The sequence below is a fragment of the Photinus pyralis genome, unplaced genomic scaffold (genome assembly GCF_008802855.1).
Source record: "Photinus pyralis isolate 1611_PpyrPB1 unplaced genomic scaffold, Ppyr1.3 Ppyr1.4_LG5, whole genome shotgun sequence".
NCBI classification, from domain to species: domain Eukaryota; kingdom Metazoa; phylum Arthropoda; class Insecta; order Coleoptera; family Lampyridae; genus Photinus; species Photinus pyralis.
The window spans coordinates 16,889,427-17,177,784 of NW_022170596.1; the positions used below are offsets into that span (position 1 = coordinate 16,889,427).

The following is a 288,358-nucleotide window of genomic DNA, read 5'->3' on the forward strand; positions in this document are numbered from 1 at the left end:
GTAAGGGATGGAACCAACTTTATAATCTGAGCCTTGGACGACAGTTCAATGTTTCCAGACAGTTTTAGAATTGAAAGATCGTAATCGGTGGTAAATGCATCGTAACTGGGATGAACGTATTTTTCGCCAACTTTGAGTACAAAACCACCTTTCTCCATTATGCTGCTACCATACCGGATGCTTAGAAAGTAGACACCGTAGCTAAAACGTTTAAGATACTACTAAAAAGTAACAAGTAGCAACTTACTCAGCCGTGCAATGAGCAGCAGTCAAAATGAGATTACGAGCAATAATAGAGCCGCCACAAGTGTGGGTGTCTAGGTATTGAAGCGAAATTTGATGCGGATAATCTTCAATTTGCGTATCCTCGCCGCCAACAATTCTTCCATCGAGCTGAGGAACTCCCGCACGATTCCTCGGGGTAGCTTCTGTGTTTCAAGTGTTATTTGATTCTTAATTAAAACGATTTTTTTGCTTACCAACGGCAATAGCGGCGAGCGCTGAAATCAGTACAATCCTGAACATGTTGCTGCTAAAAGGTGAGGATGATGGTTTTATATTTTGCTTTTATACTGTTCTCGCGTACCTACGCCTTGGAGTGCCTAGATTAGATCTATTTCGTATACGGTTCTTATTGGTCATTCCATCGCCACGTTTCATGATGAAACGTAGAATTTGAGTACATTTATCTAAAAGGCTTCTGTTTATCAAATTAATTAATGACGTTCATTGTTAGTTTTATAACAAATTTTTGGTAAAATGTTCTCTCTTTAACCGGTTCCACGGAGATTCTTTATATTTAACCGTTATTGTCTGGCCGCTATATGATCTGACGCAAATGCACCCTCTATGAGTTCAATGAGCGAAAATAACGCACACAACGCGCTATGGTCGCTAAATGACCAAACACCAAAATTATAAATATTTTTACGTGTATGGTAGTTAACTTATGACCATTTTGGAAGCGACCACAACAGGTTTTGTTCATTTGAAGAATGACCATAATGAGAGGCCGTGAAGTAGGCAGGACATGGAAAGCGCAAACGATGGTTTTAGGTTTAATCGTATGTGCCCTGTTTGTGCTTCGTTTGTGCTCGTTTGTGCCGTATAAGAAGTATCAGCAAAACTAACTATACAAAAATTATGGGTAATTCAAAATTTTCAGCTGACCACGCACAAAATTAAAGCACAAACCACGTGTTTAATCGCAATCGATTGTTGTTTGCTGTTCTGTTTACGGGTAATTTAGTCCTATGGCTCCTGAATAATATAGTGCTGAGTGGTTTTGCCTCCTGCGAGTAACTGGCACTCCTCAAACAGTTTTATAAGTTATAAAAGGAACAGTTATTTCCACACTTATTGCAACTTAATAAACAATTAATAAAGAGAGTGGTTTAGCATTAAAACCACAGTCGAGGCAATATATTTATGTAATGTGGCTCTTGGAAGTCGCTGACACCCCCAAAGAGTTTCCATTTAATTAACAATTTGTAAATAGAGCAATTAATTGCACACTTGTTATTTAGTATGCTATTCATATAGAGAGTATAGTTAAAAGCATAGAGGTAAATTATTTATTTAAGGCATTTTACTCTTATAAATAACTGGCACCTCCAACCAAGGGAATTAGGTAACTTTATTATATAGTCATACTAAGTTAGCAAAAAGTTCTGCAATTTTCTTTTTTAATTTTTTTCACTCTAAATACATTTTAGGGGGAATGCGCTTCCTGAAAATTAATAGGGCCCCACCTTAATGACCAAACCACGGTCGTATATACGACCATACGACCGTGGTCCAAGTACCCGTAGGTAAGTCAAATTTTCAACATGATCGGCTACATTTCAAAAGAGTTATAGCGCACACGGGCGGACGGGCGGACTGACGGACATACTGACAAACAACAATACAAAACTATAAAGGATCTGAGGATCTTTAATAAATGAATTTTGCAGATTTCGCCTATAAAGTGATCTTTTGTGAAGAACATCTGTAGTGTAGATACCTTTTTATAAAATGAAATTATATTTACTTACGGAGACTCTGGCCTCAAACCAATTCGCATAATGCTCCGTTTTGCAGTCATAAATCCCTTTCAAGTTTCAAATATGATAAAAAGGAAAGCAGTGCCGGTAGAGTACCTTTTTCGAAGGAAGTGAATGAAATAAACGACGGTAACTCAATTATAAAATTAAACTGACGATGACGTGTGGTAAAAATTCAACAAATGAGCAGTCAATTATATAAAGAGCACCCAAATATTCAGTAATCATAGTATTGGCCATAATCATTTACGAGCTACTCTCGAATCATTACTAATACCAATAAAATTACGCCAAGTTATCCTCAATTTACAAGAACATAAAGTCACACAGATTGAAACAATTAAAGGAAAAACTAAGAAGATTAAGTTAGAACGAGGAGTAATGCAGGGTTCTCCACTGTCACCAACCCTACACAATCTTTGTGTTGATCATATTTTCCATTCCGTTTCAAATCAACTTGGTTTTAAAATTATTGATCAAGCTCTACCTATTAGTGCCTTAGGATTTGCTGATGACACGCAGTATTGACTGGGAAATCAAAAGAATCCGCTATGATATTATATGAAACAGCTATAGATCTATTTTGTGAAATAGGATTGAATTTAAATGTTAAGAAAACCAAAATTAAAAATATTATCAAAGGCAAATTGTTTAAATAAGCTTAAATGGATTATTAATTAAATCCCTGAAAAAATGAAACTATAAAATATTTAGGAGTGAATTTTAATAACGAGATTACCTTTAATCCACCAGAAATCATTAAAAAATTGGGAACAAAGCTGGATACCGTTATTTCTCACCCTTTTCTTAAGGATATTCAAAAGTTAACAATTCTGAATTCCTATGTTTGGCCCACTTTAACATACAACATCCAAACTGCTCCATTAATTATCAATTTCTTAATTACATTGACAAAATGGTTCGCTGTGCTTTAATTAAAAGAAATTTTATACCTTCCTTAATTTACCAAATGCAAAGATCAAAAAATAAAAAAGATCTCCAATTATTTTGCGCTGGTTGGGAGGCTTATTGACAACACATTAATATATGTAATCGTCTGCAACATCCTAATGAAGAAATCATTATGAAAACAAGAAATTTGGAAGATATAAAGAAATTATGTTTGAAAAACATGGATGAAGTCTTCCTGATCAAGCCCGTAAAATACATAAGATCCTTTTTACAAGATCGAGAATACATTAATTGGACTAAACTGACACACACATAAGGGTAGAGGTGTAATCCTTTTTACGGACTACTGTCCAGCGAATAATATTCTAGATCGCTCTGGAGTTTCTTCTTCTGAATTAAAATACGCAATAAAAATTATTGGTGATGTCGCTCCATTAAGAGCGCTTCCAGACAGATCAAAGGACGGCACCCGGTGTCGACACTGAGACATTCATATCTGAAACTTTGCCTCATGTCCTTGGGCCTGTCCATTCAGTGAACGTTTACGGAATAATCGCCATCACACTCTGCGTACTATGATAGCTGACGCTTTACGGTCTAAATGTTAAACCTTCTACGAGGAGGTAGTTTGTACCGCGAATTCGGGCAGTACCAGACCGGTTGACATATTGGCTATTGATAAATAGAAAAATGTCGGTTGGATTATCGATCCCACTGTTAGATTCGTAGTTGACGAACACCAAGAAATTTAGTAGTAAATTTAGAAAAACAAAAGATTTATGGTTCAACAACGAGCTTCTTCAAAGAATCTTATGGATTAAAAAAAGTTGATATCATAGGACTACTTGTTGGTGCTCGCGGAACAATTACCACTTTTGGATTACCATTAAAATTGTTAAAATTAATAGCAATAACTACTATAAAAAATTCCATTTACATTTTAAGAAATCATTTATATAATTAATTTGTTTGTTTTTTTTTCATGTTCAAATTTGTATTGTATCCTTTGTTTCACAGCAACCCAGAATGTTGGGAAGGTGTAATTTATATTTTATATATATATATAATATAAATTACACCTTCTCACCACTTCTATCAGAAGGCCATCTTTTACTTTTTTAATTGTCTTTATATCTTTATATTCTGTTGTGTTTTTATTTTTGTGATTATATGTATTTTTTTTGTTTTTTTTTGTTGTTGTTTATCTTTATATTATCTATGAGGGATGTGTGGATAGAGATAGATACCTGGAAAAAAGGATAAGGAAAGTAGTGGAGATGGATGTAAGAGTTGGAAAGAAAAGTGGGTAGGTACATAAGTACTAAAGGTGGTTGGACTCGTCACCTTTAGTGCTCATTGATGGCCTTTTACGATCTCCAGGGCGGGAGTGGGCCAATTCTATCCCCGAGCCCACAGGGGATTATTATTATTACTATTATTATTAATATGCATTAAAAATATAAAGGCGAAATTAATGGGTGTAAAAAATGTTAAATGAAAAATGGTTTTTGTACGATTATTTCAAATGAAAAATAGAAAATAGGTAAATAAAACTTGGAATACAAATGGATTTATGATTTAATTGATTCTTGCATGAACATCTCTGCATAAACTTCAATTAAGGGTCGATGAGGTATGTAATCCGCCGTCATTTTATAAATCCAATAATTTCGCATTTCTTTACTTCTGCTATGTTCTTCATTGATTCCTCTGTGGACATTGATATTCTATTTTATTAGCAAATGTAGTTTCGCTCAAGACCCGAAGCAATTCATCATCCCAATCAGTGTTTACCAGTTCCTTTGCAAAGCTCTAGTAGTGTAGGACCTACCAAGCTTTGAACACAACAGAAATATCGTATGTGGTATAGAGAAGAATTTAAAGCTTATAATAGGAAACATCACTATAAGTAAGTAAGTACACCCTGAAAAGAGTATAAAATGTTTTCAAAAGCCCTTCCAAGTAATTTCCCGATTTTTTATAGGTTCTTTTCCATCAGAGTATAGAATTCTCTATAAAGTCACAGAAAGCGATTGAAACTCCTTGACAAGGCGTATAAACTCTTAAAAGGGAACATGGGGAACTTGCGAAGGCGTTAGTACTCGCGATTGAGATAGATAGAGATTGCTGTATTTTATGACTATGTACCGGAAACTGACAGTAGAGGTATCTATGTGGAACAGTTTACCTAACACTGAAGAAAAATAAAACTTTCATCCCGGCAGAATTTTTGCCCCATCGGAATCGTTCATCCGGAGGTTACCATGGTACCAAATTCTGAAGATCGCGCTGTCCACTTCATGAATTTTATGGACGTCGTGGTGGTGAACGCTTTCGTTATATCGAAACAACTGCGTCCATACTGGCAAGAAGCGTGTTCTGTATATACAAACGACGATTATAGTTCCTTTTACAATTAGGGAAACCTTTAGAAGGATCAATAATGCTTCCATATACGCTCCAGGCTGTATAAAAATATACCGACCAAAATGCGAATTCCATAATAGACGACATAATCAGTTGAAAACAAACCAAGAGGAACCCGAGACGGCACCTGCTCGGGCGGAGCACAATTTGCGATAAAGGGGTTGGCGTCATGCATGTTGTAGGTCAAAATAAAGTACAATAAAAAAATTATTTTTGTAAGAATTTTGTGTGTCCGAAAGTAAAACATAGTAAGGCCATGAAAGTTTGTATAAGGGCCGGTTCTACAATGCGAGAATAAAACCGAGAATTGGTATACCAGGGATAAGCTTATACTCGGTTAAATTTTTGAGTTGCGTTCTACAGTCATCCGATCACCCTCCTCGTATATCCGGGGAGTAGCTCATTTGTACGCATATTAGTTCAGTTTGTGCTGTCATTTGTACTGATTACAGAATTTTTTGTGATTTGTGTATTGATTTCGCGGGTCTTAGAAACGATAGAAAGTGGCGAGGGTAAAAAAGGTGCAGTAATTTTACATCTGATGAAGTAGATGTGCTGGTTAGCTTGTTTGAAGAATTCAAGGGTATAGTAGGAAGTGTTATGAAGTTATTATGAAGAGAGGCGATTGCGTCGGTCACCTGGGTCACAACGCCACAGGCAGAGGTTTTGCTAATAACTGCAAAATCTGCAACTGAAATGAGCATGTTGCCTGTTGCACGAAAACGTAAACTTAAGAGCTACTTTGTTGTGGATGTTATCGCATGATTTCTGTCTGTGGTGCTTTGAATTCTATCCTGAATCATTTCTAAGAGCATTTCACATGTACGCTTTTGCAGACGAAACCGCGTAAAGAATTCCAAATCGTCATATTCTTCAAAGAAATTTGTAAACCATCGAATAGGCCTTCTAGTTATGTAAAGCAAAATAACGTCAGCTTACCGACGTCTAAACATTTTCGGATTATGTCCGTTCTCAAACTCATCCCAGTCATCTTCGTCAGAGTCGAAAATATTTATGTTCATTTTGATTTTGATAAAAAAATCACAAAAAAAACACGTGCTGTCAGCTTGACAAGTAAGTGACAAACGAGAACGACATACAAAGCCGCTACCAATAGAATGGGAGAATAACTTTAATGCCTGGTATATCCAAACAATTTCAAAGGGATAACTTATCCGTCATTTTACACCTGGAATAACGCTATTCTGCAAATGTACAACCAAATTTTCGAATGTTATTCCAAGAATAGCTTATCCGTGGTATATATACTAGCATTGTAGAACCGGCCCTTAAATGTTAAATTTGGTTGTATCTACCATAATGATATTTTATAGTACCTAATAGAGTTTTTAAACTCATGTTTTAATAAATTGCCCAAGTGAGCTACACTGCAGTGAGCAGTCAAATATAACCAAATAATAATTGTCTGTTCACCGTTTCCTTCCTGATAAAATTGAGAATAGCAAAGTTTAAACAAAAAGTTAGCTTGAACGTGCACCCCACACCTGGTATCAGAAGTTTTGCATATTACCCAGAATGGTCAAATTGAAGACAAAACCACGTTGCTTTAGTTCATGGAGTACAAAACATATTTCTAATCCCTCCGTGTAGTCCCCCAAAGGTAGCGGATGAAGCAAAATGAAGAAGCACGAGACGCACAGTCAAAGTAAACTGCTATATAATGCCATGCCCCACGTAATTTAGAATATAAATAGGCCTTTCCGCAGGGAGACTGCATTTCAAAAGAAACTGGGAATAAAGTCTCAAAGAATAAACCCATTTTTTAGCTCTAAGATCTTCTCTGCAATGCAACATAAGTACTTTCATTGTATATATACAATGGTACTGTGAAGTAGACCTAGGATATAGAGTAAATTGTTTATTCTTAGACAAAGAGTAAACTATTTACTCTATAGTCTATAGCTAGAAATAATATAAAATACCCATAGGTTTAAAATGTAACCTAATGTGACGTAAGTAACTTTTTCCTATATTTCCACATTTTGATGGTACAACTATCGCCTAAATGTAGGCAGCCAAAGTAGCTATTCCAATTAACTTGATGTGTCGAGCAAAAAATCTACGTACATACTTCACTCAACGGTACATACCTTTACATTTATGGCCTTATGCACCGAAAATGTGTAAGCTGAGCTTAGCTTAAGCCTAGCTTAAAATCCATGGCAACCATTGTCCCAATAATCGTTACCATGGATATTAATACACTTAAGGCATTGAATAAATTTATTCAATGACTTAGGCCACAGATATACGTAAAGAACGTATATCTTTATCTGTGCTTAGGCTAAGATCAGCATACGGCCATTAATGAACAAGTCATAAAAGAAGTAGTTAATTTCACACCTTGCAATTTAGTCCTATGGTTCCTAGTAAGTGGTTTTGCCTCCTGAGAGTAACTGGCACCCCTCAAACAGTTTTATAAGTTATAAAAGGAACAATTATTTACACACTTGCAACTTATTAGGTAAACAATTAATAAAGAGAGTGATTTAGCCTTAGAGAAGGGGGTTTAGCATTAAAACCACAGAGGCAATAAATTTATCTATGACATGTGACTCTTGCAAGTCGCTGACACCCAAACAGTTTCCATTTAATTAACAATTTATAAATAAAGCAATTAATTACACACTTGAAATTTACTATGCCAGAGTATAGTTAAAAGCATCGAGGAAAATAATTCATTTAAGGCACTTTACTTTTATAAGTAACTGGCACCTCCAACCAAAGGAATTAACTTTATTATACCTATAGTCATACTAAGTTAGCAAAAAGTTCTGCAATTTTCTTTTTAAGTTTTTTTCACTCTAATAATACATTTTAGGGGGAATGCGCTTCCTGAAAATCAATAGGGCCCTACCTATAATGTTCAAAACGACCGTGGTCCAAAGTACCCGTAAGTCAAATTTTCAACACGAAACTTTTCAAAAGAATTATAGCGCACACGGACGGACAATCAACAATACAAAACTATAAAGGATCTGAGGATCCTTAATAAGTAAATTTTTCAGATTTCGCTTAAAGTGATCTTTTGTGAAGAACATTTATTCCTTTTTATAACATTATGAAATTATTTACTTACTGAGACCCTGGATGGGAGGCTTCAACCAAAAACGTTGGGGAGACATGCGCCATAGTTCCAGTGTCCCTTAAAGGGAATAATTTTCATAAACTAATTTTAACTGATATGAAAAACCCATAATAGGTACTCCCTTTTTGCAGTCATAAATGCCTTTCAAATATAATAAAAAGGAAGACAGTGCCGGTAGAGTACCTTTTTCGGAGGAAGTGAATGAAATAAACGACGGTAATTCAATTATAAAATTAAACTAACGATGACGTGTGGAAAAAATTCAACAAATGAGCAGTCACTATATGAGCACCCAAATATTCAGTCCATCTCAAGAAAAACTGTTAGTGGAGTATTTGTATACGTGTAGTGAAATGCATTATGAACTCTCCCGGAAGGCAGCTTTATCTTTCTCATGTGATTTTGCAAAATTTTCGAAAATTGGAAAAAACTATGGGAAAAATTTTAATTTGAACCCTAGGACATTACAATTTACAACTGCGATGAAACTGTCTGCACTACAGTACAAAAATGCCCTAAGGTCATAGGTAGTGTTCGTTTGGTTACTTCTGCAGAGAGACTTTGACGCTTCAATGTCAACTAAGCAGTAATAATTTTAATTATACAAGGCAAAGCAAAATTGCATATTTTAAATGGAACACCCTGGTTATTTTCTAATATTTCAATTCTTCTTTCAATTTTAAGCAAAATTTGTGATAAGCAATATAATCGAGTTATCGAGTTTTGAAAATAAACGCTATTATTTTAAAATCCATTAATAATTGAACAAAAAGCAATAATTAATGATTCCAAGCAATCATAACAAACTTCACACAAAATGTTTTCAAAAAAAATTCGTAATGTCATTAATTATTGTTCTTTATTCAATACATTTTAAAGCGATACCTTGATTAGCTTACTTACAATTTATGCTGAAAATTGGAGAAAAATTGAAATATCGATTAATATACAGGAAGTTCCACTTAAAAAAATGTAGTATTGATGTGCCATGCCTTCATGATTAACCGTGTATACCTAATTAAAATTACTAGTAGACATTAAAGAACCTCAAATCTTTTGTATAAAACTTTTTTTGATACCTTGTATATTTTCCCCGAGAATCGATCGTTTCCAGCCACTCTGTATATGAACAAATTTAGTTTCTGTTCCACCCCCAATGTCTAAGGTTTCTAAGTTTCAAACAACAACTGTACCTGTTAGGTATATACTTAGTGGCAAGTTTATAGTAGAAAGGAAAAAATGGTAAAGGAAAAGGGGTTCAACTGTCCCGCACTCACCCCTACCCATTTATGGAGGTTCCAAGCGCACATTAATTTCGTAAAAAAATTCCAAGAAGCGCCACAAAGTGGTCCATGTGCAAAGGCTCTTCTGCATCGACCAAGAATTGAACCTGGGCCGACCATTTTCTACAAATCACATTCTTATTAAATTTGGCATCGTTGTTGACCATAAGAGCCTGTACTGTAAAGTCAAGGCGAGACGGACAAAGTACCTAGCATATTTTTTCCTCTTCGGCTAATAGATCTTCAAACTATAATGTTTCAGAAATAATCATTTTTCAGTCAATCCAATACAAGTCAAGAGACTTTGCTGTATTTTTTTATATAGGATTTCTTCAGGAAAAACTCAAGTATAGAATCGCAAGACTTCTTTGCAACTGCCATAAGTTTCGCCAACTTGAGACTAGACTATAAGACAAAAAATACCTAAATATGTGAATTAATTAACAATCTTTATTAATCGTATACATAAAAATATATGCATTGTCCGATGTAAACCTATAACTGTAAATATAAAAATACAATTGCTCTCAAGGTTATAACAATGAAGGTCCCCTTCTACCACAATCAACAAAACAATACAATTAAAATAAATAAAACAATTTTTTTAAATAATTTACATGTTATTCAAATAACGCCTAAGTTCTTCTTGAGTATCAAATATCATAACAGGAAATGCGGAACCCGGAACATGTTCACCCGCCCATTTTACTTCAACTCGGTAATCACCAGGTTCGGTGGGATCATACTAAAATTTGTAACTTATAATAAATAGGAAGGTGTAATATCAGCTTACTTTGCATAAAATGGTCCTATCCTTTTGACTTTCGCGTTGCATCTCTACGCGGAAAGCTCCCTTAGGACCGCGTACTCTAACTGTTAACTGACCAGCGCCAGCCCCACGAGTATCACAAATAAACCTCGATTGAAATGTGGCCAACACACCATGCTCAACTCCAGGACCGTAAACCTTAACCTAAAGACTTCAATTTAAATCCGCCTCTTCGAGTGGGTAGTTTACTTACTTTACTAGCATCGGGCGCCCCTGCAACGCGTAGCACGAAGGGCGACCCAGGAACGTGTTGCCCCGCGTACTTAATGGTTAACGCATGCCGCCCCGATTCTTGCGGTTTCACATTGAGAGTGAATGTGGCGTCTCCGTGATCGTAAAGCTCACAATATGCGACTTTTCGAGGTCCGGTACAGTGGGCAGTCAACTCACCAGGACCGGCACGTCTTGTGTCAATCCATGATCGTATTTCTTTTCCAACGACGCCTTGTCGAAGCCCCTCACCAGAGCACAAAACCTATACAGTAAAGGACAATGACAATAAAATAAGATAAAAATTACTTCATGCCATTTGGATTGCAAAATGCATCTTTTGGCAGCTATTGTCAGTTTTCTGTGGTTACAAACAGAGCAATCAAACTGATTCAAATTGTAAGTGAACTAGAGCTAGTCAATTATAATTTTTCTGGTACTCATTTTGAGCATTTTGGGATTACGAAGCAAATCTTGTGCTGTTTTGGAAATTTAGTACAACTTTACGCTGGAAAGCAGCAATATACCTACCTTAGAGGCATCTGCTCCCCCTTTCGCTTCTACCATTAACGGACATCCTTTAACAGGGCGACCGGCCCACAAGACCGTGAGTAAGTAATTTCCTGGATTGTTAATCGTGTAACTGGCCTGCCAAATCTTTTCACCAGCTAAGCTGATCATGACTGGTATGGGTAAGTTCATTTCGGACGCGTGAAGTGTTACTTCCGGGTTTCCTAGATACCATTCGGTTAAGTGTGGAAATTTGGAGCAATAAGTTACCTGATCCTGCTCGGGAGCCATCTATTGTGAAAATCGCAGTCTCACCGCACTGCGCGTGCGCAAGACCTTTTCCGGTTAAAACGACCTGATCGCCGGTACACACGGCAATCTTCGGCGCGTCGGACAGTATCAGATTCGCGAATCTAATTTCGAAATCGTGCTCGCCGGCGTTGGAAGACTGAGTTCAGGGAGAGCTTTTAATCACCTTTTATGTGACGGTCTAGGATCTTACACCAAAAACGCCGATTGCACCAATGGCAATCCTGCATGTGTAAGCAATTTGTAACAAAATGGACGCTCTCCAGTGCACTTTCTAGTCCTTTACCGGGCTCTCGGTGGCGGAACGGGGCCCACGGGGCCAACACCAAGGGCTAATGGAGAACCTTTAACTGCTACCCCACCGTATGTGATTGTTACTTGATATAAGCCGGGGAGGTAAGGTAAAAATGATATTTCTTTTAACGTCTCATCTATTTCTATCTCGTTGACGGCAATCGTCTGACCTATTGGGTTTGTAACGACGACTTCTAGCTCGGCCGATCCGCTATTTTTGAATGAAACTGGAAGAGAGAGGGAGAGTTTTTCACCTTTTATGGACGGTCTAGGATCTTACACCAAAAACGCCGATTGCACCAATGGCAATCCTGCATGTGTAAGCAAGTAACAAAATGGAAGGGGGAGACGGTGGCGTTTTAGGCGTTATGATCCACGAATGGGAAAACTTACCATTAAAGCTAATGCGTTCCCCAACGTTGCTTTGAGACTGAGGAATATCCTGTATCCTAACACTATCACTATCAAAACCTTGACAGGTAAACGGACTGCCACTCAATTGCTTCGCTTGATGCAGAACCTCCACTTTATGCGCGCCAACTTCCCGTGCCGTAAATTCGGCCTGTAGCTTACCAGTTTTCGTTTGATAGCATCGAACCGGCAACGCAGATCCGGTAGGGCCGCTGACGACGACGTCAAATTCCCTTGCCGGTCTACCGAAGGTGTCAATGTGGAAGGATGTAACTTTAGCGACTCTCGCCTGAAACAGTCCCAATCCACCGGCCCACGGTTCATTTCCTGGTGCTTTAACCGGCACTTCCAGTGCGCCCGGTTTTGGAACTCCATTGTACAGAATCGTTATTCTATGCGGCGCGGCGTGAATTGGGTGGAAGACGATCTCCCATATATTTAAATTATTGACACTCTGCCGTACGCTGTGGGGCACATCGCGATTTGCTACTCTAACTAATGCAGTGAGCTTGCCGGGACCTGCCTTATTAATATTGACACCTACAACTGCGGGTCGATGGCAAATTGCCTCTGGCGCGCTGACTATATCGATTTTTGACATGCTGAAGACGTGAACAGTTCGTGTCGTGATAACCTCGTGCATTCGAATTATGTGGACGTGGTAAGTACCGGTGAGATTCGCTGTGAACTCTGCTTTCCCGTTGTGCACGGCGTACTTCACACTGTGATTGCTCGGATCTTTGATTTCAACATCGTGCTGATCACTAGGTAAATCGATATAAACCAATCCTCCTGTTTGTACGTATTGCATTGGTTCGATAACCGGGCAGTGGAATGGACTGCCCGGAACCGACATGTCGTTAAATGTAATGTTAACATAATGATCTTCGTTAGAGTGTGGTACAAAGGTAACATCATAGAGACCCCGCGCGCAAGCGACCACCTCGGCCTTTACTGTTGTGTGCTGGGTGGACACAACTAACTCCAGAGTACCCTCGCCTGCTTGCGCCGCATCTACGCTAAACGTAACGGCCTTGCCCACCTCAGCAGATGACTTATCTTGCAGACTCATGTCTCTGAGGTCGTGCATGTCCGTTTTATGACCAGGAAGGCCAGTTACAAACACTTTATTCACATCGTAGACGTTACAACCGAATGGTGATCCAATCACGTGCTGGTCATTTATTAGGATCGCGACCGAGTGTCGTCCTACCACTTCCGGAATGAAAGTCGCCGTATGGGTATTGCCAGATAAAGATATATTTGTGTTTAAAATTTTTTCCGTTGGCGACGTGACGATTACTTGCGGTTCGGCTCCTGTACGCAATTGGAATAATTACCTTGATTAGTGATGCTAAAGCCAATTACCTATGATGCCTTCCAGTTTCACTTCGGCGACCTGTCCCACAGCTGCGAGCTCAATCCCAGCGCCCGATACCGGTATTCGCGCTTGAGTATTTCCGGGAATTACCTTACAACTGAACGGTGATCCTGGTACAGGCTGCCCATTAAACCTGGATAATTGCATAGATTTAATTTTTTGGTTGCGAAAAATACCCGAAACTAAATTTGGAATATTGTGGGTGGGTTTTTTACTTGACTTTTGGAACGATTTGAAATACTACCTATTTCCAAAGGAATTTTACAGACAGACAATATGAATCAGCAGCGTCCTATAGAAACCACAAAATGCTTATTAGGTTATTACGTCTGCTATTACTCAGACTATCTGTTATACACAATGAAACAAAAATAGCTATAGGTATACACATCTATGGGTAAATCAAAACGATAACATAAACGAAAGCAACACGTGTACCTGAAAAATGTTCAGCAAGTGACAATTAACCGATCCGTTCAATGCAGAGACTTGCTATAACTAGACTGCGCTTAACGTATCTAAGGTGTTGTCGACACAGTATGCAACACACAATGCACCGCGGGGCAAAAATCGCTGAGATGATAACAATATAATGAAATAAGCTGTTATTTTAGATGTTCCGTTCATTAATCATTCTCGTGATTAGCTCGAATTAGTGAACAGATAAATTTCTGTTGAGAATAAACCAATAAACTTAGGTTAACTTTTGCCTATCAATGTACTCTGTCGATAAATTTTTAAATAATATGCTGATTTTCAACGGATAAAAGTTTAAAGGGCCAATGGATCAGAGCCATTCGAAGAGAAAAATTTACTCCCACCAAGTGCATTTGCGGGGAATGAAGCCGATTTTAGAAAGGTACCTACGAAGGTGTTAAACAATAATGCAATACCGAGCGTTTTCCACTTTCCCATTCACTTAAAATAACGTAGAACTATTCGACATCCTTTACCAGCCAGACAACGGCAATTTGCCTATTAGGTATAGACGTAAATAAGTACTTACTGGTACTGAGTATATTTCAGGTTTTCTACAAAAAAAAATAGCTAAGTCTGTTAAATGTTCCATATGTGCAGATGCGATATTCGCATCAGAGAGTCATTCAAAGCTTTTAACTAGAAAAAATCGTGGAGGGTTGTTGCACGTATCAAGCGATGTATTAAAAATTTTCCAAATTGCTGAAAATGTGTTCAGGTTTTTCATTCAATCCACACCACACCGCGTTGTAAACAAAATGGTTATCAGCAGTCTAAGAAAAATAAATAACAGTTACAGCCCATTTGGGTTTTTGAATAGGCATATATTGAATCAAAATCCGCTACATAATCATATCTTACTACCTACATCTTTAGTTTTAAGAGTATATTTTTCCATACGTGTTCACCACCAAAATACACATATAAATCAAATTAGGACTAGAGTAAGGCAGTTATATACCAATTTAGTTCAAATAAAATACCAATAAATTCGATTAAAACAGTTAACAGCTATATGTTATCTTTTTTGCTACTAAAATTTAGAATAAACATGGCTAAAGCAAGCTGCAGAACGTACGTCTGCCCCGCGATGAACAGTTGGTTGCCTATCCTATCTTGACAACAGGCGTTTATAGTAAAATCTACGTTACGCGCCGTCTAGTTATAACAAGTCTCTGGTTCAATGTCCTTAAAATTGCAATTTTAAATAACTTCACAGGAATCGCGCGAATGCGTCAATCTTCAGCCCAGCAAAGTTGCAAAAAGCTCGTTGGTGTTTCATTTGAAGGGTACCCCGTTACTTATAAACTTAATCCTTGCAAACAGCTTCAAAATCTTAATTTATTATTAATTTTGTTGAGGAAAAGGTAAAACGCGGCGGGTTAACTACGTATAAAAGCTGCTGGACCATTCATAGGGTAAACCTAAAGTAAAAAGTCAACGAAATGACAAATACTGCCCTGTTCCCATGACGAATATTGTGTAGACCCCAATTTATCAAACAAAAAGAGGGTAAGATATGAAGAGTGCGAACGTCAGTTCGTCTGAATCAACGCTTTTTGTGGTTCTTTTGTCTCACGAATAAATGACGATTTTCTCAATTTTGGGGCCTACCTCTACACTTTTGATGCAATGTACCTACGCATCACACATTTATTCTTAAGCCCAGTCTTATCCAGTACCTACCTTACGCTTAGAGTATGCACAGCAGCTTCCGTTGGTTTAAAATTCACTTTAAATCTCGCATTCCCTTCGCTCTGTACAAAATTGGGAACATTCCGTCCGGCAACGGCAACAATTATTTCCAAATTTCCCGCGCCCGCCTGCGACGCGTTTATGCTGAACGACACCGGTTTTCCCACCGTTCCGTCCATTATGTCAGTAACACTAACGCGATTGGCATCGTAGGCCTTAACAAGGAATGGGCTGCCTTCTATGTGTCCTCCTGGTAGTCGAACCTACAGCACAATATCCAGTTAGTAAGGTATTACAATAATTGGTTTTAGTGAGATTAAGTCACCTTCAATGATGTCTATTGTTTGAGAGAGCAGGTAGGTACTTACAGTACATGAGATACATTATTGCACTCTAGAGACATCAAGTCCCTACATATACAAAGTACCACAAAATTCCAAGTATTAGTTCGATAAAAAATCAAGGAATAACACAAACAGGATTTGATCCAGTCTTGGACTGTGCAATAGGATAGAGGAAAGTTTCTTCCCGAGGCTCAATGCTCAATGCAACATTAATTTGCCCCATTCCATACAATTTTTTTGTATTTGGAAACCGATAATGACGGATTGAGTGCTTATAAGAAATCCTCCCTGCTGCTCGAGATATTGAAAGGTCATAGATCGACGTAAGGGCCTATAGAGCACCTCACTTCTACGCCTCTCTTAAAGCAACTTTAGTATTTAAACCTATGAGACAACAACAGCAAGTTCTTTCTTCAGTTCCTGAAATTTTTTCCAGGAATTCCTGTAGATTCTGTAATTTCTATAATTCCGGTAGTTAATCAATTTCTATAGTTAGTAATATTTCATATGTATATTATGGTAAGCGGTACAGGAGTTAATGTTAATATATAGTTCCTGCAGTTTCTCCGGGCACTGTATAGTTTATATAATTCCTATTTCCCGTTTTTGTATTCTTGTAATTCCTGCAGTTTCTGTATGTATTGCAGATTTTATACATTCTTCTAAATCGGCTGTAGTTTCTGTAGTCCTTGCAATTTATGTAGTTCTAGAAGTTTTTGTAATTCTTGTAATTTCTCAAGTTCATGTAGTTTCTGCAAACCCTCTCTAAATCTTCTAGTTCTCTATTAATCGAGGATAAGTACAATTATCCAATTAGAATTTTGCCATGGTTATCAGGTTATGTAATTGCGTATTCGTATTCTTTGTTTAGAAAATTTCTGCTACCTACGTATGAATAAAGACTGTGTACCCGCCTTATGATAATGCCCCGAATAGTTGGGCGCTTCGTTACTAAGAAACCGTAGTTTCTAAATTTACTTATTTGCTCTAGGAGACAAGGGATTGGGCTTTTGTGTGTTTTCATTTTGTTTAATTGTTTGTCTTACCGTCGATAACGTACGTAAGTTTCGTATTGAATTTATCCGTTTTGCAACCGTTCCTGTCGAAATATTTAAATTGTTTTTAGAGCCAGCGAAAGCTCTCTGGTTAGGGAAGAAGAGAAAAAAATTAATCTTTCGGCCCGTTAATTACCCATTCATCGATTTTAGTTTTCTAATGGTAACGAAAATCCAGGATTAAACCGGCAAGGTCGCGCAGTTTACGAAAAATATCAACGTGATAATAGATTACGCCGCTTGACCCCACATTCCAACGAACTGCTGAAATTGAGAGATTTCATTCCGACTATTTGGGCAAGTATAATTAACCATCATTAGTTGAATGGGTTACAGATAAGAACCTCGGATTAAGTCGAGATTGCATCTGTTAGGTGCGCCCTTAAACAACTTTAATTTTGACACAGGTCCCGTATTTTTAAGAAACCTGGGAACAACGTAGGTACTTAATTAAAGAAGTTGTAATTTTTAGATGTAGATAACCAAAACCTCCGACCGACTTGGAATTTCCTAAATTCCCTCCATGGCATGGCCGAACTTTGTATGAGGTGGGCGCTTAATTTGGAGGGGATCTTTTTGCCATTGTTGCTTGTCGTAAGTACGTACCTATAAGGTTATCTAGCTTTTCCGTAAATTTACTTTTCATCTGAAATGTTCAATTTTGGTTTGTTTGAAATTAATTCTACCGCACTATATTTAAATGTTTTGCGTTTGGTGGTTTACCGCAACGTAAACCTTTTTTTTTTGCATTTGGTCGTTGAGTAAGAAATATAAAGATGCGCAACTTGGGTAATTTAGGTCAGGTCTATGTAGGCACCAACAAATAGATACGACCACACACACCCCTCCCACTGTGGACGGTGGGGTGCGGGTAGCTTCGGCGAGTGAGATGGGACATGTGTATCGCAATTTACACATTATAGTTGCGCCTCTTTACTATTTCTCACTCAACGCTTTAGTGTTTAATATTTAAATCGTTTGCTTTCTGCCTTTTGTATCTTTGCAAAGTATTGTAATTTTGAGCTTTTTCCTGCACAGTAATTGCTACCGCTCCGTTAATTATAAGGAGGGGGATATTGTCTCGCTTATTCCTGCAATTGCTTTCCCGTAGACTCCACTACTGAATCCGATTATTCACTGTTTCCGATTAGAGAAGATTAGCACAGGATAGGAAAGGGCGTCCAATCAATCCTAGGATTGTGAACTCCAAGAAGAAGGACGCAAAAAGTCCCTTAACAATACATTGCCCGCCATATTTCCAAAGAATATCAATTGCGGTACTTTGTACATCTAAAAAAGTGAAGTCCTAAGATTTCAAGTTATTCTGAAGCGCCACCATAGAGTTGCATGGGTGCATAAACAATAGCGGAGTATCAGCAAAATCGAGGCTTACCTCAACACTATGATCACCGACTTCAATTGGAGTAAACGATACATCAAACTTGCCGGACTGGTCAGCTTGTGGAACTATCTACAAAAAATATTATGAGCAATCATTTTGACTCATTACACGAGCACTGCATTACTTGAGTAGGCACGGACCGCCTTGCAGGGCCTAAGACCTCAACAATTGGTGGAGAAGGACTCTCAACTGCAAATAAACACGGACGACCGACCGAGATTTTATCGAGCGCATCCGGCGCGATAATTCTCGCAGCCGGCGCAACGTTACACTTAAACGGACTTCCGGGTACATCTTGACCGTTAAAACGCAAATCAACGGAATGCGTTGTTGCCTCTCGGGGAGTAAACGATATGGCGTAGGTGTGAGGGCCTTGCGCTTGCGCGGAAGTAGGTACCCTGCCGCCGTTTACTGTCACTTCCAGATTGCCTGGACCTGCCTGACTCGTTTCAACTGCAATTCTTTTAATGTAACGAACTGGCTTAATTATGACACTATACCCACCTAAAAACATAACAGGCTTCCCGACAACTCCTGTAGGTGCTTCCTTCACCTTAATTGCCTGAACGTCATAAATTTTAGCTGCGTATGGACTTCCGGCAGTAGGGGTGCTGTTGACGCTTACTGCGATTCTGTGTTCGCCTACAGCTCTTGGCACGAACTCCGCTTGGAACTGTCCATTACCGAGAGGTTGCACTTGAGTAGGGACCGATTGACCTCCTGGGCCTGCTCATACGTAATAATGTCATCGTCAAGGGTTCTTAGGGCGAAATTTTGTAAAAATTGTAATAAAAAGGAACGGAGGTGAGATTTACTTTTATTATTTTAGTGAAAGCGCCGTGAAGTTATTGTTAATTTTTTCATGGAATGTTTCAATTAAATTACTCGCTTTCATTCCCTCCTAAAGTTTACTTTATATATCTGAAATCTCACCGTTAATCCCATACAAACAGTACCACAATGGATCGGAATTGTTATTGATACGTTAAATTTGCCTATATTTTCATTCATCGTTCATACCCTTGTATGGGAACTCAAAATCATTTCTAATTTATTAATGTCTTAAATTTGTTATGCAAAAACTTGTACCTAGGTAGGTACTTCAATGAACCACTATCATGAAATAGCATCACCATTACCATTAAAGAAAATACACACGATTCTGGAATTATGCTACAATACATTCTGCTAGTTACCTGTGCAGACCAAAGTCATTACCTAGGTTTACTATTAACATACAGAGGGTTCTTGAAAAGTACGCTAATACCATCTGAAAATATTTTTTTTTTTAATTGAACCCTGCAACTTTAGATCTTTAAATTAGAGGAGCCTGTCAGATATGGACAATGTGACTAAATTCCAATTGTAGGTATTCGGTAATCACCAGTAGTGATTTACCTCGACGTATTACACGCATATGTTGCGTAGAACAAATAAAATTTGGTTTGTAAATTAGATAATGGTGATGCTAACTTCAATGGCTACACAATATTATTTTGGGTATAAAGTAATGAGACTCTTTTATACTCTATTTCAATGCGTTAACCAGGAAGAAAAAGTGAATGAAAAAGCGATAGAATTTTAATGCTATTAGAACAGCAGACCAACTGTTAGTGTACCACTAATTATCCGCAAATATTCTACAAAGAATTGTATGGCAACGTAATTGTTAGTTTTGATAATTACAAAAAAATTCCTCTGTAAGTGCACATGACAAAACTGATTTGATCATTTATTATAAAGTAAGTATAATGCGTCATGTTATCTTCCACCATATGTTGTGTGATGTAATTGGACAATGATGTAAGTATATTCTCTGAATTTTAGGTGCCATCTGCGATTATTGAAACTTTCTAGCTATTTATGGCTTCGAATAAGCATGCTAGCAACGGATCAATCAAGCCAATTATTGAGACACAATGAGAACCTTGGAAAAATCAAGTGTTTATGCAATCAACACACAATACAATTTAAATTCAAGTGGATAATTGGAAGAAACGATATCTCCAGGCCTCAACCAAGTTTAGAACTGTCCTACAAATCTTTACTTTCATGCACTTTTCGGTTAAGTTTAATTCAACATATATGGCCTATGATCAACATACTCTGGGAAGCAAATTGTAAGAAATTGTTTAGTAAGTATCTACTTTTATCCCAATATTTATTACGGATGACAAACTATTTATATACGCAAAAGGAAGGAGCAAGTTACGTAGGTACCTACTCATCGTAGTTCTAATAGAAAAATCATAAAGACTTTTAAGGAGAGCCAGTTTTATCTCTACAAGAGTCATGTTCAAAATTCACGATGAACAGAAACTAAAACGAAAAAATTCAAAGAAAATGATTTAGAAAGATTAATGACACCCTGGAGTGGCGTTGAGCATATTTTTAGAAGGAACAACTTAAAATCATTTTATAATTTCAGGGCAGCATTAGTTTTAAAAAAAAAACAGGTAGTAATTTTTTCAGATTTCTCCAGTTCCATCAGAATTAATGCAATTGAAACCCAATGCCTCAAAAAGTCGCAGAAAAGTGTTTTGATTTCACTATGCCTAGGTCCTACCTATGGAATATACAAGGAGATCATAGGAACTACACTTTATTTTCATGTTCTTCCATGAGAGGACGAAAGTACGACCCAATATGCATCCAAAGTTAACAAAAACCACTCGAAAATGAAGTGTAGGTACTTTTGATAGTGTTTTTGTTAAAATTTTTGAGGTAAGGCTCCTTGATGTAATCTGCTACAGTCCCCGCACAGGGTCTTGTGTCCAAGATATGTCTATCATGGGGATCTCAGAGAGGATCTCAGAAACCACGGAAGATACGACAATGGTCAAATTAGGGAAAAGTTGCGTAATTAAAGAATTGTTATCATGCTTTAAACAAAACCAGAAAATTCCGATTACTTCCGAAGATACGCCTGAAAAACCAAAATTTGCCGATTTGGTTTAAAAATTTTTTTATGTTATTTAAACGGATACAAAAAAAAACACTTTTTGAGCTCTACAAGACATCGTTTAGAGCTTTTCAAGATACAACGTTTCGTTTCGGATAAATCTTCATCAACTTTATTTTTTTATATGGCCCGTAAAAAAAGTTCACACTGTATAAGTAGTATTTTTTGTTATGATTATAGAGATATATGGTACACAAAAAAAAACAAGATTTGGAAACTGTTGGTTTCAGGATGGTGCATCCACGGACAACGCCCTAATCGTGCGAGAATACCTATCGGACAAATTTCCTGGAATATGAAAAACTTTTCCGATAGGTATTTTCGCACGAATAGGGCATTGTGCGTGGGTGCACCATCCTGTTGAATCTAAAGGTTTCCAAATTTTGTTTTTTTTATGTGCCATATATTGTTGTATTCGTAATAAAAAATGCTACTCAATTCAGTGTAGGTATATTTTTTTACGGGCCATATAAAAAAATAGTTGATGATTTTTTCGAACTGAAAACGTATTGAAAATCTCTCAACGGTGTCTTGTAGAGGTCAAGAAGTGGCAATTAGAAAGTGTTTTATATTTTTTTATTTTTCATTTGCCCATTATATGTCAATTATATCTGTCATATGTGATATATGAAGCAGTCTATTACGCCCAAGGGCATAATGGTTTGTCATCTCATTATGCCCTCAAACGGCCTGTCAAATTGACTGACGGAGTTATATTATGTAATAAAAAAGATGCAACTTGATTCGTATGAAGCACTTTAATGTTGGAAAAACAATAATCATGACATTTGCATATTGGAAATGCATTCTTTGGAACGATGAAAAATAAAATGTTGTATGCACCTCAGGCATTACTCAATATTTAACCCTCGGCTCGGGCCGGAGGCCCTCGGGCTCTGTCGCCCTCGGCATAAATATCGCCTTAATGCCCTTGATGCATAAATAACTATTGTATCTGTTTAAATAACAGTAAAAAATATTAACGAAATTGACAAATTTTGGTTTTTCTCGCATATCTTGGGAAGTAATTGGAATTTTCTGGCTTTCTTGAAAGCATGATAATAGCTCTTTAATTGTGCATCTTTTCTCTAATCAGTAATCATCTATTGTTTCAGAGGTCCCCATGATAGAGACATTCTTATTTTGGACACAGTAGGTTCGCCTTGTGGTTTTAACGTTACACGCTTTTATAGAGACGTGAAAACCAAAAATCTAAATATGCCCTCGGAATCATCTATTATTATATATACCCACTCTTTCCAATTTTCATATTCCTTTTATAGCTTCGAGACGTACAATCCCATGTGTGTCTAAATGTGCAAATAATATTAATTGTTGTATCTAATTCTATCTAATTGCAGTGTAAAGAAATGAAGCGGGATCTTTTTTTAAGTTGGTGGAGGCTATTTATGCTAAGGCAGAATCTTTTATTAGCTTATAATTTCGTCATGTCAAGTCTGATCTGGCCACACGCCCTTTTTACGTTTATTTAGAATGTTAATGCACCCTCCTTCAACTTGATTGCATAAGTACTGAGCCAAAAGTCCAGACACAGGCTAACATCATTTAGCGTCCATGAAGCGCAAGTCCCTACAGGACTGCCATTCAGTACTAATTTGTACATCTAATGTTTGTACCTATTGTTATTAACAAAATACTGTGTATGAGCCAACCGACCTGTTGCTGATGTACTATGCAGACCATACCCCATAAGTGACATATTTATTGTATCTTTACCTAACACAGGACATACGCAAAACGTTCCATAAATATATTTTTTTCGTCGCAAACTCTTGCGAGTTTTTTGTAGGGTATCTGTTCTCTAACTTAACCATCGTCATATCTTCTATGGTTTCCGAGATCCCCTTATCTTAGACACAGTGTACATTTCATTACAGATCCAAAACGACCAGAACATAAAACAATCACCACTACATCAAAAGTTATGGCTCTTTCCTTTTTCTTTGGAAATCGGTTTGTGTGTAGGTAAGCGTATGGGCTAGAAAAGTAGTACTCCTAGGCTCTTCAGGAAAACGCAAGGAATAGCCACGAACAAAAATGCATTTATCAAATTTATTTTGGTGATAAAAGTACAATAAATTTTTTGCCATTGTCTTCTTATGTAATGCAAAACAGTAGGAATTGGTCTGAAAGACGCGAAAAAATATATCTATGGAATGCATCTTTTCTTGGTAGGTATAAAGGTATATTTTCCTGGTAGATAAAAATAAAATAAATGTTTCACGTATAGGTTCTCTTTATGTAGGAGCTGGAAATACAGTACTGCCAGTACCTCCAATAAATGGTAAAGTTTAATTTTATTTATGTAATGTGCCTTTGGGGTAGATAAAAATACATACCTAAGAAGTATACGTTTGTGAAAGTGTTATAGTGTTATAATTTAAACGCGGTATTTTTACTAATATGGGATGTATCTATTTATTTCCTATAAAAATCGAAATATTCGAAAGCCATTTTAAAATGTGGCTTTAAACAGTGCATAAATTCAGTGATTAGTCTTGTCAATATGCAAGTTATGCGAAATCTACATGCTTTTTGCTATATTCTGACAATATATTGAATCATTTCTCCAACGAAATTGGTTCATATATTTCCACTAGCACAGTACGGTCGTGTTTTTCCCTTCTCGCAGGTAGGTACCATGCGTTTGTGTAAATCAATGCTTTAATCGTTATTTGTGATAGGTATACAATTTTGTTGGAAAAATTGATAAAACATATTGCAATATAGTAAACAGTACAGGAAACTAGGTATTTGCAGAAGTGTTGAGATGATTTAAATTGGTTAAATAAGTGGTTTAAATGTCCTAACTAACATTTTGTACTGTATTTTCCGGAAAATTAGAAAAATCTCCGAATTGGCTATTCTTGATGATATTATAGAACTTTATTCAGTTGTTTCATTGGGTTTAGTTGGAATAATGCATAAGTACATAAAACTAGTTGAATATAATGAATGTACTTTCCGAAATGTACATCCCTTACCACCAAAACCAGTGAGTGCATGTTTTAAATAATTTTTTGGTAGAAGACCCATATTCGACGTTTCGAGTATGTGTTTTTTAATTGTCTGGGTGATAGTAGGAGCAGGAGGGTCGTATATTTGTACATATAACTTGCAGTATGTCCTACAGTCCCTACAGCTCCTATACAAATATAGGTATCAGTGAATGTATTAAAACATGGGACTTGAGGAGGCTGACAGCTAAATTTCGTAGAGAGACTAAAGGGTTGTCACTAACAATATTTTGTTCTTTGTTTTGTTTTGAGGATAATTAACAAAAAGCGGTCTGCTGTTCTGTGCTTCAAGTAAATAATTCATTCAAACTAGTAATTACATTTAACTGCTTGATTGTTCAACATGCTGCACCCACAGCCTGTGTTATAGTTACAACCCTTCACCACAGCAATCTGTACAACGTTTTTTTTTTAATTAATAGTTAGTACTTACAAAGTAGGTAGGTATATACAAAATGAAATAAGTACAAAAAAGGTACCAAAAACTATAAAAGAAAATGAAAACCACATTCCATGAAAAAATGCTTATATTTGTAGGAAAAAAAGGATAGTTAGTATGAACGGTAGATGTTAGTCCGTCTAGTATAAAGATCTCCGATGACCTGAAAATGAGAAGTGTGCAATAGAAAATAAAAAAAAATAGAAAAACACAAAATATGAAAACATATCATGCATATATTTACACAAATAGAGTATAAAAGAGTATAAATACAAAAATAATAATTACAATAATTTGTGTAGAAGAAGCGTATGAACAAAAGCGTTACTAAATTAAGTTTCTCACCCTCAACGTTTACTTCAATATCCTCTAGTCGCCCGGGATGGTTGATTAACAAAGTGCTGGGTTTATGTATAGGTCCGGGTCCGGGCAAAGTAACACTAGGCCCACTTCCTCCACCGCCCACGCCAACAATTAACGGACACCCAACGACCGGTCGCTTATTAAAAGCGACATTAATAACGTGATCGCACGATTCGGCCGGCACAAAACTAACTGCAAATCTCGCATTTCCCTGGGGATGCACTTGCGTTGGTATATTTAAACCCCTCGCCGATATCGTAATTTCTAAGTTTCCTTCACCCGCCTCACCGGCATCGACCGAAAATGTCACCGGTCGTCCCACAGTCCCCCTCGCTACATGCCCCACAGTCACTCGGGTCGAATCGAAAGCTTTCGCTATAAATGGCGTCCCTTGCACCGCTCTCCCATTATAATCCACGTTAATTTGGTGAGCACCGACTTGGGTCGGCGTAAATTCAGCTGTAAATCCCGAATGTATATCGCCGGTAACTTTCACGGGTAGCTCTCCCACCGGGCCCCGAACGGCGACTGCCAATTCGGCGGCGCCCCCACCCGCGACGCCCATGTGAAACGAGCTCGTTTGATTAACGGGGATCAGCTCCAGATGCGATAGGCTGAGAGTGACTCGGCTTGTGTCGGCGACCGGACAGACAAAAGGACAACCTCTAACTGTTTCTCCATTGAATTTAATATCGATTAAGTGTGATTTCGCAACATCAGGTGTGAACGACACTAGGCAACGACCTCCTCCAACAACCTGCACGTGGTTCGGGACTTCTCCTTCGTTTATCGAAATTTCCAGCTGTCCTTCACCGGCCTGACTAGCGTCCACTAAAATTAAATTTGGTTTGAAACTGAAAGCACTCATTACTGTCAAGGGGGAAACCACTCATGTGTACAACGTGTTTGAAATTACTTTTGCAGTACATTGACATTTTGGAAACGTTACCTACTATTGATTACAAGGTAGGTACTATCGAAGACCTCAACATAAATCGCAATTCAAACGTTAATTTGCGACAACCGTTATTATACCTAAACAGCGCGACTTTTTAATTAAATTAAATTAATTATTTAAAGTTGTGCTTGATTCGTGTGCAGTAATTTTTAGGACCTCTGCTTTCGCGTCCGCTTTGCATTTGTCACTTCCGCTTCCGCATCCGATGTTATAACGGAAGTATACCGAAATTTCTCAAATATAGCAAGGTGCGCTATAAGTTCTTATTGGCCGAACAGGACCGCGCGTGAAATGAATCGTGGGCGGGGTTTGTCAGCCAAGCCGTCAGACGTGTCGTGACTTGTTTGCCTTTGTTTACTTTCATTCATCTCAGTTCGTCGCTACAATTCGTATTTTATTTAATTTAATAAACTAAATTTAGTTAGTAGTTATTGAGTTACCTACTGGCATTTTTTTTTAAAACATTCTTATTTTTCATTAGGTGTAGTACCTAGGCTTTGGAAGCAATCGTTTTATTTGGAATGCAATCTTAGTGTTCAAAGTATAATTCGTCCAATTTTCACAATGGGTCCGTATGGGTCATTATCCACATTGTGTTCTTTTTGAGTTGTTTGTTATTTACGCCAAAAACTAAAAAAAAAAGAAAATGGTATGGTTCGAGATATCGTTCATAATTTTAAAAAAAAACCAAGACTGTGCCACTTCGGGTATTTACAGAACGACGAGATTAAGTCATTCTCAAGGTCACCACCGATCAGCCCCCCTTAGAATTCTACAACCATTGTATAAAACTTTTTTCCAAAAAAGATGATTCCTGCTAGTTATTAAATCGTCTCGAGATAAATGAATCACCTGGTATGTTATATATGTATAACCGAGCGCCAAACATATCACAGCACAAACTGTTTTTTACCTACTACATAAAATCTGTACCTACAACTAAAACGCGCGCTCCCCATGTGATTGATGGTACCACCAGGTCCTGCTTCTGTACTCCCTAAAATTTGTAGACGTACTACTGGTAGCAAAATACCCCTCATTTTAACCGAAATACAGCTGATCAAGTTAGACAGTTTCTCGAAATGTAAAAAAATTGCTGAAAAACGAAACTCATCTTAGAACCGATTCCTTCACCCTCCCCCCGTCCCTCCCAAGATGAGACATACACATCAACCCAAAAGACGACATTGTACCATCGGCATCTGATTCACCTCGCTTTACTAAAAAAAAATACGCACTCCTCAACAGTACCTGGCTGGAATGGGTTTATCAAGTTAAGGGCCAATTACACCATCAAAATTAAGTATCCCTTAAAGTTAAGCATAACTTTAAATACCATAGCAACGATTGGTGCAACTGGGGCTAAGGCCACAAGGGGAGGAGTATAAATCTTCAAGCGACTATTCCACTGTGTACACATCCATCCATTGTTCTGGAAAGCTTGAGGCGTGGTGGTTCCTCCTCTTGATGAGTTGCATGGGTGCCGTGGGAACCATTACAGCAGGGGGTGGCTTGAAATAACTCTTCTGCAAAGTCTTTGCAAGCAACATAGTGTTCATAAAATTATCTCATGGAACGCTTATGCCAGAGCTGTTCGCCAGCATAGCCTTGCACACGCTGCCTTAGTCGGACGCGTCAATGATCTTTTGGAATTGGAGATGTTTCTGCTGGACTCTTCGTACACTTTGAAAATAGATTCAAAGAGCCCTTCACTCAAAAGTGTGATGGAAAAACTGAAGAACATTGAGGACTGAGGGCCAACTGCGACACTTTGGATTCAATATTTCCGCATGTGCACGCTAATGAAGAACTTCATCAGAGCTAAAAGGACAGGTGACTGAGAACTATGCCTTCATTCCGTCAGCCGACACCGATGACGATAGTGAAGATCCCACTAACCTCCCCCTTTTCCTGCCCCAAAGGTGCATGAGGAAGACGTGTGAATGGACACCTGCAACGATGACGACGACAAGGAAGATTTGGCAGCCTCCAAAGTTTTCATAGCTTGATCTACTATCTACTATATGTACATATTGTGGCGAATATTCCGGAAATCCCGATAGACATTGAGGCACCGTCAAATATTAGTCATCAGCGATAAAGAACAAAGGCGGATGTGACGTAATCTTTCCGAGAAGTATGACGTGTTTGTTCGAGAACATTGTAAAAAGGCTTTGAAGTGTCCGCAAGCGTTCGACAACTATCGAGAAAGAGGGAGTTGATTGAATAATGATTCAGGACAGTTCCAATTACTACGCCGAAGCAATAAATAGTGATAAATGTTCATGTATTGGTAATATTACTATTTTTCATTAAATTTACCTTACAATATAGCGATGCTTTTTTTTGGAAAATAAATTACTTTAATTCTTGATTACTAATAATTTTAAAGTAGGGCGAATACCCACAAAGCCGACACGATTTTTAGATGGTCCATATCGTCGACTAACCATAGTGTCCGTCGGCGAAGTGGCATTGTCGGCGTTGTGTCCCTTGCACACTTGTCGACGATGGGGCACGGTCGGCGTAGTGTCCCTAGTCGGCGATATGGACCATCAAAATATCGTCCGTCGGCGTTATGGGCATTCCGCATTCGGCGAAGTGTTCTACACCCATAAACATTTTTGGTATGCGAGAGGGTTCCTTAAAATGCATTTATTACATTAAAATGAGGCATTTTCGCGTTAATGGAAGGGGGGGGGGGTTACAGATGTTCCAAGATGAGTTTGGTTAACATTGGTGCTAATAATTCGTTTCGCCAGCCAAATTTTAGCACATTTAATGCCCTACAACTTTGTAATGCCCTACTTATGATAAAAAATATTCTTAGTTTATGAGATATACCTAAGCGATAAAATAGTAGTTTGAAAATTTTGGAGTTTTTGATCCCCTTCCTAGTTAGGACACGGTCGAGGTCGAAGAAGGGTAGATAGCATGGTGCACCCCCAAACAACCTGTAAAAGTTGCATTAACTTTTAAATGCTTTCCAGATAAAAAGTGGATATTGACTGGACTATATTGCAGAAATGGTGGAATATAAATATGTACCTAAATTGTAGAGATTGAAGATACATATACCTACTCATCCAGCATGACATTCGGCACTTGATTTTAGAGAATAGGTACTGCAGGTATTAATTTGGGCACGTGAGGGCAACATACGAGTATGTTAATTAAACATACAGCTCTACAAAGTCGTTTCAGTGTTGATTAATTTAAGGGCATTTTGCCAAGACCAATTTGTGCTTTTTTGTTCATATCTTTTAAATTATGACAGAACACTCGTTTGTTTGGGGTTAAGAAATTATAATTAGTAATAAAATATTACAAAGAATTCAAATTTTAAGTTTGTTTAAAAACATTCAACTGCTCCATCCTTTTCTTTCATATGTATGTAGATTACATAAAAATGCTCCCTCTCAGTGAAAGCGTACCATATGGCACATCGCAGCAAAGATCTAACAAAATGATCATGCTATCAAAGCAATTACATATTAATAATTTATAAAAGGAGCACAACATTTATTTTAAAAATCATTTCCTGAAAAAGTCCCTTGGAATATTATGGACACACTAATCCTACCTAGGTAGGTATTGGTATAGCACACAATCCAGCACAACATTAGTTCGCCTAATTCAAAAATGTTCTCATGTTTAATTCTGTTCAAATTAAGAATTGTATTTTTTCTTAGATGAAACAGGCACAAACCTAGCACAAAACTTTGTTTATTTTGCTGGTTTATACCAGAGTACATTACTAAGAGTTTTACTTAGGAGTATCTAGAACTCCTAGGTTCCTACTGCATTGCCAACATTAAAAAAATAAATCATGTAGGTACCTACAGCTTTTTAATGAGTGGTTCTACCCTCGACTGTCATAATATATAGTTACCTCGAAATTGCACTGGTTGCCCCACGACACCTCCATTAACATCAGCCACCTGTATGAGTCCGGCATCATAAACTTTAGCAATTAGTGGCGATGACAGTTTTTCACCGCCCACAGTCACTTCGACAATATGTGTACCGACCTCAGTCGGAATGAATTCGACACTCTGCAGACCCGGTCGGGTTCCGGGTAGTACGCGAGCCTGCACCACTCTTTTAGCCGGTGATATTACGTGCACCGAGACATCTTCGGGAATGACGGAGGTGCTATTCGTTATTATTTCGAATACCGCCGGCGTGTTAGCGGCGACAAGTCTCGTAGATTCTCCAAGTACGGACGCCGAAGAGTTCGACATGATGTTAACATGCCAGGGACTTCCTTAAATGAAAATATAAGGTGTAGTGTGAGAAGGTAAATTGTTATGTAAATTAAAATGGTACTGTACTGTACCTGGCACCTGTTGATCGACTCCTTGGCGTTATAAATATAATAAAAACTTCACAATTGTATAAGAAAACAATCTTTACCATACGAGGGAAATATGGAGGAACATTTTAGAAAGCGCCTTGAAAAAGAAATTCCGCAAGGAGCGACACGAAAACACTTTAAAGCAGCGCGAACGGTGCAACAAGTTTCGAGCGGAGGGGTCAGGGGCAGTCGACATTCCTTTCGTGGAAGCACTAGACCACGCAAATGCAAGCACAATAGGCGTACTTTGCAACAACATTGCCGTAATTAGCTGCTTGAACGACTTTGCATTACGCTATTATCGTTCAATTACAATCTTTATAAAATTCAAATTTCATGTTTTCATGCCAAATTTTATGGCGGGAATACCTTCCGTTGGTAAGTGGGGCAATGACCACGGATTTTGTGAAAGTCGGTTTACATATTATATATGAGGACTAAAATTACGAAGATTTATATAATTTTTATATATGATTTTGTTATTTAGAAAATAAATACGAATTTTACATACGCAAACTATTAATGCGCTACTCTAAAAATAGGATCGGCGACCTTAGCATCAAGGGCGTTTAAATTTACGCTCGGTGGTCCAATTCGGTAAATAGATAGCGGTTGCAGAGAGATAAAAAAGCCTAAAATTGCTAATTTTTTATCTCGTCGGTGAGTAACATGTCTAAATTTGTTTATAATCGAAGACGAAGATAGGTTGAAGCTTCGCTTCCGTAAATTAGGCGCCAATTTCCCATGCGCGGTTCCCGCAAAAATTTAAATTGACGTAGTCATAAAATCACAATTTTCAACCATGATAGAATTTGTAACGTAAAACTAGGCTTGTCTAATGGGGTAATCACGCTCGCAAAGAATTTAATTTGCCATAATAAATTCCAAAACCGTTTGCCAATGTCTTCTAAATGCTATCCTGGATGTTAGACAACACATCGTACACACAAATCGTTGAGTGCGTTATTCAATGGTGGGTTATCCTCCCTGTGGTGGTAACCTTTGAATATAAAGTTTTGTATTCAAAAGTGGAACCAGTTTCCATTGTATGTAGGTACTTTTGCCGTTTTTTGGGAAATTTCATTCCGAAAAATGACTGCTGACTTGGCGAGCGCACCAAAAGGATTTTGAATAAATCCACAAACGATGAAAGGAGGGACCCCCATATACATAATTCTTTGAATGTAACCTCCTTTGTACCCTCGTCGTTTTTGAAAAATCACGATCATCTTCGCGAATTCAATGTACGATCGCCGACTAAAGTAATGATAATCGGAACTTGCTGCCACTTAGGCAACCAACCATACACTATCTAAAATGTCAACGTTGAAGTGTAAGGTTTACGGGGAAGATTCGTGAGAGATAGGCCCAATGAATAAAAAATACAATTCATTGGATGGGCCACATGCCTTCGCGTATTGTCGTCTTTGCTTCGGCGTTTCTTCCTTACTACCTTGATATAAACGCTACAGTAGGTTTAATTACAAAATTCGGGTAAAACCGGATTTTATGCATTATATTCTTGCAAACTTAGGAGACATTAATTCACATTGGAGATAAAAACCGGTTTTAAGGTTAATTTTGCAAGACTTTCTTTTTTTAAACAAATACTCTCTTAAGATGTAGTGATCCTGTTCCAGAATATCGCGTTTCGAAAAAATCCTTTTAACAACATTCTACTAAATGAAAATGATACGTAGCATCATTGTACATCTTTCGCGTCGTCTCACCTTTGACTTCTTCAGTTTAAAAAAAATAATAGTTAACTTTTGGGCTCTCCGTTCTGTATTTTGTGGAGGATCAAAGACGAGACTTTCAGAAGCTGGAATTTGGAGGATCGCAAGTGTAAGTTGTCTCAAGGACCTACAAAGCCATCGAACAACAAGCAGTAACGCCTATTATTCTGACTATTTTTTTAATTTATTTCAAGAACGATTTGGACGAAATTGATGCAGATCAAGTTCATGGAAAACCAAAATATAGTTTATATCTACGTTATCAGCGCTATGAAATCGACACAATGTTGTAACGAAGCACCTGTTTTCCTCCTCGAAGTTATGACCACACCGTGTATTTGTGCAGTCAACAGCTTTGCTGGACACCTGGTATCTAGAAGCGTTTTTTGTTGGGCGCTTCGTTATTAAGTAGTACGCTGATATTACTTATTTGCTCTAGGAGATGACGAGACTGTGTTTTCATTTTGTTTAATTGTATGCCTACCACCGATAACGCATGTAAGTTTTGTAGTGAATACATTCTTTTCTGCAACCTTTCCTGTAGGAATATTTAAATTGTTTTGACAGTCACCGAAAACTCTCTTGCCAGAGGAGAATAGGGCAAATTAATATTTTAGAATTTCTATGGTAAATTTAAAACGAGCATTATAAGCTGTACGGTCGTGCAGTTTATTTCGTTAACGCAGACCTTTTACGATTGACTCAAAATTTCAGGTCACTGTGGGCAATAGTAGCTACCGAATTTGAATTTGCTTTAGCGCAACGACACACCGACCGATTTGGAATTTCCTATTTTTCGCTCCATGCAACAGACGCGCTTTATATAAAGTAAAGCCGTTTGGGGGGGGGGGGGGATCTTTTGCTTTTGCACTTTTGCCAATTACATTTGCAAATACCGTACCTATTGAATTTTGATATTTCCGTAAATTTATTTCGTAAACCGTACCGTATTTAAATCATGATATTTTGCTTTTTGGATATTGTTAGCTTTCTCGCATTTGCTTTTCCGTCGCTTCCGCCGATTTGTATTTTGTTGCTTTCATCCTCACTAGGGAGTTTGCCGTAATTTTATTTTAGTTTCCAAGTGACCGCCGCCATTTTCTGGATCCGCATTTGTCCTCGAGTCCGTCCGTTCGTCCATCCGTCCGTTTGGTTTCGCCAACTGCCATTACGTTTGTCCGCTACTATCTTCATTAGAATTACTACAATTTCTATAGGTAGCTTATATTTTCTTTGAAGTTAAATTATAATTATTATCCCGCTAATATTTTGTTTAAATTTTTTAAAGCTCACCGAGTGTGCGCGAACTGCCCAAGTTCGTCGCAATGTAACGGCTTAGTTACATTTACAGAAGTTGGATACCTTGCTCTCTTAAAACAAAATTTAATTTCTACGGCACTGGTAAAAATTTTACTGTAACAATTAATTTTTTGTAATGCAATAATTAATACCACGGATTGCTCAATAATAATAAATAATAATAAAATTTAACCCACCCAAAAGAATGATATCTTACTGAACTGTTAAAAACTTTACCAATATCTTTAGTTTGGGTTCATTTCAGTCAAAGGAAATATACAAATTTGTTCACGGAATAAATTCTCGTGGGTTGGCCTCTTCAGGAATGTTAGAGTCAAAATATTCAGTTGATTTTGGCTTGAGGCGGTTTCGAAGCTGCCCGCGAGGTCTCAATAGGTCCCGCGATTCAAGTTCCCCAATTCCAAACCTTTACTGTTATCTACTTCCGTGCCAAGTAAAAAAACCGAAACACGTTCATCGCAAAATGCGAGACCAAGCTGGATTATCTCTTAACCCACGCATTGGTAGCTGCACCTCACTATCATCGAACCTACTGGCGCTAACTCTACTTATGTAATTTTACCAATATATAGAATTCTAAAAAATGTAACCGGCAAAGCGAGCCCCCGTTACCTTATCTATGGTATAAATTAAAAAGAAATCAAACAATAAAATTACTAAATGGAAATAAGTAGGTTGTTTAATTGTAACAATGTTAATCGGACAACTGAATTTCTGCTTGGATTTCGCATATCAACAATTACGCGGTGAGTTATTACATTGTATTCTCTATTATAGGTACTATGATTGTATGTAGTATTAAATGGTCATCTTTCAAAACGAGATGCTATTGGTACATTGATAATTTTAAAATTGGTAAAAATTAAAAATAGGGTAGGAATGCATAACTGCCCCTGTTCTCCATATTTCATCTCATCGTGGAATTAATGACCGCAAAAATTTTGTCACACTTTCCACTAGGTTGCTTACAAATCGGCGAATTGCGTGTAATTCAATTACAAAAAGTAATTAAAAACGTCACGCTTGATGACTACACACAAATTTGTATCCGTACTAAAACACCAAGAGTTCCGACGAAAAATGTTCACTTCCTTCACTTTTAACAGTGCGCCCATTTTACACAAATTAATCACTTACCTGGTACAGTTTCGCCATTGAACCTAATGTCAATGCGATGGGATAACGCTTGGTGTGGTGTAAAGGCAGCTTTGAAACGCTGCCCGCCTAGGCTTCTAACGCTCGACGTCACCCTACCTCCTTCCACTAGGATTTCCAAATCACCAGAACCGGCACCGCCTCCGTCAACTATCCACAAAAATACAAATTTAGCTACAAACACCTCCAAAAACCAACATACTTTCAAATTCAACAGGTTGTCCCAAGACACCATCAGGGACAGGTTGCACTTTAATAGCGGAGGCACCACCTGCCTTGCTTACCGTCCTGTACTGACTGTCGTAATTCTGCGTACTTGACGAATAATTCTGCATGTAGCTCTGCTCGCGTTTAACGAGCCTTTCGCTGTCATCGTCAGTTCTCTGGTGCAATTCCGTAGATAATTGGGGTTCCGTTAAATTAGCAACGGACTCTAAGCTGCGATGCGATAACATATTGCGTGTTTTAGCAATAGCGTCCCACGAGTCACGCCTCGCCGAAACCTGCTCGTTCGCTCCCGACACTTTAATAATTGGCGTCGTATCAACGCCCGAATTGCTATTACTCGTGTACGTGCGACTTTCGGTTTTGTCGTAACGGGACGTTGAGCTGTATCCCAAATTTGGACTGGCGCGTTCCATGAAGTTTGGACTGCGCGATTCGGAGACGTGAAGGGACGATACCTTGTTTGTGTACGTGTCGTAGTCGGTTCTCTTGGCGAAGCTGGGGCTTGGAGTTTCGTGTCGTCTCTCGTTCAGTCTCTTGCTTGTGATGTACTCGGGACTTTGGGCTCTGTTGTAGCTGGGACTCTGCGCGCGCGGAGCAAGCGAGGGGCTGCTGATACGTGGAATTGGTCCGGGACTATTCGCTCTGAGCCTGTCATCGAAACTGGGAGAGCTCGATAATAGTCTACTGTCTGTTACTACCAGCTTTTGGTAGTTATTTCCGAAACTAGGGCTACTGTTTTCTCGGTATTTCGAGGTTTTGTTCGAGTTATATGTGGAGTTGATCGTAACGGGGCTTGGAGTGTTAAGTCTGCTCGATAAAGTCGGACTCTGTTTATACGTCGAGTTTGGACTGCTATTTGATGATTTTGATCTTCTTTGCGTGCCGACCCTCATCATGAACGGAGAACCTTTCACGTCGTATCCGTTAAAATAGATGTAGACCTAAGAATATAAGTACTTAAGAAGAAATGCTAGGAGAAATTGTGTAATTACCCTATGCTTTCCGGGGGTTTTTGGCGTGAAATGTATTCTGTATACAAACCCGGCCGTATCTGCTCTTTCTATGCGACAATGGATTGATCTTTTGTCGTGTACGATGTCAGCAAAGACTTCGCCTGGTACGCCGACCGCAGTGCAATCAACGTCAATAATATGCGGTACTAACGGCAAGGCTTGTTCCAAACCAGACACCTGGACTCCATTAGGATCGAATACAGAGCATGTAAAAGGGCCACCCTAAAAATGGCAAAAAAAAATTTTATTAGACACCTGCTTGTATGTAAACCATAATTAATTAGTGCTAGAACTCGGCCTAGAGGAAGTTGCATTCTCGGAAGAGCGGCATATGGGTGGTTCTCTATAGTAAGCCACATTCGTACGAAACAACAATTATTTACGGGGATGCTACGTGTTCGAGCGCGTCAAAGTTCATATGAACGCTGATATCCGAGTAATGAAACCATTATCGACAAAAACATACCTTGACATCAGGGAAGCTGAAACATCCAGTTCTTGGGCGAAACGTAAGGCAGATCAATCTGCATTTTATGAGTGATTGTCCATTCCTACTTCATATAACGCAAATATATTTGAACCTAGGGGGACTTTGTCTTCAGACAAATGCTATAGGATCATCGACGTAACTCCAGGAGAAAAATATTTAGAGGTATCGTAAAATATTTGGTGTTGGTGTTGTTTTTTAATCGCCGTGAATTAAGTGGTTTTCAAAAAAAAAGTAACCCTTAAGATTTTTTACGTGTAAATGTTCAATTATCCAGTAAGGTTTGTATTTTTGTGTATTTTAATAAAACTTAACTAAGAAGGGTAAATTTTGAATTAATCAGATTATTTACTACTTATAGATTTCGAGTTTTTTTTTTACAAGACCCTCCCCATTTAACTGTACAAATATCTGAATGCCTTAGAGGTAGGCGATTTTCAATTTCGAAAACTGCCTCAAAAATTGGAGTGGAGAGAGAGGGCAGAGTTCTCTTTATGACATTTAAAGTACATCTGACACACGTTCAAACTATCCCCTGGCTGAGACCCCCATTTTCGAAATATTTGTCCTCAACACTTTCTCGTCGAAACCTTTCGTTGAAAGTCTCCTTTGACAGTCCGGTTTTCAATGGTTTTTAATGTGTTCACCTCACCACTGACAACGTCTCGTGCAGACGTTCCTTGCTTTTTCAAAAATTCTATGCCCAATCTGATGAAGCATCATTTTTAGTTCATAATTACCGAAACTATTGTAACGGGACCCCGTTAGATCATATATAATTTTTTTCGAATTTTAAAATGTGTAGAGTGAGGGCGCATAGATTTAATGGCGACTACGAAGCGCTTTGCGATAATCAAAGCGAATCGCGAGAATTGCGGTCGTTCCGTATCAGTTTTTTAGGACGGCTATAAGTTAAATAAAATTGGGGAGTTACGATTGGTTAAAATGCGCGCCGGAAGCTATCGAATCCAGGGGCGGACTGGCCCGGGGGGGCGGGTAGCGATTGCCACCTGGCCTGTAGGTCATAATGGCCCGTTGGAAATTTATAAGTAGGGCTAGAATTTTGATGATTTTGTATCTTGTTTTCTGAAAGTCTGAGACATTGCTCTGTTATATATAAACGTGTTTCAGGATAAATTGAATCAAATGTGAAATGACAGCAACTTGTTGGTGCATTTTTTTTGCATTCTTTGCCATTTTTGAGCAATGGGTCATTTTTTGCTCATTTTTACGGTATTTTTAGCATTTTTTTGTGTGTTTACTGTAAATTTTTTGCATTTTTCAGGAATAGCGCTAATTTTTAGCGCATTTTCCAACAAAGTTGGGTGCGCTATTGTAGCCACTTTCTCTGACCGTCCGTCTGTCCGAGGCCTTAACTACTCCTACAGTTTTCAAGATATTTAGTTCGTTCTTTTTGCATTCGGTAGCGTATCTCTCTGGCACCTGAGTCAAGGAAAATCTTGACGATTGAACTGCGCATGCGCAGGCTGCGCAATGTGAACTTTTTTATTTATTAATATATTTTGTTGAAATTTTAATCACAGATACTTGTAGTAAAGGCACATATATATATCGCATATAGTAAAAATCAGATGTGCGCATGCGCAGACTGCGCAATGTCAACTTTCTTATTTATGGAGCTATTTCTTTGAAATTTTAACCAAAGATGCTTATTGTAAAAGCAAACGTATTGCATATTATAAATATCAGATTAATAAGCGCATGCGCAGGACGCGCAATATCAACTGCGCAGTAAATGTCAACTTCCTTATCAATGAAGATATTTCTTTAAAATTTTAACCATATATGCCTCTAGTAATGAAAAAAATAGCGCACATAGGTATAGCCTTTGGGAAAGTATTGATCAATTTATGGAAAATGCGCTGAAGTTACTCGCCTTAGGGCGTAAACCTTTTTACTTGTTTTGATATTTTATGGTATTTCTCTTGGCGAACTTATAAATCTTTGTTAAAGTTTTATTTTTCATGCAGTCTTATATTTCTAAAACATAATGCACCTACCTGTTTAGAAATGAAGCCTAAAACCTCCATTGCAAGCTAAATGCATAATTAACGTTTTCTTGGAACGTGCTTAAGTCATCCACAAACGAATGCCCACTAAAAGGGATTAAATTTCTTTGGGATGGGGTAAGTGAGTCAGTACCTTACATACCTAGTTTCTACGACTGGCCTGCAGAGGGTGGAAATGAACCACCACTGAAATTCCTGTCTTATCTTACTTAATTACTACCCTTCTTAACATAATTTTGCGGTCTTATTCAGTTTCATCAATAAATTTATTTGTTATTTAAAATGTCATCTTTTTAAATTTGTATGTCATTTTTGCGAAATTTTTAAGTCATAATTGCATTTTTTATTTTGCATTTTCGCTGATTTTTAACGTCATTAAAATCCTAGCCCTACTTATAAGTATGTGCTGTATTTAGTTTCTTGCACTATTAATCAATTATTAACACGTTTCTCTTATCAGCTGCAATTAAAAAACTATTGTAATTAATTTGCGAGAAAAGAATACTTTAAAATGAAGCAAAAAAATTGGCCAGTAACCTATGCAATTCCACCTGGCCCGTAAGTACCCAGTCCGCCCCTGATCGAATCCCTGCGAGCGAATACGAACCATTTGCGTTGGAGTTGTTTAATTTTTCCTACCCGGGCAGACAGATGGACCCTTAGATTTGTGTCTAAGGATGGACCAAACAATCACATAAAGGGAATTTCTTTCGATTAATACACGACCAATCGGCTTGGTGATTGTTTCAAATTCTAACCAATCAGATGATTTTTTAAGTGATTAGGTAGCTTTTTATCGGCGATAAAAATGCGTGTAGGAATGCGTAAAATATATAGTCTAAAGCACTCAAATTTCGTTTAAAACTAAAATTATCCGATTAAAAATCAAGCCCTTGTGTATGCCCCCGAAAAATTCCCCTAAAAGAGGAGAGAGCCGAGCAGCAACCGCGATAGAGTGCAAATAGTCGGCACTAACATTGCGGTCGCGAAATAAAGCGAATTTAACATTAAAAGTATACGTGAAAGTAAGGTAGCCGAGCATTACTCGCTTTAGGTCTTTCGCTGGCAGTTTTGATTGCGGAGGAACTTATAAGTTATCGCGTCTTTTAAAAAAGTAAAAGGTTAGTGGAATAACGGCAGCTGTATTGCTTTCAGAGGAAAGGTTCGGAAGGTTCCTGTATTCTATAGGGATCTATTCGGTAATCGACGAGTTTTGCTTTCGTGCAAGCCCTCAGCTGTTCCCAAACTGTGACTATCTTTTACATTGTCGATCCCCATGGTAGGCGACAGAGGTAGCGATCAGAAAATTAAAACAGGACCGACAAACTTTACATTACTCGTCGAAGTTTTTACCTTTACAAAATCAAAGAACCTTCAAATAATCTGAATTAGACGTTTTTTTTGTATTGTGACAAAATAGAGCGAGTGGCAAAAAGGTTGAAGCAAGCAAATCGACTCTAACATGTCGGTTTTATACATGTAGCAAAAATACGGATTATGACGATTGTTTACGTAAGGAAAATGGATCAAGGATAATTTAAGTAGGCGCGCTGTCACAAACAACCATTGTTAAAACTGCTGTGTAAATGTATAGGTCCGACATCGTTGATAACCAACCCTTACAGATGAAATCCTTTACCTGTATTTGTTTGCCCTGGTACGTAATTTCAATTCGCCATTCACCGGGCTCGTCCGGTTTGAACGTGGCGCTGTTCGTGCCATCGATGGTAGTTAAGGGACAATTTAGTGGCCGCCCATGTGGACTGTAAGCTATCACTCGAATGTCTTCCCTTCTGGGAGCACCTAAAAAATTGTGTAATGACAAATTTACTGACGGACATTCTAACCAGTTGCATTGACGAGAACTTGCACCAGTGAACCAAGCGCGCAGGGTGCCATATCTGGAGGCGCAACTTCAACAAGAGGCGGTAGTACTCTGAAATAATGACCGGTGGATACCTCCTGCGAATCGTAGGAAACTATTATTTCGTGCATTCCCACTTTATTTGGCACAAACACACCGCGGCCTTGGTTTAGGTTCTTGACCACGTACACTTTATTGTCGGGCGCTTTAACGTCCGTTGATAAGCTTCTGTAAGATAACGACGAATCCAATAGCGACACTTGGAAGTGAGTCTAAAATTGCTAGTTACGAAAGTTTGTAATCAAATACAAGCGCTTACCGGTTCTCCAACTCGTCCAGACGTGCTGTCTAATCTGACATTGATGAGATCGTGTAAAGGTGGACGCTCTGGGATCCATTGGTAGTGAGCAGCATAAGCCATCACGCCTAGATGCTCAACGTGAGTATCCGCCAAATCCCTGGCAGACAGAATAGGCTCGACTCCTGCATTAACCAATCAAGGTGAGTTATCTAAAGACACGCACTCACCAAGCCTTTTCCCTGCATCTAACCCTTGTTGTAAATTGGACTCCCAATAGCTTGGATCGCTTCTCAGTTTATCGGGCGAAGGTGCGGATCCGCCCAACGATCGAACAATTTCACAGATTGTTCTGCCGTCATTCCAATCGGACTAGAAAGTGGGTAACGTTATCCGCGCAACGTATATTATGAAGACCTTTACTTACCGTAAAGTTCTTAATAGACCGCTCCAGTCTAGAATTGACCCATCGCAAGGTGGCGTGGAATCCTGGCGATCCTGGTTTCATGAAGTAGGACAAGTATGTCATACCGGACAGCTCGTCCAGCCACGGCGATGCTAGGTACTCAGGTTCGAGAACCGCCGGAATGCCCAGATCCTTTTGGGCGATTCCCATGGATCTCCGACAATTTTCGATGCTTTCATTTTTATCTGTCGTGCAGAAGTTACTTATTAAGACTGTGTCAGTTTAACAATAGAGCTCGTTACCTAGCTTTCTCCAATTAGGGAACAATCCCGGTTTACAATAGTCGATAAGTGCGGATAGTAGTATTCCAGAATTCCAATCAGTTGTCAGATTATTAACTTTGCATTCGGGAAGCACGGCTTGCAACCAAGCCAGCATTAGCTTGCGTGGAGGGAATTTCGATCTGCCAATTTGGTAGCGTACAATTAAAGACCAAATTAAGCCCAGTATAAGCTTTAAATTTCCATTTACGATGTCGACGTTTCCTGCAACAAAATTAAAATTAATCGGGATGAAAATTATTCGTGTATTCCGTGCGTGTTAGTAATACGCGGCGTGCAATTAAAATTATGAAAACAATAAGAATTATGATTTGAGTCAATAAACGCGAAAGTATGCTACTTCAGTCCTCATTTTAGAAGAAAACGATTTCAATTAAATCTACAAGGTATTGTTTCAAGACTCCCACATTATACCTACGAAGTAGCTAAACTGGTGTGAAATATTTCATGGCAAGTAATTCAAACAAAATTCGTCGTTGTTTATTCCATTGTATATTATGCATTTATCAAAGCCGCTCTGCTATAAGAAGGGATTTTTACCACCACCAAGGAATTTCACATAAACCAAGACTCCTGCCATAAACCAGTTAACAATTTTAAAGCCATAACCACTTGCAAGTTCATATATTTGTAATACCTATATTAGATTTCCATATTTTAAGTCTATATTCATCAGTTCATGAAACATTTGAAAACTGTTATTATAAGTAGAAGAAGAAACGCAATCCACAATTATATATTTTTAAGGGTTTTGAAATCTTAGGGCCATGGGGAAGCAATTTATCAAAATTATAAGAGTAAAGAGACGAACATGTTATCCATATTTATCCACCGAGGGAAACGCTCAAATATATAATTTGTAACAATTAGACATTCATTTTGGTTACCTACAACAAAAGCTGTTCATTTACTTAATGCAAAACATTAATTTATTGAATAGAGTTGATTACTAACGCTATGTCGTAGATATAATTTATTGTATAGTAATGACTATGACAACGGGTCGTGGAGGTAATAAAAGTTAGCTTAATAGTCAAGAAGTGTAATTAATTATGCTTTATAGATTATACCGTTAAGAAAGTATAATAAAACCTGAATTAGATACCCACCTACGATGTGCTCAAATTCTATGACATTGTACTGAAATTTCACCCTATATGTAACCAATTAAAAAAGGCCTGTGATGACTAGGTCAAACAATCAGAGAAATCAAATCCGATCTTAACGTAAACCACCCCCTGAACAGGTCCAATGGTATCGCGAAACTGTTTATTCAAGACCCGAAAGTTTCAAACCGTCCTTTTATGCGTCTTTATGTCCGTCCGTCAGCCTTACAGAATTTAAGCTAATCCCTTTATGAGGATCAAGTAAGAAAATCGAAATTTAAATCAACGGAGGTGCTCATCAACATTGAAATACCCTTCTTAACAGTGATAGCGTATTTTGAAATTATTAAAATAGTGTTTGAAATTAAGTTAAGTTAAGTAGTTGTAGTAGGTAGCAGTATGAAAATTGCATTTGAAACTAGAAGTTTTCCATTTGTAAATGGACATGTAAATAGGCAGCGGTTTGTTTTATAAATTTGCTGCGTGTTGTTATTATGTGTCGCCTACGTTGTTTTGCTAATGAAGTTTGGATAATCGGTACGAAAATCGCAACTATTTAGTGGGGTTTCATGATTTTCGTATTCCAACAGGCAACATCACTGCGTGTAATTGACTTCTGCAAGAAGTAAGGGGCAGTCCATCGAGCTCAATCCCGAAGGCGTGGGTTGCCCCACAGCTGACACCGTGAAACCCAATCCGATGCAATGAGATTATCAACGGTGACGACTTGAACAGTCAGAGGATACTATTTTTGTGCTTAATTATTTAGATTTGTCTGATTAGAAATAATCGTTATAAGTATTGTTTACTAAGATAGGTTTAATTATCTGCCCAGCAGACATATTTTTTATTATTTCAGTTAGGATTACGCTTTTCGCTTATTTTTGGGGGCTTGCAGGAATTTTTAAATTCAGTGTCTGAGATAATCCTTTGGAATCTGCATGACAGTTATTGCTTTTCTACAAGGAGAGTAAACGATTTCTTTCAAGGAAACAAGCCAATATGGAAGTTGAATAGTGTCTCCAAAATATATACAAGTATACAAGTATCTGAATATTTTGGTAATGAAATGTAACCCCTCATTACAAATTGACGCATAATCGTGGGAATTTGCTACCCAAGAAGACAACGAAGCCTAGGAACCGTGACAGAAACTCTCTTTAAACAAACGTAAACTTGCCGAATTTTTGCTTTTATAGGATTCGCAAGAGTCTACTGTAAAAATTAAAACATAGTCAGTTTACAATTTCCCAAAAACCCAAAAATTCAAACATACGTGCCCTCAAAGCAGGCGAATTTCCATAATAAGGTAGGAAATTTCGAACCACTCATTAAAAAGATCCGTGCAATGTAATATTATGAACTTTTTGGTATTAATTACATTAATAGTTTCTCTACACAGTCAAAACTACAATTGTAACTACAGTAACTACAGTAACACAGTGTAGTATAAATCGAAGTTGTCTGTTTGAAAATCCTAGTTACGACCACAGATTTTAGTTTACTGTTACTTTAAGGTAGGTAATTAAGATTTGCTTTAATTAATTGTCTATCAATCGCTTATTTGCGTGGTATGTGATATTCTGGCCCGAGTGCCTGATTGTTTTATTTATTTCATCTGTAAATGATTTTGTGAAATTACGAATTTACGACCTTAATAAAAACGTTCATGTTAAATTTTTCTATTTTGTACCCGTAATTACATCAGGTGTTAATCAAAATTTCTTAATTAGTTTTTTGGATTTTTGGAGTCGGTAATAAGTATAGGCGTCAAGAGTTTTCGGTCAAATTTAAATTGTGAAATTGTCAATTTCAGAATGCCCTATATTTTTTAGTTACAATTAAGAGATACAAAAATTTTTTTAATATCTTATTTTAATATACTTAATCAAGGTAGCGTAATTTTTGCACTTCTGTCAGCTCTCCAGGCTTTCAGAATTCAGAAATAATCATTTTTTGGTGCAAGGGAAATAGAAACGTGGATACGGACCGGTGAGCCTTTCTGCATTGTCTATTTCCTAAGCTTTTATGGAAATGCTGTCAAAAGGCTTATCTATATCCTTTCAAAAAGAAACGAGTCCTTTCCAGAAATGATACTTCAAAAAAATTGTTCAAATAAATTGCATGGAACGCGACAGTTTTTTGGATTATTTAATGAAATGATTTCTAGATGTACCTAAGTACTATCATAGTATGTTATATTATGGTACTATACATCCGCGGAAAATATGCATTGGCGAAGGGTCGAGACCATCAGGGAAGGTTAATGATTTTCTCATATAAACACCACGGACGAATGTAGGGTACACTTTTATGGCCTTGAAATCAAGGATTTAGTCAAAATCTCGTCATGATGATTGTCCACCATTGAGCTCTAAATATAAGGGAACAGATGCTAGAAACAAAAATTCGCAAATTTTTGTAATACGTTTCATGAAACTTTTTGAAAGGAACAAGAAATTTGTTTCATAATCGCAAAACGCATGTATTCAAATAAGACTAAACACAACTGGCCTTTCCAAAACAGGACCTTATTTCATAAAAGGTTTAAAGACATTATAGAAACTGATCTAAAAGTAATAATCAACGTGTGATGTACGTGCAACTAACAAACACAGTAGAAAGCATCTTAAAAAAGAAAATATAAATCAAAAATAGTTTCACCTGACAAAGATGACAATAAGAAATATTTATGTGAAAGTGAAGAGAAATAAATTAATCGCTGTGTATGTACTAATTACCGTGATTGTGACTTTGACACAATGTGTTTATTACCCATTATAAGTACAGCATGTTGAGACTTTTACCTACGGCTAAAGTAGGAGTATAGTATACCTATGACCAAAGCCAAACGATTTAAATTTGTCTACAAGATGCTATTTCTTCACCACCACAATAGAATCGACTTAACTTATGATCCTGGAGCATTTTATACGTAACTTACAGCTTCCCAGTCTCCTGGGCATAACGTAAGTATTCATCGCACATAAGGTGATAATCACACTACCCCATGGAGTAGGTAGTGTTAATTTAAATTTTATATCGAGTAAGATGTCAGTTTGGGTAACGGTAAGTGAGTATAGTTAATCGAAATATTGTGACTGCACATGAAAAGTCGAGTGAAAAGTGCTCTTTTAGTTCAACTATAATCTCTACTTAGGTACCATTTATAATATGTACCGTTGTTAGAATTAAAAAGTTTGTGCGAAGTAAATAACATTTTACCTAATGTAAGCTGTCAGATATAGGTACAAGGGTAAACCCAACAATTTGATTAAATTAGGTATACTAATTGCATATGCACTTAGCACTATGAATAGTCCCCTCGTCAAGGTGTTTATACAGTGGTTAACCCCATATAACTGGAGGTCATATGTCGAACAAACGCCCGAGAATAGGTACCTACAATGTCCAAGGTGAGTTTTCTCGTTTTCAAGCCAAATATTTCTGTTAACTATGTACTCTTCCTAGTGCCATTCCGTGACCATTTAATGTCATGTTGTGTAGAGCTTCTATACCTGGAGTGCTGTTGGCAAAAACAATTTTGGTGACTTAGCGCACTTGAAACGAGTACAGCCTTCATACCCAATTTTAAAGATAAAGGTCTCAATGGGGGCATCCCGGCTTCATTTTTAGCGCATTTTTGCAAATTTATTTGTAAAAAGTAGCTTTTAATCTCACTTTGGCTGGCTGGCTGCAAATGTGGGCGCGTAGAAGAAGTCTTGTAGAAAGGCAACGGGTGTACGTGTATCTACAAGGCCGTGAAATTTATCAACCTTAGGGACATGGCTACATGATGTGGGGTTGGCGACATCTGAGCGTCATCCTCGAGCGTAGTATACTAACGTGAAGGTTTTTCAGTTTTTTCCTATCTTCTACTACAGCTTTGGTCCGATTCTTTACAAATTGGTGTCGTCGGAAAGATGTTGTAAACGCGCACAACTCACAACTCCTGCGTATTTTGTTTTTTGTCCTAGGGGCGAAATTAACGACCTTTTGCGAGGCGCGCGCGCGTCTTCGAGAAGTAGTCAACTTCGGGCGCCTTTTACCTTCCGTTACGAACTCACGCGGTTTATCGTTTCGTAAATCTCGAATCGCTGTCTCTCTTTCTCGTGTCGCCAATAGAAGCGAATTGCGGGTGAACGGGACGTCGGAAGTGGCTACCGTCAAAGGGAATGTGGTAGCCCCCGACCCGATTTTAACTTTAAAGCGAATTGCGGGTGCACGCGGAAAGTGGGAAACGGTTAGTGAATGTAGTAGCCTTCGACAAGATCTGTTATTGATGATTGAGTCGAAAGTGGCTAATAGAATACTGATTTGCCACACAAAAATGCGCTGAAGTCCCTTCGATCTCACACAAGGACTTTGATAATTTTTTATTTCTGATCTACAAAGTACATTCTAGGAATTTTCCAACGAAATTAGGTACGCTAATCCAGTCACTTTCTCTGTCCGTCCGTCCGAAGCCTCCTACATTTATATTCTTTTTGAATCCGGTAGCTCTGTTACCTGAGCCAAGAAAACCTTGACGATTAATGTGCGCATGCGCAGGCTGCTCAATATCCACTGTCTTATTTATGGAAATATTTCTTCGAAATGTCAACCAAAGATGCAGATGCTTTCAGTAAAAGTAAACGTATCGCATATTGTAAACATCAGATTATGCACAGAATGCGCAATATCAACTGTCTTTTTTACCGAGGTATCTTTTTCAAATGTTAATCACAGATTTAGTCGGTAATTGTGAATACGCCATGTGCGAGATAAGCAACGTAGGTGTTGCACAATTACCACAGAAGGTGGTTTCTCTTTTAAATCACTGGAATTAAGTGTAAACCGAAGCCTAAGTGAGTTATCTCGGGTTTTTCGAAAGAAACTGTAAAGTCTGTGACTATTGCACCGGTAGTCTAGCCGGATATGTGATTTTAAATGAATAAAAGCGCAGTCGTCTTCATATTAACAAAATAATACAGAAACAAGTTTAACGTCGTCCAAGAAGTTTTTTATGCATGTAATTTCGAGTTTGGAGTTGTAATACAAGAGAAGTCTTATCATCTGAGCAGTCATAAATTTAAATATTTTTTGTCTTTGTCAGATTTTTGTCAAATTAACAGTGAGTGTCTTCCCGTACATTACATATTTTTATTCCGACCAGTTTACTTGGATTGTTTTTCGATCGAGCGGTTTGTAAACGGGGTATTTTTTTTTCGAAAGGCACTCTTGTAGTAGCAAGATGGAAGAAGTGAGAATTAATACACTATTCAGCAATGGACATGGTAGAACGAATTGGGTGGACAAATGGATTAGTCAATAGTAGCTGTAAATGAAACAATGAATGATATGAGCTAATTTTAATTTTTCTTTTTCTCCCCATGGAGTGGCCTGATGAAATGTTTCCAAAGTAGTGCAGTTCGAGCTGTGTATCATTATCTTAGCAAGTTGTGTGAATGAAACAAAGTAATATTTGCATATGCTAGTCGGAATGGGTGATCTAGATATTGATAATTTCATATGTTCCTCCTTACTTGCGATTTGAACACAGACGTATAGTGTTTTTTATAAATTTCTCAACCATGTGGTGCTGGATAAACAAGACGTAATGAATCGTTAATATACTTTCCACTTAATCCGATTTACATATGTGAGGCGTGGACCAAAGGAAAGGAAGTACCAATACATAATGCTTATGTAACCTCCGCCGACGTAACCAGAATTTCACAAGGGCGAGACTCTTGTGGATCAATTGCAAAAATCGCTTCTTGACAATAAGTAACAAAATGTAAAGAATTTGAGGTCATGGTATGCTAACAAACTTTTAAGTGTTTAGCAAAGATGACATCACATACCCACTATGTGACATGCATAGGTAAATATACAGGTAGAACTACAGTTGAAGATCTGGTCATCGTAATCGCAGATGATCTCACCCACGTTAAGTACATTTTCAAATCCTAATGTAGGTTAAATGTGACTGTGGCATAACATAATTCCCGTAACTTTGTTGTGCCGATATAGGTGACAATGAACCTACGCGTGCTACCATTTACACATAAAGAAAATATTTAGATACTATAGAAAATATTCCTTACCATAAATAGTAACATGAGCAATTGATTTATACGGCGGTTGAATACTAAGTATAAGGAAACTCTTTCTGAATCAATAATATGATTATTAACTTTCTTCACAAATTGTTATAAGTAAAGCAAAAGCAGTACAGATTTTTTTCAAAATTATTCAAAAAACGAATTCATAAAATTAATATTGACCTTACCAATATTAACAAGTTTAACTCCATCCTGCTCAATAGCGTGCAAAGCGGCGGTAACGTTTTCCAAATAATGATGTTGATTCACAGGTCGCTTGTTCCATGAAGGTTTAATGGGATGTCCCTGGAGAGCTTCGACCAAAGCACATAAGGTAACGCCCGAGCACAAATCCTGCGATAAATCTCTAACCCTTAAATTGGTGGGTAGGTGTTCGTTAACCCAATTCCGAAATGTGTTTGCCTGAATTTCGACCCACACGTCTTCGTTTCCTTTAATTTGCATGCCGCGAGCGGCATGTCCTTCTGGACTTCTGGCGAGGAGTCCACTGTGGGATATTTTGCCTTCCATTTTCTGTTTATTATTTATAAAATCATCGCGTGTTTTTTTATATTTCTGCGACACTATGCTGTGAATTGGAGATGTTAACGTAACGGCCGATACCTATACAGATGTTTATTAATCGCGAATTGTGGTTGTACTAAACACAAAACTTTAAGCGTACTTTAAAGGCGAAGTTGCGCAATCATACCTGTATGGTAGTAGTAGTCTACCTGTGGAAAGTGATTTTGATGCAAAACCGAACCGCTGTCGGCCCATTTGTACGTTTACAATCTCACAAACTAACATCCTTTGCCACAGTTTCGGCTTTTTGTTTATTAAATATGTTGACGTCCATATGAAATAGATATTATTCTCATTGGTGATATTAACGTTAGATCAGACTACGAACTGATTTGCGGTTAATTTTCGTCCGATACATAAATCGCAAGTTTTTGTTTTCAAAACGCGATATGTGAAGAATTAAAATGAAAATCAAAAATAATTCTTTTACATTATTTTCGGTAGCAAAAAACGCCTAGAGGTATTGTCGTACGAAAGCAAAAAAATTCAAGGATGTTAGCTTCCTACTTAAATTTTTGTAGTGATTATATTGTTATTGCATAATAAAAGAATCTCATTCTTTCATAATGTCCTTGTTTTTCGTCCCAGAAGCACACATATACCTACTAACCAATGTAATGTTTACATGCATGTAAGTCGGTTAGAACAAATACCTACTTTTAGATTGATACCTGAGTAATTTGCATTTCTTAAGGGTTTAAGGGTCAGTCAAATAATGTAGGTAATTATAAATGATGAAATATATCGCATTATCTCTATAGATTCCTTCGGCGGTATTTCGAAAATATATTTTTAATTTTTTTTAAATTTATTATCCCTCTCTTGTTCTGGGCCCTCCACCGGCTTGCGCCCAATTACAGAGTGACCCGCATAATGCTTTTATGAAGGTGCCTCTGCAGAAGGTCCCAAGTTGTTTTATACTACTCCGGTATGTACCTTACGAATTAGGAAAACTGCAGAAAAACCTAAGTCGCAGTAGCCAGCAAAATGTTCGAAACTGGTCTAAGGTAATTCCCATCTCTGCCACAGATGAAAAATTCACCTCAACCCAGGTTCGAACACCCGACCTCCGGATTAATAGCCCAAGTTCGTGTAATTAATACGAGTGTAAATTTTGGGAGAGCGTAATTCGTTAATCGGGGCTATACGGTGGGTTTTTGAATAGCGCGTTTTGCCTTTCTCAAGTTAATCGGTTCATTGGGTGTATCCCGAAAAAAGAAGACCGAGCCGTCGATCGTCTAGATCAGAGTTTCTCAAACTTTTTAAACCACGGAGCCCCTACAATGTGGAATCTAACATGACGGAGTCTCCAGGGCTCCCGCAAAGGTGATCTACGTCTACATTCCCGAGGTTCTTGTTTGAGGGGGGGATTGGGGATACGGAGTACCCCCCTCCATCAAATAGGGGCGTCCGGAGAAATGTTTGAAGTGCAGTCGCACAAATATATTTATTTTATTTATTAAAGTCAAAAAATTGATAACACATACTTTGATGTACCTATATGACTCTCTTTTAGAAACCATTCTCATGGTAAATCTACGCCGAGTGTAAGCTCGGTAATGAACCAAATCATTACAAGCGGGCATGCCGGCCAATCCAGTTGGAAGGGGCAAAAAAACAAGAAACCATTCATGAATTATGAATTGGAAAAAGCTGTCATAGGCACAGTGATCCTAATGTAATATACACCTATGGATGTATAGTATGTAGCACTAATTTTTCAGAATTTGCATTAAAAAAATGCCCCAATGAAGACAGATCTGAGGTAATTAAATCAATACAGTATGGCTAGCCCCATCATCAGCTCTTTACAAAAGGTATGAATACAAAATCTTCACATTTTTTTAAGCAACAGAGCACGAGAAGCAGAGGCCAAGCCGGAAGTGTAGCATTATACTATTGTGTTTTGTTTTTTCGTTAAAAAAAATTTTAATGTCATTTTTTAAAGGTTGAAAAACATCTTTAATAGGTATTTTTGAAATGTTTTATCATTTTAAAATATTTTTGCAGTTATTTTAAAAAATTCTTTCGACATTTTAAAAATGTTTTTATATCTACCTATTTTTAAAACAATTTTTGATATTCTAAAAATATTTTTACAGCTCTTTTTCAATCATTTCAAAAATATTACCATAAATATTTTGCATACATTTTAAATATGTTTTTGAAATATTGCAGTCACAACGTTTTTTGGCCATTAACAGATTTTTGCAACGATTTCTAAAACGTTTCTGCAACATATTTGAAAAAAGATATTTCTGACGTGCTAATGAAAAATATTTTTACCTCCTCTTAATTACTGGAAAAAGAGGAGAGCACAAACTTCCAATACCATTTGCAATAGAAGTAGTGATATAAATATAACTAGTACTGTAGGTACTTTTATTTAATATTTATGTTTTAGGTACCTACAGAACATAAATTTGTACCCTAGCATTTTTATTCGACTAGTCCAACACAAAATATTTTAAAATAACTACGGCCTTGTGATTTTTTTTTAATATTTAATAAAGATAATTGATCAGTCTTATCGTTCAAACTATTATAGATACTATTTTTTCTCTGGCAGCCTTTGAAATTAGCGTTCAACATACCTACTATCCCAATCTCTTTCTAGCATCAGGCATTGTTTAAATACTTAAACAATGCATCAGGCAAGCGCAATAACGTACGTTGAACGCAAACTTCAAATATGCATCAAAGACCTACGAGGATCCTTCACCAAAAAAATACATTAATTGTGTTTGCCTATGGTGCGTTCAACCTGGGACACACAGTATACTTCCTTCTATCAATAATTTTAATGGGTACCTATACATGTAAGGACGGTATCGAAGAGCACACATCTATTTATTTTTTTTGGGTTTATTTTTGAGTGGGCGGTGTTTCTAAGGCTGCTCTACCAACCCAACCCCCTATAGGTACATTTGCAAATATCCATGCCTGAACCCGGATTCGAACCAGGGACCTTATAAGTACCGCAGTCCAGCTAAAGAGAAAAAACAAATGAACATTAAGGAATAAACCATTGAACCTATCGAAGTTTTTAGTTGTATGCATGCAGGGAAGTATTAGTGAAATGACAGGAAGTCTGAAGAAATCAAAGGAATGACCAGGATATCAGAGGATTTTTCAGAAAGTACAAAATGTAGGTAGTGGTTTGCCTCTGATGGAATATGCCTACACTCGTAGGAGTGTCACAATTTTGTTTACTAAATTACATACGACTTTCTAACTAAGCCACAGTAAATGCATATGCAATAATTAGGTACTTACTAAAGGTACCTACTAAAAGTTATTACTATATCAAAAATAATAGAAGGCAGATAACTTATTTTAGTGTTTAGCTGTCACTTGGAAACTTAATTACCTAGAAGATGCCCAATGCAAGTTTGGATGAAGAACCCATTCTTGCTATATTATTAGAAATTAATCTACATAGTACTTATCTATATAAGTAGTATATCTGCAATTTTTGGGTCACTACCCACTACGTAATAAGTTATCTATCCTACTTTCGTATGCTATGTACATTGACTGCATGTGGCCAGCACGAAATTTACATTATATGATTAAAAGTGATTCAATTTAATTTTAAGAGCATTTCTTACTCAATTATTTACACATTTACTAAAGAATATTTCCCTCAGAGTTCAGCAGAGCAAAACCTAAAAAAACATATCAAACATATAGGAATCAGCTTACTTCAATAAAATTAAAGGTAAATGCTTACCAAGTCCTTTCATTCAACTAAACAAGATTGTTTTACTTATCCTTGACTTGCGATGAGTGTGCGAGATTGTGCACATACAAAATCACGTGCTACTCACGGGTACATTCACTTTACAGTGAAATGAAACAGAACACGCTATTCCTATATAGGTACGTAGCTTCGGTTGCCTATATATACATTTTAAAAAGCCGCGTGACATGTACATGTAGGTATCATTTGCTAACGCAAACGCCTTGGAATGTGAAGTAGACCAGCGGTGGAGCAACCAGTACATTTAATATTTGAGGTCTTTAGTTTTCATTTATTTATTGCCAATATTGAGTTAGTCTCAATTCGTTATTTTAGGGAATTACGTGGCGATCTATCTCGAATTGGCTTACCTGTAAACAAGTAGAGCCGCGAAATCGACTGAAAGGAAACGTGTTAGTTACAAGTTTGTCCAACAGAGGGCCTGCGGACTTGTTCCACTATAGTGCTTTTTTGTTTTGATGTATTAAAACGTAAGTGAAGTGAATTCATCATCTGTGTATTCAATAACGTTTCCAAAGTGTAAAAATACAATTGCAAAACAGCCGGATTTAGGTCTGCATTATTCTAAGCAAGGTTATTATGACGTTAGTCATTAGCATTATAAAATAATTGTTGCATTTTAGTACACAGTTCTACCATTATACAATTAGATGCTTCCATCATGTCCACTGAACAAGAACCAGTTCAAGCGCCTGTCATGTTTGACATAACCGAAGAAACAAGTGATAGTGGTACAACTGAGTGTGAAGCTAAGGAGGCGGTTATCGAAAGCGACCTCGCCATCGGGCAAATGAATGTTGATAATGTATCGGCTATTGACAGCAGTCAGATTATGACAATTGAAAGTGACAGTCCTGAAGATGTAAGTGCCATAACACAACAAGTCGACAGTGAAACAATCGCAAATGACATACCTAACGAAGAACAAGATGCAGGTACTTCAAAACCGAGTAGAGAACTGAAATTATTATTGGCTTTGTCGAAAGAGGCCAACCTCGATACCAACATAGCTCATAAAAGAAAAAGTGTGGAGCCTCTTGGAAGGTCAGAGATAACGAATAAACGACGACATTCCACCGGTTCAAGTAATGACAGTACTGCAATGCCGGACGAACCACATCCTGAGAAGAAGACTGATGTCGATGAAATTGGGACAGATGAAGCCAATTCCAGTGCTTTAGTCAGTAAGGATGGAAAATCAAGGGAAGGAAAAAGAGTTGTAGAGGGCGCTGTGGATGAAAATGGAGTCAGAAATAAAAAATTATCCAATACTTTTGTCACATTCAATAATGAGGTAAAAATGTTCATTAAAATTGTCGTGTTATTTATTCCCGAATTTGTTGTAGAAAAAGGATTCCTTCTGCTGGCAGTGCCATCATTCGGGCTCGAATTTTTTTTGCAAATCGTGCCCGCGGTCGTTCCATCAGAAGTGTTTGAAGCAGAATGTCGCACAGCCGAATCATTGGCTATGTCCGGAATGTGTGACCATCATGCAAGCGGAAAATTTGAAACAAAGGTCTTTATTGATTGGTATTCTCTTGCATTTATTTCGCTACTAAATAGTCTCATTTGTAACTTTTATTATCTCTGTGTCCCACTTTAAGGTGGGAGCACTCTAATGCAAAAGCTATTTTTTATTCTCTTACATACTGTTGCTGTAAACATTTCCCACTACAAAGGAAATTTACTGATTATGTAGGTAGTGGAAATATCTGATACTTTGTGTGATAATAACCCACCCTGTGGATATGAAAATATTTATTGTCATGGTTTTTGTTTAACAGGATTAGAAGACAATGATGAAACAGGGTCGTTGTAGGCATATGTATTCCTAATTATGCGCCATTTTGTTTCTTATATAACTTAGGTACATAGGCACATATAGTCTGCCTTTGGAATTAGAATTTGTTCATTACTGTATAACAACAGTATACATATTGTCAAATATTTGTATGTTCATGTCAGTAACTAAGGGCCATCAAAACGCAGAAAATAATACGTTATTTTGCGCCTTTGCTTTGTTGTAGCTCTTCTTATTTATCAATTTTACGACAATTTCTGGCAATTGCAGCAGCACACAAGGTAAGGTAGAACAGAGTCTGTCCCAAAAGACAATTGACTGCGACAAGCGTGGATTTATTTGTCTTCTGGGACAGTACAAAGTCAAAAATTTGTTGTTTACATTTCTTTTTCTGATTTTCTTTATACAGCGCGATGAATAGGGGGAAACGAGGGTGGAAACAGGTGAATTTTGTACCTTGAAATTTTTTTTAATCCTCTGAAATCTCCAGAGATCCTTTTAAATCCCTAGAGACTACAGAAACCCCTGGAGATTCTGCGTATAATATCCATTGAAATCCTCTTAAATTCTTCAACTGTTGATATTGGAGTAGTGGGCACCAATGCATGATATTTACCTTACCAGGGCGTCAGTTGTGAAATTGTTAAATCCAATTGTCTATAGTGCGATTCACACTTAGTATTGGTCTTATCGAAGGTAGCGTTGCCAGATGTGAGATGTGTTGTTGTTTCACAAAAGACCTGGGTTAGAGAAACCTATTAGCAATGGCGGGTGCCATTTAGTACCAACAATAGGTAAATCAATACAATACATATATTTCAAGAAAAAAAGCAATTTCGTTAAAAATTAGGTACCTACTTCAACCTTAACAATAGAAGAAGGTAAAGGAATTATGGCAACGCTGTGTAATTTACGTCAATAAGAATAGCATTGCAGTATGATTTACATGTTGAACTTTAAGTGTAAATAGCACTATGCTACTGTTATTGATCATTTATAACTGCTCGTACAGGGATATTGATTATTAAAGTACCCAATGGATATTAGAGGTACACATCATCAAATGTAAAAGTTGTAGGTGTGACAAGTCTTCTTAATGTATTTAAAACACAGTGGCGTACCACAGCAAAGGGATACAAAAATAATATATTTTTTTACATTGTCACAATGCCCTCATTTTTATGAATTCAAAAATATTCCACATGATATCTCTATCTTAAACCATTGTTGAGTTATTAAAAATTAAAATGGTGGTTGTGCTACTTAATTACTTGCCTTTTAGAAAGTGATTACCATCAAAGTGAGCTATAAAATATTATTGTATACATTGTATTTTATTTTATTTTCATTATTAATATACAGGGTGTTCCTAAATGTTCCGTAAATACAGAAGGGGCTATTTCTTTGGTTTATTTTATGACTAAAAGTTCACATAAACATAGGCACTTCGTTTCCGATGTACAGGGTGTAACAATTTCAAGATTTTTTTGAGATATTTCGCTCAAATTTGAAATATAATTTTTGTCAATTTATAAAATGCCTGCCATGACCTTGGAACCGCGACATCGTCAGCCATTGTATACATTTAATTACTTGTATATTTTAAAATAGTAGTCGGAAGTTAGTGAAATATTCATACCTGGTATACCTGAGTAACTCTGGGCCCCCCTCGCCCATTTTAGCGAGACCCCATCTCATAGGTGGTAGGTATAACAGACGCACTGGGCAAAATTTCGGATTTTATAATTTACATACCTGTTAGTACTATCCGTCTAAGTATGATTTTTGTAAAAAAAATGGATGAGATTGTCATTTTGACTTACCCTATAGGTGCTTAGAGTTGGCAACTCTGGAGAAAATTACAAACAGGCCCATCTAACTTTCATGTCAAAATGATTTTCAAATCTTGGTAGTAGTCGGTTAGGACCCGGTGGTACGGATAAACTCCTATGTTGTGTTAAACTATCGCGATTCTTTTTGTGCGGTAGGACGTGAGACACAATCGGGTTGGAAATCGAAGAATTTTGTGTGCAAGAAAAAACACGAAATGTATTAGGACGAAAAAGGCCAGGAAAATGCCTTCACTGGACAAAAAACCCTGGCATAACACATACAAATACAAGAAATAAATCAACCGTCCATGGAATAAATGGTTAGTCGTTGACTCATACAGGGTAACATCACACTGATAATATACTTTCATGTCAATACATAAATAAATACTTAATAAAACAATATACACTTATACAGGCATAATCACTTGTACAGGATGGTTGAAATTCATCGCTCACCATTGGGATCTCCGTAACGCTGAGAGGCACAGTGTAGGTGAAATAGGGGCAACGTTGCCATTTTTTGTGACTAATAAAGCGCATTTGAAATTTTTGAAAAATCTTTGAAAATAACTGGTTTCACTGAAAAACTCAAAATGTTAAATTTCATTTTGCCTTTATACGGAATTGTGAACATGCATAAATATCACGCATAGAAACAACAGTACCCACTCTTGTTCAGTTAAAAATCTGTTTCTTTACGTTGTTTTTCTTTCCAGGTCATCAGCGATGCGCAATATGACTTTAGTACACTTATGTGGGTTGCTCAAATTCGCACTGAGGCGCATGCTCGAAGTCGCAGGGGTAAGTAAGGTATTCGTCTGTCGATTTTTAGTGTTAATTAATGTTAATCAATGTAGTGTGAACCATTTATACACGCAGTAAACGATGAAGACTTTCCCGACTACAAAATGTATATTATATGTCCTATGGATGTAACGCGTTTAGAAAAGAGTATCAAGAAGAATTTATACGGCAGTCCCCAAGCTTTTGAGGCAGACGCCAAATGGATTTTACACAACAGTATTATTTTTAATTCCTGTACGTTAAAACCGACACAATATTTTACATTTCTTATCCGATTGAATTGCAGATCAGTCTAAATTGACGTCGATCGCAAAAAGCATGCTAAAAATTTGCAAGCAGGAAATGCTGGAAATTGAGAATTGCGCCACCTGCTATTTAAACGCCAATACTAAAAAGAAGACTTGGTTTGTCGAGGTGTGTCCCAAACCCCACATACCTGTTTGGGCAAAGCTTAAAGGTGTGCTTATCATTTGTCAAAAGACACTATTTCAAAGGTGTTTCAGGTTTCCCTTATTGGCCTGCCAAAGCCATGAAGTGCAATCCAAGTGGAATGGTCGATGTGCGATTTTTCGGTGCTCATGATCGTGCATGGGTCCATTATAAGGAATGTTTCCTATTTTCGCTTAAAGATCCTAATTCAAATAAGCAAAAGAAGAATGATATATTAGAGAGCGTTAAGGTAAATTCCTGCAGTCAGTGTTACGAGATTCTCAAAAGTTTGTTTTAGGAGTTGCAACTCTACGTGGATAATTTGAAAAAGGTTTACGGTGAATTCCGATACGCTGATTATCGTGTACAACTCGAACCGGAAAGTTTTGAGATTCAACTGAAACTAATGCTACCTACCTATCCGAATATAACACGAGCTAGAAAATCCATATACAAAATTCCAAAAACCAACGGTACCACTCCTGTTATAACTGAAGAACCCGAGAAAGAAAATGAAGTTGGTGAACTAAATATTAAGAAACTGTTCAAGTCTGATGGATCTAGCGAAGAAGATAATGTCAGCCTGGATATGTTTATGAAGAAGAGTGGCGATTCCTTAAATAGTCATAAAGCCACGGACAGTCCGTTGCGTGGTGGTTCCGTAAGAATGAGAGGAGGAATCACAAACACTTCTGGTAATTTTCTTACTACAGCTATCAGTGTTGTATATATGTCAATTTTCAGGGAAAATCAAAATCCTTCCCAAATTGACTCCTGAATCTAACATTAAAAAAAGACTGTCAACAGAAGAATTGGGTACTCCCCCAAAGCTACCTCGCATCAACAGTGATACACCTTCAGATAGTATAGAGATGCTCAGCGAACTTGATGCCACCAACACTACAATGGAAAGCGATGTAGATACTTCTTCGCCTCAGCGTCACGCTACCGGCGTAGCGGGCGAAAATTTGGAAGATACATCGCCCAGCCAAACTGTAGCCAAAATCAGCGATCGGCTAATGAAAAAGCTTACCGGATCAGAAAAAGTGCCAACTGATAGCCCACCCACTCCGACAAAACGCACGACCGAAACCGATATTTTCCTGGAAACGTTCAAAACCAAAGGTCTCACAATGTTGGAGAAGATCACCGAGTTATCTGCGGATACTGAGATTTTCGAGACCGGCCAGGACGACCCCAAAGAAAGCAATGATGGTGGAGAATTTACCAAACAAGAGCAATGCGACGATTTACTTTGCACCGAAGTCGATTTGGAGGAGAAACACAATCTACTTTTACACGACGACTCATTTGCGTCTAGCAGCGTTAACGCAGAAGATGTTCCTGTACGGGATATTAATTCACATTCAACAGAAGCTCACATGAATTTGGACAAACGAGATAAACATGTGGAGGATTGTACGGAAAGTGCCAGTTCAGAAAAAGAAACCGACTGCAACAATGATAATGTGATACATACTCGTTCACCCAGTCCACCTGATAACAATTTGAATAACCGGAATGAAGTTGTAACTTCACCACAAAATACTGAACAACTAACTGAAACGTTTTCAGGTGAGTAAAATTAACGGAGGTAGGTGTTCGTACTATTTTTTCCTTTCAATTGAGTGGAAAATTAATCGTCATCTATTAATTTTCATTTTGAAGCAACTATAATCTGTTCACCATACAGATGCAGTTAAGCCACTCCCAATAAATTTTGGCCAATGTAATAACAGACCCGTTTCACGGTCAAAAAAATTATAAAAACCGGGAAATTTAAAATCGCATGTCACATTGTATGACTAAGTTATAAAGTGTTTTGCATATTGACCTTTCAACACACAGCAGTAGTACATAGTTTCAAATTGTTTATTAAGTTCAAAAAGATTAGTTTGTTGGTATAAACAAAATTATCTGCAAATTGAGGCAAGGCAAATACAAAACGCAATTACAGGTTTGACGTTAAGGATGTCAATTTAGAACCGACAATTATAATTGGAAGCAAATAGTTGCGTGTGTTACAGGTTTTGAAAATTCGGCCAAGTAAAAATGTTCATTTAAATTTGCCGCGGATTTTTTGGGAGGAGCTTAACTGCATCTGTTGGGTGAATAGATAATAGTCCAGTATGAGAGAAAACTATTTTAAAAAAAATGTATAAAGGAAATGTGTCCAAACTTTGAGCATTTAAAAGAGGATCCAAATCTTATTTAATTTTCATATATTAAATTTCGTCCATTGAGGGTGGAGTGACCACTCTTTTGAAAAATAATAATGAAATATGGAGTCATGTGATACATCATTTGAGAGTTTATTTAATTCTCTAAACAGATCGTAACTAACTATTTCGAGTCGAGTCTTAATGTTGTACTTGTGCATGTTTTGAGGGATTTTGACAGGGGTGGAAATCGATATTAATTGTATACCTGATTAAAGAAAGATTATGTACCACCCCAAATTTTCAATTAAAACCATTTGTACTTTTGCGTATGAAATAGAAAATTTAACATGAACACTTGTCTAAAAAGAAGGGTACTCAGGGTCAAATAAAACACAACGCAACAAGCGATCAATTAAAAAAATTAAATTTAAATAAAGTTTTAATTACCTTAAGTTAAATAATCATTATCACACAGACTAACACATAAAATAGAAACTTGGCTTTGAGAATTATACCGAAAAAACCTGTGCAGCCGACCGACCAACCAATCGAACAGCCAAAATGAATATATAAGCGCTACTTTTTTCAAAAACGCGCTCAAAATTAAACCACCTGATGGTAATGGTCCGTTTTTGGGCTTACTGTGTCAGGGATCAAGCTTAGGCGGCATTCGAACTACTGCTATATCTTTATTATATTATTATTATTATATATATTATATATCAAATTTTTAAATACGGATTTTAATGAAATTTTTTGTGTCTTGCATTATAAGCGAGGGGCTAATTGTATCATTTTTTGTTTAGATGGACCTCCTCAATTAAGTGAGAATACAGAAGACGATTCAGGAGTCAGTATATTAAATAACGGTACTAGTGAATCTGAAATAAGTACCTTGCAAAGGAACATGCTCACAGTGGTCAGTGTAGAGGAAATAAAGAAAAAAAATTTAGATGCAAGGCGACTTTCAGGATCTCAACCGACACCCAAGTCGATACTAGAAAATCGGTTGTCTAATAATTGTCAAGATAGCACCAAAAGTAATAAGGATAATGGTAGTGGTGAAACTGAAACTGTCGTCATTAAAAGTGAACCGTCATCAGAAGACGAACCTAGCGATAGTGAGTATTTAGAAAAAAAAAGAAAGTACTTATCCGCTTTAAACATATCAGAAAAGCTACCAGAGAAGCCGAAAGTACACAAAATTCGAACTCGTTCAAAAACAGAAGAGAGGGCGACTTTTAAGATTGTGGATAACTTATCCAAGGTGATCGACGACGTCGCAACTCACTACAGTATCAAGCACGCTAATGAGGCAATTACGGTTCCGGAAACGCCGAAAAGGAAGGAGATATTTATAAAACCCCTATCTTCGCTGCAAGAACTGAAACAGAGAGCGAGAAAAAGTTTTCCCACTCCTAAAAATACACAGTCTCCAAAAAACGAGACTTTGAAGCTTTGCAAATCCATCATTACTCCTGTTTTTAGTGTCAAACCTCCGCCTCAAAAGCTCACCGTAATTAGCAAACCGTCTGACACCAGTAATTGCACCAAAGTGATATTAACAACCTCCTCAGCCAACAGTATACTACCACCAAATCAACCGATAACCTACACACCAAGTCAATTAACACCCTTACTAAGTATGATCCAAAGTACAAGCTCCTCCGGGGTACTCCTGCCCCCTCTATCCTTCACCTATGCCAAAACCGCAGAATCTCAACCGACTAATCCAACATCCCTATCAGCTTCTGTGATGACAACCGCGAAAACGGTCACAAGCTCGAACATTGTTACAAGAACCATCGCGACAACCCCGATCGTTGCCAGTTCCACGGGTAGCAACGATCAGACCAACGCCATCATGGAAGAAGTTCGCATAGTGTCGTCTGCGGTACCCGAGAATGTATCGAAAGCAATAAACGAAATTATGCTAGGCGTACCTCCAAAACTAAAACCGAGACCGCCGGGTCCGCTCAGTACACATTTCGATGATGGCGTTCCTAGTTCTGCGGGGGTGGTTACAAGTAAAGTCAACTCAATTTCGCACAGAGTAAGTAATTGTTCTTATTTTATTATTGTTCAGCAAATTGTGCCTGTCGTAAATGTAATAGGTAGGTACTTTCAGTACGTATATTCTTCTAAATGTATAACAATTCATTATTTGGCGCGCCAGTTGCACCAAGCAATCATAAAGCCCTCATCCATTATAGAGTCATTAATCTGGGAATTGGAATAAATATAATAATAATTTTCGTTAGTTCATATTTGTGATTGATAGACGTCTCACAAGTAGCTTTATTTGTAAAGTAGTTAAAAACCCATTGAACCAAATAGACCATGAAAGTATGCACGGTTTACAGGGGTTTCTATTAATAAAGATGCCAGGCTATATCCATGGAACCGTTAATTGGACAGCTTGGGGAAAAGATTTTGTTAACAAGAGGCCAACAAAAATTGGTGGAAATTGTTTTCAAGTTTTTTAGGTTTGCCGTTAGAGGGCGTGCGATTCTTGGTTATACAGAAAAATGTTTTTTTCCTAAAATACTATGTGTCTAAGATAAGGATGCCTATCATGGGGATCTTCGAAACCAGTCATTATCATGCTTTAAACAAAATTAAAAAATTCCCATTACTCCCGAACATATTCCAGAAAAACCAAAATTTGTCGATTTCATTTTTATTTTTTTCTGAAAGGACAAATACAAAAAAATAAGAAAACATTTTGACGTTTTTTGAGCTCTATAAGAGACCGTTGAAAGATTTTCAATACAACGTTTCGGAGATGTATCATCAACTTGATTTTTTCATATGGCACATAAAAAAATACACACTGTATTGAGTAGCGTTTATTATTACGAATTTTCAGTGAGTTCAATTCATAGTTCCGTCCAGGCTTGAATGTGTAGGGATGTTTCACGCCAAGCTTGGACTGAATTCTCGCGCGGCTCGCAAACTTTCAGCGCAACAAAACTCCTGGGCTCAGTTCATTACTGTAGGCCCTAAAAGTATATACACGGTGTCCATTTTTCGAGTGCCACTATGGGGATCTCACTTATCTTTGATAGAAAGTTGGTTAAATGGGGGCAAAGTTGCAAATTTCCGTGCTGAATAAGAATCTGAAAAGAAATTTGAAATATCTTCAATAATTGAAGATATCACAAAAAAAACGAAAATTTCTGATTTTCGTTTTTAATTTTTTTATGATAAACTAGTCGTAGTAGACATTTCTAATTAGCACATTATTCGGACACTTTTTAATGGAGATTTCAAATATGGCATCCTGTTTTTAATTACGTTCAAGATGACGGAGAAACACGTGGAAACTTTAGTTTTTCTTATGGGCGCCATATTGAATTTTGACATTTTGGGATTACGTCTTTTTTTCTCTTTACAACGATATATCACACATAGTGGTTTAGTATCACATTTTTCCTAAAAATACAATTTTTCATTTTTTGAGAAGAGTTATATATTTCGGCTCCAAATCACAGCTACTATGTCGTGGAGAACAGCAGTTAGTTAATTTATTCAGAGCTGCTGCAATTTCTTGGAGTTCTTTCAAAAAGAAAATGTTTTTCGAACTATTTGTGCGTCTTTTCGGAATACGGACAAGAAAAGGCTACATTCATGCGGTATGGCGTAGCAAAACCGTGGCCACGCCCTTACTTGTTAACTCGCTTCTAGCAAAGTGCCACCAGAATTGCAAACGAACAAAACGACTTAACAATTTGTTAAACGCGACTTAACAAATTCGTTAAACGTAGCAAATTTGCTAAAATAACAAATGCCACGAGAATAAGACTGAATTTAGGGCCTGTTTAATGAAAATGATTGTATAATGGTGGATTTATACAATCATTATCATTAGTTCACTATCATTAGATCATTAATAAATAGCCAATAACAATAAGTTTATTGTGCGTCGCTTACCAACGAAACCATACATTTGTTTCTATTGGCTATTTTTAAATGATCGAATGATAGTGAACTAATGATTCTATAAACCCACCATGACTATCACAAAAAAACTAAGCGAGTATATGAATCAACAAAAGCATCACTGTCACTGTAAATATCATGAAAATAACAAATAAGGGCACAATTTGCATTATAAATTCCTCAAAGTTTAAATACATAGAACACATAATCTCTTTGCAGCTGAACGATTATTTCCGTGGAATGCTAGTTGAACTACTGCACGAGGCTGGAACCGTCGCAAATCCAGAGGCCGAAATCACACGTTTAAAATTAGAAAACGAAGAACTGAAGCACAAGCACAGCGAGGAAATATTAGAAATTAAGAAAAACATAAGTTCAATATTAAAAGATATGCAAAAAAGTCTGACCGATGAAAAGGAACGCACGATCGAAGAGACACGCGCGACCTGCGAAATTGAAACGCTAAAACGGGTCGAAGATGCGAAATCCAAGCAATGGTAATGTTAAACCGACGCCATCCAATTTCTTAATTTAGTCACTGTAGGTGCGCGTGCTGTTCGAAAGAAGCGCAGTTTTATTGCTGTTGGAATACCAGCTATTGCGACTATCCGTGTCAACAAAAACATTGGTCCGCGCACATGTCGAAGTGTACACAGCAGATTCAAAGTGGGCAGTTACAAAGTTCAGGTACATCGTCAGGCACGACCAAAGCTACAAATCCTTTGGTGCTTCGACCGACGTCGGCTCCGAAAGGATTCAAAGCGGTACGATAACATTACCATCTGACTTTGTGTATGATGGTCTCTCTTTCAGAAGACCATAATTGGCAAACCCGGCAAAGTACTTGTTAATAGACCCACGTCAGTAAATAAAGTTCCATTCACGTTTGCTAGGGTTGGTGATTGTACTTTTTGATTGTTTCACTAAATTAGTTTATTTTCAGACGACGGGTAACCATATTACTTTAGTGGAATCCACTCCGGGAAATTACGAATTGCTTGGTAGTGGGGGCCCGATATCGGTGGGCGGAAAAATCATCGCAAACTTTGGAAAGAAACTGACCGGCAGTGTTTTAGCTGTAACATCTACCGCAAACTCGAATTTGGATTTAGCGACTGTGAAGAAAATTACAGTAAATCCAGCACAGACCCTGCCGGTTGCAAACAAACCAACAGTCATTGACTGAGTTGTATAAAGTTTTCTACCGCGGACATTTGTTACATGATGTATATAGTAAAAATAACTTAGATTACTGTTTCGTAAGTTTTAAGTTCAAAATACAGTGATCACTTCTTTTGAATTTTTCATAACTTTAATCACTGAAATTTTTCAATTATAACAGGTTACTTGTTATTGTACAGAGACTTGACTTTTTTGTTTATTTTTATTTACATATTGATATTATAGACTTTTTAAAATAAAAACCTACGTTTCCTCTTTAATATTTGAAATTACAAGATGACTCATTATTTCCATCATAAGTATTGTCAAAAAGACATTAAAAGAAAACAGAAAAAAAGTCGCATCCTGCACATTTCCATGGCCTACATGGTTAGCACAAAAGAACTTTATCCAGTACAGTAAAACCTTGTTTTAAAAACACTGTCAGTTTCTGTTAACCATAATGAATGCCGAGTAGCATACGTGAATATGTCTGTCATGCAATAAAACGATCTGATTTTCTATTACGAACGTGTTTAATTTGTTTGCGCTTGAAAATACACTCATGTACGAGTAGAGAGCGCATATGTGAAATAATATCCTGAAGTGTGGAAAATTGGATCAAGGGGAGCATGGAGAACAAAAAAAGAAGCATATATCAAATTTTATTTATATACCGCTTCATAATGAAAAAGAACAAAAATATATGCGAGGAATCAAAAACAACCGTCCTGCCTTAACAGAGTGTGAGGGATGGCGTTTCTGGTATAACTTTACATCTAGAGAGGACAAACGTTGGTTACATCGCTCCGTAAATCTTTTTTTGTTATTTTGTGTTATTTAATGCAGGTAATAATCTGCATTTATTTATAATTTATTTGTGTTTTGTATGCGACATTTTAATATTTTTGTATAATTTTTCATCTTTGTTTTTTTAAATTGACTTAACCTCAATGCAGAATCACGTATTTGATACCTTTTGAAATCACTTGCGGCCTTGCAGATAAAAATGCAAAATAAGCCACCGGACACGCCATTCTTTATATATCAATAAAAAAAATTTGCTCTGTTGACAAAGACATTTATTATTATTATACATTTAGGTGTGTGCATTTGCTTTTAGGTTAGAAAAGAGCAACCTTGCTAATACTCTATCGCTAAGTCAGTGCACATATGTCACCTCTCGAAGCCTGCATGATATAGGTGGGTATATTTGGTTAATATTGTCGTTATAATCATTAGAACCAATTAATTTTGGTACACAATTTAATTTGTTGGTTGGTTTTTCTCAGCCTCCTTCGGTTTTTATTCGGTGAACTATCGTTTCCAAAGTTTATTCTTCCAATGCAATTCATTACATGCCTTAGAATTTAGATGTTTGATCATGTGCCACTTTCAGAGATGAACATTTTGTATACCACGGCATTGGGCAGGCCAATTAATCAGTGAATTTACCCACAATAAAGCCTAGTTAAGTAATAAATTGGGCAATATCAACAAAGTGGAGAATTGGTCATAATTTCTGTGCGTAAGTACTTATACCTTATCACCACCTGGAATATTACTTTCGCGAAACTGAAACCGGTTTGGTCGAATATTCGCCAATCACAGGGACATTTTTGTTTTGCATTCATCAAGGAAACGGCATTTTACAGGGAGACTAATTGTAACGTTAAAGGAAGTTACCTATGTCAAAACCTGCAAGTTATTTTAAATTTTTTTATTTGTATAAATTAGTGATCGGTTATTTTTAGGAATTTGTATAAAAAATGCCGAGAAATGCTATTTGAAGTAATTTTGTTATTCCCAAAGAAATCGACGAACGTAGCGCCAGTCGGCGGAACGTAGGTGTTCAGTCGCCGAAAAGACTCGAGCGCCACCAAGAGTACGGCCTCGCCCCTGGTCAAGGTTGGAAGTAGCAGCGGTTTGGCGCATCGGTCTCGGAAACCTGGGGTAAAGGGCAACTCCAGAAATCGGACGAGTTCACCAAATGGCGGTCACTTCGGAAAAACTAAAACAAAATTACAATATTCCCCGCTTATAACTTAAAATCACACGCTTACCTTTTAATCAGATCGGTTCTGCAAAAATTTGCTCAAAATGAAACAGTACGGATGCAAAGAAATGTAACTGGCGAAAGTGCAAAAAACAAAAAGATCCAAATACAGTGCAGTAAACTTAACCGTAAAAGCAAAATTTGAATAATTTGACTGCAAAATAAATCTACGGAAAAGCTCAAATCAAAATTAGGGTGCTTACAAAACGTACTTACGACAAGAAAAAATGGCAAAAGATAAACTATTCGGTTAAACGTCACAAGCAAAAAGATCCCCTCTAAACAACGGCTTTATCTTTTAGAAAATATAAAAATATAGGTCTGGGCTCATAATCTTTCTTAATTAAGCGCGCTTAATTTGGCGCCAAGAACGCCGCAATCGAATGACATTTACTTAACACATTTATTTGGCTACTGTTAATTTCACTCACTTAATTGGCCGTACTCAAATTTCCAATTAATACCCATTGTTAATTGGAATGTCGGGATGAACCGGCGGGCCAGCGCTATCGGCTGATAAAGGCGTAAACCTGCATGGCCTTGCAGTTCCAATGCTCGTTTTATTTACCATAGGAAACAAAACCAGCTAATAATGGCTAAAATTCTAAAATATTAATTTCTCCTCTTCTTCTAAATGACAGGGCGCAACAAAACCCACTGAAATATCTGGACGAGAACGGTTGCAAACGGCGGGCGGATTAATTGCAGCGTTAATTACGGTAGCGGCAACTGAAACAGAACTGTAAAAATTAAATCAATTACCTTCAGCTTGCATCTTCCAACTACCTAGACCCAACACAAATACTATTGGCACGACATTTACGTAATAAAGCACCTCTTTATACCGGGCGTTCATTTACAGGGAGTTCACCAAAACTGTGTGCTTCGATACAATGCTTTAACATTTTATTTGTTACTTACACAAGAATGAATCTCAAAGAAATTCCTAAAATGTATTGATGTCCACAAATTATAAACAATGCATAATTTTTGATTCAGTAATTTGTTAGGTCAGGGGAATTTGCATGTTTGTCACCAGAAACAAGAAAAATTCATGGAAACTAAAGACTCTACAAACACTTCTATGACATTAATCAAAGGTGCTTTTTCTTTAAAATTTCTTGGTAGGGACTAAAATGAAGGAAATGTGATGAGATCATATATTCTCTCATATTAAAATTTAAATTTCAGATCACCAAACAAAGATTACATTTCAATTTTCACCTCTTTTTAGGCATACTTAAAAGTTACTTTAAAATTTATTATATAAACAACTTTAGGCAATAAATGACAATGAAGCCAAACACAAAAACAAATCAAATGGACGTTGGACCCGGGTATAAACCCAAATGCAATTGAGCACAAAATAGGTTATAATCACATGGCAAACATAGGTTGCAACTTTGACGACGTTATTAATTACAAATATTTCAAAAAATAAATTAGGTAAAATCTATTATATACAGTGTGAATTAATAAATTATTTACAAAAGCGATTGTTCCAGCATTATTTTCTCGAAACCCGATGGAGGCGTATGATTGAAGTTTTCAAATATAACGTCCAAAATGGCACCATCATCAACTGAAATGAGAAAGAACACTATTAGCATGATTAAGAGAGATATTTTATGTTTGCTGACCCAGCATTGGATAAATGAGAATTTGGTATAGTTTGATGATCTCCAAGGACCCAATTGCATTTGTCATTGATCTTGCCTGAAAGATCTCGAAGTAAATGATCCGTAACCAAATAAAAGACATTATTGTTAATGAAAAAACTCCTCTTTCAAAAAATTTGTCCCAACATTATTTCTAAAGCTATTGATATCGATCAAGAAGCAACCAGCACAGGATAACTAAAAGCTTAATCCCCTAAAATGGAATACAAATAAATAACAACTAATTTAACTAAATTTTTTCATAAGGCTACTAAGAATCACCATCTATTGATGCAAAAATGATATCGGGCTTCTGTTAGGTAGTGCATCTAAAAATACATGATACCAACTGTACCAGTTCAGTCTCCCCAATCCATCACAACACTTTTGGTGATTTGAAAACCACTAAATTCTGCTTGATTGCTTCTTAATTAATCTTGATAGCTTTAGAAATAATTGCAAGACGAATTATTGAAGACGATGAAATATTTTTTCCTTAACAAAAATAGCAACCCAAGATCAATGACCTAAACAAAGATATTGGGAACAAATTAGTTCTGTGACAACACATCAATACCCCACCAGATCAACGAACATAAACAATCTGCCTTAAATTGCAACCCTTACCATATAAAGCTGGATAAACTGTACCCTTCACATTAACAGTCGGGAATTCTATTTCTTCTCCATTAACATAAAACTTCAATTGAATGTGATCGTAAGAAACGCCTAAAACATCACCCTCTTGCGGTACAGGACCAGAAATCGCAGTTACGTTTGGTACCAATCCCGAGGCCCCTATCCTAAATAGATCTTGCTTATTATGTCTTATTACGTTGTCGCTACACAATGCCCATGAAAATTGATCCATGCCACCTACACCATCAATGACTTATAGTTATCAAAACGTAAGCTCACCTTGAGTTAGACTTAAGTCTGTCTGTCTAGTAGCTAACCCTATCGACCACAAACCACCCTGCTGCACTTTGACTTCGAAGTACGATTTCGACTGTACCAGTGGAGCATTTCCTAACGCCGCTCCGGCTCCGCATACCCTTTGGCCGCCCTTAACAATTACGACTTCGTACCCTGCATAAAAGCAAAAATTATGTTTGTTCGGGTGGGATAAGTAGTAAGCTACCCATGAAAGAAGTGTCAAGTTGAATCGGGTTTTCCCTGGGTATGTGGGGAACAGTTGAAGTAAAACCTATGCCATTTAAGCAACCTTTTAAACAACAAAATACTGAAACAGATGTCATGATTAATGTTTATTATTAATTATAACCTATCCTAACATAACAGTACAATTTTTGTAATCAAATCAATGGTTGCATTCATATGGATCAACATATTCTGTTGGTACTACTGACTACTGTTTTGTTACACGTGTACTCCACGTGATACAAAATATTAGTTACCGTTGCTTTGTAAATTAGTCTTTGAAATTACCGAGACCTACTCCAAAATTGATATTTTCAATTTTTAGTTACCTACGTTACTTGTGTCACCCCGAAGAATTTGTGCATAGGTACGATCTTGTTTACATGTTGAATTAATTATGCTGTTGTATAGAAATGTAGTTATTTGGGCATCGTAAAGTACTTTCTCTTGATTTAACTTCCCGTTTATGTTTTTGTTATCACCGATTTGTACGGACGATGCGTGGTCGATCAAAATTTTGCTGTTGTTAGTGTAAAGTCATTTGAATTATTGTTCTTATTGAGCATTAATTGTGAATTTAGTATACGAATTCTTAGTGTCCAGACGTTAGCCATTGCCACTGCAATATTTTGTGCCGCACTATTCACTATATCCCTCTTGTTTGTTTGTTTGTGGGGTTATTTGTTACAGATAATGCAGAAAAGCGTCTTTCTGAGCTCAAAAGGCCATTAAAGGTAATTTTTTCAAAATTTCGTCTACTCATTGGTATGTTAGATTACATATACTGGATTTCGATACTATCGAATGTAATTATTCAATTTATCAAAGTATAGCTCCGTTGTTTTATGCGGAAGCCTACTGATCCACCTTTTTATTGCTAAAAATTGATTTAAATTTAAATGTTGACATTTCAGATCTAGATATATTTACAGTGACCTATTTGTAATATTTTGAGATCACTTATTAAATTACCATCGATTGTGATATCAATTCTTGTTTATATTCTACCCTGTCCTTTGTTTTATTGCTTCAGCTTATCAAGAGCAGAACAAAGGACCTCTTAGTATACCTTAGTTTCCCGTTTCGGTAAGTATTGCATTGCTTCAAAAACTTTAGGTAAGTAATACAGTTTCTTAAAAACAAGTAAGTTTGTTAAACTCGTGATGACTCTTAGAAACCTTTGAGCACTTGAAAACCTAATAGGTACGTTAAAAAAATCTCATATACATAACTCTTCTTCTTAATGTTCTTACAGATTAAAAGCTCTCAAAGAAAGACACAATAATTGTTAAAGCGTGAGCTCTCAAAGACATTATGTTTTACGGCTATTGGAAGCTTTTAAAGGCCCTCAGAGGCTTACCAGGCTTTTACAAGAAAGACGTATAATCTCTTAAATGATCCCATACACTAATAGTATCGTATAACCCGTAGACGACACCTTTTTTTCTGTAAGAATAATGTAGATACCGACTCAAAATTCCACGTATAGGCCCACTAATAGGCGGGCAGTCGATCAATGGCAAATCTGTAGGTAAATAAATTAAATTCGGATTTCTCTTAGACAAGGGATTTCTTGTTTGCTTAAAGCGACATCTCAAATTAAAAAAAAAAGCATACAAATCTTATTTAATATTACTCGCTTCGATATCCAAGTGTGCAATTCACTTCTGTATTAAAATACAGATTGTCGCTCCTTGGACACATAAAAATCATTTGTCATTAAACTTTGCATTGCGATTTATCGGTTATTTTGCTATCGATTTGCTTGATATCCTTTAATACCTATAAGACAAACCTTTCTATATCGATTACAATGTTCAAAAGACTTATTTGTATGCTTAAAATTTACTCTTTCGCCATCTATCGGCAGGAGTAGGAGTGACCCTCTTAAGAAAATTAAAGACTCGCTCACCTTAACGATATTTAAAGGTTTTGAAACACTAAATATAGACCTTTAGTCTTTCACAAATCCTTAAAGGATCTAAAAGCCTGTTCACCAAAATTGATATCGGTATTAAATTTATAAAGAGTCGAAATCGCCTCACCCAGTTCCACCAACATAAATATAAAATTTGCTAGTCATGTCCTAGTAAAGACATACGGATTTTTTTTTACCCCAGACACCGGTGCAAGTAGAAGAAAATAGAAAGAAAAAAGGAAAACGTTCACCCGAGTTGACACCTTTGACACTAATGGCGAACGGTGTACAAAATGTAATCGGTATTCTTTAACTGGATTTATTTTATTATACTCAATAAATGTGGCGGTTTAATTGTGGACGGTAGTTTAAGAATAGATGTTATTATAATTTGGTGTAATTATTCCTCCTAGTGCCTGTTATCTGGAGGTAAATATTGTAAGATTATGCTAGAATAGAAATGGTGTGTAGGTCTTGGAAAAGAAAGGGCCGCTGACGCATACAAGGCGCACCCACTCCCATTTGATATGCCCAGCATACACCTTTGCCAAGCCTGCACCGGCTCTCGGCACCTCGCATTTAGCTCGCTTCTTTTTTCCAGCAGATATGTCTTCAGATGAAGAAAAACCACCCGCTCCTCCTGTACGCTTAACGTCTAATAGGGGAACCGACCTGAGTAACAACGCATTGGCGGTCGACCGACCGTTGCCCAAAGAACCGGAGGATGCCGAACGTAAGAAGAAGACTTTAAAATCGAAAATGAAAAGCAACAAGTCGACGTTGCACATGTCCGATAAACCTAATATATCATATCCTACTAACTTCGAGCATACGGTTCACGTCGGCTTCGATCCGGTATCGGGTGAATTCACGGTAAGTCTACACACTACGGTAACACTATGATGTGCGAGGAATTACTTGTTTTGCAGAATTATTGAAGTGTCTTGCGTAAATAATTAACGCATGAGTCATAAGATGATTGAATTTCATATAATGTATAAGTAATAACAGCGGTTTTTTCTAGGAGTCGATATTCGATATTGTGATAATTAGAAACTGTGCTTTCCTATACTATTTTTTTTATGGATGTTTTTCTTGTTTTATTGTTGGATTTAGTTTGCGACATGTTATGTGCTAAAAATATTGTCTGCAATTAATATTTATGGTGTCTTGTTCCAAAACTTGACACGAATTTAAATTATCTGGTGTATTGTTCTTTGGGGTATTGTATTTTTAAATCGGTTACCTAGTCGTATTAGCTGACAACATGGGGATGGTAAGCATTCAATACTTGTAGTTGTTTATTTATTTTCTTACATTCTTTTCACGTTCATATAATTAACATTTTTTGCTATGGATTCATTATTTTAGAACTGATCAAACAATTTAAAAGACAAAAGTCTGATATAAGTTCATTATTCTGTCTTTGGGGTATTGAAATTAATATAGAATAGTCTCTTTTCTAAAAGACAAATAAATATTACAGAAAATTCCCATAAGTTCCTGAATATTCACAACAAATAAATTATGGGAATTTTACAACAGTACTCCTGTGATGTACAAATTGGCTATGTACTGCGGACCCTTCATATTTTGCTAACTGCACTTGATTGCTGTCAATGTCCTAGGTGACTCAAGGGTGTATCATTGTTTTGTACGGCAATTGGGACAGTTCGGGAATTCCGGGAACTGAGTGTCGACCAGAGTGTAATAGTGAATCATACTCCATAGTCGTGTGACTACCATCTGGCTTTTTAGGGCACCTAGTGTACTGTGTGCACCCCATTTCTCAAGTTAACTTAATTTCTCCTCGAAAATTCTGCCTTAGCAGTCTTAATCTATTTGCGATTTGTGGTAGTTTGTGGTTTTTTAACTGTTGTGTCTGATTTCTCATCTAGCCTTTTTCAGTTCTTTGTTCCACCAGGCAGTTTCTCGAATTTGGGACAGCAACCTTCATAGAGTCCTGGAGGAGTAATTCTATGGACTATGATAACCTCCGAAAATTCCAAAGAATTTATTACAAACACTTTAATTAATACCTGAAATAAATCTTGGGCACCAATAGACAAACCTGACGTGAAGAGTCTATCCGGGTCTCACTTTGGGTTCGAATAAACAGACAATTAATTGAATTGTTAGTAAGAGTAAAATCGAGAAGGGACTCACCTCGTCGGTTACAGCAGGTGTTTCCCCAAATGGTATGGTGGGAATTTGCATTGCAGCAAAAGAATTGCTTGGCGGAAATCGAAAGGAAGATAATTTGAATTATTCTTCGTTTCTTCTCTTTAGTATTCCATCGGCTTTGTATAGTTTTTATGTAGTTAGAACAAAAATTCAACTTCAAGGTTCTTCCTAACTAGAATAAATGTTCGAGGTTGTATTGTGATTATTAATGACTTGACCTTTGGCACCTCCTAGATCACAGGTTAGTCCATTCATGGTTGTTGTATGAGTGCCAAGCCCATGTTTCCTACATAGCGACTGCTTTGAAGAACCGCAAAGGCTTTATCTCCGTCTGGGATCTCGCTCACATTAGGAGACGGCAAATGTCGTCAGCTGGACCTCCGAGTACTTAAGGTGGTACATAGTCATTTTCACTGCTGCTGCAGGTTCTGTGAAAGTACCCTCTTCAACATGTTTCACTGCAAGGGAAGGAGTGCTTGCATGTGATCGCTGCCATTTATATCCTTTGTAGGGTCCGAGATGACCTTGGACTTCTCCTGATCAGTCAGTTCTGACTTCGGCTCTCCCAAGGTTGAGCTTACCTCGAGTTGTGATGTCTCACCATTGTAGAAGACTCGCTCATGACACTGTTTTCTTCCTAAGGAATAAATTTGTTTAGAGATTCTATAAACAGGGTGGTCCAAATTGGACACTTTCTTATGGCAACACCCTTTATTTTAAGAGAAAAAAATGGACCTAGATTTCTGGAGCTCAATTTTAAAGAGAAAACCACTGGTGCAAACAGAATTCAGCTCTTTAATCGTTTGGCCGGTGGGCGTTTCTTGAATTTAGTCAATTTCTTTAATTACCTATAACTTTCTTGTTGTTAAAGATAATTGATTTCTTTCCTATGTATCTTTTTTATGTAGAATCCATCGCGATACACAGCATTTATACTGGGCATTTGATTTTTACACGACCCTAAACTGAATGTTGACATATCACAATGTAAATGTAAATATTTTAATGTATAAAACGCAATAATGTTTAATGTAAATATGTACGTATAACAAGTGATACATCAAAATTTAGTAATTATACGCTTTTTTAAGAACTGCAAAGTGTATAGGGTGGTCCGTATCAAAAAATGTAGTTTAGAACGGTATAATAAAAACTGCGCATCGAGATGGATTCCACATAAAACAGTGATCTAAGAAAGATTTTGCCAATTTAATAGTAAGGGCACGGTTATAGGGCATTCAAGAAATTGACTAAATTCCAGAAGCGCTCCCTAGCGGCCAAATGATTAGCAGAATTAATTTTGTACCAGTGATTTTCTCTTTAAAATTGAGCTCCAGACACCTAGCTCTATTTTTGTCCGTCTTTTAAAATAAAGGATGTTTCCATATCCAATTATCCATGACATTATACTTTGGAGGTCACCCGCTTTCCTGAGATCCCTGAAAATTCCATCCGAAAAAAGTTTAAGCACAATTAAACCATGAAATGCTATATACAATTGAATTCAGAACAAAAAGGGCTTGAAGGCTTATTATCGGAATAACAGGGCCATATTTTAAACGAAAATACAGTTGACCAGACCAATCGTGGACAGACCATATTATATGATAAGGAAAATTTGATGATGGTTCCGCAAAGACGAAACGTTGGATTAAAACATTAACAACGCTACCTTAGAGAGCCTTAAAAGTTGCTGTGGAGAAGTGTCATTGGTTTTGCTCTAGGTCAAACATTAATCCCCCCCCCCCAGTTATTGCATCTCGTGGTGATTCATTTGCGCTAGTTTCAGATTTGCTACCATCAGATCTGTTATCAGATTACTCTGATATCGTTACTGTTAATATGTGCCGCTTTCTATTTATTTGCCTTTGAGTGCATAATAATAAAAGGTGCACATTTTTCCCATATGACCATACTCAAGATTTGAATGCACAACACGGGAATCTTGAAAACGGTAAAATATACAGTGTGGTTTAAATTAGGAAAAAGTTGCACTATTTAGAGTATATTTATATACAAATCGCAGAAATTCATAATTATTTATCTGTTTATGTTTCCGAGTGATCATTATTGACTTCATTTTTTGCGAGATTTTTTTGTATGACCACAAAAATACAAACACCTTGTATATGGTAGCATTTTTTATTACAAATTCAACTATGTATCACACATTGCCAAAAAACAAAAATAAATTTTAATATTTTTGTAGGTTCTTAATCTAGTAGGCGTTGGAAAAAGAATTCAAAGATTACTGCAAGTGTTCAAACAATTTCTCATTATTTTCTAGAACCAAGTGAGGAGATTGTGTTATCTGCTGCTATAACCGATGCCAATTATTGTTCTTTATTTTCAAAAGTCAAGTCATACACTTGATTTGTTACATAACCCCACAGGAAAAAGTCTAACTAACATTTCTTGAGATATGCGCTGGGGCACCATCTTGCTGAAACCATCAGTTGTTAATTATTGCTAGAGGTGATTCATCCAACGCGTCTTCCAATTCAGTCTGCAGCAGGTCAAGATACCGCTCGGAATTTAAATTACTGTGATAAATAAAGGGACTTATTATTCTGCTATCTCAAATACCTGCTCAGCAGTTACACAAGATATAACATGTCAACATATCAAATTTTTCTTCGTTTGTGAAATTTGCTCAAATTTACATTTTTACAACAAAGAGAAAAGCGGTTTGAATGGTGATCCTTGTGGCGCCCCACTGTAAAGTAAATGATCTTTATTGCCCACTCCAGAGTTAGTGTGACGTCTGTTTATGATAATGAAATTTGTGAACAGCATTTAAGGGTACATTTGAAATTGGATCTGATTATGCGCTTCAATATTTCTGCAAGCTTATATGTGTCGTTTCACCACTAGTCCTAGTGAAACTTACGTACGAATACAGAATATTCTTGAAAGTCTTTACGAACAAGTGAGTAAATTGTAAGGAAACGTGTAGGCGCTTGTTTTGCTTATTAATTTTAATTAATTCCACATTTTATTTTACAAGCTGCCACTGAAAGTAAGTAATGCATGTTTTTGTTTAGTTGCAAGTTAGTTTTAGATAGCGTTTTAGTATCTCAATACCTTTTGCGCTAATTTATTTCATGGCGAAGTCACTGTTTTTCACAACACTTACACAACTCAATTTTATTCCTAATCGATTTAATAATACGTTGATTGTTGTCATCAGGGAATGCCGGAAGCATGGTCTCGTCTGTTGATGAATTCGAACATCAGCAAACAAGAACAGAAGAAGAATCCGCAAGCCGTATTAGATGTTCTTAATTGGTACGACAATAGCTCTAAAGAAACGCCTAGCACGAAGTACATGACAAAAGCCACTGCAACGACCCACTCAGGTACCTTCGTGTCAAAGCACATCGATTTGTGACCGTTTTTCTTTTGTAGGTTCGTCATTGAGTCGAGTATCGAGTTCCAGTCCGAGCAGTACAACACCAACAGAGGCGGAGGGAACAATCCAGTCTTATCATAGCCCAGTACATGTCGTTAATTCGGAAGCGGAAGATGAACCACCTCCTCCTCCAATTGCGAGCCGACCCGAACGAACTAAGAGCATTGTAAGTACGCTGTCTTATTAGACGGAATTTTATCACAAATTTATAGTACACCAAACCGATCGAAGAAGTTCAAAATACGACGACAAATAACAGTACTCATACGCCTACGCACAGTTTAAGCCCCGTACATACGACACCGACACACGTCACCAACGCAAACACCCCACCCGGCGCACCGATGTTAGATAGGAATAAAAATCAAGCAGGCTCCGAAATATCGAGGGCGGCGTCGGAGAAGAGAAAGAAAAAGATGACAGACGATGAAATTTTAGAGAAACTTAGGAGTATAGTGTCGGTCGGCGATCCTAATAGAAAGTACGCGAAAATGGAGAAAATCGGACAAGGGTAAGCCACAAGAGCCCAGTTCCTGTTTGATATTTGTCTTTTAGAGCTTCGGGTACGGTATATACGGCAATTGAAACGTCGACGGGTGTGGAGGTAGCTATAAAACAAATGAACCTATCGCAACAGCCGAAGAAGGAGTTAATTATTAATGAAATTCTAGTCATGCGAGAGAACAAGCATATGAACGTTGTAAATTATTTGGATAGCTACCTTGTTTCGGAGGTTTGTAGAGATTTATGTTCAAATCCGTGCAAGAAATTGGGGGGGGGGGGGCTTAGAAAGTGTTAGTAGGTTTTACAGAAAGACTGAATACTACGGAGGGTCACACAAGTGTTTTCCAAGGTCTTATTAGTGGTTTCAGGGCATTCTTGGGCCTTTTCAATACTGTCTAGCCCTAGCAATTTACCATTACAAACTGATCGAGAGCCCTTTTCAGTATCCAATAATATGCTTTCCTGGGCTTTTAGTTTTCCCAAATCTTTGTAGGTCTTTTCCAGGACTAGATGAGTCTATAGTGCGTCTCACCTTGATTTTATAGTGCAGGGAACATAGGGCGATACAATCCATATGAGAGAGCTCTCCCACTTCTTCCGCTATTTGAATCTCGCGTGGTAAAAATACGGAAGAATTTTTGTCACATGCTCAGCTTTAAACAGAATGAAACGAAACTTATAAGGGCCAAGAGATCATTGCAACCACACTCACAATGCGTTTCTTGCTGGTTATCGCCAGACATATATTTCACGTTCGCTATGAAGCGGTATATGTGTAAATTTTCCTATGCTGAACAAAATACAAATTCAAAAAAATACTTATTTAATTCTAAAGGGACCACCCGGTATATCTCTACATTTCATTCTCATTCTTGGACAGGATGCTCTTCCATACACTCTTGCCGCCGCTTTTCATATTTTGACGAAAACTGATATTACGAACTCCAGTAATTTAATTTCGTTATCCACTGTAACTGCCACTTGTACGGGGCGATAGCTTCGTTCTTCCCACTATTAGTACTAATTTAAATCATTCAATTTACAGGAATTATGGGTTGTGATGGAATATTTACCTGGTGGATCGTTGACGGACGTTGTGACCGAGACATGTATGGATGAGGGTCAGATAGCTGCCGTATGTAGGGAAGTATTACAAGCACTTGAGTTCCTTCATAGCAATCAGGTGATTCATAGAGACATAAAGTCTGACAATATTTTGCTCGGCCTAGATGGATCCGTTAAATTAAGTAAATCCTTTTAACACATCACGGTAAAGTCCGATAACGCAACCTGTTTTAGCTGATTTCGGTTTCTGTGCACAAATTAGTCCCGAGCAATCTAAAAGGACGACGATGGTAGGTACACCGTATTGGATGGCGCCGGAAGTTGTGACTAGGAAACAGTACGGCCCGAAGGTAAATCTTCGCTTTCGTAACTACCGCGCGTAAACGAAATTTGTAGGTAGACGTCTGGTCGTTAGGAATAATGGCTATTGAAATGATCGAAGGGGAGCCTCCGTATTTAAACGAGAATCCATTAAGGGCGCTTTATCTTATCGCGACCAACGGTAAACCGGAGATTAAGGAGAAAGACAAATTATCCCCTGCCTTCCAAGATTTTTTAGACCAATGTTTAGCCGTCGAGGTTGACAAGCGATCGTCGGCGCGTGATCTTCTAAAGGTTTGCCGTGGGAAAATTCTGTGTATGTCAGTCTAACTTCCATTTTGTAGCACCAGTTTTTGAAATCTGCCCGGCCATTGGCCAGCCTAACGCCACTAATCCTCGCGGCGAAAGATGCAGCTAAGGGTCACTAGCGGTAGCTACACCGGCCGCAGGCAAGAGACTATAACGAGCCATATAACTAGAATTATTTCCCCCTTCCTCTCTTGACATCTTATGCGGTTGTACGTTGTTAGATAGTTCTAGTTGTATGGATCATAGTATTTATAAAATAGGACAAAGCATTTAATAGTGACGAATGACGTGTGCCTAATTTCACAATAATAAGCAGCATTGCATCATAATTTTATATATTTGTAAATAGTTTACATTTTATTTTCGATGGGAAATTAAACGTTTCATTTTTGTTAAATAAATTTTTGTGCGTGATAACGTTTTAATCTCCCATTACATATTTTGTTTATCCGATGTTAAACATCATAAATTTTATTAGTACAGGAGTATCAGGAAAGTTGCATATGATGAATAGAGGCCGATTTTATATTGTACTACCAAAGCTTGGGCATTTTTCGGTTATGCTTCACCACAGATTGTTTTACCATAGAAAAAAAATGCTTGTATCATTTGCAACCTTCTGACAAGAAGAAATGAATTACTTTGTAGACCTTGATGCTCATACTAGATTATTTAAAAAAAAATTATGAGTGCATATATGACATCTTTCAACATGTTGTTTCGTTATTACATTATTCGTGACATTTTTCGCATTTTAAGTTTCATACAAAAAAAAAAGTATTAAATACAATAACGTTCAACTTGTCGAAAGTGTATACCTACCTATAGTAGTTGTAAATGAGTGAATGAAGAAATTAGGTATAGTATTTTTGCACTAGTATTTATGAATGAATATATTTCATAACGTGATTGCGCTAGAACATTATTATAGTACTTTGTGCATTGTTGCCAATTAGGTTTAAAATGTACGAAGTGTGGTATCTAATAAATAAATCATTTTATATTTAACAAAGGACTGTAGTTGAAATTATTTTATATAAAGTTCTCTTCCTATGTATTAGTGTTATTTATTGCAATTTATATCGAGGACTAAGGGAAGGGAGAGAGTGCTAGAGGGTAGTTTTGCGAAGGACTACTTAAGCTTAGCGTTTTTTTTTTAAATTCCTTTCTCAACAACCTCGATATATTGTGTAAAGTACGCCATGTGGACGTTTTATTTGGTATCGGCACCTGCAGCAATGTTGGGTTATTCTGTATTATGAATTTCAAATTTTGCGGTTAAATGTGCTTATCATTTGAGATTGAACACAATTCCGATCGTGGTATTTGAAGTCAATGTGGTTTTGTTTAAGAATTATTTCTTGCTTAATTTTGTTTAAATAATTGCGTAGTATTTTATTGCTCTTTTGGAAATAATGTTTTGTTCAAGTTATGAAATTTAAATCCGGTCGTTGCCATAAGAAACCTGTGGTTGTTGCGTAAGCTAATTAGTTTCCAGATAAGCTGGTCCCAATGACGCAAATTCGAGTAGGAAAGAATATTTTAAATAGCAGAGGAAGACGTGAATCGTTTGTTTGGTGGTGGATGTTAATGGAAGATTTTTTTGACTGAGTGAACATTGTTTTGTTTTGGCGATTCGCCGTATATAAGCGAATTGTTGCAAGACAGTTCGACTTGCCAGTTGTAAAGTTCTGTAAAAAAGTGTGTTACTCATCGAGATTTTATCTTATACGTTGTTCAAAATGAATCTTTATGTCGAATTGAGCGGAATCGTGTTAGTGTACGAAGAAACTTGGTCAGACTGTTGGGACTATCTTTTGTTTATCGTTTTGTTTCACAGTACCAGTTAAAGAGACTATTTCCACCATCAAAGAGCCAATATTACATCTGAAATTACAACGAATCCAGTGTCGTTTAAATAGTAATTTAAGTGCAACTATAAAGAAGCTGATTATTATTTTGGGTTATTAGCACTTTAAAATCCAGATTAGCCAGACCCCACTACTGCCTTCACGAGCCAGCTCGTCCGCCCTGTAGTTGTCCCCTATTCCGCAATGCGCTGGCACCCAAGATCAGCGCCGCATATGCTTATTACAGTAACCTCTACGGCTCTACGGAGGTTATTCTCCTGTGCATAGGTCATAATGGCTAACATCTCTTTCTGAAACACTGTGATATGCCGACCAAGGGAGAAACTGACGTCAGCTCTCTGTCAATCACCATATTATAGACCCATGCCCGTTCCCCTTTCTGTTAGGGACCCGTCTGTAAACCACACGAGCCCCTCAGGTTTGAGGAATATATGGATCTGAGCTCACCACTGCTCCCTGTCCGGGAAAGTGATTATGACTCTTCGGTCTCAGTAAGATCGTTCGGATCACATCCCTTCTTGAAAGGGGATCGGATCTGAAGGTTTCCTCCCAGATTGGCCCGTGCGTAAGGCTACCTCGATCCTTCCACTTGTCCAAATCATTTAGCCGTATGGAAGAGCCTTCTGAGCCTCTGCCTCCACAGCCACAGTGTAAAGGCTCTACTCCCAAAAGTGCCTTCATGGCCAAAGTTTTCAAGGTTCCACTGACTCCGAGACAGGCGAGTCTCTGGACCTTTCCTAGCTAAATAAATACAGATCGAAAAAAATTGTCAAGTTAACTAAAACAAAGAGGATTCTAAAATGATTCAAACAAAATTCGGAGATTCTAGGAAAATTTGGAGCTGATTCTAAAGACATAAGAAGAGTACAAGATAAATTTTACAAGATTCTACTTACGTTCTAAAGAAGATTCTAATATACATTTTAACGTTGTGAGAGTTCTGTATTGTATCTACAAGTTTTAAAAAATCACAAAATGCTCTAAAAAGATTCTCAGAAAATTTCGAGAATATTCTCATAAGAATCCAAGATGATCTTAAGGTATAAAGATTTTACAAATACTCTAAGCTTTAAGTAGAGGTTTTAAGAAAACTCTAAGAGGATTTTTATAAAATTTTATACTGCTACGAGTATTGCAGGATGCACAAAGTGTATATATAGTTCAACGAGTCATTGATGAACTTCAGAGAATTAAGACACCCGCCCTATAGCTCGGATTTAATGATCACTATCCTATCCACTGTTGCGTGCGCTTTGTTATTAGAGGCGTGGCGAAAAAAACATGAAGCACTATACGCACTAGCATGACATGAAACAGACGTTAGACACAGCAACATCAAGTAGACCATGACCAGTCTTACATTTTGCCATCACAAATCTAACCTAACCTACAGCAGAGTGGCTACAAAGTGGCAAAAAGTCATACATAATGGTCAAATAGGACAAAAATGGACCATACTGCAATCATGACTCACCCACCACTTCTCCAAGGCTCCACGACACGACAGGCGCAGTCAAACATTGCGCAATAATGCCAAGGAAGATATAAATTTTGGGTGCCCACCAATATAGAACCAGTCACTTCTCATTCCCATGATGGATTCCCCCCGATGGTGTCGTCCCTCGGACTTACATTACCCAAAGGTCTGGTCGCAATTTACCAGAACAAACAGCGACGGCACGACATACGAATTTCAAATTCAAGATTTACCCGAAAATTTGTTCTCAAAGTGCCTGGATTTTATGGTCAAGTATTTCATTGCAGACGAACCATTGTTCAATTGCTTAGGTAGAGACCGTAGAAATTGATCATTACTAAATTTTTTTGCTTTCAGGTTTTGCAGCCGATAGCACATCCGTAACTAATTTGCTGAGTTGTTGGAGGAAGGCTTTATTCGATAAATGCACGCTCATTTGCACACTTAAAAACTGTGATTCTAATGAAACTGAAATCGTTGGAGCATACATACTTTACTATCACCACAAAGTACATGATTGTGACGATGATGTAATTCAATTATTTCGCAAAATGTTTATTGTAATATTCAATTCTAGTGCAATGGGAAGAGCTATAGAGCGTTGTTCGACATAGTTACGTACATGGAGAAGCAAGACAATCGATATGAGCGGTTCTGTATCGATGATTATTTAGACGAGTTCGGTGTCAGTGTCCATCCGAAATATAGAGGTTTGGGGATTGCTACAGAATTAGTTAAAGCACGGTGAGACATTGCAACTGATTTGCAGTATTGTAACACATAGAATTTTAGCAACTTGTTAGGAGAGGCTTTGGGTTTAAAATACAGTTTTAGTTTGTGCACTGGAATTGCCTCACAGAAGGCCTGCGAGAAAATGGGTTACAAAGATTTAGTTGAAGTAAAGTACGAAACATTGCAAGAAGTATTTCCCCATTTAAACGTACATGTTAAAGGTACACCTTCGCTTCGATATATGTATATACAGCATAATTGTTAAATTTTGTTAAATGTAACTTATGGGCAATAATGTTTTCTTATCTATGAGTGGCATTTCACTATCTGAACGTCACCACTTGGTAAAAGTTTTTTGCGATATTAAGTACAACTTTATAGACATTTTGAGAACACAATAATCAGCACAATCAATTTCAAATGTACTTGTAACACATATGGTTTTGGAACTATATTTTAAATGATAATTTCTGATTTGTTATTGTTTTCCAAATTGCGTCACTACGCCCTCTTGTTTCGCTTACTGGAATTATAAAGTTGTCCATGCCAGTTTTTCCGAGAGTCTTTCTTCTAAATACAGGGTGTTAATACTTAGTAGTTACACCCGAAAATGGCAATTAGCAAACGACTTTTCTTAGTTCCAATTTTTGAGTTGGTCCTATGTCTTTATTGATGTTCTGTTTTTTCCAAAAATCGTCATGACTCCTTTATCTAAAGGACTATTGCAAAAAAAAACCTTCCTTCAGATCTCTAAAACATTTGCGGTTGCAATTATTTCTTATTTTTTCAAATAAGAAAATGGCGAGCGATCAAAAATTTCAAAAGAAGGTTTTTTGATAACCACTTGAAACTAAAACATTTATAAAATCCCTAAGCTATCTTCTACAATATTTGTCCTAAACATTTGTTCCAATCTATCCAAAAAAAGGCTTTAGACATTTACTTTAATTACAGATAATTATGAACAAACTAAAAAAAGCATTTAAATAGAAGTACCTGCCATTGCACAATGAAACAGCAGAACTTTGGATTTACATCCTAAAATAAGGCGATTAAACCAAAAGTTGCTAAGTAACGTTACTTCAAATATGGCATATAATAAAAGAATAAAACTATAATCTGGGGCTGAAATACAAAATCCTCTCGGATCACTTTCTGCAAATGAGATGATGAAGAATAAACAGTCCACTTAATTAGACATGTGTATTCGAGATAACGTCAATATGACTTTATTTTATTTCCCTTATTTTTAAATTATATATCAAATGGAGACTTTAGTTTCAACATGATGGGGCACCAGCTCATACACACGATAGGTAAGTAACCACATTGCTAAACCGGGAATACCCAATGAAGTGGATTGGAAGGAGAGGTCCCGTTGCGTGGCCAAGCCGAAGTCCCAACTTAACTCCACCAGACTTCTTTTTCTGGGGTCAGATGAAAACCTCTGTATACGAGACACCAGCGAACACAGAGGAAGAACTAGTGGCTAGAATCGTGGCTACAGCTACATCGTAAAACAGAGGCAGGCTGTCATTGTGATGGTCTCTATCAACATTAAAAAATGCTGACGCCAATGGTGGCCATTTTGAAACTTGAAATTGAAAAAAATGTTATTGCCATTTTGTTATTTAAAAAAATAATTGCTAATACAGATGTTTTAGAAAGGTGAGTTTTTTTTTTTCAATAATCTTTAAAGTAAGGAAGTTACAACGATTTTTAGAGAAGCAAAAGAACGCCAATAACTTCGAACCGGGGCACCAAATCAAAAATTGGAACTAAGAAAACTTGTTTGTTTTAATAAGTGTGCAGTTTTCGGGTGTAACGAGTATTAACACCCTGTATACAATAGTTGCCGACCCGATCCGGTAGTACTCTGGACTGGAGTGATGTAAATAAATGAAACTATGTTTAGTCTGTTCGAATTGAGCATCCTCAAACTGTTCTACCCTGGCTCATTGGATCTGTACACTACGTCCAAGATACAGAGGGCCAGTAAGAGATATAAATTTGGGTAAATGGGAGAAAAGTTGCGAAATTAAAGGTGTAAGAAGATAGCGTTTGGAAATCCTTAAACAAATTGGTTTTTTGAGATATTTTGAAACTTTTTTTCGGTTTTACGAACTATTTTTTTCTGGCGAAAAAAAACACTTCTACACAGCAACTTTTAATGCTCTTTAAAGTGGGGGTTGTTAATTTTTTTAAATGGCCCTGATACTCCGACATCACATTCTTAAAGCCCCTTTCATTCTGAATTCCAAGGATGTATAGCACTTTATGGTTTAATTGCGATTTAGTCTTATCTTGGACAAAGTGCATAATTTTAAGAGCCAAATTTGGAATAGTGCGAAACAAACTTTTTTAACTAAAACATTCAAAAAAATTTCAAAATCAGTGTCTTCTAAGGGTAAAAATAACAAACATACGAAATTTTTCTTCCACACTTCACTAAACACTTTCTTCCTAGCTCGCCAACTTCAGAAGTTGTAAAATCGCAAATTTTTGTTTTTCACTTACACAATAAAAAAATAATAAACTATGCAGTTCTTGATCATTCCTATTCTATACAAAATTGTAGCCCATACCACTGGAGCGAAACTAAGGAGTGGGAGATCCCCCAGCATCCCGCCATACAGCCCGGACATGTTGCAGTGCAACGTTTTTGGACTCGTGAAGAAGCACTTGAAAGGTCGCTGTTTCATGTCTGCAGAGATGGAGGAGAATTTACCGCGGGTCAGGTTTTATTTGACTGCGCCTACCATATATTGACGTTATTTGCAACGACTTTCCAAACCACTATTACAGTACATGTAACGAAAAAAGTTTTAGAAAAAAAGCACCCAGGATTTCGAAAGGGCTCGGGAAAACACTAGAACATTTTAGGGTTGAATCTCTCTGAGTAGACCATTTAGAAAAATTGCGGAATTTGGGCATAGGAAATGTGGCGAAGGGCTTAGAGAACTCTTAAACTGTTCAATAAAAGATTACAAGGTTCTGAGAAAAAAAAAGCATTTCAGGGGCTTTTCAGAATTTTCTATTTCCATATTGTATGGATTCTTTCTAGAGTTTTCAAGAACCTAGACCTTTTCCAGGACATCTTAGGTTTATTCCTTTTCAGAGCAATAGTCGAACCAAGAATGGTTCAAAGCTCCAAGAAGAGCCTATGGTCCCTTGAAAAGGACCAAGAGTTTTCAAGAACCTAGACGTTTTCCAGGACTTCTTAGATGTTAATCCCTTTCAAAGATAGTCGAATGAAGATTGGCTTAGAAAAGGTAGACAAAGCTCAAGGAAGATTCTAGAGTTCCTTCGGGAGTACCAGAAATCTTCGATGTCTACTAAGCTTTTTAAGGGGATAGAAATCTAAATAAACCTGGGAAGGTGATTTGATCTTCTGCAGGTTCAGAAACGCACCAAGAAACCCTTGGAATTTTTTTGCGCGTTGGAAAATCTTTGAACGTTCTGGGAAGCGGTTACAAGATTTTTGAAAGTATTGAAAAAGCTTTGCCCGATCTGGAAATATCCTAGAAGGCTTTGGTATGGACATAAAGGGTCTAACAAAAACTGAATTCCCTAAAAACCTCTGAGAGCGTGAGTGCTCTAGAATGTTCTAAAAGCCTTTGAATATCTATCCTAGAATTCTGATTCTGTCTTGTAGGTTTTGCAGTGAAACTTCTTTAGGCCTTTATTTTCGTAAGTCTCTAGGTCCTTTCGGAGCTAGACGAGCCAAGACAGGTCTAAAAACGGCCTACTCTCTTCGACGATTAGCGATACCCGGCTAGACGTCTGTCAACCTCCCCCTGGCAACAACATCAGCACTCCTAATGGAACTCTCGAGTTGGCGAATGACAGAAGGCAAACCAAATCCAAGTCAAGATGGAACAGCTGGCGTCGATGACTGCCTGGCTGAGCCCGCAGAAGAGCTTGGTGAATGGAATCCTCCCCATTCTCCTTATAAAAGGGACTGAGACATTATCGCCCAACTTTTTACTGGGAGCTACTCCCTAAGCTATATCCCCCAAGGACTGGAGGAAGGAAGGTAGGTGTTTTTTTATTTCTAAGGCAGGCAAGAGGCCCAGGGACCAACCCGAGAGCTGCCAACCTATCGTCCTTCATCATTAAAACGATTGAGACAATAGTAGGGAAATACATAAGGGAAGAGCGACCTTAAACAAAAACCTTCACACCAACCAACATGCATACCAAAAGGGACGTTCTACGGAGACCGCCCTTCATAACCGATTCGCAGAGGTCATTGCGACCAAAGGGTGACTGGGTTCGTGCATTTACATCTGCTCGAACATTGGGGCAGTTCTCAAGTCCCTAGCAGCCTTCTCTCCCACCCCTAACCTGCTCCTGGAGCACCAGCAAGTCTAGCTGGAGAAGTGATAAGAAGTCGGCTCAGAAAGTGATCAATGGACACTGCTCCTTAAGATATCATTTCAACAAAATCAGGATCACACATGTCGCCTCTCCTTCGAGGAGGAAGAGATAGTGGAACACATCATCTGATGATGCGGGGGAGGGATCACAAGACCTGGGTCAGGAAGTTGCAGCCGGAAAGGGTCCTCAGATTTTTTAACAAACTGCCTCTCTCGGAATAAGACACTGGGGCATGCACAACAGATCCAAGGGTCAAAGTGCATAGACGTGATATGCCCCAATTCAAGGAGCTCTCTCTGTGGATTCTTTGGAGCACCCTCATTCAAGCAAAAAAGGGAACTGCGATTCCTGATGAGTAGGTCGCTTTTTTCCAAGCTCGTTCCTTGTGGATAATGGATATGGGATATCCACCTTGAATGCGAATGCACAAATGTTCCAAAACAAAACCGCATCGTGACCTAAAACAAATTCAGTCTCTAGGAATAAGACTTGGTGAATTTGAGACCTTTGAAGAAAAAAAAATGTTTTGGTTTCACGCATTTTGTTTTAATACTTATTACTCCCTGTGGGGAATGCAGTATTTGGTTAGTTGACGTTATAAATATGAATATCTTCACAGAAATTCATTTACATTGCACGTGCCTTAGCCACTAACAGTTGTAAATAGTAATTTAAAATGATGTTTTTTCAATATCTTCGTAAAACATAATTTTTTATTTATAGAGCGATGCTGTTTTTTATAGAATATAGGTCACCTACAAGTAGGCATATTAATCTTTATTGCATAAGTGACCCTTGAAAAATTATGCATACTAAATAGCAATTTATATGCACGTGTAGTAAAATTTACATTAATGTATTGCGTTAATAAGACGCATCAATGTAGCTCATTTTTCCGAATTCAATATACGTTTTCATGTAGGTATGATAAAATAACAAGTCATTTACAAACAACTTTATTGTTAACATAAAAACAAATTATAATGAAACATAAATCATAAAGACATCACAACAACTACACAGCGTAAGAATGAGGAATACCATTTCGCTAATTTCAATTTGCTACATACAAACAATTGGCTTTTACGAAAATATGCAAAACGGATATATCTTAGAAAGTATAGGCATTTAAATATCGATTGTCCAAATTACTCTAACATTAGCTAAGATTAGCTTTGCTGAATACCATTCTTATGAGGTATAAAGTTGATGGAAGCCGAGTTGATGCAGAAACGCCTCTTCGTCGGTTTGGGACCATCGTTGAATACATGTCCCAGATGAGCGTTGCACGCGGCGCAAGAAACCTCTGTTCGAATTCGCCCTGGTTGGGAGATTAGGAGTAGTAGGTTACCTCCAACTTTTGGTACGATGGGATAGGGTACAGGGGCGTAAAAAAATATCGGACGGGATTCGGGTTAATTAGTAAATGAAAAATTAACTCAAATTTACGGATTGACATAAACAAAAATGCGAGTTAACGAAAACAATATGTACAGGGAAGGTCATGAGGCAGGAAATACGGAAATGAAAAAGAAAATAGCTCAATTAGCATCCCAAAGATGTTCATAAAAATAAAAACGCAAAACCCATCAAACTGCATGCCAAAACCACAACACTGTAGCTGGTGAATTATCTTCTTGACTATATCTACACTAATATTAGTTTAATGCAGGTGAAAGTAGCGATAGTTAAGCACATTCCCTCAAGTCAACAGCATAACAAAATAGACCTCGTTCTTGCAAAATATGATCATAAGATTTTAAGCCTTGTTTTCAAAAATTTGAGCTTGTAGTCATATTACTAATGCTTTTCTGAAAATTATCGTTTTTTTTTCTGTAGGATAAAAATTGAGTAAGATATCGTCCGTTTAAGGTTTGCATAGACAGTGCATTCAAGATAACGAGGGTCACTTCAATATCTCTATCCGATCGCGTATTGAAACTTCCGGTTTAACCAACTTGCGTTTTTCAAATGCAATGTCTATGTTTTTTTAAGATACTTAGAGAACTTATGAAATCAAACATGCAATGTGCCATATCACACAGAAAAGACCTATATCAATTTGTTCAATGTGGCATACTCTTGCGCTATCCGTGTAACACAACTTCAACCGCGCATCCTGACAGCACACGGCATGCTAGTAATAAGTTTTTTAAATATTGCATCAAGAATTTCCCAATTTTTCTGTATATCAACCATATGTTGTCGTACAGCAAATTGGGAATATTGGAATATAGTACGAAATCCAATCAAATCAACCTACACTTGAAGAGCTGTTGAAAGCGATTTTTTGTAGCTGTAAAAAAGCGTGCAGGTGGGTAAAACTTTTCTGCAATTCGACATGTGTAATAAGCAGCAAAGACAATTGTGAAAATAGTGCTCCAATTATGGGACGAGGACTAGGTGAAAAAGAATGATGACATATGTTTTTTGTAATAAACCAAAAATACAAAAATTAACATCCAATAAAATGTTTATTTTTCCTATTTTTTATTGTAAATTGTATGGGGTTGTTTTTTTAAGAGTTAATAAAGTCAATACATTTCATTTTAAATAATGACAATACAATATAGTACATTTTGAACCATATTAACTGTAATTGTTCCATTTTTTGTAAGGGGTGGATTTAATGAGGGTTGAAGTAAATGATCAAAAATCAAAACAAAACAAAAATCTAAAAATAATTGAATCATTTAAAGTTGCTGAATATCATGTTTCAACATTATTTTTTAATTATTACTGTCATAGGGTCTTTTATTTTGCCTTTATTTTTGAGTGGGCGGGGTTTCAGCCAAGGCCAACCCACTATACAATACAAATATCCATGCCCGAACCCGGATTCAAACCAAGGACCCTTAGCACCACAGTCCAGTTTCAACTGAACTGCGCCGGGTCTTATAATTTATTCATAAAAATGTCAATTGATGGTTATAATTACAAGCTTGAATCTACAATTTTATAATTATTTGGAAAATGGGGTAGAAAAAAATCATTAAAAATAGTAGCGAACAGCACAGGCTGATATTTGAAGTAGAGGGTAAGTAGAATTCAAATCGGAGATATTTAATCATTCCAAGTGGCTAAAGAACCTTGTGAAGACATTTTTTTAATTATTCTAGGCGGGTGGCTTTTAGTAGCGAAACGATTTAATAAATCATAAATTATGTCCCTTATTGTAATTTGCATTTGCATTTTACTGTTGAAATCATGCAAAAGTGGTGGCGAATGCGTTAATTTTAAAAAATTTGGTTTCGTTGTTTAAAGATACCTAAATATGACATTTTGTATACTCCAGAATTCTTTTTCGCATCCCTGTTCAGAAGTTTGCCAAGTTGGGGAAGAACTTTTGTAAAATTGGAGAGGGCATAATTTAATAATTTTTGAATTTTTTAATTATTATTTGAATAGAATTTTAAGAATATTTTGGATTTAAAAAATCAAGTCGGCATTGACAATGCAGCAAAAACTTTTTTTGCTCATGATACGACAAAATGTTACTAACAAAAATTGTTCACCATGAGGAATTATGACTATACAACATTTCAACAATATTTACGACCCAAAAATGCAGTTTACCTGAAAAGAAAATAGTTTATGCTTCACTGTCAAGGCCGACTTGATTTTTAAAAACCCAAAATATTCTTACAATTCTATTCACACCAAGCAGGGCTTTTTCGCAGAATCTTAAAATAAAATTCAAAAATGTTTAGTCCATCACATCTCTTGTAACATCAATCCAGGGACACACTGTATATCATTTTTCAAATTTTTGAAATGAACAACAGTCATTTTTATTGATTGGTACCGGCTGCCTCAGCTACCATGGATGCAAGTCGGGATGCAATAAACAAAGTCTCCATGACTCCATGGTCTACTATTTAAAAACCGTAAAAAATGTTTTTATTTTTGATCCATGGCAAAAATTAAAAAAATTAAGTTGTGATAAATCAATGTAATTAGAAAAATAATGGCAAAAAATTGACGTTAAGATATACAGGGTGTTGCTGAAAAATCTCCCTAAGGGCAAATGGCACACAATCGATTTTTGTTTCGCTCGATTCTCACCAAATATTGTTGTAATGTTCTCAATACGGCTCAGAGTACTGCCAGATCCTACGCAATACTGAGGCCTGACACTGCTCAGTATTGCTGTACATTTGTATACCTCTACTGTAAGTAAGACACCCTTCGATCTCTAAGGGTATTTGATCCAATGTACCAATCTATTTAGAATCATAGAGACTAGCATGCTAAGCCTTAGCTGTATATTTTGCTTAATCTAATTTCCCAAATTCTACAGAATGTTACCAAATAAATAAAAAAAATAGATTAAATACAATTTGGCATTTGGTGTTTTGCGACCTTTAACCTTGGTAAAAGCAGGTCAATTTTGAAATACTGGCACAGATGTTTGTACAAACAGCCTTTAGTAGGAAAAATACCAAGGTTGTATGAACTCGGGCACAAAATTCCTGAACACTTTACACTCGGTCAAGTGTTTAAAGTAAATAAATACGTCGAATGATACAAAGAATGTCATCGGGAATTGTTAATGAAGTGCACATCCGATAATCTCCTTACTTAATAAATCTCTGTCATTGACCTGATAACCTTTGAATTACCGAAAGAGATTCATCAACAAATCCTTGTAAGGTTCAACGTCACCATTCACAACACAAGCGAGTCAATGCACAAGCAGATTTGGGATTAATTAGGATTGTAAGGATCAATCTAACAAAGTTTGTGCCGCTTCTAAGTATTAAATAAGCCGACAAACTTGCGTTAGAAAAAGAGAAAATTTAAAACGGAACACTCGACTTACCCCCTGACGTATCGGGCGTCAGTTTAACTTTGCCTTGCTCGAGAACGTCGTTAAATGCGGGCCAGCCGCATCCGCTGTCGTATTTTGTATTGGAACTAAAAAGGGGTTGCTCGCATACTACGCAAATGTAGGTACCTTCCTCGTAAAACTTATTATAGCAGCCTAAAATATGCGAGTAATTTTTGATGAATTAAGTTAAAAATAAATACCTGTGAAGGGTCGTTCGGTGCCCCGTTCTTGAGTAACGTGGTACTGCATCGGTGTTAGTTTGGTTTTCAGTTCTCGCTTGTCTATTGCTTCCATACTCAGGCAGGCTAAAAAAAGTAATACTGCAGTGAGTAAAGCTCGAGTAATTTAAACGTTATTAATAAAAGTAACGCCCACACCAAATTGGGAATGAATAGAGGCAATCACCTGAGGACGAACGTGGATTTTTAATCGCGACCGCTCGCTTAAATACTGCCCCCCAAAGTACCTTTTCCACTTGTCTTATCATCCCATACTAAGTAATTACAGCGAATTTTAATTACAGCCGTAAAAGTTTTTAAAAGCGGCCCGATGACATTTGACAGAGTTCACGTCGTTCAAGTTCATCTTGGCGCGTCAGTTTTCAAATTCAAAAACCTCGCGTCATTTTTGCGCGTTTGAATAGTTTGCGCGCGTAATACCCAAAAATATGCATCGTATTGAACTAAACCACGCGCAATTACTAACATTTTCGAGAATTTCGCATTTGAATTACATCAAACCGATCGCATTCACAACCCAATCCGACTTTCACAAAGCCATCTCGCTTACGAAAGAAGCGAATTTCTCACAGCCGAATAAAATTCTATTTCAATGGCCGCAGAAGCGAAAATTTTTATTAGAAAAAGAACTGGCACTTCCGGTTTGGCTCCTGGCGCATACGCTGTTTTGGTTGCACGTAACGCATATCCTTCCGAGTGGTACAGGTAGGTATTCCAAATTTGTTGAAAAACCGACCTTAAAAAACAAGGTTCTCTTGAATCTTTATATAGTTCAAGGTGAGTAGATATTTTCGAGCATTGCCACACGTGTACTTAGTAAAAAAAGTTCTCTATCAATATTGGATATGCCCATAGTTCTAACAATTTCTCTCGTGACCATGAAAACACGATTCGGCGTTATTATTAGATTAAGTTGTATTATCAAATTATTAAACTCTCAAGGTCCCTTTTTTTGTATCTCAATAACTCTAAACAGGAGTTTAATTAAATACAAACAAGTGCTAAGTAGGTACTTAATCTTCTTGATTAGAAACAAATAAGTCAATTTATTACGAAAATATAAGTACCATTGAACTATTTCCGTATCTACTTATTTTTTCCAAAAGTTTAATTAAACATTAATAGCTGCAAGTAGAAGTAGGTTCACGCAAAACCGACAAAACACAAACAATTTTTTTTAATTCGTAGATAATTATTTATATGGTCGATACTTTTAGGTTTATTCATCATTAGTTTATCAAAAATTTGACAAAAACAGCAATTTTGAAGTGTTTGTTGATTAGGATTTGAATTTTTTGCGAGCTACTTTGAGTGTATGAGCGAGTACGATTCAACTTCAAAACTCGATCTCTGCTCTTATCAACCACAAGGTGGCATATAATTGCTTTTATTATTTAAAAAAAAATTTACATTGTCTCTCTTTTGTATAGGTTTGCGTGCACACTTACATATTACGTAAATGTTTGGTATGACAGACCGAAACAGTGTCAGGAAACTTCAATCCCTATTTCTCAACTCACAGTTCCCAACGACTCTCTTTGTGATTGTGTAATTGCCAAACATTCCCCTGTTTTATCTTTTATTGCAGGAAATATACTGCTCTAACCTTCTACGTAGGACAAGCACCTGCAGGCGCTTTTCTAGAGACGATTTTCCTTCATTTTCGGCCGTCAAGCGTCAGGCCAAGGCGGTAGTTTTAGGTGAATAGCAGGGGTTGTGGGACCTGTCGTTTAAAGAGCGCAATACCTACGCCCTGATCCCTATAACCAATCCAAGTATGGCTTCACTATGGCACATTTCCACAAAAATAAAAAAAAATGCGCTATTGTGGCCACTTTATCCGTCCGTCCGTCCGTCCGGCTGTAATAATAATAATAATAATATATTTATTGCCTGTGATCAATATACATTGACATAGACATAGTCACTAATATTAACAAAAACACATTAAAAAACACGTTAAAAAACACATTAAAAAACACATTAAAAATATGTCGTATCACAGTTGGTCAATATAAATCACAGTGTATACAAATCGCTTGTTTTATAGAAACAATTGTGCACTAAAAAACTTTTTAGTGCCGTTTTAAATGCCATGTCGGTTTTCAAATTTTTAATAGTAGATGGAAGGGAATTATATATTTTTATGCAATTGTACAATGGTCCTTTTTCGAATTTGGTCGTACGGTGAACGGGAATAGTGAGGATATCAGAGTTTCTTGTCTTATAGTCATGATTAGCATTCAATTGATTTGAATTTGATTTAGGATTTGTATGGACAAACATGCTTGACTTATAAATATAAATGCTTGGAAATGTAAGCATTTTGATGGCAATAAAAGTGTTTTTATGTGAAGTTAGGGGCTTAATATTAAATATTAGTCGAACAAGTCTTTTTTGTAATGTAAATACTCTACTACACTCCCCAGCTGCCCCCCATGCTATTACACCGTATGCTAGATGGGGGTATGCCAGAGCATAGTATATTGTGAGTAGAGCGTTTTGATCTAAACTCGATTTTAAGTTTAACAGCACATAAAAAGTCTTGTTAAGTTTTTTACAAACATGGTCTATTTGATGGCGCCACGATAACTCATCGTCAATAACAATACCCAAAAACTTTGCACTAAGTCTTATATTGGTTTCATTTGATGGCCTCATCTTCCCAAACTGTAGACATACGGTCTTTTCAACATTTAAAACAAGTTTATTTACACAACACCAGTTTTTAAATTCCTTCATGGCAAGATTGGTTAAAGTAAGTAAATCATTTGAGGTATCGGCCGAGACCACAATTGTAGTATCATCAGCGAAACCTACCAATTTACTAATTTTTACGAACTTTGGAAGGTCAGCACAGTATAACAAAAATAGCAGAGGACCAAGCACTGATCCTTGAGGAACACCCAAAGATACTTCAAACGTCCTAGATGGCACATTTTCTATGTCCACGTATAGTTGTCTTCCCGTCAAGAAAGATCTTATCCACGCGAGCAACGGTCCCCTAACACCCAGATGTTCGAGTTTATAACAGATACATTCTGTTTGGATGGTATCAAAGGCACGACTGATGTCAAACAGTAGAACGTTGATCAGTTTCCTTTTGTCTAGTTCTGTGTACAGATGTGTTAGTAGATCGAACGCTGCGCTTTCAGTAGACATCCCTGACCGAAAGCCATGCTGACAGGGTGGCAAGATTTTAAATTTATTTATAAATGATGTTAATCGATTGGAGATAATTTTTTCCAAGAGCTTGGAGAAAATACTCAACAATGATATTGGTCTGTAATTTTCAATACTTGTCGGATCCCCCTTCTTGTATAACACAATTACACGAGCAGTTTTTAGTGAGCCGGCCAGCCGGGGAAAGTTCCACAGGCTAATGATTTGTTATATAGATGTAGTATGACAGGTGCAATGGACGTCCAAATGTGTCGCAAGATTTTCACAGAGATACCGTCTTCTCCTGACGACGAGGTGTTTTTTAGGGAATCCAATGTACGATTTAGTTCGTGTTGTGTTATTGGATAGACGTAGATTGATTGACTAATTCTGTTGTCTAATGTAACAGAGCATGTCGTGTTTTTGTCAAAGTGTCCATCCGTCCGTCCGCTCGTTTTGCGACGCTACTAGTTCTTTATCTTAAGAGCTATTGTTCTACTTTTTTCGCTATTTGGTTCGTTATGGTGTCGTGCGCCAAGGAAGGAATTTTTTCTGCGTTTATTGCTAAAAAAGTTATTGTAAAAAAACCAACAAACCGTTTTTTACATGTTCCATAATTTTACACTTTTGCCGTTTATTAACCATCCTAGAGATCATTTATAATTTTGTATTGTTGTCTGTCGTCTATCTGTTGGTCTGTCCGTCTGTTCCTTTGCCTGTCTGTCCCTCTATCTGTCCGTGTGAACGATAACTTTGTTTAGAAATGTCCGATCGCTTTTACATCTCGTTTGCATGAAATTCAATATGGGCCATAGCCTTAGCCATATAATACGCAATGCCAAAAGTTGAGTCGAATCGATTCAAAATTCACAGTGCCCTTTTCGCATCTCGACCATTTATAAACCGAATTGCAAACTTTTTTTCTTATAAAAGTATTTGAATGAAATTTGATACATAGGCACTTGGAATAAAGGAAAATCAAACGCCAATTTCAAAATTTGGTTTTGCGCATGCGCAGTGCCAACTTTTTTTATTTATGGAAGAATTTAAACGAAATTTGATACATAGGCACTTGGAATAAAGGAAAATCTAACGCCAGTTTCAAAATTTGGTTTTGCGCATGCGCAGTGCGAACTTTTTTATTTATGGAAGCATTTAAATGAAATTATATGCTTGGAATAAAGGAAAATTTAGCGCCAGTTTCAAAATTTCGGTTTGCGCATGCGCAGTTCCAACTTTCTTATTTAGAAAAGCATTGAAATGAAATTCTTCTTATAAACTGAAATTGAAATAGCACGTCAAAAATGGATTGCCCATGTGCAACGCTATCTTTCATATTTGTGGCCGGATTTTTACGATTTTAACAGAAGTTGCATCTTACAAATGGGAAATGAATGCAAGTGGAAATGCGCTTTATGTAAATCGTTTACGATTACTTTTTAACTTTTTAGCCTTACCAGGGAGTGCCGCGTGCGTCTTCGATTTCTTCTGGAATTCACCTTTCTTCGTAAACAGCTCAAACTCCACACATTGGCCCTCTTTCTGAAACTACCTCATATTTAATTCCCATACGTTTATCGTATATGGGTGTTCCACCTAAAATCTGCACTGAATATAGATCCCGACAACTCACTCTTTCATTCCTTTCTATGGGGTGCAACAGTGAAGTGAAAAACTACAATTTTTTTCAAACATCCCTTATCCCTATGTCTAATGTACACACAAAATAAGGCTTGGATGGCAATTTGCCTTACTATAATCGGAAATCCGGTGCTGTTTCTCGCATAATCTTATAGAATTTACCTATTGACGTGATGATATAATAATAAAAGGCCATTAACAATAAAGTAATTTCACGCTTGAACTCCATCTATGACTTGTTCCTCGTTAAATCTCCTGCATAGGTGTCACTCGTCTGTTAAACAATGTGTAGGTTATATAATACACATTATACAATTTATACTTTTAGCAATGATTTCCAATTGATATTGTATTATTAAACGTTACGACATTATGCGCATTATTTGTTTAAAGCAGATAAATTTGAATTAAAACAACGCATTGTAGGCAACTGAAACTACGCAACTACCAATGTAGTAACAAACTATACCCTTTGGAAGGAGGAAGTTACTGTTACAACGCTTTTACGAAACGTATACCTGTTGGTCCATCCCTGTGCTTAGATCTTAGTATCGACACTTCGTAAAAGTATTTACTATTATAGTAGAGTAGGTTATTGAACGGAAAATTATGAAACTTGGTTGTTGTTTATTGTTTTGTCGCTTTATTCGTACTATCTTAACTTTAGTTTTCCTTTTCTTTTATAGGTTTGGAGTTAAAGCAACCTATATGGAAGTATAGAGCACCTTTACCAAAACCGGGTAATAGAGATTACATTATAGAACCAGATTGGGACTCTCGTTTTCTTTAATTGGTATGCAATAAAACTATTCAAACAAAACTGTTGAGTACATACAAGGTATGGTAGGTAAAGCTAAGCTAGATCGGTCACCAATTCCCGCATTATAAATATACAAATTAGGATTAGGAAAAAGTAGGTGCATGCATAATGAGTCGAGCAATCAACGATGTCCCTACCTATGTACTCGAAAGTTACGAACACCGACTGAGAAACTGCCTTGTTTTGGATCTCGGCCCAGTTTAAACTCAATTATACAATCTGCTGCTTTACCGTGCTTTGGTGAAGAGTATTATCATTGATTATTGTGTATAATCAATGGTATTATCGTACTAAATCCTTGGACAGATGTTACAGTTCGAACCTCGAATGATTTTATTCCTCTTCGATCTCCATTGTAATATGTTACATAGTATGTGAAACGCGCGGTAGGAATATTGACGTCGATGTATAATAAAAATGTGTCCTTGTTTGAAGCATATATATGGTTTGAAGTTTAGTTTTTGAGGTTGTGTTTTCGTTTTCGGTTTTTGTGGTTCTGATTCTGACATATCAAACGACTCAACTTTTGAGGTTTTGTTGATATTATGTTTTCGTTTAATTGTTGAATTAAATACGCTATTTTTGCAATAATGTTTTAAATAATGAAGGATCTCAAGAGTGTATCAGTTCAAGCAATCGACAGCGATATCGCTTTGCTGTTACCATCAGGAGTGTATGAAATCAAACCAATGGAACCGAAATCGAGGTTGAAAAGTGTAGCTTTTTTTTGTGTAGCTTTAGCATTATCTGGCATAGTGGGTTTCGGATATTTTTGCCCAGACAGGGTAGGGCAATAGTACGTAACTCATTTGTATACTATAGGGAATGTTTTAGGTGTGTGCTTTATCGAAACGTGATCTTATGATTTCTCCGGCAGCTATAAGTGACGGTATGGGGAAGCCGTTGTCTCATTTAAATAGCAAAAACGGTTTAAGCTACGATGAAATGATTAATGATGAATTTGCTTTCGATATGGATTCACATGATGTCATGGTATTTCTACACATGCAAAAAACTGGTAAGAACCCTTATTGCATTTACTTTCTTTGTGTTCCATAAATAGGTCAAGGAAACCGTATTTCATTTGAAATCTTAACAGGAAACTGCACAAATGCACATCTAAGATTAGTGTATTATTATAAAATGTAATGATAGGGTTACACCTGGAAGTGGGTATGACATTCTCCACGTCATATCCTTTATGTTATGACCTCTTACAAAACGTGCATAATCACAACTTTATAATCTATTTCCAATTCAAGTTATCTTATTAAAAGTTTTGTCATTCTTAGTTTTTTTTTTTAGTGACGCAATCCTGATTTGAATTTTGATCACGCACAATTAGGAATGTTGTGTCCAACCTTGGTTTCTTGTAAGTTGCGAGTATACAGCCTTATGAGTTATGACAAAGATCACACTGCTTGGTGTGGGGGGTAAAGAAATTCCTTTCTTGGTAGGTATGGTGTCCATAAAGGGACCGACTTCTCCAGAGTGTAGGCAAACTACAAACAGGTAGAGCTATGAAAAGCTGATGCTCGGAATTAACACAGATTTGCCATGTTAAGGTGGAGCTTCCTGTTCATGTCTAAGTTGGTTTTGTGGTTTACCAAACAAAATAATAAATTTTTTGCCCAGCTATTGACTCAAAACCTCAAAGGTTATTGTTGTAACTTGATACTAGATTTATAATTTAATATTTAATAAAGGAACCTCTTTATTTGAGGCATTGAGCTGCACTCCATAAATTCCATAAAGTAAAATAACTTATCTATCCCTGTACAATACTATCAATATCAACATAATTTTACTATACGTCTTAACAGTTATAATATTAAATAGTTCTTCCGCATTCGGATGGAAATTCGCAGTTTCAATTTAATTGATAAAAAATACACCTTTGAATTCTAGAGGACACACTTCCTGGGTATATTATTTTGACCATTGTGGTTATCATTCACAATCAATCCATAATTTTTACTAAGTAATATATCAGTTAATAAAAATGATAAGTTATTGATCGATGATTTTTTGTAACAGCGTTAATTAAATAGTTCCTGCCCGTCCTCGTACCCGTCTACATGAAATGAGGTTTGCCAAAGGGATTCACAAATAAATCCAACATGTGCGTTGTTTTTGCTAATAACAATTTCGGGAAAACAGACAAGATAGAATCATAATAATAATCCATTCCAAAACAATTACCCAAAATAGCTCAACCTTGTCAAGACCTATGTTTTTGGGCATTGGTGGTGCCCTCCTCTGAACTTCAGACAAACCGTTTTTGTGTTCAGCGTTTGACCCTATTTGGACAACATTTCCATTTAACATTTTCATCTCAAGATATTGTAATTGTATTGTAGCGAATATTCCAGAAATCCCGATAGACATCGAGGTGCCATGAAAGATTAATTATCGGCGATAAAGAACGAAAGGCAGTTCCAATTTCAAGGCTGAAGTAATAAATACTTCGCGCTGTTATAAATTGTGTATCTATGTGTGATAAATAATATTTTAACTGTTACAAATCAATTCATTTCAAGACTGTTATAATTGTTCATTAATTCTAAATAAATAAATCACGTAATTAAATGTAGGTTACAGTATTATTGAATTGTCAAATCTTACAAAAATGTATAAAAATGTATTTTCATAATTAATAATGTTCAAGACATTTTTGTGTTAACACTTAACACTCCACAAACATTGCAGTTTGGACGCAAACGAAGTCATAGACGCATCGTGTAAACCCAAGTGGCGACCTTGCTCCATAAAAGTAGGTACACAGAGTTCTGAGAGCGCAGGACACCTATTAAATGATGTATGCTGCAGTTGCAAAAGAACACGATAGAAGAATATCAATATATAGGCTCTCATTGATAATTTAAATCTGAAAATTGTCATGATCTATCTAAAGAAAATATCACAATCGTTTCACTTTCGTGTCACAGGGTGCGGATAGCAACTTTCTTATTTCAAATAGAACACCCTGTATTTGATTGCATTTTAGAAATCTACATGAAAATCTATGCCGTTTGATACCACATATCTCTATACCAAACATCAAAGGTTTTCAAGTTATTTGAGATTTTTGACAATGTTTGCCATATAATAATAATAATAATAATAATACTAATACGCGTTATTTCCATCGACACATGATAATAGTGCATATGGATGCGTCAAAAAGTACATACTAACCTTCGCATACAAAAAACGAAGAAAAAACGACGTAAATTTTCATAAAGATTTCGAAAAGACAGGATGTTCTATTTAAAAAGAAGAAAGTTGCCATCCGGTTAATCTGGAGGGTGCAGATTGTTGCCTAAAACGTAGTTGACGGCAGTAGTCGGCAGTCATTACGGCCTCGTGGTTTTGGAAAAAGCGGTAGCCACAGTTGAAGAAACGGCTGTCCAGGGATCGGGCTGACTGAAAAAAATTACGACACACGAATAGGACAGGATAGGTAGCGATTTCTCAAGCGGAAACGGAAGCTGAAGCTAATTAGCGGCATCTACGGGGAAACGAGATGCAGGAAAAACGGAACACAGCCCCTCCTTCTTATACTTAATGGAAAGAAAAGCATCAAAAGCTCTCCTCTAAACATTCGCGGAGGGACCGACAGTATACTTCCGGCCAGCACAGCGTATTCGAATACCGTTATTAAAACTTTAAATTAACATAGGGAAACTGAAATCAGCTAATACCTAATGTATGTATGTTCGGCAGCTGGTTTCCTTATCAGCGGTTAAAACGACTCTACAAATTTTAAAACATGCACACACTGCAGTGTGAGATTGCTATTGTTTTCATGTTTCTTGATAGTACAACAGGAACCACAAAAGTTTTGAGCAACACCTCGAGGGACACTGAATTATAGAGCCTCAACACTCTCTACACCCTCTTAGAACCCTTGGGAAAGTAGTCCTACACCCATTATATTCAAGTGCAAAAATAACAGAGGTCACTGTAAGTCATAACTTGCAAAGAACTGCAGTAAATGCAAGTCATCAGCTTTCTATTTCTATGTTAAATTCAGTGGATCGAATAACCTACTCGATAAGCAGCCGTTTGTTAATTATATACTTTTTAACAGGTGGTACCTCTTTCGGAAAACACTTGGTCCACGACTTAGATTTAAAACGACCCTGTACCTGCCCGATCGTGAGAAAACGCTGCTATTGCTTCCGGCCACATTCCAATCAGAGTTGGTTGTTTAGTAGATACACGACAGGTTGGAAATGCGGACTACACGCGGACTGGACCGAACTCACGAGCTGCGTCGACGAGAAACTGGACGAAATGGAGGGTCACATCGCCAGGCGGCGATACTTTTACATCACTTTACTTAGAGAACCCGTCGCTAGGTATCTATCGGAATATAGGCATGTACAACGTGGCGCCACCTGGAAGGCCGCCAGACACTACTGTAGTGGTCGATCGGCCACATCCGAAGAATTGCCACAGTGTTTCGACTCTGAAACCTGGGAAGGTGTAAGTCTCGACGAGTTTATGGCTTGCGAAGCTAATTTGGCTTCGAATAGGCAGACGCGCATGTTGTCTGATCTAGAATTAGTGGGATGTTATAATAGCGATTACATGCCGAAGGCGGAAAGAGATAGGGTAATGCTGGCGAGCGCGAAAAAGAATTTGGCGTCCATGTCTTACTTTGGCCTAACCGAATTTCAAAAAATCTCCCAGTACATTTTCGAGGAAACGTTTAACTTGCGTTTTGCGATCCCATTCGAACAAAATAACGCCACCGTCTCGAGTTCCACCATCACGACTTTATCGTCACAGCAGGCAGCTCGAATTGCTCATCTTAACGCCTTGGATCTCGAACTGTACGACTTTGCGAAAAAATTACTGTTCGAAAGATTCAATAAGTTAAAAGCTAGAGACGCAAATTTTGGGCAACGGTTTAAGCATCTAGGCGAGCTGCCATTTAAAAATGGTGTAACCGAGTTCGATTGGGACAAATTAAGCGATGATACAACTGACGGCACAATTTAATTATTTAGTTGTGAAAGGCAACTTTAGTTGTTTTGTTAATGCACATAACAATAGATTTCCAGTATTTAAACACCTAGAACGCTATTGTTGCCGAATGTTTGTAAATTGATCTCAACAAGCAAAGCTTAACCTGATGAGACTATTTCCGACTGTACACAATTTGTCCAACGTCCAAATCTTAATGATAACGTAGTTTTTTTTTATTACCAAAGATTGTAAGTATATGTGTTAATAGATCTGGAAATTCATTTTTTTTACGGAACCGGATTTTTTATGAATCTTTTCTGGAAAGTGTAGGCACATTTTTTGAACTGAGGGCATTTGGATGATTCTATTTAACAATAACCGTTTAGTTTAACCCGATCTTATTGAAAGTGATTCACTCTGGCACCTCGCCTGTCACTTTCTTACAGAAACTCATGTTTCTGTCAAGTATAGAAAAATACAGAACACTCAAAATAGTAACTCACTAGCGCAAACTGCTTCTCATACAGATTTCTCAAAGCAGTTGTAATGTAAAATAAGCTCTTTTCTACTCCACACCAAAAAATGCGAAGTAGCTGTAAATTTGGTTACAAGGGTCCTGGGTTCGAATCCCAGGTACGACAAGGCTGGTTGTGATTGTATTAGTAGGTTGAGTAGGGAGAGTAGATGGTTGTGTTAGCTAACTCTTTTCTCACCATAAAAATCAAATAAATTCGAAAACTGCTTGAGATTGCCAAATTTTGTTTACGCTAGTGATGAATTGCCCCAGTGACTTTCTCATAAAATTTGAGTCCTGAGGAAGATGGTCAGTATTTTATTTTGGAACACTGAATGAAGATGAAAAATACACCTAATTAATGTCATGTCACTTACCGCACGCTTTCCGGAAAATGTTTGTAGAAATCCAGATTGGTTCCTTTTGCTTATCAAATTTGAAATAATGAACTGTTATAGATTATAAGTAGGTACTCATTTTGATCATGAACAATTTTATCGGACACGGTAGGCCTAAACGTAGAATTCGCTGTGAACTGAAAATTGCACATTATCTCGTGAATGGTGTATACATCGAAAACTTCGTCTTACCATACGGTATTTGCCAATTATTTTTATAGAGTGACTTTTTCGATACTCGAAGACTTGAATTTCAAAAATTCATTGCTCAAAATGATAATGCATAATTGAGAGAGGTGTATCCTTTTTGCTGTAAATTGTTGGGTGACCCACAAATAGATGGCGTGCTGTACTTCACATATTAAAGTCACTAGATATAGAAAGTACCGCAATCATCCGCCATTTTTGGGCAAATTTGCTGCCAACTTAAAAAAATTGACAAATAAAATCTGAATAGCTGTCATTTTTCATAACCTAACTTTATAGTACTGTCATGTTTTATAAAAATATATGCAGATATCTCCAAACAGGTGGAACAATCCCTAACATTAAAGTTACTAGAATCTGGTAACTTCCGCCATTTTTGGGCAAAAATCATGCGTTCTCTCTCTAACACACGAGCCCAATGGATTGCGGTACTTTCTATATTTAGTGACTTTACACATATAACACATCACATTGCTATATGCTTTCCAGTGCCAGTTTTGTCCTCTATCTTTTCCATTACTCCCTTCACAAATACAGGGAGTTGGATGTACACAGGCACTAATAAGATTGGCCTTATTTTGACATTTGCGCATGGCCGTTTACATTCACAAAAAACGTGTTTGTTGCAAGTAAAAATATACTCTGAGAAGACTTTGAGGTTAGGATTGAAATCCGTTTTCTCCAATTGGAATTTTAGCCATGCACTATTTCAAAATCCCAGTACCAAACTAAAGAGTATGGGCACTGTGTTTTTTAAATTTCCATTATAATTCGCGATTCAGTTAACAGTGAGACCTCTGGTGGCAGCACATGTAATTAATATTGGTGGATAAGGCCGCCATTTTGTTTATTTACAATGGCTAAAAGTAATCAACATTGCAATTTACACGTGTGTTAAAGTAAATACACTTGCAAAAAATTTAATTACACGTTAAATAGCATGGATAGTCACATTTTATCACGTTACTTTCACGAATTTTAAATGTGATCAGTGCAATTATGCAACCAACAATAAGGATAATTTAAGAAATCGTCGTCTAACGCATAATATTTCCAAATTCTTTAATTGTGAATAGTGCAATCTCACAACAAAAAATAGGAGATACAATATAGGTCATTCTTTGACACACCTCCGCTTTGAATAACGTTCTATCAGTTTAATTACGCTGTAATTCGTTCGCAAAAGCGTCACCTTTTAACAGGCGCGGGATATGCATGCGAACGCGATCGCAGCGAATTCGATCCTTCTGGACATGGTCTTAGGGAATGTCGGCGAGTTGTTCTACAGTTGTACGAGTGCGCAAGAAATTGAATGATACATGGTGATATTTATTTGTAATTAGAAAATTGAGTCAATTGCGTGTTCAAGCTAATTCGAGACAGCCTTGTGTTAAGAAAAAGACCTTTCAGGAAGGATAAGATTAAGGGTTTATGTTTTCAAGTTTCAAAAACGGCAGGATTAAGTCAATTCACTTTCAAATTCCCACCTATACACGCCACTTGTAAATTAAACCAGAGCCTCTAGTGTTAATCTGAATCGCGAACACACATGTCGGTAACATAGGTTTCTATTCCACCTACGAGCACTAGTAACTGTTGGTAACTCATTTTTTTCTATTAATGTTTATGCACATCTTTAGAGAATGTTTCGGTGTTAAAATGGGATATTCGCTTGAGCTTCCCTTTTTCTTTCTTCCATTTCGCGTGATTTACTTCCTAATAAGTGGGCAAGTTTATGGATGATTTTCTGTAAAATTAGAGGTGGGGCGAAAAATTCATTTCCAGGTTGGCTTAACCTTAGTCTCCCCACTTATGTTAAAAGAAAAATACCCTTGACGTTATGTAACTTTTCTCTTATTAAGGTGAAGAGAGCTCCTACTGTCTTGCGTCTGTGAAATGTATGTTGTATTTTTCCCAGCTTTCTTTAAATGGGCGGCTAACCTTCAAATTGCCACTAAGTATATTCCGTTGGCAGCTCCAGATGCAGTATGGGGTCTTATGGACTAAATGTCTCTCTTACTGATTTGCGTCATTCTTCTATAACGCAATCCTTGTTCCTCAGCGCACTGATGCCAAAGTGACATATGATTGAATTGAAGTATTAAAACACAACCTAATCTCCTTTTGCTGTGATTGACATGTTGTTAATAAGTTTGACATCATGTCTTGTATGTATGTCCATAAGCACCATATACTGCATCTGGAGATGCGAACGCGTTATAGGAATTGAAATTATCAAAAACCATAGCAGTATCGTTTTAAGCCTCATTTTTTATAGGTATTTACGAAATTTCATTCTCTTCATTGAAGATCACTATGATGGTCCAGACCTTAGAGAAGGAAAGAGTGAGGAGTGATAATAATGATCGTAAAGTGAAGCCCACATTTGTTTGTTATTTCACCGAAAACTAACCTATAATTCCCTGCGAAACGATATACTTTCGCGTGTTTTTTGGCACTTGTTTCGTGCACTACAATTTGCCATTGTCCAATAATGTTTTTAATCGCACACTTCGAATCTTAAGGATCGCATAAACACGAAAATGAAAAATTAAACAAGCTTTGGCTCCGAAAATATGGCCGCCCCAGGCTACAACGCGCAGCATTGCCCTGGATAGGCCTGTTTATTTCAATAAATAAATATTATCAGTCCCCTTTCTTTCATAGTCTAAGGTCCGGACGTTTTTTTAGAATACAAAAAACAGCACTTGCAAATAAAGTGTATCAACTGATGAAAACCAACAGTGTTGCCAATAAACCAAGCAAGAATTTTAATCCCTAGACAATGACCTCACTATAGAAGTAGAAACTGGCGGGATTTAAAAAAAAATGAATTGTTTTATCTCATGTTGAAGTGCTGACTTACCACACTCTTTCTATCCACCCCATTTTATGGTAGACGTCAATGTTCTATTGAACAAATGCTACTTTATTTCAACAGCTTATGCTCCAAAATGTTTCTTGATTCTTATAGAATCGTATTGTAGAGAACATAATGCAAAATTTACAGCTAAATTTTGATGGTTTAGCTCTCATTTTTGAATTATTTTTGTGATTTACCTACCATACTACATTATGTAGTTAGCGGTTTTATGTCCTTTAAATTCCTATTATTACATCACCCTACTGTTGAGTATTGGGTCGTCTTGCATGTCACCTAAAGTGGAGAAGCAAATTGACTACATCCTCTTTTCTCGGATCATCGCCCAAAATCTAGATTTAGATTTAACCGAATTGTCAATTTAAGTTTAAATCGTAACGTTTCGTTTGCGCCGAACGAACAAACTAATACTCATTAAATTTAACGCTCGCAGCAATTATTAAGCAAAGTGATTTTTAGTAGTAAAATTGTACCTAATATCGTATCGCGTAGAGTGTAAGAGGTTGGCCTTAATAATTTCTTACAATCGAGAAGGTTTTGCACATTTGCCGTGCACGTTGTCCCGCACTATCCTAATCTTAAACATGTGATGAAACGTTTTTTGAAACACGACAATTCACTTGAATTTTATCATATCACAGGGTTTTTAATAATAAGTGTAACTTTTTTTCAATATTAATTAACTGTACAAATTAGAGTATAATTTATTCATAAATACGTGCATCTACTGCCATGTTTATCGTATTTATTTGACTGATTAGATTAGATGATAATTTATCATTATTTGTTTCGAGTCCAATTGTAACGTTCGCATAGCTTTACACTTGTTTATTAGCGAGGAAGGTTTACATTTGACAGATTTAGATCATAAATAATTTTCGTAGAGCTTCCAATTAAAACCTAACATCATAGTGTTAGTACTCAATTTGTATTAATTTTAAGTTCACCCCAAAGAGTACAAAGCTATTCGTATATACTGCGACCACGAAATTAAATATATGAAAATTTAACGTTTATTGTGTTATTATATTTTTGTGTTAAATATAAATTTGTTATCTAACTTGTAACCTGTAACATTAAGAATGTCTATGTAATGTAAATACATAGAATGTAATTTTGCAGATATATAATAAATTAGTTTACTATAACATTTGTTTATAACAACGCAAAGCACCTCAAACCCTTCTACTTTTTTCATTTATATGTACCAATTTTGTTTTGAAAAAGATCAAGAAAGCTGCAAACATCATGTCAATTTTTCACGAAATGAAAGTGTTGCAAATCTATACTGCATTCATTATAAGAAGGTAGCAGATGGCGCTGTGTTTGAAGATAAGCACACATATGAAAAATATAAAACGGCACCAAATAATTGCAAAGTAGAAGTATCTAGCACTGCAAACAGACATAAATCTTTTAAATTATCAATTAATGGCACTTCAACAGTTTAGATCTCAACAGAAAGTATCACCTTGCAGAATTCGCCACTCGTTTTATGTTTCAGCGTAATACTGACTCGTGTTTTAACCAATCACACTGAAGGGCAAAGCTTCCCTATGCTTTCTACCCTACCTTCTTAAAATGAATAGTAGGAAAGTAGTTCAGAACGTCGACGTAAAGCTACCGCCACCAACATGGAATCCTATGAATGTACGTAGATCCGCCTTCCAATGAAATGAGGAAAAGCCGTCGTTTCTTTGGGAGTGTCGACAATAAGGATGTCTTCCACGAACTTCTCCAGTAGGCGGGATTTAATTCTTGAATCGATCTGATATTCGCCCTTGCTCTGACTCTTCAATTCATTGAGTGATCGACATTCTTCAGTGTTCCATCGCCATCTCCACTGTGGGATACGGTCTATGGCGTTTCCTATACTCTGAAGGCACGGAGAAATACTTCCTCTGATCAAAATGGTGATATTGTGCAAGAAGCTTCAAGTCAGGAGGAATCCGTTCCCAAATGTTCCTTACCGAGTGCATCTGGACAATGTTTTGTTTGTCAAGAGAGTGTGGCACGCAGCATGTATATCCGGTAGTAAACTAAAACGTCTCATTGGTCAAAACGGCCAATCGATGAGAGCCTAGCGTCCCTGACTGCAAACGTTTAAAAGCAGAGCGTCGAACTCTGCAAAGGCAATTCCTGCTTCGACTGCTCTTCAAGAGACAACCAGCTCTCGGCCTGGAGAACCATTTCGCCCTCGCGCCGGAAGACGACAGCGCACGCCGCCTACATTTCGGCTACGATTTTGTACATATTGTAAATGTATTCCATAAAACTCAACAATTTATTTAGCGTCGCTTTTCTTTTTCCAAAAAATCAGCAGTTATTTCTTTACCACAAAGGCAGCAATAACCCTTGAAGCAAACTCATTTCTTTACAACTGACCTGATATAACAGCAGAGCTCGTTTATGGATGGCTGGTGGACCGTCATTTATCCCGCTATACTCCCGCGGCGTATATGAGCGGCTATCATACAGCCTCAATGCAATTTTTACATTTTTTAAACACTTGCTAACCATGCCAGACAACGTATCAAACTTTTAGAACTACTGGAGTGTTTGTAAGGTAACCCCCCTCTATTCACTGAATTATGGGAGAATTATTCTTTACGTAGGTAATTATTCTTTTAAATAAAAAATTCTGGATAAGGATCCGACTTTCCTTTGTGTTTGGTATGCCCTTTCGATTTTGAGAAGAAAATTGTCTTACCGGAGGGGAGGGGGGTACCGGCAAGAAAAAAGGAGACCAATGATCATAAACGGCATGAAAACACCACTAAACCTTCAGGTATGTGCATAACGGCGCACCGCACCTTGCATCGCACTATAAATATCCGATAATGCCTCGCACGAAGGGTTGCCGCCGAGAGTCAATTCTTTTTTGTTGCAGCAGTTCATGTATTTGTGTGGACTATGGCGGGGTTTTTGTCCCGAAAAAGGTTTCCGGTATCGTCTTGTTGTGTGGGCAATATATTTATTTGTTCTTGATTATGTCTCACGTCCCAACACAAAAGGACCGTCCTAGTACGTATGGCACAATGTAGGACCAATATTCATGCTACCCAATCCGAGTCGACTATTACTGAGATTCAAAACTGCCGCGAAGTGTCCGTCTTTTCGCCATTCGACTTGAAAGTTAGATAGATTTGCTCCACCGACCTCTTAAAAAAATAAGAGGTCCATGCGTTGCTCGTAGTTTCTTTCCCCCAAAGTTGCTAACTGTATGTGTAGGTACGGTAGTGCCGGCTTGGGGAAGTCATCACAATATTTGGGTGTAGCGCCCTCTATTGCGGAGCAGTATAAACATGTACCTTTCAACTGCGCTTATGGATTTATGTATTATATGTCGCTGTAAAAAATTTAAACCGAATGAGTAGGTTACTTCATTGTTTGACTCACTTTGACCCAGCTTACCCTCTATCATATCCTATCACTGTAATAATACCAATAATCAAGAAATCGAATTGTGCTAACTTTAGCGCTTTAAATTTTTTGCAGCGACATTTAATAGTAGAGAATGCCACATAAGGTCAATCTTCGCTCATCTGCACAAAAGTGATTGATCTTCCATCACTTCAACTGACAAGTTTAGAAATATTCGATTAGGAAAAAATAAAAACAGGCCAAATTCTTCAATTCGACTACAGTTAAATTAAATCAATGATGTATTTATAATCCAATCGTTTACCTATAGTACAGATCTACACATACACAGATTGCTAACCTTATGCATTTTTTGGGAAACAAATTTAGGTATACTTAAAAGCGCCCTCTATTGCGGAGCAGTATAAACATGTATCCTTTAAAACTGTAATATGACGCTTATGGATTTATGCGTTATGTCGCTGAAACAAAATTAAAGCTAAAGTCACTAGATATACAGGGTGGTGACTTGCGTAACGCATCATAGGGATTTCAATGTAAAATTCATAACATGCGATTATTGGCTCCCCAAATTATTTTCGAGCAAAAACGTACTAAGGTTTTTTGTAGAATAAAATTTTTTACGCCTATAAACCGTATTAGTTTTCAATTTTTTACATAATAAAGACGGAAAATTGGAAAAATAAAACCCGCATCTTTTTCAATAATCTGCGATGCCATGGAATTTTCTAAAACAAAAAGATATTCAGTTATCAATTAGCAGCAGTTCGAAATGGATTTTATGATCGACTAGGTTACTGTCTTGCAGTTAATGGTGACTTATTCGAACATTTATTGTAAATTGTTATATTAGGAAACCGTTTTTAGTAATTTGCTCTTTCTTTATGTTAAATTCGCTGTTCTAAATACATATAATAGTTTTTGATAGAATTTGATTTGTTTTATAGCAGACATTCCCTGGCATGGCGGATATTGGCGTACGTATTATACAATTCCATGGCATCACAGATTATTGAAAAAGATGCGAGTTTTATTTTTCCAATTTTCCATCTTTATTATGTAAAGAATTAAAAACTAATACGGTTTATAGGCGTAAAAAATTTTATTCTACAAAAAACCGTAATACGTTTTTGCTCTAAAATAATTTGGGGAACCAATAATCGCATGTTATGAATTTTACTTTGAAATCCCTATGATGCGTGACGCAAGTCACCACCCTGTAGATATATTTAGTGACTTTAATTAAAGCTACAGTGACTTTATACAGTGGCGACAATAGGAGTTCGGCCGCCATTTATATTTAGTGACTTTAATTAAAGCTACAGTGACTTTATACAGTGGCGACAATAGGAGTTCGGCCGCCATTTTGCGTCAAAAAGTTGGCAACACACAATACACGTAGGCATTTGTGGCGTACACCGCAATATCAGCAGTCCGCCGGCACGCGCGGTGGTTGCGTTACACATATTGTGAAATATTGTAAAATTTTGAATATCTGCAGGTGAAGGATACGAAAAGACAGTAATATCAAGAACAACGAATTATTACACTTATTAAATAAAACACAAAATTCCTCTCCAATAAATTTATTACAAAATAATTGGTCTAAGCAAAAGACGTATAATTATGATTTTCGTTACCATTAAGTCTAATTGAAAACACTTTTTGATCATCCTACAGGTCACACATCAGTGGGTTCAGCATCATATCTTTCAACTTCCACAGCTCCTCCTGAGTGGATGGTCCAGATCCCATCAGCTGCTTTCTGAAAACCTTCCTTTCAATATTGAATGTCTTACTCTACCTCGTCAACATAATCTCTTCGCGGAATCCAACTCATAGAAATTGTTCGATGGGCTATTGCACTGCGAGTCGAATATGGTATCGCGTTTCACAACAATATCCTCAATTGCTGCCACATTGTCACACATATTAGGTTCCGCCACATTCGTTTTCAGCTATTTTTCGATGCCTTTGTTCTCCAATGCTAATTGCACGCAGAAATACAATTAGGTACTGAATTCACGGCCATCGAAATACAAATTTTTCATCGTCTGCCTCTGGCATTTGACTGCAGAAGTCACTAATGTCAGGCTGTCATCTGTCATGTGACTAGTGTAGGAATATTATGGCACCTGTACTTCAAATTTGTCAACCAGTGACGTTTATAGAAGCGCGGGAATGCGCGTGAGCGTATCTATTACTGGAAACACGTGAAATTTGACGCAAAATGGCGGCCGATCTCAACGACCAATCAAAAATTAGACACTCTATTGTCGCCACTGTCTCTATAGTCACTGTAATTAAAGCGCTAAAGTTTGCACAATTCTAATTCCTTAATATTCGTATTATTACAGTGGCACAGTACAGTGGTATGATATGATAGGAGGTGCGTTGAGCCATAAATGTTTAAATTAACACTGGAGCTACTCATTCGTCGTAAGGGAGTTATTAAAAGCGGGCCCCTGTGGTCACAGATACACACGAACATAGGGCAGGTTCTTAAAGAATCGTGAAGGTTTTTTGAAGTTGGCGGAAACTATTTGCGGCTTTAAAGGTCTTGACAGATTGCTAACCGCAAACGCATACTTACAAACTATGTATATCTCTGCCATCATTAACGTTACACTCTTTACCACGCCGATAAGATATAAGATAGGGAGGTTATTTTCGAAAAGTTGATAGTTTTCGAGTTGTAAGCACAAAACTGCTAAAAAAATATCTTTTTAAACTTTTTTGAATTTTTTTCAATGTTGCGTCATGAAATTTTATTAGCAAACCTCAGATTCGAATTCAGCACCAAAAAAAAAAAATGTAGGGGATCAAAAACACTAATTCATCATACAAAATTATATTTGTTTAATTTTAGCAATAGATAACATAATATACATTAGACAGACCTTTAGGTAGGTCTACAATAAACCGTTTTAATTATTTTTTACTGCCCCAACAGGAAATTTGTTAATTGGTGGGTGAAATAATTATGTAAAACAAAATATGGATATCGGATTTCTTTTACTGAATTATTGTTCTCACCAATCAACTTATTGTAACAATGCAAATCCAAGCAGTACGTATTTTGAAAAATTTGTTTTATAAAAAAAAACAGAAATCGATTATTTTTGGTGTATCCCTATTTGGAACTGCACAAATTCAGTATATGGCCTTAAAACAGAAATCCATCCATTATGATACGAATATATATTCATTTAATTACAAAATCTATGATCTAGCTAGACTATTTAGAATAGACTTCAGCGATGAGCTGTCGTAGGCCCCGAACTAGAAACTTTCTCCAGCTTTTCAAAATGCTTTCTAGCATTTCTAATATTGATAAGGGTAACCTCCGAGGGTATTTGCGGATCGGACATGCAAACCATTACATAGGTGTTACTTGTAAACATATCTATATAAGCGGCGAATGCCGAATTTCTAACTTCCATACTTTGAAATTGGGCTGCTAACTTCGAGCAGGATAATTTAAATTGCTTAATAATATTCGACACCTTCTCAAATCTATGCACGTCTCTGTGAGGTTTACGTTGGCAATATGAGATAACTAAAAATGTGGCACGTTCGAATAATAAGACTTCATCCGCATCGACAATATTGGCGAACTGCCTCAAACTACTTTCTAAAGCCTGTACATTTGGTATTAACATGTATACAATACTCGACCATGCGCGATAAAGCGTTTCGTCCCAAATCGAAGTTCGAAAACAAGTGCATTCGAGAGGCTTCGACAACCTTTTCAAGTCGGCTTCGCGTTCACGAAAAATAATGTCACGTTGATCCTCGGCTACCAAATCCATCTTGTGTATTAGACAAAATATTTTAGCATCGGGAGAATTTTGTAAGATCGCCTCTAAACACGACTGATAATAATGCATGTCCTTCTCTAGCTCCCTACTTTCAACATCGAAAACGTAAATTAACACTTCCACATTTCTAAAGATGTTATCGCGCTGCGAAGCGAAGTAGTTTTCCATGAAGGCTTCTTGACCTCCGCAGTCCCACAGATTAAGAACTAGGTTGCCCAAGAAACGAACGTGAGAGTGCTCAACATCGACTGAAATTTTACATTAGGATAAATCATAAAAAAACGTGCGGGTTTTACTTGTTGCGCCCAATCTTCGCGTATCACGAGCAATATAATTCGCAAATATTATCGATCTCATACTAGTTTTACCCGAACCGCTTTTGCCCATGAGTAGAACCTAGAAGACACGTTAAATGTTGTTTTATTGCAATTATTAGACATACCTTTTTCTTCATTTTTAACTTATTGATAACTGAGCAATTTAAAAAAGCAAATTAGTTTACTAATCACAAAATATAGTTTAGAGGTTAGAAATTTGATATCTTGACGTTTTTAAAACTTTGGTATAATAGGCGTTTTCTATCAGGCTTACCGTTCATTCCAAATCATTATTCATATAAATTAATAAATAGGTAAACAAAAGTAAAGCAATTCAGTGTCATACTAGGGGCAAAATTATTATAAAAAATGTGTGATTGGTTTTTTACCCATACCATACCTAATACCACTAAAATTCATAGAAAGTTGATTTGTTTATAAGACCGAATAAAAAGTTAATAGTTGGAGTTGAAATGACACAGGACAATCAATCAATCAAAAACGTTATTACAATTAATCAGGGAACCGGAAAGAACCGACACCGGAACCAATTGGATAAGCCCCTCACTTGGAAGTGGAACCGGAAATATTATATAAGAAGTTATGATAACCGGAACCGATACCGGTACCTTTATTATTAGTGCCAAATAACCGGTATTTGTCGGTCTCTCTCTCACTTACGCTTTGTGAGAGGGAAATGCGTTTTATATTGTTGCTCTTAAAATTTGCTTCTGAAGTGTTTATTAGATTTAACCTGCACATTCAATTTGCTTGGTAACAAACGAAAAACATCTAGAAAATTATTCGAGAACCCGCGTATCACAATTTCTGGAAAGTACACGCACATATCCGCTTTCATCCCTTATCGCCGGTGGCTGGTCCTTTACCGACTTGATGCCAAGAATAAAATCTTGCCTTCTGAATTACGTTCAGAATTTTATAATGTGCAAGAAATTTCCAAAGCCCAAAATCCAAATTCTCGCTTATTCTGAGCTGCCCATTAATCATCATAGTCGTACAAAAAATAGTGTACGAAATTCGCATTTAATGGCTATTAAGACCCTCATATTCATTTTCATACTCGTGTCTTAATAGCTGTCATTAAATGTTCATTGCACAATATACTATTTATATTTAGCATTAGTGGATTACAGTTATTATTAAACGTAATCCTGCTTAGTGCTTATGACCATTAATGCCGAAAATGAAGATAAACGAATCAAAAAGGCTGGTGCTGAAACCGAATATTGTTGAAGTCAGAACTGGAATCGGTACCGGAACATACATGGATTCCAACCCATGGTTGTAAAATATTACAGATTACAGCCTAAGGAGCTGTCTGAATCACGCTAATTTTTTTCGAAACTAAGCACTATAACCCGTTAAACTTTTACAGCATATTACAAGTAAGTGTCTTAAATTATATATATAGCGATGTGGTAATTAATAATTATATACATATTAATAATTATATACATACCTATGATCCAATGAGCCAGGAGAGAGTAGTTGTCCACGTATCAAATCTTCGTGCGCAATTCGGATAGCGCAGCCTGATGAGTCTATAAATAGACTAAACGTAGTTTCATGTATTTATATCGCTCCAGAAGCAGAGTAGGTAATCGTAATGCGGCCGATAGTCTAGCGACCACTTCCACTCCTATCGGTATCCTCCAAAATATTTGAAAATGCCTCCTAAGCAAGATATGCGCAGGAAATATACCTAAACCCACCATTCTTTATGTTTTTTACAAGCTACGTGTATCTCCATTCCAACATGTTGTTACTACTAGGCTACTTGGACGAAATTGTAACTTTTTTAATTGGCAGTTGTTTTGGTCATTTTGTAGAAGTTGTCGGATAAAACGAGTACCTTGCAACATTGGCACAACCTTCATTGACCTAACGAAGTTTAAAATTTGAACAATTTGATTAAATAATGCGACTATTTTTTAGAGGTTTAAACACCTAAGTGAACTAAAAATTGCCTAATTTACTAAAACATATCTGGACGTCCAATATACAATGTATGATAACCTTGATAAAAACACACAGTGTGGGCCGATTTATTGGCCAGTTTATAGTTTAAATGGATCGTATTTTAAAAGGAATCATGAAATATCGCCACATAGATAAAGCAAAAATGGTTCAACAATTTCTACAAGTCAGAGACAATCCAACGGTATGAATTTAAATTTTATTTTACTATTAAAATGATATGACCTTTATTGAGGTCATGAATCATTCCACGCGTACTACGCGGCGTTTATTTCCTTGTAAAAGTCCACACTTTCCAAATGAAAGTGAATTTAATTATTTTAAAATACCGCCCGCGTCAGTATCAGTACGCAATTAGTGCCTTTACAACAAACCACAAATTCCGTGTATAACTTTTACGTCCATAGTTGCCAAATTTGCTCTAAACTTTATCTATATACCGTGTGTTTTTCTCGTCCCACTTTCAGTACTAAAACCTATATCTCGCTGAACCGAAAAATGGCGGGAAACCCCATTTTAAAACACTTGATAGTTTGCTACTTGATCTTCATTGCAATGTTTTCTATATCAAAGAAAACTGTTATTGCAGCCTAATAAGAAAATTAATGCATGCGTTCTTTTAGCCAAAAGCAGTATTTTTCACATGCATCGACAGCAGAATGATACCAACTCGGTTCACAGAAATGAATGTAGGAGATATGTTTGTTGGTACTATAATTTGAATGGTCTGTTATTATTAACTAATTAATTATTTTCAGTGCGAAATGCGGGCAACGTGATTCCGCACTCCCAACACTTCCTAGACGAATTAACCACCAATGAACCGGCGGCTTTGGAATTGGGCTGCATAGTTAATGACATTAGGCACATTATAGTCTGCGGTCACAGCGATTGCAAAGCGGTAAATCTGCTGTATAAACTACAAGATGGCGAATTCGCGTCGCTCGTAAGTAGACAAGCTTTAACATACATCCTAATTTGCCTCGTAGAAAAATCGCAGGTTGTCGCCGCTAAGGGCGTGGTTGTGCACGCATGCGCTGCCAAGTTTGGAGAAATTTCAACAACTTCAATTGACGGACTATCAAAAACCGCTACTGTTCCAGGCGGAAACGCCAATGAGGCACTTCGTTGCGTATATAGATCCCGACAACGAATTCGCCTTAGAAGATAAATTATCGCAAATAAATACTTTGCAGCAACTACAAAACATAGCTAGCTACGGTTTCCTCAAAAAACGGCTAGAGACACATCAATTACACATACACGCTCTGTGGTTTGATATTTATACGGGTGAAATTTACTATTTCAGCAGGCAGGCAAAACGATTCGTTATTATTGACGAAAATAATTTTGATAAGTTGTTAGGGGAGGTTCAGAGATATTATATGTAACGACTGCTGCTATTTTATACAATTTTTACCATAATTGATATGACCTAGATTGCTTAGAACATTTATATTTTTATACAGTTTCTTGGCTATTTTATACTTTTTTCGCCACTATAACTTGCCAAAACCACTGTCGAATTTTTTCAGTAGGTAAATACAAAAGACCTTCGCAGTCACAGTTCCTATGATTTTACTGTAGTGAACAGAAAGAACCACTTGACTTGCTATTTACACAGTGGGTACTTGTTTGGATCAAAAACAATTGCTTAAGCTTTTTGCCATACAGGGTGTTCTCGTAGAAGCTTTACTAGCTATTGTAGAATTAGGTATTTTTTCTACCATATCAAGATGAATAGGTAATTAGCTTTCTAATATGCCGAGCATGTTTACTATAGTAGTATTCTGATTTGCCGTATACTATGCGATCAAAAAAGACTTGCTGTCGAGTCACCTACATGTTTACATGGGAAATCATATTTAAATTGAACTTCCAAGGTAACTCGACGTCAATCCTTTTTTGATAGCGCCTGTTACTTTGAAACATTAATAATAATGCTATATAGTGCCAAGTACCACAGTTGTAATTAAGAACATTCCTATATTTTACTTTCTGTACAAGTATGTATTGCAATTTTAAATTCTATAAAACGAAATGATACTTATTTTATTTATCAATCACATCGTAATCAAGTCCCAAATGAGAACTAATTAAATAAAAAAAGCGTCTCAAGTAAGGTTGAACAACGCCAAATAATATTTCAAGACCTCGGTAAAAGTTGAAAAATTCCTGAAGTTGTGGTTGCTGGATTACCGGGCAAAACACGTCTGGTTTATCCATTTCTCATTGCCATATCGTAATCGGTCGGGGAAAATGGATGCCCCTGAGGAAAAAAGAGGGGAACTTCAATAGAATTTGAAAGCAAGTGAGACTAGGGTTTCGAGAGGAACATAAATTGAGGCATTGATTCATAGCAATTGTTCAATTGAAAGGTACAGACCAAGTTACAAAGATCCTTTAAAGCTCGCGCAAATTACTGAATTATTGTCATCATTTTTTATGTGACATTTCCTCATCTTACTCGAGAGCGAAAAGAGACAGCGATGTCCATTCTTCGTATCTTGTTTAAAATTGGGATTGTGATCATCATAAAAGTTGCCAGCTAAAATTACAACCCCCATCTACCTAGCCAAATTTAAAATTCGAACAATTTGATTGGATATAATTTTCTTGTTTATGAACCTACGTCAACTAAAAATTTCCTTATTTACTACAACCATTGTTTGTATAAATAAACAACACTATGATAACCTTGATAAAAGTATCTACTTAAAGACGTTGTTTACCATTTGGGTGCAGTTAATACTTAGTTTACATAAGGGTGATTTAAAACTTTTATAAAGGTCTAGTTGAAATGGATCGTATTTTAAGAGGTGTTATGAAATATCGCCACATAGATAAAGCAAAAATGCTTCAACAATTTCTACAAGTCAGAGACACCCCAACGGTATGAATTTAAATTTTCTTTCAATATTAAAATGAAATGACCTTTATTCAGGCCATGCACTTCTTGTCACTTTAGAAAATTTTCCATTTCCCAAAAGGAAATTAAATTTAATTTCTTTCCTTTGGTAGGTACTTTAAAGAATAGTTAATACACTATAAAACCTGGTTGCACCAAAAATGGGCGGAAATTTTTTTATGAATACCTCTACTTGATAGTTTACTAGTTGCAATGTTCCCTATTTGAATATATCAAAGAAAACGTAATATTACATCAAATAAGGATATACATCTGTTTTTTTTAGCCAAAAGCAGTGTTTTTCACATGCATGGACAGCAGAATGTTACCAACTCGTTTCACCGACATGAATATTGGAGATATGCTTATTGGTAGTAATTTCAAAAAGTATTCAGTTATGATTAACTTCCTAATTAATTTCAGTGCGCAATCCGGGAAATGTCATTCCAAATTCCCAGCACTTCCAAGATGAATTAACCACGAACGAACCGACGGCTTTGGAATTGGGCTGTATAGTTAACAATATCAGGCACGTTATAGTCTGCGGTCACAGCGATTGCAAAGCGGTAAATGAGTTGTATAAACTACAAGATCGCGAATTCGGATCGCCCGTAAGTACACAAGCTGATATATTAGTCTGGGCGCACAGGCAGCGCAACCCACGGCCACACACTCACTTGATGCATATATACGCATAGTTAACATATGAACCATATCTGGCAAAACACATTGTCCAAGACACACATTTTATAACGTGTGTGAGCGTGGTTTATAGCGCATGCGTCTTAATGTGAACCTAGACTTAGGTACATACAGCCTATAATTTGCCTTCTAGGAAAATCGCAAACTGTTTCCAGTCAGATCATACTTATGCACGCATGCGTTGCCAAGTTTGGAGAAATTTCAACAATTCCAATTGACGGACTATCAAAAACCGCTACTGTTCCAGGCGGAGACGCCAATGAAACACTTCGTCGCACATATAGACCCCGATAACAAATTCGCCTTCGAAGATAAATTATCGCAAATACACACTTTGCAACAAGTGCAAAACATAGCGAGCTACGGTTTCCTCAAGAAACGACTGGAGACAGATCAAATACACATACATGCGATGTGGTTTGATATTTATACGGGTGAAATTTACTATTTCAGCAGACAGGCAAAGCGATTTGTTGTTATTGACGAAAACAATTTTGATAGGCTAGTAGGGGAGGTTGAGAGATATCATATGTAACTACTGCAAACTACACGTTCCAGGCCGAGTGGCTCTCCTTTGGTTTAAAAGACCCACGTTTCTATGTTAAAGTTTGATTGGCCCGTATTTTTGGGTTTATGTAACCGAAAACTGTAATGGTTTAAGATTTCTTGATTTTGTTTAGTTGCATTCGAACGCGTATATGGAGTATGATTAAATGTTTACTTTCATTTGTGTGTAGAATAAATTTTGTATGTGTGAAATCATGTATTATTGTGATCCGGGTGTGTTCTGGGAGAGATTTAGAGTTAAAGGGTCAATGCAATATACAGTGTTGCATTTAAAAAATATCAACTTTGGGTCAAATCTCAGAACTGGTGATACAAAGATTTATTTTTACTAGAATGGGCAGTTTTTATCTTTTCTATCAATAAAATTTCAAAAAGTCAAATTTTTCGTTTTCATCACAGGGTCACGAAACCCGCAAGTCCCTATCTTTCAAAATCGCTGAGGTACACCACAGTCTCCACCAAGATAGGACTTCCTGAAAGGTCATATAACGGAATATTTATGCATACAAAGGAAAATAAGTCGAGCCATAAATATTCTTTTAATTATAAACATCGAGCAATCCGCGCCTGCGCTCACCTGATGTTTGTAATAAGTAATATGTTTGTCTTTAAAAGAAGAATCTTCGATTAAAGTTTTAAAAAAATATCTCTGTAATTTGCGCATGCGCACATCTGACTTTTACAATATGCTTGTCTTTATTAGAAAGATCTGTAATGTCAAATAAAAAATCTCTATAAACAATGAAGTTGATGTTGCGCATGCGCAATTTTTTCTTGATTCAGGTACCAGACCTATAAACTACCGAATGCAAAAGTCCTAAGTAAATATCTTGGATAATAAGAAAAATACTAAAGCAGTTAGTCAGGGGTTGAGGAAGAGAGGAAGTAACATAGAGAACGTCCAAAAACAGAAAATTTCAGATACGAAGTTCTGATTAGTGAAATTTGTTTTGGGTCTTTACTTTTAAGTGGGCGGGGTTTCAGCCAAGGCTGCTCTACCAACCCAAACCACTATACCAGGTTTGGGCAGCTTTTCACAAGTTTAATAATAATGATAGTCCAATGTTTCCCGAGAAAAAACTCGTGCATGTTAAAATTGTGGTAGAATCGGATCATAAATAAAATCATCGAAAGGATACCGTCTACTAGTCTGAAAATGAATAGGTGTCTGGAAAAATGTACACAATTTGTCCCATTAAATTTTGAGTTATCAACAACAGGACTGTTTTTGTGAGGAAAACAATACTTTACCTACTCATGTATGGGCGAGGAAAAGTAATAATGGCAGTAACTGTCTACATTTTCTGCCATGATTTTTTGAAATACAAATTCCCAACCCCCACTCATCACATATGGACCCGCTGCTTTTGTATAATGCAGAAGTATGAAACGAAGTAAATAAATAAAGATCATAGCGACAAAGTAATATATATTGAAAAGAAAATAATGGATTAACAATGTAACAGTATATTTTCTTTACAAATGTATAAGGTAAAAAAAACACATTGAATTAAAATGTATTTATTCTATCTGACGTTTTATGAATAGAGCTATCAGGAAGATGCCCACTTTTCGGATCTGTCATTAGCGTTATTACAATCATTATATCAGTCTAACTAATTAGGCACAGAGTAAAATAGTTGCTGGGACCACAATGTTATGTTCCTCCGCGATAATAATTAACCTTAATCAGAATTCACTACAATGCTCATCGATCTATTAATAATGTACATTTTGTTTAATTTTCGCTAGGCACAATTATAACAACAATAAAAAGAATGTTAATTACATATTTATACAAATCGCTTCTATATAAAATTTTAAGAAATATAACAAATATGCTTAATTACAGTATACAAAATGATTAAAAGATTACACAATAAAATTACTGACAGGGTAGAAGCTTATAGCAAAATGAACACAACACTGCGTGGTCCAACAATATTAATTAAGTTCAATTAAACTATATTATCGTTTCAACAAATATTTCTAATAGACTGCACATTTCCATCTCCTATATTACAAAATTGAAAAACTGCAACGTATATAAACAAGTCCAGTTGTTCGTTCATTAACTAAAATTTAGCCAATTTGTTGATAGTTCTTTTTGCTAGTCTTATATTGCCGAGCTATAAGAGTCACTTTCACAGCATCATTGTTCAAATACGGTGAATGGGGAGAATTTTGGAGATGTTTTTCGTTGCCAGTCCATTATCACTTGGCCACCGCGGCAGATCAAATCAGTCCAGAAAAATCAACACTCGATTTAAACAATTACCTCACAAAGTTTATTTATTTATATATATTTAAATTTATTAGAAGTTCACTCGAGCATAGAACTGTTTAAAATAAATGAGCACTGCACTATCCTCCTTTGTGTCTCTAGCCCGATCCGAACAGTGGGCTGCTAGGCGTATTACAACTATAGTTGATCCATATACCAGATTTTTTATAGTTTTAAATGAACATTTTAGTTTTTTCTTATCCCACACATATGAATTAATTGATAATTTTCCTTTTATACATAAGTTAGCGTTTAGTTAACACTGCATAAAAAATGTGACGGAGTTGAAACATATCTTGCCTATATTCCAACTTAGGCATCATCACTTCACATTATCTTTTAAACCATACTGACAATGATCACAAAAAGCAAATAAAGCAACTTAGGAATTCCGTTAAACAAAAAATTAATGGAGATAAAAGGGATGGTCCACTAAACTACAGCCATGCAGACAGAAGTTCAGAATAACCAATTTAAAAACATCTAGGTGATGAAATAACATGCTTATAATATATCGATGTTATATGACCCATAACATCAGGCATAACAGTACTTGTCCATTTCAATTACGACCACCGCGTCCTCCTCGACTTCTGTTATTCTCTCCTCGTTCCTGCAATCAGTACAGTTCAATTAAAACAGGAGAATGCAACCAGCATTTATTTTCATATATTTGTACATTGTAATAACCTTTGATTGCATACTATAATAACCAACCTTACAAATGTTGTCATTTTCTGGGGGAGAATCTAAATGCTTTTGCATTTGGAAGAAATTTTACACCTTACGGGGTGGTAAATAACGGTACACAGAGTTACGACACCTAATGCTGGGATTGTTCTTGACTCTAAACTATAGGCTGGGAACTCCCGTAACCAGGGCCCGCTGTTACCCGTCAGATTCTACTAACACACAAACTCTCTCGGTTTAGAATCTGTCTATGTGTTGCAATTCACTAATTTTCATTGTTTTCTTTTTGTTCATAAGGCCATGCAATTTTCCATTCAGTTCTCTCAAAATTTTTGTTATTTGGTTGAGTGAGAGCTATTATGCCATTCCTTCAATGTAATAAAGCATGGATTCTTACGTTCTTGACCGTTGTGTCGAGTTGCTGACACTTTGAACATCCCAAAAACAGTTCTGAATCACATTGTTACTGACAAACTCAACATGCGAAAGGTGAGCGCCAAACCGGTTCCCAAATTACTGACAAGGGAGTAATAATTGAGTGTTGATCACGAGTGAATTGAAGGGATGTGTGGAAATTGAAGGTGATTAATATTAGACCAAGATATTATCACTAATGAAATACAATGGACATTAGAATACGACCCAGAGACGAAGCGCCAGAGTACTGAATGGGACAATGTTGGCGTCCCCTAAACCCAAGGTGCTGAGCATGAAGCAATCAAAAGTAAAAAGAGCTAAATGCGTCTTTTTCGATGCGACCACAGATGATTACATTGGTATCAGATTGTTAGCAAACGTATGGTAATTTGTGTTACTTAAAAACATGAAACATGTGCATGTCGCATTATGCCACTTTAGTGTTTACCAAATTACTAGCGTATCGCAATTTAGCTGCCATTCTACAGCACTCCCAATAAAAAAGGTACGATCAACAAAAAAGTCACTCGAATTGACCCTGAAAGAGGGAGATAGATATATCGGTCACATGTAATTGTAGTTCATTTTTAATGTAACCTTTGAACCCCAGCTGTCAACTTAATTAATATTAAGGTGGGTTCATAGCTCTCCGTTCATCCGTTGCGTTGATCCGTCAAACGGATAGTACATTTTGTTAAGGTTCATAGCAATCCGTCCACATTGTACATTTGCAACGTATAACCATAACCTAAATTTTATTTTGTACTGTACCCTTTGTGATTTTCAGTATGTAAAAATGGTACGAAAGTATGAACACGTTGCTATCTGATTATTACCGTGAAGAATGAACAGGCGAACACTGTTAACGTACCAAACATAACCTCACTCTTGTTAAAAACGGACCAACGGAAACGTAAATGTTCAACTTCAACCAACTTTTCCGTCGTAAACGGACGACGTACGATTTAAAAATTTGCTGTCTTCTGATTGGCTAACGGACAAACGGAAACGTATGAACGGAGAGCTATGAACTTACCTTTAGACGTGGCCTAAAATTTCAACGGCCTTCCCTGATTCCAAATTTTGTTGATCATACATTACCAGCTGTAAAATTGTAGAATTCAAAAATATACAGGATGTCCTATTTAAATTTTCAAATTTATGATCACAGAAATTAGTATTTAGAGTATTCAATTCGTTTTACTCATATCGCCTCGCCCACCCAAATTTTATGTCCATATATACAGGGTGTTCCTAAATATTATGTAAATATTGTGATCTAATATACCTGGGAGTTTTAAATTTTATCGTTCCCGCTTGTATACATTTCATTAAAGAAGAAAAACGCAAGAAAAGTCTACCATGCTCTCCCTATGGCTACGTTACTAGTAATAAAACTTCTTCATCATTGGGAAAACATATTGTCTTGATGCGCAAGAGGAAGATGTTAAGTACGTTCCATCGCTAGGAACATTGGGCAACGGTTTTCCCATTTTTAACTCCTCCAAAAACTTTGATTGCACTTGTTTGGTTTGACTAATCTCAAACAGTAGCAACTGTACAGTTTACAACATGCAAGACAGAAAAAGTAAAAAAAAAAAACAATTTTGAAATATGAGAATAAATCAGTTTGTTTATGAAGATCGATAAATGTCACGATATCAGCCTACTTTGTCAATATTGGATATTGGCCGCCAATCTGGTAACTATACAGAGTGTAAACAATTAGGTATGTTAAAGAAGTGGTTGGTAGAGGGAAATAAAGCAAGCATTTGGTCAAATTGTAACAAAGCATCTTTTTTTGTACAGGAATTAAATCAGAATGAGCACACAGTACATTGATGGAACCACTTCTGACAAAACTCAAATGGGCGCTTATTACGAGAAATTGTAGTTCCGGACCTATGTATTGCTTTTATAGGAGTTGGAAATAGAAGATAAAAGTAATGGCTTTAATTTGTAGCGCCATTTTAACCGCAGATAAGCAAATCAACATACTGTAAGTAATTTGCCGTTTGTAGCCGTTCCCGTAGGGCGTAGAGATATGTAAATTATTTTCATAGCATCTGTCAGCTCTCAGTATGGGAAAACAGGAAAAAATTAATATTTTAGGATTTCAGCTCCATTAATTATTAGCCGATTTGAGTTTCCCTATGTTAATTTAAAACTAGGATAGAAACTGGCAAGGATGCTCGTTTAGACGTAGATAACCCTGATAAAGTGACCTGTTGCTTGATTCCGGGATTCCAGAACGCGATTGATGTTAATTGAAGCCAGGCCATTTAGTTGAGTATAGTTAACCGTAGTTAATTAATTGTGTTGCAGAAAACCTCGTCTCATTAGATTGTCTAGTGTCAAATGAAGTGCGCTTAATTGGCACGAGTTTTGGGACTGGTCCCGGATGTTTATGATGATTAGAAGCCGAGAAATTAAAGAAGTTTTAATTATTGAACGCCTTCTTGTGAATTCGTCGGGCGAGCTGTAAAATCCAGCGTTCTCTTCCAGTATTTTGGGATTCTCATAAAACGAGCTTGGTTTAGGGGGGGGGATCTTTTTTGATATTTTTTGTCTTGTATACTGTGCATTTAATCTTTAGTAATTTTCTTATCTGCTATACCGTTTGAACATCAAGGTAAGCGTTCCTTTCCCTTTATTATAATGGGGCTTTTAGATGTGATGTACGACATTAAGGTATAACAATTTCAAAACTTCTTTGCTGTCTAATATTTTTGATAGGTTACAAGTTTTAATTGATGTAGGGTTTGAGTATCGTCAATTAGGTGGTGAATTATCTTATATAAGTATAACATCGAGTAAGTATTGCTTAAGTGATCATAATTCTGTGTTAAATAATAATAATTTGTAATCTACTTTACCAGTTAGGGAACTTGAACTTTGTAACGGACGCCTCCGTCACTGCAATGAATCCGCCCCGCAGATTCGACGCGATTCAGAAATAAGAAAGTCGTAGCGTGCACATAGAAGGTGCTAACAGAAACCGTCCATTTCTGACAGTTTAAGCTAAGAAAAATTTAACCTACATTGTACCTCTCATCGTTGCAGAGATTCCAATGCTGAACCATGAATTTGAAACACCCTGTACAAGTCAATATACTGAAATATTGACGAGGATAGTCACCGAAGTCTGTAGATATCCTCAGACATATTGTTGGATATCCACAGATATTCCTTGGATACCTACAAAAATTCCCAGATACTTGCGCAAATCATCCGATATCCTATGGACATCCACTTCGATTTTCCCCTGTGTGTTTTACTTCTGAGAGAAGTTCAAGGGATTAGAGCTCACTTTAGTCTCACAGCTTATACACTATTTTTTCTGCACTGGTAATGAGTTAAGCAATTTAAATGTGCAAATTTGAAAGACAAATTTATTTGCACTTTATATTTGATTTTCTATTATTCTAAATTGATCTTGTACAAGGTTTTTTGCAGCAAATGGGCTTATTTTAGTAAATATAACTTTAGAAAACTCGTGGTAAGTACACCACGGTCACAGTCCCATAAATACTGAAGAAACTAAGATAACTTGATAACATTTTACTACATAAGATACGTACCTTATGATGTACAACATGATGATCAACATTGCGATGACCACTAGGACGATGATTGTCCCTATCATTTTCCCTATCGTGGTTACGAACCCGATGTTCCCCCCTATCTTTATGTTCGCGCGGTCCGTCCCTATGATTTGGCGGCTCGGTACTCTTACGACAATCCTCCTCCTCCTGCCGCTTTTCATAATGTACAAAATCGTCGAATATTGATGTGGAGTGTCGATACGAGTGCATGATGCGCAACACTTGCAGACCCTTGGCGTGGGGCACCTCTTGGGTATCTCTAGAATTTGTAACCGGTTTATTTTCATTATTTTCGAGACGAATATGTCGCAATTGTACATTAGGCACATCTTTCACATATACCCATCGCACCTTAAACTGTCCCTTCCACTTATCTTGAGACCACACAGAGCTATTTGAATTGTAGTCCACTGATGACATCATTTGTGCCATTCCGCAAAAATGTCCAGAACCATTAACAGAAAAAAACAAATACACTGGACCATTACCTTCGCGTTCACGATATGCATGATCTAACCGTTTATTTCCATGTTCGGTACTACACCAAATCTCGTACTTTATGCTCCTATGTATGTCATCTTCCGAGTAAGACTTAATCACAAAGAATCTGGCATTCGGAGCCAATAGGTCGTAATCTGGCGGGTTATAGTTGTTTTTACCCCGCAGCTCATCTAACACCGGATGCGAGGGAGATGGGGTGGTAACCAGAACAGGCATGGGGCCCGTAGGTGGCATCAAGCCCTGCACGTGAGGTCCTGCGGGCACACTTACTGGAGGTGGAAGGTGAGGAGGCATCATGGGTTGGGGCTGATACGATTGCAGTGGCGGTCCTGGACGCGGAGCTGCTGGCGGAGGCCGGTTGGTCGGCGGCCCGTTCCAAGCTGGACGTACTGGTAATGCGGGCGCTATAGATTTTGGGACTGTATTTGTGACAATTGGAAGTTGGGGTGGGGTATTCTTGCTTGTATCCCAAGTTCCGATGTCTATATTGTGTTTTCCAGGTATAATGGGACCTGGAGGCATGCCTGGTCCTTTCTTCTTTAATCCCTGTGTCTGTGAAGTCAATTGTGGTTTGGCAGGTTGGCCAGCAATACTTGCCCATGATGGTGTTTTTTTTGGTTGCGATACTAAGTCTTTACCGTCAGTCGATGAGCCCTTTAAATCTAAATGATTGAAAGTTAGACGGTTAGTTAATGCATGTTTTACGTGGTACCTAAATTTTGCATCGCTTGTTCAACACTTTTGAGCGTCGAGTCAGGCATGGCCTGAGTGTACATGCGTTGGGGATCCCGATAGTAATCATCGAACTTCCTTTGCCCCAACTGACTTCCCCACGTGTTAAAATCGCCATTACTATGAAAATAATTGAAGGAAGATGGCTGACCGAAGGCTGTTGGCGTGGAAAATGTCGTCGACGGACCGAACATACCTACAAATAAATTGATACAAAATCCGTATCAAAATGAGCCACCTACCATCCATTGAATATGATTCGTGAGGATAACCACTTAGAAATGTCATTCCGTCTGTTCCATTCGACCAAGTTCCATCTCCCACACCGTACGCTTGATAAGGGTATGTTCCACCACTGCCATAATAACCTAGGAAAAATAATTGAATGTAGAAGAAGTGATATCCAATTGATATTTATCTCTTGTCAGAGTATTAAATAAAGCTAATTACTGCATCAAAAATACTTTCATTGAACTGTCATTATTCAAGATTGATGATCATGTTTACTAGCGATACGAGTTACTGAATTAATCAATATAGTCATTATTTATTTATTAATCATCTACAACTTCTGTTACAAGAGGTTGACAAAAATTATTTCGTATAGATATATCTACCATATATAAATATACAAAATTCACCTCTAAGAAGAAATACGTTCTATATAAATAGATGTAAAAGGTGTGTTTAACAACGTATAGTGGCGATCAGTTACACTACTTAAAACACATGAAATGTGAGGGGTATATATTGTCAATAATTACAAGTCAGCAACTAAAAATGAGACTGAATTCGCAAGGAAGTGATCAAGATTCAATCCTTGCCCCACCATCTAATCCAAGTTCGCATGTTTGTTTCCTTTCTGGTTCAACATTCAAATTTTATATTTCATTTAAGTAAGTAAGTAAATATAGAAAGTACCGCAATCCATTGGGCTCGTGTGTTAGAGAGAGAACGCATAATTTTTGCTCAAAAATGGCAGAAGTTACCAGATTCTAGTAACTTTAATGTTAGGGATTGTTCCACCTGTTTGGAGATATTTGCATATATTTTTATAAAACATGACAGTACTATGAAGTTAGGTTATAAAAAATGACAGCTATTCAGATTTTATTTGTCAATTTTTTTAAGTTGGCAGCAAATTTGCCCAAAAATGGCAGATGATTGCGGTACTTTCTATATCTAGTGACTTTAAAGTAGTAGTAGTACCTACGCCATCTGTGTATTTCTCATGTAAGATTGCTGTAGCTGGTAGAGTTTTTATTTTATAGCTTTTTCTTTGGCGCTAGAAATCATCAGAATGTTCTTTTCTGTATTTTCCCTCTCTTGATTTTCTTATGTTTTCGCGTGTGCGAAATTTAGTTATTCTTATTTGCATTTTGTAAGGTAGTTACCATTACGTTTATGCTTTCATATACTTATCGCTGATTTGTACAGACAATTCATTGTTGATTAAAATTTGGCTTTTGAATACTGCTTTCCATTGAGTGTTACTTACGATTTACCGTATTTGCACCGCTTGACGTGGCAAACGTTGGGTTTTGCCTCGCAGTTCATATGCTGTGATGGTTATGCCGCCCTTTTTTGTTCTCGCGTTTATCTGATTATAGATTTTTGATACAACACTTCCACAAAGGGCAATATATGATTGATTAAAGAATACAATCAGAAAACATTTCGAAATCTTTTGTGGCAATACACAAAAAAGGGGGGGGGGGATTGGTTTTATTTCTCATGGTACCTTAATTAAAGGTGACAATGGAGGCGCTTGATTAACATCTACCATTTTCCCTTTGTAAGTATCCTCTTCCTACACTCTGTTTTTGAGACACCAACATTTGGAATTCTGCCCCCCCCCCCACATGTTCGACATAAGCGATTAGTGTGCTTTTATTAGAAAGAGATGGCATTAAACTATCGCACCACCACCAATAAGCAAGTTGATTCAGTAAATGTTTCTTAATTTTTTTGGAGTTTTCGTGGAAAGTGGAGGTTTTTAAAGGAGGAATGAGCTTAAGATCAACAGGGTTAATCTACGAAACACTGTAAACAATATTTGGTAATAAAACGTATAACCTACACCTCTACATCGTGATGTACCCAACTTTGCGCGCTAAATTCGATTTGCGGTTATTATTTTCTATAAAAGGGGCGAATTTTTTGTTTAACTTCTTCCTATTTTAGTTGAGACTGCGGTGTATCTCAGCTGTTTTTCAAGAGAGACTTGCGGCTTTCGCGGCCCTGGACCACAAACAGATTCAATCTAACTACGTTTGGTTCTGGGATACAGGGTGAAAACGAAAAGTTTGACTTTTTGGGATGTTATCATATCCTACACTAGATCATATCTTACTACCCATGTAAGATAGAAAACAGGTAAAAACTGCCTATTGTAGAGAGTTTTACGTACAATCCAGTGGTGTAGTAACAAAAATGTTTCGATCTCTGTTTCTAAGATTTGACCCAAATTGGTATTTTTTAAATGCAAAACCTCGTGCAACACCTGTATATCTGTGTATCATTTTTTGTACCTATTCTTTTTCCTTATTAGATTGATGTATCGGAACATATATTTTTTTAAAAGTTAGCCATAAACCAAAAATTAAAACTTTATTTTTTACTGTTTTTAAATAGTAGGCCATGGATTGATGGAAATTTTGTTTTTGTTATTGTATTATGATAGAACAACATTGGGTGAAACTTCAAAAATGGTGGTCCAAAAAATTATCTCTTTGCTGGATGTTGGATGGCCAGTTACCTCACAAAATTTTGTTAGTGGCAGTAGCATTAGGATAAAGTGTCCTTCAACCTCGAGTTCAGACCAGAGTAGTAAAATAACAAGATACAAAGAATCGCATACGATTTTCAGTAGGGGAATTTTTTGCCACTTTGCTCATATTCGGAAACCAGACTTTTGATCCGGCTCATATTCAATAGCCATCTGGGCGCCATCAAGTCAATTCCCCCTCGTGTACAGCCACCATTGCACATTAACAATGAACTAACTATGCGCGTATGGTGAAATGATGACCCATGACAAGAACACAACTCAAACACAACTAAATCCGGCACTATTGCTAACTTCATTGTTTTTGGCAGTACAAAGTCGACTACATTAGCAAATATGCAGCCAAGTATATGAACCATTTATTTTCAAAAGTAGATTGCTGGAATCAAAAAAACAAATGAACATCTAGTTGTCATGATATTCTACAAAATAACCTCGAAAATAACGTTTTGTCCATTTATATATATTTGGAAAGAAAATGAAATTTGGGATAAAAAACTTTTTGACGCTACTCTCAACCAATTAATAACGGCCACATTCAATGTAAATTAATACATGAATATTCTGAAAAGGGCAAAACAATTCTAGAAAAAGTAACTAAAGTACAATTCATTGCATTGCAAGCTTAAAGCCGAGTTTAGACACGGCCAGTAATGTAGTCGAGTACAGTGGTCGAATCCTATTTAAACTATTAACCAGAAAAACATCCTTGTAAAGCATATTAAGTATGTTTATGAAAATAATCCGTTGAAAATTGACAGTACAAATGTCATTTAATAAACAAATGACAGTGTTGTGTATAACCTTAGGGTTCGTTGCAGAAGCCTGTAATCTTGTCAGTACAGTCCCTTACTGGTTGGTTCCGTAATTTAAAAAAAGTAAGCACGTACTTGAATTTCAATGAATCTTTTTATATCTAATGGTTCTTCGATATTAGTATGTTCACATTTCATTCCTTCTTAAGATTGTTAAATACCTTGCAAAAAGCACACATAAGTCAAGTGTGCTTTAAGAATAGATTCCAATGGCACAGCAAACTGAGGTGGAAGCAATAACTATTTGAACACTTTATCTCAACAAGTTGAATTATGCATTGTGGTCCAAAGTATTACCTTCGAATTTATTATCTAGCAACACAAACATTAACAGATGATAAATGTTAATCAACGGACGCCGATGAAAATGTCAAGTTTTCCTCCCAATTAAAAGTAAATAAACAAACCTGCAGTGCTCATATTGTAAATATCTGTAGCGCTTGAAATTGGAACCGATGTGCCGTACGCAGTTGGTGCCGCCGAATTCTGTTGTTGTGATCGCCATGGCTCAAATTCCTCGGAACCGCTTGCTCCTTCACCAGCTCCTAACTGCTCCTTAGTGCCATTGGACACTGTAACGTGCAATCGGTTAACATAGGATATTTTAAAAATACCACGTACCTTGGTTTCCTTGTCCTTTCATCCGCTACACCGACACACCAAATGAAACAAAATGAGGAGGGTAAGTTTGGGCATAGATTTTAAAGGATTCCTAATAAAAATCGTGAAATCTAAGAAGTGTTAGCTCTACCTGATCTGACACGCCTGCTGACATTGACCAGTCTTTTCACTTAGAAATATAAATTTATTCGCTTAAATAATCCACTTTTTCAACAGTATCACTTATTCACAATTAGTTTATTAACACCGCACTTATAATAATATTTTACTTAATTAATTGTAAAGTATTTAATTGTTTTTGTAACAAGTCAATCACTTCACAATGGCGTTAAGTACCCACTGTTTGCGCATTATTTATGCGCATCGGAACTGCCAACGTTTAGACAGATTAATCAAATCAACTGCCATTTTGTGGGGTTTTTATTTTCTGCGCGTTGGCTATATACCAAATTTAAATATGAAAAAGGACTACAAGGAGGATACAAAAAAATGACTTCATGCTAAATAGTCCATTGCAATTGAATGTATTTATTTGATCCGCACACGTGGGTTCATTGTATGGTTTGGCTGAGAGTTGAAGCTATACTATAACTATTTAGACATACAGGGAATTTTTATCGTTATCATATAATGTGATTGTGCCCCATAAATTGAAGCGCCGGCGGGTGGTTTGTATGTAGCGGTGTTAAGGCAAAAATCGCCTAGTCTATTTCTTGCAAACAATGTAGGGAATCCTGCTTCAATATCAAGTAAACTATTTATGATGTGAATAAGAATATTTCGGAGAAAATAATGTACTCCTTCTTATATGTAACTTCTAAGCTGCCGAGATTAGGAGGGTTCAGAAGCAGACTAAGTTTTTCATTAAACTCGATTCTCTGTATACATATCTTTGAATATAGACTAACCAGTATGACTATAAGCATTGATTAAATTTATAATCAATGATCAAAGCTTCACATGAAGTAAACATACCTTACTAAAATTGCAACTAAACCAGAACTTTTGGATCACCCTGTGGGATCTAGATAGATTAATGATTGAGGTTATGTAATGTGGTAAATAAATTATTTTGAAATGTGTGAATTTACTTAATTAAAGCAATATGGTAAGAAATCCACCCTCCTTGAAGCTTAGACAAAGTGCCTCGCAGCAGAGTTCAAAAAAGGAACACAAGAGGGAAACTCACAATAAGAAGGCCACGAACACTCGTCCAAAGTAGGTATAAATCGGCTATTTTCAAATATATCAAGGACTTTTCCATAGAAAAGTCGAAGATACTGGAGGTTTAATTTATCCCGGAGGAGACACCGCATTTAAAGCGCTACTCTCGGCGAGATTCTGTTCGGCAATTTGGTCGCACATTTCCGACTGCGATGAGACTTACAACTATTGGGAGCCAACACACTATTTAGGTATCTAGGAGAAGTATATCTGTGTTATTATTCTGTTTTAGTTTTCGGTAAGGGTCTGCAGACGTGGGAGTACAGTCCGGAGTTCGGATTGCGATCTTACACTTACCTGTTGGTGCATGCGATTCCCGCCTTTATCTACCATAAGCTACTACAACCAAATCCGTTGCTAATATTTTATTTCATTCGGTGCTTATTAGGACTACTCTGCTCGTTTGCGGAGGTCTTCTTCTACAAGTATGCCCCAATTCTTTATACCTAGTAATTGCATTTTATGTTTCAGGGCTGTCTGTAGGGAATTTGGTGTACATGTAGGCCGTTTATGTTTAGCCTTTCAGATATTTTCGGCGGGGATGTTCATTTCTAGCACGGCATTTCTGCCGTCTAGTTGGGCCATGTATGGTTTCGCATCTGCATGTGCCGCCTGGTGGCAACAAAAGTATGCTTTAGCTGTATTTATGACTGCTTTAGGCTCACTTCTAGGTACTTTCTTGAATCATGCATGCCGTAGATGTTAAAGTGTTTTTCTCAGGTTGGCCATTTGCTGCTTTGTTAGGGATTCCCATAGCAATTGACATGATAATAATGAAGAAATTATATCAAGACTTTATACAGTGGTCTGTAATATCGGCTGTAGTGATATTAGGACCTATGGTTATGATTGATACGAATTATTTCGGAAAATTGGTTATTGCCCCTTGGAATATTGTTAAGTATAACATTTTTGGTGGAGGAGGCCCTAATTTGTATGGAACCGAGCCATTTTCTTTTTACATCACTAATGGATTTTTGAATTTTAATATAGTTTGGGTAGGTATCTAAGTATGTTTATTGATATCTAATTTTTCTTCTAGATACTTGCTCTTCTGTCACCTGTATTGTTAATACTTTCGCACTTTTTTGTGCCAGCTAAGAGCAAGAGTACCTTAATGCTACCTCACAGTGTATCACTGTTGCCATTTTTTCTGTGGTTGGGCGTATTTTGTTTTCAACCCCACAAAGAAGAGAGGTAAGTGAAAGAATACTGAATTAGGGTGTAGTTCTGAGGCTTACCACCTGATCACAACTGTCATGATTGATGTGAAAACAAAAGAGCATATGCGCATAATGTAATCCAACTGTTTTATTTTTTTAAGAATCACTTGATTCACTAAATTTTAAATTGTTGAATTGTGAAAATCTGTGGGGATCTTGTTCTGTAGAGTGCTGCAATAAACAACAAATGAGAAATTAATATTTATTCATTTCAGGTTTCTGTTTCCCGTGTATCCCATGGTCTGTTTAGCAGGAGCAGTTTCCGTAGATGTCATACAAAAATTATGTTTTCGCATTTTATTTTTATTGAGATCAATAAAAATATTCAAAATACCACGCGGAACCCACTATCTAGAATCGACGCTCGTCGTTATGGTGGGAATTATTACGCTGTCGAGTCTGCTAGGAATATCAAGAATATTTTCACTTTACCGTAATTATCACGCCCCCTTTGACCTAATGATGGAACTCAATCATTTTCCCGCCGAAGGAAAGCTTGTCAATACAAATTCGGTGAACGTCTGCCTAGGTAAAGACTGGCACCGTTATCCGAGTTCGTTCTTTTTGCCGAACACCAAGTGGAACATTCGATTTATACAATCCGAATTTAAAGGTATCTTACCGGCCCCGTACTCGGAGAACGAAAACGGTACCACAATTATACATAAACATTTCAATGATCAAAATCAAGAGGAGACGAGTTTGTATTTCGACGTAAATAAATGCCATTTCTTGTTAGATTTAGATTTAGAAAGAGAGAGTGACTTGGAACCGAGATATTCCAAAAAACGTGATAAATGGACTGTAATTAAGAGTCTGCCATTCTTAAATGTAGAGAAATCTAATCCTATATTTAGAGCATTTTACATTCCATTTTTAAGTGATCGCTATATACATTACAGCAACTTTAGTCTTCTGCAAGCAACTAGAATTGGTAAATTTATGTAATATGTACCTGATTTGTTACTGTAAATTATTCCAAGACCATAATTTTTGTACATTTTGTATAAAAATAATAAATTTAAGGCAAATATTGGAAAGTGTTTTACTTCAACAAACAATAAACAAAATGTTTATTATTAACGGTGATAGCATCAAATCCCCAAGACATTTAATTTAACGCTTGTATACAGTTTCCAAATATGTTATGGCTCATTCTCACTGCAAAGAAAAAAAAAACATGTTTACCTATATGACCTATGAGATAATACACAATATGATATTTTACGCAAAACGAAATGTTTATTAATCGGCAGAGCAAAGTTTTTAGGGGAGTTGTTGGTGTTTGTGAGCACGATAACAGGAAAACTTTTAGATCCATTTGGTTCAAACTGTGCAAAGTTGACCTATGGAGGCCCCTTGTAACAAGTAAGGGAGTCGATAATGTCTGCATGTGAACACGATAATTGGCAAAGGCTTCTGATTCGGTTCAAACTTGACATTTTGAACCCAGTTATGAGTAGTACTCCTCGTGTGATAAACCACATTACTAATAGAAACCCTTTTATTCAAGACAGTTATTACAAATCTTTGGTAATAAAATTAACAGTTAATATGAGACATTTTGACAGTATAATATTTAAAAAATAAATGTAAATGATATAAAGAGTTCATAAAAATAGAAATGCTTCAAGTCACAGTTAATTTCACACTAAGAAACATAAGTCACAGTTGTCATTTGCAGAGAGCATCAAAAATACTTTACAAGATGCCATTTTGAAGTGACCATTATTGATGAAGAGCAAGTCTGCTCCTTAAGTATAAAATGTTATACAAAGTAGGCTATAAATAGATTGGTCAAAATTATGTATTAAGTAGAAGTACATCAAATTCAATAGAATAAAGACCATAGGGTATTCGATACATGATGATCGGAGATGTCATTAATACATATGACTACTAGGTAGTCCTATTGGATATATCACATTTTATTATCTAATGTAACTGGTAATAAAATACCTTGACAAGTTAAAAATGTAGGTAACTACAATACATTCTACTTCATGTAGAGAATTTTCCAGTATGAACAAGGTGTGATGGTTTATATTGTCTACCGAAGATACCAAGTGACTGTAAAATTTTGAGGCAAAATGTTATTTTGATGCCAATTTTTATTATTGGTGATTTGTTTTTTCAAGTTCCTCCTCAAACTAGTAAACTGGGTTGGAATCCCAGTTTACAGTTCAACATCGAGAATATACATGAAATGAATAATGAATCATAACCAGTACGTAGCTGTTCTACTTACTTGGAGTAACACCAATGACAGGAATGTGAAAGCCAACATGTGTTTCTGAAAAAAAATAAGAGAGGCGTATGGACTCCCTACCTTTGGTATAAAAACAAAGTGAATCCTGTTTATGGTCGATTCACTGTAAGAGAGATGAAAAAATCAGTTCAATCCTTTACACTTCCAATAGTGAATCATGCAGTTTTCTTACCAAAATTATGATAGCACACACTTATCTCAAAATTCTGTATAGACTTCAAAGTGGTTTTTGGCAACAGGTTTACTTGCAAAGGCTGTGAAAAAGACCTGAGATGTAAATGACAGCCCATATAATGTTCCATAAAAAATTCTACAATGGCATAAGTCTTAAACCATTCACGAATTATGATCATTGATAAACTGAGTTTTTTTGTGGGACAGTTTATTTTCTGGAAAATTTTTCCGTTCTATTTCATTTTGCCCTGCGTTTTGTAATAAATGCGCGAAATCATGACTTTCGTAAAAAAAAGACTCCCATAGATCTCCTCTAGAAAGGTGTGATAGACTGAGCCAATGGCATCAAGCATGATATTGCTTCGCAATTAACCAGTAGTTCATACACCTCTCTTTATTTTATATCATGGCCATAGTCCAAACCATATAGGTTTGCCATTTCTTCCATGAATCACGTACCCATATCATTTCGTAATGATATGTAACACTAATAAATTTCACAGATCCTGTATACCAAACGGATAAGTAAATCCAACAAACAATGTATGTGTCCAGCTTAACAGTTTAAAATTCAAGTGATGATATCAACTACTTTTACAATACTTACATGTTAAATATATGTACAAAACTCTGGATTGTATAAAAATAATGCATTACTTATGGCACACAAAATAACAATTAGGTTTATAAACAAAAGCGATCAGATATCCAAATTATAAATTATTTGACATATTCCATATGGTGGACCATCCATTCTCATTATGCAGTTTGAATTCATCTAGTTCATAATTTTGTATTCTGGAAGTAATAATTGGTATTCAACACTTTCATCTTCTGCAGGTGAATACAATATGTACAATGTTTTTTTAGGGTTTTCTAGATTGACCCTTTAAAGAGAGACTTTTTACCATTAGAGTATGGAAGCTACCGGAATGGAAAACTTTCAGTTGGGCCACCCTGTATACCACTCATACTGCATATGGAGACTATCATAGTCGATAAAATAACAGAAGTCAAATTGCACCGTAAAGTGTAATATTTATTTTCTAATAAAGAATAGTGGAATGTGCCTCATTATGCGTTTTGTCTAGTATAACCTTTGCAGCTTTGGTTTTCGTTTCTGTTAAACCTACTTAAAATTTATCAGTCTTTACAATAACAATATTTTCTTAAGTTGGGAAATTCATTTTCAATGCATCCATCTTGCCTACCGTACATATTAATCCTACTAACGTCACTCAAGCTCAGAGTGAATTTATTCGATTTAATGTCATGCGTAATACTTGCTTCAAAGAGAGACTCTCCGGGCACTAACATTGCCTTGATTTGGTATAAATCCTTGTGGACCTTCATGTTCGAAGTTAAATCGGGTACAAAACCGTCTATGTCTGCGTTCTTTTTGAATTTCAAAAGATTTTTGTTAGGACTCATTTTTGTAGCCCAGATTATTTTTGAAAGTGACAGCACTGCGCATAAGTGGCGCTGTCCGCTGGTGTAGTTATTAATCGTGTTCACCAACGTATCTCCTAACTCCCCAACTATGGGATTCGTGACGTCCACTTGATTCCATTCCAGGCACGCGCACCAATGCGGTTCAATGTACGCGTGCGCACAACCACGTTCAGGCGGAATCTAAAGTTAAAATTGAAACCATAGTTTCGTTACGAAATTGTGTGGCTAACCTTGCTAAACAATGAGATGGATCTGTGCTTGAGGTCCGCTACATCTGTAGAACCAAGGTGAATTACACTCAGTAACGTTGAGTAGATATCGAACGGCGTTGTCAATTGATTTACGTTACTCAAAAAGTTGCTGTATGCCTGTCGATGTTGAGTTTTGAATGACTGAGGAAATGTGAATGAAAAGAAAGGTAGCCGTTCTTCTAGTTTCCCTTGGATCGTGTCACGAATGTTGGCAAACCTGTTGAGAAGTATTAGTTACACCTTGAAATTTTTTCCTGTTTGAATAAGTTGCGGTAATATCAAATTTGACTACTTGAAACCAAATGGTTAACACCTTTATTGTATTGTAACAGTGCGCTGCTCATAATGCAACATGGCAGAATGATAGTGAATTAATTTACGTTTGCAACAGTTGTTGATTTCTCTTGCATATCCATTTTTTCTGTCTTACCATTTTATTCCGAGGTGAATTATTATTTTTAGACGTTAGAAGCAACAAAAAGGGATTTGCTGTGATTTGTGTGGAATTATTAACTCGGACCCCACCATAATAATTGTATTTTATTTTATTATAATTTAAGGAAAGCAGTCTGAGATTTTAAAATGTTTAAATTGAAAAGATTTTATGTTATTAAAACTACTTTGAGTCTCAAAAAATTCCAGGTTATTTAGTTTCTTAGATTTTGATTAATTTTAAAATTTTCTTATTTCTCTTGTCGAACGTCTGCGTGCGGGGTAATTTGCCCACACAAGCTTTGCGAACTTCTCCATTCTTTATGTTACTTTTCATCTGTTTCAGAATACAAGTAGGTATGTCATTATTAATGAATTAATTGCGTGTTTATTCGAACCCATTGTGCGACTCGGATAGAGTTTTCATGTCATATTTTTCTGTCCAACATTTGTGTACTTAATCCCATGAAATTTTCAGAAGTTGATTGAGGTTCCCGTGTCTCCCAAAAAATAAACAAATTAAAAAATTAATTTAAGTCAAAATTGGGATTTTTTTGTAACAGGGGGCGGAAGTGTACGAGGAGAAATTATAAAAATTCAATTTTGTTTTGTTTGAGCTAGTTGAACAGGTGTTGTGGGTGGTGTAGTTGCTCACATAGAGTATTAAGTATTAGGCGCCCAACGTTAATCCACAGCAATGTATCTATTGATAACTTTGCATCCGTATGGTTAATAGTGAATAATTATAAATTAGTTTGAGCGAAATCAGATCCCACAGCTTACCTGTGACCATGATCGGCCATTAGTATAAGTAAAGTGTTCTCTAACATTCTGTTGGCGTTCAGATCTTTCAAAAATTGAAGTAAATCATCATCTGCCGCTCCTATCAAATTATACGAATCATGAGAGAGCTCTCCGTGAAATCCGAATATAAACTTTGGCTTGTACTTGTACACACTAAAAAACTAATGATTCGCCAATTATGTAAAGAAACTCAAACAAAAAAACTCACATTTTTAATTTGGTTCATCATAACCATATGTCGCGGAACGGCACCCGCGCATAATTTAGGACTGTGAGACCACTCACGGTGAGCAGCAACGTAGTATGGCCTCATGTAGTGGTCGGTAGGTGGATCCTATCAAGCACGTCTTAATGTATCACGATTCTTGCACACTTACCTTGAAGCCTCTTAGGCGGTATGTGAAAGTACCCAGATCTGGAACATCCTCAAGGAAACCCGTAACATACCCATTCTTTCTAAAGTCATTCCATACAAATGGGTATACGTCGACAGTAGTGGAATTGGAAATTCTTTTACGAGTGTCTGGCAACTCCAATTCTGTTTTACCAGTAAGAATTGGAATAAGCGCTTGAGGAGTACCATCTCCGACAATATTATAGCTGAAATACACTCAGTCATTGTTAATAAATTTACAGTAATGCGCGCGCACCCTTTCAGCACGTCTCCTTTCAGGACTTCCACAAAATACCTGTAACTTTTCGGCAATTTACGAATAAATGTATTTCGTGACAGCGAGTCGAATCCGAGCATTAAAACATTCAATTTCAAAGAATCGCTCGGCACAAAGTGCCAACCCGTTCTCTCCGTCACATCCTTATCGACCCTTATACCAGTCAAAGTTGACGACCACATTTTGCCTTCCTTATTTTTACAAAGCACTTTCACCTGTTTATAAACGAAGTAATCTCGGTATGTTGTTAAAGATCAAGGTCACTCACCACGTCACTCTTTACTAATTTATAATAGGCGTCTGTATTCGTTACGTCGCCAGGGGCCGAGTAAAAGTCATCCTTTCGGATCAGATCTGTGAACGAGCATGTGATCGGGCCGTATATCGCTTTTGCCTTTTCTTGAATTCGACATTCGGAATTCTGTAATGAGATGCTCTACTTAAGACAAGTTAAGGCAGGTGCCAAATTCTTGACAGAACAGCTTCTTAGCTCCTACGAAATATTTAAAAAAAAGTTTTTGACAGTCTTACATCCTTTATGCCTAATGTAAACTGTCAAAATTTCAACGTTTTCTAAACAAAAATGAGGACAAATTTGCATTTTTTTAAAAAATATTTCAAAATAACCGAAATACCAAAAAACTGAAAATGTCAAATTTCGTTTTCATTTTGCTTAACTGAAACAATCGGAAATGGACGGTTCCCGTTAGCACAAAATAATGACGTGTCACACAATACTTTTACATCAATTTATAAGGAACATTTCAAAATGACATTTTCAGTTTTTTGGTGATATGTTGTTTTTAAAAAATTTCAAATGTCCAAAAAACGGTGACTGTAATAGCCACCTAACGTGGGAAGTTAAATGGAAAAGCACACGAAAAAAACGCAAATTGGGTGATCTCGCCGGTCACCCCAGGTGATAGTACAAGAACAACTGCTTTAAAAAAACGTGCAAATGGCAAAGTTGGCAAAACCCGGGTTTTTGAATAAAAACCCATGGGTATTTGAGGTTTTTGTGGGGTTTTTCTGGGCAATTGGGTTTTTGTATGATTATTGTCCGCATTATTGCGACGCCATCTGTTACAGGATAGAACAAACAGCTCAAAGCTAAACTGTAAAAGTTTAGGGTTATGTTGGTTCAAAAAAATCAAATAAACGTTCGCGTCCGCGTCCTCTTCTTTATAAAAAGTTAGAAAGCTAAACATTTAATAATTTATCATTATAAGGTTATAGAAGTCTAATTGAAAACTCTTCCGTTATATTTATGTAATGTATTTTGCCAAAACCCTAAAATTATAAAACCCGGGTTTTTGTTACGAAAACAAATAAATAAATAAATAAATAAATGAAATGTTTTTGTAAAAAACCCATCCTGTTTTTGTACTTTGGGTTTTTGTTTGCCAACCCTGGCAAAAGGCAAATGAACTCCCTCCCTCCCCTGCACATATAGTTTCTCCTCAAATTGCACTGCTTGCTAATTGACGCAGCCTGTATAAACACTATTTTTTGGGGGTAAATATATAAGAGCTTGATTTTTAATCGGATAATTTTATTTTAAAACACAACAATTTTGGACGGAAAAAACTAGAAATCAAAAGTGTGATAAAATTTTTTATCTTATGCTTTTGATCGAGTTTTTTCCTGGAAGCAACAAAATTTGAGTGCATTTTTATCGCTGATAAAAAGCTACCTAACTTTGAATCACTTAAAAAATCATCTGATTGGTTAGAATTTGAAGTAATCACCAAGCTGATTGGTTGTATATTAATGGAGTGTATTAATCTTGAAAATAACGCTAAAAAATATTAACTGAAACTATTTAATAAATAAAGTGCAACTTGACTTGATAATCCGATACAATTGATTTTTTTCAGAATGATTATCATTACCATAATATGAAGCAATTTTCTCACAAATTACATTTATCCAATGAGGAATACCTCGACAATTACACATCAGGTTATCAAGGTATAGTACATACTCTTCTTAATGAAACAACAGGTATATTTTTAGATAAGTCAATATTTACCGTAGTCTATTGACTTAAGTCGTGATTTAAAGAAAGCGACCTACAGAACTATGTAGGTATTTGTGACTAGAAGTAATTTGTATGTTAGAAAACCTCGTAGAAAACATAATTGTTTACATAATATCATGTTTAAATATATCAAGTGAGTATGCATAATAGGTAAGACTTAAGTATTGATTCCTGATCCTGTATAAATAAACATTAAAAAAGACCGAAATTGAAGCTTGTGATACTGCTTTTGAAAAACACACTAATCAAATTTCATGTCCGGCAAACAATAAAAAGTTTACCTGTGTTCAGCACAGTATTCATACTTTATAAACTAACTTCTATATTCCCTAATAGTACTGTACTTACTTCACATACAACCCAATCGATTCCAGCAGCACTGCAATTAATAGGTGGAACATATTTGACAAACTTCATCATTTCGGGTGCATTAACCGGAAGATTCGGTTGCTTACATGACTCGTAACTCGCCCTTTCTTTGATAACTTCGTCTATCTTCTCTCTGCAAATACTGCACTTCACGCTGAGAGCCACAGCAATCTCATACTTACAGTTTTAGTCTCCGATCGTAATCATCTGCGAGGGCAATTGATTTGAGCTTAATTAGAACTACAAAACTGAACAGAAGGAGGATAAAGAATAATAAGGCTTTCCTAGTTTGCATTTTTCGTATGAAACCCATGTCTAGAAGACGTTACAACTTCCTAAAAGGAATTTTTATACATTCATGAAGGTTATAACTGAAAGATGACACGCAAACAGTGTTAAGTTGTGTAAATTAGTATGTAATTGTTAGCATGATAACAAGTCAATTCGATAAACTCAAACATTTGTATGGTCATTGGTCAGTGTTCAATCAGTTTGGGTCAGTGTCAGTTGTCACAAAACACACCAGTGTGCTATATAGTACGGTTCGAAAAAGCTTGGGTGTTAATCACAGAGTACTTACTCTAGTTAGGCAACGTTGGGTTAAGAGTTGGCAACTGTGTAGAGTACAATGACGTAGAAACTTGTATCTGTTCGAGTCTCAGAACACAATACTCTGAGGTTCGAGAGTTAAATAAATAAACGTGAAGAATATGTACACAAACATTACATTGTGCAGTCGATACAATCACAGATTACCCATATAGGTAAATAGAAAAACCTAAGTGGAAAAAAGTGGGTGATAAAGCAAAAAAGAGGATACAAGTATTATGCAATTCTATGTTGAGTTACGTACATCGATGTCAATATTAACACAAATTAGAAATGCTAAAGGAGCCAGGATCTCTTCATACTAATGGAAATGTTTCAGAGATTAAAGTTAAAAAATATATACCTATATATCTAATCTACTACTACTACTACTACTACTAGATTCTACTAGAAACAGCTTACCGAATATGGAAATGTAAACACATCGGCACGACACGACGCATGTATCGATCTCCGACTCTTCTTCTCTTTGTTTTATATTGTTGCTCTTAAATTTTGAAGCATTGAAAACTTCGTAGTGAGAAGTTCTACTCTGTATACACAACTTACAACGACGCACACATTAGCTGTATTCGTTTCAAGTGATTTATGAAGTGATTGCACTTTGTTTTTTTCGTTTACAATCAGTTCCCCCCACTACTGACCAAGTGAACAGAAATCACTATTATCTGATTGCGAGAAAAGTTGGTACAGTTAAATCCATTGAACTACAAACTCTGTAACTGGAACGGCATCGCCCGTAATCAGCCGTTGCCAGGGGCCGTGCCGAATTTTTGTGAGAGAGAGATGGGTAGAGGTAGGTATCCCTTACCTTGTTTCACTCACGTGCGCTTATGGGATGATTTATACTACGTCTTACATTATTTTTGTAAAATACGTTATTAAGAGATTTGAAAAAATGGTCATGAGTTGTATTGCATATACGTGCAATCATTTTCATAATAAAAATTCAAATATTCAATTTCATGGGTACGTTTTGATAATATTTTTCAACCTCGACGCGCGCATTTAATATTTTTGCGCATGACGACATTTGCACCGCTCAGATTTCTTGACTACTGTACCTCACCCTCATTTATACTGCCTTTATGAATAATTCTTCTTTCGCACTCTTTAATACTAATTCAATAGGGCATTCCACTCGCTAGAAAGCATCATATGAAGAAAAGCGTTAACGCCGCCAAAACCTATAAAGCCGTTTTGACTTACTAATTTTTCACTCAACGTTATTATTGATACTGCGCACTAATGGGGCGAAAAATACGTTTAAGGATTGATTTTTGTATTTATTACCGATTCCTTCGGCCCACAATCAACGTACATTAGGAGGCGTCAAAGTGTAAAATATAAAAGCATACACATATCACAAAGGTAGAAAATATCACGGTTTGCATTTTCTGCATCCATATCCATCCACATAGTTACATATGAAAAACTTTTTTATTTCTCTACGAAACATTCCGAGGGATTTGCAGGTCTTGAGTTTTTCTGGGGCCAGTTCCGGAAAATATGGGAGACCTTTTGTAGAAGGTGTAATTCTGACCTCACAGAACTCGGCGTATGTTTCATCTTGGGACAAAACTGGGTTATATAAGTAGCGCAATTCCTTATAAACCCTCTGCTCCAATTACCGTGGTTAGATGCACCAGATCGAAACCTTTCGCTGCTCATCAACGAAATTAGCACTTATGCATTACTCAAGCCGCTCACTGTGGATGTTCCAATGGGTATTTGACCTGAATCTTTGATTTTGAAATTGACTTGATTTAACCTCATATGCAGATTCATGTGTTTGATACCGTTAACCTTTTGCTTAAAATCGCGTTCATTTTTAGTGTAATGTTTGTTTGCATTTCGATTACAAGTACAATAATAAGCCACCTCTGACACACACCAGAGATATTTATGTGTGTGCATTTGTTTTTATGTGTCCTAGAAAAAAGCCACCTTGCTGATACCCTATTGCTAACCGATTCTTGTACGTAATCCTTGAAATGTAAATTAAATTTTGCGAAATTAAGGGGCAAATATGCCATTTATAAACGTTTCCAGCTTGATTTTATTTCCGTGGTCTTGTAGTGTGAACGGGGACGTTAGCGGACGACCCTGGGGGTTAAGTACACTACAGTGGAGCTTGAACTGCATCAAGGTGACCATAACCCCAACCATTTATACATTTTTGCAACGTACTATAAAAACCTATGCGAATATGTGCGACGTATTGCGATTACCGCAACAACATCAAGCATAATACCATCCAGAACCGATTGCATTTATAAGTCGCTCACATGGAACCGTAATTCAAGAAGTATTATAGTAACCGGAACCAATACAGTTGAGTTGTGTGCATACATTGAAAAAGAGCACATGAAGCGGAGTGTGGGCAGTTGGGTCTAAGTTACTAAAATTTATAACAGCGCGAATTTCACTATTTACCACTTCGGCAACGATACTGGAACTTCAATTAAATACAATTCAATTTACTTATACAGCAAACGAAAAGCTTATTTTAGAAAATTCTATATAGTCAGTCTTCCTCGAAAGAACAAGTCACATCCACTTTAAGTAATTCCTTACCGCTTGTGACTAATCCTTTATCGACTTGATGGCGCCTTGATATCGTTCTAGAAAATTTTACACAAACTTAATCTTAATACTAAACAAACAGAAAATATTTTAGAGTGACTAATGAATGCAAAACAGTAAGAGGGTTGAAGTGTGTGTCCGGAAAACTACTAGAACAGTAGAAAAAGACACTTAGACAGGAGGTGAAACGAACGTTATCATTAGTTCAGGAATAAAGCACTGAATCTACAGAAAAAACGTTCTATAAACTTTCTTGCAACTAATCCTTTAATCCTTCTTGAAAGCGTTTCAAGTTTTCTGCACATTCGAGACATGTATATTGAGTGATACGAGAGAATTTGAGAAAAGTTACCACATTATGGAGATCTCTCTACGTCCCATCACTATCGAGAGTGACTATAGAGTACCCCTTTATACCCCGATCATTGTCCGACTGTATGTGAAATACATGGTACTCCAGAGGGCGGAATGGAGGACCGCAATGACGCTGACAAACTGCGAGCAACGCCATATTGACCCGAAAAATGGTACATCAGGTCCTACACGTGTCGACAATCAAGAAACTTATTACAACTCTGTATCTACACCCGAGGCTTTTTCTTTCAATCACTAGCCCGACGCGAAAATGCAGTGCACGTGCCCTAATCTCTTTATACTTGTGTATGGATTGTTTCAGGGTCTCCCAGATGACGTCACGTGTTTCCATTATTTATTGTAATTATTTACAGCCATTTACTTATAACAAATGTAAAAAACTAATACTATCTGTTCAATTTTCATGTTCCACTATAAGTATCTTCAGCGAGGCTTTCCAAACTGAGCAGTTGACGACAATTAAAAATGTGTATAATTTAAGTACAACATACATTTAATCACTGCTACTCTCTGACAGTTCAGCATCTTCTTTTGCCGCCCTTTTTTTCATCTTCCTCGGTTCGACATAACCGGGTCCCTTTCTCGACTTTCGAAATACTTCAATCGCCTTTATTTTACTTCTGAGTGCGTCCGCCTTGTCCCTTTGCTTTTGAGGAATGACCTCCTTTTTGTGGAGTTGCGCCTTGGTAACCGCCACTTGCTTCTCAATATCATCCCGAATTTGTTTTACCTTCGTTCTCGTTTGGGCTTTTGACTTTCTCAACGCTTGTACATCTTCGTCGGAAGATAAGTGATCATTTTCCTCGGGAGTTTTTCGCTGTTTACGTTTCTGCCTTTTCTTTTTCTCTTCTTTGTCGCCGTTTTCGATAGTATCGACAGCCCGCTTTACTCGTTTACTCATTTTATTTTCAATGTCTCCTCCAGTAATTTTATGTTTCGTTTTAAAATAGTCTTTAATGGATTTTTGCGATTGCGTCTCGTTTTGCTTTTTCAATACTGGTTTCAAGATGTTTTCGCTTTTTTCTGGCGGCCATCCGAATTTCCTTTTCGCATACTCGACCAAAGCGCGTTCGTTCGGTTTCCCCCATGAGAAAGCTTCACCGCTGGAATCAATGTTCGGTTCCAAATACGCTCTTATTACATTAAGGTTAGGAAAACCTTCGTTTATAGCAACATTTTTCAGTTTGGTTCGCAGTCCAGTTCGTCCTAATCCGCCGACCTTTTCCTTACATAACCATTTGCGAAATTCCTCCAGACCGGCTGCTAGTTGTTGGTAGTTGTAACTATTTTCGAGTAATTTTTTTGGAGGCGGAAAAGCGCCAAGGATCTCTAAGGCGGTTACCGGCCCAATTCCTTGAATCCCTATAGTATAATCACTTCCCACTAGTAAGGCGAGCAGTATCATTTGCTCACGTGTTAACTCTAAAAGATTAATTACAGTATAGTGAGATATTCTCTAAATGGAATAGAAAGTTAATCTTTAGGTTCATTTTTGCATTGGGCACAAGGGGACAACACATTTTTTATGGGAAAAAAAATGAAAATCAAAAAACTCACGTACTATAATGTTCTTGAATCCTTTCGGCTCGAAACTCCATAACATGCTTCTGTTGATTAAAGAAATTTTTATAAACAGTCTTGCCCCCAAATAACCATATATCACTGTCATCAGTAATGGTACCATCGGTCAAATTAATAATTTCCAAAAAAGCACATTGCGCCTCGGCTTCCATGGGGGCAACAATATACGGTACTCCAAACAGTCTGAGTAAGTCCTTGAACTATTCGTAAATACATTAAAGCCAAAGTTGAAACTTACCTGAGTTTCCTGCACAATTTGCTCGGACAGACTATTTGCCATTCGCTCTTTTGTCAACTGATCTGTTAGTAACTCTATATTTTGATCTTCTAAATCCTGCCTAATTTCCCTTAGTTCTTCCGAAGTTACTCGACTCTGTACAGTATGATCATCCTGCACTTGATTCGTGGTTGCTTCATTTGCACCTTGGTTTCTATCTCCCTCACTTTCAACTGGTAAAGGCGCTGTCAATTTCTTTAAATTTACTTTTCCTGGCAGATTCTTATTTGCAGAAACTTCATTTGAAGAAAATACATCACTAAAAAGATCATCTTCAACAGATTTCTCTGGTTGTATAACAATTTCAAACAAATTCTTCGTGTCTTCTTTCGGTGTTTCTTCCACTTCGACGAATTCTTCAGCAGAATCTGAGCTAACATCATAAGCAAATTCTGCAGCTTTACCGTCAACTGGTCCCTCTTCTACTTCCACTGTAGTACTTGGTAATTTCGCGCTCGCCGACTCTTGCGGCACGTCTTCGACAGATTTACTTACAATTTCAAATGAATGCGTCATATCTCCTTTGGGAGTTTCTTTGGCGTGTTCATCTTCAACTAATTCTTCTGGTGAATCGGAGCTACCATTATCTTCTATTGTAATGTGCTCGTCTACTTCTATAGTAACACTAGGTAATTTTGAGTTTTGGACGATAACCGCATCGTCATTTAGGGCGGATTTCGGTTTCTCACTCTTATTGGCAGTTACTTCCCCACTCATAATTTTTGCAACTTCGTTAGGGGTTAGTCCACTATACTCGACCATGTAGTTTTTAACAGAGTCTAAAACCTTATTCGCATTTGACGGTTTACTGCAATCTTCTTCAGATTCACTGGAACTTGGAAAATCGGCATCGTCGAAGTCTTGAAGAAAGGAAAAATTGTTGCGCTTCCTCTGTTTTTGTTTGCAGCCTTTTTGTGAGCTCGATGAGGTCTCTTGGGAGGTAGAGGGAGTGTCTTGAAGTGACAGCTGAATTGCCAACTCTAAATCTTCTTCGAACTCTTTATCTGCCTTAGTCGGGTTTTCTTTTGTACTCTCTTCCTTGGTCTGTTCCTCTTTGGGAACATTTTCTAAAGTGGTGACTTCAGCATTTCGTTTTGCATCATTTATCGCTTTCTTCAAGTCTTTGATTAGTAAATACTTCTTACTCTCATCAGACGCAATGTGTTTTCCCACCGAGTCACCAGTTATAACTCCTTGATCATTGAGAAGCGTTTCAAGCTCGGCCAGAGAAAGTGACCGCCCGCCCATCTCCTTCTCGGCCTCTTCGAGTGAAACCTGCACGGAATATCGCTTTAAAAGACGTTTCATTTGAAAACCAGAGAAATCGTCGCTTTTCTTCGGCAGTTCGTGTAGTCTACCCCATGACGACTGTTTCCTTGTTTCCTTCAAGTCGGTAAGTATATCGTGTCGTACATCGGCCGGTAAAGCTTTAAAATGGACGCTCTTTTCATCGATCGTGTGCAAATCCCAGTGCTTGGTGGGACTTGAGTCGACAGAAGTTGTTGACTCTTCCTCGGAGACTGTCGACTCGAAGTCTGTAGGCGGTAGCTTGTATAAGTCTTCTCCTTTTTCCTTTGCCGAATTTATAACTAAATTAATTTTTGATTCTTCCGAGAGAATTTTATTTATCGCAGTGTGTTTTAAAAGAGCCGAGACTAGTTGTTTATGGATAGTATCTGCTTCATTTAAGTTCTTCGCCCTTTTATTGGCTCTTTTGTACTATAAAGAAATAAATCTGAGTAAATACGATAGAATAAACACAAAATACATATTAAAATCATCTGGTTCAAAGTCATGACAGGGGCGGTGTAGGTGACTTAAAATCAAAATCACTTTTCTCGAAACACACGAAGTACAAAATCGAGTAGTGGCTGGTAATGGTACGGTACGTACTACCCTCAGATGTATGAGGCATAGGAATCACTGCGAGGACAAAAATGGGAAGCAACCTGCATTTTCTGATTTTTGAAAATAGGTAATTTGAAAATGGTTGAAGACAGAGATTTTTGAATGGGAATGAAATATGCAAATTTTGGCAGCTTTCAAAAAGGCATGTTCAATTCAGCCAGGTCAGGCGGCATTCAAACCTCTAAGGTAGAAGTCAACTCTGGTTTAATACTGAAATGCACCTGAAACCTAAAATAATAACGTCGAGTCGATATCGATGACCGGGCTCTCATGCTCTCAATGGGGGTTTACAGTGTAGTTGAATTCCCTAGTTCTAATTTAATAAGCGTATACCTGAAACCATAAAACAATTTTTTGGACAGTAAAAGTTTATTTAAAAATAGTGGATGATTAGAAATCAATACTAAACATGTGCGGTATTAGGGGTTTATTCATAAAACGAGATGATTGTGGCGGGCTCTGTGACGTAATAAGCCCGACCAATCAGCTGCTAGAACCATTCAGATGACATCACGACTTGGAGAATGTCATTTGTAACCTGCGTCATCTGTCACAGGCCCTTGTCACTTGTCGTTCACTTTCACGTTAGATGCATTTTAAAACGTCAAATCCGACAAACGTCAGACCCCCGCACAAGGTTGCCGGTTCACTTCTACGTGATTGGTTGTAGGTTTGTGACGTATTTAGACTGAAGCGTTTCAAATTCGGATTAAAAACGCGGCTTTTCAATAATTTACTTGGTTTTATTTTATTAATTCTCTGTACTTCTGCGTTATGATTAATTAAAGTTTACTAAACTAAAGACATGTGAATTTAACTAAATATTGTGCCACCTCAAAATACACAACACGGGCATACTGCTATTATGGGTAATAAAATGGTCTCTTATAAGGCCCCAAGCGATATGTAGTTTTGCGCAGGGAACAGTGGGAAATGATAAGAAGGCCATTTTGAAAGAATGACAGGGAGAACATCTCCGGTCAGAGATAAGCCAAAGTTCTACTAATTGTACCCTCCATCCAAAGAGCTAAAGACCTGCTAAAGTATAGTAGGAATGAAATGCCAGGAGAGAGAAGAAACTGGTACTGTGAAGCAACCAGAAAATCATACACTTTGTTTTTAAATAGATTTTTTAAATGTTTTTTGACATATATGTCTATAGAATCTGGCGAATTTGATTTCAAATGGACACAATTTAAAAAAATTGTTGAATATAGTCATTTTAATGATAGTTTCTTATTGTAAATTTTGTCAGTAACTGTTTAATCCATTTAATTCTTTTTCTTGTATTTAGTTTGTATGATAAGATTGAAACGCATAACGTTTAACCTGGTCAGGTGTTAGTAGAAAGGTCTTATTGGACAAAAATTAATTGGTTTTGCGAGAAATAATGCCACGTGCAAGATAAGCAATGCAGGTGTCTCGAATAATGGTGGCAGTACAGCGAGTGTGGAACAACGATATTGAATTTATCAGTAGAGGTGGTTTTTCTTTTAAATAGGAAAAACGAAAAATACCTACGTCCGACTTACGGTGGTATGTACACCTCGACAGTGCTATCAGACAGCAATTTACGCGCGAAATCTTGCAAAAGTATTCCCGCCTTTAGATAGCGCTCATGAAGCGCTTTGTCTGGTGAATGGCATCCATTGATGACGTGCAATAATCGATACTTGTGAGAAACTTGACGCGGTTGACACAGGTTGCACAAATCTTATCATAGGTCTCGTCATAGGTATACTATCCATAAAGACGATACGCATTTATGAAGTGGTAGGACTACACAGACCAGTGGCGTACGTAGAAATTTATTCTGGGGGGGGGGGGGGGGGGATTAAACAAGTTCGTGGCACATACAGCCAGTGCGTAATTTTTTTTTCTGGGCAAAAAAAGGCAGTTATTACCTTCCTTTTTTCCCAAAAATCGACTGCACCAAAATTTCTCGGGAAAAAAATTTTTCTTATTAATTTGGGTGCGTAGAATTATTTTTTTATTTTAAAGTGGGCGGAGCGGATAGCGGAGTATTACCTAAATACCTAATAGCTATGATGATAACTCCATTCTTCTGGGGGGGGGGATATATCCCCTTCATCCCCCCCGTAAATACGCCACTGACACAGACCCCATTACTTTTAGGAGAGGTGGATATAAGAATATGAGGAAGAGGAAAAGGAAGAGATGTCCACTATTATATCAATACATGCTACAATGTGCTACCCAATACATTGAGAGATCTGGAAGAGAGGGAGTTCAGCGCCAAGATGAAAGTATATTGATCAGCAACGCATTCTACAGTATTGAAGACTTCTGCAAGTTTAATTTTAACAATGTAGTATATGAGCTATATTTGCATTTTCTATCTTACTTTGACGTGTGGAAGAACATGCATATGTCTATATACACCACCAATTATTATTATTATTATTATTATTATTATGTCCTACTGCATTTGCCTACAACTATATTTTTATTTATTACACATTAAAAAAAATCGCCAAAGGTTTGTGGGGGGGGGGGTCATGACCTCCCCCTTGTATCCGCCCCTGATTACTTTATTGAGTGATAAAGCAGAGTTACCCCACTGACGTAACGAACGCATGTACCTACAGAACGGTTGGCAACACTCTCGCGCAGCCAAGGGTGGCGACTTGTACAAATTAGTAAAGCGGCCACTTATATCAAGTCTTTTATACATCCTTAACAAAAGAAAACATAACTATGCAACTGGAATTGCTTGCTTGCTATCTACAGTACCCCCCCCCCCTGATATTGTTTCGTGGTCTCTTGTAATACAAAAAATTTTCAAATTGAATTTTGATCTGAGGATCAGTCCTGCTAGGTTGGAAACTACTTTGTGACATACTTTTAGTTTCAAAAAATGAAGGGTGCCTTTGAAAATTCCAAAAAACGTTTTTTTTCACTACTAGCGTCTGATGACATGATTATTAACCTTTTTTCCACTTGTAAAGTAGGCTTTCTCGGCATTTGTTCAAAGTGGTTAATAATTTTTTATTATTAACTAGTAGTCAATAATGAGAACTGTCACGCTGTCGCTTTTAGAAAACACAACCCGAAATTTCGCTCAATGAACGTTTAGACAAGTTCTCTAAAACGAATAATTGCCACCATTCGCAATTTCCAGAGAAATTACATACCTAAAATTATCACATTTTGAAAAAATTCGAACGAAATTACTCTTTGAAAAATCTCAATGAACAAAATACGGCCTATTTGACTTGTACTTCCACGTACTTGATTGACATGTTAAATTAATAAACAAAAATTCTGTCCAACCGTTAACTCTCTTATCAATATAATATGTTAATTTAGAGGATTTCAAGTGCTAGTAGTGAAAAAAATAGTATATATACCACGGTAGAGAAGTCTATTATTGCCTTCGCACCTTACCCCCCTCGGCGCAAGCGCCTCGAGATGTAATCTTGGTGCTCAGGCAATAATACTGGACTTCTCTACCTTGATATATAATGTACTATTTCAATACCAGTCAGGGGCTCTTTGGGGACGAGATACGCACAAATGCCTACTCTGATTTGTTTGTTTTTATTTTTCCGATCTGTAGAAATCCGTAGAAAGAAGTAATGACTGTTAGCAAATTTGAAGCCGATAGGAACACTTCGATAATGAATTCTATTTTTACTTATTACATTAAATATTTTAAATAAAATACCGAAGTGTTCCTATCGGCTTCAAATTTACTACACAGTCATTACACTCGTTACATTTTATTTGGAACAGTTTTTTCCGGATTTTTGGACATAAAGGATCAAAATTCACAAATCTCTGTATGATAGGGGTTACCATTGGAGAAGTGCAAGCACCTCCAAAGCCACATTGTCGATGCTCCTACCACAGATAATATTAATGAGAGATGTATAGTTTTGACTGTATGGCAATGACAATTGCGGTTTGTTCCGAAAACTTACAATTGTTTCTTGTTTTAAACTCGGGACTCCTCCATCAAAAATAACGACGGGTTTGATTCCAAAAAAGAGTAATTTACAAATTCGGTAATAAATTCCCAAAAGATGAGCATTGGGTAGCGTTCCGCCTTGCGCGTTTTGAAATCCCTTAATCGCCTGATGCAACCAAATGGACACATCTAAAAAGTGAGGTTAAGGAAAAGAAAACAATCGAGCGATCATCCGTAGCACGCAGCGATAAAAGGATACCCACCGCTAGAACCTTATTATCGAGCGTCTGCAATGGTACTGGTTGTCCAGAAGGCTCAATGAGCCTCCAAAGACCAGTTACCCCCATTAACGGAAGTAATCACAGCTAAAATAGGAAGAGCAAGGCAAAATTCTCACGCTGTCAAGCTCTCAGGGACAAGGACGAATATAAACTAGTACATTCATCCTTCTTATTTTGGTGTTAATTCCCACGGAAAGACGCGAGAATCATCAAATCAGAGGAAAATATTATGTTAACGCAGTCTGAATTACATCGGCTGTATCAAATGTTTGAGCTGAGAATCGCCGAGGCCACCCACTCTTTCCCACACGATGATTTTCCCACGCCCTGGCTATAACCCCAACATCCTTTAGCGGCACGGCACTATACGATACGGTGCGGAACGGGGAGAATAAAAGTACAGTTCATCACAATAATTGCGCTACCAATATAATGATGGATGCGCGTTAATTAAATTTAGGTAAAAAATTCGGGGAATGTCCCCCGATCGCGGTTTTCGGTAAACGCTATTGGCGATGTTGTCGATTAGTTGGATTAATTAAGATCGACGTCTCCGATAAAAATGATAACACAGTTTAATGGTGTAACGTTGGTCGAACTGTCGGAAAATTCATATCGCGAACAGGTGTTTTGGAATGAAATGAGGTAGCATTCGAGAGAGGGGACCAAACAGCAGTCGTTCTCACGTATTCCGGTAGCTCTGGCGCGTTTCGCTAGAAATCCTCAGTCAGTACTTAGTCTGATTCGGCGGCATCTACTTCCAAAACAATTCAATCCTAAATGAACCGGTAGCTTTTCACTCATAACCATAAAAAATGCAAACATGTGAAATTGTAAACAGTCAGTGCAGGACCCGGGGAGTGCAGTGTTGGATTTAAACCAAATTTTCAGCATGCCTCACCAATACGGCCTCCCGGGAATCGCTCACGCACAGTCGCCTCCGACACCACCCCCTCAACATGGGGCAATGTATTCCAGATTCACCGGTGCGGTCGTACCGGGCGGCTACCGAGGCGAAGGCCGGAAACTTACACGGGAAGCGATGGAACGTTACCTCAGGGAAAGATCCGACATGGTCGTAGTCATTCTGCACGCCAAGGTAGCCCAAAAGTCCTACGGCAATGAGAAACGATTCTTCTGCCCACCACCCTGTATATACCTATTCGGAGACGGCTGGCGGCTGAGACAGGAACAGATGCTACGCGAGGGCGAATCCGAGCAGGCGGCACAGCTCTGCGCCTTCATCGGCATCGGCAATTCCGACCAAGACATGCAACAGCTCGACTTAAACAACGGCAAGCAGTATTGTGCAGCGAAAACCCTATACATCTCCGACTCGGATAAACGTAAGCACTTCATGTTGTCGGTGAAAATGTTTTACGGCTCCGGACACGATATCGGCGTATTCCATAGTAAACGTATAAAAGTTATTTCGAAACCTTCTAAGAAAAAACAGTCATTAAAAAACGCTGATCTGTGTATAGCCAGTGGCACGAAAGTTGCACTGTTTAATCGATTAAGATCACAGACAGTGTCGACCAGATATTTGCACGTCGAAAACGGACATTTCCATGCCAGTTCTACGCAATGGGGCGCTTTCACAATTCACTTATTGGACGATAACGAGTCGGAAAGTGAAGAGTTTCAGGTTCGAGACGGATACATTCATTATGGGGCCACTGTCAAATTGGTTTGCTCCGTTACCGGAATGGCGTTACCACGATTAATTATTCGAAAGGTACGTTTGCTGGAGGGTTGTGAATTTTTATTGTTTTGAGAACCACTCTACTGGCACTGATAAAACGCTCTCACTAATTTTTAAACGAGCTTTTTATGCAAAATCCGAGGCAAAATCTGACTATGAAAAGGTTTTTATGCTTTGAAGGGCGAAGGGTCCAATCTGAGAGTTGCTTAATGACATTAGTGGATCATTCGACCATGAGAATAGTTACCATATAAGACCACAATGCATGGCTAATTATCCTGGTAGGAAGCCATACTTTTGCATATTTATATAATTCTCCAAGTTACCATATTCCGTTGCAATCTTGTTTGCAATACAGTTTAATAAGGTACCTAGTACCCTCAGTAATAACAATGAAATGAGTATAACAAGGACAGCAATAGATAATATCTGTCGTCCATACATGCCAATTGCCTTTTGTGAGTACTCTCCTCTGACACTACATTCTCACCGCCAAGTATGCCCCCTAGGTGGTTATATGTTAATGAAAACCGCATTACGATATCTCTCTCTGTTTCTCAGTTATCAAGTTCAAAAGAATAATAGATTACAATTGTTTACAGGGTGTCTGAAACATATTTTGTTTTCTGTTGGGGGGGGGGGGGGGGGGGGCTAACTTTAGGGACTCGATGTCTCAGATAAATTTTAAATAAAAATTGAGTCTGACCAGTGAGTGGAGGTAAGGCCTGAATAATAACGTCATCAAATAAATTTTTCCCAAAAACATACCAAAATTGTTTGTTGTTTCAGAACAATTTGTTTTAGTTAAAAAATTACAAAGGTCCTAAAAATGCCTTAAAAATTACTACTTCGGCAATAATAAAAATGTTGCGTAGTTGTTCACAATTCGTACCAATGAATTTTCCAGGTAGGTAGGGCCTTATTTGCAAACAGGGTTGCCAGATTCCGTATGGCCGTCTGCCGGAGACATAGGCTGCATGAGAGACATAAATCTACATTGCGAACACCCTGGTATAAGTAAACAAATAAAACAAACTATACATTCTTGCAATATAAGTAATATAAGGGTAAATCGAGGGGTAAATACAGTGCACTTAATTTAATAAATGAAACATAAACATCGAGGTAAACATCAACATCGCTGTTTATACACAAATAGTCAAAACAAGAAAGTTAAACATATTTTTCTGATTTTCTTGCAAGTGTTAGTAGTTTTTTGTTTTTTAATACAAAATCATAGAAATCCTATTTGTGATTTTGTCATATTTAAAAATTAAGGTGTTATTAGGTGCTTAAAAAGGAATCGTTTGATCTACTTTGAAAAGTATTAAATTGAAATTTATTGTTCTGCTGGAGTTATAGTCGCGCCTGCTGGGGGCCGGAGAGCACAATGTAAAACCTGAGACTTCGGCTGAATGCCTGACATCTGGCAACCCTGTTTGCAAACAAGAAGAAAGATTTCACCCTAAGGCGCATTTTCCATGTACAGATTAGTACTTTCCGAGAGGCTATATGCACATAAGGAAGACACAAGCATGTTTGTGGTTAAAGCGTCGTTAATATCTCAATCTCATTACCTCTTCATAAACAGGAAAAGTTGACGCTGCGCAGGTACGTATTTGAGTTTAATCACGGGCGCTACGTTTGCTTTGGTTAGAAGCTTCTTTAGTTAAAATTTCAAAAAAAAAATCTTGGTATTATCGAGCCCGCACATGCGCGGGTTCGATTTTCACTAGTTATATGCGCTACGTTTGCTTTTATTAAAACGAGTTACTGTTTTAAATGAAAGATGGCATTTTGCAATCTGCGCATGCGCACATCTGATTTTTAATTCCCCTGATGTTTGCCTTTACTAGAAACATCTATAGTAAGCATTTCAAAAACATACCCCTAGTAGTACGAAAGTTGCGCAGTCAGAGAATGCGCACATTTGATGTTTGTCTTTACTGATAGCTGCTCTGGCTAAAATTGTAAAAAAAAACGCTCGAAAATACCTCTAACTAAGAAAGTTATCATTGTGCACATGTGATTTTACTCTCTACTTCTTGTTTATCTCTATTAGAAGTATCTGTAGTTAAAACTTGAGTTAAAATGTCAAAAAATATCTAAGAAAATTGACTTAAGTAGTAGCCTGCGTATGCGCATATTTGGATTTTACTATTGTGTAATGTTTGCTTTTAAAAAACGCACCTGTGGTAAACATTAAAAAAGATTATTCCGTAAATATTGTAGTCTGCGCATGCGCATATATATACAATATGTTTGTCTCGAGGTTTGTCTATACTAGAAGCGTCTATGGCGAAAATTTCAGTAAAATATTTCCATAAATACGAAATATTAAAAATCATGATCAGTATCAAAGCGTTTGGCGACTTATGTTGATATGAACTTCGAGAACTTTCAATGATAAAATAAGCCAAAGAATTAGCACTTTCTGTATTTACGTCACGTTTATGTGCCCCATTTTCGATACTGTAGGATATCTCCGTAATTGTTGTGCTAGCAATCATATAGGCGCGATGCGAGGCGCGATGTGCTCTTGATGGGTCAAAATGGTAAAATCAAAATTGTACAATATTCGCTCGCTATAGAGATATGGGGGACAATCTAAAATTGTTCAGAATGACCCTATAAGTATTTTTTTTAATTAAAAGAGATTCAGAAAAATGTTTATTACAAATGTTTCTTTATACTTAATGATTGTTGACCTGCCGTTTTCCAAATCAGGTCAGGTAAAAAAGTTATCGGGCCTAACCTCATTTTTTTAATAAACCATTCTGTATATTTAATCGCAAAAGATACCATATTAAATTTTTTCTTGAAAAATACCAGCGATAGTATTAAAAAAGATTCAAGTTATTCAAAAAATTCAACAAGATTAAAAAAGGTTCAAATATGTAATTCGAAAAATACAAGAAAGTTGAAAAATGATTTTGAATTTTTAATATTTTTATTATTTTTTCGAGAATTTTTTTAAATCAATATTGAAATTTTTAGCGTCATATTTTTGAAATTTACACTAATTTTTGCAAAAAAAAAACAGTACCTAAGGTTTTTTGCAAACAAACACTTGTAAGTAGATAAATTAGTAAGAAGCTAAAACTAATGACAAGCTAGTTTGGATCTGGGGAGACAGGTATAGAGTCTTGGCTAGAGTATGTACCTCGGTATGTGCTGAAGAATCACAGCACAGCAGTAGTGAAGTGATCTCTCTGCAAATTTTTGTGTTAACTTCTTACTAACATAGAAGTTCCACATTTTTGGATACTGCAGAGGTCTTTCTGTGTATACTTGTCCCATTCTTATTGGTTAACACCGAGGTTAACACTATGTAGTATTTAATTAAATGGTTATTATTTTTCGCATGGAATTTTAAGTTCAAGATTCTAATAATGAGCAAATTACTAAAAGTTATTGTTCTTAAAAATTGTACTTTAAACAGTGAAATAATAACCTTATTATATACATAATAATACCAAAAGTAATAATTTTGATGTTATTGTTTAATTGTTTTAAGTGTTTTAATAACAACGTGGTGCCTTTTGTCTCTAAAACTGTGTAATGTCATCGCCTCACTTTTATTGTACTATTTGAATGTAGTCTAACCTGCAAACGTTATAGAAGTTACGAGATTTGCAAAAACGATATTCTCCGGTTGTTTCAAACACAGTACCTCCGCACATTGGATTCAGTGGACCTAACTAATCTGCCTGTCTACGATAAAATGTTGCTCCTAGACCATCCATCCACTTTGTATTTTTTGCTAGCTTTATTATGTCCCCTATCACGCAATGTACAAAAGTTTTTATAATTATTTTCATTTAAAGAGGAGAGAATGGATTTGCTCATATATTGTAGGCCATACATCCTCAATTTTCAGTGTATCCTCTCAGATATTCGGAGTCTGGGCCTATTATTCCTTGTTGAACTTTAATGTATTTTATCTACAGGATGTTTTCATGCGGTCCTCCACATTTGACAACATTCAAAGTACTATAGCCTAATCTACTAAAGCAAATGTCTTTTTTGAAATATCAACGAGATCCTATTACTTGCATAATATTTTTTTAAGTAATTGAAATTTGTTCTCTTAAAATGCCCACTGTACAAGAGTAAATGAATCCCAATAAAAGTGCATTAAAAAGTTGCTCTTCAGTTTATCTAACTTAATACAAGATGGAAGAAAATTGCTTTATTCTGTTTTTCTGTTTCAGATCGCATTTCTAAACATAATTTAAAACACATTGTGTAAATAATTCCCAGAATTGTCGTTTCAGCGGGGTTTCTTTAATTTAAACAATAAAATTAACAAACAATTTCCTACATATGTTGGTATAAGATCAGAATAACTATTCCGTGAGAAATAATTTATAAAAGTTTTTTTCAACTGACATATAAAATCTGGCGTAAAGTAACATGTGGGAATAATAACGAAACTTTATAACTACTTCAAAAGCTACGTTTTTCCGTAAAGTGTGAGTGCTAAGGTCATTTTTTTTGTATTTTCTTTTATTTATAATCGGTGGTTTGCACAACATTTTTTTGATGTCGTGGGGTTTTTATAAATTTATACAATTAATTTATTTCAAAAGATTCCTAGTACGCCCATTTTGCCGTGGATTTTTTTCGAATCTTGCTGTTGAAATATTATTTTCTTTCATTTTGCTGTTACACTTTCCTTCAATTGGTTTCCATTGCATTTTATATTAATCCTATCGTTCTGACTATTTGTTCACAATATTTTTTTTACTTTTTCTGGTGGATATTTTGCGCTTATTAAGGAATTGAATTGAATTGAAAAACAATGGTGGCATAAGTATATACAGGGTCTCGTACAGGGTATAACAATTAGGTAGGTATTTAAAAATATTGGGTGGTCTTTGAGACCAAAACAAACATTTTTTTCCAAATAAACCGAGGGTGCAAAATGTTTTACCTTCAAAAGCGTTTCTGAAAGCACTGTAACTGTTGTGGCCATTGAGATATCAAACACATAAAGAAGCCATCCAGAAACGTGACGTGTTTTTACTTTTTGTTTATTCCAAAATTATGGTTTCTTCTTTAGTTTTTTTTTCAACCACCAGACTGATTGAAGGATAAATCTAGCGACGGATCCTGGATTTTTTTCCTGCATTTAAAATGTTGTACTCCTAACGAACTCCAGGCGAGTATTTGGGAATGAAAAATAACGATTCTAAAATTAGTTTTTGAAAGTTTGGAAGAAAATTCCAACTTGAATTCTTCTCTGAGCAACAAAATGGCCAGAATTTCATGAAATTTGCTTCAGTTTGGTTCCCTCCATCACCTAAATTGTTTTGCCCATCGTCATCATGACATTCTCTATAAGCTCTTCATGCGGCGTAGGTCCATGGCTTGGTAAGTGTTCGGGGCTTCTAGTTCTTGTCTATACATTTTCCCCAGTTCTGTTTTGGTTTTCTTCTTTTTGTACCTCTTTCTGTATTTCCTTATCTTTTTACTATTCTTTCTTGAGGGTCCTAATCTGTTATTATCTTCTTTATTGTATTTTCTTGATATACTTGTTCGTTTTTCTGCTTCTTCCGTCTCTAGTCCTCCCCTCGTTTTGATTTTCCATACTCTGGGTGCAAAAAACTAATAGGAATTTTCTGTTTTTTTCTTCTGTGCTTGTATCTCGGCTTGTGTTCAAGTAATTTTAAACCAATTTTTGATTCATCTTTTGTTTTTGCTTGCCTTTTCATAGTCTCCCTCGTCCTTATGCTATTACTTTCCTTAATTCCTATTAAATTTTTTTTCTTTTATATTTTGATCTTCTTCTAATTCGGAAATTAATTTGATGTCGCTGTTTTTCATGTCATTTTCAATATTCTTAATTGTATTTTGCAAATTGTCGTTTCTTGTTTTTTTTTGTTTTTTTCCTGTTGTTTACGAGGTTGTTTAGTTCTTCACTTATTCCTTATTATTTCTTCTGCATTCTTTTTCAATTTCTATTAATGCTTGAATGCGTGGGCAGTCTATATGATTGTTAATTAACTTATAAAGAAAAATTAAGCTAGCATTCTTTTTTGACCAAGATGTGTCAAAATCGTTATTTGTGTCCCAAGTTCGGCGGGACAAATGTTTATTTGTTGATAGTTTTGCAAGTAGTTTCGTGTACATATTTGTCTGTTTGCCTAAATTGTGGAAAATGCGCTTTAGTAGGCTACCTACATTTCACATTTCTTTATAAAGTGCACGTGCTTCCCTTCTACATTCTGGGTTACGATAGGAGGGTGGGCTAGGTCCCCGCGTACCTAGGATCAAATTCGGGCCCTGACTAGAGCCGTTCGACCCCTCAACGTCGACTTGCACGGCACAAATACGAGGGTGTTGTCTTTAGTTTGGATTCTCACTTGGGGCTGTCATACGCTGGGTCAAGCCTGGTGTTACACGGCCCGTTGATCACTGAACCACAAGGCCCAATACTTAGAGGGGTATATTTCCCTTACAAAAATTTGTGTCTTTGAATAAATCCCACAGTCATTCTTTTGTTCTTCTTTTTTACTTCATTAATTTAAATTCGTTGCCACTTTTCCCCTAATCTATTAATCATTCTTGGTACCAAACACAAGGCTGTTCTCTGTGACTCGTTGGTTCTGTCACGATTTAACTATTGCGATGTTTTGTATGGTCCATGTTTGTTAGCTAAAGACCGTGACAGAATTCAGCGAGTACAGAACTCGTGCTTACGTTTCGTGTTCGGTATCAGGAAATATGACAGAATTTCGCACACCTTATCTCGACTTGGTTGGTTGAATATGTTGGAAAGTAGGCGACTGCATGCTTCGTCACTTTTTAGAAAAGTTTTAACTCATAAGATACCACCGTACCTGTACGATAAAATCACCTTCCGGACCGATGTGCATCATTTAAATCTGAGGCACAGGGGTTTAGCTTCCATCCCTATACACAATTTAGCAATGTTTCAACGCTCTTTTTTATTTAACATCTGCAAATTCTGTAATAATTCGGTGTACAGACAGTTATTGCCCCTGTCCGAAGATGCCTTTAAACGGAAAATTAAAAAATTATTAATCAAGAGCGAAATTTAACATAATTTAACATAATTTTATTATTGTTTTGTTTTTTTGTTTTTGTTTTTCTTTCCTTTGTTGGTAGGTAGTTACTTAGTAGATTTGTGCTTGTTTTCAATCAAAATTGAACTGCTAATTGTTTTATTTCGTAGAATCTATGTGTATAAATATATTCTTTATGTGTCTAGGGGTACAGGGGGAAGAACAGGTAACCTACTGGTTTATCTGACCCTGAACCTATTGGTTATGGTGTAGGAACCATTTTTTTTTCCTAATCAATAAAATCCATTATTATTATTATTATTATTCATTTCTTGATTTTCTGCTTTTCAACTGCTTTATTGCGAAAAATCCGACATGACCTTAATAAAAAATTCGCAACTTCTTTATTTGTTGAGATATCGACGTGAGGTCTTTTTTTCTTAGACAGAGGAAGGATTGGAGCGTCTAGTGTAAAATTAGGGCCATCTGACACTATGGGAAAAACCCTACCGTAAAGTTGAGGTTACTATGTTCTCAGGACGCCAGTATTGTTGATAGAGGCGTTGAAATGAAAAGACCTGCACTTTATTCGCCGAATTTGAAAGTTGTGTTACCGTCAAAGGTGCTAACACTAATTTCAAAATTAACTTACACTCCCAATTTTTTTTTAATAAAGGACAATTTAATAAAGCGCTCTTACCTACACCGCAGATGTCTGTTATCCCAAATTGAATTAAAGCTATTATTTTGCACCGACCAGCGAGTGCCCAATTATAATTTAAGTTTCCTTTGCTTAAAGGTGGATAAGCAGCAAGCGTTGCTGGAAGCGGACGATCCTGTTTCTCAGCTACACAAATGCGCTTTCTTCATGAAGGACACGGAACGTATGTACTTGTGCCTCTCCCAAGAACGAATCATTCAATTCCAAGCGACCCCATGTCCCAAGGAACCGAACAAGGAGATGATCAACGACGGTGCGTGTTGGACCATCATTTCCACCGACAAGGCGGAGTACCAATTTTACGAAGGTATGGGTCCGGTGCGAAACCCGGTAACCCCCGTGCCGTTAGTTCACAGCCTCCACTTAAACGGAGGGGGCGACGTTGCCATGTTAGAGTTAACCGGTGATAATTTCTCGCCGTCTCTGCAAGTCTGGTTCGGGGACGTCGAGGCGGAGACGATGTACAGATGTCAGGAGTCGATGCTGTGCGTTGTGCCCGATATTTCGCAATTTCGCGGCGAGTGGTTGTGGGTTCGGCAACCCACGCAGGTACCCGTTTCGTTAGTGAGGAATGACGGAATTATATACGCTACGGGATTGACGTTTACATATACGCCCGAGCCGGGTCCTAGGCCTCATTGTCCGCCGGCGGATGAGATTATGCATCGACCAGGTCGTGGTAATGCGGCGCCTACTGCTGCTGTCACCATGACTCAGTCCGATACGTCTGTTTGGAATCAAGCAGGCATGCACTAATTTTAATAGAGTAACATACTATACAAGAAAAACTTGCCGTATTGACATCTTCGTCACATTAAATGTGAGTGCTTTTAATTCTATCTTTGTTTTTGTCAAAATGAATCGTGTGATAATGAATAAGGAGTAATTTATCTAAAGAATGAAGATAGCACACTGAAATAAAGTGGTTTTTCTTGTATTGTATGTGATTTTACTTATTTTGGTAGTTCCAAAAAGAAGTCCGCTCAAGTAGGAATGACTACTGGGATTATCTCGCTAAATCGTATCACTACCAAAGTATTTACTGATCTGGCAATTAAGCTAACAGCCCGAAAATAAGCGAAAGCCTGCTTCGTTTTATTTCCGATCGTTGTAATTGAATCTGCTCAAAAGTTTTAGAATGTAATCGTCTTTTTAATTGTAATTTCTTGTAATTTTCGAATATATTCGCAGCGGTATTATTTTTGTAAAATTTTTAGTAACTCAAAAGGAACAATGATCTTTTAGTAGTGAGATTTTTGCAAGTGCAATTTAAAAGTATTTTTATCTAAAATTTGCCCTATAGGAATTACAAGTCAATTTCTGCATTTACATTGCTAGTATGTGTATTAATTGTTCAACAAATTTTTCGAATGTATTATAAGTTCTTCACTTGTGCCCTTTAGTCATGGTATTTTTAACTGAGACCAAAGTTGAACGCTAGAAGGTTTTGTGTTAGTTGTGTGTGTCCTCCAGTTGTTTGTATAAATCAAAATGTGGATATGTTAGAAGCGTGCTTGTAGAGTATGCTGTATGCACAACGAAAAGTTCTATATTTAGAAGACTTGTATATAATTAATTTAAGTATATAAAGATATATATGACATATCTGTACATGACACATTTTGTAGAAATATAAAGAATTCCTTATACATTCTCTCTGTATTTTTGTTTTCAGAAAAAAAGAGTTGCAAAAGACAAAGATTAAGTGGCAGTGATTAGAGAATAAAAAATGAGGAAGTGGATTTTCACATTCATTCCAAATGTTCTCACAGTCTTCTCATTAAATTTGCGTTATAACATGATTACTTATACTATATTGTGGGAATTCTGGAACACAATACAATTATATGTAATAATTAGGACTTCTACTGTATATTAATCAGAACACTTTTTCTCAAGAGTTAATATGCAGTAAAAGCGTTAAGCGTAATTGAATGTAACGTGGGAAAAGGAACTAACTAAATTATTTCGTAATTACTGGTACCAAATACCTATGACAGTTTGCAACTCAGTTGTTTTTCACCTTTGAATCTTATCGATAGACTTTGTGATGGTGAAGCTGAGCTGCTGCGCAATTCGGCAAGGTTTTATCGGATTAAAAACAATTCATTATTTAAAATTTAATTGAAACATGGGAAATAATATACGTGTACTTATCATCACAAATGAATGAGCTATTTTCCCAGGCTATTATATTCATATTAATTACGGCTTTATTTTTCTTAAAATTATGCATCATTAAAGCTCTTACATCCTAATGTATGACTTTAAATACCTATATTTTTCTAATGGAAGTGGTGACGTGAGTATCTGAAACAAGTCTTATTGGAGGGAATTGTCATCAGAACTCATAAGAAGCTGCAAGGCCAATAAGTTTTTATTTGTAAGATTTTTAGGTAGGTTTGTAGACTTGGGACTCGTATGCAATAAAATGTCTACCTAGAAAGTCGCAGCATGGCAGTATATCAATACATATTCCCCATCCACATTCAAAGAGCATCACTACACATCGAAAGTGCTAACAAATAACAACATACAATCCTTACTATTCGTTTCTCAATAATTTAATACGCCCCGATTTTGGAGAGCGATACCCATGCAAAACATGCTTAAATTCACTAGATTTTTTCTGAATTTTAGAGGCAAGACTATGGTCCAAGTTTTATTTTTTGGTAATTCTTCTTCTGTTGGATCTTGATCATGCTGTAAATGCTTCAGACATTCCTTTGGGCGATCAAAACAAAGAACAAATTAGAGATTCCCCTTCTGAGGTCCATTCACTTACCTAGTAGCGATACCAAATAGAGCTTAGGAAAAATTTGACCTTTCGCTGGCTCCCAGATTATAATTAAGGTCAGTCACGCACTAGACAGCCAAGCTGCGGTATTAACCAATCCCACACATTAATGCTCATACACTAGGCGGGCTCAAATGAGTAATCGTGTGTGGGATTGGCTGCCGCTAGTGCATGTCTGGCCTTAGCGATTAGCAATTTTCATATAATTTAAATTTAGATTGAAGAATTCTGAGAAAAAATATCAGAATAAAACCTTTTCGAAACTTTCAGGAACAAAACTCGCTAAAACGCTCTGTCAAAAATAAGCAGCGCAGGTGGAAGAAGTGGCTGCATTAGTAAGCGACGCCATAACAGCGTCATCGTGATGACTCTGTAAACTGCGGACCTTTCGAGGAACAAAGAGAACACCTTGGTGGAACTTAGACCTTGAAAAGTTTGAATGGAGGTAATTCACAGGCTCTTTAATAGGGCGATGCGAACTAAGCCGCCAGCGAACTTGGAACACCTCAAGATAGCTCAGCGCAGGTAGGTATAAGGATCATATTCGAAGGTCTAAGCGAGAATCATGTGGGGGATCTTCTGTGGCACCAGCGAGGGTCTTCCTGAAGTTCAAAAACTTTGGAAGATCCTTTTCAAAGATCCAGTGCAAGCAGGGCACTGAGGCTTTCATGCGGCAGATATACGTGTACCGTGGATGAGGCTCTCACACTTTCCAGGCTCTGGGGACTACGTAACCTCGAACCCACCGAAGGGAGCTCTCCATGACAGTGTAACGCTGATCGACTGAAAAGTAACTGCCCTGGCTGCTCTTACATTTGTTGCACCTATTTAGAGTGAGTCTCCCTGAATTTAGGGTAGATCCCCGAAAGCTAGAGAAAGGTAAGAGTTGTGTACCCACCTAAGCCAGGTCGTGCCAATGGTGAAGGATTACAGATCCATCAGCTGATCGTAGTTTCTTCTGAAACATCAGTGGAGAAGCTGATGGTGGACGCATACGTCAGGAATGGGATACTGGTCCTTAGACCACGACATACATTCCAACATGTAGGTAGTATCTCCAGTATCCTGTGCAGGCTAGAGTAGGGTAAGATGGATCCGCGCCATGCTCGAAAGCAGGGGCGCATTATATCCCCAATCGGGACGGCCGAGATGAGCTCCTTGGTTACTAGAGGATGTCTCCGCTGTTTATTTTGGCAATTATGTAGTCACTATATTTAAATGCAACGGAATATAGGTATATCTTTTAATTAATTGTCCGTAATTTCCATATATTAAACAATAGCAATAAACAGAACTGCGCCGTTGCCGTATAATTAAACAATTAATTGAGAAGGGTATTATTTCTTTAACAAACAGTCGGAGATTTATCTTATAATGCTAAGATTTGTCTACTCAATCCTTTATTAGGTACTATTTTAAGGAAGGAAAATCTTTTTGTAACTTAAATTTTCACTTATTTATTTACAAACCATTTAAGGGCCACCTCTTTCATGCTCAGTTATAATTCGTGGTAATCATGCAGATAAATATCGCAAGTAACAGTTAATGTTCGATCATTTGTAGCCCCAGAAACTCACTAATGGTTATAGCTTAATGATTTGATAAATCGGGATTCGGGCATTTTCCAACTCATGTTGGAAGGCGCTATTGTGGCAATTTTCTCCGCTCGTCCAAGGCCTGACCTACTCCTACAGTTAAGATTGTTAGTTCGTCCCTTTTGCATTACGTAGCTTATATAGTCTGCCACCCCATAACCAAGAAAAATCTTTAGGATTAATGCGCGCGTGCGCAATGTCAACATTCTTAATTAAATATATTATTTTGAAATTTTAACCACAAATGCTTCTAGTAAAATCCAGTAGGTCGCATCTTTTAAACATCAGTTGTGCGCATGCGTAAACAGCGCAACGCTAAGTTTATGCTTAACTTATTTTCGATTGTACACATAAATAGACCTTTATATGCGACCTTTTGGGAAGAACTGATTAATACATGGAAAATAGGCTAAAGGTATTCGCCCGAAGGAGGCGAAAACCTTTTTTTAAATTATACAACAGATGATTATACCATTCAAAAGTTTAAATAGGCTTAAAAGTTAAAATTCCAATATTACAAGTCATCCACAGTTTGTATGGATCTTTGATCCCGTATGTTCTAAGAAACCGAAAATGACGCATTGTTATTTCAGTCGCTACTCATTTGATATGACAAGTAGGTACACAAAAAATAGAGAAACACAAAGAGGAGATTCTTTCAAAAACCTTTAATCATTTTTACTTCTATACCTGTACATTTTTTACAATATAAAAAAAATCTATGTGTATGTGTGATGTTTCTCCTTAGTAAATTTTTTAAATACAGAAATGACTAGAATTTCCTCTAGCTCTTCAAGTGAATCGACTAAAATTCTACTCATTTTGTATACCTAATTACATTCCTTAGAAAAGAGAAAAGGAATTAAATTACTTACTGAAAATAATCTCATGAATTTATTTAAATAACAATTATAAAAATATATCGCTAGAAAATGGACGGATTCCTTAACCCTATAAGTACAATATATCATGTTTTCGTTTAAATTATTTATAGTAGATATAATTAATTTACAATTGAACAACGTAACGGGATCTATTTTATCCTCATACTTCTTTGTTTATTCATGTTTGTGAGCATAAGCGAGATGTAGGACGTTAACAAGTCGTCCATTTTGTATCCTAATGATGTTTCACAAAGCAACTTCGAGCCTCTGACTAAGTTGCCTATTGTCATATGGAAGTATGTGTTGCCGGAAGACCAATTGGATATTCTTGTGAATGGATGGGTCACCAGTATTTCCTACAAAATAAAAATTATTCGATTTATTGCAGATTCGCTCACTTTTCACTACAACTCATTTGAAATTTTGAGGGTGTGGCCTTTTTCAGGCTAGCGCAGGAAAAGTGTTCCCGATCCCTTTGATTCTTTCCGTGCACTGAACAATTAAAAATGTCCAATATATGGCTTTAAAGTAGACATTTAAAAAAATCTATATGGTATATCTCCCTCCTCCCATAAGAAATACATTGCGCTTATGGAGATTTACATTGAGCTAGAACTGTCCTTTATTTAACTATAGGTACTGAAATAGACTAATTAAACAAATCACTTTTGAAATGAAAACGCATCTGTAGCTGTTATAAAATAAGAATTTCTTTTTTATGTAATCGATTTCGAGATGTATTATAATAAAAAATATCTCAGAACCAAATAGATTGAAGGGGAACATACGACAATACACTCTCTTTAGATAAATTTTATTGGGTAACTTCCTAGGCTGAAATTGTCTATGGCTCAATGCTGAAAAACACAGATGCTCAGAAAGCAGCATGGAGGAGAGAGGGAGAGGAGGCAACTACACACACAAAGAGCTTTGAAATTGGAAAAAAATGGCGAGAGAATGAAATTTGCAAATTTAACAAAAAACCTCGCTCATACGATTTACTAGAGGAAGAATCCCATGGCGGATAAAAACAACTTTTAGAGCTCTATCTTTCTTGTGAACAAAATCAAGTAGGTGAAGTCTAACGCAGAAGTAGGATTGCCATAAGTATGATAATTACAAGGAGGACAGGTTTTCCAACCGCAAATCTCTCTTTATGTGAAGGGTTAAGTTTATTTAATACAAGTAATATTTTTTTTTCCGTTAAATTAGTTTTTAGTTTTAGCTTAGAACATGACATTTAATTTCAATCTCCTTTATATTTATGAAGGCGGTCTGAGTTTAAAATAAAGGGATATTATTATTATTATTAAATTATTTGAAAAATTCACTTTTTAATCTATAAATTCATAGGGTTTATTACTGTAATGGCTGGTGGACATATTTGGCAATTTCAAAAACTCTCCCCAGGCAGAATTGTATCCAGTAAAATCCACACTTGTCCGGGGAAATCCGGACGTATGGCAATCCTACGGCATAAGAAAATGAAAATATCAGTTGAGTCATGACAGTGAATAACCACCACCCACAGCGCCCCATTAATTTCCACGGTGAATGACGCATGGTGGATCTGGCGAGGGTGACCTGGGGGGTGAAATCGGTTTCAGCATATATAAATCACCCAGATTGCACACCACCAGTCCTCCTGCAATGGAGACTGGATGTTATTGTCATCTACCTATAGCGTGATCGCACTTCCAGATGCAGTATGACGCTTATGGACGTACAGTACCTATCAGAGCTCGGTCGAGAGTTCTAAAAAACCGCTCGAGCGCCCTAATTTTCTCAAAAATGCTCGCGAGCATCGAGTTGTTTTGCAAAGCGAAACTGTTTGCAAGTTCCGAGCACCTCGGGGAAAACTGCTCGGGAGCGGAAAAAACGCTCGCGCTTAATCCTTCAGCGCTTGAGGGCGGTTAAAAGCGCTCATGAGCAAAAAAACCGCGAGCGAGCGAAAAAAGCACTCGCGGGCGAAAAAAGCACTCGCGGGCGAAAAAAGCACTCGCGAGCGAAAAGATGGGAGAGAGAGGAGTTTAGTCCATAAGACCCCACAAGTGCATCTGGATATATACCTAAACGATGGAGGGAGATAAAAATTGTCTTTATCCTCAAACCTGGCAAAAGTAATGTCTTTTCTTCTTCAGACACTTGAAAGACTGCGATAGATACACAAGGAATACGGTGCTAACACGGTTTCCGCTGCAACTAAATCAACACCCCTTTCCAGGAATACAAAAGAAAGTTGTATAATGCTTGAAAAATAACAGTTATGAAGAGCGAAGAAGGGAACCCCCAAAAGAGAAACATTGGAAGGACCTAAAGAGAATCATTTGTCACAACTGTTGAAAGTCAGGGCATCTGTGAACAGACTGTTGGTTTAACAAGAAACACGCGCCTGAAGTGGGACATGATAAAGAGGAAGATGAGCCTACAGCATTTTTAATTGTCGCAGTAATGGACGTTAATTCAGTTGATCACATCACGTGGTATATAGACTCGCCCACTATGATATGGTATGCAATGAAATTTATTTTTCTCAAATTAATAAATTAGACAAACTAAATAAATATAAGGAAAGTAAGTACACCGTGTAAATCAATAACAAAACTGTCTCCGCCATATGTCAAATCAGTTGCAAACCAAATAGGTTTTATCTTCCAATTGTCTTTTCTTCTTTTCACAATCATGTTTTTGCAATTGAAATCTTTTTTCTTATGACTAAGTTGTTTTACATTGCAACTTCTATACAGACTTTTTTGCTCAATCGTAAGTTTCTTTTACAAATCCAGCTACCTATTTATTAAAATTGTTTTTTTTTATATCTTAAACACATTTATTTGTTTAAATTATTCTTTTTCCCACTAATCTCTACCACCTATACCTACCACAAGAGGCTTACCTTTGTCTGTGGATGTATTAAGCTAACGCCATGTTTATTAATTGCGATTAGTAACATTTCAGGATAGTTTGGATCGGTTGTCTGTTTAACTTCGAAAAAGGCAGATCCGAATGTCGGCCATCTGTACACAACCTTCAGGAAAGTGATCTTTGCGTCCTCAGGACTCATCCCACCATCCTGGTTGTAGGCAGCGACAATTTGCCTCTTCCAGTCGTTGGCGTTCTGAAGTTTAACTAGATCTGCCGGTATTAACTCGCGTAGTATTTGCCTAAAAGAAACTTGTAGTACCTAGAGAACAATACCACATGCACGGACACTTACGGAATAGCCTGAAGTTCCTGCTTGCTTTCGCCGAACCGTACCCTGTATATTAACGCTGCCAGCTTACACGCCTCCTCCTTAGAACACTTGTGGTATCCGCGAATTAGTTTAGGAAGCTCTTGGTGAAAGTGAAATATAAAGTCTGCGTTACGATCTTTGCCTGGTACCGTGTTCGTCCACAATTTTTTCATGAAGAACACCTGGTATGAAAATTGTGGCGTTATTCCCTCACGCGTCGGTCTCGCTTTCCTAATCCAGTCGGTTAAATGCCGCACGAAGTCAAAGAAAAAATCACCTTCAGGTACAGAAATGACTTTATCCGCTATTTTTACAAATAAACTAAAACCTTCGCTCGACCTTAAACTAAGCCTTTGACTAATATTTTGACAGAAATCTTTGGCTCGTGTGCTCGAGTCTACTTCGAAAGCTTCATCCGTGTCATCGGGGAAATAAACCTTATGAAATATTTGCGTGGTCTTGTGCTGAATAGCCTCCACTTCGACTTGGTGAGGAGGATATTTTCGCTGACCGTTACGGAGGGTTTTCTGTAACCTTTGGAGAGAATCTTGGGAAATGGGATGCCTTCGGGTGCGAAGAAATAAGGTCAGCTCTTTCAGTAAGCTTTGCGAACATGTAAAAAGCCCGGTCGCTAACCACATCAACTCCCATCCGCGTTCCTCCGACAAACGGTTTCGATTATCAGTCAGCTGTTTCATGATTTGGCAATAAATTTCGTCGCGCAATATTTCGTGTTTTAACGGACCGTCGAATATGTGATCGGTATATTCGTTTCCTAAACGTGGCCGTTTGCTGGGCAAATCGCCCATGTACTTCAAAATCGCGCTGAAAGCAAAACAGGCTTCGTCGGCGAGTTCCTCCTTCGCCAACAATTTTTTTAGTAGGGGTTGTTTTATAGGATCCCTCGTGTGCCGCCATAAATCGTCAGGATTTCGCCTACCTGAAGTTAACGTTAATGCTTTCGACATGGTACGCTTTGCGGGTGATCTAAAATGATCCATGGCATATTCGATTAAGGTGTGGGGCCTATCGCTTGAATCCGTTCCGTTAACCGCGTACTGTTGACTTAATTTTCGTCCATGTTCTGCTCCTATAAAAATGAAATAAGAATTAGAAACAGTTAAAGAACTAGGAAAAGTGTACAACCTGAGAAAGGGAAAAACAGTGCCGATCTCATACTAAAACTTCTTTAAATAGGAATTAATTTAAGGCGCAACAACATGAATGAAATTAAATAAAGTTTCTATGATGCAAATTGCAAAGTGATAGTTTAGGATTGCTCCAGGTATTTAACATTTTAGATGGAGGTCATTGCATGAATTATAAATGCAGACGTGGTACAAGGTAATGCATGATTTGATACGCCTTCAAAAACAATGGATTCTGTGTGCAGTGCTAATAAAAAAACCAAACTCGTTTCATATAAATGTAGAGAAATCCAAATTTCGTTTATTCTTTTCCTTAAAATTTTAAATAGATAACAATTAACACCTGATCAAGAAAGTTTATTTGTTAAAATTTATTCCTCATATAACACACCACATTGAAGATGCCCATGTGCATGTTCCGCTCTTGAGCAAGAATGAAACAAAAAATGGATTGCCGCTCCTGGCTTTTTTAAAGGAATTTTGATTATTGATTCTTCATTTTTGATTACAGATGCATTAACTGATTCTTGTTTAAACAGGTACCTATGCCGACGAAATTGGTAAAAAATAGGATATTGCTCAAAACTGGACAATGAACATCCTGAACTATGGTGGAAATTTGCTATACCTGTTACCTAATTAGAGAGAATTAAGTTAGTATATAGAAGAGAAATGCAGGTACCTATACCATTCAGTTTTGGGTTAACGCTTCAAAGAAGTATATAGGCTGGTCAATCTAGGCAGGTTTATACAAGTGAGGTAGAAAAAATTAGTAACAATGCTCTGCGGAAATGAGTACTCAATAGGGTCCTTGTTAACCCCTCAAAAATCGCACTTTGTCGCATTGGTGGAACTTGGAAAAAAATGGTCGCCATCTTGATTTTTTCGAATTTATTAAATATTTCGTAAAGTATACATACATTATATCAAAAAAACTCAAGAGACTTTTTTTATGGAGAATCAAAAGATACCTATATTAAAAAAAGTTTAAGTGTATTGATCAAAAAGTTATTGAAATTTATATGATTTGGGTAATTATCACATCTGTGTCGAGACTTAGATGTATTTCAAGAACTTAATGCAGATATAGCAGTTTTAATTAAATCAGGATTTAAAATTATTTTAAATCTGTACCGGTGTCCAAAGAAGATTCATGATATAACCAGTTACGTCACACACTATATATGCGAATGACTTCAAGGCAAAGCTTAAATTCAGAATTGTGTTTAGCCTCATTTTACCACCAACCGAAGAAGCTGCCAAACAGCACATTAATATCATGAATCTTTTTTTTTTATTGATGTATTGCTCCATGTGAATTATTTGGATATATTTAATGTAGCAGGTAAGTAGAGGGAAGCAAATAATTGAATGTTTTTATTTTCTTTGGGTTATCGATTTCGAAGCTCACTTCATCATCAGACCTTGCTAAAATATATAAACGACTCTAGTGAGCCGATAACCTAAAGAAACTAAAAACATTCAATTATTTGCCTCCCTCTACTTACCTGCTACATGAAATCATGAATCTTCTTTGGACACCGGTACAGATTTAAAATAATTTTAAGTCCTGATTTAATTAAAACTGGTATATCTGCATTACGTTTTTGAAATACATCTAAGTCTCGACACAATTATTGAGTATTTTACTTTAAAATCCTTATTTTCAAAATTGGGCATACAAAACAGTTTTAACTAATTCAGATATTTACCAAATTTTTAAAAAATCCATATTGCCAAATCATATAAATTTCAATAACTTTTTTGTTTTTTGATCAATAGACTTAAACTTTTTTTTATTACAGGTAACTTTTGATTCTCTATAAAAAAGTCTCTTGAGGTTTTTTGATATAATGTATACTTTACGAAATATTTAATAAATTTGAAAAAAATCAAGATGGTGGCCATTTTTTTCCAAGTTCCACCAATGCGACAAAGTGCGATTTTTGAGGGGTTAATAAGGACCCTATTGGGTAAATACTCATTTCCGCAGAGATCACTTTGTTACTAATTTTTTCTACTTTAACCATCTATTTTGACTAGCCTAGTAAGTGGATTGGTATTCGTTTTTCACTAACAGGGGAGGTTAGCATTCTGCCCTATCAATTTGAGCCCAAGATGAAGACATGTGGAGACAATAATTCATACATTATATCAGCGTCATACAACATTGCTCTCCATAGGCTACATCTGTGGAGCCGAGCGTTATTGAGATTCTACAGGGTGGGCCATTAGTGTGTGGGCGGAATATTATGGGTTTATTAACGCCCCTATTTAAAATTTATTGTGCGGGCATGTTCAAGGACCCTTAAGGCTACAACCTAAAAATATTTTCAACGAAATTGCAATTGTTATACACAGGGTGATTTGTATCAAAGTTGCATTTTTTTACATGACACCCCCTATATATTATTACATATTTCGATTCCTTGATCAATTTTATTGTGACTTTATGTATTACACATGATATCTATAAAATGAATCGTTTAGCCGCAAATCGTCTTTTCAAAAAGTAAAATATGTCCAATAAAAATTGAATATCGCAGATATCATTAAACTGAGAAGGCCGTGACTGCAGTATTACTAATCATGAAGTGTAGTAACATGCGCCGAACGGCTAAAGTTAAACTTCTTTTGTGTTAAAAGAAATCACTCCCTCAATTTCAAAATTTCAATCAAAGGTAATATGATTTTTTTAAATGGAACTACTAAGTTTTTTTTATTGCATAAAATGTAGGATTTTATTACCTTTCTAACGATAAAAGCATGTCGATATTTATCTTTTACATATTTTTTGTAATTCAACAATTTCTAATAATTCAGTTTTTTCAGTTTCAAAGCCTCTCAGTAATTAGTAGGCCATTAAAAATTATAAACAATTGAAATTATAAAAAATTTCCTTCAAATGAAAGAAAACAAAAACGATAAAAATCAAAATAAAAAGATTAAATTAAAATAAAGAGAAAAATAACAATTATTTCAATTCAAGACCAAACATTTGTCGATGATGGGTTTGGAAAATCATTCTTTGACACGACAAAGCGCGTTATGGATGCGAAAACATTACGAATGCGCATTTTCATATTCTCTTTTGTTGTTGGGTTTGCATACAGTTCCTTTCACGTATCCCCATCAGAAGAAGTCAAGTGGTGTAAGGTCTGGAGAGCGCGCTGGTCAATTTATAGGTCGACGACCTATCCACCTCCCAGGAAATGATTGATTCAGCAACTCTTTAACGTTTATAGCAAAATGAGGTAGGGCACCGTCGTGCTGAAACCACATTTCTTCTACGATGTGTACCAGAACATTTTGTAGAAGAGCAAAAAATTGAGTACTTAAAAATTCATAGTAAAGAGCACCGTTTAAAATATGTTATTCAAATTCCATTTTTCTAACAAATCAACTGGAGCGACGGTAAATTAATTTCGCTTTACAATCGTACAAACTAAAAATGGAAAAGTTAAATTTGCACGAAATAAAAATCCAAGTCGCAGCGAGACTAATGAACTTTTATCTCTGAATGTTATTCAACAAAGACGCACCTTGACGTCAGGCAAGCTGAAGCTATAGTGAGAGCCATCAAGCTAGTTCACACTCTGCCATAGTACAGAAAAAAGAGCAAAGTATGTATATAATAAGTAACCCACAGGAAAGATATGCATTTCACTCTTACTGTGTTTAGTTGAGAACTACTGGGATTTAATTTTCAAATTTTGCATCATATGGAGTGAAATGTTTAAAAGAACTAAATACGTTAAATCAGACTTACCATCAACTGCAAATAATTGTAGAATATCAGCAGGGGGTTTTGACATACATGGAAGAACGTACACAGTTTCAGCAGGGAAATCTCCCTTCTCTTGAGTTCGTTCGCATCTCCCCACGCACCAACCAGAATTTAATACAGTCTCTCCGGTACTATCCTCCTCCAAAATGATCAAGTCGCCCTTTTGGAACGTCAAAAAACTCGACCCCTCGCCCGGCGCCTTATAATCCTGAAGCGCGATGACGAACTTCGACCTTTTCTTTAAACCCTCCAAGAAATACACGACCAAATCTCGTATGTCCTCCGCGTTAGGGCTTTGGAAAGTAAACTCCTCGCCTCTAACTGTGCTTAGACTAAAGGTTTGTGTGAAAACCTTGTTCGTTTTCTGACTGGATACCGTCGTTATTTCAGGAAACGATAATTCTAATAATACTTGCTCTTGATCGTCAACAACGTACACGCCGGTCCAATTAACCGCTATAATAACGTCGTTTTTAGGCAAATTCGGGCCGGAGTTTCTATACGCCTCGTAAAAACGAGAAAACAGTAGGGGCCACTTGAATTTGGCATAGCTCACTATGTCTTCTTTGACTCGTAATGACAGAACTTTTTCTTTTAAATAGTAACTCTTCTTGTACGCTTGCACGACTAGGGTACCCCAACGATCGATCGCTTTATCCACGCCGGTCAAGCAGTAATCTGGGATGAAATTGGGAAGTAAAGTCAGTAGCCTTTCCACGTTCATATCGGATCCATATTCGATAAAGTACTGTTGAGCTGCAATCATTGCCAGATCTTCTTCTTTATCGCAACGGTATTCGCCGAATTTAACCCCTCTCACTACCTGCTGGTAAATGAGATTTGTGGCTACCTGGTCTTCTGTCGGTTCATGCCACGGTGCAAAGATTTCTTTGCGGAAGAATAACCTCCAGGGTGCGTTGCGCTCTTGCGCCCCTTGTTCTTTGGCGTACTGCTCACATTGCGAAATCGCATCCATCACGTGATCGCCTCCGCTTCCCAACGACGAGACCTTATCAAACAAAGCAATGTAGAGGGAGAAACCGAACTGATCTCGCAAACCAATTTTGTCCGACAACTGATTGCAGAGCTCTCTTGCTGTCGTTGCCGAGTCAGCAAGGAGAGTCTTCGTATTGCCGTCCATAAATGTAATCGGTAGCATGATCGGTTTCTTCGACTTGGTCGCCTGTAACTCCAGCCAGCTTGGCGGCTGATTTCGTGTACCGTTGTTGAAAGTGCGCTTTAAACGATCTTCACAATACGGCGCGTAACCGGGCGGTCCCTCACGTATGAACGCCCTTAAATAACTCACAAACTTTTCGGAAGGCGCGAAGCAACCGACGCACAGAGATAACAAAATCCACCCGCGCGCGTGGGAGGATTTCGACGGATTGTTCGATAGCTGCTTGCAGATCTGACAGTAAATTTCATCGCGCAGTTCCGCCCTGAGTATGCCGTGACCAATGATGAAGTGCAACTTTTCTAAGTTTGAGGTAGGCCGAGATTCTAACCAGGATTGGTAACTATCCGCTGTGTACTCTTCATCCTGTAATTTCTTACGTACATCGTCGCCCAATTTGTTTTTTCGTTTGAGTGTTAGCGATACGAGCTTGTTTCGGATAGACCTCGGTTTGTGCTTGAGGTAAGATTCGGGTTCCATACCCATCATTTGGGCTTCTTGAAATTCTTTACTCCTTATGAAGTTGCGTCCCAAAGTTGCGGTAACTTTAGACATTACAGATGTGTTGTCCCTGTCCATGGTTTGATAACGAGGTTCGGGCAGATCTCCGGTGAAACGTAGAATGGTAACCCACAATGCTTGAGCAGCCTGGAAATTTGAAATTCATTATAAGTCTATTGGCAAGTGGTGCCCCAACGTACCAATTGATCTCCTTGAGTATGCAGCGGCAGCAAGGAATGCTTGAGCGGCTTCCGCGAGTATTGATGGCCGATGTTTCCCTGGAAATAGGTGGCGGCGAACTTCTGAAATTTGTATTCGGATAAATCCTCCTCGTCTTCGGATACGGTTTGCATTGGGCTTATAATTTCAGATTCGTTCGGTTGTGATGGAAGGTCGTTGAATACGGACGTTTCGCGACCTAGAATATGTTAGTCTCATTGCATTGAAGCACTCTGCAAACAAACCTGGTGTTGGCGCTTCGCTGGAACTGTCAGGTAGGAAATCGAACATCGCCTCCACCAACTTTGAATCGTCTACGGGTTCGTCTTGCTTTCTTGCTGCGTCGTTAATGAGATTCTTCTTTACCTCCACTCGCCGCCTTTCTTCCAATTCTAACTCTATCTCCTTGCGTTCAAGCTCATACATTCGTTCCCTGCAAGTAACTTACTTATTCAACGGAAGAAAATCAATTAATCTTTGATTTGAACATGAGTTACTTTATTAATTACGTTCTTTGCTAATTTAATATTGTTATAACAATGTTTAGTTACACCATAGTGATTAAAACTTAATTATTTCCTCAATTCTCCCAGTTTCTGCCGTTAGTATCCATACATTTCCACTAAAAAACGATAATAAACGCCCTCCTATTATTTAGTGTCTCATTTGTAAGTGTTTGCACGTTCATATTGGGTTTCTAACAAAAAACGTATGAAAACGTTTTGATGAAGAATTTATGGGAAAGTCCTAAATGTTTTCAACCTTTCTGAATCTTTTAGGAATATATTATTGTTGTGTAAACAACGTCATTTCGGTCTAAACACCAAAAATAAGGACGGTAGAATTATTGACGAAATAAGCACAGAATTGGTTTGTTTTATTTGAATTTGTATTTCCGTACTCGTTTTGCCTCTTTGTTGGATGCGTAATTTTTCGTTGTAATTTTATCGCTCTGTAATTGTTCAATTTAGATACGATGTTAGAAGTAAGACACATCTGGTCGGTTGCGAATAGATTAGTAAATGAACAACGATATTCTAAAAAATGATTGACTGCAAAAATCTGGTTACAGTAAGTGCAATGACCAAATGGTCAATCAGTTATACGTGAATAGGGTGATTATAATGAAGGGGCATAATCTTACCTGTAATTTTGCTCAGCAATTTCTTTAGCTCGTTTGTTACCAGCATCCTTGAGTTCCCTCTCTTCAATTTTCTTTAACTTAAGAGCCTCAATATGCGTCCTATGCTCAAACTTAATCTTTTTAAACCTCCTCTGCGCAATCATACGCCGTACGTGAGACTGAATTTTGATAATCGCCCACATTTTGTGACCGTACTCCCGACGAACCAAATACCCCCTGGAATGGGCTTGCAGACCGACGATGTGGCCACGTAAGTGCCGAAATCGATGCGACAAAACTCGCGCTCGAATTAACGCCTGCAGTCTCATGTAGCCAACGCGCATTTTCATATACCGCTGCCTTTGTATGTAGCCCTTCCAGTACTTTTGTATGATCATCGTGGCGACTTTTAGCCTGAGGAATCGTCGTCGATACACCCACCCCCTTATCGATTTTTGCAGGATGAGAATCTTTTTAGTCAACATTCTGTCGCGCTCCTGCTCCAAAAACAAATCGTGAGCGTCCTTTAAAAATACCTTCGTGTGTCCCAGTTGGTAATCGGATTTACCTAAAACTACAGCACATATTTTTGCGGTTGCCGCCCTACAGTCGGCACGATGAGATGGCGGCACACCAGGTATCAAAAATCGATATCTTTCTACAAATTCGTTGAAGTGATGGCGGATGGGATAACCCGCACGACGTATCCGGATTGTTTCCATCATACCCGAGTATCTCAACTGCCTACAACACAATTCCCTATCGAACAAATTTGGTTTTTTCAGTTCATTGGGTTTGATGCACCGAATGAAGAATGGTTGACTATTTGACAATGTTTTCATTAGGGAGTCCAGACTTTTTTTAAACTGAGTAGATAAAGTTGGCGTTCTTTTGCGTGTTTCCGCCCCCATTCCGATGTCATCAGCAAATATTTGCTGCAAAAATTTGTTGTTCGATATCGTAATTAATTGAAGTAAATCGGCGCTAAAAGTATCCCTATTCTTTTCCAAAAATCCTCGAGTATCATAAAATACGACGCCGGCAAAATGGTTCAGTCCAAAACTCGTATTAATATCAGACTTGGGTTTGAGGTAGTTTCGATTACCTCCGTGAGTTTTGTGTAGCTTAGCTAATAGAGTTTGGTCGGTGCCTTTCGGAAATTTACTTTCCTCGTCGATGAGTGCCATGATATTGAGTTGCTTGATAGCGATCAGATCTAATGCGTCTTGATTGTCGACGAATTCGATGTGCCTCCAATTGATACCTTCGATATTATACTCCTCCTGTTCGAGCTTGAATATGTGCCGCACGAAGAACTGTTGCAAATTTTCGTTAGCGTAATTTATGCAGAATTGTTCGAAACTATTATGATTGAAATTCTCAAAACCGAAAATATCTAAAACCCCAATTGCCGTTCGCTGCCTTTCTTTCGGCCTGTAGATTGCGCTATTAATTTTTTTTACTATTAAAATGAACAGTCGGCCGTAAATTCCTTTGACAAACGCATCGCGTACGTCGACACTTTGATCACGTGACAACGTTGAGACCACGGTTTCTCCGTGAGCGAATAGTGTTTTACGCGTTAAAGCATCTATTAGCGGCTGAGTGGGCACAGCCAATAAACTTGCGACCCTTTGCACATTTGTGGGATCGGGAATTTCGGTCGCATCCAAATTGTCGACCACGGTCGCTTTGTATTTTATATTTCCCGTGTGCAGAAGGGCGGCTAAAAGCTTCATTATTTCCCATATCTCTTGGTCGCTAAACAGCAAAACCTTCATTGCACTTCGAATGTCAGCAAATTCGGCCGCATCGGTCCTACCTTCGCACGTTATGCAGCCACCCTAAAACAACAATAAATTGGAGACACTAAAAAATTTGTGGGAGTTGAAGCAAGACAATCTGAAACAAACAACAAAAACCACAAAACAACAAAATGAATTACAATTATAAACTAAGCGAGTTTAATACATTGTTAGAATATGCACCAGCAGCGGTGTGAATTTGCAGCTTTGAGCAAGTGGTCAAAAAACAGCACTTTATTAGACTCGCACACTAAGTATTTTTCGGTATTTCTAATTCACGTGAAATAATGTCATAATACGACTTTACAAGACGAAAAGTATAGGTATAAGTAAATAGCAGAAACCTTACACATTTCCTACAAAATTGTGTTTCACATCGTTCACCACGAGTGGCATTTTCCAAGGAGAGATAGAATCATTTGTTACTAGAAGAGAATAACGTTAATAACTACAAGTGTTTTAAAATTTTTCATTTATATAAACAGTGAGAATTATTTTTAGAAAATTTGCATATTAATTTTAGTTTGAGGTAATTTTAATATTCCTAAAGAAATCGATCCATGAGAACTATTTTCATGAACAGATTTTGGTTATTTTTGTTGTATTAAAATTTTTTTTAGCATTCAGAGTAGGGCGTAAATTATGGACAGTAGAAGCTACAGTAATTCATTCCGATGAATTTTAGAAAGAATCAAAGTTAGCATGGACACGTGATCAGGCATTTTTGTATTTCTTTTTGTGAATCAAACTCATAATTTACATCCAAGAGCGTGACGGGACAACTCAAACCTGCCTTTTCCAGGTAGGAAAGCAAGCAGGGAGAAATAGAAATACAATCACAGATCAAAAAAAGGAACTGAGCAATTAAAAAATTCCAACCATTCAAATCTCAAGATAAAAGAAATTTTCCCACCTTTGTTGCAGGTAGGGGTCGAACTGCTTCCTTCATATTGTGCACACTCTTTAGGGGCAGTGTTACTCTGGAGTCTTACGTCCCTATCTAGAAAGGAAGATGGTCCCAAGAATGCTTTAGAATACTCCTCCCAGAAAAATTTTGGACTTTTCCAAAGACACAGACATCTAAGGAAGGACTCGTAGTCCCTCGCCCCACTACCAGGTGGCGCATGAATCGAAGTATGTTATCAGAATTTGGCGCCATAGCGAAAGCGAGTATAAACGTACGTAAAGCATGCGCCTCGTTAGAGCAGATGACTTAAACGCTGACTTACGGTCAATGCACACCTGCGTATTTTCAAGCCGATGGTATTATTTTAATTAAGAGGAACGATGATAGTTATCCTGTCACAAGCTTAGTTGTAGGAGGAAATTAGAGGCGACGGGAAAGGTTTGAGCTTAAAAATGTACTTGGCCCATGTTTTGCTTGGAGTTAACGTGCTAAATACTTAAAACTAGGTACCTAGTCTAGCTTTTAATGCACCTGTTGACTGGTGTCGTTGCAATTTATCTTTGACTAATACAATATTGGATTGATCAAAACTCAAAAACTGAATAAGATTTTAAATTTGTTTGCTGAAGATGACAGGCTTTGCTGTCGTAATGCGTTTGGTTCATTTCACATTGTCTTTAATAAAAATATATCATTTCGATGTATGTACGTACTCACCCCAGTTAAATATCGATACTGATTGGCGTCTCCTAAATCTAATTTCTTTTTATCATCCTTGCCCAAACCAGCAAGCAAACAATAAAAAATGTGATAATTGCGTTCGTCTGGGTTTTGATGAACGATCCTACTTTTTTCTAATAAATACTGTTCAATTTTGGCACCTTCGATAACACCGTCCTTATTAAAGTGTATATCTATATATTTTCCGAAGCGCGAGCTATTGTCGTTTCTAATCGTTTTCGCATTTCCGAACGCCTCCAAGATCGGATTCGCTTCCAAAATTTGCTGTTCGATCCAGGAATGTTTCCCGCTAATGGCAGCCAGATATTGTAAAATTAACTTTGTGCTCTCTGTCTTTCCCGCTCCGGATTCGCCGGATATTACTATACACTGGTCTTGTCCATATCTTCGCATGTTACCGTACGAATTATCGCCGATTGCGAAAATGTGAGGGGGTAATTCGCCAATCTTTCGCTCTTTATATAACTTAATCTGTTCCGCAGTGTATATTGGAAGAATTTGGTACGGATTAACAGCTACTAATATCGAACCGGTGTACGTCTACAATGTACGAAACAGTTTTGAGTACCTACTTAACTAAAATGAAATTTACTCACGTATATGAGATTGTCATTGTATCGTATGAGAAGGTTTCTTAGAATACCGGCTTCGTGCAGATCTCCAAGACCTATCATGTCTTCGACTCCTTGTATTGACGTCGCATGCATTGCCTTAATTCTCCTCTCCGGAGATAACCAATGCTCGTTGGCATCGTCATCTCGCACTGCTATTCGTCGTCCTTCGGCTGTTATAACTCGAGCTCCTATGGCAACATCGAATTCACCTCCCGAAACTGGTTCAATCCAAATGTAATCACCCTGCAAGAAATAATGCAGACATTAACAAGGGAAAAATACGGAATTGCCTAAGTACTCGTTTGTTCCCATTTCCACCAAAAAGTTTCTAATGGAGGTGGGAAATTAAGCTACAAAATTGACTGAATGAGTTCTAGGTAAATACCTATATAGTTCAACTCGAGCCAAGTCCAGCTGAACTTCCATCCAAAGCTTGGTAAGTTTGTGCAGCATTAGAGCGTCGTTCAGGACGTGTAATTTCCACTTGGGAACTGCAGAATTTTTTCATTTGTAATAAAACTATTGCTAATGAAAAGAAAGTGAAAGATCTCCGTGGAAGTCTAATGGTACCTCCTCAACCCCACATAAAATCAAATAACCAATAAAGGCGATAAATTATAATTGGGAGACCCTCAGATAAGCGCCAAAAACGACCAATCCACCTACAGCAGAAGCATTAAAAAAATTCAAGAAGCCTTTTGAATTATCCATCTTTGAAATGATTTTCAAAATGGATCAAAATCTTGCTTAATTATTCATCAAAATCTCAGAAACCGCAAAACGTGTTGCTTTTGCTTTGATTAAATTTTCCTATTTTGCTGGGGGTTAGCAGGTCCATTTACAGCGGAAAAATACCTACCTCCCTTAGGCATGCGCATTTTTGTACGATATTTATTTATAATGACAATTAAAGAAAAGAATACAATCAAATAACCAATAAAGGCGATAAATTATAATTGGGAGGCCCCCAGATAAGCGCCAAAAACGACCAATCCACCTACAGCAGAAGAATTAAAAAAATTCAAGAAGCCTTTTGAATTATCCATCTTTGAAATGATTTTCAAAATGGATCAAAATCTTGCTTAATTATTCATCAAAATCTCAGAAACCGCAAAACGTGTTGCTTTTGCTTTGATTAAATTTTCCTATTTTGCTGGGGGTTAGCAGGTCCATTTACAGCAGAAAAATACCTACCTCCCTTAGGCACGCGCATTTTTGTACGATATTTATTTATACAATTAAAGACAAGAATAAATATCCATAACGCTGTTGGTTCTAAAAAATCAGGAAGAAATTAGGTTGAATAAAAAGTAGGCCGCATCGGAAGCATCACGCGGTGTCCTAATTTAAAAGCCTCTGGGTTAAAAAACAAAATTGTGTACGGTTGAAAAATGAGTAATTTTAAGGACGCGGTCATTGAGTACATAGAATTTTTATCCCGACACGTATGGACGCAGGAAACGGCCGCCACGGTTTCTGGCCACCGTGCAGGTAAATTACTGGTTTATATTAGCTATCTCTTCTTTTTATTATAATTACTTGCCCACTCTTACCTGTTGTTCGCTAACCGGACGTCCGTATGTGGATGACCCCGATAGGTTCAAGATACAATATTAGCTTTCAATATTTTCATTTAGAAAATCTTTTTTTTTCAGATAGTGTGTTATGTGGACGCCTCGGGCTTTCTGTATTTGGGTACATAACTGCTTTTTATATTACACCTGTTCTCACATCATTGTTTTCGTCCGATGCGTACGCACTAGACTCGTGCAAATTACTTGACGAGTTCCACTTACTGCTTTACTTTTATTTGTTTACGTACTCCAATATTAAAAGTGCCAATTAAAGGACCATTACCACCGCTTTTTTTTTATTATTTTAATTATTAAATATTTCAAAAACAGGATGAGTTAATATTACTACTTTAATTAACATTAATTGCAACAGTCTACTAATAAAGCTCAACAATTTTTGTATACCTTATGCTCCAAACCGCAGAAATTAAATTTTGAGTACGGCAGTAAATACGTTCAAGGTTCATTGAAAATCTATTTTTCGTTTTTTTTTATTGTGAAATAACATTAAATTCCAATCACCGGAAAAAATCTTTTAAATAAGTAGGTATCAAAAATAAGCTAAATCATGGTGTAGTAAATGTAAAAATAGAATTATAATATTTATGTAAATTAATAAAAGCTCCATAAACACTTAATTAAAGATAATTTGGCAACGTTATATAAATAAAAGGGAAGAAATTAAAGTGAGGATTTATTAATATTAAAAGTTAATTGTAGTGTAACCAAGCATACTCAGTTTTCTTATTTTAATTTGATTTTAAAAGAAAAGTTGCACGAAATTGAAGTGACCTACCCAGAATACCGATTCAAAATTTGGACACTTCACTTCTTGTAAGAATTCAATTGTATTAATAAATGCAGTCCAATCGTTACGCTCTATAACAAAAAATATTTTACGATTTCGACCTTAATTGTTGCTAATTGTACTGTGCTACAGTTTGACAAAGCTGACTGCTATTTTTAACACACAAACGTACAAAAAAAATGTTAGGGGCCAATAGCAATAAATAAATCACATATTTAAGGCAATTTTAAGTTAAATGGTCACATTGGTCGATCTTTTTAAGTTCTTAAAACTAGGGTCATTGGAATCTAAGGCTTTAGTCCACTCAGTAGGGATTTTGCTCTACAAAAGGTGGTGTAGTGGTAAATTTTTAATATGTTCTGGGCCTTAATGTTTTTGGCTATTTATTATACAGGGTGTCAATTTTAAAACTTGCAGCCGGCCATATTTTCCAAACTAAAGAAGATATTGAAAATCGCGCAAAACCGTTTCGGGGGTATCGAGGGGGAGCCAGAACGACGTTATGAGTGACAACCCCCCTCCCCCTCCTTTGTCCCCTACTGATTGAACTACTTGCGAGACTACTTGCAATTCCTTTTAATTCAAAAGCAAAGGTCATGCGAGTTTTTCATTTTCTTATACTTACACGTTAAATTTAACAGAAATTTTTCAAATTTTGAAGACTAGAACCCAAGGCCTTAGTTCGAACTCGAGTTCGAGTTGCATAATTTTTAGATTGATGTTCTCTATAGGTAATTGTTTTCAAAGAAGGTTCGTCAAGTTAAGAGGAGCCTTTTTTTGTAAAGGGAGAATACGCCTAATGACTTTGACCTCGACTTTGGCTTTCCTGCCCCCGACCCAAAAAGTTTTTGATGATAGTTGCGAAGAAGCCTCTCCAAATACGAAGTGGAAGACATCTTGCTATCTGCAAATTCGAAGAATAACGTAGACAGTTAAATACAATCACCACCTTTAAAAGAAGAGAGAAAGGGCGAGATAAACGGCCCTGCTTCCTAAAGTGTTATTGGAATGGGCCTCAATCAAATGGAAATCAATTTTTAATTGCGCATTTTTTAAGAATTATAAAATATGCTGGTTTATCACTTGTCCACTGTGCTGCATATTTTAGCGTATTATGTTTATTTAAAAAATGTTTTATTGCTTGCGTTTTGTTCCTCCGTTCGTGCATCTGCTCTGACCCACTTCTGCCGTTTTGAACTACCTTTAGGGGAATGATCTTAGATTCAGGAAGTTTTTGCAAAAGGTAGCGTAAACCTCGAAGGCATACCCGACGGCTTTTAAATAACTTTCACCCAACACTCTCCTTATGTAAAATTATCTCGAAATTGTTTTATTTTTTTGAGGGGGATTAATGCTTGAATTTCTTTGAGTTGCAGTAGTGGTGGGAAGGGGATGTAAATATTCTACCCTCTTTACTTACATTACATTTGTAAACCAAAAAGAAAATCTAAGCACATTCTCCTGAACCTACTTATAGGGATGAATATGCGGGCGATTTTTCAGATGACGAAGATTCTGGAACGACATTCGAGGGGGAATTTACCGGGCCGAGTTTTACGAGAGCGAGTATCCTGGAACGAATTTAACGCTTATGCTGAACATCCTAGTTGCACTCGATAGACTCAGTTACGAATTGGAAATTTCTACCACAACCGGTCCCATTGATTTTAAACGACTTAGTCTGGATTTAGGGTTAAATTCTGGCATGACGAATTTTCGTAACGGAATTTACCGAAGCGAGTAAAACTTCGCATCGACCTTCGCCTTAAGAGAGGAATCTCCAGGGGTGAATCTACCGAGGACGATGGGGAGCTATTCTTCCGTGGGCGAATATGCCGAGGGCTAATCTTCTGTAGACAAATTTACCTGGGGACGAGTATTCTTGAGGGGGGAGAAAATTGTCCTACAATCGTTTTCACATTTTTTTAAAAGTGTTTTCGAAAGAGCGAACGACCCTTATTCTCGTTCCTGAAGCGTAGGAACACAAATTTGGTAACTACAAACGCGATTTTGCCCCCTAATCTTCATAAAAGAGGAGTCTGTTAAGTCAAATCCAAAACGTCAGCAACTGACTTCGAAAATGGTGGCTTTCTAAGTGTTCCTGGACAGAAAGCAGTAACAAAAAGTAAAATGCGCAAAAAATCGAGTATGATAAAATAAATAATAACAATAAATGAGCCAAGAGAACCAAAAGAGGACGCATTCCATCGTCAAAGAATTTATCATTCTCAATTTCTTAAGGCGGATGAAATTCTGCGTGTATTGTAGTCATATAAGAAGGAATAAAGCTTTTATGACTTTTTGGTATAAGTACGAGTACATTCTTAAAACTAACGGCACGTAGTTTTTATGATGTGACATTATTGCTATTAGTGCTAGTGATTTGCATGCAAATTACTTTACCTAGGTATACCCCACTATATTTATCATAAGTCTCATTTACTCAAGTGCAATAATTATTGTTTGTTAGTCCTTGACTTTTTGTTTGTTTGAACTTTTAACAACCAAACCATGGAGCTTCTGAGACAAAGCGTTCTAGAAGACGATCTGATCCGATGTATAGGAATTCGCTGGGTTTTTGGTCATAGTTCGTTCTCCAATGCAATATTTTCTCACTTTGTAGAAAATGATCTGATGTCTCATCAGAACGACGGCATTGGAATTAGTTATACAAGTAATCATGCCGCTTCCTTTAGCATAAAACGAATAATTAAAAGATTCCCTAATCATTTCGGTTCTAACACTGATCTGCAGCAGATAGGTATAGCAGAACGGGCCCAATTCGAAGAAGCCTTCGTTTACGGTACCAATTTCGCTTTTCCAGTAATATTCCAATTTCAGTTTCTTTTGAAATTGAAAGTTGCGTGACAAAGAAAAAATAATGCAGGTAATTACTGCAGTTGTTTCAACAGGGAAGGTAGGTACCTACTTAGTTACGAAGGTAGTTATCGAATAGGTAGGTACGTTATTTTCAATTAAGTGCACTTGCACATTCGTAATTGTAAACCATTAGTGTGTTTAATAGCGGATTAAAAAGATTTGTAAAAAGAGAAAGTGGTTCTTCTTGCAGGTTAGGTTGTTGTTTTTTTAGTGGGCATTTCCTGCATTATTATGCTATTCTGAACCCATTTAAACAAGAAGATTACAATGTCGTTTTGTGGTAATATTATGCAGTGGATAAATGTCTATCTTTCATAAATTGTTGCATGTTCTTCAGAGACCCTATCTGAATGTTTTATTTCTAGATTAAGAAGTAATTCTCCATTATCAAAAAATTAAACAAAAAACAATCTTAATTTTTGTGTACACTTGTTTTTGAGAAAATTCTCTCACAAAAAAATGATCCCAAGAGAGTTCAAAGGGGAAAATTCTCTTACAACAACTCCAAGTTACGCTCATAATGAAACTCGCTTTAGACTAATTTGTACCTTGCAAGCATTCTAGACACAGAAAAATATTATTATTAATTCGTCTGCAAGCTTTTTAGGACCTTAGGATCGAGTTCTCTTATATAGGTTGAACAGTTCTTGTAAGCGAATTTTCCCTCCGTGTCTCTTTGAGGGCTATTTACGGAGTGCTACTACATAAGGTCATATACCTGGAAAGAGTTTTCTTAGCCGAATTCTCATGGGCGGATTTAGCGTTCACAATTTTATTGCGAACTATTTCTTAGACACAAACTTTTTGGGTGCGAGAGAGAATTTTCTCTTGAGAGTACCTTTTTTAAGGGACGAATTCACCTTGTTAGCACATTTCCGGCGGCATTTTTCTTATTACAACTACTTCCGTGGTGTATTTTCTTTGATAGAAGGAACGATACAATTTTGTCAAGGTGCGAATTCACCGAGGGCAAATTTTATAATGGGCATAATTTTTTAGTGGATTTACCCGAATTTTTGGCGCAAAATTTTCCTTGACTTGAAGTTTTTCAAAGTGCCTACGAATTCTCCTAGAGCAAATTTTCCTTTGAGTTCATGTTGGTGAATTTTCCGTTTGAATTTTCTTGTGATGGGCGACTTTTCTGGTTAAGACTTTCGAGTCGAATTTTACTTGAGAGAATTTTCTCAATTATTTCTTAGTCCCTGTGTTTAATTGAGCTAGCTGAACAGGTACTTGTGGGTGGCTTAGTGACCGTTTGCCATTGCACATGGCAATATTTTGATTCGAATTATATTTTCTTTTCGAAATGTTTGATATGAAAATGGGCTTACGATTTAAATCGTTTACAAATTAATATTTCGAGTGTGCTTTTATTCCACATATTACAGTTTCGTGCTCGAACCTAATTTATACGTTTGTGTACAAAAAGCGAGACAAAAAGTGAATATTTTCCCAAACTAATGTAAATAATGTTAGTACGAGTATAAGTACTTTCGCTATCAATTGCGTTTGAAGTACAGTTATTCAGTAATTTATTTCAAGCAGTAGGTAACGTCTTGGCTATTTGTACACAACAGCTTTATTCAAATAAAAAGCAGGAATGTGACGTGAAATTATTAAGTGATTTACAGTTATATGTTCCCAGAGTTACCTTACAGCAGTAACGTTGTTTATTGTTTGATGTTTCTTAAGGCAAATTACTTAGTATTTACCAAAAAAATTGAAATGGGAATGTCAGAATACTTACTCGAGTTACAATAACCATGATTGCCGTTTAATGGTCCATGTGGCGTGCCCTGAAACAACATTAAATTATAAGGTGAGAAAACACAAATAAAATTCCTTTTTAATATACCTATCTATATTCTTAAATTAAACATTTTTTATTCGATGGTAAGGGTAACAATTCCTGCAGAGCAATATTACCTACTATTTTTCGCAGAAAGGTGAAGTACTAAAAACTTAAGAAAGAATCTTGAAGCTGCCAATGGTCATGTCTAACGTGGGGGGTCGTGTGTTGGCTTAACCTCCCGGCCCCCGGGCAACAGGAGAAAACCTCAATTATATGAAACCCCAACGCCAAAGTGGAACAACTTATGCCGAAAGGCTTCACACAGTCCCTAATAAGCCGACTCTGGTCGCCGGAGAACCTTCGGTTTAAGTTTCCCTTTCTTTGGTATGGCCCAGCCATATTTGGCAGTTTTCCACTAGTCGTAGGACCAAAAAGTTGAAAACATCGCTCGAAATATTATTATTAGTTCCCAAATAGGTAACCCAAGAATAACCGTCAAATTTTGAAGGTCTGTCTGAGCCAGTTGCCTTTTTTCTTTTCTTCCTTTTGTAAAGACTTCTTTAAATCCAATAGCCTGTCCTGTTTAAATAGCATTTAAGGAGTTCTATGTACTCTTCTTCTGAAAGTTAGGTGTCGCAAGGCTGACAACTTGGCACTACATCAACCCTATGCTAAAAACAGAACCATGATAGCGAGTCTACCAGGGAAAGCGTAGGAGGGAGAACTGTCGCCTCAACTATGTCCCTTGCAGTTGATGAGCTTTTTACACGACTCAAACGAGGACTCAAAAGCAAAGGGATTAACAGTCAGAGACGCGCTAATGACTTGCCAAACACCGAGGCAAACACGATACGAGTCAGAACGGAAGCAAAAGAGACTCAATAGCATACATGAATGGTGTGAAGATCATAGCTTGAGTATAAACCTATCAAAGACGTTAAAAGCACCAATGGTGGGCGGAAGCACCATAACGGCATAAAAGTATAATATTCATGAGGGCATCATAAGTTAAATTCGAACCCTTGGATAACCTGTAAAAAAGAGCAATTATGGCAACACTACTGTTGGTAACTTATGCCGAAATGCTAAATTAGAATAATGGGTAGGGTAGGTTTTGTGTTTTAAGTGAAGGATTCCTTCACTCGACGGTTTACTCATGAACGATTCATTAGTATGTTGCCCCATTTGGAGTTTTTTTAATGTACAACATGGATATCCCCGTTCGAGTCCCCGTTTAATTCTCACAAAACATGCCACAATTTTATAACTAAAGGACTAATAAATATATAATATGGACATTAATAATAATTTTTGTTCTACTGCTCTGCTAGCTACACACACAAAACGCTACGCTTTTTCCGTAATCTCAAAGATAAATTAACGGTACTGCAGTCGCGCCTAAAAACTGACCGTCTATGATGTGTTAAGTGTAACTTGGTTACCTAGTAACTATGTACTGCCTACGATATATACCTAGAATCTTAAAGAGGCATTGACAACGGACCTTATTTGGCAGTACTCACGTCTTAGATTAGCATCGCCATCACTTTATTTGCCCTGAGGTGAAGGGCAGAAGGTGAACTGTACCGATTTTCAGTTTTAAATTATTTTCGATAATAAAATTCTGGGGACAACACCCGTTAAGTTTATTCTTCAAGTCATTCACGACGTTACTCCACTACATAATGCATGTGTGGTTCAAACACCTACCATTACCTTGACATTCACTACCTACTGGTGTACAATATGATAATATACTGACCGTTCCTATCGAGTTCAATTGATATTCCTACTGTCGAAACAAAAAGTAGGTAAAATAGTTCACCATTCTTTCATTGTTGTGCATTGGTAGCAAATAACATTATCGCCTTACGACAAAATGCTATAGAATAACGAGGGATCGACTATATTGCTAATTCTGCACCCTCATCATCGAATTTTTGTTTGCAAATTTATTGCAAAAGACCAATTTCGACTGTTTATAGTACTACCATTGAATCTACCTAAATTCTAAGTCTTCGATTTGCTTCAAGAAGAAGCTTCCTCTTTTCGTTCTCGAGTTAGGCGAGAAACAGACGGACCGACGCGACGTCCAAAACCAACACATAAAAAAATTCCCCTAAAAAGGCAACAGTTGCTTTGGCGGTTAGTGCAATAAATTATGATAGGCTATTGCAACGAATACTCCAGAAATTCCGATAGACATCAAGGAGGAATGAAAGATTAGCCATCGGCGATAAAGAACGAAGGCGGATGTGACGCAATCTTTCCGTGAGATATGACGTGTTTTGTTATCGAATGTTCGAGATCGAAATCGCTCACTAGCATATTAGCAACTCGAATTGTGTTTCAGGACAGTTCCAATTTCAACGCCGAATTAATAAATAGTTCGCGCAGTTGTAAATAATGTATATGTGAGTGATAAATAATATTTTAATATTTATAAATCAATTCATTTCAAGACTGTTATAAATTTATTGTTAAATTGTAACTAAATAGATCATGTAATTAAATTTACGTCACACTGTGTTATATTAGACTTAAATCTCATAAGCGCCATTTTTTTGCTTTTTGCGATAAGCTTTGAACTTGATATCGTAAAGGCATATCTTCAAAAGACATTTTTATAATAATTTCCCATATCTCATATTTTTTAAAACGTTCAAGATCTTTTTTTATAATCGAATCCTTAAAAAGTCTAAAAAAATGTTGTAGTGACCGGTGAAGGTCTTGGAGAACTTTCCCAGGGCAGGGGCTGCTGCCATTTTTCAAACACTAAACAAATGTCAAAAACTTCGATTTTTCAAAAACTCTAAGAACTACCGGATATAAGTAAGTATACAGGATATTAATAAAAGTGACCTTCTCACTCCTTCACGCCACGCTCAAATCGTCAGATTATTGAAATGCAAACTTTACAACACGTAGTCAATCCACCTTACTTTAATCTGACGCGCTCGAGTAAATCCCAAAATTCCCAATTGTGCTACTATGTGAAGAAACTAATAATTTTAATCGAGATTAAGTCTACAGTAAATGTTTGAAATGCGACTTTTAAGGCTATGGTTGGATGATTATTGCTAACTTCACACGGGTAACATAAAAGCAGCATGAATTTGTTGCTGCATGTATGGTTCACCTCAATCGAGACCTCAATGGATACAAAGGGGGTGAAATATCTTATGAATAGACACTTTCCTTTGTTTTCCAGGTTTGAAGGGAATTTTTGCTAATGTGCCTGTGACGATCTACTTTGGAAAAAGAAAAGATCGTACTAAAGCCAATACTGAAAATAATACCTACTCTGCACCTCCCAGGGTATAGGAAGGTCGCTGCGAACTTTCATTGCGGTCTGTATTTTGAGGACAAATTTGTACACGCCACAAATTGATATAAATGTAGGTCATCAGGATACCTATCAATCATCCTAATATTACTTATATATTATTACCCCGTTAATATCAGCAGTCACACTTTCATTTCTAAATGATCAATTACCCACTTCAATACCTATACTAACCGATAAGTAATTACAAAAGTCGGATTTTAATTAAATTATATCGTATTGACACCAAGATGGAAAAAGAAAGTACGTAAACAATTTTAACGATCGGAAATTAGAACGATTTGTACGAATAAAATTACAAAGTGGATTAATTGCGACCGGTCAATTTAAATGAATTAATTTCATTTATGCAACAATGAATGACTCACATCCACATGCATTATTATGTGAAGTTCATTATCGCCATTATTAACACTGAAAGGTCGTATCGCCAGACGCATTTGGAAAGTGAAGTAGGTATAAACAAATTGCCTACCAAAAGAGGCCTAATTATAAAGATTGCACACAGCTTTCTCTTGTAAAAATTTAAGCAGTCGGTAATTCACATTCAATTTAGTCTTTACCTCGGTCTTTACCTACATAAATAACAAGACTTTGTCCTGTAAAGATTTTCACATGATAAAGTATGCAAAACATTCAGTGTTAGGTTTTACATTTTTTGTAACTGCCTACACGTAACCAAGTGCACAAGTGTACCTAACAAAAAAGTAAAATCTGGTTCCTTCCTACAGTGAAATTAGGACAGTATTTGGTCATAAATAATATCTGCCAACAATAAAAAAAATTGGAAAAGAGCAAACTTTTAATCGGGTCTATAAGGCACTGCCTTATGCAGTTCGAAATTGACAAATAAATGAATTTTATCCAAATTTGTTCATGAGCAAATAACTTCTTGCTGTTTGCGCGGAGGTTCACTTACTTTGTGATACAGTCTCAGTCGAGGTCTCAGTGTACTTTTTTGGACCGCTCAGGTCGCGTATTTGCCATTCTAGAGTAAATTTGGAAAGATTTTTAATTTTGTAATACATTTTTTGAAACATTTAGCAGCTCAATTTCCAATGCCTCTTGTGTGATTTAAGCTCATTTAATTTAAAAAAATTAATTATAATTGTACTGGTAACTTACCTATTTATTTGTAACATTCGAATATATTTGGAGATGCATGAAAGTCGAGTGTAAGTAATTAAGTTTCTACTCGTAATTAAACGCAGAAATACGTTAATGTTGTAAACAGTTTTAATTTTTGTTTATTTGCGGTAATTTATTTGGCATTGGTTAATTTCTTTGAAAAAAAAACTGATGGTCTTGATGGCCAATAGTAACTAAAATGCGTATTTCAGCTCGTATTTCACCATACTGCACCGAGGGATGAGATACTGCTAAAACTAGGTGTACAACCAAGTAAAATACGAGGTAATATACAATATAGTACAAATACTTAAGTAGTAAAGTAAGTAAAGCAAATAGTCGACAGGGGTTGGTGCCCTGCAAAAATTTCAAATTTTTAATTTCGTTTTTAGCGCATTTTGCAACGAAGGCTATTGTATCCACTTTCTCTGTCCGTCCAGTTTTCAATATATTTAGCTCGATATTTAGTTTGTTCTTTTTGAATTCGGTAGCTTATATACCTCTGGCACCAGATCCAAGAAAAATCTTGACGATTAATGTGCGCAAATGTGCAATATCAGCTTTCTTATTTATTAATATATTTTGTTAAAATTTTAACCACAGATAGTTCTAGTAAAGACAAGCATATCGTATATAGTGAAAATCATATGCATGCATGCGGAGACAAAATGAAACCTTTTTTTTTTACTTATGAAGATCTGCTTCTAGTACCTACAAAAAACATATCGCATATAGCACAAATTAAAGGTGCGCATGCACGAACTGCGCAACATAACATTAACCATAGATGTCTCTAGTAAAAACTAGCGAACATAGCTTTAGCCTCGGCTATAGCTTTTTGGGAAATACTTATCAATGCCTGGAAAATGTGCTGAAGTTACTCGCCTTAGGGCGAAAACCGAGGCGAAAACCTTTTTGTTTGTTTGGTCTATACCTCGGCCTTTGCCGAGGTCTTTGCTATACTATACATTATACTCGTACATATACAAAGGTAGAGTTCACGAAATTTCCTTTAATTTTCATTAATAAAACTTAATCTTCGACGTCATACGTACCGATATATAGGGCTTTCCCGACCTTTTTGCTAGTGGGGCTACTGGCGAAGAAATATTGAAGTACGAGGCCCCTTTAGGGCTGAGTACTTTAATTTCCGATTAAAGTAGTATTTTACTGACGAGGCTCTAAAACGACCTAGAAGGCTCAAAAGCTCTTTTAAGCGACCCTTTGAGATCCACTGGCCACCCTTACAGGCTCTTAAAACCCCTTAAAGGGCGCCGAAACTTCTTAAAACCTCATTTCTAAAATCCTGCTCGAAAGCATTTACAACGCTCTTGGAGACTTTTAAAGTTTTTTCCAAGGTTTTTTCCTCGGTTTTTTCTTTATATCTTGAGAGCTTCCACCCTGTATATGCAACTTACAACGAGGCACACATTTTTTAGAGCTGGCAACCACGCAATTTTTAGGAGGGGAAAGCTGTCGCTATCGAGAGAGCACGAATGTTGGTTACGTTTGCATCTTGTCGTTAATGGCAGTCACGAAAGCATCGCTCCGTAAATATTTGTTGTTTTTTGTGTTTATCTAATGTAGTAACGAGTGTAGTAATGTAATCTTTGCATTTCTTTATAATGTATTTGTGTTTTGTATGCAGCATTTTATATTTTTTGTAAGTTTCAATCTTTGATTTTGAAGTTGACTTGATTTAACTTTGGATTTAACTAAAATGCAGATTCGTGTGTTTCCCTTTATCTCGCCCTTTGTTTGAAATCGCGTTCATTTTTGGTGTAATGTTAACCAAAATTTTTGTTTATGTTCCGATTACATGGTCTTGGCTCCAACTTGTATTTATATTTTTGATCATTATTTTAAACATACGGAAATTATTGAATTTTTTGTTGTGTGAAACTGTAACCAACTGAGTTTGCGACACTCACTACAGGGACTGATCTCAACAATCAAATGTAGGCTCGAAACCCCGAGCGAGGGGCGAGTTATCTCATCTCGTGGGCAAGATTTTACTGATTTAGGCCATACAACTTTCCAAGGTATTTATTGCACCAAACGTAAGTCACATTCTGTGTATTTCACCCTTTCTCAGAATCTTGGTATCTGCGCTTACTTGGCCCATTGTTCCCAAAACTTGTTTTGACTTATATGTCACATCTCGAAACCTACATGCTACATATTTTGATAATATTGTTATAATTTTATGTCTCGTTTTATGTTATGCATTCACATCATTACAAACAATTAATTTTGCTACATAAAATTTAATATTAATTTGTCGGCTGATTTTTTCTTGGTAAGTGCTTTTTCCCCTGCCTATTTCTGTTTTTACTCTATGTACTACCATTTACAAAGTTTATTATTGCAATGTAATTTATTTCTACTAAATTTTCGAGCTTTCACAATCTTCATCATAATAACAATATTTATTTATTAAACAACATTTTGACATTTCAATGTTTTATTTTGCGTTCCTTCCCTACCGTACTTCAGATCATAGCTCGGGTCATAGCGTTGTTTAGATTTTTCGACTTCAAATTTAAGCGGGATTCTGTTTAAATTTTGGAGGGAATAATCATTGGGGTCGCCGTTTTTAAACGTTGCCGGATTGATTTTATTTACGTGTGCTAGTAGTGTGAAATTAGCGTAGAACCTGGGGGTTAAGCATACTGCAAAATCTTGAGGAATTATGCTGAAATTTGCTATATAAGTAACGCTGAAGGTCATGTCAATGGTACTGAAGATCTACAGGGTGTTGTTTTTCTGTGCAATACTGGTAGATTGTAAAATAAGAACTTGATTTCCTGACCTTTTCTCCTGTAATTTCCTCGTACTTGCTGCCGTTACTGAGAACAACCGACTACAAATACTCTGATACCAAATATATTAGTGAGATTAAAAGGGCATTAAATTGAAGGGATTTTCATTGCATTAAAGATTAATTTCCGAGTTAATTTCATTCAAAACCACATTTCATTTGGAAGAAACCATTTTTAAACCCTGGGGGCTGCTCTTCGACCTAACATCCTCAAATGTTAAACAACGATATAGACAGACGGACATTTTCAAACTAAATTTAAGTCGAAGTCGGCGGACTTTGAACAATAAATAATAAAGTAAGCAACTCGGCAACAATGAATCATAATGTCACATGAACCGAAACCAGTTCTAATTAATTACTTATTCAAATTTATACACCACTCGTCTCATTTCCTAGTATCGGTCGGTGATTAGAATAGACTAATCTGAAAATACAATTAAAATAAATGTGAAATCCAAGGGGAAATTTGTACGGTTAGACGGGTATACCTACTCAATCTCTATAGGAATTAGGAATTATCGTTCAATTAAGAAATTGACGACATTTATTTAACCGTACCCTATCCATTCATTGATCAATGTGACTTTTTTGTACCTTTTGCATAGATCCTTAGCTGCACCTGCACTCGAAGTCAAGAACTCTAGACCACCTGTTTGCATGCTTTGGTAAATAAACACTTAGTTACCTATCATTAATTAGAAACGAACCCAATCTCACTAAGAACAATAATAACAGCAAATATCGCAATATTCCTATATAATTTTTATTGGACTTTTTTTTATTTTCAGACTGAAAAAGTTCAGTGGATTCACGGCTGTAATTTTCACGTGGAAAACTTATAGGATTTCGGTTATCTAATCTGTTATCGTTATGTAAATATTACAAATTTTCTAAGACCAATGTAGTATAAAATAGATGAGTAACAAAATACCGCAAAGGCGGCTAAGACGAACCTTTACCCAATTAGTCAACATTGGAAAAACAAACCGGTAGAGAACCTAAAGAGAGAAGATTTATTTAAAAGTGATTGACCACCACAGGCTCGAGAAGTCAAAGAATGCAACAAGGCCATAAAACCGGCCTTTATTACTTGCCTGAAAATACCCAACAGTGCACTTTTTGGTGCCATTTTCGCCTCTTTGGAAAACTAAAACGTCGCGACACAAGTATAAATGTGTGATGAGCTCAGTGGAGATCGAATTTAACGGGCTGCAATTAACAGTTATAATACCATCGACGTGTAACATTTGAAAAGTTTCACCTATCTTGTAAATGAGAAACATTAAAAATGCTTACCGAAGAATCATTTAATCCAAATCATAATGTTCTGCTATTGTATATCACTGTTAACCTTTTCGCACTAATGTATTAAATTTAACTACGGCCTACGTGAACTCCACACGATTAGAATCGGCATGCACTCGCTTGACTGCTGGTCACTTTTCTGTTTACCTTTAATTACCACCTGCTAAATTATCCATCTATTGGACAGGTAAGCAGTTTGTAACTTGGCGTATTTACAAATAGATGGTGTAATAGCGTAAAATTACATTTTCCTTCCCGGCTTTTTGTGATATTTAACAAGCTAGGAGGTAGGCAACACACAATAGGAGTAGGTACCAAAGATGATAGTCATCAACAGTCCTGTGACCATAGAATTACCAATAATTCTATGCCTGTGACAGTAAAATCTGTGGTCCCTACAATTGAACCTATTCAAAAGTAAAAGCAAGTAAAAGTAAAGTACCTACGTCTATATTTTTGAGGGCTGCCTTATAATGTTTTAGAACGTAGAAATACGTGTATCGAAAATGGGATCCACTTCAGGCACCCACAGAGTAACAATAGTGTATTTTGTCTGTGGTAACATTAACATAAGTCTCAGGGGTAACAAGACTTAAAAAACCAAAAAGAATTTTCTCGCTGCATGTCGTACAGCTGTTCGACTAAAATATCTAAAATGGTAAAAGATTTATAAAAAAATCTACAAAATGGCTAGGTATAGAATTTCCTAAACCATGCAGCGACACTATCTCTGCCCAGAGGAAGGCCTCCCCTAGGCAATTTAAACCTGGGCGCCACCAATTGCATAACTATTAATAGATCCATTTACTAAAAATGTTGATAAGATGTTGTTGAAGTTTTGCGTAATTGGTATCTGCAAACAATTAGAATTTTCTGCGTCCTCTAAAAGAAAGGTGGTTTTGGTGCATAAAAGTATCAATCACTTATCGCAACTCATATTTTATACTGTCATAGAGGAACCTCTATGATACTCTCTGTATATTCTTCTAGGCCCTTAGCCAGGTGGTGGCTAGAGAAGATTCAGTCGCACCTAGAAGACTTAGAACGGGTCGGTCGGTCGAGTTTTTATTACAAAAAATTGCATTTTTTTTTGCACCAGAAAGGGGCTATATACTTTTATGTGCAGTTAAGGATCTTCTCTTATATATATGGTATTTCCTCCTTTGATTATATACTATCAAAGATTTCCTCTATGGCTCCGCAACGCCATCTAATTTTTCTTTTTCAAATAACTCACAATGTTTATTGTTTCTGTGTACAACTATATTGTTTAAATACTTTATTTAAACAATGGTACAACCTACAAAAAATGTGCTAGGTTTCATTACAAAAAAAAATTATACTGAAATTTGCTATATAAGTAACGCTGAAGGCGAGGCTGAAGGGCTTATATCATTATTCATTAGTCATGTCAATGGTACTGAGAATCTACAGGGTGTTGTTTTTCATGGGTCATGATCCATTTTCTGTGCAACACTGGTAGATTGTAAAATAAGAACTTGATTTCCTTATTTTTTTCTCTTGTAATTTCTTCGTACTTGCTGCCGTTACCGAGAAAAAAATCAATTTTCGATAGTAAATGAAAGTTAAATGGTCCAGTAGGCCCTGGTTTTAATTGCGTTTGCATATGTTTACAAATTAAAGATTTAATTCCAGGTTTAATTTGTAAAGTGTACGGGGAAATTGTAACACCCTGTAGATCGATAACAAAGCGTCTGCGGACCTATGTTCATATGAACTTTTAGTCATACAATAAGTTAAAGAATTAGCCCCTTCCGTATTTACCTCGGTATTTACATCATATTTAGGACCACCTCTCAACGATTAAAAGCTCTCCAAGTAGGGTAGGTACGCTCTTAGAGGAAGAAAAGGAAAAGAAAAGCTTTTAGAAGACCGAGGGAGGTTCGTGGACACGATTTGCCATTTCTAAATGTTTTTACAGACCTTCAAGCTCACCTTCAAAGAGACCGACAGACAGGGCCGGTGAAAGGCTATTTGGCGCCCTAGGCGAGATGTTCTCAGCGCGCCCTTCCGGAGGTTATTCCTAGGTACCAGTACCAGGCAAAAAATAGAAGTGGCGTTCATAAATTCTCTATTGTGTTTTCTTCAAATACATATAATAACATAACGACATAACGTGTAGACGGTAGGTATACAAAAACGCATATCCAAAGATATTAGGGTAGGGATATACACACAGAACACACAGAAAATCAAAAATTCATCTTCCTTGCCTTATTTCTCGCGGACTGCTGGACTAGCTGTTCTAAATTTACATTGCATGCCTCCTTCGATTCAATTGAGATCATTGCCAAGTCCACGAACCTATTCTGAGACATTGTTGATCGCAAAAATGTCTTTATCAGCTTTAGCTTGGAGAAACTGCGTTCTCCGCTCGCCACCGACACTGGAAGCGTCATTAAAATTCGAAGGGCAATGGATACATAAGTGCGCATAGGCCGCCCTCGCTTGACTTGAGAGAGGTGTGCGATCCGAAAGTAGTCGGAATTTTGTTAAGCATCAAAATGCTCAATTTTGCCAAATTTAAACTACTTATCTGTTACAGGTCCCGAGATCCCCATGTTGACCCTCCAATTTGAATCAGTCTGTATATTATAATTTTAAGTAGGTAGCCGGAAAGTCGAATTAGGAGTTTACCTGACAACTAGTTTATAAACTTGTTAGGATGCTGTAATTCAAAAACCATTAGATACTACTGTATTATTTCTAATTTTTACAAATCTTATGTATGGAGCTAATTTATAGTAATCCCATGGGGGCAGTTTGATTCAGCCTGTGACTTTTCAAAACGAAAATATTGGGTGTGGCTATAGTTATTTTTCCATTTTGTCGAATCTAACACGGTTAATGCGAATATTTAAACCAATATATTACTTTCGAAGCAATAGTTATTTGTACAACTAGAGAAGGACATGGAGTTTCTTTCTTCTCAAGTTTTACACATTATTTTTTCTGAAACTACATCAAAATTGTAAATTATCGTATGCAATAATGAATTTGACACATAGCAATCTAGATACGGGTACCTATGTGTCAATTTTAAATGTCATTATTAAGATTTTCCTCACTAGAGGGGAAAATTACATTTTCTTCACTCTTTTTAGAGGCGAAATTAATTAAGTAGTTGTTTCTAAAGTAGTTTCAGAAAATTTCGAGATTTTTATAATTGTCAATTCGACTTTCGCCCTAGGTTTTGCATACTCAACCCTGCTTGCATACTACCAGTGCAGTCGTATTGATATTCATATCACTGAAGAACACGGTTACACTTAGCAATGCGTACCTATACTCTTTGCTAATAGTTATTTACTTTTTGCTAATATTTATTATACACCTTTTACAGCAAATACTCTTTAGATACCATGTGCCAAGATTACAAGATATCGCGTTTCTTATTTCTAGGGGTATTCGCGCCAAAATAGCTGCGCTCGCCTCATGCCCACATACAAATTTTAGTATTCAAACTTATTTTTTATACAACGATTAATTTTATCAAAACGGCATTTACAATACAATTACTTATAGCCACTAGGTAAGCTAAACCGGGATTAATCGTTAGGTAAGAGCACGTGAGCGAAAGTGATAAAAATTACGTGTGAGCGTTGAGTGAAAACTACGTTATTCAATGGAATCAGAGTCTCACAATTTATTCTAATATTAAGTTTATAATATTCGAATTATTACGTAAGGTTTACACCTAGGTTTACACATTTTAGGTGTTTTGTGTATTAGTAATTATCGATTGTCCATTCGCGGGAGATTTCCAAATCGAAAGTGAACGTGCGCGCGCCCGCTATTCTTTGACGTCACTCTTTGTCACGATGTTAGCAACATATCCCATTAATCGTCCTTGTTGCCTGTTGGTGAATCACTTTTTGACAGATCACCATCAGCGCGAGTGTGTGTGTATGTTGTAGAATTTGGATAGCGTGCAAATTTTCCGAATTTTTACACAAAATTACAAAATAAGTTGGAAATGAAAATTTGGACCAGTGAACACATTTTTAAGTGAGTATATTTATGGAAATTTCAATATGGGGAGTGGCCAATAATCAAATATTGCAGTCATCCTTGGGAAACTGTGGCCACAGCGGCCTGGAGGAAATACCCTAACCCCCATAATCCAGCTGTAATCGGAACCGATGTAGTTGAAAGAAAAGTGGTCGATGGAGTTCTACATACACACAGACTTGTCAGTTCGAAGTGGTACTTTCCGAGATGGACGCAAGCTGTAAGTTCCCTGATTTATTATTCATTCCCTTTTCATTATTACATTTCAATTGACATTGACCTTAGTGGCAACCTTGTTGAGTTCGTAACATTTCCAATGTAGTGCCTTCTATTATTACCTTGGAAATTATCCAACTGTTTAAGGCAATTAGGCATGTGCCCAACGAACTTTAATCCTTGTCTGTATTCATTCTCATAAGTTTAAATTTAGAGCAGTTAATATTAACTTTCAATTCGTTTTAAGTTCAGGAATTTGTATATACAAAAAAAGTGGGCTACTTGTGTCTAACGTACACGTGCATAAAGGTCAAAATTCTCCGTCTTTTGTGACATAACCTAATAAGCGTCACTAAAGAGAGGTTCACAATTGCATGGCTTGCTTTAATTATCAATGTAATTTTTGTATATTCTTTGAATTTCATGTTACTAATGCTATTTCCAAAATGAGCCATAGCATGTTTGAACTTCGTCCAGACAGAAAAGTGCCCTTATCTTAATTGTCGTATGTTGACCTGTATAGATAGTAAAAGTTGTTGGAAAACCCATTTAACTATGCCAATTCTTCTACTAGCCAACTAATAATAATCTCATTGCAGTTAATCGGATCGGCAAAAATTTGCTATGCGAGTGAAAAGTCTGTGGTGAATCCATCCGTACGAAAAATGATCCTGAATACTGTGAACTTAACATTTTGTCGATACGTGGCCGTCGACGAGACTCTATGTTACACACCCCACCCGACAGATCCCGGCAAAACACTACTGAAACAAGAAGCCGTGGTGACCGTTCAAGGCGTACCCCTAAATAACTACATGGAAGACTTGCTCACGAACAAAATTTCTCTAAACGCGGGGAAGGGAAGACAGGCGATGGAATGGGTCATAGGAAAAATAAACGCTGAAGTGAAAGATTTCACTAAGAGTACTGACGAAATTTTGCACCAAACTAAAAAATCATTAGACGATATTACTAGTACAGCTAAAAAGTCAATGGACGACATCTCACAAAAAGCGATGAAAAGTTTAGACGATATACAACCACTAAGGCAGAAATTTTAATATTGAAAGTGTTTAGCAAAAAATTAATTCTGTTGTATGACTGCAACAAGTATTATTGTTATTTACATTTTTTTATAATGTGCCTTTCTAAATCTAGAGAGTATATAATATTTATTTATTACTAGAACTTTTAATATTGTATGTACTTCAGTGTAATTATTGTATGAATGTGTGAGTGACGTCAACAACATTCCCTTCGTAAGAATGTTAATCTCAAATGTAAATATTTCAATAGAATTAAATACGCAAGTTGATTTTTATTTGATTTCTTCACCTTTTGTTTCAGTACTGTATTAAGTTTGCAATGAATTTTAATAAATGTTATTTTTATAATTTCGTTCTAAACAATTGCCAAAGGAATTGGCCAAATGTATAAATCTCAAATGGAAAAGTTTATTACGCAATCATACAGTTAAGATAAAAAGCATATCTTGCATAATCTAATCTAACAAGATTGTTAATTTAATTGTTTCTGGACAAAGTTAAATTACAAAGCAAAGTTTTCACTGCGTTTAAGCTAGAAATCATTTAATTGAACTTTCTATTACTTGAGGTGTGTTAATGTGAATAGGACGTAACTGCCACAAACTAATTTTGTTGCAACTGTGTCTGAAGTTTTAGGAGAAAGCTTGCATCTGCTATTATGCCGTATTTTGAACATTTATTTTGATGTCTGGTAGCTTGTAGATCATTTTACTACCCTAAACCTGTTTTTCCAATACCTACCCCAATCCATCAGCCAATTATGAGTAATTTCAGTACAATGTACAACTAAGTTTGGAGAAAAAGCAAGCAGCTAAATTTGCCACAATAATCTGTACTACCAATTCTTTTAGGCAATTATTTATATTTGAATGGGGGTTTACAGTATAGTCGAATTCCGCAGTTCTAATTTACTAAGCGTGTACCTGAAACCCTAAAACATTTTTTTGGACAGTAAAAGTTTATTTAAAAATAGAGGCTGATTAGCAAAAAAATAATGAACATGTGCGGTTTTAAAGGTTTATTCAAAACGATATGATTGTGGCGGGCTCTGTGACGTAATAAGCCCGACCAATCAGCTCCTAGAACCATTCAGATGACATAACGACTTGGCAATATTGCAGGAGAATGGCATTTATAACTTGCGTCATCTGTCACAGGCACTTGTCACTTTCGTGCTAGATGCAGTTAAACATCCCTCTCAAAACGTCAAATGTGACAAACGTCAGACCCTCGCGTAAGGTTGCCAGCTCACTTCTACGTGATTGGTTGTAGGTTTGTGACGTATTTAGTCTGAAGCGTTTCAAATTCGGACTAAAAACACAGCTTTTCAATAATTTATTTTGGGTTTATTTTACTCGCAAATAAAAATTGAGGACACACGGGTCTTTTTATTTTTAATGTACTTTGTGGATCAGGAATAAAAAATGAAGGCGGGATGACCCCATTGTTTACCTTATTTGATTCGCATGAGAAACCACTTAGGTACCTTTGATTCGCATGGTGACATTTGGCATTTATTGAGAGTTGCAGTATAACCAGCCTCAAGAACCCTGCAGTCAGAGGAGGAGTACTTTACAGTTTAGTGTATGGGACAACAGAACAAAACACCGAAGTATGTATATAAATTTCTACAAGAATTATGCAATAGAACCATTGAATAAGTAGGTACTTTAGTACCTAATAAGTGCTTATTCAATAACAGAACGAAATTTACATAAGATTCTTGTAAATTAATTTGCATTGGATACTGTTGTAATTAAACCAATGACAATTGATTGGTGTGGCAAGAGCGGTGCACTATTGGAAGACACCACAATTTAAAAAAAATTACCTTATCAAACTGAATTGTTCTAGAGCAGTGGTTCTCAAACTTATTTCTATGGTGCCCCCTTTCATAAAACTAAAATTACTCATGCCCCCCCCCCTATCCCGATTAAAAAATAAAAAGTGGTTACTACAAACGTATTTATTAAAAAATTACAGGGTGAGTTTTTTTTCATTATGGTGACTCTGAAACCGTTAGACATACAAAGCCGTTTGGGGCAAATTTATGCAAAATTGTATGGTGATAAATATTTACCTCAAATACATCAGGGATCTCGCGCCCCCTTAACAACTCCGTGCGCCCCCCTGTTGCAGAAACACTGTTTAGAGGTTTGAGAATGTCAGATTTTCTAATAGTCTACTGGTGGCGGGACGTCAGTTTGAGTTTGAAAGAAAATTATTGAAAGACCCGAATTTGTATCAATCTTCGAAAATTACGGTGAACGATTATGTTGACGTTCTGGATGTCGAGTGTTTTTTCGACTGTAAAGCATAAAATCCTGTTTTTCCTGTTCTCGTTGGAATTTCGGAAAATTGAGGGGCGGGGCGGGGAGCGTCGTTGTCAGCAGATCGACTGATAGAGCGTGGTCGAAACGGTTCTGCTCTTGCAGGCGGAGTGCTGGTCGTTTCTTGAAGCGCCGTCGAAGCAGGAATTGCTGTGCGGAGTTCGAAGCTTTGCTTTTAAAAGTTTGCGACCAGGGACGTACGCTACGCTCTGATCGGTAAGCCGTTTTTACCAATTAGGGTGCAGTACGTTTTAGCAAAGAGTAACCATAATACTCTTTGGTTTTAGTTTGCTGCCGGATGTGTATATGTGGCGACTTAATCTTTCTCCAGCGCAGTAGCAAACATTTTCGGACATGGTGCGTTGATGCGAAAGAGTGGCATCGATCAAAGATGCAGTTTTCTGGGCAGAAACTGGTAGCTGGAGCGAATGTGGACTGCTGTAGTTCACGATTTGCGGTGAATGCTGGCTTCAGACGATCGACTGATACTTTTAGATCGTTACGGCCGTTTAGAAATATGACAAAGTGTTTGCCGTGCCTGATAATTGCCGTGAACAAGGCCCGCCTTACTCCTATAAGGGTTGGAGTGATCCCTTTCGGCCTTCGTTTCCCATAAAAGCGTGTGAGCCGGTATACAGTTCCGGATGGACGAAAATTCTTTGCTTTCCATGTATTCTTGCTTGGGATATGGCCGTAAGAAGGCGGATCTGAGTGTCTTACAGCAAACTCAGTTGTGTCCGAATGATGCAAGTTTTAAGAGCTTATTTGTTGACCCAAAAAACCCAAGGCAATTTAACGGCAACAAAAATTCAAGTTTATAAATTACTCTTTATGCCCATATGCGCTCTAAAGATTAATTAAGCAAAGCTTTCAGCAAGTAGGTAATGGCGATAACTGATAATGCTCCATAGTTGGTTTGTAAATTTTACTTGAAAAGCAAATATAAAAGAGTTTGTAAACATCCGGCATAACAAAGTTTATGGAAATGTAAATCTGGAACAACGTTATATTCTTTTTGATCATTAATTGTTAAAGAGTACTCTACGTCAGTGAAGTGCACATTTCACAATTATGGCACACAGTGGAAAAAATACACGGGATAAATTAGAACAATATTAATGTATCGCGTACAAGAATGAGAGATTATATAGGTAGTATATCGCAGGTTTATGGTAAACGATATCCCCGTATAGCCCATTTTCGGTTTCTGTGTAGCGTCCTGGTTATTATGTAGGTACATTAAAACACCACAGCACAGATTATAATCTGTGACCACAGTTAAACTATTCTTTGGTTGATCTCAATTAAAAAATCCAAATTAGTAGGTAATCTTTTTTTGAGAAAAGGCGACTTTTTTCCAAACGTGTTTGGAACATTAAATGGATAATTTAAATTTGGGATCCCTATATTCATACATAAAATGCATATGTACTAGTCAATGATATGTATAAAACGTTCATATGTCCAAATTTGGGTGGCAAATGCAATAAATAAAAAATGTATTAAAATGCGATCTATGAGAAAATAAAAGTAACTATAAATTAAAAGGAAGTCAATATCTACTTAAACGACGCAAATGTTGATTTCTGTACTAGACCAGTAGAAACCACGTTAACGTTTACTCGTATATCTGATAGATGGAGCAGTTATGCCGTTACTCTTATTTTATTTTAAAATTGAAAGAAAATGATAATTCTCTTATAATTAATTAGGGAACAACCTCCGAAATGATTGCCTTTAAGTTCAATATTTTCTTACTACTAAAAGTTGTAAAGTTTCCTAAGTTTTTAAAGGAAGTACACCCAAAATTACCAAAAATGTATCAGATATACCTATCAGGTGATCCAAATGTCATTTATTTAAAAGCAGTGGCAAAACAATTTAATGGGCAACTAAAAATAATCAAATTTAGTTAGTTAAGGAACATTAATTTTTCAAGCACAAGTTTACAATTAAGTACTTCATCACAATGATTGTCCAAAATGTCCACCACCATGTTCAAGACACAGTTGCACTCGACGGGTCATATTTTCAAATACAAGTTCATTACCTCGTCTACGATCGCATTTTAAAGTGCAAGCGATTTCGAAAAATGTTATTCTTTAATGTGGTAATTAAACAGAATAAATCTAGTGGGGTAAATCTGGCGAACGGGGAGGCCATACACCTCTACTGATTAAACGATAATCGACAAATTATTGTAGGTCGGTAGAGTGGCGTTTGGTGTATGGGCTCCTGCACCATCTTTGCTGGAAATGTTCTTTTCGTACGTCTTCTAGATATGCCAACCCAAATACCAATCGCCATAAGATGCAAACTGGTTTCTTCAAAATTATGGGGGCTTTTGGTTGGTCACGTGCGAAAGTTTTGGCTATTAACCTGATAAATGGACCCACACTTCGTCATTGATAAAAATTAGATTTAAAACTTCTTTGTTGTTTTAAATGATTATTAAACCAGCGACAATAGTTGGGTCTACTTTCGTAACCTCGTGCAAGTGATTGTTGGACAATCGCGAAGATGAACTTGCAATGATAACAAATACAGATGTTATCGTTTCTATTAAATTACACCTACTATAGCCTGATTCGATGATTTGCGAATTGATTTCTTAAGTGTTATAGTGCGCCATTACTATGAACGCATTATGTTCTGGGGTAAAAGCCATTCTCGATTCTAACTAAAGACCAGGGTTATATAATCTTTATTGTAAAGTGCTGCTCTGAAAAGAACTATTTGTTTTAAAATGCAAAATTCGGGGTACCTATAGAGACAGGAAAAGAAAAATATAGGTAAAAAAACGCCAATGGATTGTAGTAACTGTGTTGTTGAGCGCATGCGCAATCAAGTTTTTTTCAATTGTTAAGGTATTTAAATGGAATGTGTCAGGATATTTAAATGAAATTTTGTATGTAGGCATCTCGAATAAAGGTAAAATGAATGCCGAATCAAAAAATTCGTTTTGCGCATGTGCATCCGATTTTTCTTATTTGTGAAAATATTTAAATGAAATTTTGTATGTAGGCACTTTGAATAAAGGTAAAAGAAGGTAAAAATTCAATAAATAGGTTTTGCGCATGCGAAATTCGTTTCAAATAAAATACGCAAAACAATTATTGCGCATGCCCAGACCCAAATTCGTTATTTGTAAACTAATTCTTCTAAAATTTTAGGATAGGATTCTTCTTAACAAACTGAAACTGAAGCAGCACGTCAAAAATGGATTGCACATATGCAACGCTACCTTTCCTATTTGTGGCCGGATTTTTACGATTTTAACAGAAGTTGCATCTTACAAATGGGAAATGAAAGCAAGTGGAAATGCGCTTTTTGTAAATTACTTTTTTAAATTATTTATTAATATTTCCGCATCATTACATCAACAGGAGGTGATCATGTGAGTATACCTAATTTACTTTTAAGAATATACGTTATTACGTAATATTTACAATGTGTAATTCAAAAGTGGTTTTCCAAAATAATATAAGACATCAATTTCAAATAACGTATTTCAAGTTTATTTTACAGTTTAAATAAACATATAATGTAACCACTGAATCGTGTTTCAGAGAATTCAGAGAATTTAACGGTTACCTGACGTTATTAAGCCCCCCAGGTACGATCATGAAATTGATAAAAATAGTTAGAGGGCACCTTAATTATGCGTTTGAACAAAACAATTGCGGGAGAAGCCCTAAATTTTCCACAATCTTAATACACAGTTCACATAATTTCGTCGAAATGTGAGGTAATGTTACTCCATATTTCATGATTACTTATAAGTTGGTAAGAGTGTGCATAACATTCCAACTTCAATTTCGCAAGAGGTTATGTTATGTCTCCACGATAGTATATCCCAAATTTGGTTTTTTGCTGCCCCTAAATTTGACGCTATAGACCCCATGGTAAATCCGGCCCTGAGTACAAAGCAAGACTAAAACTTTTTCGGTACTTCGAATTGCTCACCGTTCACCCTTTTCAAATTCCATTAGGTTCTTCAATTTTTTCGGATTCCTCAGATCGTAAATATTCTTCAGATTCTGCCATTTTCTTTTTTTCAGTCTCTATATATCGCTTATCGTTTGGGTCCTTCCATTTTTTCTAATTCCTCACGTCCTTCGGATTCTTCTCATTTTCAGATTATTTTAATATCCTTTACTTCTGATTCTTCAGATTAATCATGTTTCTCCGACCCTTTCCTATCTTTAGAAATGTATCCGATTCTTTAATTCATTCCCTTTTCCCAATACCTTGGTAGTCGACATTTATCAGATTCATTAGAATAAGGATGCTTGGGATTTTTAGCATTATTCGAATTTTTGACCTTCCATTTATTCAGGTTGATGGTTGTTATAGATATTTGGATTCTTCCATTTTGTGGACATTTTAGCTTGTTTTGATTCTATCGTATCGTCGTTCAAAATTTTTACTTCTAGTTTAGGCGTTCGCGTCACAAAATCCTATATATGATCGAAACGATAACGGTGAAGTGGATTTAATTAGAGCCTAAACTAATTCTCTTGCCGCTACTGAAATCTCTTCTTGATGCTAGAGCAAACTTTGGTGGATTTCATCTAGAAAAATCTACTTACCGTTTAGTAAAAATTAAAGAATCCGTGTTTTTTTTGGCAATGAAACCATTCTACATTTCCCCTTAGGTACATGCTTGTAGTGCAGGAATGCTTCAGACTCTTGAAATCCGTCAGGTCTTTCAGATACTTAAGACCGTTTTTTTCTCCAATCAGGCAGATCATTCTAATTTTTCCAAATTCTTTAGTTTCTTCAGGTTTTTCGTACCTACTTTTGTAATGTTTCCGATGCTTTGGATTCTTCAGCTTGATAGGATATTCTTCATCAATTCGTCTAATTCATTCATGCTTTTAGTTATTCGGTTCATTTCCTTTCAAATTCTTCTTCGAATGTTGGAATCCTCGTTTCCTTTCGTTTTAAAATTCCTTAGATCGTTAAATAAAAAATTCATTCAACGCTCAGACTCTTCAGATACTTGCGCCTCTTCGAAATGTATCAATTTTTCGGTTTCTTTTTGTCTTTACATTGAGAAACCTTTGAGAGAGTGCCCCACTCAGCCTCTTGGGTAAACTTTCTTTTTCTTAATAAAAATCTATGTTGATGGTGAGAAGATCGGCTATAGTGAGTGTGTATAATGAAAAATTCTAGCCCCGTTAAAGAGAATGGAATGCAATTGCAATAAGAAAAGAATCAATGATCACCCACTGACGGGGAAGAACGTGTCGGTTTAATCCAAGGCGAATGTGGGACAAATAGGCACAGATTAATTTAAGACAGACGCGGATTCACTATAAGGGAAATACTAGATTATGTTTTAGTTTTAGTCTGCAACTGCCTAGCTAAATATTTATGGTGTCTTCGGCCACCCATAGAGGTGAACAAAACACGCTGGTATACAAACTCCTTGAATTTCTAGAATATTTAGTCCAATCTCTTCTCAAGTTGGGAGAATATCTGCTGAAAATATCTTCAATAAAAATCACAATTTCACATTACATAAATCACGCATGCAATTATACAATATATATGCATGCATTTTTATGAATCGCATTGTCGTAATTTTATGCAAGAATCAGATAATCAAGTGCAGAAATCTGTATATTGTTGAATATTTATTGCGCTTGACGCCCTCAAGAATGTTTCGATGGTCATCGCTATCACATGACTCTTGACCCAAGATAACTTTCTGTAATGCAAAAAAGTTAATTAATTTTTTAATTGCACGTCTCAATGTTAAAACACTAAATATGTCACGTACTTAACGTCTGACTGGCGTACGGGAAATATTCTTAATCACTCAACAATTTAGGATAAATTGAAGTATTGCATGCATACGTTTGTTGTGGAAAGGTACGGTCTTGGTTAAATCAACATACGCTGAATATGTATGAGAGACGTACATTTTACCTTTATGGATATGCTCTCAGACCTGTTTGAATACCGTACAATTAATTGAATATGTACCACGGCGACAATATATACTGAATTACAGGTAGAGACATATCTATACTAAAAATAATGAACGCTCGATTTATATTATTTCCTAAGTTCTCACAGTAAATATGTTGAGAAGATAAATCCGCAGGAAGAAGTGGCTCTATTCTGCTGAAAGTAAATAAATTTGTTACATACAGTAAATAAGTAAATCTAGTAGAAGTGGCTGTTAATATATTCTCAGCGCATAGAGAAATTCTATTGCAAATAGGAAGATTGCGCACAGGTTCCCAGATTGTATTATTACATATATGTCAATTATCGGAGAACCTACTTTAATCATTGTTATTAATAGACTATTGAGTTATAAATGTTATACATATAACAGTTGGAAATTATGCATATACGAAAAAGGCATCAGTATGAACAAAGATGAGAAACTGAAACCATCGTTATGTCATCATTCTTTCTCTAAACACGCAGATTCCGTTTATTGCAGTTTTCCATACGAAGGTGCTCGCTATTTATCCTAGGACTTCCAAATTCCTATTCCTATTTTTTTAGGTTTTCTGTTGGGCCCATGTTAAAGTTTGTTTTCTTAGTCTTCTGCCGTTGGCATTTAATAAGGTAGCAGTGAAGGGGATTAATGAAATGAATGCACTATTTTGAAAGAATTAATCGAAAATAAACGTAATAAGAAAACATTAAAGGGCGGCATCTTAATTTGATTATTCGTTCGTTGAAACAATCTCCTTGATAATCTCGACCGCTCGTAAGGAACTGTGATGTAAAGGATGATAATAAAAATGCGGGATGTAATCAAAATTCACGCATATAAAAAATATATAATTAAACTACAGTTAATATATAATAAAAAAAATATCTTCTTTATGACCCGAACGTAACCCCGATCTTATCGAAAATTGCAGTTAAAGTCCCATAATAAATTTTACAATACAAAAACGCATCTAAATGCATTTTGTTAAGTCACAACCTTGCAGATTGAAAAAATTGATTAGCAATGGCACGTGTTAAGCAGCTAACGGTTTTTTAAAGATAAATCAATCCTTTAAATGACGATTTTTACTTGTCGGCTTGGAAATAATTCCTCTTATTGTAATTGTATTCTTCCACAAATCATTCACGGTAATTCGTGAGTACACTAAATCGAAGTGTTCAATTTTAAGGTCTTTGGCAAATTGGGGTTGCGTTTTATACATAATATTCAAGCAATTTCAACTGTAGAATGGCCTCTTTGAATTAATTCGATATTTCATAATGTTGAGGTAGAAAGGAAGTGTTAAAGCGTTACATCCAGCTGGCAGAAGCAAATTTGATAGGTTTTCGTTATGACTTATGAGTAGACCTCTGCTGTTGTTAGCTCTCTGTTGCCAATTGGGGTAGTTTGTCTTCAGAATCTTCAAATACTGACAGTAGCACGTTGTCCTTTAAAAAAATCGAAATTAAAGTAGGTACGTTAAAGTAGAAAACAAGCCTAAACAGCAATATCGCGCTTGTCTAAGAAGTTTGACAAAATATTGAAGGGTTAGAAGTCTAATTTGTCACGATTTGTGCTTTGGCTAACCTTCCTTTGTTAAATGTGTTGGATTCTGTACATAATCTTCTAGAGATTTTGTAACAGGTGGTCGCTTTAGGCGTTAAAGATCCTTTTATTAAACTTACAAGTTTACCGGTATAGGAAATTTTATGCGTGTACCGCTTCATAGGGATGAGAACAGAACTTACATTCACACATCAAGATAAGAAGCGAGTGTTGAAGCAGATAAGAGTCGAAACGCTACAGTGTTCTATAACCGTCGCCACGGAGGATGTGATGGTTACCCTCGGCTATACGTACCCCCATGTAGACAACACGCAGCTAAAGTGGAGTTCTCTGGAGGTCCGTTTCCGTTTTTTAGAACCTCATTGCTCACCAAAAGGTCGAGGTGAGTCTATGTAACTCATGTGTTACAATAGCGTAACGTTTGTATTAATTGAAAGCGGAAACGAGTGCGTGTCATCGAACGATTAGCAGCAGTCTCGTACGTTATATTTTAGTGCGAAAGTTGAAAGTACGAGTAATTACTGCTAGAGAAATTGTGCCGCCATTTTTACGAGTTTATTGAAGTGGGTGCCTTCGAAATTGGTTACTAGTTGCCATTATAAGTAAATTAATAATACATGGCTGGTTTAAGCAGAAAGAGAAATTGATTGCGTAATGGAGCTGGCAGATGCATTTTTAAAGACGCCCAAGGTGCAAAACATTTCGTTGCAATATATTTGGAGTGGCAAGTTACGTTAAAAACAGTTTATTAATCAGCTAGTTTGTTTATACAAGGTGTTCTTAACATTATAAATAAACGGCCACCGGTAAAAAGGTTAAAGACAATTAATTCGTGGTTTGTTGGCTCTCAAACCCCTAAGGGTTATAAGGTAATTTTGCACATTCTTATCCTGTGGAACACTAAACCAAATTGGAACTAATAAATTGTGAGGAACCTGAATCACAGTTGTGCCGGATTCAAATTAGTCAATCATCTTGCGAGATTCATTTTCGACGAGTAACCAAATATCTGTTTACCTGGCTATACAAAATGTTGGATTGTATTGTATTTTGCGCATTTTGTTTAAAAATGTTACCCAAACCAAAAATATTGGTAATTTTTTTTCTTTAATTGTGAAGTGGTTCTTAATACTATTTTTCTGTGTGGGATAAATTTTATTTTGCATCCAGAGGCGTGTACATTTGTTTTTGAAAAGAATTTTGTGCCCGGTGAATATAATAAAATCTAAGTAATTAATAAGATTTGGGCGTGATCACGAGACAGGATTGAACTTTTATGTTGTATTAATTACATGAAGTACATCAATATTTGAAATCATAACCAATGCAAAGAAAACTGAAATCGGAACGATAATATTTTCAACAATATATTCAAACAATTCAATTTATTTACTTATTACATAGTGGTAAAACCAGAGCATCAGGTATTAACTTTCAGATCATAAGTGGAGATAAGGAACAAACCTTCCACGAGGTATTGAAGTCATTGAAGATTTATTCATTACTGAGCTAGCCGTGGTATTAACTATTTCTTTACAAAAAATTAATTGTTACAGTAAAATATTGACCAGCGCCGTAGAGAATAACATTTATTTTCTACAAGAGGTGTTTCTAATCCCTGTAATTGTCTATCTCGTTACAATTTCAATTATAGTACGTTGTCTTTAAAAGGACTCAAATTTTTAATACGACCGTTTAAGTATACATTTTGAGCAGCTTTTTAAATAATTTCGGTACGCAGTTCTTTGTTTTTGTAAATCAATCCTGCTTGTGCTTCTTCTGCCCATCGTGAAGGACCATCGAAGCCGAGCGAAGTACCTATGGTCACCAGTTATCCGTACTCGGGCCGTTCCAGCCTTCTAAACCACCGGTAACTAAACACAAAATGTCAGTTTTCGTTCCTTTTAGTACCTGAAGTTACTTACCTATCTTTTACCGTCCAATAATTATTCCTCCTTCCTTTCAGCACTCATACGTTTTCTCGTTCATATGAATCATTAATTTAATGATTAGTGTTAATTAAATTTCAATCATCTGTTTAATTAACCGATTTTTGATAGTTACTTATTGTGTACATTGTGTACCTCTGGGCCTACTTACTCCTGTATCCGTTTCCGGATAATCATCGCAAGCAATATGTAGATGTTATGTTAGGGTTTCCACAGCCATAACAATGGATGGTCTTCGGCGATTCTGCCAATTCCAGTACCTAATGTTTGTTATTGCTGAATTACCGGGCTGACTTGGTCTTGTAGTATTGGGTTTTGGTGCTGATAAATATGTTGCCGCAAATTGTTAGAGGTAAACAGGTTGCGGCGTTGATCTTTTTCCTAAGGCACATACGCCAGATCCGGCTCCAAAGTGCTTGTCTTCCGGGGTGGAGTAGTGTAATTAGCAACTGCGGTGTGTCGAACTTCTAAACGTTTATATATGTTATATCGACGAGGCCTAATTAGTTTTGATAAAACGGCACCAAACTGTGAAGTAAAATCCTCCGTTTTACTGGTTCTGATATTGGACAGGTTAACCGTTCGAAATATCCAGACATAATCGCAAATCCCTATTGACTCGTCAAGTCCTTGAGTGGGTACGCTTCCTGGTTTCGTCAATTAATTTTTCATTGTAATCGGCGGCATGAAATTGACTAAGAGATCCTTGTTCTGGTCTTGCCCAGCTAAAATACTTGATAGAACAATAATTGACGTCACAATCGATGGTGATTTAATCAAATGATCTTAAAACAATTAGGCCACTGTAAAATATAGATCTGCTATGTGAATTTAGTCACACGTAGTCGTAGAAGATATTATTATCAAATCAAACTTCTGCAGAAACATCAGAGCTATATAATCGTTAAGTGAATGCCAAGCAAATGTAATAATTCCAATTCGATTTTATCGAAAACCAATATGCAATCAAACGTTAAATTAGGGAATCGATGATCATAACAAAATTTACCTTTGAACTTCGGGCCGCAACCTTTCGAGCTCAGGAGGGCGCGTTCTGCCAATCTGTAACAGATAATAACAAACAAATAAAAGGGTTAATGAACCGCGCTGCACATACTATTGCGAAATAACAATGCTAACGTGTGACACGGAAAATAATCGTATACTAAAGCTGCAATTAATACTCAAAAAGAATCAATGATTCGAATGATTTTACGCTAGCAAAAGCAAAACTACGACTGCCCTTGCAATCCGAGTTAACTGCATAAAAGTGACGTTAAATTTAACTAAATTTCGATTCAATAGCAATGCAATCTAATCCATTCAAAACAAAAGATAATATGAGCCGAATCTTCGGAGTAAACAAACAACCCAGCTAAGAATCGTAGATATCGGCTTCGGACACAACTTAAAAACTCACAAAGCAACGGTACTAACATCGGTATAACGCAGCTAATCTGAAGGATACAATGCAATCAAACTAACAGAAATGAACATCGTACTAACAAAAGGGATCATCAACAACATTGGTTGTCGGACGATATATTCTTCGTAACGATTTACAAGATCGTTAATCTAAGATTTCGTAATATTTGCGGTTACAGGAACTATTTTGAAATCTCCTAGTATAACTTCGAAGTAGGTCAATGTTGGTGGAATCAGCTGTTTAGTTACATTGAAATGGGGGGTAATTCTGCCAAGTCGGTAATATAGAAACATCTACGCGTCGTTCGTCACTCTTGCTAAAAAGGTGGGCCCAAATAAAAATGTAATGTTGTACGAGATTAACAATATTAAATTAATTTAGCGGATGTAGATGTTTAGCAGTTCGATATCGGTTCATAACAATAAGTTTAGGCGCCTTTAGAGAGTAAGAAAAACAATCTAAAAAATGTTTTCTTGGGCATGTGAATTACAAAAATGTAATCATACTAATATTTTTATCCACTTACCAAATTAACTCCTAACGATGAACGATTTATTTACTGTGGGTATAATAGTCATTTTCACCCCTGTAGACAGATGCAAAGATCACAATTCCATAAGCTCTCCAAACTTCTGCTCGTTTTTATGTTAACGAATTCTGCAAATAGAGCGGTTTGATATGTATTGTTACCCATTATATGTAAATATATAGACGTGCGTGTAGTTGGTGTTAAGCGTATTGTTCACACATGTATGTATGTAAACATAAAGCCAAGAACAGTACGAAATATAATCCATTTTTCTAAATGAATTACGCCAAGGCGAAAATATTTACTTTTGTTACGTATTTGGAGCAGCTTTTGTATGTAAATTTTATAGGTCCCGTTTAATTGCGTTCGTAAATTAATCGCGTCCAAGCATTCGTGCGCTTAATAGAGACATATATACCTATTGTGATTTTCCAGCAGTTATAAATAAAAAAAGGAAATGTTGGCGAGACGGCTAGTTCCCACCTGTAAGGGTTTGGCGGCGCCACAGGCGTGGTACAACTTTGTCCATGTTTTGATGATTTTTAATTGAATTCAACTCCATAAATAGCTTCGCTAATAATTCAATCTGTTTATAACGCTTTTATCAGTTACAGCAGCATTTACTTAAGAAATTCTGTTCTGAGAAGCAGTGCGTTTAATTTAATATGTTCAGCTGTAAACAATCGGTTACTGTTATTTAATGAGTTATTTATTATTAGGTACCTACGCCTATATTGTTATATAACAATATACACCGAACTGCCGTAATCGAATGCTTATTCTTTCAGTTCCTAGGATAATAAATAAGGAGCCATTTTTTTGGCATGAAAAATATCAAAATATGCTAAAAAGTGGGTAGCAGTTCGCTATAAATTATTGCACTCGATTTAATTTTTGTACGAAACATTGATACAATGGTGATTCATGAATCATTACGATCCAATGGAGTATAGCTAATATTTGTAATTAGACTGTGATTGAATATATTGGTGGGAAACCTATTACTTATTTTTCGGAAGGAACAATTTTGTGTTGATACAGAATTTATTTGTTACACTCGTAAATTGTTCATATTTAGGGATCTCATTTTTCGATTTACAGCAATCTTTGTTACGCCAAGGAAAAGGTTACCTGTTTTTAGGAGATAATAGTTCCTAATATGCGCAAAGTTGTCCCACTTATAATCTCAAAATTAAAACCTGATGCTCTAGTTTTATCACTCTCAAATAAATACTCATATTGTTGGCAATAATCTCGTTCCAACTCCAGTTTTCTTTACATTTTCTGCCATTTAAAATATTGAGGTACTTCAGGTAACCAATACAAATTAAACATCCAACGTCCAAATTTTTTTTGAATATTCGTTATTAATCAAACACCTAGTAGAAAATTCTATTCAAAATAAATTTACACGCCTCAATTTATTTGCTGAAATTTGAATAATTTACTAGAATAGATACCAATATTGCGCAGTATTAAAAATTAACTTTATAACTTAGGGTTTTGAAGCCTATAAAAGTACGAATTAATTGTCTTTAAACTTTTCACCGGTCGCCGTTTAATGCATATCGCTAACAACACCCCGTATACACAAAAGAGGGACACAGTTTTCATTGATAAACTGATTTTTTTAACGTAACTAGCCACTTCAAATATAGCGCAGTGGAACGTTTTGTACCATGGACCTCAACGCTTGCATGGTAAAACTTTATTTAAATGAGAGCACGCTCATCCATAATACTACGAAACGGAATTGTCCGTTTACGTTTTAAAAAGTAACACTTCGCACTATTCACGGTTGAAAATGGCACCACTACGCAATCAAGTTCCCTTTTTTTCATAAACCAGCCACTTGTTATTAGATTATTTGTAATGTCAATTTGCCACTAATTTGAAAAGCATCAACAATTTCGTCGAAATTGGTGGCACAAATATTCGGGTTGCGCGGCTAATGATTCTTTTGTACATATGTTGCGGTTATACGGCTTCCGATTCGCACTTTCAATTGAAAATGAATCTTCATGCGATACGAGGTTGATAAAATAAAATTAACAATACCAAAGAAAATTTGCGAATTAATAGTAGTCCTGTTCCGACGGCAAAGGAGCAAAAAAACAGAAGTGCGACGAACTTTGCCACGAAGTCAGTTACTTTAAAATAAAACTGGGAATTAGTGACATCAAAAATAAAGTTGAATTAAACGAAAACACAATTAAAAATAAATATTTGTCGTGAATTAAACTTAAATGGCGGCAGTGGCAGATGTCGACGGAATGTTACGGTAACTCGAGCTCCACCAAGGGATGTAACCTTGCCGGTTAAGGTCGGAGGTACCAGAACATTGTTGGAAGCTCGAGGTAAACAGACGGAAAACGGCCATTTCAGAACGAGGTCGGAAGTTCTAGGTAAACACAATCAGAGTAAACGACAGCTCCAGGAATTGGACGAGTTTACCAAATGGTGGCGGTCGCTTCGGAAGAACTAAAACAATATGACGGCACACGGCTCATACGGCATGCTCCCTAGTGGGAATGAGAAAGCAACAAAACCAAGTTAATTTGCGGTGTCTACGGGAAATCACATGTAGGAAGGGCAAACAATATCCCTCCTCTTTAATTAATGGAACAATAAAAATATATATTTAAAAAAAAAGAAAGTAGCAAAAAGCTTATCTTGTAATTAAACGGAGCAATTTAATGGAAAAGCAAAAATTAAACGCTGTGAAATCAAAATAAATTTACCAAAAGTGTCAAAAATGAATACGGTGCTTACAGATGTAACTAGCAAAAAATGCAAAAAGATCCCCACTAAACAACGGCGTCACCTTTTATAAAATTCGACCATTTCATGGAGGAAACAGTACATTTGGATAAGAACGCTCAAAAATTAAAACTTCTTTAAACAATTTCTCGGCTTCTGGTCATGATACAAATGGAGGACATATTCCAAAATCTCAATTAATTAAGCGCGTTTCTAATAAAACCACTCAAGACGTAATCGGACGTTGTTTCTGCAACTTATTAAATTTGCTACTGCTAAATATACTTAAATGGGCGAAATATTCTTGAGGGGAACGGTTGCAAACGGCGAATTAATTACATAGAATCAAACCTAATTGTCACCGGCCTCCGTGGCCGCCGAAAGTTTCAAGTGGATCTTGAAAAGACGTTCTTTGAAGGGAAGTGAGCCAGGTTAATCCTAACCCGGGCCTTATTTCGAAACCCGAAGGGCTACAATATTCCGTTTTAAAGAAAACCAGATATACACCTCTGTGAGGGGAGTACTTAAAATCAAGCAACGGAAAGCATCGACGTTTTTCTAATCTCTCCGAGTTTACCTGTTCCCCGTAGCAAATAATCTAAATAATCTATCCCTTTGTCTTGTAAAAATGGTCTGTTAATTTCACTTACGTAGTACATTTTGTGAACTCGCGAATTACAATAATTTTTTCGTTGGGTTTAATAATCATACCGTATAAGTTACGTACATACCGGTCGGAAATGTGTAACCTCCAACTATTATAATCAGTCTCTTGTACAATCTCTGAGAGTAATGGCAATAATAATTAATGTCATATCTGATTAGGGAATGCAATGAACAATCATCAATCATCGTGACAATTAAATTTGTTACTTGGGTGAGCACTACTTGACGATGCTGAGTTCAATTTTGATGTGTGCGAGCACTTTTTTCTAGGGGGTGCAAATTTGAGTTGTACGTTGCAGATGCTATAATTTATGGTTTTGAACTTGGGCCAAACCGTACTCAACGAATGTCTCAAATGAACAAGCAAATATGGGATGTATGTAAATAAGCGCAAGTATATACAGGGTGTTCATTTGGAAACTTCCCATCACGGATTTATCGAAAACCACTAATTAAAGGAAAAAACGCCGAAACACGCAAAAATATTTGTCAAGGGGGACAACTTTTAACCAAAAACTACTTCACCCTCTGTCTCCCAGGGCCATTCCCTTAAAAGTTTTAAATGGTGTGGTATCGAGTAATAGCTCGTTTGAAAGGTCTTTCGAAGTTCTTTATTTTGACGTTTGATTTTTTTAAATCGGTCGATTCTCTTTCGAAAAAATTAGAATAATTTCCACTCTTTCGGCTAGTGTGTAAACCATTTTGGAATTAAAACCTGAATCAATAAATTAATTTTCACTATCCTAAGATTGTGACAAAGGTAACTGACAGCAAATTAAATTCTTTCTTTCCCATAGTAACAAATAAGTGATATTTTCGCTGCTCACGGTGAGGAACTTCCCTAAATTCGCCAGATAAAATGAGTGTGTGACGAAACAATTTCGATGAGCAACTTACAAAATCCACTAAGGCATACAATTTCCAAATCATTTCACTCTTAATAGGTAACCATAATGATTTATGATAATACAATGATAGTAACACAATTAATTGGTTAATTTAAAAATGTGCACGTCATTATAGCTACCGATCTAGTGATTTCGTGATTGACCTCGTCTAGAATAAAATTGATATTAATCCCTTTAGAAATTAGTTTTCTTAAAGGTGCACTAATAATGGAGCTTTAATTTATTTCTAAATGGTGTTCCTGTCTTTAATTGTCTGGTAATGACATTTGTTGATGCAGGAAAGTAATGAGTTACTGGACGCCTGACTGCACAATCTTATTGTGGGAAGTAGTTGATCCATATATGAGACGGTCTTCATTACATACAATTCTAAATCTAATTAACAGTCTTTGCTTCTCTTCTTCATCGTAACTGGTCTGTACTGGATCTCTATTTAGAGCGATTCAATTTGATTTTGCACACCGCATGACATCTCAAATACGTCTTTCTGACAATTGCTACATGGCTTATTGTGCGTTGTTAACTTGTTCTGACAAAATAAAAATGCAGAAATGTAGGTTGGCGCACTTGCCCGATAATGTGGGATTTAACGAACATCTTGAACTAAGCTGTAAATTTAGATTGCCACTCCATATTACTGCAATACAGGAAGATTATTTTATTGTTCGCTATTTGCGTAAATCAACGCTGATTTTTCGCAACTTCTTCACCCGCTTCATTCCCTCACCGTATGTTTGAATTCTTTCGTGTTAATGAAGCGATAAACGTTTCTTCTCCAATTACCCGTTTCATTTACAACTCATTAAAATAGTAAATAAAAGGAGGTTTGCAATTGCGTCGCTTACATTGGAAGTCCAATTATAAAAATTACCAACAAGCATACCCGAGTCAATAGTGATAAAATTGATGCAACACGATCATTGAAGAGGATGTACAACCATTTCGCAATGTAAAATTTGTCTTTCTGATGCGAAGGTATATGTTAAAAGCATTTGATGTCACTGTTATCCTATGTATATTACATTGAATAAACTTTACCTTGTTGATTAAGATATAATCTTAGTTGCCTTCGTCCTGCCAATCACATACGTTGAATGTTCTTACAACGATCAACATGAAATGAAATTATGTTCATCCTTGTCTCTGAATCTTATTGTGGTTTTTTAAAGAGCTTTCGATATTTACGCTTTATCATTTTCTGCAAGTGTAATTGTTAACGGTACATTAATTATGACTTACTAGAAGAACCGCGTTTAATGTGATGTAAATTTGTATAAGCTCTTTGCCGTTTTAACTTATGATGCAATGCGTTTCTTTTATTTTCAACTGTTGACCATAACAGAAGTGCCTATATTTTATCGATTTTATCAGATAAAGATTTTAACAGAATCTCAAAGACAGTGTCTTAGTGGCACAAAGCGTTGTCGATTATGTGTGTTTACACACTTCTTTAATAGAGGACGAATGGGAATATCTAGCTTCTTTAGTCAGCAAACTGGCAATGCTGTTTTCTAGGTACATATCTTCCATTGTTATGAATACTTATTACACACATTTTTTGAACAATTTTGGTTTCAATTACAATAATAGACCGTCCATTCAGTCGTTTGTTGCAGAAGCACAAGAAAAGTCGCTCCCTACACAATCCAGTAAAGCCTACTACAAAGAATATATGCAAAGCCCTCCCATGTGGTGCAGTTCAGTTGAAACTGGACTGTGGTTCTAAGGGTCCCTGGTTCGAATCCGGGTGCGGGCATGGCTATTTGTAAATGTATAGTGGGTTGGGTTGGTAGAGCAGCCTTGGCTGAAACCCCAAACCAAAATAATAAATAATATCAAAAAAAGTTGTTGGCAATAGAAGCATATTACGAACATAGTCTTAAATGCATTGTAAATGACAAAGGTATATAAATCTTCCATTGATTGGCACAGTCATTCAAAACTTCCAACAATGCTGCGATTAAAAAAATGGAACAGATGACAGATGACAGTATCATATGTCCTATTTCAAGTAAGATTACTAGCAACCTTTACAACACGGCTTGCTTCAATCGCCTGTTTCCGAACGCTGAGGGGTGAGGGATGATATAAGCTGATATCGTGAGTCTCATAATAACGGTAAGCAATTTCTGGCATTAGAAAGCTTTTGCGACATGTTGGTAGTCGAAACGATTTTTTAGGGTCGGTTTTTCCAATAAAGGGTTTAGATTTGCACCTCATTAGGGTAGCTCAGAGCTTTTAAGTCTATAATTTTCCAATGAATTAGGCGCTCTTTATTCTGTAAGTCAACGGTTCCGGACGAGTCGCGATCGAATGGGCCCGCGAAATTTATCAGCGGCAGTTTGTCGGGCGATAACACGATTTTATTGTCTTTTACGTGCGCAAAGCAGCTGAATTAGAATTGTTCATAATGATGCCACGACTAACTTGAAAAAGTCAATGCAGCAATCTTAGAATCTGATGACTTCTACTTCATGTCCTTCAGGGCTATATACGTACGTGATTGGGTTAAGCAGGCGCAGTTTATTGGCTAACGATTAAAGATGACCACTGTATCCACCCTATTAGCGCCATTTAGGTGCCTCTAGGGAAAAAAGAGGCATTTCATATGCGGTAGAGTTCGTAAGCGCGAACCAGACCTCTTTATGGGGATGAAATAGTACATTTAAAAAAAGGTTAATTAAATCACGGACGACGGACGAGTGCTATATAAATTAATATCGATCCAGAAAAATTAAGTCGACTAGCCGTGTAAATCGTTACAAGAAATCGTGTGTGTAGTATACTGTAGTATAAATTTGTACAAAAATCATATTTTTTTCACTTATAATTGCACAAGAGGTTTGTATTTTACCGAGTAAATTTGGGTTGTTTAGGTAATGAAAATTTGTTGCCTAGCAATTAGACGAGAAAAACTGTCAACTAATAAAAATGCGACACCGCAGGTGGAGCATTTTTAGGTTGACAGTTTTTCGAGTTCAATTGCTAAAAGGAAACAGATTTGAATTGCAACAACCCAAATTTACTCGGTTTAAATACAAACCTCGAGTGTAATTCGGCAGGACAATTTAACGAACAAGAAATTCACCAAACTAGTCAATTATTGACAGACGTCAAGCTAATCATATGGGAAAGGATAATGCGATAATTGTTCCAAAATGAATAAGTGAAAAAACCACTAGTGCATTTGTCGCTGGAAAAGTTGCAGGTAACTTTTGCCGCTGTCAAAGTGACAATTACACTGCGGCTTATGCGATTTTTTATACATGAGTTGAATTGTCCAATAAAAAAAACGAATATCACTATTGAATTACATAATATCAAGTAATGACGTGTGGAACTGCGAAATCAATGAGGCCTTCTCTTACGAGTCCGAATTCCTCATCCAACAGGGTAGTTTTAGTGCTTGGAGGCGATCCATGATTCCCGGGTTGAACGACCCGAAGGGTAGTTTTAGTGCTGTATAAATAAAGTCAAGTCTTTTTTTCCATTGTAGTTAATACATACCGGAAGTCTGTGTTCGAAACTGGGCTGAGGTAAGAATTTTTCATCTGTGATAGAGATGGGAATTTTCTTAGATCAGTTTCGAGCATTCTGCTGACTGCTCCGTATCATGCTCCGAATTAGATTTTCCTGAAGTTTTCCTAATTCGTCAGGTAAATACCGGAGTAGTATAGAACAACTTAAGACCTTCTGCAGGGGCACCTCTAAAAGTCATTATGCGATTGCGCGAAAGCCTGCTGAGGGCCCAGAACACGAGAGCGATAATAAATAAATAAATAAATAAGTAAATAAATAAATAAATAAATAAATAAATAAATAAATAAATAAATAAATAAATAAATAAATAAATAAATAAATGAACTAAATAACTAAATAAATACCGATTACTTTAAAGCGATTGATGTTTCAGAATTTTGACGTGTAAATTAGTAAAGAGAAATTATCCCTTAAAGACTCGGTATATTCATTTTTAACCTGTTAGACATTTTTCTATGAAAGGTAATTTTTCCACTACCGTAAAATGAGGTTACTTTGTGACACCCGAAGTTAATTTGTTGTAATTTTTCGGTGTGTTTTCTCAAATAAAAGTCGTATGGTTGATACTTCATTGTATAAAGATTTGGTGCCTATTCGAGGGATTGACTTTGAGTTAAGTCATGAAAACATGAATAACTATCACAAAGTAACCTCAGTTTACCGGTATATATAATCTTTTGACGGTTAACCCAGTTGGAAGAAAATAGATTTTTTTTCCTTTTGAATTTAATATTAAGCAATTGTAGTGATGTTATTAATTATTATAAAATTAACTACCTATGTAATAAGTATGAGGTCAAACTCCAATCGAATGTTGACTACATTATTGCAATTTCCCGCATAGGTGATTGCCACCTAAGTGAATCAATTCTAATAAAGTATCCAAACTAAGAGGTTCTTTAATTGATACATTTACAGGTATTACATGGCGATCCTGCGGAGCTTGCCCAACTTTGGGTAGTTTGTAAAGGTATTACCTATATTCTGTATTCCATTAACAAGATTTTTAATAAAACAACCAAACAACAAAATGGGTAACTCTGAAACAAAGGAAGTAGATTCCACAGGTGAAGTTACCAATACGGTGGTGATTAACCCAGTGTCGGTGGAAAATGAAAAAATTTTTGGAATTTTATGTGTAATTTTAATACTTAATTGCGGAAGTGATGTACATGTTATACAAAGGGCATAAACGGGCGCTAAAGAAGAGGTACCAGTCAAAAATAAGTGTGGTCTAGCTAGACTAACCAGAAATTTCCAACGGCACCGAAGAAGAAAAGTGAACATTGTGCGTGTTAAGGTGGTATACCTAAGTGAAAATCGCGATTAAGCAACAGCATGTAAGAAGAATTTTTGTGCAGGTATTTTGTAAAATAGTATTAGGTAAAGTTAAGGATTATTTAAGTGAGAGGTATGTACAGGTTTTCATTTTACGTCAATGAATACCGAGGATCTAAATTTACAATTAGCTCGCATTAAAGCAGAAATAAGTAATCAATCTAAGCGAGCCATAAAGAAAGATGTTCCAAAAGGTGAACTAGTTAGGCAGGATATTAGGGAAAATTTAGTAAAGCTATTTAATGAATTTACAACGACTTTAGCTAAATCTTGGCACTCTCTTAACAATTCAGATAAAAGTGCTTGTAATCAAATTTCTCTTAAAGTTAGAGATCGTGTTGTTCGAGCGTTTCAAGTGCTAGGTGTTGATTACAAAGTGCCTATTTCATGTGTTGAAATTATAAATACAACGATCACGGACGAAGATTTTCAGTATGAAAGGAGCGACGATTCAGATAGTACAATGGCATTGTCTTCAATTGAATTCCTAAATTTAGCTAGTAAATTAATTCCCGTTCCATTTGACGGTGCACCTGAAAAATTACAATCATTTTTAGATTCGTTAGAATTAGTGAGATCAATTTCAGATGATAACGCTGATAACGCAGTTGCTTTTATAAAAACGAGGCTCACAGGAAGGGCCCGTGATTTAATTATTTCCGAAAACTCAATTAATGGTATTATAAACAAGTTACGGAATGAAGTTAAAGGTGAAAGCTCAAGATTATTAACTGCAAAATTATTAAGTTTTAAGCAGAATAGCAAAGACGTATCGGCGTATGCCTCTGAAATCGAATCTCTTGTCGAAAAACTTCAAAAAGCATACATAACAGAAGGTGTTCCGTATACAGCAGCCGAAATTTATACTGTAGACGCTACTGCACGCGCATTAAGTAAAAATGTTACGTCGGAAAAATCTAGACTAATTATTGAGGCAGGTAGTTCTAAAACAATTCAGGAAGTTGTTACCAAATTTGTTAATACTAACTCAGAAGCCGGCAGTTCATCAAATTCAAGCGTTTTCTTTTTTTAGAAAAATGAGGACTTTAGAAGCAATAATCTCAATATTCGCGGACGCATTATCAAGGTTAACGAAAAATATTCACGTCAGAACCAAAAGTATACGAAATATTAAACAACTATGAGGTATTAAATTTACCGTTGCTAAAATTTGAAATTTGCCCTACTTACGTTAAAATATTAATAATAAGTCGTCAAAATAAAACGAGCGCTCATAATTACATTACTCTTCCGGTCATAAATGATAATTTTGCATTAGAGCAAGTATTATCTCAGCTAGACAAAGAGGCTGGTGATCGTAAGATAGTTATAAATTCAATGATCGTAAGTTTAGTAAACTAAGAATAAATTTAGACGACAAAATATTTACTCGGTGCACCGCAAATGAATTTAAAGACGTAGGGAATAAAATATTTAGCAATCTGACGATTACTATGTGTAGAACCATTGAATAATCAGATTTATTATTCAATGGTAGAACCAAGAAATTAATTCATAGTAAGGAAGAAAAACTCGAACTAATAAAGAAATTTCACGACGATCCGTTGTTAGGTGGTCATTGTGGTCAGAAAAGGTTACTTAAAAAACTAAAATCGCTTTATGTATGGAAACGCATGTCAAAAGACTTAGCTAAATTCACAAGAGAATGTCACAAAAATCGTGTACACATTTATTGTAAAAATTAGAATAGGTACGTAATATAATTAAATGTAAGCACTTTATGGGAGTTATGTAATAGGAAATTAAGTTATAATTAGAATTGTGCACAATTGTAGAATTTATTGTAGATGTGAATGTACTTTTTCATTTTTATATCTTGTTTGTATACAGTAAGTAAATTATTGTGTATTTGCTTGTAGACTCCGATTACCAAGAGAATGCCCCTCACAAGTGGCCATAGTGCAGGTCATTCTCTAGGAAAAGGATGTGTAGTGATGTTATTAATTATTATAAAATTAACTACCTATGTAATAAGTATGAGGTCAAACTCCAATCGAATGTTGACTTTACATTATTGCAATTTCCCGCATAGGTGATTGCTACCTAAGTGAATCAATTCTAATAAAGTATCCAAACTAAGAGGTTCTTTAATTGATACATTTACAGGTATTACACAGTTAAAATCTTCTAACTGAGTTGAAATTATGTTGGTTAAGATTTCATTTTTCATTGTGTATTAGAGGATATGTTTAATTAGTAAATAGACATGTGGCTACTTCAAAGTAATTTAGTACAATTTTGGACATTGCATTTTTCGATAAAACAATATTAATGTTTTGTATGATTGTAGATGAAGGCTGAGTATAAGACCAGGAGACTATTTTGAATTTTAGGGTCATTTGCTAATGAAATTGTGTTAATGGGTTTCTGTAAAGTCAGTCAAACTATTTTCTAAAAACGAAAATTTGTCAGTACAGTCACTGATTATATACTACGAACTATAATCAATGGTACAGTAGAAGATCAATTTGAAATAGTACGACTAGAAGTTTCCAATCACTGTATTGTAACAAACTGTTACAGACATTTGTTGCACATGGAATCGATAGCAGTTGCAGTTGTTGAGATTCTTCACAGCGGTTGTTCGTAGGTATCGGTCATATAATGTTCGCTGCTTCGTTGTAGTTAGCATAAGCTGAGCGTCGCTCAGTTTCTAACATAACTCTCCTCTGTCTGCAAAAAACTGAACAGATACGATGGAAGTATAGTGCTTTCGTTCTAGCATTGCCGGTATGTAATTAGGAATTCCCACTTGTAAACTGTATGGTTCAAGATTTCGTAAAAGTAAGCGGTTCCCAAACTTTGGGTATGTCGCAATTGAATTAGACATCAATCATTCTATGTTGTACATATCATGTGTCACAACATTGGCAAATAAAATGTTTATAACCACTGATCTTTAAACTTGTAACAAACGAAAATCTCATTATATCTCAATGGTTAATAGTCTTGTTCACCTGATAATTGCCCGGGGCGTTCAGAAATGCCCAACATTTAAGGTGAGAATGATTTACATAAGTTAGAAAAGGAGTGAGTATTTAAACATAAAGCGCTAACGACATACCGGCAATCCTAGAACGAAAATACTATAACAATGATATTGAATACGAAAATACTGATATATTATTTTTCAATGACAATAAAAAAAATTAAAATAAGTGTCCCTTCACAATACCAAATATTTCCCGTGAATTCTACACTACTTCCTCAAATGAATAAATCCCTTCATTCAATAATGATCTACTAATCTCACAACGATTCTCCACAAGTAGAATACCAAGTACGTACAAGTAACAGTATAAAATCAAATACTATGCGATCAAAAATGAATTGCAGTCGAGTCACCTTTAGAATTTTTGTTTACATGGGAAATCGTACTTAACTTAAACTCCTAAAGGCGATTCGACCGCCATTTATTTTTGATTGCCCGTTATTACCTTTAATGTAGTAGGCTGTCGCAGGAAAAGAGCGGCGAAAGAAACTTCGGCAATGCCTGAAGGGCTTTGATCTACTTGTAATCGGCTTTAGTATTGTGCACTACTTCGGAAAAAATCTAGTGCACAAAATAACGCGTTCCCAATCTATCGCATATGCTGATATATTGATTTCAGTTACATCTCTCCTAGAAGAGGACAATTAACCAATTATGACGATAAAGGAAAGATGCATCTGAATATTGTCAATCTTCGGTATTTTTAATTTTCCGTTGACCCAGGTACCTAATTCTGATAGGGTGGCTACAGGACAATATTGTCATTATCAGTCTACAGACGTTGGGATAAGTCACGGGTGTCGGCACTCGCAGTTAAAGGTGAATATAAAGCCCGCACATAAAACAAATTGGTGCACCAAGAAAAAAAAACCCTAAAAGAAATAAAATGTAATCTCTCCAATAACGTAAAATTTAACCTGCCTCTTAAATAAGAGGGTTACTCGTAAGTAAAGTAGTTATAACTATGATTGTCGATGGTTGGAAGTTACAGTAGAAACCGAAAAAAAGGCACGCCATAGTCAGGCGGATTAGTAAAAATGGCCGTACTTAAGTAATCTCTGAAAAACCACTATACCACTAATATATGAAGTTTTCTCTCGGAGAAGACGCACAACCCGTCTAAATAACGGTGGGATCTATAAAATAAGTTGAACCACATTGGTTATTGTACGCTCTCAGCTCTCTAACTACGGCGTGCTTTCAAAAGGAAGAATACGAAAGAAGAAGAAAAAAGAATAATTTAATTTCGAAGAGTAGTTTCGAATAAGAATAAAATTGTACTTTTTGAAAAATGTGTGGTTCCTTTAATGTTGGTGTTGAATGTCCAATGACACTGCGCGTACTTGGAGTAAGATGATGATGCATGTCATTAAATCGTTAGTTGCAACAAGCGTCTTCATTGTTAGTAGACATTAGAACGAAACCGAATGCAAAATTATGCAACGTCCCCTAATAATAACCTCCGCCTCGCACTGCTTATATGAATGCTAAGTCTGTTTCGAAATAATTGGTTAATTAGCTGTACATTTTAACTCTTAATCTGTAAGAATGATTGACGGTTGATATTTATTAGTAAATTATTGATGGTTAAAAGTTACATGATCTTTTGTGTTACAACGTCCAATTAGTATTTTTGTATTGGCACATACAAATGAAACTTCTACCACCTGTCAATATACTTACTGTGATCTAGGAACCGAGACAATAAGCGTAGGAAAACGTACCTGACATGCTTACTGGTTTATGGCGCATGGATGGTTGCGATGGACGTTCAGAAATCACAAAAAAATCTTGAAGTAATACGTTTGTCACTGTGTTAGAGATATACCATACTATATTTGTACTCATGCAATTAACTTATAATTGCATTACATTTATGTACATACATACCGCATTTACCCTGGGCAATTTAAAAGAAAAGATCGTAAAATCGACAGACTGATTTAAAATTGCGCTACTTAAATAATTACATATACTGTAAAAGCGCCAAGTGTTTATTTCGAAAAAAATGTTAAATGGTACAGGTTAACACGTACAATATCCTGGTGTAGGTACTGTGTCAGGATTTACGTTCAACACTGGACAACATTCTTCACTTTATGCGCTTCCATCAAGACGAGCAAAAAGGTTTTTTAAAAGTTTCTTCCTTCAATAAAAAGAGGTTAAAGCATCGTTAAATTAAATAGGTTAAATATCGACTTCGTTCTTCGGTTAATAATCGCTATAATATTCGTCCATTGGTCGCGTAAATATGATTTAACTTCTCGTTTCGATAATTTCTTTTGCGTTTACGAGCTTGATTTAATTAAATATAATTTTATCCACGGAAAATTACACACAGAAGGTTACACTGTAACTGTACGCCACCCTTTAACTAATTAGATTTTACAAAAAAATTGATCCTAACTAAATTAACAATACTATATTAATTAGCAAAAATCAAAATCGAATAATCAATTCAGTTGCAAATTGATTTAAAAAAAACACGGTAATACATTAATACTTATACCGGAAAATTATAGACAACTGCAAGTGCAGCGACCTCAAAAATTTAAATTGCACTATGAATAATATTGTTTGAACGCGGATTACACTTTTCAAGCGGATATAAAATTAGTTTTTATGTCCATTAATATCAATAATCAAAACGTTAACGCACAGGTTATGGTGGGAGGGGAGGGGTGCATTTCAAATGGTACAACCCTTGCTGTAACGAAGCACCCGTTTTCAGCCCGCAAGTTATGACCACACCGTATATTTGTGAAGTCGGCCAGCTTTGCTGAACACCCGGTATTTAGAAACGTTTTAAATTGGGCGCTTCGTTACTAGTACTTTCTGAATTTATCCGATGTGCAACCGTTCCTGTATGAATATTTAAATTGTCTTTACAGCCGCCGAAAGCTCTCTTGCCAGGCAAGAAGAGAGAGGATCAATCTTATTAATTTTTAGGTCCCTTAATTACCTATTAATCGTCTAACGGTATACCAAAATCCAGGATTGAAACCGGCAAGGTCGTGCAGTTTAAGAAAAATATCAACGTGATAACAGATTGCGCCGCTTGACCTCACATTCCAAGGGACAAAACGGCATTGCTCGACTGCCGAATTTGGAGATTTAATTCCGACTATTTGGATAAGTAATTAGTAATTAGTTAAATGGGTTAAAGACAACAACCGCCGACTAAGTCGAGATTACATCGGTCAGGTGCACTCTAGAAAACTTAAAGTTTGGCACCGATCCCATATTTTTTCGATGTCGACGAAAGCGGAAATGAATTAAAAACGGTTTTCATTTGTTTGAACGTTTTGAAGGTATAAGCGAGTGTTTACTCGAAATAGACGATTAGATAAATAGAAAACGCAGTATGAAATAGGATCTTTTGCCTTTTGCACGTTTTTTAAGTACCGAAATTTTGAGATTTGCCGCAAATTTATTTTTGCAATCGTACCGTATTTAAATCATCGATTTTTTGCATCTCAGTGTTAGACCGAAACATGAACTCGTTTACTTTTGCGTATTTTGCCTTTTGTTTCAACCGTATTAAATGTTTAAACAGAGATTAGAAGACAGCAATGGACACGGAATAGTAAAATTAGCAGTTGATGCAAACCAAATAGCTTATTACATGGGTTACATTGTCCATTGCATTTCATGCCTTGCAGGCCTTATGTAAAATGTAGGTGTAAAAAATTATACATACTGAAGCATTACCACTATTACTCATTTAATTGGTGAGTTAAAAGATTCCTTTATTTAAAAGAATGTTAATCTATGTGAAAAGTAATTGCATGAGAAAGCAGATCTAAATTTCTAAATGTGAAAAGGGTAACGGCCACACACGGCTTCACGTAGTGATATACGGGGTGCTCTGAAACTCGTTTTTTTAGAGGAATCTATATTTGTATTTAAATGAATTTTAAAAATATTGCATCGACTATAAAAAAGTGATTACATGGCACATAAAATTAGGTTGATGAGAAAAAGTGCCTCTTTAATTAAGCAATAAAATGAAACTGGCCGAAAAAATGTTTCATATATTATGTAAACACACTCCATAAATTAAATATATGAGGAATTTAATCGGCGAGCATTAAAATAAAATTAATTAATAAGAGCAATTTTCTTTTAATGCTTTGCTTGTTTAAACTGATTGGTCTCCGCCTACTGTACTCTGAGGATTCCAGGCTAGATACATTTGTTTCTCATAAATTATCGGCGTATTTACAAAATTAATCTTTCATGATAAATGAACTGAAGTGTCCAAGACATATGCTCCTATTGTTGCAAATTGAGAAGTGATCGGTCGACTCATTTACACCCTAACCTATCTATACACACGTGTGTTGCAGATTCGCATAATTCGTTAAGTGTGAGAGCAGGTGAGAAAGTTTAATAAAGGGAACACGTGTTTCAAATTAGAGATGATGTGCTCAAAGCAGATAGTGCACGCTACTGTTTATGCCAACATTGTATTCAGTTTATGTATTATGACGAAAATGAAAAAAAAACACCAACATTCTCCATGAAAAGTAATTAAGTTTGAAGTTGCGCTTTGTTCAATCGATTATTGAACTATATCAGCGCGGATGTAGCCCAATGATCCTTTCAGGAAGTAGTTGGGACATCTCCTGAACACTGAAATAAAATTATTAGTTTCTTCACATTTTTGTATCACTTTTTGTATAGAAAAAAAGCTTAGTTATAACATTTCATAAGTAGTTTTTTTATTCTGTGTCCGATAACAATAAAATATTGCTGTATAAATTTGCGTAGTTTGCTAGATTTTTAGCCGCATTGTAATTTGTTTATTTTGTATATTTAGACAATTATTTGTGCCATATTTGAAAAGTTTATCTCATGTTTTTCTCCAGCCGTAGATAATTTTTGCGCTTATCGCTAAAAATTAATTAATTTTATAAACAGATGTTTGTCGCAGGTGTGCGTTAGATAAGAATATTGTTTATTTTAAAGAATTCGGAAGTGGAATGGAAGAAGGGACAAGAGAGGGAAATGTCGGGACGAGACTTTTTGCCTGCGGACGTCGCGGCTTTTACCGTTCACCTTTGACCTTTTCGCCGTGCATTTGCCGTTTGTGAGAAGTCGGGCCCATTTGTTGGAGCTGTGCTCCCGGTTTCTTGGGTTTTGGATGTGCTAAAGACTGGCAGTTTCTGTGATTATAAAGTGTACGTTCATATCGAAAGAGTATCATTCAAAATATAGTCTACGATGGTCTAAATAGATCTTATTTGCATTTTGATTTATCTAAACATCCAAATGATGCAAATCTGTTATTGTAACACCGTCGCAGATAAATATATTATTATTTTTTATTTATTTTTGTTATTATTATTATTAAGTAATAAACATAAATTTGTAACGACACCTATAGCGACACCTACCCCCACGCAGGTATAACCCTAACCCAAACAAGTATGGACCACTATCGCCAATAACCCTCGCGATACCAACACCCACACAGACGGGGGCGCCACACGAAATACCAACACGCGAAGTACCAGTCAGCACAAAATAAGCCTACCCCGGAACAATCCATCATCAACGAAGAAGCAATCGCATCCTTCATAGGAACGTTAGCTCAAGTAGTTCGCGCTCAGTGTTGTTACGGTGTCCTTTGTGAACCTATCTCGAACCGGCTCTGCAAGCACGCCTAGTAGAACCACCGGACGGAGACGATAACTTTATAGTGCGGTGTGAAATTAATGACTCTTTTTGATTCTTGTATATATATGTGTGTAAATAGTACCTATAAGGACAATTATACGCTTGTACCTACAGCTAGTTTCAATCCACGAGAACTTGCACGCATCAAATTATTAATTAAACGTCAATATTCTTAAATGACTTACGTCATAATATTACGCGTTTCCAGGGAAACACATTTTAATAAAGGAAGGAAAATATATTAGCACATACGTAGTTTTTATGTAGACTCTAATTTGGAAAACAAAAGAGAATCTCTTCATTTCTCTTTTCATGTCAGTCACACCCCACCACTAAAAATTGAGAAAAAAAAGGTAAAAGAACATGTTAATAAAATGCCTACCCCCCCTCCCCGCTCCCCATATTCTTATTAAGTTCATAAAACCATTTTCTAAATATCGCCTTGTAACATTTCCAAAAATTCACCCTGTATAAAGTACACCAGATACTAGAAAAGTTGCTTCATAAATAATGGAGATAATTAATTTTTCTGGAACTGTTTACTTACCCTGTATAATGTATATTGAAATTCATTTATTTAGCTTTAAAATATCAATTGACTGTACATCGTTGCAGTTTTTCACCGGTGTTTACAATTTCGAAGCCATAAATTCTTCTAGACGAAAAACACAAAATTTGTTTGAGCAACAAAAACACTAACAAAAATAAAAATAGACGTGCGAGAGTGGCCAATCGGTTACTATGGGGTCGAATGGTTCGTTTTTAACTTGTGAAAAAAGCGTTCGGGTGAGGAGTAAAAGACATCCATTGCAGAGGAATGAGGTAGAAATGTGGAATTTAAGCGGGCAACTTTACTATGTAGAAAGGAGTGAAATTGCGTCGTTGAATGGAATTTATTGATTCCAGTTAGAGAAGGTGCAAAATTGTTGGCACCAATTGAGTAGAAATGTGCAGTTAGAAGCATTGGTTAATTATCTTCAGTGCGAATCCATTATCGGGATAATTCACTACAAGGTAAATTCTTTACAATTAACATTAATTAATTGAATTAGATTGCATTATTTATTGTTTGAAAAAATGTCAGTTGAGTATAAATTAACGCACCATTTTCTCTTTAGGTGGATAACTTGGTACGAACTGTGGGACTTTGGCATTCGAAGTGTCAATTTGAGCATAAAAAATATGATTCTGTTTATTGATTTTAAATTAATGCTCTGGTACGAGTACAAATGGATAAAGCGAACAGTAAAGGTCTGGCACTAATTATTAACTATGGTTTGAAAAAAATGAGAGTCGAGTGTAAAATTAATATAATATACTCGTAATATAATGTTTGTTGCAATAAAACCCCATAGTTAGTTGCATACTACTGAAATGAATGTACAAGGAACTTTTCAGTGATGTACCACAGGGTGGGCAAGGTACTAATAGATCAAAACTTTTCTAGTTCCATTGGGAGAACCTTCAAATCTAAATAATGATGTAACGGGGATAAACGGTTGTTCGCAAAATTAGGTTTCCGACCCCGCCAAAATACTAGGTTAAACTTCAACAGACAGATTGAAAAAGTACAAAAAAACGGCACCGTAAAACTGACAAATCCTTCGGAAAGCAGTTACATAAGAAATATTTATAGAAAAAAAATCATTTCATACCATTTTAGGAGCCTCCTGTTTTAGGATAGCATAACAATAAGACACTAAATCTGTATTACAAATGGATGCCATAAATTACTGGGCCCTTTCACTCTTCTACTACCGCATTAAATAAAGAGCTCGATTTCAACAGCTATTATGAAAAAAATAATGACTGTAACTATAAGCCATACGTTTACCTAATTTTTTGCACGATTTCCGAAAGATCAATTTTAAAAAATGGATATTTGAATATCTTCTTCGGGAGAGAGAAAAAAAAGACACAATGGAAGATTGATTGCTTTGAAGGCTTGTGCGATCAAGATCAAACAAGAGACGATGACTTTGCAATCTTTAATTAGTCGATGATACGCACATATTTTGAAGGCAGGTGTAAAATTGTAGCTGCCTTTTTTGTCTTGCTTAATTACAGGGTATTATACTTTACATGCTGATCTCGCGAAGAAATTAATTATTATAAATTAATAGTAATTAATTGCCGATCGAAGTTTCCGTATATTTTTAAGGATTTTGTAATAAATTAAGTAAGAACCCAGCACTTTTAAAGGTGCGAAAAAAGGTTGCCTCGGGCGGAATGAAGCTATTATATACGCGTGTGCAACAGTGTTAACAGCAGATTGAAGAGGTAATAAATGGCGTATACGCTTCTATTTAGGATTAACCGCCCGCTTTAACCGTATTATTACAATTATTATTATATGGTTAAAGCTTGGTTTGGTGTATTGCAAATGATTAGTTATGGTAGAGTGGTTGTTAACTTTGTTAACTATATTTAAGCTACTTGCCAATTTCTTCACATTATCATTTGGAAACCTATTATTTTTAAGCAACCCCTTTAAACGAAATTAATTTAATAGCATAGAGCAGTTTATTAAATACGTTTCGAGGAACTCATATTTGAAAAGTTTTCCACGTAACTACACTAGGCTAAAATGAATAGCGAATTCTTAATTTCAATGTGAAAAAATGAAAACAGTTCAATTATAAAATAACACCAAATCTAATTTCGAAACTCAAAAGTTTGCAGAGTACCTGAAGAGGAAGGATGTTTAGAAAATAATAAACAATCTGTAGAGTATTCAGAAAATCAATTTAAAAAATATTAGAGTTATTGAAACCCATCCTGTACCTTTATATTTCTTCTCCCATTTTACTACTAAGAATCTTCCTCCTTTCCTGTGTGCATCCTGGATTGTACTCAACGTCTTTATTGGTGCAACCTTCCTTCACCTATTCCCTACACTTATCTCACCGCACCTTCTTCTTTTTCCTGTAATTCGTTTATTTATGCGTTTTCTCTATTATTCTTTTCGGCATCTGGTATCCCACATAGTTAAATTTTTTCACGTCTTCTGTCTCTGTCTCGCTCAATAATCATTCTATCTCCCTTTTTTCCTTACATCTCGTTTCAAATCAATCTCATCATATGGTTTCATACTTTTTCCCTATCTCTGTACATAGTCTATCGTTTTTCTTCTAAATTTCAGTTGTGCTTCCCCTGCCAATCTCTCATTCAGAACACGCCGTCGTCATAATCGTAACTCCCATGCAGTTTTCCATCCGATCTTTTTCGCCTTTTTTGTGAACCGGCCTGCCTTCCATCTCTTTCCTCGTATTTGTAGCTTATGCTCATGAGTCATTTTCCAGGTCATCCATATCTGCCCCCTTACCCTTTATGAGCATCTTAGCTTATCTTTTCTCTTGACATACTTTCCTCTTCACCCTCTTTTGGTCTCTATTTCCCACTCCTCCTTTCTCGCCTGTTTACCTTGCAGCACTTTAAAAATGTGCTTTTACCAATCCCCTATTTCTATTTCTCCCCATTTTCCTGCATTTTTCTGTGTTTATGAACTTCAAGAAATCCTTCTGTTGATTCCCTTGATTTCTTCTGCATACTCCTTTTTGAGTTTTTCTTATGTGTGTACGTTGAAATCATAAACATCATTTGTAATAACCTTGTATATTATATTTTATATTATATCATATATTTATATATAGAATAATCAAAGACAAATACAAGACAAAAAACAAGTAACACAACAAATAACATAAATAGCGGTCATTTTCAAAGAACTGCATAATCCTTTACGAGGGGTGCCTAATTATTAAATTGCACCAAATGTACAAAGTGAAGCAATACCAATAATAATGCGATAAGGAAAACATTACCGTACCGAAAAACATCGAAAACTATAAGACATCCAACCCCACAAATGTTTTTGCCATACAACATCTAAAATTACATTGTATGTGGATATCACGTTATAGACAAACTGTGGCAACACATTGATTGGTAGCATACAAGAACTGTACCTAGTAGCATTGTTTAAATCTAGTAGCCATCAATCAACGATTTTTAGTTGTCTATATATGGTAACATAGTAATCCAAATCAAACAGAAAGTTTTTGAAATACATTGCTAAGAAATTAATATTGTATCGACCGTCAGGTATTCCCGGAGGAAACTTATTTGCAACCGGTCTCCAGTTCCTGTTGTAATACAGGACATTCTAAAACCAATACACGTTTTTCATTCTCTTCGATATGTCAAATTACCTTTTTTAAATGACAAGTTTGTATGTTACCGCATGGATTATTACTGAAACCCATAGCGCGACTTTCAAGAAAGTCACAATATGATATTTGAAAACGCAAGGGAAATATGGGATATATGTTAGACAAAAATAGGTAGGCTTGAACTGTGACCTAAAAGAAATGTTATATGTCAGCTTCTTAAATAATACAGTACACCTACATAGACCTCTTTGCCGGTTACATCGAACTTTAGGGACCAGGAGAAATTTGTTGCAAAATCTGTACGGTTATATTTGAATGTGGATATCCTAAGATTATTGAATAATGTTTGGTTATAATTTTTCAAGTCATAACGTTCCTTTTTTAATTTATACTCATTCTGATTGAACTGAAATAGATAGTTAGCAACAACTTCTGTATTAAATGTCGGTACCTACTTTAGAAAGGAAATCGGCATCACCTGCGATCCCAGTGGTGGTCAATCCAATTATCAATAGTAAATGGTTCATGACTGAAACAGTAAAAAAATGGAAATTGCAAATTTGTGCAGTTGATTTTTCGAGAATAAAGTGATTTCAATGTAGAATAGTGGGACCATTTGAACAATATTAAGACATACAGAAAAAGTACCAAGTGGGTTATTAGTAAAGTTACCCTGCCTATTGTTTTGGTATTTTTTTTGCAAGTAATGAACTAGTGATGAGCATAACGAACCTATTTTTCAATCTTTTCTATTTCACACTATTGAAACATGAGAATATACGTTAAGTTGAAACCAAGATTATCTCACTAGTCGAAGTAGGTGTACATTTCACTCCAAGTACTCCAAGCAGTGGTCGAAGTCGAAGTACCTTCCTAATTTTTCAAAGTATTCGAAGTATTCGAAGTACCTTCCGACGTAAGCGAAGTAGTTCGGAAAAATGAAGCTCGAGGATGTTTGCGTAGGCGCAAATGCCATTGGTCCGTGCTGGTGCAATAGTAGTCGAAGTACTTGCCGAAGGAAGTCTAAGTTTTGGTTGAGACACTTTCGAACTTTCTCGGTTCGCAACACTTTCTGTTTGCCCAAAGGTTTTCCTTACCGTTCGTTCTTTAATTTCTTCCACCTATTTTATTCACCCTAGACCTAGACGTTTCTTGTTCAAGCGAATTGTGTTAGTGGTGCCGCAAACAATTCCCAAAAATATCGAATGTATTAAACTTAATAGTAACAAAAGAAGAACGATTTTTTGGTTATTTAGTTAGTTGGTTAAGCGAACTTTTCAGAGGAATCGAGCTTTGCAAAATAGTATCAAGCCATTTGCGCCCGGGTCATTTGCGTCCAGGGTAAATAAGTGGGGCGGTTCTTCTTTTTCAGTTCCTCAGCTGCCTTAAGTTGCTCCAAAACTTCTAAAGAGGTCAATACTTTGCCGTACGTTGACTGTTTTAATCGTGGGACCTTCTTAGGTTCTAGATTTGACTTATCGGAGTCCGAAATGCGTTCTTTTCCAGCAAGTAATTGCTTACAGAATATTTCTACCACTCCAAGTGTTGTTATTTTTTCTTTGGCACTGCTCTTGTTAACACTTGTACTCAGAACTTCTGCTTCTGGACGTGATGAGTTTTGAAATGGTTCTTTCCAAACCTGAAGTACTATTTCGTTCTCCTCATACACTATCTCCGAAGAATCAATGGTTAACTGCTAGATTCAGATGGCGGTAGCTTTTCAGAAAGTGTACCTTCATTTTGTTTATATTTTACGAGATGAGTAGGGTCAAAAATCTCTTCGGGAAATTTTGTATGATCGACCGGAGCCATCCGCCATCCCCTGGCAGAGGAGGGTGAGCCACTCCTAAAGGTGCATTTTTTGAGTTTTTGGCATTATCTATTATTCAGTTAATTACAAATTAAAGGTCGTATATTGTTTATATTGTAAATCACAGGTTATGGTATCTACTTACTCTATATGTGTTAATTTTGATTTAAATTATTTAAGTATTTTTTTTTATAAATTATGTTATTAAGTTATCACTCTCTACTTGAATTTAATTTAATTTTGTCCTGTTATTGGATTTATTCTGTTTGGGCATTATTATTATTATTATTTAACAGGAAAACTACACTCTTTATCAAAAAAAGGTGTGGTTACCTTTTTTGTAGAGCATAAAATTCTCTATTTAGGTGTATTAACTTTTGTTCTATCGCCACTCCAACCACTAAAACATTAGCTCAAAGATGATTAACATTTTGCATTTGACAAAAATGCTTTTGAGGATGATTTAATTAAATTAAAATACTCAATAACATACTCAAAAGCCCAAAGCGAACTGTTACAATAATTGTTGACTAAAAAATATCCAAAAAAGTACGCCCTCTCCCCCCATAAACTGTACCATTACCGTAGCCATCTACATCAGAATCTTTAATTACGCCTATTTATAGACCGCTTTGTTATGACTTAAATCAAGTTATTTGAAACAGACGTCCATTGACCCAAACCGAAATTTTAGAAGGGTGATACCCCCCATCAGGGGAGGGGGTGAGAAACTCTTAAAACTCCATTTTTTTGGCTTTAGCGTTTTACAGGGAAACTATACCATTTAGCAAAAACGGCGATGTTACCTTTTTTTGTAGAGCAGGCAATTCCCTATCAATTTTTTGAACTTTTGATTTATCCCTACTGTAACAGCTTAAAAATAACGTTAAAGTGGGTTACTTAGCTTAAATTTGATAACCACAGTTTTCAGATGAAATATATTTAGACTACACTAACAAATTAATTAAAAGTGAGAGTCTGTTCGTACAGATTGTGCCCTCTAGACCTTACCTATTTCAACGTTGAATAACTTCGCTATTTCTCTGCCCATTTTGACAAGTGAACAAGATTTATGTAGGATATACAATGTCATTTATTGAAAATAAATTCAAAATACAATATCGATCATTCATCCATTAGGTACACAAAAAGCGGCCCTTTTTCGGGCATTTGGCATAGTGTTTGACAGCATTTCCGGCTTAACAGCAGAAATGTCTGCTCTTATATTAGCTTTTAGTCGTTCAATAGTCTTCGGCTTGCTAGCATACACCTTACTCTTCAAGTAGCCACACAGAAAAAAGTCCGGCAGCGTCAAGTCCGGAAAACGAGGAGGCCCGTCCAAATCGCTCTTTTTTGACAAAACGCGTTCCGGGAATTTGCTCTGCAAAAACTTTTTTGTCGTGCACTTGTGTTTCGTGAATTACGTGTGGATTATCTGTTCCCCAAATCTACAGTTTTGTTTATTGACCCTTTCGTTCCGAAAATCAATTACATAGTTTTCCCACACCTTCTACAATAACGATCTCTCATATAACACCTTCCATATGAAAGTACTGTACGTGTAACTTGGTCAGTGGAGCTTATATCTTCTATGAAAAATTCAGAGCTATTAGTTTAAACAGGTTTACCGACATGCAAACGTAATAATAAATTTGCGAATTTTTCCACCACAAATCGCATTTCAAGCACCCGTCACAATTACCTTAATAACTACCAAAGACCTCTCCCTCAATATACATAACACATTGGGTGTGTTCGTTTCCATCATCATTCCAAATGAATACTCATAAATCAAAAATCTAATGAAAGCGTCAATCCGCAATGAACGAGAACAAAAGTGTCCACCTTCGGTGAATTTCGAAAAATGTTGCATCAATACGCAATTAATCATTTTCCTAAAACCTCTTGCAAAAATTTTAATTGAGATCTAATCTTTAAGATTAATCGCGTTACTTTTCGAACTGGGGTGGTCTAGTCACCTGCAAAAATGGTTTTGGGAGTCAACCCTTTGTAATCCTCTACGACCGGAATATAAACCTTCCCGATAGTAATCTAGCAGTTTTTCCAAAAAGTACGAATTAATAATACACCAGAAGCTTATTAAATATTGGAACATAACAGTATAACACCTTCTCTGGGAGATTTGGCCATAAATTCTAGCCTTAATAGCGGCACGGGTTAATAGTTAATGGCCGGTGGCAGTCACTTGTGAGGGTTCCCATCTGCCCTTTTTCATTTAGCCCTCCTACATAGACGAATTAAGTTTAGATAGCCAGCGTTTTTGTTTCCTTCGAAATTGATTTCATTTGATTAGTATGCAGAATTACGAGCACGCTTCTTTGATGAATATTTACTTATAAAAATGTTATTATCTAAAGTGGATCAAAGTAGAATGTTAATTTAATAATGTCGATAAATTAAACATGAGCTCAAAGAAAAGACTGAAGGATGTGTGAGAGCATTAATCATAATTATGGTAATTTCACACGTAGTTTAAAGATAGCATAAAATCACGAGTCGTTATTCTACAAAACATTAAAATTACTTGATCCGTCATCCTAAAGCAGTTTAAAGCGCCAGGGGGTAGATATTTAAATAATTTCACACCTTCCCGCATTAAACCTACACTAGGATCACTTTTACTGGCCACATTCTACCACCCTTGCTCTTGAAAGACCGAAACAGATGGAATAAATTATGTAATTCGGAGGAGAAATCGAATTAAGACGATTTTTCTGTAGAAATGTTATTATTACGAGTCATGATCGCTTTCTGTTAATTAAAGCGCGTTCGATCTAACATATTTTAATCAGATCTTTATGATGCCGCAGCATGAGAAACCGCGTTCCCATTTCGCACCAAAACGGTCTAGCGAAGGCGTGGTATTTAAGAGCGTCTAAGCGATTGCGTAACTGAATACACCTGAAGTTATGCGAAAATTATTAGAAAATGTTTGTTACATTGCAACCGGCAAGAGGTGTACCATGTATCTTATATATGACTTCGGGGTTCGCTACGACATCACTCGTCTAAACAGGAATGTGAATTTAACACCGTACCTACGCGCCAAAAGGGTAACATACTCGTAAAAAACTAAATAGGGAAAATTTGACTTGGTGGCGTTTGTTTTCCATTTTTTTTTGTATTCCATTTTTCAATCATCACTACCTCGCAACAGTATCTGGTGTGCTACCTCTTTTAAAACGCCGTCGGAAATCGAAATCCGGAATTGGAATGTTAGTTTTGGAGTAATGAATGTGCTCTTCCGATGCAAACTGTGAATTTTGAAAATGTTTAGGGGTTGATTTCACCCTGGGAATCCTTTTTCAAGTCGATAACACCCCGCATTGTCCCTTTTCGTGAAGGTATAACCAATTTGATAGCTATGTATGGATGCACTCGTCTGATATACCATTACTGTGCTTTTTTGACTGATAATAGCGGTTGATTTCACTCCGTGAATCCCATTGCAAGTCGATGAGATCCCGTAACCCAGATTAAAATTTTTCTGTTTGCATATGAAATACTCGTACCTATTGTGCAATTCTCAATTCTTTAGAGGTTGTATTTTATCGCTGTTTTATAGAAGTCACTCCAACAATACTTTGGAATCCTCAAATTATGAATCCAATCGCCAGAGATCAATATATATGGATGATGGCAATTAAGATTCCATGCGTTCTAACTCACGCTCTCAGCCGTTTGTCTAAACGAAGTGAATTTCGATACAGCTTAGGGCCTTTGCACACTATGCGACAGCGATGCGATGCGATATGTCGTTCCGATATAGCATGATGTAAAATTACATTTAATGAACGCAAAGCTTGCACACCAATACGATGCGATAAAATTACAAATCGTACGACTAGATTACGTGAGGAATTTAGATCGCCAATAGAATCGATCTGCGATTAGTCGTTACGTTGTTGCCAAAAAAATTAATTTTAGTGGATGCACCCAGTCTTTTCTGTTTTTTAATGCCGCTCGCCTTCTTCTTCCTTTTATTAAAACATGAACGAAGAACCTAATATCAGATCTCGGTCGATCACAATATATACCCATTACCCATGCCCGTTCCCCTATTCGTTAGGAGCCCGTAAACCACACGAGCCGGGCGGGCAATCTGAGTTCAGCCACTGTTCCCTGTCGGAGAGAATGATTTTATTATAGCTCTTTTTCTTAGTAGGAAAGCCCGAATCACATCGCTTCTTGCGAAGAGAGGATCGGGATCTGGGTGGACACCCACCCTCCTTATGTAAGCATTCATCTCCTTCTCCTTCTCCAACGTGTTTAGAAGCAACTATGATAGGCTAATCCTTCGTCATACCATATTTGTTCAGATACGGTTTAGGTAGGTATACAACTTTTACCTTTCTCTAGCTTTTTTGAGGGCTCTAAAGCAGTGCAACAAATGTAAGAGCAGCGGCTCCAAAGCGCTTCTGTAGAAGAGTCGGGATATCTCGTCCGATCCTGCAGTCTTAAATGGGCCTAACGTGTCTTAGAGATCCCTCGATAACCACCCCGGCAGCTAGTTTCCAGTTGATAATAATAATGTTACGCCTGTCTGCTTTACAGCAAGTTGATAGCCTATTAAACACCCCCCCCCCTTCCCTTACTGTGCTGAAAATTACTCTGTAAGAAGGTTACCTCGTCCATCAATGATGTACTAGGTTCCCCACTCCCTAGTGACGCCGACGGTCCCGACTCTCAGTCGGAGACAAGAACCGTCACACGAGCCAAAAGCCCGCCAGCATCTTTCTCGACCGCGTTGGTAGTGTTCCGTCACTTGGAGGTCCATAGTAAGGGATTGAGCCCTTTCCGTCGCAGCGGAACTGAGTCCCGCGGCTCCGATGGAGTCCGAACTCGTTCTCGTCACAAATGTGACGTGAGAGACCCTCATTTGCGCTTGAAAGTTCTACCGTTGGAATGTCCGGTAGGTCACCTCACGGACACCAAATGTGAGGAGGACGTAGTCATGTAATCCGGGAGGCCGTATAACACAGCCATCACCTTGGTTACCCTTGGTTACCATACTCGGCCAACTTCAGATGCTCCAGAACCTGTGGGTTTCTTCTCAGGCTGCCGTGAGCTAGATACTGGAGTGGTTCCTTCCGATCTGAGACATTTGGTCCCTGAGGTCGCCCCCCCCCCCCGAGAGTTTGTGGATGCTTTGGTTTCCCACAATCTTGTCGATTCTTGGGATTATTAGAGTTCTTCAGTTGCAAGATTCTTCAGATAGGGATCACGTTTTTCAAATTTGTAGTTTGCTGCAGTTTTTCAATTTTTTTCCATTTCTTTGGATTCCATTTTTCCGCGTCGGATCCATCAAATCTTAGGACAGATTTTTCCTTTTCTTCAGATTTATATATCTTTCCTGCTCTTCAAATTGTTCAGATCTTATTATTTTTAACTTCTGACTCTCCGAATACTTCAGTTTCTTCGGATATTTCATATTTATTGGCGAACCTTTAGTTATGACGAATCTAAAAAAGAAAAAAAAAACGGGAAACCAAAGAGATTTGAAGGTTCTGATTGAATCTGAGGCGTCTGAAGGAGCGGAAACCCTCCAAAAAAGATGAAAGAATGTAAAGAACAGGAGAAATCCATAGGACTGAAAAGATTTTAAAGAATATGAATCAAAAAGTATTAAAAGTGCCTCAAAAGACTAAAGAAACAGAAGAATCCAAAGAAGGAGGACATGAAGGATAAACAAAATCCTAATAATCCGAGAAGTGTCAAAAGTGGAACCTAAAGAAATTAAAGCCCCACAAGAATCTAAAAAATCTTGCGAATCATTAGCCATTAGGTTTTCTTTAGCGAAGCCTTTCATAGAATACTGTAGCCAAATCATGCAAGTATTAATTTAAAACAAATTGTAAATCAGCATATGCATGATTAAAGCGCATTTTTGGTAATGCAGGTCAGTATTTTATTAGCGAAGTTTAAAATTATCGATCTCACGAGTAATTTTGGCTGCGTTAAATAATTAATTTTATTTAATTTCAATTGACGGTACGTCTTCATTTTGTAAAACAAATCACAAAGTAAATAATAAGTTTTTATACTGGTAGCGCTATCTAACGGTAAAATTATAGCACCTCCGAAACCCATATCGAAATTATTTTCTTCAATTATCGATCTCACAAGTAATCTAACTCAAAATAGACTAGTGCCTGCACATCTACACTATAGCAGAAAGCTTTTAGTGAAAATTTGAATTCTCTAGCTATTGTAGTTGTGGAGATCTAACGCGGACAGCCGGCCTGCCAGCAATAACGAATATAATAGCGTATTTTTTTCAAAAATGCGCTAAAAATTAGATAATGTAGCCTGTAATGTGGCTGTTTCTGTATGCAATTCGTGTGTTTATTGTTTGTTCACGTTTGTTTAATCATTTGTTTGTTCAGACCACCTTATCAGATAACCAACTTCATTTTATGCATAAGAGACATACCGCACACTCGTATATATGATAGACAATACCACCGAATGTTACTCGTTTCTAAGTAATCGTGATAGCAAAACACCTGTCTGCCTGAGACAACGTTAGGATTCAATCACTTTTTGTTTAGTTAAACGCACGCAGACAAGGTTCCAACGGGTCAACTGTTTAGGTTTTAGGTTATTTAGGCGAATACCTACTGAGCACGTTCTACAACTACAGCTAAACTCGACGTCCTGAATCTACCCGCAACGACATCACCGAACCTTTTTCTTTTGGGTCAGATTTTATTGGCTTTGGATGCCATTCTACGTTTCCCGGTAAGTGTGAATCCGGATGTAGTGAGGTATACACTTCTTGTGGGATTTGTTGATTGAGCCCTTAACTTTCGGTTTACTACGGGCGCGCACACAAGTGGTAGTACTCGGGGCCGATTAGTCACGGAAACTCGAACTGGTATGAAGGGTTGAAATGGCCTGCGATTTACAGAACTAAAACTTTTGCAAGGTTTATTGATTTATTTATAGTCGCTCTTGTTCTAGGCTCTCAAAACAGGCTTACGCCCAATTACACAGTGACCTGCAGGTCACTGCATAATGCTTTTTAGAGGTTCAATTCAATTTTCGGCCCAGTAACAGCGATCGTGAAAGGATCTGTGGTTTACAGAACTAAAATTTAAAGTTCAATCTTGACCTCCATTATCAGCGCGGATATAATTCAGATTTATATTTCCTCGTTGGCATATGAATCACCTATAGTTGAGCGATTCCCCATACCACTGGCAATTTGAGTATCTTCGGAATTTATGGAAAGTTGTATTCTTCTGCTACTTCCCTGGAGGTTAGTCGCAATTCACAAGAGAAAAATAATCGTTATCAGTATACATATAATTTGTTATTTAAACATTACCATTCCAGAGGCAAATCATCATTGCATCAATTGCTGTAGAAGTGGGTACTATGATTAAATAAGCTTGTTAAAGTAGGATTAAATCATTGCTTCATCAAATCCACCCTATACAAGTTTGATTATCGCTTCGTTTCTGTTATAAAATAAAGCAGCCTACACTCAAGTGTATCAAACTGAGGAAAGGAATGCTGCTGCTAATAAAATTCGACTAAACTAAACTATTAACAGGTATAGATAAATGCAATTCTGAATGTTTTTGACAATTAACAATGACGAATGAAGTTCCCATACAGATTGAACACGAGGTTAGCAGGTATACATTAATAATAATTTATTATTTGGAGATTTAGTAATGGTCGAGAAACTGCACGCGATTTACGTGTAGCCAACCGCATGACAAATAGCTAAATTTCCTAAACAATGCGGATAATTGACCTAGTATAATCCACTATCGTCGCTTAATAAAGTGTTAAACTAGATCGTATATCACGCACAAGTCGCCGGTAATTAGTGGAGCCGTATCCCGATATTTCACCATTTTGAAAAATGAATCTTGTTTATCACAGTTTGATACCGAAATAAATTGGTTGTGAAGCATTTCCTCTTCTGGATAATATGAGAATTGCCGTCGGCGTTTCGTTACTTTTCTACAAATCCTCGTAATACCATAATTTGTGGCCATCGGTATGATCATTACATAATCTTCAGCACTTTCCCATAGAAACACGGTCTGAATCTAAATCAATATATAACTTATTTATTGATTGTATCTAAACAACTACCTAAGTGTACCTGCCCATTTCTACTTCTTGACAAAGTAGCACACGAGGAGCATTGGACAAGCTAGCTTTTCAGGTTGTGATGATTTATCTAAACATGAAAATATGTTGGGAACTTTCAGTTAGGAGTATTAAATTAGTATTTCCAATTTGAACTAAAATTCGGTAGTAAACACCATTATTATAATCTGCACTTTAGATTTAACCACTATTATTTCCACAGAAAACTCTTACACTTTCTGGACCAATGATAAACTAACTATAAGTACATCGGCACATCTATGATTTAGGCAACATATTTGAACGATCAATTGTGCAGTTCGCATGGTAAAAGCTACTGACATGGTGTTTTATTTCGATTTTGAGAGTGAGGGATTTTAAAATGATTTCGAAAGTGAAGTTTTTCAAAATGAAACCATCCACCTATAGTGGGTTCATATAGTTTAACGAGTAGGCACCTTCAATAAATAGATTAAAAATATGCACGTGCTGAGCTTACTACATTACGCCACCTACACAACCTGTTTTACAGTTACGGTACCTGCTGTTAAAATATAATTTGCAGCTATTAGTCCTAAATCGTAAAAATGTAACAAGAAATCGCTCTTTAATGCATCGTAAATTTACACTCAATAGATAACCGCCTATTATAATCCGGCGCTCGTTATGTGTTTTAAAATCCGAGCGTATCGAACTAAGGTGGAGCCTTTTAGACACTGGACACGAAAAGGTAACACGAAAAAGGTCAAATATAATAAAGATATCATCAACTTACATCGCGGCTTAGAAAAGTATCAAACAAAAAAATGCGGTAACGTTAGAGATTTTCGTGTTAGTCTAGATCTGAAGGATCAAGGAATGCATGTTAATCGCAAGGATGACCTGATACTTTATTAAATTTGAAATGGGTACGTGTATGCGGAAGTTTTTTGGGTTGGTGGCAACACTACAAATATAGGATTATTTTATTTATGGCGTCGCCTTCCCTACTTTAACGGTTCCACTTAGCCTAGAACTAGGTATTTAGATCACTATTATTGCTCTCTGTTTTGATTAAATAGTTCATAGATTTTTGTATTCTTTTTTCCTGTAGGGGCGGTAAAGAATACCCGTACTGCAGAGATACTGCATGTCGTAAGAGGCGACTAATCACCCATCAACGAAGAACGTTCACGAATTATACGAGTAAGTTGGTGATTTTAAATGGATACGCTAATGTACACATGAAAACCAGAAGACAGACTCTTCTACACCTGAACAGTGTTGAAAAGGGATCTATGAACAAATGGATACTATGAAGTTTTCCACTATGCTGGTCACAGAAGTTTGTGTGGGAGTTTTATAAGTACGTTGTGGGGTAAATTTTCCTTATATGAATCGTAGGTTCCGTCAGCGGGTTCTTCAGGTCCGTGTCGCATGTCCAAAATCCGTGTTAACATTTTGTGGATGTCGGCTCTTGGTTTCAAAGTTCGCCCCTTTATTTGCCGAGCGGTTGGTTATCTTAAATAGCCGAGTTCGTGACTCTTTCCGTTCCTTTATTGCGATTGTTCTCTTCCAATTTTATTAAATGCATAGTGGTTGATTTAGGACCAAACTTTGTGGGGAAACTACGGAACAGTATGTAGCTGTAGTTTTGGTGCCAATTAGCCGACGGTCTTTCATGGTAATTATTGGTTCAGCGTTAAATATGGCAACTCTCTTGTCATTCACGCGACAAGGGTCTTAATTAAGCGTTTCCGTGTGGATTTTTAAGGAGAGAGGGGGGCGGAGAGAAGTGGTAAAACTTTAACCTGATTTGAATACGCCAACGTTACAAGTTTGTATTGAGAACGCGGATTTTGTTAGATTATGAACGAGGGCAGCCATTAATTAAGGTGTTTATTGTTGTCCAAGGAATGTATTTTAGATAAAGGCGACCATGTATATTTATTTGTTAAATTTGTTAATTTTCATACTTCTTCTCAATATTTTTTGTTCGTTCGATTCCGGGAGGGAGAGAAGTTTCCTCAGGGTTCTCCTCTCCTCAAATCAAGTGAAAGAATTCAGTCGAGTGGAAGAACGGTAAACATTTCAGTTCTATCAAAGATTGAATATCGACAAGTGTATTGCTATTGGGCCTTTAAGAATAATAATTACGTATATTTCATGAACCGGCTTTATGGTTCAGTGGTAGAGCGTTGGACTATAAATCCGGAGGTCGGGTGCTCGAATCTGGGTTGAGGTGAATTTTTCATCATTACCTTAGACCAGTTTCGAGCATTCTGCGGCTACTCAGAATTAGGTTTTCTTGCAGTTTTCCTAATTCGTAACGTAAATACCGGAGTAGTATAGAACAACTTAAGACCTTCTGCAGGGGTACCTCTAAAAAGCATTATGAGAGTCACCCTGTAATTGAGCGAAAGCCTGTTGAGGGCCCAGAACAAGAGAGGGATAATAAATAAATAAAATAAATAAATAAATGAACATACAAAAACATTGTACTTACAGTCGTCCAAAAGAAAAGAAGTGGAAAATTTATAATTTATTGCAATTTAGTTTAGTATAAATTGTGCACAACTCTTGTGCAGATAAAGCGCATTTTAGGAAAAAAATACGCTATTATATTCTTTATGGCTGGCTGGCTGTCCGACTGAGATCTCAGCAATTACAATAGCTAGAGATTACGATTTGACTAAAAGCTTTTTGATTGTGTGTGTAGATATGCATGCTCTATACTATTTTGAGTTAGATTACTTGTGAGAGAAAATAATTTCGATATGGTTTTCGGAGGTGCTATAATTTTACCGTTAGATAGCGCTACAGTATAACAACTTAATTATTAGCGCATTTAAAAAAAAAATACGCTATTATATTCGTTATGGCTGGCTGGCTGGCTGCCCGGATGAGATTTTAGCAATTACAATTGCTAGATACTTTAAATTTTCACTAAAAGATTTTTGTTATAGTGTAGATGTGCAGGATTTAGTCTATTTTGAATTAGAATACTCGTGAGATCGATAATTTTAAACTTTGCTAATGAAATACTGCTCTGCATTATCAAAAATTCGCTTTCATCATGCATATGTTGATTTTCAACTTGTTTAAACCGAAATAGCTTAGTAAATGATTGGGTTATAAAGTAGTAGTATACTATCGATGTTTACTTTCTTGGCAGATGATTAATGGGGAAGAGGCTCTTTACACATACAGATTTAAAGGCCGCATGGCATACATTCAAAATCCTCCGACTCCGAGACTCCATTCTGCATATATTTTCGTTGAAAGCTGTGACATCGCCAATAGTTATGTCTCGTCCTGACGTTCCACTTGCCTTTTATGAGCCTTTCTTGAGACACTTCGTTGGGAAGGTATTTTCTTCCACTTCGCCAATAGATACGTCTCGTGCAGTCGATTTATTTTGCCTTCGACAGTACTTTCCTCCGACAGACCGTTTCCGAGGTATTCGCTCTTAAAGTTTTGACATCACCAATAGTCTTCGTCTTCCAGACGTCCCAATCGCCTTTTGTGAGTACCGTCTTCCGACTATCCGTTCTGGAGAAATTAATTCCTTTCGTTGACGGAAAGACGAACAAATCGCAAACAATAGCATTTTAACTCTTAAAAAATGCGCTAAAAAGACATCTACACTTTACTGTTGCCCTAGAAATGCTTCCAACTGCAATATGCTGATTTTTTAAATATTAGCACATTTTTTTAAGAATAAAAAAAATGTGCTATTGTCCATCCGTCCGCCCGGACCCCCTTCGACCGGTTTGAACTACTTCTAGGAAAGTGGTCCTAGAAACCTGGACTGGCAATGGGGGTTGGGGGAGGTGGAACTGGTTTTATCCCTAATGAGTACTCCAATGAAAGGTCTCAACGCAAGGAATTAATTTGTACCAACCATAATCCTCCTCCTCGGCCCCTTGCCGTGATCGGATATATTCCCTTATATCCCCAGAACAAATGGTCGGAGCAGGGTACCTACCCTCAAAGGGCGATTGGGAAGTCTAGAGAAATCCATTGGCTATATCAAAATTTTAAGAGTGAATATTTCGAAAACGGAGGAAAGTACTCTCAAAGGAAAAATGAATCAGCTGGACGAGATATATCTACTGATGAAGTCGAAGCAAATGCCTTGACAACTCATAAAAGGCAAGTGGAACGTCATCTATTGGCGATGTCAAAGCTTTCCGTGCAAATATCTGCAGAATGGACTGTCGGAGGATTTTGAGAGTATGCCAGGCTGTTTTTAAATGTTTATGTGTAAAGAGATTCCTCTCCATTATTCATCTACCAATAAAGTTAACATTGAGAGCATGCTACTACTTTATAACTCAACCGTTTACACTTACTTCAAATTATGGTGATGATGTTATTACTTCAACATCATCAGATAAATGATAAAAAGCTTTAAGGCAACAATTTCATTGTTATTTTGAGATTTAGACAATCTACTAAATGGTATCCTCAGCGAGAGCCTTTAGGGAAGTTTTTCGAATGACATTCCCCTTAAGGCTAATTCGCACTTGGCGTGCGGCAGCGACGTGATATTTTCCTGTCGATTATCACTTAAAGCGTAGCGACGCGATGAAACGTTGCTGACGATGGCGCCAGTCCGTATTTCGGCGTGTTCTTCTAGTGACGATGATGATGGTTTTGCCCTGGCACTTGCCTTACATAATGAAGAGAGAACGAAGAAGAGACAGTAACGTACATTTTGGATTCATGAAATATGGAAACAACCTAGAAAAAGGTGAATACGATTTATTATCGGGAAGACTTTTAGAAGATGAAGTAAAATTTGATAAGTACACGAGAATGACTAAATTAATTATTTTCTCTATTTTCGTGTCGTTAAGAGCGCGCATGCGCCTTGGATCGAAACGCTGTGTTGCTGCCTTTCAGTTCTCATTAACCGACGCAGCACGCGGTACGCTGCGCCAAGCTCCATACAACGTTGCTGGAAACGTTTGGTTTGTGACGCGTCGCCACGCGAGGCGTTACCAACTGAGAATCGATCTTTATGTGATGGTTTTTTCCTCGTGTAATGGTTGCGTACTTGTGCATATTGTTCAAATATAGATTTTACATAACACAGACACAGTCTAAATGTTGAAGGTGGAAGGAAGAATGTTTTATACATAGCGGCGATCCAGGTCAGGGACGAGCCTGTGTAGTGAATCTGAAATGACCTATAAAAGGACAAAATAGTTTATAAAGTATACGGTTTTACAGTTGCTTTGGAAATTAGGTCGATGTTGGATATTGTAGGAAATATAGTACAGATTAATCCTACGGATTTTTATTTTCGATATTTATCATATTTTTTGAAATAATTAGAGTCGTTGATAAAACGAATTTAAAGGATAACTGGAGTTCTATTTTCGCGATGAACATGGTTTTTGGCGATTTATAATCTGCTAATAAAGCACTTTAATCCTACGGATAGCAATTTTTTTCATCTTTTATAGAAAAGCGCCAAATTGGTAAAAAGATTTGTGTGACGTCACGAATTTTTCAGTGATTTAAATCGAAGTTAGGCATCTTAGATTGCACCTCATACCTTCCGGCGAAATTGACTGTTGCTTTTGTACCTCGCTAATTATATGGTAATTAGATGATTAAATATGCATTATGACACAAATAAAGGGGAAATTCCTTTAAATATACACCTTTTTACCATCTTGTCGAGTTTCTTGTGGCTTATACTTTCAGTGCGGGTATCTATAACTTTTTATTTTTTCCGCTGTTTTTTAATCCTACTGACCCCTCGTTCGCACGGCACATATGTACGGCAAAATGACCGAAACGTAATTTTGACCGAATGGAACGCAGTATAATCTGCTAACAAAGTCTACTATTCGTACGGATAGCTATTTTTTCATCTTTTATAGAAAAGGTCCAACTTTGAAAAAAGATTTGGGTGATTTAATCACTTTCGCAGTTCCTTTTATCAATTGCGGTTCCGCTTTAACACTTTTTAGACTTTCTATGAAAATTAAATTCATTTAAGCACGTAAATAACAAATAGGTAATTTGGTCAATAATGATCATAGTAAATACCCAGCAACGAATTTATTGCGATAAATCTTTATTGAATATAAAACATTAGGGATACGTCTCACAACAACAGTGAAGGGACTCATAAGTATCAGGAAAAGATGATTTTAAAAAATAGACAAAGAAATGTTGTACTTTTATATAAAATATACAAATATTTACAATAAGAAAAAATACTTTATTAAATAATTAATGCATAGTGTTGCACCTCCCCCTCAACTCATGTAAATTGTTCTCAGGTCTTGTCCTCTACTTCTTCGTGGATCTACCAATTCCGGGATTAGCGAGTTGTAATAAAAGTCAGACAACTTCTCCGCCATTTTGGTAGTCCAAAAAACGTCATCTCTACAAAAACAAATTAACATATCTTTTCACAGAAAAAATGCGAATTATTTATTACCTTTCGATTTGTTCCACATGTCCTCTGGTGTATACTATGAAGTAACAAATATTTCTATTTGTTATGTGCAGTTGCCCTTGTACTTGATAGTAATAGCTATGGGTTTTTTTCAAACACCATGTGTCACCTGGTTCCAATTTAATTAGGGTCATTATGTAAGGTTGAAAACTCTTCTTCCTTATAAATGTTTGTATGTTTCTTATGCCTGCCTAAACTGTTCATCCGATTGCGATGAAACTTTGGAAAATGGTTGAACGTATGCTTCCTAAGGTTTCACATATATTAAAATGCTTCCCAAATTCTCAACCAAACGGGAAAAACGGAATTTTTCTGGGAATGGGGTACGAGCGCGTGAAAAAGTGTTCGAAATTCTCACGGGACTACTGTAATACTAATTACTATACTACATTTTATTTTGCATTTTTGGATATTACAATTAAATTATGTGAATAGTAAGTTAGAATGTTATTATTCTGACATTGCAAAATAAAAACCTAATACGTTATGCGGGACAGTATGTTTACTCTCGCGTTCCTGCGGCCGACATTCAATAGTAACGGATACCCCATTACGCAATCATAATTATCTATCGACCATATTTACTGTGTCCTATTTTTTAAATACGTTTATCTCTGAGATAACAGCGTGGAAACGAAAAGTTTGATTTTTTGACATGTGATCATATGTTACTACCCATGTAATATAAATTTTAGATCTTTTTGCGTAGAATCCTGTGGCTTAATCAAATTTTTGGACCACCGTTTCTGAGATTTGACCCAAAATAGGTATCTTTTAAATGGAACGCCCTATATCTATAACATAATTTTTTTTTCATTCTTTATCCTGATTACAATTATGTATCAGCATTATTGACTGGTATAGTTTGCCTTAGTTACCATGGATATAATAAAAAAACCATAATCTCTATTTAATCTGCTATTTGTATTTCAAACAATAAAAACTTACGTTTTTAATCATTTTCATGGGTAAAATTGAAAAATTTATATAGGTTGTGATACATCAGTGTAATTAGGACAAAGAAAGCAAACAACTGATTTTATGAAACATACGGTGTTTACCAACTTCGGATCAAATCTCAGAGTGGTCCAAAACTTTTTTTTACTAGTCCACTAGATTCTACGTAAAAATATCAAAAACTGACAGTTATTATTACCTTTCTTCTATTTTGCATGGGTAGCAAGATAGGATAACATCACAAAACCTAAAACTTTCGCTTTCCTCCTGTATATCAACAAACGAAACTAGATTGCTTCGGTTTGTGGTGTCTCAATCTAAATTGGACACCGACCAAATTTTCATATACTTTATAATAATGAGGTACCTAACCATCGGCCTAATTTACAATCGCCGGTAATAATAGTGCACCATATGCAAAATATTGCTTTAGAGAAAAATATCCATACTTGAAAAACTCAAAATCCTTTGAATAAACACTAAACACGAAAATACGTAAACTAATAGTATTTTAATTACCATGCAATAAATAAACAAGATGAATTTATTAATATCAATAGAAAAGCTCATTAGGCAAGTGTTATTAGGCTCCTTGCATTTATAATTAAATCCATTGAAGGTTATAAATAAAGAGACATCAAATAGAATGGGACAAATTCAATCATCTCTTTCTACTTGTAACATGCTCTTTTGAAGAGGTTAGGCAACTTTACACACTCCGTTTAGCACAACAAATTTACTTCAGAGGCGCCTTAACATCTCCATCCCAACTGATTTAGCATTTTGCCAATATATTCGAAAATTTCGGCCCATACTTGCACATTGTCACCCTTGTGGTCACCGTGCTATATGCAGCTGTCACTCTTAGGACCACCTGCCTTTGCTCGATCTATCATCTCACCGACCAGTAATGTTGCCATTCTCCCCACAGCTGGGATTTTGCACTGAAGACCCCAGCAATAATTACTTGGACTGCTGACGCTCGCACGTTCTCCTCCAGTATGGACAGGTCCGTTTCAAATGTTTGCCGCGTGTCGTTTGGCAAGAAAGCAGGTGAATACTTTGGAGTTGTTGCTTTCTTCAACGCTTCTCATCTTCTTGCAAGGATTTAGTGACGTCACAGCCGGTACCACTCTTTCGAATCTTCGGAGAACATCCGCTTTCTCTTCTACGGTTCTCTGCCAAACCTCACTTCCCAAGGTTTAGCTGTAGGAATGTTGTTCTCTCATTTGCTCCGACGTTCCCCCGGATGCCTTCCATTACGCCCTGGTGCTTTTATGCGCTCTCTACGGCGCCTTCCTTAATGCTTGACAAGCTCCTGAACCCAGAACATGTGCCATGTGTTCCGATTTGAGTTTCCTTTCGGCGCGATGCACAGGACACATCTGGTGATGGCCCTTCTCTCCACACTCTTCCTTTGGTGGCTTCGCAATTACCCTGAAGGTGCCCAAACTCCAGACATGAGAAGCACTGCAGCACCGTCGTGCGTTCGCGAATTCTACTTTGGACCCAGTATGGTACAATTATAATTCCTAGTGTAGAGAAAATATGTCTACACTCATTACGATGACCCAATTTCTTTTAGATCAGATAGCTGGACATTGCTACCACTGCCACGTAATTGTTTCCTTCTCTTGCAATAGAAGCAGGACACGGCGAGTAAAATTGTCATAATAACAGGGTAGTTATTTCGTATCACAACACGCAGCGAGTGTGATTTGTATCGATCTATGAGAAGCCATAAACACGGGCGAAATCTGATTATTTCAAATTGATTATCCTATATCATTTCATCATCCACCGTTTAGCGGGCGTAGCACCAAACGGACGCTCGTCACAGGTATATAATTAAGCAATTAAGCGCTCGGGCAATTTCATCATTTTGCTTGCTTACGAATTGTTACACCTAAATTTTATCATTAATTATAATATATCATAGTTGGTCAATTTACAGATTAAATCATCTGGTAGGTTGTGGGTGTAACAATCTTAACGTTATAGTAGTATTACAGCAGGCGGTAGCCAACGGCTACTTGGATCCTAGGTCGTGACTTTAACTTTAGACCGAAAAGAAAAACTCTATCACTTCAAAGTTCATGTAATACAGCCAGCGTTACGCCGTGTTGCTTAAACACTTTCATTTTGACAATGAGTTATGGCAAGTTCTCAGACACAACCCGCATACACCGTATTTTTCTAATTCTGTTTATTAGTCAATAATTAGGTCAGATTATTAAGTAAACTTGTCCTCTTATTAGCTAATAATCGTTTGATTTATTTAGTACCTGTTTTTCTTACAAATTTCTTGTAATGCTAACTACTTTCCATCTTATACTACGCGTTTACAACTTATTAGATGTTCAACGTTGGTATACTTATCAAAATTGCTTTAGTACGCCCGTTTTCAATTCTGAAATTAATACTCATAAACTGTCCACAAAAGAAGGTTACAGCGTATAGCACATGGATCTGGACGTCATTGGCAAACGATACACCATCTTGAAGACTTTTCGTTCATATTATTTGTAGAGTACGGTAAATTGTTATTCAAAGCATCTGGCTTCCAGCTTTACCATTGACAATACCTTAGCTAAAACGAACCTATTCCATTGTCCTTGTATACCAATTTTCCAAAATCTATTCTTATTAGTGTAATATATAATATTCAACTCGTCGTTGGATACCTGGCTAATATACAGAAGGGCAATATCCTCAGGTAAACGCTAAATGGTAGAAAATCTATCATCTCAATTTAGTCAGTTCCTAAGGTTTACTGATTTGTTTTGAATTTGAACTTTTATCAAGAAACCTTAACATACAAGGTTACGTAATGCAGAGACAACAACAATCACAACCAGGGATGGGCGATAATTGTTTTCACCTATCGATAAGTACCGGGTACTTACCTATCGATATATTTTACTTATCGATATGCCGATAATTATCGAAATATCGATGGTTATCGATATAACGATACTTATCGATAACTTTCGATAACTTTCGATAACTTTCGATATATCGATAAGTATTAGTAGGTGTATCGACAGTTATAGATATGTCGATAGTTATCGATATATCGATAGTTATCGATCGTGTGTAGCTCAATAGGTTAAGGATCGATAAGAAACATAGCTGTCCAGTATTGTTGTTTATATGACTGACACGTATGAAAATTGTTGATGTTGAAGCTACATACAAAAAATCAGATGGTTAGTAATAATTTTTTTATCAGGGAATTTAGACCCGTTCGCCGGCAAAAATAATCGTTAACCATTACAAAAAACCTTAAATAAAACAAACACGCAAATCTATTTTTTCTATTTCGGTGTCACAATGATGATTTTGTACAACTGTTTTCGGCCGAAAACAGTTGTACAAAGACAGTGATTATAGTCGTTTTTTTTTTGGTAACTCATCTGCATCTCTTAAGTTGGCAGTTACTAGTTAGTACAAGTAGGTACAATACTTCTATGTTTGAACTTCAAAATGTCAGTCTTACTACGCTGCCAACCTAAAACTTAACGGCATAAAAAGTGTTCCCAACATAAAACATGTTAGTTCTAATGTTCCCTATAGTTTCTGATAATGATTTTTTAAATTAAATTAAAGCACCGAAATAGAAAAAATAGTATGAAAAACGCGTGTTACAATGCTTTATTGTAATACTCCTATCTTGCGGACACTCGTGGCTACGCTTCGCGTCGCCACTCGTGCCACAAGATAGTCGTATTACAATAGGTCGCATTGTAACACTTGTCTTTCAATATACTATTTTCTATTTCGGTGTCACAATGATGATTTTGTACAACTGTTAGTTGCACAAAGACAGTGATTATAGTCGTTTTTTTTTGGTAACTCATCTCTTAAGTTGGCAGTTACTAGTTAGTACAAGTAGGTACTTCGTTGGGTACTTCCATGTTTGAACTTCAAAATGTCAGTCTTACTACGTTGCCAACCTAAAACTTAACGGCATAAAAAGTGTTCCCAACATAAAACATGTTAGTTCTAATGATCCCTATAGTTTCTGATAATGATTTTTTTAATTAAATTAAAGCACCGAAATAGAAAAAATAGTATGAAAAACGCGTGTTACAATGCTTTATTGTAATACTCCTATCTTGCGGACACTCGTGGCTACGCTTCGCGTCGCCACTCGTGCCCCAAGATAGTCGTATTACAATAGGTCGCATTGTAACACTTGTCTTTCAATATACTATTGTCTACCTAAACAAGTAACAATACTAATATTAATTTTACAAGAATTAATTATATTTTTTAACATATTCCTTGTTACAATTAAGAATAATCAATTGTTCGGAATGTTCGGTTGTTAAATTAGTCCGATTGTCGCAAATCACTTGTCCGCCTTTGCTGAAAACTCTCTCGGACGAAACACTTGTTGCACACACACATAAGTATTTCATGGCGAGTTTACTTAGCCTTGGGAATGTGGTTGAGTTCAATTTTCACCACTCCAGTGCGTTTTCATCAAATTCGATAACCGGCGAGTTCACATACTTGGTTAATTCAGCATTACACGAGGTATCTAGTTGTGCCAATGTAGACGTAGAAAATATTGCACCAAGGCCAGTTGTTTTCTTCTTTTTGGATTTCACCAAAGATTTCATCTGCAGCTCTTCCATTTCATTAATTATTTCTTATTTTAAACGGGTATCGATTTCGAAATGCAAAGATTTAAACCGTGGCATTTTTTAATCAACATATTACTATCAACATACCGTTTCTCCAAATAACTTATAATTTTTTGAATTATTTGTATCTTTGTGGTATTTATTGTTTCGTCGATTTGTGTTTCTTCTAGATCCATTGTAGCGTATTCTTCTTAATTTGTTCGCATAGGGGAAAGATGGCAGATGCTGTAACATATTTTTCTCCTCCAAGAACTTCCGTCATATGGCGTAAAGGTTGGAGTGTGTCCCTTAAAGCACGAAGCATATCTACTTCGACAATCGATAAACATAGATGTCGGTACTTCCCTTTGCTATATGTTTGGAATAAACAAGACAACGCCGTGTGTTGTTCAATGATGACTTCCACCAAATTTAATAGAGACCACCACCTGGTCTTCGTAAAGAACGGAATTTTCCTTTTAGGTAAATCATATTTTACCTGTTCTAAATTACGATCAAGTTGCCAAGAATGAGAAATTTTGTATTTTTTTAACTTTTTAATCTCGTTGCACAAATCTTCTATTGCATACGCAGAATTCACTCCTGAATTTATGACCTATCCAAAGCAATTTACTCTTGGGAACTCAAGCAGTTGTATGGATTTAACAATATTTGCCCCACAATCTGTTGTAAATGCCACAATTTTGGAATTTGGTATCTCCCATTCCTTTATGAGATTTAACAAAACTGTAGCGAGATTTTCGGCAGTGCGATCTTCACCCATTGCTCTACAATTGAGCACAGCACTTTTAAGTTTCCAATCTGACACGAAATGGGCCGTTAAAGAGACCTATGGTTTTGATGCCGTCGAAGTCCAGGCATCAGTGGTAGAAGACAGAAATTCTGCCGAGTTGATAATTTGTGTGTTGAAGAAAAACCTTGGAATTAAGACTTCAGAAATCGTTTTTCTGGATGGCAGAAGATACCCAGATACCCAAGGTATGTACCAATTGCTTAAATCCTTCCTGTTCTACAATACTAAATGGTTGCATATCAACAGCAATAAAATATGCCAAACACTTATCAAGTTTACTACTTCTTTTTGTATTGAGAAGGAAAAAGGGCATAACAGTTTAACCACTAGTAGATGGTCCTAAATTTAATTCTTTAGGTGGTTCCGTCTTCTCACTCTGGCCTTCTTCGATGTCTATTATCGGCTCGGTGGCGGGACTCACAACGGTTTCAGTAATGCAGAGCAACCTCATGAAAAGAAATAGTTTCAGAATATCCACCCCATCAACCTGGTTAGAATCTCCAAATGGGTATTTATTCCATTCTCCATAGTTGGATCTGTGCTCCTTGTTCCTCCTTTAAGAACTTCTCCCATGCTGACATTGGACTAAGCTTGGCGATGTTCTCTGCAAACTCGGTGAATTACTTGATCTCAAGTCCAATCAATAGCTCTGTTTTTTCCTCTCTGACCTCTCTTTGCTTCAGGTTTGTGTGGGTTTTGCCCAAAACCTCTGCAGTGCTCTGCTGTTGTTGTCCATGACTTGCTTCCTGTTCGGTGACATAGGCGGTTTATGACCCCCAAGTGTTTTCCCTGCTGCTTCCTTCAGCGTTTCCGCGATCCTGTTCCTGATCACGTTCTGCTCCTTTCTATACTCCTCCCTTTTCACATCCCACCATTCAGTTTCGCCCCCCCTCCTTTCCTATTTTTCCCCTTACCATTTTGTGGTCCGATCCTACTGTTCTGACCCATATTCCTACTGTATTCGCGATGCTTATTTTCTTTGATTTGATCCTTACTATGTGGTCGATCTGTGATTCAGAGTTTTCTCTCCTCCATGTTGTCAGCACCGTTTTGGCTTTGTCGAATGTGTTTTCCACCTTCAGTCCATGTAGATGTGCGATGTTCCCAAGCTCGCTGCCATTCACGTTGTTTCGCTCGTGGTTGAGCATTTGTCCTACTCTCTGTTCCTACCCTTTCCTTCCGTCTGTCTGTGGCATCCTATAACCGTTAGTCTTCTCAAGCGCGTCTTGATTTGGGCCAAAGATATACTCGCGCTTCTTTCTTCAAATGTTTCAACCTCAATGCCTCGATGTTTAGGTGGTATTCTGCTGTCTTAATCTTGATTCGAGGTGATGGGCGCTGTTTATTGACCGCTAAAAGAGATAAGTGACCGCTAAGAGAGATAATTAATAATAATAATAATGCCTTCATTGAGCTACACCTTATCCGAAAAAAAAATTTGTTTCCTTTTTATCGAATTGGATTATAGGTTAGAACAGCGAGACGTGCCCATGCAGTCTAGCTCGGCCACCCTGTATAATATGTGGCAGAAAGGTACCTAGCCTTGTAAAGTAAGATTCGAATTAGTTGAGCCGAACCAAGGAACTATACATTTTATTTATAAAGTTATTTGGCAAGGGTCCAGTTTGTTCCGCCCCCTCCAGGTAAGTACATTTGCGGGTGCGTATGAGCGCTATCTTTCGCAATTCCCCTGTTTATCCAATCAACCTGGTTAATTACATCCGTGACTTGCGCCCCTCTATTCTACCTTTTCACCTTTAATTCAATTTAATTTTAGCCTTTAATTCTAGCTGTCAAGTATCAATACTAGCATGTATCTTTGCGCCCTTGTCGTTGTTGGAGTTTCCTACACTGTTTTGACCTCCTCACAGTTTAATATCTGTGTCTTGATAAAGACAACTTTCGCTTGAGCTTCGATGCCCGAAGTCGACTCCCAAAAAGGAATTTATGTACTTTTTGAGAAAAATGCATTCTTCATTAAAGTTTGTGCTTGTTTTAAAATCCCTATTTATAACATTTTAAAATAGCACACAAATTGGACGTTAATTAAAATTAGTAATAATCATCGATCAAAGCAAATAATGAAAACGAATGTTATTACCATAAAGACACGTTGTGACTTTTTGGATAATTCGTATTTTTATATTTTAATATGGAACGGTCACAAAAACTGCTGATGTAGAAATACTACAAGCCTTGAGCAAGATTAGATATTTAAATTATCGCGGGATTTTGAGTTACAACCCTTAGCTCTTTTGTAATGCATTGAAACAAATGAACCAGATTTATTCCTGATTAACAATGGCTGATTTTATTAATAAAGCGCCATTTTGGGGCGTCGATCAATGAGGAAAGGGTAGGCAGGGATTAATACGGAGGAGACTTTTGAGAGAATTCGGTTTTGAGCCGGCTCAGTGCGAGTAATCAAGGGATAAGCATTCGGGGTTTAGCTGTGGTAGAAATTGAGCTTAATTGGATCTTTTTCCCCGCGAAAACGTAGTGTATTTGGTGAAAAAGTTTGTTTTTCGGGTATTCGCTTTTCGTGTCAGGAAAAATCCTTTTTCCTTGGAATCGCGAGTTCATCGTGCGAGCCGTCCGGAATCAGCGCGTTGTATGTGGGTAAGTTATCAGCGTTACTTTTATCGCACAAGAATTACGCAAAGTTAACAAACAGTGAAATAGTAAGAATAAAAAAATTACGGTACCATTTAATCTCAACCAGAAAGACGTTCGGTCAACAGAGTTGTTGAGTGATTTAGAAAATCGTAGAAATTATAATCCGGAGAACATTATTTAAGAGGTACTGTAAATTTTCTTTTTGTTTTGTATACAATTAAGCACCTTTTAAGAAATTTTAGTAATGACTAAATTCTTTTATTGACGTTAACAATTAAAATTTTTGCGAGTAAGAATTTTCATTAAAACCATTATAAAAAAATAGAAATTCATGTCAGAGTTAGCCGTGGATCAAATTATTTTTTTACAGGAAAAAAAATTAATTCGCAGTAGAGAGTTCATGTTGTTTCAGACATGTAAGGGCTGGTTCACTTCTTGATTTGCAACTTTCTTTTAAGTATAACGGTGTTTTGCATATGGGACCCTATGGGACTTCTCCTCTCTGTTTGTTTCCGGATCACTGTATCTTCTTTCACCATTAATCTCGTAGCTGTTTTCTTCTTTTCGTGGCAGAAACTTTCTGTATCACAATAGAATTGCTTGCTACATAAAATCGAAAATCTTGGATTGTGATGAAGATATGCAAACCAAATTTGGGTGTGGTTCAATGAGCCTATCTACTCGTATATCCTTATTGCAATGTAATGAGCATCACACTTGGCACAGAATGAATTCTATCATTAGCATATCTCGCCATTTATTGCAAATTGAACAGCATAAAGTGTATTATTCTGGTTTGTACTGGAGTCTTTAAGAGGAAGTGAAGTAGATAGTTTGATGTTCTCCATATCAAATAAATTAGAAAGTGTATCTCTTATAACTACTTTACTAGTAATTAAAGTTAAAATTTATTTTATCAACACATATCTGCACGTGAATCACGTTAGATAATTCTATAACGAGTATTACCATAACATATAAGTAACAAGTCCTCGTGCATTTGTATCCAATAGGTATTCCGCAGCTCGGCAAATTACTAACGTAAGCATGATCTCTACCAATTTGCAACCATCTTGATAAAAATAATAGTGAGAAGCAAACGTACTGCACTTAATCGATTGAGAGGATCTTTCAATTGTTTACTTCGTTACCGGAGAACGTGTGCGTAACTCGGTCCCGTCACCCACTTTAAATTTCGCAAAGGCGCACGTTTCAATCTGATTTTGAGGTAGCCAGGCGTGATTCCAATTCTCTATACTAATTAGAGCGTTAGCCGTTCGTAAATATATTGAATTAAAGCTCCAGAGGCACCTGTATCTACGGTTTCATGGTCTTGCGGTTCCAGTCACGTCTACTCGACGATGGCCTAACAATCTTGCCCGTACAGAGTATATGTACGGCATTTTTAGACCGAATTCATTACACTGATTGTAATGGGTGACTGGACTTATGGATAATAACGTCCCTTTGGTCACGATTATTGCTGGGGTTTATCGATTTTGAATCTGCAGAATTCATAAACTTTGCGCTGCAGGTTGAAGGAAATGAAAGCAATTGCCAATATTTAGCTATTGTTGGTAACCTTTTGCCCCCGAGGGGCATACTGTGTTTAATTTTACGGAAAAAAGAGTCTACTACTTGCATCAATTGGACTAGTACTCATTACAGATTATACATTCCTCATGTCACTAAAATAATTGTTTAGTTTTCGCAAACAAGACACTCCTTTGAATGACCCTAACTTAATATCAAACCTAACAACAATATCAGGCATTTATACATAATTTACAGAATAAATACTCATAATGGACGCATGAATTTGGAGAATTTCGTTCTTGAACTTTGAATAAACCAACTTTAAATAGGAAACTGATTTTTTTGTATCAAATCCAATCCTAATGAGTTCATAATTGGTAAAAATTCATGCGATACAAACGGTAAGCGGTAAACGGTAATAAGCTCGTTTCTTTTTTTCTACTACTGTTATTGTAGTATTGCGGTATATTGGTTATTGTTGCATACGCGCTCTAACAACTGTACACAATAGTTCTTTGTAGCAAAAAAAACCCGACACCGACACTTTTAATTAATTTGTCCTCCACTGAGACAGTAATAATTTTTACCCAAAATCGCCCTGAAACCTTCATTTTCATGCCTACTTTCTGTCAGGAAATTTTAGTTTCCATGACAAAGGCAGAGCAGGCTACGTTTCCTGCCGCATGTCACTTTACTGGCCGCATCGGTCACTTTACCGACCGCACCGTCACTTTACCGGCCGAATTTGTGACTTTTCCAAATGTCTATAATGACTCCTGTCATCACTGACAGATTGACCTTAATCAAAAGTTCTATATAAAAATTGAAATTTTATATTAAAATACGATTTCGGGTAAAATATAATACAAAACTCGTCAGTAAAATGACATTACCTGACTCGGAAATTAAAGCACTCGGCCCCAAAGGGGCCTCGCACTTCACATTTCCTCCCCAGTAATGTATCATTTGCTAGTCTTTTCCTTACACAAAAATCTCTTTCTTCTTTCATTTCAAGGCAAATACCCGCAATCAGAACTTGTAAAAAAAATCCCCAGAGGCACCCCTACCTATTCTTATTTAATTAATTAACGCTATTTTCAAGGTGGCTTCTAGTAATTAATAATTAAACTAGTAATTTGGATGGTGGAAGTGATTGGTTCTTTATCATCTTGAGTAAAGTTTTCTCGCGTGGATTAAGAACCTGATGATACACTCTATAAATAAATAGCTATTGTTTTATAGGAGATATTAAATTAACCTTTTAATAGGTTTGAATGAGTGTCTCTTTAACAGTAATAGTAGATAAAGTGATCACTTTAACTGCAAAGGTGTACTAGCTAGTGCATTAGAATGACATCAGTCATTGTAATTAAAAATTGTAACGAGATCATTTTATTGACTTTTGCGTCGAATTACGCCAAAGTAAAATTTGTAAGTGATAAAGAGTCAGTGTTCCGGAAACATTCTCCCAAATAAATATTACTCGTGGTAGTTTCGAGTTTTCAATTTGTCGACTGGAATAAAAAGTGATATTTTTCGTCTGATTGGCTATGGTTTTAAATTACACGCTGGAAATTAGCTGTATTCTGTGACTTCTACAATTCATCAAATTAAATAAAGCGCGGTAAAAAATAAACTGACCGTTTATGCCAATGAAAATTAATTAAAGACCGCCGCCATAACCATTCCGCCATTTATTGGACGTTAAAAATTTACTGAGTATTTAGAGAGGGGATTATTTTTGCACAAAATTGAGACATTCGAAGAGTAGCAATTAGATGGCAAAGAGTATGGTCCATAAAAGATGATTGTCGTTCGTCGACTTGGTCAAAAGACTGTCTAAATCAATAGTGACCTAGTGTAGTGGTCAAGTTAGAGAGTTATGAAAAATCCACGTTTGGCGTTTCAAGTTGGAAGAAAATGCAGTGCATAGAAGTCGTTTTACGTGAACGTGGAAAATTCAAGTGTCACCATTGAATTGGTTTAAAGTCATTTCTTTCATTATTCGGTTTGACTGAGCGTATATTATGTTTCGAATTGGCAAGTTTGTAAATGAATGCTAGTTCATCAGAATAGACATTCCTTAGAAAACTTTCCCGTATAAGTGTGCAGCGTAAGAGAGCAGGGGAGAAGAAGTAGTTGATCCATTTGTTGCGTGGAATTACAACAAAGAAAACTGTTAGTAAAATAAAGTTCATTGTTAGTGCTGCTAATATAATATGCAATTGAGTGCCAAATAAAACTCAAATCGTAATCAAGTGAAGTTAATGTGAGTGCGTAAGAAAAACGCGTTGTTGGACCCAGTTTCATTGACCAACAAATGAATCATTGGGAGCATATTAATTCTACCCAGAAAATAGTTGTCGGAAGATTTTTTACGTGTGCAGTCTTTTAGAAACCATCTGATACCAACCCCAATTTGAGTTTGAGTAGAAATTGACAGTAAAAGTTCCATCGTGTCCATTAACAAGAAGAATACATTGTAAATGAAGTTAGTCGCATTTAATTATTTCGCTAAGATCCATTGTTAATCTGTAGAATATTTAGAAGTAGAATCTTGAGTAAAGGATCTAAAAGGTTTCAAATAGTGTAAAATGTGGCAATCCAAAGAACATATTGAATCTGCCGTCAATTCCTAGTTTCATGTTTTTCTCGGAATCAAAACGGGATTCCGTAAATTTTTATACTGAATGGTTCAATGGTGAAGCAATATTGACATTTTTCGATTTTTCTTCAATATACACTCATCTGGACTTTTAGTGTTGTTATTTTGCGGGAAAGTGGAAGGGGGTAAAACTATTTGTAGCTAATTTTCAGATTACAAAAGAAAAATCTCCCACGTAAGCAAGAAAAGTTATTAAAAGGTAAAGTTTTAGTAAAAAATAATAGGAGCTAGCCGACGGAATTTGAGTACACTCTTCTTGTTAAAATTTTCAGTTTTATAAAAAAGGAAATTTCTAACCCTATTTGCAACGAGTGGGACCGCTGCAAAATGAGACGGGAAGCACAAAACAAAATTTAGTTCAGTACAGAAAACAATATCGTTTCCATGGAAACAGCGGGAGAACCTAAGCTTGCTAGTTTTGAAGTCTAAATTAAATTCAGAATTTAAAAGTGATCATTTGTATGGCTTCCACTGTACAAATTTTGTATTATACACGACAATAAGGGGAAATTAATCAATAATTTAACATAGATCTTAGTATTTGATTTGTAATATAATGTTTTATATTTGGCGTGGTTTTTCAAGGCAGGCGGAAGTATGTACAAAAACCATCCACAAATTATATCAGTAGGTATTTAAACATTCAAAAAGAAAGCGGTTTTCCGTAAATTGTTGGTTAACACGATGCTAGTGTGATTTTCAGATTGACGACGTTTACACTTCTTTGGCAATTAGAACGATTTTGTTATCCACCGATTTCTAGGTATGAAACCGCGGATTCAATTGGCAAACAGACAGACAAATCAAGAGCGTAAAAGTGCACTTTTATTTTGTTTAAAGTGAAAGTGCACTAAAAAACCTACAATGCACTGTTAGTCGCAAGCTGTACTTGAGGGAACAGGGAAGTTCATAAAGAATTTGAGGCTTTATATTAAATCTACTGCTTAGGGCACCAATTAAAATTCTGCCATAATTGATTTTCTGTCGGGGCGCAAAAGATTTTTATTTCAAGCGGGTGCTTATTTAATACTCCCTTTCGTGGGAATATTAATTACTTCATTGATTGTTATGATTAAACTTTGCGAGAGTCTGTGCGCCATAATAATTCATAAGTTAAATAGAAACTAATTGTTTAGATTGGGTGCGGGTAAAAGTGAAAAAATACAGTTTCCGTTTAGACACAAAGTATATCCGTAAATGAATTGTAAGATAAAGTGTGCTATTTGTCAAATAAACTGTAGTTCCCAAGGGTGAAATAAAATACGTTTATCAACACCCCCTTTAACACCGAACGCTGTGGCACCCTCATAAATATTAGAATGATAAATACTTTAATGCAATTAAAAATTACCACCTATGAGTACTTACTCTTCCATACCACAGGTACCTGAAATTCTTGTTTTAGGTCTTTCACACGATCAAGTGGCGGGTCGCAAATCTGCCAGCAAAATTTAAAAAATCACGATTTCGTTCTCTTAAATCTATTGTAATAAAACCCCATTGCATAATCTAGGGGTGATTTCACTTGTATGTAGGATACCAGTTGCCACCGCATCCATTTTACTGCAGTTCCCACGGACCACCCTCTCAAACACCACCCTCCCTATGATGAATACCGTATTACCAACATCGCTAGTGCATTGATGTTTACCCACCATTTTTAACTAAAACACCCCCTTAATACCATTACAGTTGCTTTCACACTATACTTAACATTATCAATTAATGCCCAGAGAGTTTATTATAAATGAAGATTTATACGACGACATTCCCTACACATATTTTGTTAGGACGCGCTAACAATTTATCTGTCATACACTTGTGAGAAACTTGTTCAATTCACATACAATAATTATTATAATCGTATAACTACGCTACGTAATTAAAATTCCAAGCGCTGTCGCCCATTGATCAGTAGCATATTTTCGCACACGTGCTGCATTGAATGAATACCACGTGTCTAATTTCAGGCGACGCGCAATATCGGCAACATCTTTTATAATTAAATCACGCGTTTACAATTACCCCCGTAACCGCAGGGTGCGCGACATCCCCCAACAAAGGATCGTTGTGCATACAGTAATCCATGAAAATAAGCTTGTGTAAAGTGTAATTGTTGGAATAGAAGTGCTTGGAAAAGGCACCGACACATAACAATCAATCAAGTGACGTTTGCACTGTCCCTTTTTCCGTTTGGACATGCCATGTGATTCTTAATATAATTAGATTTTACCCGTGGGAAATAGGATCCTCCTTTGGGATCGGTTTGGTCCAGTGGGAGTTTCGTGCGAAAACCTAATCCTGCGTTTAACGTTTGTGTTTACTGTCATTGACACCATTCATTAGCCTCAAAAACAGTACTGGCTCATATTACAAAAAGGCGAAATTGAAAACGTATAATCAAATATGCTGGAACGTAGATCAATGGATCCAGGAGAGCACATTTACTCAATGTAATTCAGTGCAATGCAATATGTACCTATAGTGAGCGGCTAAAATATGGAATAAATTCATTTAAAAATCAGGTATTGGGTTTGAAAAAAATGCTTGCACACGTCTATTATAATTTTTGGTTGCGCATTTTTTGCACTAGTTTTTGTTTTCATAGTGTAGTTTTTCTTTAGTTAATCTTTTCGCTTTCTCCTCCTATGCTATCCCTTTTCTAAAGCAATATTATTCTCGTGGTTCAAAGGAAATAAGTACTGTCTTGGATCTCAAGTATCAAATCTAGTAACAGTATTCGGCACAAATTTATATACACAGGTCAGGTTTGTAGAGGTCCGCCCGGCCAGGTTTGTTGTGTCTTGTGCGCAAAAAAACGATAAAGGGAGGGTGTGTGTGTGTGGCTGGGTGGAGACATGATAAAGTTAAAAAAAATTAGTACGAATAGTGTATTTTTAGGTCGACTAAACATTTTCCACATTTAATCTCTTAAGGCAGCCCTTCGCTTCGAGCTTTGCCTGTACGAACATTGCCCTTGCCCAACATGAATTCATGCAAAGCTCGAACGTGAAGGGACCAGACGAGCAGCACTTTGTTGCAAGTTGGCTCGTGTTGATGTTTTCGAATCTGTCGGAAAACTTGGCGCGGCACGAAGCTGTGCGCGCTTAAAGTTGCAATGTGTAGTTTGATTACGAGCATGAATACAAGGTTCGAAATAAGACAATATATTCATTATATTGGATGGAATGAGACAGTAAAACTTTCAATGCCACTTTCAGAAAAATGTATTGTAGGCATTTTAACGAATTTAATTTCAACAATTAAGTATATATTTAATGTCAGCATATGCATCCGGAAGTAAATTTGGTAATCTTCAGAGTGATTTACATTGATTTCTATTAATAGATAAATATGATTATGGTAGCACCTCGTTTTTTTATACCTACCACTCCTTTACTCTACTCGATATCTTTTTTCTTCTTATTTTACTTTTTTCATTATGATCTAAAAGAACTACCTATTGCTGCTGCTTGTTTCTTACTTATTACCCTCATTAATCTGCGATTTTTAACGTAACTACACTTGGTGTACTTCGAACAAGGACTGCACGAGAAGGGTAAAAATTGTACTCGTGCAATGCTCATTGCTGTCATGCAAAACTCGAAGCGAAGTGCGTACGTGAAGGGCTGCCTTAAGACGTGCCGTGAGAGAGACATCGATATATTTCACGGCTCTTTGAATGAATTAATTAGTAATATTAGATCCTCGATTAGATCTGAATTTCTATGTAGTTCTAGCTTAAGTACAGCATCCCACCGCCATGTAATTGGAATGCTTGCATTATGTATGGTATTTGGCCAAACAAATAAATAGTGTCTTTCAACGATGGTAACTGTGTAACAGCTTTTCTTTAAAACTGGTTTCAATTTCTGATAAATGGTCCTCTCATGTACAAGCTGGACTGTCATATTTCGAAGTCTGTGATGAGTGTGACTGCGATTCGGAAGATGACAATTTTAGGGGCAGACTATTCTTCACACGGCTAATTTTGCCTGGTGTCAGAGTAGCAGTAGGAGGACTTTCGACTGGATCAGTGGATCAAGTTTGATTGGGGAACAGCTCTTCATATTGTAGGCGTCTTGATGTTACACTGAACATATTTGCTTCGATAATGTGGCTTTATGTTAACTTTAACACCAATTTCTTTTAACATTGGCACAATGCATCAGTGATACACCATTTTCACATCTAAACAACTTAAATTTGGCAGGAAAAAACTTGGTACACAGGAGAAAACGTAAACAACAAACGCATACGCTACGTCGTCGCATTGAAGTATACATGGAAGTATACCGCCACTGAACTTTTACACAGTTGTGACGTCACAACCATGCCCCGGCAAAATCTAGCGTTTAAAATGATTTCCAAGCGCGCGAAAAACTTATCTTTAGATAATTTAAAAGTTTGTGTGTTTAGGATTGTGAAATTTTGCATACTGGTATTTCTTTATGTTCCGCATTGATTTATCACATAAATAAAAAATGTGAAAGTGGCCCATTATGGGGAAAGAAACATAAACAATATTTGATGTCATAAATGCGGGTGATTTAATACTTTAATACAATGATCTCAAAATATCACAAATCTGACACTGTAATATATAGATCTGGTATGTCAAAATGGGAATTTAAAATAATCTCTAATAAAAACAAATGAGAAGCCAACACGTACCCGGGAAAGTATTTATTCAAAAGAGGCTTCCGCAGAAACAACGGAGCTATAATCAAACTTTCACACAAAGTAATAATCACAACTCGTTAGTATCAAAAACCAAAATGTAATCTAACGTTAAAAGGGAAAAACGACGAAAACAACTAAATTTACCTTTGAACTACAGTCGTAACCTTCTGAGCTCAGAGGACGCGAAACTGCAAATCTGTAAACAGACAGACACACAAACAAAAAGATATAAGAAGGGTAATGATTCGCGTTGCACAATATATCACATAAGCAAGACACGAAGGGTTATTCGTATACGTAGAATTGCAATCAATACTAAAAAGAATCAAAAATTCAAATGACTACGGCAAAACAAAATTTGGTTCGACTAAGGGTTGGTTTTTACAATCGGTGTAAGATATCAAAAAGTGACATGAAGTCTTAAGAAAAAAATACTATAAAATGTACAAATAACTGAGTCTCTCTTCAATGACAAAGCAATCTTATCAATTCAAATGAAAACAAACTTACACGAGCAAGTTCTTCAGAGCAAAATACATAACGTTAATTAAAATGGTAGAAATTTACTTCGGACAAAGTCTCGGCAATTTTAAGAACTAGATCACAAACGAAAGTAGTTAATATGAAGGATAAAATACAGTAAACTAACAAATGTCGATCGTAGATGATATTATCCTTAATCTAAACTTCGGTAACGACAAAACTAAACGTAATCGGTAACTGAGTATACAAATACATACGAACGATTTACACAGTTTCGGAGGAACAATCGTAGGTCAACGAACTTTGCAAAATTGGGTCATCAGTTCAAATCGGTTTCGCACGAAATGGCGGTAATTCTTCAGTCGATAAGGTAGAAATATGCAGGGCGTTTTTGACTGGTAATGGCGTCCAAATTTCAATGGAACTATCTTGCACAATATCGAAAATCGGGAGTTCGCGTTTCCACTTAGAAATATCAATGCACAATCAGGAAGCAATTGGTACTCCAAAATAAGAAGTAAGAAAACTCAGGGAGTACGAAAGTAGCCTGCAATGGATTATTTAAAGTAAAAAGATAATGCGTCATAGATAACATACCGTAAACGACCTTAAACTTGTAAGATAAATCCGCAGAAATGCGTCAGCGAAGTTGTAAGTAAGATAATAAGAGAAAAACTCCACTAATCTTAACACAAACACCACATATAATATCCCAAAAAGGGAGACAATAATGTCAAGTAAGTGTAATGGCGTGTAGCTGAAGTACAAGTCAAGATCGATTCGAGTTCTTTAACAAGGTCAACCACAGCAAGGCCAAAGAGAGGGACTAAGGGTTATCCGTATTTTAGGTAAGAGGTAAAATTCTTTCACCATATTTTACACTTATTATACCGTTATACCATATATCTTTTTGAATTTGGGAAGCAGTAGGTTTCAACTACGTTTCGGGCAACAATCTGCACCCTCGGTATTAAAACACACACTTTCGTCCCTTAGTATATAATATACTATTATTATTCAATATCCCCGGACGATTTTTGTAGTAACATATAAAAAAATTCATTTTTTTGTGGCAAATGCATCGTTCCAAGGCACTTTCCTGAAAAGCGGATCAAAAACTTCGCCTACGCGCGGAAAAAGGTTAAATCTACATCTGTTCTTGTGACTCATTTGCTTAAAACTGGAAAAGGCGTTACAGAAACAAAATCTACGTTGCTCTTCAAGACGGCGACGCTCGGAACTTCCTGCCTGGAGACCAGGCATTCTTCTTTTTTAGATTATCACATTTTTGAAATACATGGTAGCTCATAATTATGTTATACTTACGTTTTAAAAGCAATAAGCCTTAAAGCACTTACACATAAATATTCGCCCATACCAAATTTACAAGTGCAAAGAACTGTGACACATTTTCACTTTGGCTTTGAAGTAGGAAGATTTGTGTAGAATAAAGACTATATCACAGGTACCTATCTGGGTAGGAAAGGTTGAAAACCTATACAGATTGGCATTTACAACTTTTCTTTCTTACAGATTTGTTGTAGAATTTCAGTATCATTTTTAAACGGTTTCTTTGTACCAGTTGCAAATTTGATGGGCTACCAGTAATAGAATACATAGACCTTTGACACCATGAAATCTGATTACATGTAATAATAAATACATGAAATATACGATGACTGGTATCTATAAATATTAGTATACACCATGAATTGAAAACTTTTTTTCTACAAATGTGTTGGATAGGATTAGGCTTTTGGCAACTTGTTTCGTATCAATAAATCAACAGTTTAGTAATATTTTGAATTTAATCGCATTACCAGTTATATTGCTTTCTATGGATTAAATTAATGATAGATTTACTATCGAGTATACACACTATTTCTGAAATTTGAGAATGTATTAACAGAATAAGAATGCGTCGCGTCCGTTAATATTTATACGCTTACAAAATTCTTATCCTGAAAATAATAAATAAAGCTAAAAGCTGTTTAATCGCGTGTAATGATAAATATTCATCAAGCGTGCCGTGTATATACCGTAAACGCCGTTTTAAGATTATTTAATAAATCAAACAGGTTGCAAAACTTACACAATGGCCACGAGTTCTCTAATAATGTTATAATGGTAACTCCATTAGTGACATATAAAATACGGTTGTAAAATATTTTTTATGTAGATTAATGCATTACGATATTAAGGTTTAGTATTCAAATAAGGCAAAAAATGTGTACACTTTCAACACATGTCACAATACTTTAACTTCCGTAATAATAGAAATACGTCGACGTGCATACACCATTAAGAACGGTAGCTTTCATTGTTCATAATTGCACCCACTGATGTTAAACTACGGATAAAGGGATTTACAAGCAATAAATTTTTAGATTAACATAGATTTTCTAGCCGCATTTTTAGATCATTCCGCTATTAATTAAATGTAGGTGTCGTGTAGGCTGTCCCCGTGTATTTATATGCTACAATGAGAGGCCGTTATGGAAAATTTCGAAAACGTCTCATTTGAATAATAATATTTGCGTCCTTTTATTTTCTATGGGCGGACAATCATCTCGGTGTCCATGTCACTTCCTAAAAAGCTTCATCAATCCACTTCATTCAAGTCTTGATTATGATATCCATTTTGGGTGTGTAATATTTGTACAAGAATTCGGTTGCAAATAAAGTAGCCGATTCTGATGATTGCGATATTAATCTAGCTAGATCTACGAGATTAATAATAGGGAAATATTACGGCCAGCAAGCACCATCATTCATATAACGGTGCGTACATACCATACCTACAATTTCTTCATTTTTCTACATTGAATTTATTTAATCAAAGCTTCGTTCATTATCGCTACTTGCGTACAGGTTTTAATAAACAATTCCATAGATGACAAGCGGCAGTGGTACTAGATCTCGAATAGTTGCATATACCTACTCTAGCTAGGTGGTCTATGTTCACATAAGTATTAATAATTAATAAACGTTAGTTTTGAGTCGTTACTTATGGATATCAGATCAGATTATCAAGGAAAATAAGGAACGTTGCACGCTTCGTCATGTTACAGTTGTCATTACTTTGTATGCAAATCAGATCTGCATTTCAAGCGAAGTGGACACTTAAAACAATTTACTCACATGCATTGTGGTGATCCCTCAAACAAAATGAATTCAATTTGTAACCCCAAATTAACTAAATGCCGCCAGATGCTCAACATATATCATCAACGTGAAATTTTTCATTAGCAAACAAATGAAGTGCGTCCCTAATTTGAACTTCAATATTAGGAAATGAGTAGTGCACATGACACATCGTCAGCTGATGGTTCTCATGGCGATTGCTATTGCAGGTTGTTTAAGTGAAGAATCTTGCATTTAATGTTTATAAATTATACATGTGTCCCAGGGAGTGGGCTAATGCCACCTTTTATTCACTTGCAAATTTCAAGCCCTCTAACGACTGAAGCCTACCACGTCTTGATCTATTTTTCCAAAACCATTTCCATTGAGTATACACTTACGTCGTAGTATATCATCTATATCACTTCAAATGATGGTTGGATCTGCATGTAGTAAATATCAAAATCGACAGTAATATGAGATTATTCTCTATTATTTTATAATTTACAAAGCATTTCGCTTGTAAGGCGAATATTGGTATTATCTTTTCTTTAAAGGCCTACACTAAAAAGCAGGGGTTGGACATGGAACCGAAAAGAAGTGGTACCCTTTGCATTTATAACCGGAACCGTGATTCAAGAAGTTATGATAACGGGAAACGATATCCGTATTGCTCTTAAATTTGGTTTTAATGTGTTGGTGTTGACATTTATTAGAGTTACCATAACACTTAACCCAAAAACCAAGATAAAATTAGGACTACAAGAACCATGCAAGAAATAAAATTTAAATTCCATTCGAACACAGAATTTAACCTAACTATGCAAATCGCCGCCACTTACGTATTCAACACATCTCAATTCATATCCTCCAAAATGAGAGAAATAGTGCTCACTCTCGTCCCAAACTACTTCGCGAAATACACAACATCCTGTTAATCACCAGAAAGTAATGAGAAAAACTTGCAATTAAATCGACATTGAATTTATTCATACAACTACGCTTAGTCTGCCTACCATCAAAAAGAAACGAAAAGATAATCTAACATGCAATTCTCCAATAACAATTCGCCACGAAATAAGAGTTGATTGAAAACTGCAGTGACCCTCACACAAATTAAACCGTAAATATACATGAAAAAAATGAAAAAATCAATAAATGTTACAATTTACACAGCAAAAAATATTGATTAACCCTAAAACTTAAATTGTATAGGTACACAGGTACAGTAACGTGACAAAAACAAAAACATTGAACCCTATGCAAGAAACATGTAATTCGAGTAGTACCGGGACACGCAAATGCGGTCTTCAACAGAAATACATCTCTTCCTCCACAATATCTTACATTTCTGTGACTTCTCTATGGAAAATTCAACTTCCTGAACCGAAAAATGGAAGTATACGTGACATCTTTTGGGATGGGGCGTTCTTCGTGATTCAACAGTTCGCAACGTTATTTAGAAAAGTGTTTTTTCGATACTTTTGAATAGAGTTATAGTTATAGCGTTATATATCTTTTAAAAAAATTCACAGATTTCGCAATCCTTACAACCATCGGAGACATTGGAAATGATAACCGTACAACGCCATATCTAAAACACAAAGAACTCTTTATTCACACGGAATCAGTTGCTCCACTCGCTGGCAAGCTCGCTCGTGTCGTAAACGTAAACTTTCTAAATAATAAGCGTCGTAACATGCTTCAAACTGTCACGAGAGATGTGCGAGAATTTTCGATTCGAATTAACAAAACCCTTGCGCACTGTTGAGTAAGTAGTAAGTACCGTATCGATAGTATCCGCCACTTTTCCTGAATCTACCGATTGCGGTCGAGTACAGGACAATCATCACTTAATGCTCTTCTTTTCTGCTTACGAAACCCGTAACTTCATACCCATACAAAACAGAAAAAAACGCTGCGGAAATCACCCGTGTTAATCACAAACTCATTCATTGGTAACTATTTTCTTTTTACTTTTTGAGTTTTTATTCGTTAGGGATTATTTGCGTAGTATTTGTAAATATTATCTCATGTTTTTCTCGGGTCGTAGACGAGAAGTTTTCTTATCGCTGCGAAAGCTAATTAGTTTCAAGATAAGGACGTATTCCCGCCGAAGTTTAACATAGGTGCAGATTATTCTGCGCATTAACTTGTTAGGCCTAGATTACACACTACGATAAATCGTAACTAGCATACATCGTAGAGTGTAAACCATGCATTAAGGAAGTGGATGCGGAAGTGGAAAATGAAAGGAAAAAGGTGGTGGATGTTTGAAACGTAACCGTTTGTTTTGGTGTATTGCCGTATTTGAGTGTATCTGAAAAGACATTATGTCTTGTTTAACTGTAAGGTTGTGTAGAACAAAGCTAGGGAGTGTTTAAAGAACTGTCTCTACGTCGTGTTGAAAGTGAACGTGTAACCGAGTTAAGCGGATGAGTGTTTTCACTTTTACGAAGAAGTTTAGTCGGAATCCTATGGTTATCGGGCGTTTGTCGCGGAAGAGAAGCCTTTCTTTAAGGTCTTTAAGTTATCAGTTAAAGGGAGTTTTCCACCATGAAAGGGCTTATACAAATCAGTGTCGTTTAAGTCGAGTTTTAAGCGAAGTTAAGTCCGAAGCACCATCCATTTAGTGTTTGTGCTACGTACTAGTGCGTCTGTTTGTTGAAAATCGTAGTCTCGAACGTATCAGAAGGATTATTTCACTTAAGATAATTAAAACATTGTTTAATCGAAAGCTTGTTGCGTGGTGTTATCTGGCCCTGAGTGCCATTCTTTTTTTCACCTTATTTGTGTGATTGATGTTGAATAGATTTGTTTCATCTGTAAATTGTTAGTCTTGTGTTTAATCGAGCCCAAATTCATCCCAAGAGACAAGAGTTTTCATGTTAAATTTTTCTTATTTCGAACCCAGAATTACGACAGGCGTTAATTGAAAAATTAATTCTTTGGAATTTTAGAGGTGGTTAAGGCTGCTGAATTTCTTAAATGACTCAAATGTATGTAAATATCGAGATTTCTAATTACTGGGTGTTTTAAATTCTACTCCTCTCGGCTTTCAATAGATTTATCGGGTCACGGAATACGGAACTAAATATGCTAACAGAACCTCATAATTAAGTGTTACAGAAAATCTTTACGTTGCAATCTACGCAGTAAATAAATTTCGCAAAATTTAATCAAACCGTATCAAGTGACCAAATTATAACTAAAACTGTTGATCTTTTCAACATAAAAACCAAGTTCAATCGGCCTCATTGTGAGAGACGTCTTAGAAATTCTTGTGCAAGTGCTTACTGAGGATTTTCTCCAGTTATACTAAACATTAACAAAGTTCATTAAACGCAGTGTACGCAAAGCATGTTCTTGTAAGTTAAATTACCATTTATCTGTAAAAAACCCACTGAATTCGAACCCACTGTATTCAAGAAATATTCCCTTTGAAATAATAATCATTACCAGAAGAATTCGTTTCAACATGATTTTGGTTAGGATTTTACGATTACCGTATGGTTCAAGATTTTATAACTTTAATAATTAGTCAGCCAATTTCAAGGGCCCAGTATTGTTGAATGCTGATATCTTTTCTTTTGTATAAAAAGTAAGTAAAACGTTGTATAGGTGTGTATGCATACAGGTTGAGCATTTTGTCTATAACACTGAAAATATCTCCAAAACGTTTTTTAAAGAAGCTTTTTATGGTATGCAAAATTATAAAAACTTTGCTTCCAATCTACATACGTACTTTAAATTTACAACCTAATATTGTCCAGGTTACCTTATGGTCTAAATTAAGAGCAAAACTTGTAATTGTATAGGTACTATTTTACGTTGCAAGTACAACCACCCATTTGTATATTTTCTCCTTGATTTATTGTCGTTGAAGTTTCCTTATCATTCGCCAATGATTTACAATACCACGCGCGTAACACTGAATGAAGTAACGTTACTTTGAATTCGAAATTTTTCACAAATCGTGCAATAAATCCCAGATGAATTTTTTTCCATTAATAGGCAATTTATCATATCGTTAAGAGGATTCCTATCCTTGTCAACACTAATCTTAAAGATTATTATAATTAATATCGGCCAGTTACACATTGTACATAAATTACGGCAAGGGAAAACGTTTGTAATTAATGGTTAAAGGAATTTGAAACGGTGTTAGAAGTGTACGTTTGTGAAATTTCGCACGTCTTTACTTGACGTTTCTAAACGCAGATAACTTATCATGTCTATTGCATGCTCTATTTCTATCCAATTATCGAGTAGTCATAATAAAACTGGTCGCCGGTAAAAGGCCACGTCTTACATTATAACAACATTAACTTTACTTTCTACTGCCGCTACCAAATTTATTAAAAGTTTTGTAATAAATTGCACGATTTTAATCTCTTTAACATTTGATTTCAGCCAATTGCACCGCGTATATACAACGACACGAGTGCGAACGTATTTGCAAACTAAATAAACAATAATTTCTTCAACAATTCCAACTGGTACATAGTATTTCTGCATTGTTTACGGGTCGAGATATCTGAAAATACATAAATATATAAACGCCTGTACAGTATGCGCATATTTTCTTTATGGTGGTTGAACATGGCGAATGTGTTAGCTTCTATTATTATAAATACTCCGCATGTTCCGTATTATTTGCAAAACAAATGTGTATCCATTACTTTGCACTCCTATAGGAAGTTCTGACCTTAAGTCAACTACAAGTAGTTTTACATTTTATCTTAGCTGATTTGTAATGCAGTTTTCGGGATTTTACACTTACACAAAGTACTCAAATTTCTATGAACATGCGCTCAAATACCACCAGAAGTTTTGGAAGTTTTTGAATATCAAAAAGCCCTGCATGAAGACGTTTTTGTTAGATTTTATTTTAGGGTAGCGTTGTACCCATCATGATTTTATTGGGGTTTTGGTGGTTGCCTCTTTCACATCCTTCAGAATTCTTTATATTTTGTAAACTACCTATGTTCTATGCCCGATTTTTGGTTTTCTTTTAAACCACCTTTATCATTTTTGGTTTATATTGTTGTGTTATTTTGTTTTAGTTGTAACTTGAAAGAAATTATAGAGCGTCTGGATGTGACAATTTTGTTTAGTTCAATTAATTAACCGGGGGGGGTTATTAATAATTTGAGACAAAAAAATTGCGTAAATTTCATGTTATAGTTTTGGTTCAATTTCTTAGAAGTGTTCTGTTTTTATTTTATTCCTAGAATTTTTTTCGATGTAAATTTCTTTTTAAATTTTATTTGCCGTTAACGAGGTATAGCGCGAAGTAGAGATAAGGTTGTCTTCGCAGAATTGCCGGGCGTACGTGCCGTTTAGCAAGAAGTTGAAAAATGGACGCTTCGCGTGATTGGCGGGCTGGATGTTGAAGAAAGGAGAAGGGCTTTTGGCTTAAATAGAAAATTTTGGAGGAGAGTGGGGGCTTTTTGGTCGTGACAAAGCCAACCGGCGCTTCTTCGGTTACGTTATTTTTTGAATTTTGTGGAAGTTTCTTGCGTAGTGGATCCAGGTTTAATTTGAATTTTATGTGTGCCGTTTTAAGAAGAATTTTTTGAGAAGTTTAAGAAGTTTGTCGTCGTCCTGTTTTTTTTTTATTTTGCGGAAACACGGAAGTTTTGAATTTGTGGGTACCCGAAGAGAGAAGACGTCGGTGTTTGAGTGTTTGGTTTGCGTGTTTGTGTACGGATACCTACCTCTTTTTATCGGAGTACGTTTCTCGGACTAATTTTAAAAGTAAGTAGTAGTTAGTGGTTTGTTTTGTCTTGTTTTTTTTGTAATGTTTGAGTAATTTGTTTTTTTTTGTGTGTGTGTCATTTATCTGTTTAAAATTGTAACAATTTGTAAAACAGAAATTTACGCAATTTTTTGTTTGAAATTAAACCAGTCATTGCAATCCAGGTTTTGTTTATTAGAGTCAAGGAGAGGTAATTGTCGGCGTCTCTTACTTTGTTTCAAGTTGATTAAATCTGGGGGTAAAGTTTCATATTGGAATTTAAGGATTTGGTTAAGCCACCTATTTATGTCATTGTTGGAATGCTGTAGGGTGGCAGAATCCAGCTGGACCTTGAGGGTAAAAATTTGTTTTTTTTTAATTACAACTGAGCTAGTTAGAGGGAAATCGTGGGATTCCCAGAAGTGTAGGTTAGGTCTCACAACAATATCTTTTTCTACTTCCATTGCTTTTGATTTTTCCTCAAATGTTTGGCCTTCATTGCGTAATCGTTATTTTCTGCCTCGAATTTGTTATCGATAATGTTCCCAATACTTCCCAAGTGTAGCTATTTTCCAGAAAATTTAATAACCTTTCTCGATTAATGGTGCGCAAACTGGCCCTTCTTTAAGACACCTCGTAACAAGTTTTTGTAATGTTTTCATTTTTTGTATACTTTGGGTTACCTCTACCCACTTGTAAGCAGTTTCCGAAGGACCATCACTATTCTTTAGCTCAGCGTTTCTCAAACTTTTTTGCCTGGCGACACATCGAAATTATTAAACAACTTTCGCGGCATCCCTAAGAATTATTTTTTTTGCTTTTTTACAGTTAGTAAAGATATGAAGGATGAGAAGTCTCTAAAAAAATACTTTTTGTAAGTAAAAAACACAGCAAATCCTTTATCGTTTATTACATATTCGTCACCTAATACAAATGATTCCTGTGTGAAAGCAGAACCATAGGTATCAAGCCATTTTTGCGAAGTTGGCCGAGCATAACGTCACACAGTCAAAACCACATTATGAAATAATGACGTCACGGATTAAATGCCTGCCTGCCCTGGTTATGCAGTTACGTCAGCATTTCATTGTCTAACCACCGCAGACCCGAACCGTCATCTAAGAATAACAGAGGGTTGCTGGGGGTCTGTTTTACGCTTGTAACTTGCAGAACCTTCTCCAAAGATCCAGTTCCCCAACAAAACTTTCGCGAGAGTACCAAACAACAAACCACCAAAGAC

General features: G+C 36.6%; 20 protein-coding genes and 3 long non-coding RNA genes across 35 annotated transcripts in view; 10 read left to right on the forward strand and 13 right to left on the reverse strand.

Moving 5' to 3' along the window:
* Positions 1-610, reverse strand: part of LOC116172849 (trypsin delta/gamma-like protein CG30031) — a 1,105-nt gene extending 495 nt beyond the window's left edge. Inside the window, exons 1-3 of the mRNA XM_031490148.1 lie at positions 480-610; positions 248-428; positions 1-201 (exon numbers count right to left, since the gene is read on the reverse strand). The exon at positions 1-201 is cut by the window's left edge and continues 187 nt beyond it. Coding sequence (XP_031346008.1) covers positions 1-201; positions 248-428; positions 480-525 — 428 coding nt within the window. The 5' untranslated portion in view covers positions 526-610. The remainder of the gene's footprint in view (positions 202-247; positions 429-479) is intronic.
* Positions 611-10,204: 9,594 nt separating this feature from the next.
* Positions 10,205-11,779, reverse strand: LOC116170272 (filamin-A-like; the record flags this gene model as incomplete). The annotated part of the gene is made up of 5 exons (XM_031486550.1): positions 10,205-10,521; positions 10,570-10,749; positions 10,799-11,080; positions 11,347-11,549; positions 11,596-11,779. Coding segments are annotated over 5 exons (981 nt in total), but the record flags the coding sequence as incomplete, so codon positions are not given.
* A 113-nt stretch (positions 11,780-11,892) lies between these two features.
* On the reverse strand, positions 11,893-49,777 carry LOC116170864 (filamin-C). Its single transcript, XM_031487401.1, has 19 exons — positions 49,069-49,777; positions 41,650-41,892; positions 41,369-41,592; positions 41,172-41,313; positions 40,963-41,126; positions 40,627-40,915; positions 40,419-40,582; positions 36,242-36,484; positions 35,224-36,190; positions 35,004-35,171; positions 30,346-30,720; positions 25,478-26,326; positions 19,198-19,419; positions 18,818-19,146; positions 18,685-18,762; positions 15,884-16,155; positions 13,708-13,853; positions 12,322-13,656; positions 11,893-12,155 (listed from the first exon to the last, which is right to left on the reverse strand). The coding sequence occupies exons 1-19, from the start codon at positions 49,409-49,411 to the stop codon at positions 11,917-11,919; spliced, it is 6,792 nt and encodes a 2,263-aa protein (XP_031343261.1). The 5' UTR covers positions 49,412-49,777; the 3' UTR covers positions 11,893-11,916.
* A 3,875-nt stretch (positions 49,778-53,652) lies between these two features.
* Positions 53,653-65,889, forward strand: LOC116170865 (protein kinase C-binding protein 1). Of its 3 annotated transcripts, XM_031487405.1 has the most exons (15): positions 53,658-53,801; positions 53,852-54,522; positions 54,575-54,744; positions 57,581-57,665; positions 57,722-57,902; positions 57,955-58,125; positions 58,172-58,347; positions 58,396-58,792; positions 58,842-59,672; positions 61,066-61,380; positions 61,432-62,312; positions 64,421-64,698; positions 64,746-64,965; positions 65,015-65,095; positions 65,145-65,889. In XM_031487405.1, the coding sequence occupies exons 2-15, from the start codon at positions 53,890-53,892 to the stop codon at positions 65,385-65,387; spliced, it is 4,662 nt and encodes a 1,553-aa protein (XP_031343265.1). In that variant the 5' UTR covers positions 53,658-53,801; positions 53,852-53,889; the 3' UTR covers positions 65,388-65,889. The 3 variants fall into 3 exon arrangements, with proteins under 3 accessions (XP_031343263.1, XP_031343265.1, XP_031343264.1); XM_031487403.1 differs by having other exon boundaries at positions 53,653-53,801; positions 61,066-62,312; XM_031487404.1 differs by having other exon boundaries at positions 61,066-62,312; positions 65,018-65,095.
* A 2,697-nt stretch (positions 65,890-68,586) lies between these two features.
* Positions 68,587-70,428, reverse strand: LOC116170444 (SPRY domain-containing protein 7). The gene is made up of 4 exons (XM_031486854.1): positions 70,218-70,428; positions 69,995-70,165; positions 69,704-69,952; positions 68,587-69,000 (listed from the first exon to the last, which is right to left on the reverse strand). The coding sequence occupies exons 1-4, from the start codon at positions 70,333-70,335 to the stop codon at positions 68,903-68,905; spliced, it is 636 nt and encodes a 211-aa protein (XP_031342714.1). The 5' UTR covers positions 70,336-70,428; the 3' UTR covers positions 68,587-68,902.
* Positions 70,429-72,391: 1,963 nt separating this feature from the next.
* On the forward strand, positions 72,392-80,958 carry LOC116170443 (serine/threonine-protein kinase PAK 1). Of its 3 annotated transcripts, none has more exons than XM_031486852.1 (10): positions 72,392-72,584; positions 72,760-73,028; positions 77,530-77,698; positions 77,748-77,917; positions 77,964-78,262; positions 78,307-78,484; positions 79,301-79,502; positions 79,555-79,670; positions 79,717-79,935; positions 79,986-80,958. In XM_031486852.1, exons 2-10 carry the CDS (start codon positions 72,762-72,764, stop codon positions 80,067-80,069), a joined length of 1,704 nt encoding a protein of 567 aa, XP_031342712.1. In that variant the 5' UTR covers positions 72,392-72,584; positions 72,760-72,761; the 3' UTR covers positions 80,070-80,958. The 3 variants fall into 3 exon arrangements, with proteins under 3 accessions (XP_031342712.1, XP_031342711.1, XP_031342713.1); XM_031486851.1 differs by having other exon boundaries at positions 72,393-72,584; positions 72,757-73,028; XM_031486853.1 differs by lacking the exons at positions 72,392-72,584; positions 72,760-73,028 and adding an exon at positions 73,303-73,431.
* LOC116170445 lies at positions 73,429-75,103 on the reverse strand. The gene is made up of 3 exons (XR_004145236.1): positions 74,322-75,103; positions 74,195-74,254; positions 73,429-74,139 (listed from the first exon to the last, which is right to left on the reverse strand). It is a non-coding gene; the product is annotated as an uncharacterized LOC116170445 (long non-coding RNA).
* Positions 80,959-83,151: 2,193 nt separating the features above from the next.
* LOC116171153 lies at positions 83,152-86,569 on the forward strand. 2 transcript variants are annotated; one of them, XR_004145381.1, is made up of 5 exons: positions 83,152-83,609; positions 83,656-83,828; positions 83,876-84,042; positions 84,091-85,698; positions 85,754-86,569. XR_004145381.1 is itself a non-coding variant. In XM_031487847.1 (4 exons), the coding sequence occupies exons 1-4, from the start codon at positions 83,414-83,416 to the stop codon at positions 84,293-84,295; spliced, it is 741 nt and encodes a 246-aa protein (XP_031343707.1). In that variant the 5' UTR covers positions 83,152-83,413; the 3' UTR covers positions 84,296-86,569. The 2 variants fall into 2 exon arrangements, 1 of the variants encoding a protein (XP_031343707.1); XM_031487847.1 differs by having other exon boundaries at positions 84,091-86,569.
* Positions 86,570-89,350: 2,781 nt separating this feature from the next.
* Positions 89,351-93,820, reverse strand: LOC116170253 (methionine-R-sulfoxide reductase B1). Of its 3 annotated transcripts, none has more exons than XM_031486502.1 (4): positions 93,708-93,820; positions 93,442-93,546; positions 93,233-93,394; positions 89,351-89,767 (listed from the first exon to the last, which is right to left on the reverse strand). In XM_031486502.1, the coding sequence occupies exons 2-4, from the start codon at positions 93,533-93,535 to the stop codon at positions 89,580-89,582; spliced, it is 444 nt and encodes a 147-aa protein (XP_031342362.1). In that variant the 5' UTR covers positions 93,536-93,546; positions 93,708-93,820; the 3' UTR covers positions 89,351-89,579. The 3 variants fall into 3 exon arrangements, with proteins under 3 accessions (XP_031342362.1, XP_031342360.1, XP_031342361.1); XM_031486500.1 differs by having other exon boundaries at positions 93,647-93,807; XM_031486501.1 differs by having other exon boundaries at positions 89,351-89,731; positions 93,647-93,806.
* A 64-nt stretch (positions 93,821-93,884) lies between these two features.
* Positions 93,885-99,272, forward strand: LOC116170255. The gene is made up of 2 exons (XM_031486503.1): positions 93,885-94,185; positions 98,970-99,272. Exons 1-2 carry the CDS (start codon positions 93,909-93,911, stop codon positions 99,071-99,073), a joined length of 381 nt encoding a protein of 126 aa, XP_031342363.1. The 5' UTR covers positions 93,885-93,908; the 3' UTR covers positions 99,074-99,272.
* A 289-nt stretch (positions 99,273-99,561) lies between these two features.
* On the forward strand, positions 99,562-105,191 carry LOC116170252 (heparan-sulfate 6-O-sulfotransferase 2). The gene is made up of 3 exons (XM_031486499.1): positions 99,562-99,888; positions 99,938-100,121; positions 103,197-105,191. The coding sequence occupies exons 1-3, from the start codon at positions 99,706-99,708 to the stop codon at positions 104,111-104,113; spliced, it is 1,284 nt and encodes a 427-aa protein (XP_031342359.1). The 5' UTR covers positions 99,562-99,705; the 3' UTR covers positions 104,114-105,191.
* On the reverse strand, positions 104,625-105,433 carry LOC116170256. Its single transcript, XR_004145198.1, has 2 exons — positions 105,185-105,433; positions 104,625-105,129 (listed from the first exon to the last, which is right to left on the reverse strand). It is a non-coding gene; the product is annotated as an uncharacterized LOC116170256 (long non-coding RNA).
* Positions 105,434-114,299: 8,866 nt separating this feature from the next.
* LOC116171274 (ras-related GTP-binding protein A) lies at positions 114,300-115,859 on the reverse strand. The gene is made up of 3 exons (XM_031488018.1): positions 115,728-115,859; positions 115,582-115,681; positions 114,300-115,533 (listed from the first exon to the last, which is right to left on the reverse strand). The coding sequence occupies exons 1-3, from the start codon at positions 115,737-115,739 to the stop codon at positions 114,719-114,721; spliced, it is 927 nt and encodes a 308-aa protein (XP_031343878.1). The 5' UTR covers positions 115,740-115,859; the 3' UTR covers positions 114,300-114,718.
* A 911-nt stretch (positions 115,860-116,770) lies between these two features.
* Positions 116,771-119,650, forward strand: LOC116171276 (beta carbonic anhydrase 1). Of its 2 annotated transcripts, none has more exons than XM_031488021.1 (4): positions 116,771-117,008; positions 118,224-118,308; positions 118,359-118,546; positions 118,590-119,650. In XM_031488021.1, the coding sequence occupies exons 2-4, from the start codon at positions 118,260-118,262 to the stop codon at positions 118,989-118,991; spliced, it is 639 nt and encodes a 212-aa protein (XP_031343881.1). In that variant the 5' UTR covers positions 116,771-117,008; positions 118,224-118,259; the 3' UTR covers positions 118,992-119,650. The 2 variants fall into 2 exon arrangements, with proteins under 2 accessions (XP_031343881.1, XP_031343880.1); XM_031488020.1 differs by lacking the exon at positions 116,771-117,008 and adding an exon at positions 117,287-117,784.
* A 615-nt stretch (positions 119,651-120,265) lies between these two features.
* LOC116171275 (beta carbonic anhydrase 1-like) lies at positions 120,266-122,157 on the forward strand. Its single transcript, XM_031488019.1, has 4 exons — positions 120,266-120,493; positions 120,795-120,879; positions 120,932-121,119; positions 121,344-122,157. Exons 1-4 carry the CDS (start codon positions 120,401-120,403, stop codon positions 121,743-121,745), a joined length of 768 nt encoding a protein of 255 aa, XP_031343879.1. The 5' UTR covers positions 120,266-120,400; the 3' UTR covers positions 121,746-122,157.
* A 1,125-nt stretch (positions 122,158-123,282) lies between these two features.
* On the reverse strand, positions 123,283-134,589 carry LOC116171278 (YTH domain-containing family protein 3). Its single transcript, XM_031488026.1, has 7 exons — positions 134,361-134,589; positions 134,231-134,255; positions 134,017-134,181; positions 130,249-130,374; positions 129,987-130,202; positions 128,750-129,936; positions 123,283-124,674 (listed from the first exon to the last, which is right to left on the reverse strand). Exons 1-7 carry the CDS (start codon positions 134,382-134,384, stop codon positions 124,624-124,626), a joined length of 1,794 nt encoding a protein of 597 aa, XP_031343886.1. The 5' UTR covers positions 134,385-134,589; the 3' UTR covers positions 123,283-124,623.
* Positions 134,165-137,667, forward strand: LOC116171277 (alpha-1,2-mannosyltransferase ALG9). Of its 4 annotated transcripts, none has more exons than XM_031488025.1 (9): positions 135,262-135,280; positions 135,332-135,448; positions 135,497-135,645; positions 135,687-135,879; positions 135,926-136,125; positions 136,175-136,452; positions 136,497-136,651; positions 136,893-137,110; positions 137,168-137,667. In XM_031488025.1, exons 1-9 carry the CDS (start codon positions 135,267-135,269, stop codon positions 137,623-137,625), a joined length of 1,782 nt encoding a protein of 593 aa, XP_031343885.1. In that variant the 5' UTR covers positions 135,262-135,266; the 3' UTR covers positions 137,626-137,667. The 4 variants fall into 4 exon arrangements, with proteins under 4 accessions (XP_031343883.1, XP_031343885.1, XP_031343884.1 ...); XM_031488024.1 differs by having other exon boundaries at positions 135,926-135,929; positions 135,981-136,125; positions 136,893-137,667; XM_031488023.1 differs by lacking the exon at positions 135,262-135,280 and adding an exon at positions 134,165-134,291 and having other exon boundaries at positions 136,893-137,667.
* A 2,471-nt stretch (positions 137,668-140,138) lies between these two features.
* LOC116171907 lies at positions 140,139-146,460 on the reverse strand. Of its 2 annotated transcripts, XM_031488943.1 has the most exons (10): positions 146,152-146,460; positions 145,323-145,475; positions 145,120-145,273; positions 142,999-143,151; positions 142,710-142,945; positions 142,437-142,659; positions 142,268-142,393; positions 142,039-142,220; positions 140,803-141,040; positions 140,139-140,752 (listed from the first exon to the last, which is right to left on the reverse strand). In XM_031488943.1, exons 2-10 carry the CDS (start codon positions 145,451-145,453, stop codon positions 140,264-140,266), a joined length of 1,932 nt encoding a protein of 643 aa, XP_031344803.1. In that variant the 5' UTR covers positions 145,454-145,475; positions 146,152-146,460; the 3' UTR covers positions 140,139-140,263. The 2 variants fall into 2 exon arrangements, with proteins under 2 accessions (XP_031344803.1, XP_031344802.1); XM_031488942.1 differs by lacking the exon at positions 146,152-146,460 and having other exon boundaries at positions 145,323-145,699.
* A 2,570-nt stretch (positions 146,461-149,030) lies between these two features.
* LOC116171906 (DNA repair protein UVH3) lies at positions 149,031-156,900 on the reverse strand. Its single transcript, XM_031488941.1, has 5 exons — positions 156,667-156,900; positions 156,421-156,596; positions 150,530-152,287; positions 150,272-150,485; positions 149,031-150,132 (listed from the first exon to the last, which is right to left on the reverse strand). Exons 1-5 carry the CDS (start codon positions 156,752-156,754, stop codon positions 149,204-149,206), a joined length of 3,165 nt encoding a protein of 1,054 aa, XP_031344801.1. The 5' UTR covers positions 156,755-156,900; the 3' UTR covers positions 149,031-149,203.
* Positions 156,901-157,058: 158 nt separating this feature from the next.
* Positions 157,059-167,794, forward strand: LOC116171909 (suppressor of hairless protein). Its single transcript, XM_031488944.1, has 2 exons — positions 157,059-158,426; positions 166,224-167,794. Exons 1-2 carry the CDS (start codon positions 157,581-157,583, stop codon positions 166,899-166,901), a joined length of 1,524 nt encoding a protein of 507 aa, XP_031344804.1. The 5' UTR covers positions 157,059-157,580; the 3' UTR covers positions 166,902-167,794.
* A 3,406-nt stretch (positions 167,795-171,200) lies between these two features.
* Positions 171,201-202,488, reverse strand: LOC116170318 (myosin-VIIa). The gene is made up of 11 exons (XM_031486620.1): positions 202,327-202,488; positions 193,688-193,736; positions 186,661-186,921; positions 186,041-186,604; positions 182,633-184,455; positions 181,734-181,921; positions 181,470-181,687; positions 179,574-181,416; positions 174,639-175,746; positions 174,318-174,585; positions 171,201-171,777 (listed from the first exon to the last, which is right to left on the reverse strand). Exons 2-11 carry the CDS (start codon positions 193,703-193,705, stop codon positions 171,571-171,573), a joined length of 6,498 nt encoding a protein of 2,165 aa, XP_031342480.1. The 5' UTR covers positions 193,706-193,736; positions 202,327-202,488; the 3' UTR covers positions 171,201-171,570.
* Positions 202,489-206,203: 3,715 nt separating this feature from the next.
* Positions 206,204-207,898, forward strand: LOC116172003 (protein slowmo). The gene is made up of 3 exons (XM_031489086.1): positions 206,204-206,364; positions 206,422-206,587; positions 207,183-207,898. Exons 1-3 carry the CDS (start codon positions 206,333-206,335, stop codon positions 207,642-207,644), a joined length of 660 nt encoding a protein of 219 aa, XP_031344946.1. The 5' UTR covers positions 206,204-206,332; the 3' UTR covers positions 207,645-207,898.
* A 5,438-nt stretch (positions 207,899-213,336) lies between these two features.
* On the reverse strand, positions 213,337-216,452 carry LOC116172005. The gene is made up of 3 exons (XR_004145571.1): positions 214,552-216,452; positions 213,926-214,507; positions 213,337-213,876 (listed from the first exon to the last, which is right to left on the reverse strand). It is a non-coding gene; the product is annotated as an uncharacterized LOC116172005 (long non-coding RNA).
* Positions 216,453-288,358: the final 71,906 nt, after the last annotated feature.

What these genes read in the sequence shown, in the direction of transcription:
- LOC116170444 (XM_031486854.1), bottom strand. Translation starts at nt 70,335, where the DNA reads ATGACATCTGTTTCAGTATTTTGTTGTTTAAAAGGTTGCTTAAATGGC. An exon ending in AGACTTAAGTCTAACTCAAG is followed by an intron (nt 69,953 to 69,994) that starts GTGAGCTTACGT and finishes TTGATGGTGTAG; the next exon opens with GTGGCATGGATCAATTTTCA. An exon ending in AGTTTATCCAGCTTTATATG is followed by an intron (nt 69,001 to 69,703) that starts GTAAGGGTTGCA and finishes TTCTCATTTCAG; the next exon opens with TTGATGATGGTGCCATTTTG.
- LOC116172003 (XM_031489086.1), top strand. Translation starts at nt 206,333, where the DNA reads ATGAAAATTTGGACCAGTGAACACATTTTTAA. An exon ending in ACCAGTGAACACATTTTTAA is followed by an intron (nt 206,365 to 206,421) that starts GTGAGTATATTT and finishes CAAATATTGCAG; the next exon opens with TCATCCTTGGGAAACTGTGG. An exon ending in TTCCGAGATGGACGCAAGCT is followed by an intron (nt 206,588 to 207,182) that starts GTAAGTTCCCTG and finishes ATCTCATTGCAG; the next exon opens with TTAATCGGATCGGCAAAAAT.
- LOC116171275 (XM_031488019.1), top strand. Translation starts at nt 120,401, where the DNA reads ATGGATCGTATTTTAAGAGGTGTTATGAAATATCGCCACATAGATAAA. An exon ending in TATTGGAGATATGCTTATTG is followed by an intron (nt 120,880 to 120,931) that starts GTAGTAATTTCA and finishes AATTAATTTCAG; the next exon opens with TGCGCAATCCGGGAAATGTC. An exon ending in ATCGCGAATTCGGATCGCCC is followed by an intron (nt 121,120 to 121,343) that starts GTAAGTACACAA and finishes TTTGCCTTCTAG; the next exon opens with GAAAATCGCAAACTGTTTCC.
- LOC116171276 (XM_031488020.1), top strand. Translation starts at nt 117,692, where the DNA reads ATGGATCGTATTTTAAAAGGAATCATGAAATATCGCCACATAGATAAA. An exon ending in AAGTCAGAGACAATCCAACG is followed by an intron (nt 117,785 to 118,223) that starts GTATGAATTTAA and finishes GCGTTCTTTTAG; the next exon opens with CCAAAAGCAGTATTTTTCAC. An exon ending in ATGGCGAATTCGCGTCGCTC is followed by an intron (nt 118,547 to 118,589) that starts GTAAGTAGACAA and finishes TTTGCCTCGTAG; the next exon opens with AAAAATCGCAGGTTGTCGCC.
- LOC116170255 (XM_031486503.1), top strand. Translation starts at nt 93,909, where the DNA reads ATGCATCGTATTGAACTAAACCACGCGCAATTACTAACATTTTCGAGA. An exon ending in TATCCTTCCGAGTGGTACAG is followed by an intron (nt 94,186 to 98,969) that starts GTAGGTATTCCA and finishes TTTCTTTTATAG; the next exon opens with GTTTGGAGTTAAAGCAACCT.
- LOC116170443 (XM_031486852.1), top strand. Translation starts at nt 72,762, where the DNA reads ATGTCTTCAGATGAAGAAAAACCACCCGCTCCTCCTGTACGCTTAACG. An exon ending in CGGTATCGGGTGAATTCACG is followed by an intron (nt 73,029 to 77,529) that starts GTAAGTCTACAC and finishes TGTTGTCATCAG; the next exon opens with GGAATGCCGGAAGCATGGTC. An exon ending in AGATGGATCCGTTAAATTAA is followed by an intron (nt 79,503 to 79,554) that starts GTAAATCCTTTT and finishes AACCTGTTTTAG; the next exon opens with CTGATTTCGGTTTCTGTGCA.
- LOC116170865 (XM_031487403.1), top strand. Translation starts at nt 53,890, where the DNA reads ATGTCCACTGAACAAGAACCAGTTCAAGCGCCTGTCATGTTTGACATA. An exon ending in TGTTTGGGCAAAGCTTAAAG is followed by an intron (nt 58,126 to 58,171) that starts GTGTGCTTATCA and finishes AAGGTGTTTCAG; the next exon opens with GTTTCCCTTATTGGCCTGCC. An exon ending in TCAACTCAATTTCGCACAGA is followed by an intron (nt 62,313 to 64,420) that starts GTAAGTAATTGT and finishes ATCTCTTTGCAG; the next exon opens with CTGAACGATTATTTCCGTGG.
- LOC116171153 (XM_031487847.1), top strand. Translation starts at nt 83,414, where the DNA reads ATGATGGATTCCCCCCGATGGTGTCGTCCCTCGGACTTACATTACCCA. An exon ending in TACATGATTGTGACGATGAT is followed by an intron (nt 83,829 to 83,875) that starts GTAATTCAATTA and finishes ATTCAATTCTAG; the next exon opens with TGCAATGGGAAGAGCTATAG. An exon ending in ACAGAATTAGTTAAAGCACG is followed by an intron (nt 84,043 to 84,090) that starts GTGAGACATTGC and finishes ATAGAATTTTAG; the next exon opens with CAACTTGTTAGGAGAGGCTT.
- LOC116171907 (XM_031488943.1), bottom strand. Translation starts at nt 145,453, where the DNA reads ATGGGTTTCATACGAAAAATGCAAACTAGGAAAGCCTTATTATTCTTT. An exon ending in AAAGGAGACGTGCTGAAAGG is followed by an intron (nt 142,660 to 142,709) that starts GTGCGCGCGCAT and finishes AGTGTATTTCAG; the next exon opens with CTATAATATTGTCGGAGATG. An exon ending in ATGGCCGATCATGGTCACAG is followed by an intron (nt 141,041 to 142,038) that starts GTAAGCTGTGGG and finishes ACTTCTCAACAG; the next exon opens with GTTTGCCAACATTCGTGACA.
- LOC116171906 (XM_031488941.1), bottom strand. Translation starts at nt 156,754, where the DNA reads ATGGGGGTAACTGGTCTTTGGAGGCTCATTGAGCCTTCTGGACAACCA. An exon ending in TAATAAGGTTCTAGCGGTGG is followed by an intron (nt 156,597 to 156,666) that starts GTATCCTTTTAT and finishes CTCACTTTTTAG; the next exon opens with ATGTGTCCATTTGGTTGCAT. An exon ending in AAGGATTCAAGAACATTATA is followed by an intron (nt 150,133 to 150,271) that starts GTACGTGAGTTT and finishes TTAATCTTTTAG; the next exon opens with AGTTAACACGTGAGCAAATG.
- LOC116171278 (XM_031488026.1), bottom strand. Translation starts at nt 134,384, where the DNA reads ATGTCAGCAGGCGTGTCAGATCAG. An exon ending in GAAAGGACAAGGAAACCAAG is followed by an intron (nt 134,182 to 134,230) that starts GTACGTGGTATT and finishes TGCACGTTACAG; the next exon opens with TGTCCAATGGCACTAAGGAG. An exon ending in ATCATGTTGTACATCATAAG is followed by an intron (nt 124,675 to 128,749) that starts GTACGTATCTTA and finishes TACTGATTGCAG; the next exon opens with GAACGAGGAGAGAATAACAG.
- LOC116170318 (XM_031486620.1), bottom strand. An exon ending in ATACTCAAGGAGATCAATTG is followed by an intron (nt 181,417 to 181,469) that starts GTACGTTGGGGC and finishes TCAAATTTCCAG; the next exon opens with GCTGCTCAAGCATTGTGGGT. An exon ending in CAGGAACTTCAGGCTATTCC is followed by an intron (nt 174,586 to 174,638) that starts GTAAGTGTCCGT and finishes AGTTTCTTTTAG; the next exon opens with GCAAATACTACGCGAGTTAA.
- LOC116171909 (XM_031488944.1), top strand. Translation starts at nt 157,581, where the DNA reads ATGCCTCACCAATACGGCCTCCCGGGAATCGCTCACGCACAGTCGCCT. An exon ending in CACGATTAATTATTCGAAAG is followed by an intron (nt 158,427 to 166,223) that starts GTACGTTTGCTG and finishes CTTTGCTTAAAG; the next exon opens with GTGGATAAGCAGCAAGCGTT.
- LOC116170252 (XM_031486499.1), top strand. Translation starts at nt 99,706, where the DNA reads ATGAAGGATCTCAAGAGTGTATCAGTTCAAGCAATCGACAGCGATATC. An exon ending in GATATTTTTGCCCAGACAGG is followed by an intron (nt 99,889 to 99,937) that starts GTAGGGCAATAG and finishes GGAATGTTTTAG; the next exon opens with GTGTGTGCTTTATCGAAACG. An exon ending in TCTACACATGCAAAAAACTG is followed by an intron (nt 100,122 to 103,196) that starts GTAAGAACCCTT and finishes ACTTTTTAACAG; the next exon opens with GTGGTACCTCTTTCGGAAAA.
- LOC116171277 (XM_031488022.1), top strand. An exon ending in TGCTTTAGGCTCACTTCTAG is followed by an intron (nt 136,126 to 136,174) that starts GTACTTTCTTGA and finishes TGTTTTTCTCAG; the next exon opens with GTTGGCCATTTGCTGCTTTG. An exon ending in CAACCCCACAAAGAAGAGAG is followed by an intron (nt 136,652 to 136,892) that starts GTAAGTGAAAGA and finishes TATTCATTTCAG; the next exon opens with GTTTCTGTTTCCCGTGTATC.
- LOC116170864 (XM_031487401.1), bottom strand. Translation starts at nt 49,411, where the DNA reads ATGGAAGGCAAAATATCCCACAGTGGACTCCTCGCCAGAAGTCCAGAA. An exon ending in CCCTAATTGGAGAAAGCTAG is followed by an intron (nt 41,593 to 41,649) that starts GTAACGAGCTCT and finishes TCTGCACGACAG; the next exon opens with ATAAAAATGAAAGCATCGAA. An exon ending in GAAGCCTGTTATGTTTTTAG is followed by an intron (nt 19,147 to 19,197) that starts GTGGGTATAGTG and finishes AAAGAATTGCAG; the next exon opens with TTGAAACGAGTCAGGCAGGT.
- LOC116170253 (XM_031486500.1), bottom strand. Translation starts at nt 93,728, where the DNA reads ATGATAAGACAAGTGGAAAAGGTACTTTGGGGGGCAGTATTTAAGCGA. An exon ending in CACCGAACGACCCTTCACAG is followed by an intron (nt 93,395 to 93,441) that starts GTATTTATTTTT and finishes CGCATATTTTAG; the next exon opens with GCTGCTATAATAAGTTTTAC. An exon ending in GACGCCCGATACGTCAGGGG is followed by an intron (nt 89,768 to 93,232) that starts GTAAGTCGAGTG and finishes TCGTACCAAAAG; the next exon opens with TTGGAGGTAACCTACTACTC.
- LOC116171274 (XM_031488018.1), bottom strand. An exon ending in GCGAAGATTGGGCGCAACAA is followed by an intron (nt 115,534 to 115,581) that starts GTAAAACCCGCA and finishes GTAAAATTTCAG; the next exon opens with TCGATGTTGAGCACTCTCAC.